A 271880-nucleotide genomic window follows, 5' to 3' on the forward strand; every position below is an offset into this window, starting at 1 on the left:
ATTCTAAGACCTCACTCAAAGTTCTTACTCAGTGAGCTCAGACTTTCATCTGATCGGTATATACACCTAATGTTCTTTCCCAAACTTCTTTTGACTCCTACAGAAGCAAAACTCCATATGCCTGACTTGTTGAAAAGACTCTCTTACTACCTACATAGAACTACCTTCACAGAATCAGACCCTTCCAAAAGTCACCTTGGACATATGTAGTGTTTAGGGACAGGTCTAGAGCAGTGGATCCCAAACTTGTTCCACTGCTGGTGCAGGGAAAGGCCTTGGCAGGCCAGGCCAGTTTGTTTACCTGCCGCATCCGCAGGGTCGGCCAATTGCGGCTCCCAGTGGCTGTGGTTCGCTGCTCCAGGCCAATGGGAGCTGCTGGAAGCGACGCAGGCTGAGGGACGTACTGGCCGCCGCTTCCAGCAGCTCCCATTGACCTGGAGCAGCGAACCACGGCCACTGGGAGCCGCAATCGGTCAACCCTGCGGACACGGCAGGTAAACAAACCGGTCTGGCCCACCAGGGGCTTTCCCTGCACAAGTGGCGAAACAAGTTTGGGAACCACTGGTCTAGAAGGCAAACTATTTTGACCCACAGACTCTAGAAATGCATATCAGATTGTATTAGATCTTCTGGAAACTAAATAAATTAGCTCCTTCTCAAATTAAAGCATACACAGCTAGGGCTTAGGTAACCTGTTTGATGAACATGCCTCTATCAGAAATTTGCAGGGCAGCCACTTGGAATTCAGTACATTTACTCAACATTACTCTCTAGTCACAGTTACTAGCCCTGATGCTCAATTTAGTAGTGCAGCCCTACAGTCTTACCATGGCACCCAACTTCTTAGCGAGACAGCTACTAGCCAATCATCTTCAGTGGGATTTAAGTGAGAAAAAATTAAAAGAAAAAATCATTAATTTGCCTTACAGTAACTTTAATTCTTCAAGGTGTTTTGTCCATATGAATCCCAGGACCCACCCTTCTTTGTTGCTACTGTGGAGTCCTTTAAACTTAGGATTCTATATTGGCAAAGGAACTAAGCGACAGTTGGACCCACTCATTTATATCTTCAGGAGAGGTGGGGGCTGGGTGGTGGTGCAGGACACATGCACGATACTGGTGGCCAAAAGACTGCTCTTACACATGACGTGTGTATACATCTATAGCAGGATCTAAGTGGACAAAACATCTCAAAGAATCAGAGTTACTGTAAGCAGCCATTTTTTAGCTTGAAATGAGCCTGGGAAAGTGAGCTGAATAAGGCTGGGAGCTCCTGGCTTCTTTTCTGGAGGCAAGAAAGGAAGGAGCACAGCAATTCCTAAGCTTCTAGTTCTTTGGGAGTGATGGGAGCAGATCAACTGGAGCCGGTACATTTTTTCACAGGAAGGGAAAATCAGATAGGGAACAGAGCAGCTCCTGAGCTGTTGCTAAATTCACAAGTGAGAAGAGAAAAGAAGCCTCTGATTTCCTACTTCTTTAAGGGTTGGGGAACAGAAAGGAAAAGCAAAAGGCTCAATTGCTGGAGAAAGAGCTGGGAGCAGATGGGTCCAGCATACTGGTAGCAACGTTGCACTAACTGATTGGAAGCAGCCCCAGCATTACATGATTTACTGGAAGTAAGTTTAGGTTGCCTCAGCACTGAATGAGGAAAGGTTGAGAAGAGGTTAGACTGGGGTTAGCTAAAATGCATCCCCTAACCTCAACCTATTATCATTTTTCCTAGTCTAGACAAACTGTAAGACAGCCTGAGCCCCTGACAGTTTATAATTGAGATGGTTCTGCCTGTGCACTATTCACAATTTTTCACACATTAAAAACCCTAAAGTGAGCTGCAGCTCACGAAAGCTTATGCTCAAATAAACTGATTAGTCTCTAAGGTGCCACAAGTACTCCTTTTCTTTTTGCGAATACAGACTAACACAGCTGTTACTCTGAAATCTAAACAAAACAGCTTGGGTTGTAAATATTTAATCCTGTCATGAGTGCAGGGGACTAGACTAGATGACCTCTCGAGGTCCCTTCCAGTCCTGTGATTCTACCTTAAACTTCCGGCATTCACTCTAGTTTAACTCACCACTTTAAATGGAAGAAAGTATCATATCTTTGCTTCTGTGGCCTGGCCCTACCTCTTAACCTGAGAAACAGCACAGCCTTGGCTTCTTTAAACTAAACAGGAGCAAAATCTTGCTAGTTTTTCAAGTTCTTTGAGTGGGCTCTGAGTGACTTGTAGGGTGGCAGTTTTGTTTTTATTGGACAAGTTAAGTGTCACATTTCAGATCCAACTAGGGGAGCTGGAACAATATTTTACAGTGCAGGTGCTGAAAGCGAAAACCATGCATTTAGTTTTTATTACTACTTCAAGCCAAGGGATGCAGCACTCCCAGTTCCAGCACTCCTGGATCGAAGCAGAAGAAAAGTGCAGTTCTTCTAAGGTCAAAACCACAGCACTCCAAGCATGCAAGGCTGTCTCAATCTGAACGTACCGACTGTCACACTGAAAGATACAGTAGAACTGCCCCAGCTTATTCCTCCAGAGACTGTAATACTGAGTCCCGCCGCCCTCAGAAAAGGCATCTACCCCCACTCCCCCCTCCCCAAGACATGGTTGCTACACCCCACGCCTGGCAATTGCCTCCCCCAGAAGGACTCGCCCCGCAAAGCCTCCGCCCTTGACCCTCCCACGAGGCAGTGTCCTCCGCACGCAGAATGCAAGACACACCCCGCCTCCAGTCCCTGCAGCCCCTGGAACGGATGCGGGCGGACGGGCGCTCCCAGCCCCCGCTCTAGCTCAGGCCTAGCCGGAGCTTCCCCCGTGAACACGCCTCCCGCCCGCTCCCTGTTCCGGGTGCCCCTTGGGCCCGCCCCTGCCGGGGACTGCGTCGCCGTCAGGAAGGATCCCAGCGAGGGCTTCCCGCAGCCCGAGGGAGACTCTCTGGGCGCCTGCGTTACGGGAGCCGGAGCGGCGCGCGGACAGCAGCAAGCGCCGCCCCGTGACTCACGCGGGAGCCGCGGGTGGACCGGACCGAGCGGGCTGCTCGGCCAGCGCGCAGAGGACAGTCACCGCCCCGGCCGCCGGTGGGCGAGCGGCTCCCCGCGCCAGGCCCTGCCGCCTCCCGGGCCTCCAGCGCCTGCTCGCCCCGCAGAAAAGCGGCTCCCACTGTCCTCGCGCTTGAGCCCCGTCCCCGCACGTTACTCCCGAGCCGACCCCCGGGTCCTCAGCTCCCCGCAGCCGGGCATCCTGCTCCGTCCCGGCCGCGGTACCGGCCTCCTTGGCGGCCGAGACCGGCCTACGCACCCGCGGGCCCCACCCCCTTCTCGCGGCCCGCCCTGCCGGCTCCCTCTTCCCCCCACCCCCTCCGTGCCCCATCCAGCCCCACTGAGCATGTTCCTGGGGGTTGCTTCCTTCCCTGTACAAGGCAGCCGGGGCACCTATGTCATTGCTACTCCCCCTCGCTGAGGCTGCAATGCGCACGCGCACCCCTAGAACGCGTGCTCATCAACTGCCTTTCCCTTAACGGCTGGAGCCGCCTCGTTTCTCTTTCCCCACGATTTAAATATGCTAATGAAGGGTCGTCGGGAGTCCTATGGCGGAGCAGGAAGGCGGTCACGTGGCTTGGGGACGTGCCTGTAGGGGGCGGCTCCCGACCTGCCCAGGCTGCCTTAAAAGCGGGCTGCGAGCGAGGAAGCGCCTCAGTTAGAGAGCGAAAGTGCCGGGGTGGGTGGGTTGTGGCTGCTCTGCCTGAAACTTCTGAGTAACATCAACAGGGGGGCCAGCAGCGGCAGCAGCCGTGCAGCCCTGTCCGCCTTCTCCTCATAAACCAGCCCGTGCAGGGCTCGAGCGGGCCCCTCACACAAAGGCGAGCAGGGCAGCTCCCTGGAGGGGAGGGCGGGGGGGGGGTGGCGGAGAGGCGCTCCTCCCTGTGCAGAGCACTCACAGCTCCTACTGCCCGCCCGTCCCCCGTCCCTGCCCCCCGCCCCCTGTCCATGTAGCCGCCGGCCCCGCTGCTGCTCCGCACTATGCCCATCTTACTCTTCCTGATAGACACGTCCGCCTCCATGAACCAGCGCACCCATCTGGGCACCACCTATCTGGACATAGCCAAAGGCGCTGTAGAGACTTTCATGAAGGTACCGGCTCTGCCTGCGACAGGCGGCGAGGGGGGGGGGGCGCCGTGCCGGCGCGGGGCTGGGGAGGGCCGGGCGGGGGCTCGCATGTGGGGCGCTGCTGCTGGCTCCCTCGGGTAACCCTGCGCTTTGTGCCCGCAGCTCCGCGCCCGGGACCCCGCCAGCAGAGGAGACAGGTACATGCTGGTCACTTTCGAGGAGCCTCCCCACGCGATCAAGGTAACCCCCGTGAATCGCCCTCCTCCCCCCGGGCCGGGCTGCCCGCCCCTCCCCCGCGCTCCCGGCGGCGCAGCGCAGCTCGCCCCGCACAGGCACACACAGGCTCTGGCAGCGGCGGCGGCGCTGACATCAACATGGCCGACATTTTTCCTGTGCGGTGTGTGAGCAGCAATGGACTGTGGGGGATATTGATTCAAGTTAGGAAAAGTGACAGCAACTCCGAGGCGAGTTCGGCTGCAAGGGGCGGCGAGGAGCGGTACCTGCTTCGCGCCGGGCAGCCTTGGCTGGGCGCTTCCCCCTCGTCGTGCGTGGGGACCCGGAGCCTCCACATGACACATCAGAAGGGAGCCTGCTGTAGGTCATTGACCGGCCCCGTCCGCTGCCGGGGACCAGGCTCTGGTTATTCCAATGACCCGCAGTAAGTTGTAGGCTCACTCTTTGGACCGTGAAACCAAACGCTGATATTCTGCTGGGTGCGGGACAAGGGGGCGTGAAGGCTTGGGGGAGGGGTGGGGGGAGCTTTGAAGCCTTTAGAACAGAAGAGGTTCTTAGTTACTTGTAAGATGAGTTAGTAGTTTGGGGGTTATTTTTTAACCACATGCATGCAAGAGAGGAAGACACCATTTTTGTAATCTGTAACAGAAAAGGCTCTCCTTGTGCATAGCTAACATCTGAAGGATAAGCATTCTTGCCTTTCTCTTTGCAGGCTGGCTGGAAAGAAAACCATGCAACCTTTATGAATGAATTGAAAAACCTTCAAGCTGAAGGACTTACGACTCTTGGCCAGTCTCTAAGGACAGCTTTTGATTTATTAAACTTAAATAGATTAGTAACTGGCATAGACAACTATGGGCAGGTAGGTTGAATATAAACAGGGGGAAAACCTTTTAAAAAAAAAACAGACAAACCCTTTCAGAGACCACAAATGATTAGTTGAGCAAAATAACCTCTATTCATGAAATATGAAGTATAAAACATAACAGGAGGGCTACTGTACAAATAAACAGTGCTTAGACAATTGAGAAACCCATTACTACGATGTTGTTTTGTACCCAGCTTTAGTTCAGTTTTTATTTTATATCAGGCTGAAACTTCAAGTTTTTTAAACACAAATGTAGGCATTGATTTTTTTTTTTCCAGTTCACACATGTCAACTTTTGGTATATTTATTATGATCGAGATAATGAAACCTTATATTTCAGCACATTAGCCAATTGCATGCAGAAGTCATGAAGATTTTTTTCTCTTCCATGTACAGTGGTGCACAATCAGTTGAGTGCACTTTGAGGCTTTAGCTTTCCTCTGAAGTACACTTGTTATTAGCCACTGTGGGGACCAAACTATTGGGCTAAATGGAGCAGAGGTTTAATCTTACATGTCAAATCTTCTTTTACTCATTAATTAGACCACTGCTTTTGGTCTTTGCATACCCCCATATCATTCAATCTGTTTCCCTCATATTAAAGCCCTGAAAAGCTCTGGCTTCATTGACAGCCTGTACTGGAGCTGCCATCCTTCTGGCTCAGAAGGATTTGAACAGGACTTCTTTTGGAGTGTGTCAACATTACCTTTTAATCAATAGTATGGGTCACTGTAGAACAAAGAGGCACTTCTTTACCATTCTCCCTCAGGTTGAGTGTATGCCCTAGAAACACTCTCAGTTGCTCTTGGCCTGACGAGTAAGAGACTGGGACTATGAATCCAGCCCTAGTTTTGTTTTGCATAGTAGTGGAGAGCATTACCAGAGGGTACACATATTAAATGTATATTGTGCACTTTTTAGCCTCACATTTCCCCTTTTTATTTTCTCCTGTGACATAACGCCCTCTGAGAGGAAGAAAGGCTGTTGCTGCTTGTTTCACTAGAGAATGAAATAAGTTGCTTCAGCCAAACGCTCTGAGGCTGAGCATATTGTCTCTGCGTTACCATGTTCTGCTTGTGTAGGAGGAAAAAAAAAGTGTTGCACTGCCACTAAACTACCAAGTCACCCTAAACGTGTTTTTGAATGCAATCCTAGTAATGAAACTTTGAAATGTACCAATTCCACACACACAGCTAATCTCTTTAGTCTGTTTCCATGCGTTGCCCTCTTATAGGCCTATGTGCATTCACCTGTTTTTCTGCTTTCCTTCATTCCAGTTTGTTAGGTCAGCCTTACGAAGTTTTCATGAAAACTTACCCTCCCAGGTGCAAACCCCCCCTGCCATATCCACCCTTTGCCCTGGTTATTGATAATTAATACAGCAGTGATATTCATCCATAAAACATTACATGCCCTGGGTGAGTCAGCTATGCTCACTTAGTCTTTTTTAACAAGTGGGCAACTGAGTTTATGCCATGGCTCTCATTGGCTGGTTATACGTTGAAGAACGAGTGCTTTTTGTTGTCTTTTGAGCATCTGCATTGTTTTCATTTGCGCCTGGTCTGTCTTGTCCTTAGATCTTTGATTCCAGGTCTCTTTCTGACCTCAGAAACACCCTTACTCTTCTAGATATTATAAGTTGATAACTTCTAAACAAAGTTTATCAGATACTTCACACTGTTCCATGTGTGGTGGACTTAGCAGAAGAGAATGGTTTCTGGTACATGCAAATATTCACTCACATGATTAAACAATCTTTTCTGAACTTTTCGGTGTCCTTTACAAAAATAGATGTCTATGTGTTAAATAGATTTGTTCTGCTAGATCCTGTGCTGCTGAAGTCCCTAGTTCTCATTGTAGCACCACTATCAGACTAGAACTTTTTCATAAATTAGACTAAAATTTCAGCAAAAACAACGAGGAGTCCTTGTGGCACCTTAGAGACTAACAAATGTATTTGGGCATAAGCTTTCGTGGGCTCACTGGAATTCACTTCTGGGACTGAACTGGTCCTTGAAGTTCACATTGGCCTATAAGCAATACATATTGCCGTCCTGTCAACTGACATCAGCAATGGGAAGATCCACCGTTAAACTACTGTTCTGAAAATAAACATATTAAAATTTACATGTTGCAAAGGACATGGGAATAATTCAGAAAGACAAAGGTGGTAAGAATACTCAATTGTTGAAATATTGGAGACAGTAGCTTACTCCTACTCATCTAATTTTTTTAATGAAACACTTAGAAAAAAATTTTTACACTGAGACTGCTTGAATAGCTCAACCAGTCTACTTTAGCTGTAGCTAAAGCTACTCTTTCTTGGGTTCAGAAGACAGGATGATTTACAAATAAACAAGATCTAATAGGTATTCGAGAAGCTACTACCTGAACCATACAAACATTTTTTAATGAAGCATTTGGGAAATTATATCAGGCTCTCTCTTCCACTAAATTATTTATCTGCCCCTCCCCCCCATTGGATTGGCAAGATTCTAAAATATTTGTTCAGATTCCTTTTGTTTCTAGTACTTGAGTTGTAGAACAAATGTGCTCCTCTTTTCAATACTAATGACAAGACGTGTCAAACTTACTGAGATTCAGTCTGGTTAAACCATCCAACTTCTGAAATGTTTATCTAAATTGCTAGGACACTTGTTATATCTGACATCTTTTGAAGTTGGCCAGAGTTCACCATCAGCAGACTTCCTGGATCGGACTGATGGCTGAATGTTTGTTCTGAAATTAAACTTGAGGAAAACTCCTGCTGCATATTTTATTGTATCACCTCTGTTTGGACCTTAATACAAATATCTCAATTCACTATATGTATTTTGCATTGGTACCGACTCATGAACAGATAATGACAGTGTTTGAGTTACCACTTGCACAGATGTATTCGATCACATAATTTCACATTTGGATCTTTAAGGGACACAACCTAATTTATTTTTAAAAGTTCTAGTTTCTAACAGAGGAGCTTTTAAACATATCCTGAATTTATAAACCCCTGTTAGTGTTTTTACAAGGATTTTCATGCTCCCTCATTTTTTAAGGATCTTGTTAACAAAGGAGAAACTCTCTTACTATATAGGAGAACAGTTGGCCTGACTAGAGGAAAAATATTTTTCCTAATGTAAGTTATAATCTAAGGGTTAACTTGCATCTACTGCAGTTAAGTTTTCAGACAGAAATGTGATTTTTTTTTTTAAACGTTGGCTGTGTCCCTTTAATTTGTGTAACACTTTCCATTTGATGTTAAGCCATATCTTATCCTTGCTTGGCTCTAACAGCATTCGCAAAGTGGAGTAGTTTCGTTCATGTATTTCACTGTCTGAGACTGGTTTTGATACATGAATTTACGAGGTTTTTAAAGAAAGTGTTAGCCTTTAATATTACCAGTAAAAGGTACTGGTCCTCTGCACCTTACTGTGGATCTTTATTAGGTAAGCTTCAGTAACAAAAACAGCTTAAATGTGAATGTGTATAGTAGAGACACCATTTAAATACATTGACTTTATACATCTGCTGCCTATCACATCACCTTGTAACTTTGCTAGCCTAGCTTGCACTTACCTAACTGACCTGTTTTATAACATTTTTTCTCTGATTAGCTTCTCTATCCATTGTCTTACACTAGCCTGAATTGTTAGACCTCTTATTAGCAGATTTTCCTCAATCACCTCCTGCAATACAGTGATGCATCTTGTCACTATGGTTTTTCGTGATTGCTAGATAAATTGTGGCTACCTAACTTAATGGATAAAGTTAAATATCACTAATATTAAATGCAGTTTGCTGTAACTGGTTATAGGTTAATACTACTAGTGTTTGAAGTTGTGGTTAATTCTGAAATGGAAAACAGAAGTATGTAACTTCCTAAATAATGCAGCAGAAACGTAGTGGACCATCTAAATACCTATCTTGACAAACTGCAAACTGTTGAATTTGGTAGTGAAACCATAAACTATTGAAGCTGTAAAGTATGTAACACCAAAATAGTAAAAATTAATGCATATAAATGAAAAGTACAATAGTGCTGCAAGATTTAATCTGATGGATCTGTTTTAAGTCACTAAAACTCTGATTCTGTGCAGCCTAGCGCACTTTGTCTTGCAAACAGTTATTTCTGTGGTGAGTGGGTCATTACCATGCTCTCTTACTGCAGGACCAGTACAGTATGAGGTGCATGCTAAGAGAAAATGTGCTTGTTTAAACAAATGTTTTCACAAAGTACTAAGGCAAGAGTGTTTCAAGCTAACAACATTTTTTGTATGATGTCCTTTTCAAATTTTCACCAGCGTGAAATTTTCTCTCATGTTTTGGGTAGAAACTTCTGTTATCAGACACCAACACAGTATCTCTACAGATGTACCTTGCTTTTAATCAAACTTCTAAAGTATGCGGCTGATTCAGTGAAACTGACCCATGAGATGTGAACTGAATTTCAAGAGCAGACTTACTGTAACAAAAGACAGCCCAGATTACAAATTTCTGAAAGAATATTTTCCTATAATCAAAGTGGACTTTCTCTAAAGTAGAAACTTCTTCTTCTTCACACTAAATAACACATTACATGGAATAAAATATAAATTCCATGAAAAATTACTGTAATACCACACAACATCCTTGTTCTTGGCAAAGGTCTTCCTAATTTTGTTCAGTGCATTTCAGGTAGAGCTGGACAAATAGCCATTATTTATTAGTTTGCAATTTAAAAAGTCAAAAAAATTTTGAGTTGAACAAAATGTTTTGTCAAAATTGAAACGTTTTATTTCATTTTTGACCATTTTTAAATACTTGATTTTTTTTAATTACATTGTTGAGAATTTTTAAATAGAAAGTGGTTTCAAACCAAAAAATCAAAATGTTGCATTCTGAAAATGTTGAAACAAAATGTTCTGAATCTTTTGGAAGTTTTTTTTTGTGTCCCCCCACCCCCCAACAATTTGGTGAAATCAAAACAAATTAGCAAAATTTTGGTGTCACTATATCCATTTTTTGCTGAAAAAAGTTTTGGCTGAAAAATTTTGGTGAGCTCTGATTTTGAGTATTTACAAATACGTGGGAAAGAAACCTTGAAGCAGAAAATAACCTAAAATCAGATTTGAATCTTAAATACATGAAGGCTATCTCAAGCCATTTTGGAATAAGCCAAAGGCTGTAAAGAGATTTATCATCCTGTACATTGAGAGGTTTTGTGCACATAATGGAATGTTTTTAAACAACCCAATTATCCAAATTTTATCCAATTTGCAAGCTTCTCTCAAGTAACCTCATTTTAGATTGATCGCTACTCGAGTATTTTTTACTTAATTTTTCATTAAAGCTATTTGTAGATGCAAGAGATTTTTATTTATTCTGATCATTGGAATGTTTACACAATAAAGCTTGCTTCACATTGGTCGGCAGAGGATCAGTATTTTTGGCTTAAATATGTGAACTTCTACTAATTTGTAGAACATTTAGATTGTGTAAGAGAGGCATCTTATTTATGCTTGTGGAAAGACTTCATTTTGTCCAAATTGTTGGAATTGTTTCCATCTGTGGCTCCTCACACCTGTGTCACTGAGTAACCTAAATTTAATATATTTGGTAATTGAGGTTCAAGTCACAAACTTGGTCACTTTGGTAAAAGGGGTTGTATATGTATATAATGCCACTTTATCTAAACATCTTTTGAGTGAGGTGTTGTAAATAATGCCTCACTATATCATGTCTTAATTTGCATGTTAGTCTCTAAGGTGCCACAAGTACTCCTTTTCATTTTTCGCTAGTTGTCATGCTGAGTTTGATTTGATTTCTTTGAATAGTCACTTAAATAGTAGTGTTTGACATTGCAGATTTGTAGTTACTGATTGTAGAGGTTTGTAGTGTGTTGTCACGGAGAGGTGGGTTCTGGCTAGATGTCCTTAAAGCTGCTGGGCTGTTCGAAGGTATGGCAAGTGTCTTTAATGGGCTTGTGGATCATGTGACCTGGAGCTCATGACTTTGGGTAGGGGTAGAGAATGTAGTTATCTTGTCTGCAATCCCTTGCTTACAAAAAATTAAAATCTTTCAAGTATAAATCTCTTGGCAGTCAAGGGTGAAAAGTATTGCAGTGGAATGACCTGTGCTTTGAGAGCACATCCAGATTTGCAACCCAAGTTTAGACGAACATTTCCTGCCTTGTCAGACTTGTCCTGCTGCAAAGGCAGTTTCTTTTTTTTCTCTTTGGTGGTGATAGAAGCTTGTACTGCTCTAGAGTAACTGCGTCTTCTTTTCTCTCCTCTCCCCCACCTCTTTAAAAAAAAAATTCTACTCAGAGCAACTCTGTAACCCAGTCTAGGGAGAACTTCATCCATTAGGAAGCAGGAGCACTACACTTTTAAGGCCTGACAGTTGCAAAAACAACAAGGAGGTTAATTGATAGCAGTAGGTACACAGAAGGATTCTCTGTCCTTCAAAATCTCGCTATTAAATGGAATTGGAACAGTCTACGAAGTAGTGTTCATGTAAACGCGTCCAAAGCCTTCAATCAGTAACTGACTCTAGGCTTCTGTTAAAGGCATGGATACAGAGTGCTTGGGTGAGCTGGAATCTTTGCCTTTTCATATTTCCATATTGGGTGGTATGCACTGAGCTTGAGTATTTTGCCTTCCAATTATGTATTTTTGGTATAAGGAGTTATTTTCTGATCTCTAGGCATGCCATCCCCTCCACTGCTTTCCTAGAGTAGTTTAAATTTCCAGATACCTCTTTTGTTCCACAGTATCAGTTAGCAGTAAACACCACTGGGGGACCATTGCAAGAAAGCATGCTTAGTTTTAGATCTCTACCCAAAGCTTGGGCCCAGCTAAGTGACCTGTTTTGCTCTGGAATAAATGAATGAATATCTAAAGTGGTGACTAGATTTTGAGCCACGTTCATGTATGCCATTTATCTAGCCTTAGGCTGCTTAATGTGTTTTTAAAGGAAGTTCTAAAAAGTAAGACTCATCCTGGTAAACAAGGTTGCATGAAGTCTACCTTATTTTCATTGATATAAAACATTCTTATCATCCTGTTCCATGAATGGAAAGGAGGTATCTTTTATTTGAGGTATTTCCTGATATTCATATATCAATGAGGCTTTGATCATGTTGAATCTTGAGGCACTTAAGTATGTACTTGTAATTAAAGGAAAAGTATACCTTGGGATGGACAACTGAATCCCCTGTTGTCTGTCTTTGTCTCTGCACCCTGTGTCTTGGATATATCAATACTAATAGTTTTGCCTTTCCACTAACCCATTTGCAAGTCATCAGAGCTAATTGCCCTCAGAAAGGCAGGAATATACTGTAGGGAAGGGGGTTGGAAGAAAAATAGGTTTTTGCTTAAGCCTTGACTGGTAAGGCTGCAATTCAGACCTTTCTTATACCCTGAGTTTAGTGAAATATTTTCTGAGCAAGTGTCAGGTAAGTAAAAGCAAGTTGAATAAAAGCAACAAGTATAATTAGGAAGACGCTGAAAAAATTCATATACCTCAAATAAGTGATCTGGATAAATCCTGCTCAGTATTGTGCTTTGTTTGTCCCTCTCCTTGGGGGCTACGGGGAGGTGCTACTATTACACACTTCAGAACTCTCCTGTCCACAGTTAAAACTATCACTGTTACCTCTTGTGAAACTTTGTGATTCCATCCCATCCCTCTTCTGTTAAAGATACATTACACAAAATTCTACTTGTTTGAATACTAGTAGGAAGAGAAATTGTACAATATGTCTCATTTCACACAGTATTCCCAGTTCTGTACAAATTTCCTTTATAAGAACATGTTTCCAATTCAAGCTGTTGCCTTTTGACCTTGTGTTATCTGGGCATGTTTTCAGTTGTTTTCAGCCATTGTTCTGTTATTTATTCAGCAGTCTGAGAACACATTTGGTATGCCTGGCTATTTTAATAACTGGGTGATCCAGGGCCATATCAAGCTGTACATTCTGTATGCAGTGACATGAGAATGGTGGAGTTAATTTTAGTTCTTTCCCTAAAGGGTAGGTCAGTCTTCCTCTCATTTTAAGTATCACAGTTTTTCTTGGGGTGGGTTGAACAGAAGGTGGCCTTTCTAAATGCAATTAGAGCAAATCTTTCCTATATCTCAACAGATTTCTTATTTTAAAGGTAACTTCACCAGTGACAGTTCCATTATTTTTGGTCACCATGTGTAATTTCTCTGTAGTATTTTCAAAGGATACATGCGTATCAGTAGTCTTAACTTCATACAATCTTACCATAGCTGTGTAAGTCATTTTCCTCTGCTATATCCCACCTTAGTTGAAAAGTGTGTAGACATGTAGATTCTTCACTGTTAAAACATTATATTCAAATTAAATTGGGAAATGTTTAATGAGTTTTGTACTCTGACCTTGGCTCCTGACTGTACTAGACCCTTAAAAAAATCTACTGTACAGCTATCTCTGTCTCTCTAGGTATGTATATATCCCCCATTACTGTTGTATCTGAGCACCTCACAATCTTTAATATATTTATCCTCTCAACACTGCTGTGGGATAGTTAATAGTATAATCCATATTTTATAGATGGGGAACTGAGGCATAGAGACGGTGACTTGCCCAAGATCACACAAGATGTCTGTGGTGGAGCAGGTCTCTCAACCCAGGTCTCTCAAGTTCTGGACTAGTGTCCTAAATTGAATTATTATTACAAATAAATGGAAAGTCACTAGTATTTAATAGCATGGATATTAATATCAACAAGAATAAATTGAGCCCTTGTGTTTGGGAGCAAGGCAGTAAGACTTTCCTGATTGCATTTTACCTTTCATAAAAGGAAAATATGTAGTGAGATTCTGGTCCTATCCAAGCTACAAGCCACGACTATTCTAGCTACAATGGTTGTTCTAAAATGGTTGTCAAGCATGGATTTGGCAGAGCTATGTCTGACAAACATCTTCTGAACATGGTGATAACTAGCACAGTTACATGGCTTTCAGAGGCTTTCTTAAACAGCTATGCTACTAGAAAGTGTGGTATAGACTCTGTCACACTTAGTACTATGGTTTCCAAATAAATATGTGTTCCAAACACATACTAGGCAGGTTGAAAATATGTTTAGCTGTAACTAACAGCTCAAATGTGCTTAAATGCCCTATTGTTGACAAGACCTCATGTTTTCACCTGAGTCATAAAACTGAATTTTCTGGGCATAAAATAATTGCCTTTACAAGTGTTAAGTTTTTTCCTGTATCCATCCCAGTCATCTTCAATTGACAGTATCTCACAATTGCCTTGATCTGTTAATGGGTTTTCCTTTCTTTGTGGTATGAGTTACTGGCTACTGCTAGAGGCAACATACTAATATCTATCTGGTGTGGTAACTCCTGTGGATGGGTCATCTTGAGTTTCCCATATATTATGTGAACAACCGTTCCTTGCAGTCAAAGAACTGTGTGGAACTCAGCCAGAACAGCAACAGTTGAGGTGAATCTAAGTGACTGACCTCTTTTTTTCATGTAAATCAAAATTTGCTGTCTAAATGAGCTAGAGTACTAAATATGAGCATCTTCCGAGTCTCTGCTCTTTAATACACTTGGAGTAGACCTAAAGCATTTGGGTAATGAGTATGTTATATGTAGCTCAGGTTCCAGAGGGAAGACCTGGAAGAAAGTTGCTCAAAATCAGCCTTACGGTGGATAACATCACCTCCTAAAAGGCTATGGCTGATATACATTAGTATACCTTGTTGTTTGTCTCCGGTGAATGATAGCATTATGTAACTATACTGTAATAGTACGTTAGTGGTACACAAGTGGAGTACACAATTACAAAAAATCAGACAAGATATAGCATGTACAGAATTATGACAGTAATGGGGGTGTTTTTTATATTCTTTTTAAAAATATACCTAAATATAAAGTAATCAAAATACAGTAACTTCCATCCATGCATCCTTTTTTCCTTTTCTAATCCAATTTCCTTTTCAAGTCCAGTGCCAAATTCTCTTTGGCACTGCTGCTGGAGTGCTTGCTTGTGGAATCTAGCAAGGACATGATGTTTTGGATCTTTCTTGCCCCTCCACTTAAGCATCTCAAACTGCCTTACAAACATTGACAAATTGAACTCTCAGTACTCTGGCTCGGGGTCACACAGGAGTCTTTGGTCTCATTGGGAATACAACCTGATCTCCTAACTCCCAGTCCCCTGCCTAACCACAAGAATATATCTTTTCTTGTAGAAGCTCAATTTTTTTTTCACTGATTTTAGTGATGATGTTGGCTCTGTCACACTGTATTTAGCTCCACACCTTGCTACCTCTTCTTCTTAATGGCATTCTTTAGCAATATATTTGTTGGTCTCATTTTTATTTATTCACTGTTGTATTAGTGACATTAGTCAACTCCTTTGCATGTCTTTAAAAAAACCAAAAAACCTTCAAATGGAATCTGTATGTTATGTTAACCTAGATGAAAGGAGAGTGATCCAATTTTTATTTTAATGCACAATTTAAGGAGAATTGTTAAGACCTGAATATGGATACCTCTTCTCACCCAATCCTTCTCCATTTCATAGGGTACATTTTAAAAAATAATCGTAAGTGTGGAAAGAATTATCAACCCAGTAAAACAAAAAGGATGCAATAATTAAGGATCTGATCTAAAGCCCAGTGAAGCCAATTGTTTTTGGATTTGCATCAAGCTCTTTACAGATGTCTTTAGAACACATGACTAAAACTAGCTTGGGAATCCAAATTCCTTGGGATAGATTTTAAAGGTAAAGCTGCTAATTTTGGAGGAGGGGTTTGGGGGTGGGGGGAAGGTAATAGATATTTTTACTTATACTCTTTATAAAAAGGGTATTATCTAGGCCCAAAATTTAAATCTGATGATTTTACTTTTTTTGTACAACAGTTGTAATCAAAACTATAACTAGACAGAAATATGACTAGATTCTAAATAACTTTAAGTACATTCACTAGGCCACTGAGAAGACCTGGGGGCAGGGAATCCCAGTTTCTAAGTGATTACACTAGCATATGTGTGTGGGCTTCTCTCTTAATCTGCAACTAGCTGTGCATACTTTTTTCTTTTGCATTTTAGTAAGCAGGAATCAGTACCATAGTTGGATGATGAGTTTTAAACTGAATACAAGAGTGCCATTTTTATAGTACATTCGCTCACAAATCGTTACTTCTGTATTTAAAAAAATTAAGCAAATTAGATGTACTGTCAGTAGCTGTCATTCTATAATATTTTCCGTTAAACTGACATTCTTGATTTTAGTTGCAAAACTTAATTTTTAATTTTCTGTAGTGCAACCCAATCTTAAACATCTTAGCAATAGTTTTGTTGAGAATTCTAGGTTTTAATCAAAAGTGATACTAAATGAATACAACAGAACTGCTCGATCGTTATTCTTATTTCCTGATCTTCACTAGGTGTACTTAGCTCAATGCTCTTGCCTTTACTTGATAGTGACCTGCAATATGATATTGGGAAGGATTTTTAAAGTAGTTAGGCATCATATGGGATTTTCAAAAGCATCTAGGTGCCTAATATCCATTGAAATTAATGAGTTTTAGGAACCTCTGTGTTTTTGAAAATCCCACCAGATACCTAAATACCTTTAAAAATTGGTCCGATTATCACAAATTGCTCAGGATTCAAGGATTTTATTATTTCTCTAAATTTATCAAGGAAGTAGTCTAACTTATAACACTTTAAAGTTTATTATCCAAAAAGTTAAAATCGTTTATATAATCCTTTAGCTACAATTCACTTAAATTAGCTCTTACTTAATTTCCCTCTCACTTATATCCCTGATCCATTTTGATTTTTTAGGTGGCAGGGGGATTTTTAAAAGGGTCTGTAGGACTTAGGAACGCAAGTCCCATTGGTTTTCAGTGAGATGTGTGCTTCCATTTTGATTCAGACTCCTCTTCCCCCATCTCTATACGTGCATATTAACATACACTGAAAAATGTTGTACCTTTTGTATTGAATCTTCTGTGCTTGGCCTTTTTGTGTTTGAGCAAAAGCTTATCAGGCTTTGTGGGGTTATTAGAGAATAAACATTTTTCTAGTTTGTGTAAAACAAAATGACCATCTTTTTAAACAGTTCTAAAGAGGCTGAAGTTTCACAATTAGTAGCTAAACAGTCTTAATAAGCAGCACTTTCTTAGCTAGACTTGTGAGCTCAGAAAAATTTTAAAGTTATGAACTTTTGATAATGTGGCACCAAGCACCCCCAGTAAAATGTTCCATTAAGCAGCCAGTTGCACAGTTCAAGATAGATCTGATGTGCTGGTAATTGTGTGTATTACTGTTTGGTTTCAGAAATTTACAAACTCAGGCAAAACTAGAAAAATGTTAGTTTAAAAATGAACTGCAGAGAGATTTTTGAAAACTCGCGTTGGGACCTTTTTGCTGCCTTATGGTATTTCAAGAATGTCTGAAACTTTTGGGTGTTTTAAAAATATAATTAGGAATGTCATGTTTGATCTTTCCTGTTTTTGCTGGAGGACTTCTTGGGGGGAAAAAGAGGGTCTCAGAAGATGTTTTTTGAGCTTTCACCGATTCATTGTAGAGGTTGTGCATATTGCTAAATTTTTAAGGTAGCTCCTCTCTTCTGACTGCTAGCCATTGGTGTTAAATTTTTGTTAAAAACAAAGTTTTGACTATTGAAAATACAAATTCCTTTCCCTCTGGTTCTCAGTTTTCAGTCTCATGACATTTGTCACAGCATGATTTCACTGGTTTTCTGGTAACCATAGACTAATCAGAAGGAAGAAGTCCTTTGTTTTGGGGTCTTACAAACCTTGATAGTGTCCCTCTAATTCTTATTTAGAATGGATTACTTGATTGCCTGTTCTCTTCATTCCCTCTGAAGCACCTGGCATTGGCCACTTTCAGAAGACAGGATACTGGGCTAGATGGACCTTTAGTCTGACCCAGTATGGCTGTTCTTATGTAATATGTTTATTGAATTTATTAATGTACTGTGTCAGAAGGATCAAAACATTCAGCTATAAAGTATCTTACAGTTGTGGGTTGCATTTTGTTGCTCTGTTATTTGCCAATTTTCCTCAGACCTGTCAGTGGGAGGAAGAAGGGGGCAAGAGCTGTTCCATTTTTTGACCATTTTAGAGTTTCTCTTTGAAAAGTTGTCAGATGTTTTATATAGTGAATATAGCAACCTTTTCATGAAGTTGTCTGTTTCTAAGCATAAAAACTAGGAGAACAAATGCTGTTACTCTAACTGAATGATATATTTCAGTTATGAGTCTGAGTTTGTTTTGATCGGAGATTATCAGAAGTCTCATATTGTACATATGCTCTGCTATGTAATACCACTTGGTGACTATTTCATGTTGTGTGTCACTTTTCACTTATATATTTAGCACCTTATTGTCCAAAGATTCTAAATTGCACTACAGAATGACTGACTGTACAAACTGCATATACACAGATCATTTAATCTAAACTGTACTGCAGCTACCTCTAAGGTACAAGATGGCAGCCATCTGAAGCACCCAGTAATTCTCTACCGAAGTAGGCAAAATTTACTGTATGCCATTGAGACAAGTGGGGAAAATTTTATGTAGGTAGAATGTGTAATTAGCCTAAAAAGAATTTTGTGAAGGTAGTAAGACTAATGCTCCTACAGTGTTTGTGAATGGCTGTCTTGTGATCTATTGGATTGAACAAGGGACTTAAAACTCAGACCACCAGCATTTTATGCCTGATCACTACTGCATCATTCTGACCTTGGAAAAGTCATTTAATCTTTTTACTTCTGTTAATGCATTGTTTAAACAATGCTTACCTATCTCATGGCACCTTAGAGACTAACCAATTTATTTGAGCATAAGCTTTCGTGAGCTACAGCTCACTTCATCGGATGCATACTGTGGAAAGTGTAGAAGATCTTTTTATACACACAAAGCATGAAAAAATACCTCCTCCCACCCCACTCTCCTGCTGGTAATAGCTTATCTAAAGTGACCACTCTCCTTACAATGTGTATGATGATCAAGTTGGGCCATTTCCAGCACAAATCCAGGTTTTCTCACTCCCCCCACCCCCCACAAGATCTCTATCAAGCATTCTTACAACTACAATACCCACCTGTGGAAGTGAAGAAACAGATTAATAGAGCCAGCAGAGTTCCCAGAAGTCACCTACTACAGGACAGGCCTAACAAAGAAAATAACAGAACACCACTAGTCGTCACCTTCAGCCCCCAACTAAAACCCCTCCAGCGCATTATTAAGGATCTACAACCTATCCTGAAGGATGACCCAACACTCTCACAAATCTTGGGAGACAGGCCAGTCCTTGCCTACAGACAGCCCCCCAACCTGAAGCAAATACTCACCAGCAACCACATACCACACAACAGAACCACTAACCCAGGAACCTATCCTTGCAACAAAGCCCGTTGCCAACTGTGCCCACATATCTATTCAGGGGACACCATCACAGGGCCTAATAACATCAGCCACACTATCAGAGGCTCGTCCACCTGCACATCCACCAATGTGGTATATGCCATCATGTGCCAGCAATGCCCCTCTGCCATGTACATTGGTCAAACTGGACAGTCTCTACATAAAAGAATAAATGGACACAAATCAGATGTTAAGAATTATAACATTCATAAACCAGTCGGAGAACACTTCAATCTCTCTGGTCACGCGATTACAGACATAAAAGTTGCTATATTACAACAAAAAAACTTCAAATCCAGACTCCAGTGAGAAACTGTTGAATTGGAATTCATTTGCAAATTGGATACAATTAACTTAGGCTTGAATAGAGACTGGGAGTGGCTAAGTCATTATGCAAGGTAACCTATTTCCCCTTGTTTTTTCCTACCCCCTCCCCCGACGTTCTTGTTAAACCCTGGATTTGTGCTGGAAATGGCCCACCTTGATTATCATACACATTGTAAGGAGAGTGGTCACTTTAGATAAGCTATTACCAGCAGGAGAGTGGGGTGGGAGGAGGTATTTTTTTCATGCTTTGTGTGTATAAAAAGATCTTCTACACTTTCCACAGTATGCATCCAATGAAGTGAGCTGTAGCTCACAAAAGCTTATGCTCAAATAAATTGGTTAGTCTCTAAGGTGCCATGAGATAGGTAAGCATTGTTTAAACAATGCATTAACAGAAGTAAAAAGATTAAATGACTTTTCCAAGGTCAGAATAAATTGGTTAGTCTCTAAGGTTCCACAAGTACTCCTTTTCTTTTTGCGAATACAGACTAATACGGCTGTTACTCTGAAACCTACCTATCTCATATGTGCTTTGAGATCCGTGGATGAAAAGTGCTATGTAAAATGTGCCCTTGATTAATTTAGGTCCTTGTTTAAGTATCTGGATGGTCATCACAGCTCTGGGGATATATTTATTAACTTGTTTCAGAGTAAGAGCCGTGTTAATCTGTATTCGCAAAAAGAAAAGGAGTACTTGTGGCACCTTAGAGACTAATGAATTTATTTGAGCATAAGCTTTCGTGAGCTACAGCTCACTTCATTGGATGCACCTAAGGTGCCACAAGTACTTCTTTTCTTTTTGTTTGTTAACTTGTGCTCCCTCTGCTGGCTAGCTATACAATTACAAAGCAAAATTATAGCATCATACATGGTCATCGTAGTGATATATTTTTAATTTGATTACAGAGGTTTTAAAGAGACATTGTCACCTGATTCACTACTTATACCTTCAAATTATAATTTGTGGTGTTAGGGGATCAATGCTATAATAGAAAGCTTGTCACCGTTAATTTACAATATTTACAGGAGTCACTGATTTTAATAAGACTACTGAAACTTGAGAGAAGTACAGAATATGAAAGTCATAAGGACTATCTTAACGTCTCTGGTTTTTTTGTTAAATTTCTCAGACTAGTGATGGTGACCCTGTGACATTGATCTGATCCAAGAAATGATAGATACACCAACAACTGTCTTACAAAATTTGTTTTTATTAGAATAACAGTCATTCATTGGCTCGCTGTACTATGTTGATCAGTGTTTGGAGGGCAGAAGTTTGTGGACTTTGTGGCTCTACTAAACAGTATGTAATTTGTTCTGAAAGTCACATGAGAGTATTAAATGTGTACCTTGTGCTCATACCTCACTTGAGTTGTTAAATGCAAAATTAGTTAATACAGTAAGGTTAGATAAAACAAAAAGGTTATTGGAGACAGTAGTTCACCCATATTATACATATAGTAGGTACAACAGCATTTAGCTTTGCATTCAGTAGCCTAGTTAGTAATCGCAATATTTGTAAATGTGGGAGGGTTAACGTTATAAAATCCTATGAGAACCTTAACTTTGCATTTTCATTTTCATTTGCATTTTATTTTTGCACTTAAATATGCATCCATTATGTCCTGCTAGTATAATTTTTCTGTCTTTATTTTAAATTTTCCTGAGATGACTTGTAGACAGAAGTAAAATTGAGTTTGTACTTCTTTTGCTTAATACAAAATGAAGGCCTGAACAAAAAGTAAATGTTGCTTTACATTAGATATTTGTCTGTCTACCCTTCTCTCCTGGTAAACTGTAGATTACTAAAGAACTAGTAGTCATATTACACATTACTGAGGAAGTGAAACATGATTATTAATTGACAGGATATTATTTTTATTTAGACTTTTTTCTTGTTGATGCCTATCTGACTCAAACAGCCTGCAAACAGTTGGAAGAAAAGATGTCTTAAATATTCAGCGTCTCTACCCCCTCAATAGTGAGCAGAGGGATTACATACCACATCCGTGAGTTTGACAGTTGAGATATGAAGCAAAAACAAGACAAGATTCCACATTGATGGTCACAATAAACCTAGTTAGATGGGGTAGCTGCCTAGACTCTTTGCCTCTTGATCCTTTAAATCTCTGAGGCTTTTCTATCCACTTCTGCCTCCAGCCCTTTTCAGTGTTACCTCTTGGAGGACTTTTCTAAAAAAAAATTCATTTTTTTTCATACTGAGATGATCAAGTCAGTTCCTTAAAGCCAAGAAGGTAGAGTATTTTATACCCAATATTTTTGTCATCTCCTACAAGACTAAGTTTTTGAGGCTTATTTTAGATCTGGGAAGTAAAGTAGTAATTCCCCAGTTTCCTCAATCAAATCTGCATGCTTTCAGTTGTAAAGTGTGCTTGCATTAATCTTACTGTGTTCTTGTTACTTTTATTTCACTGTTGAAGATTCTCCATATTATTGCAAAGTTCTGGACTTCGGCATTTCTACAGCTTTGTGTATGTTTCTTCCTTACCATGCTTCTTCCACCCCAGATACTTGGTGGAAGTTGTACAGCTGACTTGGATTTACAGATGATGATTATGATGTAAGATATCTATAGAGGGAGGGAGCTCTTTCTTCTCCTGCTAAATTAGGCATGGAGATCCAAAATCCATTATTTTACTACAGTATGTGGTAGTATCAGACCCTTGAACACATTTTATCCCTCACTAGAATGAGTTACTATCATACGAGGATGAATTTAAGTGTTTATTCAAAAGATATAAGACAGCAGTCTATATTCAGTGGAGTAAGAGGGAATCTGATTTTACCAGAGTACTCCTTTGCTTCTTTATTCCTTGTGTTGTCTGGTTTTCTCTGCTCTGAGTCCCTGACCCTCTTTCTTCAGCTTACTTTCACATATGTTCTTTTCACACATCCCGTTCACCCTTTCCTCACTGGTGCAAAGCCTGCTCTTTCTACTCAGTTTTGCTGTTCAAGTTACACTTTCTCATTCCCTAACTGCCCAAATCATACACAATTGTTACAGAACCTTCTGATTCCACCTTTCAGTCCCTCTTTTTGTCAGAGATATATACTAAAACATTTTGATTGCTGCATGAAAAACAGAGGACAATAACTCCTTGTTATACTGAAAATTATTACAACTTTGAACTTTCAGTTATTTCACACTCTGCTTTGCTTTATCAAATGTCATATGTTATGGTGCCAGTTTACAATCTTCAATCCTTTGTTTCTTACCTGGAACCTTGTAGATTATGCAAGTTGTTTGGAACAGCGGCTGTTCCCTTTGTTACTTGTCTGCATGGTGCCTAACACAGTGGGTTCCTGGCCCTTGATTGCATTCCTAGGTGGTACTGGGATATACATCATAAATATGTCTCTATGTTCTTGCTGGAAGGAAAATTCCAGACTAGTTGAGGAAACTAATGTTATTCCTTCAGCTACTGGCTGACAGCAGGCAGTGAGACAAAGGAAAGCAAATATAAACGAATGATTTCCCTATTATAGACCACAAATTTCAAGGCCAGTGGAAATGGTAGTCTGTAGACCTCCACTAATTTGAAGCTAATCTGGCCAGCTGGGAGGTATATTTTGTGAACCCTAGTTAGTTAGGGAAATTTGTCTGTGAGGGAATAGAGGAGGCTGAAAGTGATCTCCTAACAAAGTCAGGAACGTGGCACTAGCACCTTGATAGGGATCTACTTGGCCCTTTTTTATCAATGAATTATGACAGATGGAGCTGTTGTATGTGGAAATGGAGGCATCCAGAGCAATCAAGTTGTTCTCAGTACGACAAGATCTTTTTTGCACAGGCATTCTGATAAACTTCTCAGCTTGAAAAGCAGAAATCAGATTGGATCATTTTCTGATCTCGGAAGAATGGCCTTTCCATCCACAAGTCTTTTAGTTTACCTAAATAGACTAGTTTCCTTTCTGGTCTAATATCAGACTTCTCAGGTTAAAATCCAGGTCCTATGGCTTTAGGCTTCCTGCATATATACTTTTGACTTCCTGATGGATTTGGCAATGGAATTTAGGTACTTTGTCCTTTCATTCTTAAGAACTGAGAACCTAATAATCTTGTAAGGTGGAATATGCAAGGTTTCTTTTTCACTTCATGTGAGTCTTACCTTTCATTTGCTTTACCTATAATACACTTTTTGAACTCTCAGAATCTATGTAGGTACATCTGGGTCAGCTTTCATTGATCTCTAAACATATTTGCACATAATGGTGAAATGTTTTGTTACACTGTAAAATCATGACATTCTATCAGTAACTTTATTCCTATTGTAGTCTTTCAGAGGTGATCCAGGGTTCCTTTCAGAAGGTGTCATATTGACCAAAGTGTGCTAGATGTGGCTTGGGATAACTAGAGGGAATTACTTAAGAGCTCTGCAAAGAGTTCCCAGTCCCTGCTTGGTCAAGGAAGCTTGGGATCAGTGGGCTACATACCCCAGTTGGGGTAAGTGGTAACTAACATCATGATTTAATTGCCTCATGATGTGAGACAAAAAAAATGACATTTTAACTATTCAAAAATAATTTTGTGAGATGTATTGGGATACTATGTTAACAGTAATTAAGATACTAACTTGTTACTGGTTTACTGGGACTTTCATTCTAAGAGTTTGAGGCCCTCATTTCCCAGTATATTCTATATTAATCTAACAAATTTCAAGTTTTCCCTGTTATTTATGCCAACTTCAAATATAATTTTCTTTAAAACTTGCTATGCTGAGCTAATGGAGCAACTACCTTTTCTTTTCACTTCAGTACACATCTGCGCTTGATAGTGCAGGGTGTGAGTGAAGGGAACAAATTTAGACTTCTTCTACCACTTCCCAGATAATATCTGCTAAAGGAATAGAATGAGTCAGTCTGCCATCAGATGCTTCTTCCTCAGTTTTGGGTATTCTCCTCCCCCGCCCAGAAGGCTCTAGAGTGGGAAGAAAATTATTCCAAAGTTGTTGCAAGATAGTAACTCTAGTAGTTACTGAGTATTGGAAGCTATTGAAAAATGCCAGCTGAGCTAATTAGTTGTCTATTTGACACAATCAATTGAAGTCCCTACAGGAGCAAGTTGCCACTCTGAATTCATCAACTAGAATCATCAGTAATGCACCTTCTGTAAGGAACTTGTCTGTGAGCAAGCCTATTTAGATAACTAAGTAAATTTCTCAGTTTTCTGCAGGCTGAGTTGGAATTTGCTGTTCATGGCTTCTCGCCAGCCTTATGTACAGCATTAAATATAACAAATTAATGTTTAAAGCTCTAGAGATATGATATACATATTCACCTTCAGTGCTCATAAGTCTATCTTAATATCATCTTAAGTCTATTAAAGGATTTGGTATTTTGGGGATTAGTATATTTTTGTGTAGGACTTTAATACTCGGACAAAGGCCAGTGGCAAAATGGATTTGAATGATTGTTTTGAAATTGGAAACAAAGACTATTAGAAAAGTAAATAAAATTCTACCGAGACATCCATGGAATAAATAGTTTGGTATAGCTTTCCATTTACATGAAAAAACAACTTTTTAGTCTACTGCTAACTTCTGTGTATATATTTTTTCTACAGTACTTGATTTAAAGTTGCTTGTCCTGCATACCTTCTTACAGATGAATTGAAAAGTCATAGCTGGTAAATCAGGATTCCTCTGTTTCCTTCAAGAGTTGATGACCTCTATAATTGGTCAGAAAATTGAGAAATTTTAATAAAAAGATATTTTGAGCAGAAATCTTTTTCCAATATTTACCCATTGTAAATGATATCACCATTCCTTAAGACAGAGTGTTGTAGGTGTTTATGATATTAGAAACTGTTGCATGAGGTACGTGGGGTCTTGAACTCAGCTCATCTTTAGCCTTGTTCTGTGGTCTTCTAGACAACTGAAGTGCAGCTGTTGCATTAATCTATAGTCTTTGACTACCACGAAATATATCTAACGTCTAAATTATAGAGCATCAATGTAGACCAGTTCAATGTCATCAACCCTTGCAGGAGTGTGGCTGGGTGGACTAGGTCCGGAGGCCACCTGCTGCAGGCCTCATGGCCCTGCATCACCCTGCCCCAGAATAGAGCAGTGAAAAGTCCTCCAGGCAGCCTAGAGTGGCTGCAGAGGAGCAGCCAATCAGAGGAGCTGTTGGAGCAACCAATAAGGGGCCGGAAGGGTCAAGTAAAAGACAAGCAGCAGAGGAGAGCCATCAGTTGCTGTGTGGAGCTCAGTGAGGGAGGACTGGGTGCCTGGCTGGCTAGAAGAACAGCTGGACCGCGGACAGCTCACTGCACAGAGCTCACCAGACAAAATCGAGTCCAGGGAAGCCTGCGAAAGACCGGGTGACTGGCTGGATAGAAGAGCAGTGGGACCATCAAAAGGTCAGTGTGGGCAGACTGAGCACAGAACTTGGCCCTACCAGACGAGAATACCGAGATGGGCTCTGCTGGTCTAGTTGCAGAATGAGCCCAGGGAGGGCTGCTGAAAAGGATACTAGCTGAGGGTACTGAGATGGGCCCCAGCTGGGTGTCTGAAGAAGGCAGGACCTCTGGGAAGAAGCCTAAGAGCTATCGCCCCATACCAGGGCCATGATAAGAACTTGGGACTGTATACCTTGGAAGGGGGGACAGTGTATACGGCTCGGCCGGAGGGCTGAGTCGCTGAAGACCTGCTGAAAGAACCATTGGCCAGAGAAAGGGGGAGCTCTGAGAGGCAGAGTTTTTTTTATATACTGGTTATGGTGGGAAAGATTTATCAAAGAGGAGGGTCTTGCAGCATGCTCTGAATGGTCAGATTATGGAAATGTCTAATGTCTGGAATGTCTCTGCACAGCCAAATCCCTGGACTAAGAGTGCTTTCTCTCATGCTTTGACCTGAGTTTTGTAAACTATTTTGTCCAAAGGAGCACAACTGTTTTGGTGGATTATGGATGGAGAAGTAGTCACTGATATAGCTGAATTCTGACCCAGTTATGGTTTTTAAAGGTCAGATCTGCACTGAAAAGTTTGTTCAGCATAGCTATGTCTCTCTCAAGGGTGTGAAAAAAAATTCTTCTGGATTTTGTCAACCTAGCTTACGCCTCGCCGGGAGGTAAATTACTTATAGCTATCGGAGAACCTTTCCAGTTGCTGCAGTAAGTGTCTTCACTTAAAATGCTATATTTTAAGTGAAGACCTAGCCAAAGATTTCTCATACCTGTTAACAGAAGCAGACTGGAAACCATCAGACAGAAGAAAGAACAGAGATATGCTCCTGGAGCTCTGTCACAGGATTCCATCTTCAACCCCAGATATAGTGAATTATAGTAACCCACTCGGAATTGACGCATGCATGGATGGAACACTCTGGCTAGATACTTCTCTTGAAGGTTCCTGGCAGGTTCGTGGTGGAAATGGGAAGTGCCAATGGCAACGTAGGTCTGATTGTCAGGGCTTAATGATGAGTTGAACTGGACCCCAAGGCCTTCAAGCCATGTCTTCTGTAATTTTGGACACTGTATCTTAAATGGCGCTGATGTAGAAAGCTTGTCAATGTTTATGAAGACTTAAATAGTTAATGAAACAAGTGTGTTTGTGTGTATGCATGAGAGAAAATCACTCTGGTTGGAATGTGACCCAAATAACTGGGTACCACTCAGTTCTAAGTAACCCTGTTGTTTCTAGAATATTAAGTTATCAGCCTTTAGGTTGTGAAGATGTTTTCTTGAGATCCTATAGTATTCTGAAAATCTTAATTTTTGATCGGTAGTAGTGGAGGGAGTTGCAAGCTCTTCTGGTTATGAAGATAATGTTCCACTTGTGAACAGCTGCACCATTGGATTTACTGAACATTTAGTATTTGCATATGTGCAATTAATGAAATTCTCAAAAAGGCTAAAATTTTTTTGTTAATTTAACATATGACATTCTGAAATGCAGGGTGGATTTGATTTAAATCAAATTGATTTAAATCACTAGTCAGGAAGACTCGATTTAATCATGGATGTCTACATAAAAGTGCATTCTTGTTGGTTGTCATAACCTTAATACATATTCTTCACAACTCAGAGATGTTTCATTTTTAGAAGGTACACACTATATATTTTTAAACAGTAAGTTTATTTTGAAAATTTTTCACAATAGTTTTACTGCTATATCAGAAAATGAATGATTGGTTATTTCATTTACAAAAGGTAATTGAAGCAGATACTTATGAAGTCATTGGGAGGTGAACTATCTCCAATTCAACAGGTTAATCATTAATATTTGGAGGATTTTCTTGCCATGCTGTATTAGGAGGAGAACATCGCCAGATAGGTATTTAAGTGGTTTTATTTAACTAAAACAACAACGTTAAGTATTCTGGATTTTTTTCTTCAACAGCAAACTTAAAATATTTTAACAAAACAAGCATATGTCCGTCGCTTCTCACATTTATCTCCAGACTTCTCCTTGTCCAGATCTAGTCTGCCCCCAACAGTCTTCTATTCATTGAACTTTTTGAAACTTGGCACGTTTAGAGAGAGGTAAGGGATTGACTGTGTGTACACAAATCTGCAGAGGGACAGTAGAGTTGAGATCTGTTATTTCTCACCTCTATATATTTTATTTTAACACTTTTGCTGTTAACAAGCATGTTACCTCTGGAGACACACATCCACAGTTTGAAAACTGCAAAACTAAGCATCTCTGATGATATCTTCTAGACTGAGCACTGAGTCCCATTGGGTAGATAGAAAGATTAACCTAAATAATCTATACAGAAGCCTGTGGAACCCCATAAGATTGGGTCCCTAATCCATGAACTATTGGAACTCATTTACAAAACTTTTCTTAAACATTACTATGAGACAATATATTCATGTATAGAATTAGAATTTGTAATCCTTATTCCATGATGAGATATCTTTGAGCTATAATGTATCTTTATCTTTATATAGGTTTTTTCCTCAAAGCATTTTATAAAATAAATCTGATTAAAATTAAAACTGATTTTTGATTTTTTTTTAAATAATTGATTTTTATCCATCCTAATGAAATGTACAGTCAATAAACGTAAATGCCTGTTTTAGGTGTATGGTAGCATATGTATTGGCTCTAGGATTGCAGGTGTAAAAAGGTTGAGGAACCTATTCATAGCATAGAGTATTGCCATGGAACCAAACCATCTACCTACGACCCCAATCCATCACCTTCTGAAGTCAATGGGAATATTTCCTTGACTTCAGTGGGTGGTGTATTAGGCCCTTGGTGCATCACTGTGGGTTTAAGCAAGAACTTTTTAAATTTGAACGTAGCATTTCTAATGTAATTACACTTTCTTTTAGGGAAGAAACCCTTTTTTTCTGGAGCCAGCAATAATTATAACAGTTACTGATGGGAGTAAATTAACTACCACAAGTGGGATACAGGATGAGGTAAGGTCTGATCACTGTTTATCTACTGTACCAGACTTTCTGATAGAAGGCTGATATGTTAGGATTACCAGTTATTTAAACATGTTCAAATGTACATATAGGATAAACTTACTGTGTTTCCTTGAGTTTGAGACATTTTTATGTAATCATACTGTGCTAGAAATGGTTTGAAAGCCTTTTCAGCACTAAAAACTTGAGCATTTTTAAGGAATATGTTTTTAAACTGATTTGAAGAGTTTCTAAATACTCAGTTTGCCAGTTTCACAATCTGATTTAAAACACTGGCAGAGACATGGAACACCATTCTATTGAAGGTAATTGGGATATTCGACACACTTATCAAATGAGTATACATAGCTTTTTAAAGGACTTACCAGAATAAATGGATTGTACTGAAGCATATACATCTTGAAAAAGTGTAAATATACATAATTTGTATGGACCTGATTTAATGTAGTGATCTTCCAAGGATGGGAACCATGAACCAGAGAGCAGGTTGGGACACGTGAAGTGCAGAAGAAGAGATTACTTCTGGATTTTATAGCTGTCTGTTTAGCATTATTGTCTGAGCTCTGGAATGTCCCTTAACAATTTAAAACAAAAAGGTGGGCTAAAGAGGAGTTAATTTCAAATTAAATGCACACCTATACCTTAGAATATTTAAGATAAAAAATACTGGGTCCATGCTCACAATAAACTTTACAGGTCACCATAGCTAAAACTCTGAGGCAATAAATTGTTTTATCACCAGATGGCATGAGCCTCCCTGCTTGTGAAGTTACAACTATTCCTAACTGCTTTGATTGTCAGATCCTCTTTGTCAGATTGTCAGACATCTTAGGGTATGTCTACACTACCCGCAGGATCGGTGGGCAGCAATCAATCCAGCAGGGATCGATTTATCGTGTCTAGTCTAGACACGATAAATCGACCCCCGAGTGCTCTCCCGTCGACTCCCGTACTCCAGCTCGGCAAGAGACCCAGGCGGAGTCGACGGGGGAGCGGCAGCAGTCAACTCACTGCAGTGAAGACACTGCGGTGAGTCGATCTAAGTACATCTATTTCAGCTATGTTATTCACGTAGCTGAAGTTGCATAACTTAGATCAGTATTTCTCCCCCCCCCTCCCCTTAGTGTAGTCCAGGCCTCAGATGAATGGTGAGGGGTTCTTTACTGATACAATGGTTCTGGTCTGGTTTCTTCTTTGTACAGGCCTTGAAACAGAAAAACATTGCTACAGGCTGGTCCCTCTTTTCAAAAGCAAAAGCTAATATCTGAGCCCCTTTCAGTGCTGGTGGGTTTTCTTTTTTCTTGATTTTTTTTTCTTGGAACAGGTTCTCAAACATTTTTGTATGGTGCATCACATTTTAATATAGAGATTATCTTACAGACCACTTCCCTTCCAAACTGTAATTGTGCAGACTTTTTCTCCTGTTTTCCTTGTATTACATTCCTGTGGCAATTTAGAGAAAGAGCTTTCATGGAAAAGTGATATTAAGAAAGTGTGAAATATATTTTTAGCTTTCTTTTAATGTACTTAAGTTGATAAGGAGCAGGGTAGGAGAAAGGACATGGTTGCATAATGTGTGAAGCCAGCTGTCTGTGGACCACTAGCAAGTAGTCTGTAATTCAGTTTGATCATTTCTGCTTCAGCGTATTTGATGTTTTGGGTTTTCTTTTTTTATGTCTTTGCACTAGTCTGTCTCCTCCCCCCCCCTTTGAGTGATGAGTAATGAGGTACAGTAACTCCTCACTTAACGTCATCCCAGTTAACATTGTTTCGTTGTTACGTCACTGATCTATTAGAGAACATGCTCGTTTAAAAGTTGCGCAGTGCTCCCCTATAATGTTGTTTGACAGCCCCTGCTTTGTCAACTGCTTGCAGGAAGAGCAGCCATTGCAGCTGGTTGGGGCTTGGAACCAGCAGCCAGCAGCCCCGCTGTCAGCTCCCCTAAGTTCTCTGTGCCGCAGCCGCCTAGCAGACTATCAATTGCCGGGCAGTTCAGGTGTCCCTCCCCCCACTGCCTTGTGTCACACATACATGCAACCCCCGGGACTTTGGAACGAGTGGTGTGCTCCAATGGGATAATGTGGGTTTGCAGCCACTGCCTTGCATCTATTGTGTCTCCTCCCTCCATGCTGCCTTGTAGAGTGTGAGGCTACATTAACAACAATGTGTTAACCCTTGAGGGCTCAGCCAAGTGCTAGTTCATCATTTAGCAGCAAGGCATTCCCTGGGAAATATCCCACGCTCTTTCACCCTCTGACTCCACCACCTCAACCAAGCTTCACAGTCATCATTGCTGTGTACAGCATTAAATTGTTTGTTTAAAATTTATAATGTGTGTGTGTATATATATGTATAGTCTTGTGTGGCAAAAAAAAATTTCCCTGGAACCTAACCCCACCTATTTACATCAATTCTTATGGGGAAATTGGATTCGCTTAACATGGTTTCACTTAAAATAGCATTTTTCGGGTACATAACTACAATGTTAAGTGAGGAGTTACTGTTGTCTAGTACTGCTCCAAATGTGCTCACATAACTTTCCTCCCAGAGAAATACTGATATTTTTGATTCCTGCATTGGAGATCACCCTGATATATCTGATTGTGAAGTTTACTTCAGGGTCCTTGAGATTATTCTTGACTTCCCATAATTCTGTTAGTCCAGATGTTCTTAAAATTCTTCAAAGGCTACAGTGACACTATCCTGTAGGCAGTTCATTCTATAATTGAGCTGTCTATTTCAATGCAGATGTGATTAGTTTGTCTAAATATCACTACTAGGCTAACTTTAAGCAGTCTGCATATTTATGTTTTCCTACCGTCCTCTGAGTAAGGGCAGTACCCCAGCCTAGCTGCTGTTAAGGGGCCATGAGGTTTTAAGGCCTGACTCTGGACAGACAACCACAGCCAATAATCAGGAAAGCCACCTGTGTACCTTTTTGGATCTAGCAAATTACCACCTAGTATCCAATCTTTCTTTCCTGAGCAAACTAACCAAATAGTTCTTGAAAGTAGTTTTCAACTATTCCTGTACATTGCTGAGATCTTGGACCTTTCCAGTCAGCTTTCATGCTGGGATGTGGAACAGGAACTGCCCATGCAGATGGGCTACCACTTCTTGTCCATTGATGAAAGGAAGACATTTTCTCATGTTACCAGCTCCTTCTGCAACATTTGCTACTGATAGCATCAGAATACTATTGTTCTGCTTTGACATTTCAGGGGTTATTGGGAAAACGCTGAGCCGGATGAGGTCCTTCCCTTAGGATTGTACTCAGGGTGGTGATACAAGTAACTTCTTTTCTGTTACTAGACCACTCATTTGTGAAATCTCTCAGTGCATTCACTATAATTTTTCCCATCCTGTTCTTGGTCTAATAATGGAAGTCTCAAGGGATGGCACTGTAGTGCTGCTTATGTTTAAACAAATCGTCTGGCCATACCAATCCAGAAGATTCTGGATCATGCAGTGCAAATGTGGCTACTTTTTGTCCTACCTGCCTTTTTAATATGATTTGTCAATGAGCATTGGTGTCTGTTGTTCTCATTACAAGAATACAGTAGAGGATACCACATATAAAGGTGCAGTCCGTGGATGAGGACCTTCTGTTTTGAGGGCACGAAGCTCTTTGCTGAGAAGACTGCCACCTCCCTTTATATCCTGAAGGATTCCAGGGCTACCCTCCGGTCACTGGTATCTATACAGTGGGACAGAAGAGATGATTTAGTCCACAATCCCAGCATAGACCATGCATGTCTCAATACCAACCTCAGCTCCACTGTAAGATGCAAATAAAGAAAGGGAAATTTCCTAAACAGAAACCGTCTGGCCCACAATCTTCATCCCAGCCCAATACATCTAAACACCACTTTTGATGGGCAGGTCGAGGCACCGTTAGACTATTCCCCCCCCCCCAGCTGACACAGCCAACCATCGTTCCACACCCATATGGCCACTGATTGGCAGTGTTCTGCAGTGCCTGGAACTGCATAACATCAAACTGATGAGACTGTCTGAACTGGATACTCCAGCTTACCTCCGTACCTCCTTCCTTGTCCCTCTTCAGGGACTCCTCTCATGAGAGTTTACTATGATGCAAGATAGGTCACTTCCTCCAGCTAGGAGCCATAGAACCAGTACCTCAACATCTGTGAGGCATGGAGTTCTACTCTCGTTATTTCCTAATATCTAAAAGGAAGGGAGGTTGGAGACACGTACTAGACTTCAGAGCTCTCAACAAGTTTGTCAAGGCTCAAATTTCAAGATGGTCACCTTATTGACAATCATTCAGCATTGGAACAGGTAGACTGGTTTTTGGCCCTCAAACTCTAGGACATCTATTTTTGCATCTCAATCTACCAGCTCACAGACAATTTCTTAGATTCACTCTGGGACACGACCACTACCAAAACAGACTGCTTCCCTTTGGTCTATCATTAGCCCTGAGGGTATTTTCCAAGGTTCTCTCAGTGGTGGCCACTCATTTATGCTCTCAAGGGATAATGATTTATCCATACCTGGACGATTGTCTCCTCGGATCCGATCTCTCCGGGAAGCTCACCAAGTCACCGACACTACAATACATTTGTTTGTAGAGCTGGGTCTACAGAGCAGCACCCAAGATGTCAACCCTCACTCCAGTGCAATACCTGGAATTCATAGGGGCTGACCTCGACATGTTAGAGGCCAAAGCTGTCTTACTTCAGTACAGGTTCCTATCCTTAGTCTTACTCATAGACATCTTTCAGAGCAGCCCACAAATACTGGTCAGGCTTTGCCTCCAGTTCTTGGGACATATGGTAGGGGCACGGCGGTGATACCTCATGCCAGGCTTCCCATGCAATGCCTCCAAATATGGTTTGGTTTACAGAGTGAACAAGGACAGGTTGTCACTACCCACCAGGATCAAAAACTCCTTAAACTGGTGGAAGGACCCAGGCATTGTTTACAAAGGAATCCCCTTCTTGAAAACATCACAATCATTGCTCCTCGCCACTGACACGTCATTCATAGGTTGGGGCATGCACCTAAATGGTCGCCCACCAAGATATCCCTCCACATCAATCTCCTCAAGGTGAGAGTGGTTAGGAATGCCTCTACTCATTTCCTCCTACTGATCTCGCACGCACACACACACACACACACACACATATCCTGAGACAACGTTACCTGTATGTACTACATCAGTTGGCAAAGGGGAGCCAGATCACCTTTCTTTATGCAGAAGCAATGAGATTATAGAATTGGAAATCTCACACAACATTACACTGTCTGCAGTGTATCTCCAGGTACACAAAACTTGGTAGTGGACGGTATCAGTTGCAAATTCCCACACGAACATGAGTGGGAGATGCTTAGGTACTTCATGACCTATTCAGATGATGGGGGACACTGTCTACAGATTTGTTCGCCATTCAGCTGAACAAGAAGTGTCCATGCTACTGCTCCAGACCGGAGATGGGATAACATTCCTTAGTTGATGCTCTCTGTTAGAGAGCTTATTCCTTCACTCTCCCACTTCCCTGGTCCTTCTCACATGAACAGAGAGCATCAATACCGGAAGTCCGAAAGTGCAAACAATTCAATGTTTGTTGGGGTGAACTTTCAGCAAGCTTAAATCCAAGTTCCTTTTTCCTTATTTTCGAATCCCAACTTACTTCCTGTTTGCCCCTAATTTATATAGTAATATTCTTAGCTATACCTTAACCAATCATTCTACTGAAATTTAACTAACCAATCCTAACATATTGTAACATGATTAGCGAACCAATTATATCCCACCATCTTAATTGGTTTACACCCAGCAAAATTAATTATACAGCAGACAGAAACAATCACAGAACCAGACAGAGACCATGCCAATAAACAATAGCAAAGTGGGAACTATAATGACAAAACAATACAGAAGTGAGGACTTCACAATTACATCTATAAAGACATAAGGGTTTCCCAGCTGTGTCTATTGATAAGTGAGTTCTTACCAGACAGAAAACTATCAACCTAAATTTCCTTTTACATCTTCTAGGCTCTTCCCTTTCTCTGGAGGTGATAGATCGGATCACCTTCCTAACAGCCCCACATTGACTAGTTTGGAATGTGAGGATGTGACCGTACGCTTCCCAGCTTATGGCTGCCTCTGCTGCTTAGCCAAAGGCATTGGCCTAAGAACAGGGCCTCAGACTGTCACAGTGAGAGAAGGCCCTTACACAGATTCTTTCTTGTATACTGCTATTACTAGCTAAATGATAAACATATACCTACATTCTTAGAGTATAGGCCTTTACAGACAGGCCTGAATATCTATATCCTAACACTCTACCCCTTTTTTTTCTTTTGGGATCCTCCTGCCCAGGTATCCCTGGAAAAGCATAGGACATATGGCGACACACTTTCTGACAGGGCCAAGCATCAAGGTGGAAGGTGTTGATGTTCCATCTGTCCCACTGCCCCTTGTGTAGTACCATGCACTGCACCTTCTCTCGTACGGTCATACTACACCTATTCCAACTAGTGTTCCAGACTTTCCAGTATAGTGGGAGAAGGTTGGGTCCGGGTTGTCTAGTACACTACAGGGGCTTACTACATTACTTACAGGTTATAATTAGTGGCTGTTCTCTAGGGGGTTGTGCCCCCCTTGATTGTTTCCATATGCAATGTAACACACATATAGTTAACAATACACCAGCTGCTATGATAATCCACGGCAACACCAAGAGTCCTGACCACTGCAGTATGATCCAGCATCCTGGCCACCAGCAAAAATACTGCTTCTCCTCCTTTGATAAGGTTAAAATTTTGTCAGCACCATCCTGTAGTGTGTATTGTAAGTGTGGCCAACTGTTGGCGCTTGCAGCAAGTTGCTCTTGTAATTTTTGTGTACTTTTGTCCATTTTGTGTGTCCATTGAATATCCACAGTGAAATTTGGTATTGTCCAAACCAATTCAACTACCTGGTACAGTATGGGATAGTAGGTGCTAGTTCGATTGTTTACAACGATTAAGTCCACTGATCCATTGGTGCACCATAGTCCAGGTGGCAGTTTATAGAAGTTCATAATTTGGTCATACACTGAAAGGATTTTGCCTCCTAGTGTTATATTGGAAGATTGCATACATTCCCAACAGAATACACCGTACCCCATATACATTACCCCTAAATGCCCCCCCTTTGCAATGGGCCATTGATCCTGCTCTTCCATAGTCATAGGAGAGGGACACATCCATATTCCTCCTCTGGATATACAACTGCTTAGTGTGATGCAACTGCTCCAGACCGGAGATGGGATAACATTCCTTAGTTGATGCTCTCCTCCTCCCCTGGGACAGGGACCGTTTCTACATGTTCCCTCCATTTCCCCTACTGTCGAAGGTCCTGCTGAAAATAAAAAGGGATGGAGCTCGTGTCATTGCGTGTTTCTACTTGGCTGAGACAGATGTGGTACCCTTACCTCTCTCAGCTTGCAACATGTCTGCTGATCTCTCTCCTGGCCATTCCGCACCTCCTCTCACAGAGCAAAGGATGTACTCTACATTCCAAACTGGGAATTCTGTGCTTCAAAGCACGGCTCCTGTTTGGTTCCAACACCTAGAAAGCTTGTGTTCAAGAGACATGACGCACTTACCTGCAGAAATGGTCCAGGTTTCAGATTTGGTGCATGTCCCAACGAAGCTTCCCAGCATCTGCAGTTCTTTTACATATCCTAGACTATGCTTTAGTCCTAAAATGGTTCGGACTATCTCTAAGCTCTCTCAGCGTCCACCTAGTGGCTATTGCAGCCTTTCACCAACCTGTAGGGGAGTACTCTGAACTGTCACACCCAACTACAAAAAGGTTCCTCAGTGACATAGTAAACTTATTCCCTCAACTTCAGCTTCCTGTCACCACATGGGACCTGAACGTTGTACTGAAAGGACTGACTAGGCTCCCCTTTGAACCATGGACACCTGTTCACTAACATACCTATCCTGGTAGTAGCGTTCCTGGTAGTGATTTTCTTGACCAGGAGAATAGGAGAGATAGCAGCTCTGATGGCACATCCTCCCTACATGGTATTCTTCCGGATAAGGTTATGCTCAGACTGCATCCAAAATTCATCCCTAAGGTAACCTCCTACTTTCACATGAATCAGTTGATTCACCTTCCAATCTTCAACTCTAAGCCTCATCAAGACAACAGGGAGGCTATATTGTGTACCTGGATGTCAGGAGAGCCCTGGCCTTCTACCTGGACAAGACAAAGATCTTCAGGAACTCCCCTAGGCTTTTCCTCTGCACAATGGAAAGTTCCAAAGGCTCAGCCATATCAGCCCAAAGACTTTCCAAGTGGGTCTCGAACTGTATCAGACATTGTTACCCAAGTTCATCATATGACCCCTCCAGATGCCATTCATACACACTCAACAAGGTCAATCTCCTCATCCGTTGCCTCCTTCAAGGATGTCATTATCTTAGAGATCTGGAGAGCGACAACATGAGCATCAGTCCACACTTTTGCAGATCACTGTGCCATCGCTGGGGACTCTGCCTTTGATGCCATCTTCTGCTCCATGGTGCTGTCATCTGTAATAGACTCAACTCTGAAGTTCTGACCCTCCAGAAAGGATACTGCTTGGGAGTCACCTGCAGTGGAACACCCATAGGGACACTACTGGAAGAAGAAATTATTCACCTTGTCCAGTAATGATGGTTCTTTGAGACCAGTGTTTCTATGAGTGCTCCACAACCCATCCTCCTTCCCTCTAGTTCTTGTGTTCTGTGCAGTAGAGAAGGAAATGGGGAGGGTTAGCCTGCATGCGCTGGCTAGTCTCATGGCACAGCACGAGAAAAGACCACATGTGCGGGCTCAACGGACACTGCTACCAAAGTTCTCCCATCAGCAGCACAGGGACACAAGCATACCTAAAGTGGAGCACCCATAGGGGGGGCACATCTTGAAGAACCACTGTTACTGCATAAGGTGAGTAACTTCTTTGTCCTTTCTTCAGACAATGAAAATAAAATGGGGAAGACTCTGTATTCTTGGATGGCATTGTTAGCAGCTTAAAAGTTCTTCATAGTTCTCTTCAGATGTTGAGTCAACAGCATGCAGTAGGAAGGCATTTTTCCCTGTATGGATGCTTGTTAGACATTGTGATGTCCTTGGGTGAACATGAAATGGGTCATTTTACGTAAATATTAATTTAAATCTTTTTATTTTTCTCTTTCTGTACCATGTCATGGTGGACCTAAAAGTTTAAATCTGTCTGTAGTATATCCAAGGTGAAGTGCTTCAATCACTTCTTTAAATTGCTCATTGTGTGCGACATTAAAAGTGATATTGTCATAAAAATTGCAACTCTTATCAAGTTAAGTCTTTTGACTTTTAGTTCTGATGGTGTAATCACCAAATGAACCCCAGAAGTTGGCAAAGGATAAAGATGAGCAGGATCTACTCTTCAGTTAAGCTGCTGTGGAAGCTAGAAGGCCTGTAACAGAGACTTGATTTATCATTAGTGCTAGATTTTGATACCGATGGCACTGAAATTTTTCTTTTGCAGGATCATCATACCCACCAATACTCTGGTCTTCCACTTAGTTGATAATTTCATTCATTGGTGCATTTTATATTGAAGATGAATGCAAAGAAACAGACTTTCTGAAATGAGCCTGGATCCTTTCGGTACTTACCAAAAACAAACTTTAATTTAGTACACTTTAGGCAAATGAGATTTTAATATTGCTGTGGAAAGAACATTGCAGTAATGCAGTTCTGCTTGCAGGATTCTAAAATAAAACAAGTTTAAAGAACTTAAAAGTAAATGTACATCTTCAGAACTTCATATTGCTGTGAAATGAATTTATGTACAGTGTTGACTGAATTATGGATCTCTCATATTTATTAGACATAAAAAATCTACTATGTTTTATATTGTAAGCTTCTCTGGGTTACATATCCATGTGGTTGACTTGTACAATAAATTGCAGTCATGTAGCTACTAGAATTTTGAATTCACTGTTTTGTGAAGAAAAAGTTTAAATATTTTTCTTTTCAGCTCCATTTACCTCTCAATTCTCCTTTACCTGGAAGTGAATTGACTAAGGAACCTTTTCGTTGGGATCAGAGACTGTTTGCTTTAGTTCTGCGTTTGCCTGGCATCACAACTCCAGAATCAGAGCAGATAGCAGGTGTGCCTGTTGATGACTCAGCAATTACACCTATGTGTGAAGTCACAGGAGGTGAGTGCCTTAGCTTCACTTGACAAAGTAGATCTTTCAGAAAAGTGATCTAGCATATAGCTCAGTTGTATTAGATAGTGTTTGAAAATTTGACTCCTTTGTTTAATCTCTTTACAACCCTGGGCACAATGGGGCTACGTGTTACAGCTTTCTTAGGACACATAAGTAGTAACATTACAAATAAATTCATCTGCTAATAGTCTTGAAAGAAGGTGCATTTGCTTTCTTCAGCAATTTTGACTAGAAGGGGGAAAATATACTTTGTAGTTTAGACACTCAGCCAGAATTCTTAAGAATCATGAAATCTGTTGGGTAGTGAGATTGTGTTCAGTTTGCTGGCACTGGACATGCTAGTATTCGAAGGCCATGGGGTGTGTTTTCTTTTGAGAGCTTTTAAATATTTCTTAAATGAAGAACATCTTTGGACAAATGTCTGCACTTTCCCTTTTCCTCCACTGCTTCTCGTGTTCTTTTGTAATCTCTCATGGTTATCTCTCATTTAGATTGTAAACTTCTCTGATACAGTCTAGAAGTTAAGTCTTGTCTGTAGAGTACCATGAGCACACACCAAGTATTAAAAAAGAAAAAAGATCCTTTTGATAGTAATTGGGGTGGGAGAAGAGGGAGAAAAGGAAAGAATTTAAAGAAACTTCAAGTAAATGTGATCCCCACACTTCTCAGAATGTAAAGCAGATGCCTCAACCACTGGATTAAAAAGGCTTTTTGGGCCATTTAAAAGGTGTTGAAGTGTGCCACAAGGGGGAGCTCACATTCCAAGAGTTCAGTAGAGACCTTAAGTTAACAAGGAAAAAATCCTTAAAATGTAAAAGGCAATAAAGTTAAAATGAAGTATGTTTCTTAGTTGTTACCAAGATGCGTTCAGAACTTCATTAATGAAATCATTTAATAGACTCTCTTGCTGCTTCAACGAAGTAACATATGTTTTCTTTGTAACTTGTTTATATATTTCTCCATAACTAGATCAGCAAAGTTTCTTGTTCTTCCTTCTAGTTTCTTGATTAAGAATTAAAAGAGCTGAATGTCAGCAACTTGGCTAAGGGATGACTAAGAGGGGACATAAGTCTAAAAATACTTGATAGGCATAATCTCGAAAGTAGAAGAGACAATACATAGTGATACACGGAGGTATAACTAGGAGTAATAAGATGCAGTTATGGAAGGAAAAACATTTACAGATGTATTGGGCTGTGTAGTGTCTACCAAGGGAAGTTATGGATGCATCAGTGTTCCCTCTAATTTTTACATCCATGTGTGGAATTAATTTTATGTGCATCAATATGGAGGTGATGTGTGGTGGGGGTGGGGCTGAGGGGTTCGGAGTGTGGGAGGGGGCTCAGGGCTGGGGCAGAGGGGTGGGGTGCGGGTTCTGGGATAGGGCTGGGGATGAGAGGATTGGGGTATGGGAGGGGGCTCAGGGTTAGGTCAGAGGGTTGGGGAGTGGGGCGGTGTGGGCTCTGGGCTGGGGCAAGGGATCAGGGATGTGTGAGGGTGCTCAGGGCTGGGGCAGAGGGTTGGGTGCAGGGGGTGAGAGCTCCGGCTTGGGGTGAAGGCTCTGTGGTGGGGCCAGGGATGAGGGGTGGGGTGCAGGCTGCCCCAGGGCTGCGGTGGGGAGAGAGGACTCCCCCAGCCCTCTCTTGCCACAGCAGCTTGGGGCCAGGTGAGAGGGGCCTCTCCCTGGCTGTGGCAGTTCCAGCTTGGTTGGGCTGGGCCAGAGAGAGGGGCTCCTCTCCCTGGCAGCTCTGGCCGGGCTGGGCTGGGCCAGGCTGGAGAAGGAGCTCCTCTCTGTGGCGGGCTGGGGGAGGGGCACCTCTCCACACGTGCAGGACCCTTGATAGCCTGCTGCACGGCTGTACAGCTTACAGGGAACTTAGGACACCCCCTTGGGAAAACAGACTTAAAATATAGTGTAGGAGACAATCCTGCATTGATGTGGACTGCATGACTTTATAAGTCTCTTTCCATTGGTATCTTGTATGATTTTATGTTCTGTTAAAATGCTCTAGTTGCACTATACCTTTTTAAAGGATTCAGTGCAATACTTAACAGTATTAGGGCAATACCTCAGGTTCCCCATCAGGAAGTAATAGAAGTACTCTTTTTATAGCTTTGAGACATTGATACACAGAGCACAGCAGGGCATTATTTGTCATTTGGTCATTTTCTTACATTGACAACACAATCCTTACTTATATTGACAAACATAATCTATGAAGCAAAAAGAAAAGGAGGACTCGAGGCACCTTAGTGACTAACAAATAAATTTGTTAGTCACTAAGGTGCCACGAGTCCTCCTTTTCTTTTTGCGAATACAGACTAACACGGCTGCTACTCTGAAACCTATCATAATCTATGAAGACATCTTCTATTCTGTACACACAAAACTTGTTACTTTAAGTAATTGTATAGTTTGATACTTTTTTTATTTTTCTAATTACTATGTGGTTGGTTATACAGTAGTTACCAATAAGATATTTGCTAACAATAATCCACTAACATAGTATCTGAGGTACTACACTATTTCTTTATACAGGGTACTTCAGAATAGTATATAACTGGAGCTCCTCAAATATCATAACCTGGTAGATGTTGATATCTGGTGTTCTCTGAATGGCCACTGCTTTATAAACAAAAATACCTGCTTGCATGGGCAAAATAATTTTGAGAATGTAATAAACATGCAGCATACTGTCACTTTTAGAATACTTGTTACATTGGGAGAGGATGGTAAATGTCTTAAATTAAATGCATTATAGCTAGACTTCTATTAAATGGATTAGTCTGAAAAAATTTCAAAGGTGAAGGGAGAAATATAAAATAGTAGACTTGGTCTTGAGACTTTTTCTTTCATTCTAGGTCGCTCATATTGTGTGTGTTCTCCAAAAATGCTGAATCAGTGTCTTGAGTCATTGGTTCAAAAAGTGCAAAGTGGAGTAGTAATAAATTTTGAAAAATCTGGACCAGATCCTTCACCGATTGAAGGTATTTGAAAAATTCTACATACTTTTATAACCAATTGGATTTGCATTTGGTATTCAAATTTAACAATAGCCAGAAATGTACATAGTTTAATTTGAAAGAAGCACTACAGTGTTAGACACCATTGTTCCTTTCTAATGTAATAATATGACCACATTCTTGAGTGGTTTAAATTTCTGTAGCTTTACTCCTTTTTTGTTCTAAATATGAATAACTTGCCTACTTCTTCTAGAACAAGTTCATGGAAAATACTAGCTTTTTTCTAACTCTGAAATGTTGTATATTAAAAGTTCATTCATGTCATCTTCATGCACCAGGAAAATATTTGATTCGTCTAGTATTTGTGATAAGGAAAGGACACTTCAATTGAGTTCTGAAAGTACATCAGATAATAGAAGAACTGTTTTTTTTTTTCAGACTCCCATTCAGTAAGCATTCAACAGTGTTACTCAACTCTAAATTAGTTAGCATTCCTGCTGGAAATGCTAAAAATTACTTGGAAACTGGTATATACTATTGTTGTGGTTTCTAATATACTTTTAAGGATATCCCTCTTAAGGTGTATAAAAATCCTTGCACACTCCATTTAAAGTGTTTAAATAATTTGAAATACTATGTAATTAAATATAGAGTTATGGAGGTAATTTTTTTTTTATAGATGGACAGATGGATATAGCTAGGTCTTTTGGACCCCAACCTTGGCACAGCTGTCACAAACTTATCTATGTCAGACCAAACCCTAAAACTGGAGTTCCCATAGGCCATTGGCCTGTTCCAGAATCCTTTTGGCCAGATCAAAATTCTCCAACATTGGTAAGTCCTTGAAGTGAGGGAAAAATCATTTAACTGTTTCCTGTTCATGGTTTTAAATCCTGGGTTACCTGGTTCAAATATAAGCACTGTAAAGGAAATTCAGGCTAACGTCTGCTGCATTTCTTTTCAGAAACAGATGTTTCAACTGCTGTGAATAAGATACTGCGTGGCAATTAACATACTATGTTCATTGTGGAATAATTGCATAAGAGACATCTGCTTCTTTAAAAAACAAACTGCCTATAAGACTTTTATTGCTAACATCTGAGCACAATGCTGTGAACATTAAACATCTTACTTAAATGTATCTCTTTGGAGTTTGAACAGAGATCAAACTGAGAATTTTCCCTTAAGACACAATTTAGAATGCAAACAAAGATCCTAGAACTGATGCATGTTCGTCTCTTTATCATGTGAACTATCATATTTAACCATCCAAAAGACATACTATTGCTGGTTAGGGGCGGGGGGGGGGCACTTCTATGTAAATATCTCCTAAATTGGGAAAAGGTAAAAGCTAGTGGTGACAGTGTTCTTTCAATGCAGAAGTGGCAGAGTTGGCCCGTATCGCCTGTTGTTCAGTGTAGCAGTGCTTCTAATCTACCACAAATAGAAATTTTACCTCACATTGTAAAAAGTCTTCACTTGCAATACATTAGTTTTCTTTGTGCTCTATTTAATTACGAATAAAAGGATGTACCCATGCCAATTTGTATTAGTAATGTAGTATAATATAACAGTCAACACTGATTGAAAATATTAGTTGAACTGATGTAATTTTGGGCTATTTCCTGCTTTATAAGAGGATCTTCACTTTAGTCTTTGTGCCCTACCTCTGATTTATTAAAGTTTACAAACTTTAAGGTGTTCTGTGCATTTGGCTTGCAGAGAACATGAAATGCTTCAACTGAGTATAGAAAATGGAAGACTAGTGTGGTGTGTGGGAGTATTTTATTCTTAAATTTAGTTCTTATTTAGTTTGTGTATATTCATTGTCTCATTGTGCCCAGTCCAGTAAGACATACACAGCCTTCTGAGCTGTATGGCAGGCTAGCCTATTCTGAAGAAAAATTAAACTCCTGCAACTGTTTAAAAAACAAACACCTCCTCCCCCCAAAAAAACAAACAAACAAAAAAAAAACCAGCGTTGTGCACTTGGGTATTATGGAGCTGTTTTTTCATTCATCTGAGTCTGGACTTAACACAGTTTTATGAATTACTGCTCTAGGCCCGTGGTTCCCACACTTTCTAGTAGTGCGGCTCTTTTAAAGATATTTCAAAACTTGGTGTCTCCCCTCAACCAAGTACCCCCCTCCTTTTTTTAAATAACTTACTTGGGACAATAGAGTTCAGATGATTTTGAAACTTTATTAAACTACACACAGTTTAATTATATAATCTGATCTAATCTGGGTTTTTAAAACTAATTTGAAAATACGGATTGCTTGGCATGTTTGGACACAGACTAATATTTTAGTGACAAGGATGGGTCTGTTAAATAAAAGTTCAACTATTGTACCTGCTTTGACCAATCTCGCATAACTATGGCCTGCTATGTCTTAACTGACTGCCTATCCAGTTTTTTGCTGCCGCTGGTCAGAACCTCCAGGGCCTGGAACTTTCCTTTGATTCCTTCAATCTGTAATAAGTTAGCCATGGTGCCTTTTGTATATAGTTCCTGATAGTAAGTTTTAAATAGTTTTATAGTTTTTAGCAGTTTTGTAGTTAATTTCCCAACTTGGGGACCTTCTCTATCCCCATACCCCCTTGTGAGTACTGGGGAGAACTTGGGACTTCAAACTCTGTGTCCTGCCCACATTCGGTCTTCGTCAGCAACAATGACCAGCTCTATCTGTCGTGTCTCGGGAAGGCACACGTCGCAGCTAGGTGTATTATCTGCCGCTCTTTCCCTAGCCATAGGCATGACATGAGGGAATTCTGGCTTAGAAAAGACCTCATGCAGAAGGCCACAAAGCTAGCGTCGGACACAGGCTGAGGCAACCCCTGAACATCAACGTGAATTGACGCAGAGCACACTTCCTGCCAGAAGCTCTGACTGTTGCAGGGTGATCCATACCCACAGATTCCCCCCCTTCAGCATCTTGTCAGGAGACGGAACACTTGGATAAGCATAAGAGCACCCTCTAGTTCTGCTTCAAAGACGTCCAATACAACTTTGCCTAAATCGAGCAAATCTGCTTGTTCAAACCCTAAAGACGTTGGACATCCTGAGTCCCCGGGCCATGACTCTAAAGCTCATAAATACAGGGCTTTATCAGTATTAGACTCTGCCAATAACATCCACTCCAGTGGTACCATCCAAGGCAAAAAGATGATCCATTGATTCCAGCATAATCACAGCTTCTACCACTGAAGGTACCATCACTTTATCGCACACCGGCCACACGGAGCCTCCCTCCTCCAACCCTGACAGCACAAATGGATTGGACTCCTTGTACTCCAGAGAGATCAGACTTATACTACACTGGAGGATATCTTTGCTCTTTATGAGTCTCAGTTTTCCCCCATCATTTGGGACCTTCTCTCCTGACTCCACCAGGGGATGTACTTTTGATAGAAGCCTATCTCCTCTTCTATCTGCTAGCTGTGCTTTTCTTCCGCCAAAACTGTTGATTCCATTGTTGGATCCAGACCCTTTTTTCCCATTCCTCAGCAGAATTCGAACCTCTAGAAGAGCCGTCATCTCCTCCAAGAAACATTAGTCCAGATAGGAGACCGAGCCTTCTGATACCAACATCTGCCTCGACATTTGCCTCAGGACCATTGGTACCCCATGCCTTTGAGCCCCCCACAACTGCCTCCTGAACCAACAGGATAGCTATACTGGAGAACCTGGGACCTGTGTGTCAGATATAGAGAGCCCATGTATTCTGCAAGGGAATCATTTCACCATTCCCTTCTAAGGGAAGAGACAGAGACTCCTCCTGAGACCCCATAGAAGAGGAGGAATATGAAACAGTTCCATCTCTAACAACAAAATTACCGTCTTCATCGCCCAATGAAGCAGTCATCCTGGCATCTCTGTCCCCTCAGAACAATCATAAACAGATTCACAATTCATTGCAAAAGGTGGCCAGAACAACTCCAGATCTCCCTAGAGGAGGCCTAGGACCCTCAATACAAACTCCCGGATATCCTGCAAACCACCAGCTCCAGTTAATAAAGCTATTCTGGAACCTGCTAGAGCAGCGTGGCAGACATAACCACATACCCCACTACTCCCAAGAGGGCATAGAGATACTATTTTCTTCCAGCTAAGAGAGTGGAATTTCTTTTTACCCATGCTGCACCAAATGCTCTGGTCATCAGGGCTGCCAGGGAGGAATCTAGACAACAACATTTTAAACCCACTCCTCATAACAAGGTGGCTAAACATCTAGTCCTATAGGGAAGGAAGGTTTTCACATCTACTAGCCTTCAGTTTTGTAAAGTGAACCATCAAGTGCTGTTGGACAAGTATAGCTATCTCAAATGCACAGATTTTTTTTGGATAAACTACCACAGCAGGACAGCGCTCTCTTCCAGGAGGTCATAGAAGAGGTTAAGCTGGTGACCAGAACCACACTTCAGTCAGCGATTGATGCAGCGGACATGTCATCTACATTGATAATAATAGCTATTGTGATGCACTGAGAGTTATGGTTGCACACTTCAGGATTTCCCAGGAGGTCCAAATCACTGTGGAGGATTTTTACCCTCTGAGATCTATTTTTTCAATGAAAAGACAGATCAGTCCATACATGCTTTAAAGGACTCCGGGGCCACATGCTGCACCCTGGGAACATATACGCTTGCCCCAAAAAGGAAATATCACAGGCAGCCTTTCTAGACTGGCTCCTCCACAGTTGTATCATTAGTGATCTTATGACCTTCCTTTTAAGAGACACAAGGTACAGAACACTAGTTTCTCTGCACTTTGCATGTCTAAGGCATCATTTCAATTCAATCCCATCCTCCAATGAAAAGATATTTTTGACAGGAATTTGAGAGCTGCAAGCCATTTATGAGGCTGCCACTTCCCAACCGCCATATATTATTTGAGGGTTGTTTAGCACTCTGTTTCCATAACTGGAGTGCCATAACAGACAATTGAGTGTTAGATATTGTTACTATGCAGTCGGGTTTACTTATCTACCTCTTCCAAAACCCCCATTTTCAGTTAGGAGGTGGAATCCCTCCTCCAGTAAGGTGCAATAGAGCACTTAGAGATTTTTGCTCTACGTATTTCCAGGTTCCCAAAAAGAAGGTTGGAGACCTATTCTTTAACTTCACAATCTCAACAACGTTATTCACAAACCGATTTCACATATGAAAGACATTCTTTCACATGGCTGTTCACCCTGCCCATAATGGTGTTTTCTCAGATTCATGGTGGGTCCTGACCATTTTCCATACAGGGTGCTCTTATTTGGCCTCACCATTGCGCCCCCCCCTCCCAGGTTTTTACCAAGGTCTTTCTGGTAATAACAGCTCATTTCAGACAGAACAGTTTCACCATTTCCCCTTCTCTCAATGATCAGTTTCTCATTGCAAAGACATCTCAGGAAGCCCATAAGTCGACCACATCAATGCATTAACTACTTTCTTCCGACGGAATCGCTGTGAACTTTGAAAAGTCTCTCCTTACTCCAGTTCAGCCTGTAGACTTCACAAGGATCACCCTATATTCAGTTATGGCACGAACTTCCTTACCATGGGACAGGTTTTGAACTATGAGCGCCCTAGTAGGTCAGGCTATACTCAACTCTCAAGCTCCAGTTAGAACTTATCTTTCCCTTCTGAGGCATATGGCTTCATGTACTTATGCTACCCCATTCACCAGACTCCTCCTATGTTCCATTCAGGTCTGGCTCCAGACAGTACATTCATCAACCAAACACAGCATGAACACCATGGTAACAATTCCTTCAAGAGTAATGTCTTCCCTGATCTGGTGGAAGGATCCCTATCAGGTATGTGTGGATGCACCCTTCTTACCATCTTTGCCAGACGAGATAAGTGTTACAGACGCTTCTCTCTTAGGCTACAGAGTCCTCATGGACAACCCTATGGTGCAGGGCACTTGGATACCCTGAGAAACCAGGGTGCACATCAACTTTCTGGAACTCCAGGCAGTTTGAGAAACTTGAGAGGGTTTTCTACAGTTCATCTGGTCCCGCTATGTCCTCAATGTCCGATAACATGACAACTATATTTTCCTGTGTGTAGAAGCAGTCATCCTGTGGAAGTGGTGTATGAAGAATTGAATCACCATGTTGGCAGCTTATCTTCCATGAATTCAAAATGTTGGAAGACACCCTCAGCAGGCATTTTGCCATCGATCACAAGTGGGAATTGCATGATTCGTTGTTAAACATCATCTTTGCTCATTGAGGGACGTTTCCTTCTCAAACAAATGAGATGTAACACATACTGCTCCACAGGAGCTCTAGGGCTACACTCTCAGGGCAGTGCTTTCCTTCTTCCCTTATCAGACCATCTCAGCTATGCTTTTCCTCCCTAACCACTACTTCCTCGGGTCCTGCAGAATATTCTTCAGGACCTGGCAAGTGACGTCCTTATAGTCCCCGATCGGTCCAGACAGTTTTGGTTCCCAAATCTCCCACAACTGTCATCTGAGTCTCTGGTCACCATCCAATCCTTTCCTGATCTCTTGACACAGGAAAAGGGCAAGATCAAACATCCCAACTCCGAAGAGATTCCTCTAATCTCTTAGTTTTTGGATGGGAATTGACATTAGAACATTACTGCTCTCAAGCTGTATAAACAATCCTTAATAGCAGAAAGATTTCCACTAGTAAATGCTATTCAGCCAAGTGGAAACGTTTTTTCATCTGGGTACATCAAAACATTTATCTCCCGAGTCAAAACATTTATCTCCCGAGTCAGTGGATATACCCCTCATTTTGGACTAGCTTTTCTCTCTCAAAACAGCTGAGCTTTCCCACAGCTCTGTATAAGTTCATCTGGCAGCAATCAGTACGTGCCATCCACTATCAGATGGTTGTTCAGTTTTCACTCACCTGTTGACTACCACATTCTTAAAGAGACTTATCAGAACTTTTCTGCCAGTAAAGGGAACATGTTCCTCATTGGGACTTGCATCTTGTACTTTCGGCACTCCCAAAGCCTCCCTTTGAACCAGTATCTACATGTTTCATGGGTCACTTATTAATGAAAGTTGATTTCCTTATGGCCACCACCTCAGATGGAAGGGTGGTTGAGCTAGGATCCCTAATGGTGGGTCCACCATTTGCTATATTCCATAAAGACAAAGTCTCTTTAGGACTATGTCCGGTATTCACTTCCAGAGTAGTTTTGGAGTTTCACATGAACCAGTGAGTACTTTGTTTTTTCCAAAACCGCATGCATCTGAAAAAAGGAGACCTCACTCCCTTGATGTGTGTGACATATTCTCGCCTGCTACCTGAAAAGGACAAAACAAAGTAGAAAATCACCTAGATAGTTTCTCGCTATAGCAGAACGAGTCTGAGGTCAAGTTATATCGTCGCAGAGGATCTCGGGGTATATCCTGCTTTACCAGTAGTTGCATCTTCCTTCCCCTCACAGGGTGAGAGCTTGTTCTACAAGAGCATAAGCAACTTCAATGGTATTGCTTCAGGAAGTACCCTTATTTGTGGGGGAATTCTGCACCAAAAAAATAAAAATTATGCGCACGATATTTTAAAATTCTACATATTTTGTCAAAATAACAATATGATCATAAGAACATAGCTAAGGCTATGATTTGATCATGGAGGTCGTGGACCGCAGACCTCCATGATTTCAGCCCGCAGCAGCTGGGAGCTGCAGGGTACCCCCACCTCCTCTGGTGGCTGGGAGCTGCGGGGTATCCCTGCAGTTTGGAGTGAAAGGGGTCCCCTGCCAGCTCCCCAACTCCCGCAGGCAGTGGGGGATACCTGGCAGCTCCCCAGCAGGTGGGGGAGGGGTAAGCAGGGAGTAAGCAGGGTGGGCCCTTGGGGAAGGGGCGGGGTAGATTCTGGGTTGACCTTGAATTCAAAACATGATCTTGTGCGTAAAAAGGTTGGAGACCACTGCTGTAAAACATGTTTTCTAATCTTCTTGTCATTCTTGTGGCTATGCTCTGAACCTTCTCCAATTTATCAACATCCTTCTTGTATTGTGGGTACTGGAACTGGACATAGTATTCCAGCCGTGGTTGCACCAGTGCCAAATGACCTCTACTCCTATTCAAGATTCCCCCTGTTCATGCATCTCAGGATTTCATTAGCTCTTTTGGCCACTTCATCACACTGGGAGCTCATGTTCAGCTGGTTATCCCCCACGCTCCATCCCTGTCCCCAAATCTTTTTCATAGTCACTACTTCCCAGGATAGAGTTCCCCTATCCTGTAAGCATGGGCTACACTCTTTGTTCCCAAATGTCTACATTTACATTTAGTTGTATTAAAATTCATATTGTTCGCTTGTGCCCAGTTTACCAAGCGACCTAGATTGCTCTGAATCAGAGACCTGACTTCTTCATTGTTAACCACTCCCCCAATTTTTCTGTTATCTGTAAACTTTATCAATAGTGATTTCATTTTCTTCCCAGTCATAAATAAAGATGTTAAATAGAGTAGGATAATCTACTCCATTTGCAAATCATTGTCCTTGCCTGACCTGTTGACTTAGCAGTTAAAATACTTAGCTTTTACTTTCTAAATATACTTACTCTATATTAAGATAGTATTTACTACCTACCTAAACCCAACAGCTGTTCAAGGTTCAATAAGATGAAATATTAAGTTAGTGTTCATATTTCTTTATTTCAGAGACACATTAACAGATACTAAGGGACAATTTTCAAAAACACTTTTATATTGTTTCAGAGTAAGATTTAGTATGCATAGATCTTGTATTTGTTGGTGCAGACCCACACTTAACAGCTGAATGTTTCTGTTTAGCCACCTCGCACATCTCACCCTGTAGTGAAGTTCTCCTGCACTGACTGTGAACCAATGGTCATTGACAAACTGCCTTTTGATAAATATGAGTTAGAACCTTCACCGCTGACCCAGTTTATCCTGGAAAGGAAATCTCCTCAGACGTGTTGGCAGGCAAGTTGAATATGTACTAACTAAAGGACATTTAGCTGAGAAATAGTATTCTGTAAATAACTTGAAATTAAATTATAATTATGTGTTGATTTACTGTAAATTCACTGACATCAGACCTTTAACTTAGAACTCGCACTTAAAAAATATTTATGTACAACATGAATTACACGAACTCTTCTTATTGCAGGTGTATGTGAGCAATAGTGCAAAATATAGTGAACTTGGCCATCCTTTTGGTTACTTGAAAGCCAGTACAGCACTGAATTGTGTGAACCTGTTTGTGATGCCTTACAATTATCCAGTCCTCCTTCCCCTCTTAGGTAAATACAGCTTTCTCAAATCCTTCTGATGTGGTAGGCAGATGGAAAATTGCTTCAGCCTAGTTACATTTTTTGTGTTATTAATGCTACTGTTAATAATCATAAGCCTATATAAATCCAAAACATTAAGAACGTAATATTCCTACTGAAAAGAGAACTTCTAATTTTTCTGACACCTACTATATTCATGATTCACTTATCAAAAAATTGCTACCATTCCTGAATCTGAGTATAATCCTGTTGATTTCTAAAAATGAGTGTTTATTGTTCAGGTATCTTACTCCCTTTCTAATATGCTGTGACTGCCACTTCCCCCCCTGCTGCTACTGCAAAGGCACTCTTTTCCCACTCCCATGGATCTGATGAGTTAGATTTTATAAATATGTTACAAGATTCTGCCTTCCTTACAAATCTCATGGATTGCATCCAATAGTGATTAGCTCGGATTAAGCCTTAGTGTAGTAGGACGAACCTTTAGAAGAAATGTTCTTAGAAAATGTGTGGTGAGTGATGCCTTATATTAAGAAACGCACCTCTCATTTAACTTTATCTCTGTTTGTATAACTTCTTAGATGACTTATTCAAAGTACACAAAGCAAAGCCAACCTTAAAATGGCGGCAGTCATTTGAAAGCTATTTGAAGACAATGCCTCCTTACTATCTAGGGGTAAGATGATTTATTGTACGTGCTTTTTAAAATTGCTGCTGTATCCTATAATTTATGGTAAACTTGTATCTTCAGTTATTAGCTTGTTCTGTTAACTGCCTTCTTTTGGATTATATTTTATAAAGCAATTAGGATGTTCTGAACATAATAAAAGATTAATGTGTACAAATCTAGGATTTCACATTTATGGCGTCATGTATGCCCCTGGAAGAATAACTTTCCTAAAATTTACATTAATATCTTGACTTTTCCCTTTGACCATAATATTATAAAAACTTGGTCAGGTATAACTACTGCTTGAACTATACCTCCACGAACATTTAATAATTCCACATTAATGTTGCAATACTTAAAGGAAACGGATGTTATGATGTTGTCTTCAGGGGTTGCAAATTCACTTTGAAACGAATGCATTAAGCAATATTGTGCTTTTAATTCTTGCTACAAACTTAAGGGTACAAATGTACAAGGATATAAATATGTAAGTGTATATATTACTTGTTTCAGCCTTTGAAGAAAGCTGTGAGAATGATGGGAGCGCCTAACCTTATAGCAGACAGTGTGGAATATGGACTTAGTTACAGTGTCATTTCATACCTCAAAAAGTTGAGTCAACAGGTAATGTTGATGCAAAAGAGCAGTAAAAAATGAAAACTAAAATTAAAAAACACTGTTATACTAATATCAGACTAACCTGAAAATATCAGTAAACCATGTTGGTTCTCATAGTAAAGGGGCAAGAAACCTCAAGTTACCTGAATTCCTACATGTGATTTCTGTTGGTACATTTTCCATTCTCTGAATTAGTTGAAAACTTTGTTTATAGACTAAACTGTACATACATACTGAAATGTGGCTGATTGGATGACTCAAGGTATATAGTATACGAGCAGTATTTTCATATGTGCCAACTTGAATATATTTGTGATTAAAAAGGCGCAGTCCTTCCTGCTCTGTGCTAAAAATCACCTGGCATGAGATTAGGGATTTGTGCCTATATGTAATTGGGCCAAAATGTAGCCGCCTTTCCTATTTGGCCCATAGTTTTTGAAGTGCTTCAGGATCCATAAAAAATGAAAGGCATTAGCTAAATATAAAACATCAACAGTGCCTTTCATCCCTATTGAAGTGCTTGCTTACAAATGAAACAGGCACAGAATGGACAAGGTTACACCCCAAGCCACTGGCAGTGGTGGGGAATCGAATCGACATCTCCCGGCTAGTCTCCTGCTCTAGCAGCTAAAAACCATTGATTTCCCATTATCACTTATGTTTTGTGTTGTGTCAAACTTTTTTTTTGGATAATCACAAAATTGAGTAGCTTTGACACAAATGGATGTAGAGATGCAAGTATTAATGCCTTTGTATGTTAAAATTTCATAAAGTTTAAAAATCTTCAATATAAATATTATTTTTTAAACTCCTAGCTATAGCCTGTGGAAATCTGTGATGAATCTTACCAAATTGTGTGATCATTTTGCTCAAAAAATCTTGCATAATATATAAATCTGTATATTTATACATTTTTGGCTCAAAATACATAAAATACATTGTTCTACAGTATGTTTTAGCTACATTAGAGTAAACAGTGATCCTTCTTCAAATATTTGTTTCCTTTTGAAAAATTCTACTAGTTTAAGAGAGTTCTGTTCTTAAAATGGGAAATAACATTTGATCTTGCAGCATGGAAGGAACTTCTCAAGTGCAGCCTCTGAATAAACACTATATAGCAGTCAGAAGTTCTCAAATGATTTTTGGCTCATTGTTCAGCTGTATTCTGCCAAACTACTAGTGATACATTTTAGAGCATATTTATTTTGGGACATACTGGGCAGGTGAAAAATTATTGGCTGTGGTGGATTGTCTGCCAAATGGAGGAAGAATCAAAAGATTGCAGTGTGTTCCCTCATTTTGTTGGAGTTGAACTGCTTCTTCCTTGCTTTAATCTCTGGTTCTTTTCTTATCTTCTGTTGACCTTTTAAAAAAAGAAATTGACACAATCATATGAGTCCATAATAAATACAGTTAAATGAGATAAGTTACTTTGAGAATTCTAAGACTTCAGCTGTTTTCACAGGGAAAAGTGAAATCCATGAGCACATGCAGAAATTGTGGCACAGTTTTCCTATAATGGTAATCAAGGCATTTTTATGAAAATAAAAGCATTGCATGCATATTGGTGCGTAGATACTATGATAATGGGCACCCTAGAAATACCTAAAAGAGCTAGACACAAAAACTGTTTACCATATTCTAATGATTTAGAATTGTAATAGTACATTCAGCAAACCACCTTAAACACTCTTCCACATTATATTTTTTATAGTGTATTAGCACATTGCCGAATCTTCTAGGTGAGAATTAGGAATGAATTTAATATTCTGACTAATCATTTTAAGAGTATATTGTCAATTTTATTTATTTATTTATTTCAAATTAAGGCCAAAATAGAGTCCGATAGAGTCATTGGCTCTGTAGGCAAAAAGGTAGCGCAAGAGACTGGAATTAAGGTCAGAAGCAGATCACACAACCTGTCTATGGCACATAGGAACGATTTTCAACAACTGCTACAGGGGATTACTGGGGAAATTCCTCATAGACTTCTAGACCTCAATATGAAGGAGTATGCTGGGTTCCAAATAGCTTTGCTGAATAAGGTAAGCACCATTATGTGTAATGTTGTTATTTTCAATACACTTCCATTGAAGTATTAGATGTTGTTTCATATGTAGTATTAATCAAAGCTTTATTATATTGCTGCAACTGTAGGAATTGAAACCTCAGACATTTAGAAATGCTTATGATATACCCCGAAGGAATCTTTTGGATCACTTAACAAGAATGAGGTCTAATCTTATGAAGATAACTCGCAAGTTTCTCAAAGGACAAGATGAAGGTTAGATTTCTTGGTTTATTGTTTGCATATCTTAATATATGTAGTAGTTAGTACTATTAGCATAATTTTGTATAGTGTTCTGAATGGAGTTGAGCCTTCTTCAATAGATGCTTAGCTAGGAGCATCTTTCTGAAATGAGGTTTTCTTTCTGAAATGAACTTATTCTAAGATTGCAGCTGTTGCACATGAACCCCAGTGACTTTTCTTGGGCTTTTCCACCACACCTTTATTATAAGTTAGACATTTTCCAATGGCTCATAGAAGACAAATCTTGTCTTCTGTTTAATTTCTTTGACTGTCCTTGTCTTAAGAACAGTCTTGTTTTCATCAGCTTTTGATTCTTTTGTTTTTGTTTCACTTCTTTTTTCCAGCTTTCTGGGTATATCAAAGGACAAATATCTTCTAGACAGTCCTGGACACTGAAGTCCTCTGTCCATATAATAGGTACATAATAGGCACTGGCAGAACAAGCTTTCCCCCCGCATCCTGCCAACTTGCCTCTCCCTTGACCTGAAAGGAGAGTAGTTGTCTCCATGCTAATTCAGTTTTTTTCTCTCTCTGGTGACTTTCAGCAGGCAATACAATAACCTGTGCTAGCCATAAATGACAGTAGTAGTAGTAAAAAGAAAAGGAGTACTTGTGGCACCTTAAAAACTAACAAATTTATTTGAGCATAAGCTTTTGTGAGCTACAGCTCAGGAAAGCTTATGCTCAAATAAATTAGTCTCTAAGGTGCCACAAGTCCTCCTTTTCTTTTTACGAATACAGACTAACATGGCTGCTACTCTGAAAGTAGTAGTAGTAGAGCTCAAAAGTAGAAGTACTCTGCAGTTAAAGTGCTTCATTACACTGTGGCACCTGATGAGTAGAAGACAATAATGGAAAGAATGAAATAAGAATAGACAGAGAGAAAGGAAAAAGAACAAGAAAAAATAGGACTTCCAATAACATTTCTAGATTACGAATATTAGTCTGGTCTAAGTAGCGATAGAATGTCACTACCATTCAGTGTTTATTAAAAAAGTTGTGTCCAGTTCCTGGAGAGGTGTCCATATTACAACTGACATTAATTCTAGTGTAATCTGCTACCCAGCCTACCTCCTTGCTGAGCAAAGGATTGATGGGTGAATTTTGACATGTTGTGCGGTCAAGAAGACATTGAGGACCTGAATCACAAGGACCCTTAAGAAAATGCTGAATTTTGTTTTAAGTGTGTACAAGATTACAAGTATCTTGTACCTTGCTGACAATATTAGAAAGGACATTTCTCAAGTTGTTGGTGTTTTACTTCTAATTAATAAAATGTCTTCATGTTTTTGGCAGTTATGAAGGGGCTTTTGAGTAATCATAGTTCAGAGTAGCATGTAAAGTGGAATATTAGATAATAATTTCATACATCAGTGTAGTAGTAGCCTCAGTGCATTTTACAATTAATGTGTTCAGATTATCCTGATCAAAAAGATGGGATATGAAAATGTGGATGTGTGAAATACATCCAGAATTAAATTCTGACAAAACAGTGTCATACTGTTTCTATAGGCATAGTCTTTTGATAAAAAACTGTCTTCAATTCCAATAGATCAAGTTCACAGTGTACCAATAGCACAAATGGGAAATTATCAGGAGTACCTAAAGCAGATACCATCTCCTCTTCGAGAGCTTGACCCTGATCAACCCCGAAGGCTACATACATTTGGTAATCCATTTAAATTGGACAAGAAGGTAATTTCTCTGTAGTACTCTTTTTGTGTAAAACTAGTGCTGTGGAATTTGTATGTGTTGCTAACTAGAGGCCATCCAAGTGCATAGGAAAAGAAGGCCACTATATTTCTTAAGAAATTCCCTCAACCTTTTTCAGACCACTTGTTTTCTCATGGAGGGACAGGCTTGATTAGAAATCACTTATGAAAGCTCTGCATTTTTAGTATGAAATATTCATATGTTGTGAAATTTCCAACACCCTACCCTTTTTTCACTCCCCCACTCCTCCTTTTATTAAACCCCTTCCTTAGCAAAAGCTTGCATTAACTTGATGGCTTCTCTAGTTTTCCACTAGCCCAAGGACATGGATTCTCAATCCCTCACAAATCCAGGCCTTTGACTTGACTTCAGTGAATTCCCAAGATAGTTGAATATTTAACTGACTAAAAATTACCTTGCATTTGACTCCAGTTTAGAGGTCATGTTTTACAGACAAATTTTATAACCATAGTCAGCTTTCTTACTTGGCATATTGTTTATAGTGTGGTCTTCAATACATCATCCCTCTCAAAGTAAGTCATTTGCCCAGGTTTTTTTTAATTGGCATTTGAGAGAAGCCAAGACAAGGTGGTATATTTTCCTGATTGGATTGTCTTATATCTGGCAAAAGTCAGGAAATTGTTGGATATGTGATATATTTTTTGTTAAACTTGCTATGCAAGATAACACAAATTTGAGTTTTTTTTTAAAAAAAACAGATTTATTTGTTACAGGGAATGATGATAGATGAAGCAGATGAATTTGTATCAGGGCCTCAAAATAAGCACAAACGACCTGGAGAACCAAATATGCAAGGAATTCCTAAAAGACGTCGGTGTATGTCACCCCTTCTCAGAGGCCGGCCACAGACTCCTCCTGTCATGAACAATCATATTGGAGGAAAAGGACCACCTACACCTGTAATGCAAGCACAGCCAGATCTTGTTAAACCTATTCCTATTCTCAAAAGTAAGTGTAACTCTATTTCAGTTAATTTTTCCTGTTGCCTTCATTTGGTTCCTCTTCAGAAAATTCGCTTTACTGTTTATACAAAAAAAATTTTAGTTGGTCTACAACAAATACTCATCAAGAAAGTAAGCATGCTGTAGATTTCTCAAATGCGTGCATTTGAATATCCAGTTCCAAAATGTCAGTATGTAAATGTTCAGCCTTAATTATCCAATTACTTTGCTTATTTGGCACCTCATAGGTTTCAAACCTCTGCCATTCTTCTGTAATTTCAAAGCAATATAAAGGTTTCTGAAATTTGTTAACTATCTGCCATTGAAACACCACTTCCTAAAACTAAAACTACCTTGATGTGTACAAGGGAAAGTATTATACAATGTAGACAAAGGTACTTGTCCTATGCCTTTTAATTGTTTCACATACATACATTTTTAGGATTTAGTAATACATAAATTGATTGTGATTTTATAGTAAGTAAAATAAACGTCAGTGAAATTTATAGTAGTTACCCTCCCAGCAAATCTAAGAGGGGGAAGAATATGGGAGGGTTTCATATTTATAGACTTGCCATATTTGTTGATTGTTTACCTGCGCTCTTTATATTGAGGATTTATATTTTTCCTCCATAAATCACTCTTCTGAGCCCCTAATTATTTCTGTTGCTCTTTTCTTCCTCAGCATTTTTGTAATAAGAAAGTGGACGTATTAATTTAACATTTCAGGTTCATTTGCACCAGAGACAAGTAGAGGGGTCCTTACCTTCCTATTCTGTGATAGATGAAGAGTTTAAAAAAGGAATTTAATATTTCAGCCATTACATTTAACTCCTTTGTTACAAATAGGCCTACTTTTTTCTAGCACTCTTTTCTTAGCAATATTGAAAAGCTTTTTACTTTCCCCTTAGCTTTTTTAACTAACGTTTTAACTCATTTTCTTATATGCCCCATATTTTTTCATATATTACTAATTTAATATTGTAGTTCGGTTTCCTTCTGTCATTTGACTTCCTGTATTAAGCAGATCCTTGTGAAATCAGTTGGTTAATCCTTATATTCAATTTCAGAGGAATTGTAGCTTGTTTTAATTATGGTGTCTTTAAGATTCCCTAGCTGCCTTGCACCATGGTACATTTAAAACCTTCCATCTTGTGGTGTTCACTGACTTTTTTAATTCCAAATTTTTATTCAGGTGGTGGTTGCATTTTCTTATTTTTGGTTCATAATCTTTCCCCTTGTAACACAGGAATCTATTAATTAGATAAGACCACACTTAAAATTAGATACTGCTATAAGGCATTCAAGTAGACATGCAAGAGTAATAGCCAGCACCTGATTTTAGCTGAATTTCAGCCTGGCCTCACTTCTTGCAGGTGTAATTTTGTGCTTGCAACTAAATGTTTTATTAAATCTTACTATTCAGATGGCAAAATATATGACTGATTTGCAGATTCAAGTTAGGTATGCAGCGGATTAAGTAAGATTTCTTCCTATAAGTGTGGGCAGAAGAGTTCAGTTTTTGCAGGCACAAATTGTCCCTCTGAAAGAGAGGATGTCTGAAAAACTAGGGTCAGTCTTCTTTTGTGGTGTGACTTTTTTCCAGGAGGAAGTGTGTTGTACTTAACCTGGCCTGGAATAATTTTTGGACTTCTGGTAAAGGCATAAACAAATACATATTTTAAAGTTTTTCATATGGTAAAATACATTTTCAACCATTGTTGGTTGTTCGCTTTTCCACTTTGCTGATAAAATACAGAACATAGTGCATTTGAATTTGGCGGTTTGCAGTAATTTTCTCACTTCTCGGAGGTCGGACAATATTACAAATAAGCATGTAGTTCACAATCCTGTGGGAATTGACACCAGGGCAAATTACAATTGAATCACTGTATATAGTCAGAAGTACTGGGATATACCTTCTTATAACAAAATTTAGGAACCTTCTCAGTACAAAGAGTTTGTTTCCCCTCTTCTCTTTTAATACAGTGAATAAAGTAAAAGCAAGGCCAGTATATCCCTTTAAGTGGGTCTCACTGATATCTGATTACATTAGTGAGTACAATCTTTGATCTGACTCACTCCAAAATATTGCAACACACAAGCTTATCTGGTGAGCTTCGTTCCAGTGAAGAGTGAACTTTATTCCTTAATGTGGGCCTGTGTGTTGCACAGGGCCCTTGAGCCAGCCCTTCTGCACTGAGGTGAATTCTACCCATTAATCTTAATGGGACCAGGTAAGTAATTCCTCACAGAAACATCTTTTATCTTCTGTTCATTTGACTTCTTGCTTTGTTGCTAGTCTGTGTAACTCTTCCCGTTTCCTTATAAAGAATGCTTCCCTGTATTGCTAGACCACTACTCCTCAATGGACATTCCAGGGTGTTCTCTGCCACCAGCAACATCATCTTGGGACTCCCCTGGTGTTGCAGAAGTATCTCTTACCTTCCTCTAAACCTACCTGCTGCAACATGACTGCACAAGACTAGATTACCCCGATATCTATCAATACATGATTTTGATGTTTTTTAATGCATGAGTGCCAGCTTGTCCCTCTTCATAGTCTTTATTTTTCAGCTTCAGAAACCAATAACGAGATTGCAGCGGATGATGTGATTGAGAATCATGTTGCAGACCCACTTTCATCAGATGTTTTTCCAAATGCTATGGATTCTGAATTTTCAGTGTCCTCTTCTCCATTCAATTCATTGGACGGACCAACAACTCATTCAGAGCATTTAGGCCATGAACATTTAGGAACTAATAACCTTAGCATTGATGAATTTATGAAAAATCATGAAGAGTCAGGTGGTAAAGAGCGAAGTACTCAAGAAAACTTGCCAGCATCTTCGCCCAACAAAGGGAAAAAAGTGATACATTCCAGAAGTGCGAGAGAGGTTAATATAGAACTAAAAGCACAAATTATGAAGGAGATTAGAAAGCCAGGAAGAAGTAAGTATAAGAACCCCAAACCACTATCTTTGTGTCCAGATGATTGGAGAGACAACTAGACTCAGTTGAAATATTTAGACTAGAACATTGTATTTTGTAAGCTACTGAGTCATGCAAGAATTATAATAGAGAGAGATCTGTGATTACTAGCAGAAGTAAAAATAAGAGAAGAGAAACCTAATGTGTAGTAGAGAGGAAATCCTTTTAATTCAAAGTTTATAAGGCCTCTTTAGAAAGTTTGAAAATGTTTTCTTTCATACTTTCCTGAGTGGGTGGGTGGAATAGGACTAAATCCATCTGTGTTTATATTCAGATTTTGTACTTACCTACTTTGACAGTAGCCTAGATTTAGTACAATTGATGTTTACATTAAAGTTAACAACTTTTAATTTTTCTTTGAGTGATGGTCCCTATGTATATTCCACACGTGGGATAAGCATGTGCACCATGAGCTTGAGTCTGGAACATTTTTTTTTACAAGCAGTGTCCATTGGCCTGTACATGTGCCATAGCTCTCCTCGTGCACTGAAGCGAGGGCATAAAAGGTGGTGTGGGCTGACACCTTTCCAGTTCCTTCTTACTGTTTCAAGGTCTGAGTCAGAATCTTTGGTGTCCTCAGCTCCTTTTTTTTTTTTTTTTTTTTTTTTTACTGTGTCATTGCTGTAAGCTATTGTGTATAGTTAGTTTTAGTAGTCTACATAGTATAGTTAGTGTTTTTTTCCATTGTCTTCCCCCCCGGTAACTTTTTCCCCTTGAGAATGTCCAGGGTTCAAAAACTGTTTCCTGCCCTCATTCATTTTTGGTGAGCAACTAACAACAACGTTGCCTCTGCTGCCTGTGTGAGGCTCATATTTCTGCCAAGGAAGGGTATAAAGATATGGATCTGATGGTTCAAACATCAGGACTGATGGTGAAGGCTCGGGATGAACAGCCAGTTGATCCATCCTACTGTGAAGAGTGTGGGATCCCTACCCTAGACACCCAGGATTGGTGTAGGAGTCCTATTTTTCCATCACCTGGACACTCACAACTGGCCCTGTTGGAATATTTGGAAGGGGAGACTCAGGAAGATCATATGGTTCTGGGAGCAATCTTGTTGTCTTCACCAGATGAGGCGGTTACTCTATTATCTGTGTCTCTGCCAGATGACTTGAAATAATATGCCTAGGGTGGCTGCAGAGCTATAGATTCAGCTTGAGGAAGTCCTGGAACCGCAGCATATTTTTTTAAACATTCTGCAGCCTTCCTGTCCCAGTTGAGTGGCCCTCCTCATAAATGAGGCCATCATGGACACAGCACAGATAGTTGGCACACTCCTGCTTCTTGTGCTCCCACCTGTAACCGCTCTGAGAAGCACTACTTTGTTCCATCCATGGTGGGAGCTTTTGTTCTCTCACCCACTGCTAAACTCTTTTGTGGTTTAGGCAGCTACAAAGCAGCCCAAGCAACAGCACCCAAAGGCTACTCCCTCTGAAAAAGGACCCAGGTGACTCAGCCTTCTAGGGAGAAAGGTCTTCTCTTCCACCTCCCTCCAGTTCAGGATCTCAGGTGATCAGGCACGCTTGTCCAAATATGATTTTTACTAATTATAATTTTTTGGAATTTAAGGACAAGCTCCCTAAAGGGGGGCCTAATTCTAGGTCTTAGTGAATGGGGGCAGATTGGTGGCCAAAGCTTTCTTCCAAGCTGCGATTCCCTAGAGAGGTGAAGAGTACCATCGAAGATCTCCCCTTCAGTACTATCCACCTATTCCACAAGAGGGTAGATGAGTGTCTCCACTCCCTCAAAGACTCAAGGATAACGCTTCACTTGCTGAACATTTATGCTGCGGTCCCTAAGAGAAAACACTATAGACTTATGTATAGGGCAAGGCTGCCTCCTCAGCTGTTTTACCACCAACATCCACAGGAGCCACCACACAAGAGACTGAAAGTTTATATACCCAGGAGCCCAGCCTCTGCAGCATCCACCACCATGTTATGCTCTAATCCCCTAGTGAAGAGTTTCTTTTGACAGGACCCATGTGCCTTTATTGATGCTGCTTCACTCCCTTCCTCTGATATTCAAAGGCTGCCTTACCCAATTTGCCAAAAATCTGGAGGGCCCTGACTACAGACAGATGGGTGTTAGATTATTCAGGGTGGTTATCTGATTGAGCTGCTGTTACCTCCTACCCACAGACCGCCTTCCCAGGTCCGTTTTCAAGGACCACTCTCACAAGGAGATTCTGTGACAAGAGGTGAACTTCCTTGCCCTCAGGGGAGTAATAGATAGGGTTCCACCTCAACTTCAAAGGAAGGGATTCTAGTCCCCTTTCTACTTTATTCCCCAGCAAGGTTGGGGAATGGAGGTCAGTTCTAAATCTGAGACGGCTGAACAGGTTCATTCAAAAACTAAAATTCCACATGATATCCTTGGCATCAGTAATTCCCTTGTTAGAGGACACATGGTTCATGGCTTTCGACCTGAGACACATATTTGCACGTAGACATCCACCCGCTCACAGGAGATTCCTCTTTGGTCAAAAACATTACGAATTCAGAGTCTTCCCCTTTGGTCTAGCTGCAGCACCTAACATCTTTACAAATGTTTTTTTCAGAGTAGTAACGTGGATGAGACGAGAGAAATTTACAGTAATCCTTTATGTTGACAACTGACTTCTGACAGACAGTTCCTATGAGGAAGTCCAGTGGTTCTGTTCAGTCTACTTCCTTCCCTGGGTGTCTGCGTCAATCACAAAAAATCTGTTGATCCCCGCAAGGTTCATCAATTTTATAGTGGAGAGATTGGACTTGATCACAAGAAGAGCATATCTACCTCAAGAGGTTTCATGCCATGAGCACTTCCATATATAAGGTCAATCATAGGGCCACTGGACAGTTGAGGTGCTACAGGAGCACTGAAGGAAGACAAGACCATTGAAAAGAACCTAAATGAGTACTTTGTATTGGTTTTCACCGCAGAGACTGTGAGGGAAATGTCCACACCTGAGCCATTCTTTTTAGATGACAAATCTTAGGAAATGTCCCAGATTGAGGTGTCAATAGAGGTGGTTTTGGAACAAATTGATAAATTAAAAACAGTAATAAGTCACCAGGATCAGATGATATTCACCCAAGAGTTCTAATGGAACTCAAATATGAAATTTCAGACCTATTAACTGAGTATGTAACCTATCACTTAAATCAGCTTCTGTATCAAATGATTGGAGGCTAGCTAATATGATGCCAATTTTTAACACAGACTACAGAGGCATCCTGGCAATTACAGGCTGGTAAGCCTAACTTCCAGAACCAGGAAAATTGGTTGAAACTATAGTAAAGAACAGTATTATCAGACACATAGAAGAGCACCATTTGTTGGGGAAGCATCAACACAGATTCTGTAAAGGGAAATCATACCTCACCAATCTATTTGAATTCATCAACAAACGTGTGGACTAGTGTGATCCAGTGGATATAGTGTACTTGGGCTTTTAGAAAGCCTTTTAAAGGCTCTTAAACAAAGTTAGCAGTCCTAAGATGAGAGGGAAAGTCCTCTCATGGATCAATAATTAGTTCAAAGACAGGAAACAAAGCATAGGAATAAATGGTTAGTTTTCAAAATGGATAGTGGTGTAAATAGCGGTGTTGCCCAAGGATCTGTATTGGGACCAGTGCTGTTCAGCATATTCATAAATGATTTGGAAAAAGGGATAAACAATGAGGTAGCAAAATTTGCAAACAATACAAAATTACTCAAGATAGTTGAGTCCAAGGCAGACTGTGACAAGGGATGACTGGGTAATGCAAGTGACATTCAGTGTTGATAAATGCAAAGTAATGCACATTGGAAAACATAATTCCAACTATATATACAAAATGATGGGATCTAAATGGACTTTTATGACTCAAAAAAGAGATGTTGGAGTCATTGTGGATAGTTCTCTGAAAATATCTGCTTAATGTACAGCAGCAGTCAAAAAAGCTAACCATGTTAGAATTATTAGGAAAGGGATAGATAATAAGATAGTAAATAGCATACTACTACTATATAACTCCATGGTATGCCACACCTTGACTACTGTTGCCCCATCTCAGAAAAGATGTATTAGAAATTGAAAAGGTACAGAGAAGGGCAACAAAAATGATTAAGGGTATGGATCAGCTTCTGTATGAGCAGAGATTTAAAAGATTGGGACTATTCAGCTAGGAAAAGAGGATGTGGGGGGATATGAGGTCTTTTATAGAGGTCTATAAAATCATGAATTGTGTGGAGAAAGTGTTATTTATCCCTTCACATAACAAAAGAAATAAATGTCTCCCAATGAAATTAATAGGCAGCAGGAACAAAAGGAAGTACTTCTTCACACAGCACTCGGTCAACCTGTGAGACTTGTTGCCAGGGGATGTTGTGAGGGCTGTAACTATAACGGGGTTCAGAAAAGAATTAGATGAGTTCATGGAGGATAGGTTCATTAATGGCTATTAGCCAAGATAGGTAGAGATGCAATCCTATGTTCTGGGTATCCATAAGCTTCTTACTGTTAGGTGCTGGGACTGGACAATGGGATGGATCACTTGATAATTGCTCTGTTCTGTTCATTCCCTCTGAAGCATCTGGCATCGGCCACTGTCGAAAGACAGGATAGTGGGCTGAATGGACCATTGATCTGACTCAGTATGGCTGTTCTTAGGTTCCCTATCAGACCCAGGACATTCATCAGAACTTGCCTTTCCCCACTCTGCCACGTGGCCTCATGCGCACACTTGATGCTGTTCGCCAGGCTTCTGCTTCACTGCCTACAGGCCTGGCTTCTCTCTGTGTACTCAGCAGAGAAAGGCAACATAAATTGTAATGTGACAGTTTTGGCCAAAGTTTTAGACTCTCTCATCTGGTGAACAACACCAGAGAACATTCGTGTGGGGATTCCTTTCCTCAATCTGACTCCCAAGGCAACCATCATGTAGGAAGCTTCCCTCTTGAGTTGGGGTGCTCACATGGGCCATTATATGGCACAAGACACAGACCCTACAAAAGTCCAGAATGCATATAAATTTACTAGAACGCTAGGTGGTCCATCAAATCTGTGATGCCTTCCCCTCACTCATCCAATCCAGACGTGCAAACAATGTCGGACAACATGACAACAGTATTTTACATAAACAAGCAGGGAGAAAGTGAGATTTGTCTGTCTCTGTTCATAGAGAGGCAGTTGCCCTCTGTAACTGATGCATCGATCATAGCATAACCTTAGCAGCAGCATATATTTACCAGGCGTGCAAAACTCAATAACAGACTGCCTGAATAGACATTTTTCCACAAATCACAAATGAGAGATTCACAGCTTTGTTCTTGATGATAACTTTGCCCAGTGGGGAACACTGGCCTGGGATCTTTTTGCCTCATGGGAGAACAGGAAACTTCCTTGGTACTGCTCCAGACCAGCCCTGGGTAAAGGCTTAATGGGAGATGCCCTATTGGTGTCATGGAAGGGTCATTGGGTATACCTTCTGTCCCATCTCACTGATATCACAGGTTCTTTGGAAGAGTCACTTATCCTGTCACAGGAGATCCTGTCACAGGAGAATCTTCTAAAGGAGATTCTCGGATCCTTTCCACCATTGGTGAAGTTCATATCTTAATGGACTCAGTTTTGTTTTATCGTCACTCACTAACTTCTCTCCCCCCCCCCCCAAGCTTCTAGCCACATGTGCTGCGGCCCATCCGTCCATGAAGGTGGCCTTTCTATAGCCATAACGTCAGCCAGAAGAGTCTGTGAACTGGGAGCACTTGTGGCAGACCTACCACATACTTCCTTGTTTAAAGAAAAGGACTCATTACGACGCCACTCTAGATTTGTTCCTAAAGTAGTTTCCAAGTTTTACATGAGCCAGGAAATCCACTTACCAGTATTTTTTCCAAAATTGCATGCCTCAGATGAAGAGAGACAGCTGCATTCTCTAGATGTCTGAAGGGCTTTGGGCTTTTATCTTCAAAGAAAAAAGGATGTTGGAAAAACACACCTAAATTATTTGTTTCCATAGCAGAGCGATCAAGTGATCTAGCTATATTGGTGCAGAGACTTTCAAATTGGATCTTGGGTTGTTTGTATTACCCTTTGTTACCAACTAACTCATATGCCCCTTTGGAGGGGGTGTGAGTGCTCATTCTGCTAGCAGGGGTGCTGGAACAATTTGTATAGTGTGGGTACTGAGAGCCATTGAACCAAACTGTAAACCTGGTGTATGATGGAAACCACTTCAAGCTGGGGGTGCAGCAGCACCCCTAGTTCCAGCATCTGTGTCCACTAGAGGGCAAACTACTTCTGCTGCATCTCTGAGAGACATATCTCCCCTAGAGATATCTAGGGCAGCTACGTGGAGCTCTTTGCATACCTTAATGAGATATTATGTTCTGGTCAAGTTGTCAACTACAGTTACAGCTGTGAGGACAGTAGTACTACAGTCAGCTACCACTGTTGCATCCTCTCCCCAACCCCCATCTGACTACTGCTTGTTAATCACCCACGTGTGGAATACACATAGGGACTATCACTCAAAGAAGAAATAGAGGTTACTTACCTGTAACGGCAGTTCTTCAAGATGTGTGGTCCTGGTCTGTATTCACTACCCGTCCTCAGTCCCCTCTGCAGCGGATTGTTTGAACTGTGGTAAGAATGGGAAACTGGAGAGGTGTCTGCCTGCACCACTTTTTATGCTCTCTGTTCAGAGCAGGAGGAGAGCTATGGCACATGTGCAGGCCAATGGATGCTGCTCGCAAAAAAAATTCCGGACTCAGGCACATGTGTATCCTACATGTGGAATGCAGATAGGGACAACACATTTCGAAGAATCTTCAGTTACAGGTAGGTAACCTATATGTTTACTTGCCTACTTAATACAAATACAGTACCATTACTTAAGCTGTACAAAAGCTGAATGAAGCTTGCAATTATGCTCATAAAGCAGGGTGTTGCAACAGATATATCTGTGTAGGTTTCATCTAATGAACTTTTTTGCTTTATTTTTTAAGAATATGAAAGAATCTTCTTTTTACTGAAGCATGTTCAAGGCAGTTTACAAACACGACTAATATTTTTACAGAATGTTATTAAAGAAGCCTCAAGGTATGTAGCTAACTAAAAATCTTGTAAAATTATGCTAATGTACTGTTTGTAGTCAGAGGTATGTCCATAACTACTATATATGTCTGCTTGAGACCCACACATTTGTAACTATCATTCACATTTTGATTAACTTATCCTAGAAATTAACTACACAAATGCTTCAAATTACAGGCAAAGGCCCTGGGAGGAAATCTCTTCTGTTCTAGTTCATCATGATCTATGTAGTTCTTGCTCTTTTTTCCCCCAAGCCTGTATATTTGTACAAACTCAGCTCTTTGCTGCTGCTTTTCAATTTAATATCTTGGAAGTGATGACTAAAGGTGTTAAAAGCAGGAAATTGATAAATCCACATAAATCTAGCAAGCTGGGGTGTTAATGTCCAGTATACTAGCTTGCTGCATGCTAACTGGCCATGTGAACCCTGCTACTTGCACACTAAGACTTCTGTAGTGTGCTTTGACCTACTGCTGTTTGAAAAAGTTCCATAGTATACAGTATCCATGTCCACACAGCCAGTTACTGTGTGGCAACCTGGTGCATGGTAGATTTATACCCTAACTTGCTGAGCAGTAAGTCTCTGTAGATAAACCCTACATGGATAAGAATGGTGTAAAATGGGAGAGAATCAGTCCTATTCCACAATGTGGAGCAATGCACTGCTGAAGGACGAATTTGAGTGTGCTTCCCATTTCGAAGAGCTGTGTATTGTAACCAGAACCAGTGGTTCTCAACCAGAGGGGTACATCAGTTCATCTAGATATTTGCCTAGTTTTACAACAGGCTACATAAGAAGCACTAGCAAAGTCCATACAAACTAAAATGTCATACAGACAATGACTTCTTTACGCTGTTCTATATACTATACACTGAAAGGTAAGTAGAATATTTATATTCCAATTGATTTATTTTATAATTATATGGTAAAAGTGAGAAGCAGCAATTTTTCAATAACAGTGTGCTGCGACACTTTTGTATTTTTATGTCTGATTGTGTAAGCAAGTAGTTTTTAAGTAAGGTGTAACTTGGCGGTATTCAAGACAAAAATCAGACTCCTGAAAGGGACACAGTAGTCTGGAAAGGTTGAGAGAGACTGTATTATAAAGACTGTGGGCCAGAATGTCAATGACGTAACTCAACATAAACTCATTAACGACAGTGGAATTATATATAATGCTCAGGATCTGGCCTTATATACTTTAATATGGGAGCATCATTCATCTTGCTCCAGAAAGATGTCCTTCTACTCCTCATGTTGGCTTTCTCCAGAAGGAGCTAAATCCACACTTCCTTAGTCAGAGGTTAGATCGATGTAGTGGGTAGTGGGCAAAATCCTGGTCCTTGTGCTTGTTATAGATAGGATGTCCCTGTCTCTATAACCATGGGAACAGTTCATGGAGCACCTGCACAGCCCTTCTGGCCTCCATGCCTTGCTAAACCCTCTCATATGCTATGCCACCCATCCTCAAATTCCTCTTCAGAAGTGTGCTCTAGCTTGTAAGGTGTATGGAGGCCTATGCATAGTGTTTGCTTCCTTACTTTCCCAACACAGTGAAATTATGCCAATTCTGTTGGTGTTAGGATCTCTTGCAGCCCTTAGTTGGGCTTGATGAGTTGTCCATTCAGAATTAGTGTCTTCAGGATGCTGCATAGTTTCTTTCCTCATTCGTCGGTAATGCTCCCAGTCAACAGAATTCAGAGGCAGTGACCAGAGTTGCTGGAGCCTTCAGCAACAAGCCCTGCCCTTTAGCTCAGGACACCAGTTTTTCTGCCTTTGATGGTGGAACATATTGGCAGTTCAGCTTCTCTTGACTGTTTTATTCCGTCATTTTTGTGCAGTAATATCTATACTCGTTCTTTGTTCTCCTCCTCCCCTGGATCTGGTTTTTGGCAGCCTGGTAGTTTCAATCACCTGACTCTGCACTGCAGCATCTTCTCTCTGGGACTCCTCTTTCCATCTTGCACCCATCCTCCCCCTATGTATGGCAGAGCTATCCGGCCAGCACTGGGCTAAATCTAAGCAGTGCTCTCAATATGAGGCAGCATTTACAGGCTCTATAGAGGGTGAATTATGCGCTGCCTGTTCACAGCCATGTGACCCTTGCAGTGGTAGGGCACAGAGTTCAGAGTTGGACCAACATGTCTAGTCCTCTCGTCTGCCCTGAGGAGCCATGAATCCAGTGCAGAAAAGCCTGCTCAGGCACTCCTGAGCAGTTTTTGGAGAGAGTCTAAGGACATTCTTTGGCCCCCTGAAGGGGCAAATCCTGCAACAGTCCAAGGTCAATGGGTACAAACCCCTGAAAGGATCCAAAGTCCCCCCAGATACTGAAGTGGGTCCAGAGCTTCCTGACAAAAGAACTTCTGCACAGCTCCCCTTCCTCCCACTGTGAACTAAGGGATTTTTATGATGCTACGGAGTAAGTCTCACAAACCTTAGATCTCTGGGTCCCAAAAAGGCAAAAGCAGGTATTACCTTTGCAAGGTAGCAGTTAGTATTGAACAAGTGGGATGAAAATCAGGGTTAGACCCCTTCTCCTTTTCCTTTTTGCCCTGAAGGAGTGTTTTTGGGGGCTTTCCTCAAGAAGATTTCTCAGTGCTCATATTAAGCTCATAGCTCTTCCCCACCCAGAAGCATGCAGACAAGCCTGTTACTGCTGTGCCTGTGAAGCCCTCCCTCAAGCTGCAGTGTAATGGAAATTGTACCTGTTTGGCTTTCAGCCCAGGGCCCCTCGCTCTGCTAGGAAAAGGGGCTTGGATTTCAGGCATCAGCAGAATGGGAGTTGGGCCTTCTGTTCATCAGCCAGGAACAGGGGCTCAGAGTCTAAGAGGAAGGAATGGGTCTCTCTCTACCCCTCCCCTTTTTCACAGGCTGGCTCCACATTAAAGTGTAAGGGGCATTTCATGCTGACTGACCAGAGCAGAGGCATATGAGGATTCCACTCTCCATGAAGCTGTAAATAAGAAATCTCCTCCAGGGTTCAAAATAACTCCCAATTTACTGAACAAAGCGCCAAATTTTATTAGGTTGCCCCTTGGGTGCTAGCCAGAGTGGAGGAGCAAGCAGGCAACCTTTCAGGCTTCTAGGGACCTCTAACAAGTTACTTCCTCAATTAAATTAAGGTATTTGTACCAATACTCTTCCCTAAGTGGTCCTCAGGCCAGGATGACTATCATGCTACCTCCCTCTGTGAACAACATGAGCAAATACCACACATGCACCATCAAACACCACCCCCACCAAAAAAAACCAAAAAAGCCTGCAGGATTTTGTAGGACAGGATGCCAGTAACTCATTAATAAAATATATTCCATTTCAAGCATTATTAGATACACAGCTTCCCATAGAAGCCTCTTTTGGGACATCGTAAAATCTGAATGAGGACTTCTGATTAAATCCAAATGTTAAACTAAAATGTATAAAAACAAATTTCCAAAGTTCGGTGCAGAGGTAGCTCCACCAGTTAAAGACAGTCATGTCTTCAGAAGGGGATTTTCTTCCAAAAGACACTGAATAATAATTTCAAACCCTCAGCTATATCCATTCAGACCAAAAAATGTTCATATATTTTTGTAAGGAAAGCCTACTAGGTGGCATGCAAGTGCTACATCGTCTAGGGCTGGGGTGAGCAAACTTCTTGGCCTGAGGGCCGCATCGAGTTTCTGAAGTTGTATGGAGGGCCAGTTAGGGGAGGTTGTGCCTCCACAAACAGCCAGGCATGGCCCAGCCCCTGCCCCCTATCTGACCCCCCTGCTTCTCAGCCCCTGATGGCCTCCCTGGGACTTCTGCCCCATCCACCCCCCCACCCCCCTGCTCTTGGTCCCCTGATGGCCCCCACCGCCCCATCCAACCCCCCCCGACCCCTGCCCCATTCACTCCCACCCTCTGACCGCCCCGACCCCTGTCCACATCCCTAACCACCCCCCGAACTCCCCTGCCCTCTATCCAACCTGCCCCCGCACTGCGCTGCCTGGAGCACCGGTGGCTGGCAGCACGGCTGCACCAGGAGAGGCAGCCGCTCTGTGTAGCACAGAGCACCAGGTCAGGCCGGACTCTGCAGCCCTGCCACCCAGAGCATTGTGTCACATGGCGGCGTGGCTGCAGGGGAGGGGCCGGGGGACAGCCTCAGGGGCTGGCCAGGATGGTCCCATGGGCCGGATGTGGCCCATGGGCCGTAGTTTGCCCACCTCTGGTCTAGGGGTATGACTTTTTTTTGTCTGGAGTGAAACATCTCTGGTTTTTGACCTGATCAAGCCCTTGATGTGATTTTGTGAGAAGCGCACTGGCTTCTAATGTGGTAGCTACAAGGAAGCTGTGCACCTGTGAATACCAATCAGTCATCCTAAACACATACTTATAGGTGAGCAGCTGTTTGGAGAAACAGAGGAATTAGTTGCTGAGGATGCAGAGAAGCTTCAACCCTCACTTCAAAGCCAGCATAGCAATACGTTTTTTGCTATCAACATAAACACTGTCAAGGAAAGGACTATTTCCCCAGCAGAGCAAAAATTCTGAAGGAGAAGCTTCCAAGGATAGATTGATAGAATATCCTCCAAACTAACAAAATCCTCAGCATGAAAAAGAGCATTTGTGTATGAGAATTCACAATTCCTGTATAAGACTCTTCCTTCTGATCTACCCTCTGCATCCAGAGTCTTAAGAAATGACTGCTAGTAGTCACAGGAAGGCACAGGTCATAGGTTGTTATATCAGTCACTTCCTGGCAGTAGTCATCCGTAGCTAGTTATCTCCAAAGGCTGGGGTTTCTGGTGCTACACATTGGCTTCAGCCCCTTAATAGGTTAACCCAAATGTGCCTGCAGAATTTATTTTGTATAACAATTTTGCAGTGTATCATGTGTGCAGTTCCTTGCCCTCTAAAGGACAAGGAACTGCACACCTGATACAATGCAAAATTAGGTATCATTCTCCCATCACATCTGAATGTCCCTTTGCGGGCAAGTAAGTACAAACATGCTGAAAGCAAACCCAATTTTCACTCTAGACCCTTGTACACTCACTGTGGAAGCAAGCCTATCAAGTAGGGAGCATACTTGAAAGACACATTTTCCAAAATTTTAGAGTATGCATCCTTTTAACTCCCTTTTATAGTTCTGAGTGGTGTGTTTGAACCAACCCCTGCCCTAAATGTGACCATACAGGATTGGACCGGTGTCCTGTATGACCGTGGCCAGTGCCACTTCAGAAGAAAGTACAAGAAAACCATGTAGTAGGCAATTCATTGTGGTTACTGGAGAAGTTTGTTGCTTCCCATTGGAGGTTGGCTTATGATTGAGGTATGAATGTTTATATTGCTTCCAAAACTAGGAAGTAATCAAAGGACAAACATTTCCAGGCCAGTGGAAATAATGTCCTGGACGGAGAAGAATCTGTTACCTTTCAAGACAGTTAACATAAAGGCTACAGGAAAGGGGAGAATTGAATTCCTCTTCCAATGCTACCACAGAAGTCACTTATAGTAAGGACCAGACCTCCTCTTGAAGTATGGACTCCTTTGTCTGGACTAGGAACAGCTACAGTTAACTACCTGGCTACTGGAAGAGAAATGTAGTTTAGTATGGATTTTCCATTAGCTTCTTCATACATTTTGGTATCTAGACAGAACTCAATCAGGAAATTGCATTCATTGATCTGGTCAAACTTAGGTTTCTGGTGCAAGAGGAAACAAAGCTCTGGAGGCAGGGACTGCTTCTTTGTTTGCACAAGGCCCAGCACAGTGGGGCTCTGGCCTCTCCGCTATACAAGAACTCCATCATGGTTGACATGAGGAAAAGGTTATTCTTATAGCTCCAGACACCTTTGTTTAAGGGGAGTTCCTCTTTCCGCAGTTCCTGGGACATATTGCTTGTCGACCTAAGTTACACTACTCCAGCTACACTGTTCACGTAGCTGGAGTCAACGTAGCTTAGGTCGACTTACACCGGTGTCTCCACTGTGCTGGGTCGATGGGAGACTCTCTCCAGTGAACTTCCCTTTCTCTTCTCAGACAGCTGGAGTACTAGCAGTGGCGAGCCAGGTGGAGAAAACAGGGGGAGTGGAGATAAAAAAGGCACCACCCACTTGTACTCACCTGGCAGTGCTCTGGGTCTTCAGCGGCACTTCGGCGTCGGGTTCTTCACTCGCTCCGGTCTTCGGTGGCACTGAAGGATGCCCGCCACCGAAATGCCGCCGAAGACCGGAGCAAATGAAGACCTGGAGCGCTGCCTGACCCGCCGCCGAAGACCCAGAGCACTGCTGGGTGAGTAAAAATTCAAAAGGCGCAAAAATTTTTTAAAGGCGCAACTTGTGCTCTGTGGGGGAGTGGCCACTGCCCCGCTCCTCCCCAAGCTACGCTACTGAGTACTGGGGTCGACCGGACAGCACTCTGCCGTCAATTCAGCAGGTCTTCGTTAGACCTGCTAAATTGACCCCTGCTGCGGCAATTGCAGCAGTGTTGATTTCCCCATAGTGAAGACAAGCCCATAGTTCTCCCATTGTTTTGTTCTAACCCTTAGACCTCCTTTGGAAGGTTGTGGTATAAATGGGTATTCTGAGGGCTCTAAAGATGTGTCTCAAGAATACCAAGCTAGTAACAAAACAGCTTCTATAATGCCTTACTTGTTACCCAGAAGCCAATAACACAGTTCCCTTAAAGCAACCCAGCCTTGTTGCTTCCTCCCAGACAGCCAAGTCAAATATAATGAGGATTATTGAAAAACTTGTTCATCATATGAAAAAGTTCTATCCATGCCAGTTAATATTTCAGTTCTTGCCCAAATACATGCTTACAGTCAATTCTTATTAACTAAACTAAAATTTATTTAAAAAGAGAGCTGAGTACTGGTTAAAAGACATACATACAGATGTGAATATAGTTCTTAGATCAGTCTCTTAGTAGAGATGATGAGTTGTAGAGTTGCAAAGAGTTCTTTCAGAATTAGTCCCTAGGTTCACAAAAAGAAAAGGAGTACTTGTGGCACCTTAGAGACTAACCAATTTATTTGAGCATGAGCTTTCGTGAGCTACAGCTCACTGTATCAGATGAAGTGAGCTGTAGCTCACGAAAGCTTATGCTCAAATAAATTGGTTAGTCTCTAAGGTGCCACAAGTACTCCTTTTCTTTTTGCGAATACAGACTAACATGGCTGTTACTCTGAAACCATAAAATTAGTATTACCTCTCATTCTCTAATAATACACGTTTACATTTCAAAGTTCTAGTCTATCTAACATGGCTGTGTTAGCTATTTATAAGGAATAGCCCTAATTACCATTTATATACTTCTCTAATATGTCTTTAAAGGTTGAATTAGGGTCATTTAGCCTACAAGTTACTTAACCCTTTCTGGCCCTGTGTCACACCTGCCCATCCTAGCTAATAGCTGTTGATGGACCTGTCCTCCATGAACTTATCTAGTTCTTTTTTGAACCGTGATAGTCTTGGCCTTCACAACATCCTCTGGCAAAAAGTTTTATAGGTTGTGCATTTGTGTGAAGAAATACTTCCTTTTGTTTTAAACCTGCTGCCTATTAATTTCATGTGGTGACCCTTAGTTCTTGTATTAGAAGGAGTAAATAACACTTTCTTATTTACTTTCTCTACACCAGTTACGATTTTATAGACTTCTATCATCTCTCTCCCCCCACCCCGCTCCCACCCCTCCAGTTGTCTCTTTTTCCAAGCTGAAAAGTCACAGGTCAGGGCAACTACATCTGATTCCCATTAGTGGTTCAGCAAGAGCACCCATTCTCAGGCTTCTGGTTCTCTACCCATTGCCTTTCTTGTGTAGAAACATGTATCTCTCTCCTTTTTGACAGGTTGAACAGTTCCCTGCCTTCACTGTTATTCCCAGCAACATAGACTTTCTAAACAGACCTGCTTGCTTTCTCTTCAGAGACTAGTAGTGTAACTGTCCACAGTTAAGCTATCTCACGGTTCTTCTAAGCAAGCATATTTGATTAAAATAAAAGCACTACGGAGAAAACAATAAAATCTACAAGCATGCTAATAAACCTACCAGAAATCACCCACCCCAACATGGGTTCTGGTAGGAATTTCCTTTAAAGCCTCACCCAATGGTTTCCCTGTGGTTTCAGTTTCATCCAGAGAAGCTGTGTAGCAAAATAAGATTTCTTTCTGTTAGCAGCCTCTCTCCTCATTTAACTCACCCCAGTGGTCTGGAAAGTGACCAGAATACAAACTGAAAATTTTCTCTAAAGTGAGACTTAAACATATAATTTTTGCCTTAAATTGATTGTTATTAAGTTGTTGTCTTACTGCTAATAATTGGTTGTTGAAAAGTTTCAGCCATGTTGGAAGAACTCTGCTGAAGGGTCGGGCTGCCCCTCTGAGGGGATCTGAGCTCCTCTGCCTGCCCCTCATGTCAAACCCAGACACATGGGAGCCTTGACTCTCTGAGGGGTCCTAACTCCTTTCCCTGCCGTGTGTGCGCGTGCGCACGTGCTGGAATTGGCGGGTGGGTAGTGCATGGTGTGGCTGCCCCCCTGGATGGGAAGCTGAGAATAGGCATGCTTGGAACATGCACCAAGCACATAGTGCTGAGACCAAGGCCAGGAGTTGGGAATAGGCATGCTCGGTGCATATCACAGACTCATAGCACTGTCACTGAAAATTGGGGACGGAAATACCTATTGAGATAAATGGAACAGTTTACATGTCTCAGAGCTTTCTTCATGGAGTGTTCTCATTCAGCGCAGAACATCTCATTGAGATGAATGGGCCACTTCACACCTGTCTGAGCTTCCTGTGCTGCAGATGGATATGTAGAGCCCCTTCCCCACACACTAGGTCCAGATTCACAGGGATTTTTTCTTTCTACTCTCTTTTCCTGCTTACAGCTGATATGGGCACTTCTCAGACACACCACCTTCCCACCCCTACAAAGCCAGGGGTGTGGAGAAGGGTGAAGCTGCTCTGTGGGGGAGGAGGGGAAAGGGCAATAGGGGAATGGGTTTCAAATCAGTAGGATGTGAGGAGCTGAGGTCAGAACAATGGTATAATGGAGGGAATGCTGGAGCAGTGGTATGAAGTCTAAGCATTATCTCAGGAAAAAGAACAGGAGGACTTGTGGCACCTTAGAGACTAACAAATTTATTTGAGCATAAGCTTTTGTGAGCTACAGCTCACTTCATCGGATGCATTCAGTGGAAAATGCATCCGATGAAGTGAGCTGTAGCTCACGAAAGCTTATGCTCAAATAAATTTGTTAGTCTCTAAGGTGCCACAAGTACTGCTTTTCTTTTTGTGAATACAGACTAACACGGCTGCTACTCTGAAACCTGTCATTATCTCAGGAGTATCTTGTGCCCTTCTAGAAAACAGAGTTCAGCAAAACTCTAACTTCTGAAAACCAAGGAATATAGAATTAATGTGCATGCCAGCAAAACCTTAACTCTGCTGCCCTGGAGCTGGTAGTAGCCAATGGGAATTATCTACATGCACACCAGGTGTAGCTGTACTGAATGTTTAGAGGATTGGTTGGTGCAGTACGGCAGAGCTTGATTGTGATGTGAGATCTAGGGACTTCTGCACCCCTCTCTTTGTCCCCCTCTGTGTGTGAATAAAGGAAAGCGGTACATGTGTACCTATTGAGATCCAATATGCTCCTTTTAGCAATGAGTTTGGAAGGTTGTGTTAGTAGCTGTGCACTAGGGTCTTACTGCTATGGGGAATGTCCACAATGAGGCAGGATACGAGTGGTCTGTGGGTTTAATGGGGGGGGTGAGTGAAAGTGTGTTAAATAGCGTCTTGTGCATAAGGGTGAAAGTGTTCGTAAAAGGGACTGAAATTGTAAAATTCAGCAGCAGGGGTATTTCTATGGAGTGGGCTTAAATATAGGTATCTCCTGTTCAGTACAGTTGTGTCCTACATTGGTCATGTGCCTATACCCCGAGCATTCTACAGTGTCTGCAAAGGCACTGTGCAGATATGTGCATTATGGATGTATTTGGTCATTGCTCAGAGTGTAGAGTTAAGGTTGCATTGGCATATATGTTAATTTTGTATTTCCTGGTTTTTAGAGGTTTGAGTTTTGCTGACTTCAACGTTCTGGAAAGGCACATGGTATCACTGGATAATCTTGACTCTGTTAATTAAGTTTTTGTCAGTGAATACATACAGGAAAGAGGGTCAGAATAAATAATTGTGCTATGACAGTAGCTTGCCAGAACTTCTACAGACAAGAGTGCATATACAGTGAACCTCTGATGTATGTAGTGAAAAGTTTTCAGAGTTAAGGTCTAGTTTTGAAAATTCCATTTCTTTACACTGTCAGTTTAATATTAACAGCATTATTTTTATACTTCCTTTTCCGTTCAGGTTTAAAAAACGAATGCTGATAGAACAGCTTGAGGGTTTTCTGGAAGAAATCCATCGCAGATCCAACCAAGTTAACCATATCAACAGCAGCTAAGAGATGTTTTACACATCGAAAAGCCACAGTAGGGCACGGCTGTATTACCTGCATTCATTTTTGACATGCACTCTTGGCTCAAGTACCCTATCTGAAAGACTAAAAGCTGCCCTCTAGTATGATGGAAAAAGTATATGTAATCTTTTTCTTCATTTGTTATTTTTGTAATGTGAAAAATGTCACTAAAAGCATTTTTATTTAACAAACTAAGAACAGAGAATTTCTTGCTTGTCATTGACGTAAATGTCACTTTCCCTCAGGTTCTATTTTCTTAACCCAACCTTCAAAACTATCATCTCTGTTAAGGTTGAACTTTGCCAAAAAAAAAAAAAAAAAAAAGGTAAAAAAGTTGCTTTGTAATTTCAAGAAAAGCACATACATTAAACAAGGTAATGTTTTGTATATACAGTTATTTTGGATATATTATTGTAAGTTGTACAAATGTATTTTGAAAAATATTTAAAAAAAGCACTTTTGTTATTCCATCAATAAAAAGCCCTCTATTTTAATCTTTGGTGGTTAGGAATGAGTACAGTTTTCACTGAAGTGGCTCATTTCTCTCCTCCCCTTTTTAGATTTACAGTTTTATTGTCAGTTTTGAGGAACCAGCTACAATTTTAAGCCTCATTGGAAATGCTGACTACTTGGTTCTCAGAATAAGATATAAATTATGAAAAGAAACTAAGAAAGCTGCCATTTGGCCACATAGTTATGGTGATAAGTTGGCATAGCATCATGTATTCTAAGTCTTATTTTTACTGAACAGCGTCACAGATCTCATGTACTGTATTCACACCAGAGAAATGGCAAAATGTGGGATTATTTAATTTTTCTTTGAGATTTAACCATCCTTCCAGTTATGCCAACCTTATCCTTTGCTCCTTAACGAGGCTGCTTGTGTACCTAACCCTCTCTCCCTTCCCAGGCCCTGCACTGTAAAGTAAAAGAGAATTTTTTTGCTGTAAAGTCTGCATTGGAAGTAATGTATGTGGTGGTACTGATTCAGTTTAGGTGAGTAGAGACACTCAGGCTATGTCTACTACAAGTGAAGGTGTGAGTGTAGCACAGGTATGCTTACCTGTGCTGTTAGCTTTAATTTAGCTCAACCAGGTGACAACAGTAGCGTAGACGTGGTGGCTCAGATTAGCAACTCGGGTACATAGAGTCCCCAGTGGGCTTGTACTCTGGTGTCCTGGTGCCAATTCCTTAACAGCCTGTCTCTCAGCTGGATTATTTCTTGGATGCACTTCAGGCTGCTTGTTTACCTCAGCACTTCAGCTTGATAATGTAACTGATTCTGGAACCTAATTCAGTTTTTAATTTTTTGTTTAAAATTTTAATTTCAGGAGCAGAAAATAAACCACCACTTGAAAAATAGCAGATAATGTAAAGCTTTGTGGTGGGTTGGTATTGCCTCCTCTCAGCTGATTCAGTCTTGTGAGCAAAGAACACAAGTAACTAATGCATTCTGTTGGTTTTAGCTAGTCTCCTGTTACCTTGTGACTCCAACCATTTTTTAAAAAGAGTAAAAGATGCTTTTATACAGCAACAAAATAAAAGCACACTACACAAAATGCAAAAGTAACACATTTTTATTTATAAGATTATTTGGTTAAACATTTATCCGCTCTTGTGGATTTTTTGCAAAATACTTTTAAGTATCCAGTTTTTAATAAATATGCATAGTGTGCGTCAATCTCACTGAAGGAAAGATGGCTGCAGAAGGAATAAGGGGAGGGTGCATTGGACACACTTATTCTGAGGGATTTGTAACTCTTCCTATAAAGAGCACTGAACCTGTGAATTAAAATAAACACTTCATTAAAATTGCACACTCAAACACTCATGGCCTAACTTGCAAAAAGTGTATACATGTAATTGTGCACCTAATTTTTACATGCAACTTGTTGGTTAACTGTCAGATGGTCACATACATGCAAATATTGGTTTTGTGGGTCCAATTGCAGTAACTCTTGCTTTTTTAAAAGTTTGTGAAACCAGTTAAGGGCCAGATTAATTTGTTAATTTGCACATTAGATTCAGTTGCTTATTAAAGTGTTGGCAGCTGAACAAGAAGCTCCCTTATCTAGTATGATTAAATCTTGGCCAAAATGAAAATGGCTTTGAACTTGACCAAATAGTAATGGGTCAGATTCATTCCTATGTATATGTACTAGAGTTACAGCAGAGATGGATTTGGCCCATTGGGTTACTGCCTCATTAGATTCATAATTCATCTATGCTTTAAATCACTTAAGATATCATCGCATTTCAGTTTATCAGCTTGTCTTTTTTTCTCTAGACAGATCTGTTCTGAAGTTGAATTTCAGAGAAGACGGTGGTGCTCTTAACTGTACCATAATTGGGTCAAGGGCTATATTTTCCGAAGTCTTTGGAAAGTGCCTAGCACATTGCAGAATATAAATATGAGGGGAGAGTTTCTGGGCTTTTGTTCTGTAGTGAGACCTAACTTGCAGGTGGTAGGAGTTTGGAGCTTGCTGCCTCCCAAATGGATAATAAACCAAACATTAAACATCACTATTTTTAATAGTAGCTTTATTTACTCTTTTCCCCTCCCCAAAGACAGACTTCTACCAAAAACAAATGTACATTTTTACACTTTTTTATGATAAATAGAAGAAAAAAATGTGATTTGCAATACTATATGACTGTTTCTGGTGCTATTCTGATTAGAATGCTGTCTGTGGTTTCTTTCTTGCTCTACTTGATTTCTCTAAATTTGTATTTTACAGTCCAATTTTCATCCTATTAATGTTGAGTATAGTTGAGCATAGTTGAGTATAGTAAGTTTTATTTTTTTTTGTTCAATTTGCTCACTAAAGACACTTCTAATACTTACAAGTGGCAACTTTCTTGCTTGTCTCGGCAAGACACAAAGCAGTGGCAGGACAGATTAGGCCCCATGCCTCTCCAGATCAGGAGATGCTTAGATTTGAGTCATAGAGGCAGGACAGGGGAGGAGAAACTTGTACTGCCCCTGCATGTGCTTTACCTTTCCATTCTTTGGATAAATGGATGTTAGTCCCCAGGGCCATCAGAGTGCCTTTGGTTACTAAATTTATGCTGAAGAACAGTCTAACTGAATTCCCATGATTGTCAATTTTTCTGCTTCCACTGTTTATAGTTGAAAATTTATTCTACAGATTGTTTTTAAAGGAGTTTTATGGAAATTGAAGTCATTTTAGAGAATAGCTCCTTATTTATTTATGGGACACACTCATAAGATTTTTTTACTGTTAGGTGAGTGACTCCTATACTGAATAAATGAATTGTGTACCTGTATTGGCGTGCCTTAGGAAAAAGATGAAAGGTCTGTCTGCTTTGAAAATAGGAGTTCGAGATCTTTTTAGTAGCACCATAGCTGCCATGCAAGAGAGAGAACATTCACGTGTCAGTTTCAGTTTTGCCTTCTCTTCTATAGAGCACCCTCAAAAAACTCAGGTTTTTACTACCCTAACCATCAAATTATTCATCTGCCCTTACTGTGATAAAAATAAATGTAATGTTTAATTAACCAGCAGAAAAAAATCACCCCAGGTGAACAAGCAAGTAAAAGTTTGCAAGGATGAATTACACAGGTAATGTAGTGCTGTCTACTCACTGAGTAATTACTCCTGCTTGCCTTTGAGTTTTAAGACTCACCACTGATATTTTTTTGTTGCTAGTACTAACACCCGGTCAAGACACTACTGCACCACTTGCCCTGTTCATAACCATGTGTGCATAGAGATAGAGTTTACGGTAAGTTGACAAATGATGCAAATTCTCCCCTTTTTGCAGATGGAAAACACAGGCACACAGAGATGAAGTGATCTGCCCAAGATCACACTGGAAACTTATGGCAGACCCCTCTGAATTGAACCCTAGTATCCTGAATCCCAGTGCCGTCCCTGAACTATAAGACTGCTTCCACTCTGCAGTTATTTTGTTACTATCTATTTAACTTACATTTTTAAAGTTATAAAAACCCTGTTTAAATATAATTGATACGGCTGTCAATTAATCGCAGTTAACTCACACGATTAACGAAAAAATTAATCACGATTAATCGCACTGTTAATAGAATACCAACTGAAATTTATTAAATATTTTTGGATGTTTTTCTATATTTTCAAATATACAGTACTCACTTTATTTTTATTACAAATATATTCACTGTAAAAATTATAAAAGAAATAGTATTTTTCAATTCACCTCATACACGTAGTGCAATATCTTTATTGTGAAAGTGTAACTTACAAATGTAGATTTTTTTTGTTACATAACTGCACTCCAAAAAAAAAAAAAAAATTTAGAGCCTACAAGTCCACTCAGGTCCTACTTCTTATTCTGCCAATCACTAAAACAAACAAGTTTGTTTACATTTACGGGAGATACTGCTGCCTGCTTCTATTTACAATGTCACATGAAAGTGAGAACAGGTGTTCACATGGCACTTTTATAACTGACGTTGCAAGGTATTTACGTTCCAGATATTCTAAACATTTGTATGTCCCTTCATGCTTCAGCCACCATTCCAGAGGACATGCTTTCATTCTGATGATGCTTGTTAAAAAAATAATGCATTAATTAAATTTGTGACTGAACTCCTTGAGGGAGAATTGCATGTCTCCTGTTCTGTTTTACCCACTTTCGGCCATATATTTCATGTTATAGCAGTCTCGGATAATGACCCAGAACATGTTCGTTTTAATAACGCTGTCACTGCAGATTTGACAAAATGCAAAGAAGGTACTAATGTGAGATTTCTAAAAATAGCTACGGCACTTGACCCAAGGTTTAAGAATCTGAAGTGCCGTCCAAAATCTGAGAGGGATGAGGTGTGGAGCATGCTTTCAGAAGTCTTAAAAGAGCAACACTCAGATGGGGAAACTACAGAACCCAAAACACCAAAAAAGAAAACCTGCTTGTGGCATCTGACTGAGATGATGAAAATGAACATGCGTTGGTCCGCTCTGCTTTGGATTGTTGTTGAGCAGAACCCATCATCAGCATGGACACATGTCCTCTGGAATGGTGTTGAAGCATGAAGGGACATATGAATTTTTAGCACATCTGGCATGTAACTATCTTGCGTCACTGGCTACAACAGTGCCATGTGAAAGCCTGTTCTCACTTTCAGGTGACATTGCAAACAAGAAGCGGGCAGCATTATCTCCTGCAAATTGTAACCGAACTTGTTTGTTTGAGTGATTGGCTGAAGTAGGACTGAGTGGACTTGTAGGCTCTAAATTAGGGGTGGGCAAACTACAGCCCAGGGGCCGTATGCAGCCCTTCAGACATTTTAATCCGGCCCTTGAGCTCCTGCTGGCGAGCGGGGTTGGGGGCTTGCCCAGTCCACATGTGTCATGGCTCCGCGTAGCTCCCAGAAGCAGGGGCATGTCCCCGCTCTGGCTCCTATGCGTAGGGGGGGCAGCCAGGGGGCTCTGCATGCTGCCCCTGCCCCAGGCACCACCCCACAGCTCCCATTGGCTGGGAACTATGGCCAATGGGAGCTGCAGGGGTGGCGCCTGTAGACGGGGCAACATGCAGAGCTACATGGCTGTGCCTCTGCCTAGGAGCCAGAGTGGGGAAATGGCGCTGCTTCCAGGAGCTGCTTCAGGTAAGCGCCACCCGGAGCCTACACCCTTGATCCCCTTCTGTCCCCCAAGTCCCTGCTCCAGCCCTGATCCCCCTCCTGCCCTCCTAACCCCTTGGTCCCAGCTTGGAGCACTCTCCTGCACCCCCAACTCCTCAGCTACACCCCAGAGCCCACACCCCTCAGCCAGAGCCCACACTTCCCCCTCATACCCTAACCCCCTGTCCCACCCCAGAGTCCCCTCCTGCACCCTGAACTCCTCATTTCCGGCCCCACCCCAGAGCCTGCACCCCCAGCCGGAGTTCGGACCCCTAACCCCCAATTTTGTGAGCATTCATGGCTCACCATACAATTTCCATACCCAGATGTGGTTCTCTGGCTAAAAAGTTTGCCCACCCCTGCTCTAAAGTTTTACATTGTTTTATTTTTTGAATGGACCTATTTTTTTGTACATAATTCTACACTTCTTTCAACTTTCATGATAAAGAGATTGCACTACAGTACTGTACTTGAAATGGGGGAATTGAAAAATACTATTTCGGTTTTTTTACAGTGCAAATATTTGTAATAAAAATAAATATAAAGTGAGCACTGTGCACTTTGTTCTGTTTCTGTTGTAATTTAAATCAATATATTTGAAAATGTAGAAAACTCCCCAAAATATTTAAATAAATGGTATCCTATTATTAACAGCCTGATTAATTGTGATCAATTTTTTTAATCGCTTGAGAGCCCTAATAATTTCCCAAATACATTTCTAGGTAGCTACGTAGTGTAATTAATACACTGACCAAAAAAATTAACACATTTGTAGGCTTTTTAGGATAAAACCATTTGCCAAAAATAATTTTAATCCAAGATATATATTAAAAATATGTAACAAATCTAGTTTGATTAGAATGATTTCCTTCTGTCTCCCAATCTAATTATTTCCAAATTTTTCTTTTCAATAAAATGTATGACTAGATTTTCCAGATTTTTAAGTAACCAAATCTTGTACAATTGCATGTAGCTATAAACATGTTAAAACCAGCCGTGACTGCTCTAGCAGTGGAGTACAGGAGGAAGAGAAGAGAACACCTTGGTGGCTAAAGAGAAAGTTAACCAGGTAGAAGACAGAGTGATAGTGTTTTTGCCACTGTTCTTTTCTATCAAGCTGACCACATTTGGGATTGGAGAGAGAGTGTGTGTGTAGAGGAAAGCAGATGGCACTACCCTGAATATGTGCAGTGCTAAGCTGACAAATATTCTGGTCCTGGCCCTATTGCTCTCTTTGCAGCCTCCACATTTGAAAAATCAAATGCACAGCTACAACATGCGGAATAATTGGGTAGGTAATAGTATTGCTGAACAAGATCTGAGGGTTATAATTCATGACAAATTGGATGAGAGTCAGCAATGTTATGCAGCTGCAGAAAAGGCTAATATTCTGGTGTGTAGTAACTGGAATGTTGTATGTAAGATATAAGAAGTAATTGGCACTGGTGAGGCCTTAACTGGAGTACTGCATCCCATTCTAGGCACTGCACTTGAGGCTATATGGGGGCAAACGGCAGAGAGTCGAGGAGAGCAACAAAAATATTAAAAGATTTAGAAAATGTGACTTTTGAAGATAAGTTTAAAAAAGGGGGGGGCACATGTAGTCTTGAGAAAAGACTGAGGGGGACCTGATAAATCTTCAAGTATGTTAAGGGCTGTTATTAAGAGGACAATGATCAGTTGTTCTCCATGTTCACTGAATGTAGGATAAAAAGTAATGGACTTAATCTGCAGTAAAGGAGATTTAGGTTAGATATTAGGAAATACTTTCTAACTTTAAGGGTAGTTAAACCCTGGAATAAGCTTCCAAAGGAGGTTTTGGACTCGCCATCATTAGAGGTTTTAAAAATCCAGGCTGGCCAAGTTCCTGTCAAGGGATGGTGTAAGTATACCTGGTCGTGCCACAGTGCAGGGGGGTGAATTTGATGACTTCTTGAGGTCCCTCCAGCCCTACATTTCTAGGATTCTATGACAGATTACCTTCCTATTTTTCCAGCCTTTCCTGAACCCAATCTCTATTTCTGAAAAGCAGTTCTTTTCAGTGGGCTGCCTCCTGCTGAAATTAATGGGACTGCCGTCATTGACTTCAGTGGGACTAGGACTGGGTGCTATTTCTGCTGATTGCAGTTATACTTAGTCTTTGATATGTAAACATTATAAGTATAAGATGACTTGAATCTTCTATAGAGGATTTTATTGGAAACATTACAGGTGTGTTAGTTTACCAATAAGGATGAGAATTTAAGTCAAGGAACTCAAAATCTTTTTCTCCACAGCAAAGTTAATTATATAGTGTGCATACAGACACTAGCATCAAGGTAATCCTACTACAGACCTATTGAGCCAGATCCTTAAGCGTGGTTGAGCAATGCTTAGCACTAGACACAAGGGGCGTAGACTGGAAACACACGTCTTAAAGCAGCCTTTATGCTCCCCTCATTTCCATAGCAGCTGGGGACCAAATTAGTCCCTCCACAAGATGAAGCACCTTCAGAGTATTCTAGCCCAGGATTAAAAAGCTGCAGCATGTTCCAGGTATTCTACCAACACATCCCCTGAGTTGGGATAGACAGCAGCGAGTGGCATAGACATGAATGTGCCATCTCTATGCCACCTGGATATTCCCATATGCAAGGAGATGCCGTGGTAGGGCTTTTGTGGCAAAAAGAGAATGGAGCAGGAATTGAGGACAATTAACTTTTGAATCTCACTATTTTAAAATTTTCGACATTCAGATAATAATGTAAGGTTTTCTATTTACATGTCAATAGTTTTTCATATTTATGTCTTACCAAAAAAAAGCCATTAATTTAAACCACAATCTTTGCTGGAAGGTGGGATTTTGCATAGAAAACATTTTCCTTTTAATGTAAAATTCCATCTGCCCCCAGAAACTGTTGCACATGGGAAATGCGACTCCAAATCAAATGAGAAACTAAATCTGCAAAGCGTGCACAAAGATGAAACTTCAAATCCTTAACTTTAACATTATTGTTGTATTTTCCTCAAAACACTGGCTCTATAAGCCAAACGTGGAAGGTCAGTTGCCAAGGGCATCATCTCAGAAAAATTGGGAGAGAGTGACAATGTACCAGCACATGGAACAGTATACATGATTATATTACATCCTGCAAAGTTGCGGGGAGGGTGGGGAGTGGAAGGCCTAATGGAATCTATCCACCTATTAAAAATAGGGGTGGAGGAGGCACTAACGGTCCTCCTTGCCCCACAGCAAATGACACCTGTGTCAATTGTCTTTCAGTGCAGTTACTTGAGCATAATAGAAGGTTTGAATTAAAAAAAGATGTTTTTGGGTGCTGGTAGTTCTTCAACGCTTGCTAATCTGAAAAATAGATAGTTTGAGGAAAACCCAACCATCCCCTGTTGCCAGACTAAACTTGAAAAGGAAAATGTTTTAAAGTTCTGAGCAACTGAAAATAGGAGGTAGAATGGAAATGGTTTCTTAAATGTGGGCCTGATTCATCAAAGCACATAGGGGTATTTTTATCTTTGGAGTTAATGGGGCTTCAATAAAGCACATTCTTGTGTGCCTTGCTGAATAGGGATGGGTTTAAGCATGTGTAAATTCCTTGTTATAATTAAAGGCCCTGATTTAACATTTGTTACTGCTATGATATGGCTCAGATGCAGAATATTACTGAAGTTTGTATGTCTGATTTACCTGTAGCTCCTGATGCTTTCGCTCCTTCTTCTGTCACTTCAATCTTTGCTCTATGAATAGCTTCTGAAATGTAAAGCCCGCCTTGCTCTAACAAACCAACCAAAAGTAAGTATTAAGTTATTTGTTTCATTGTAAAATCAACACAACCCAGTTTAAAAAAAAATTGAGACACTTTTATCTTATACTGCTTCTCATTCCCATAGTATCTGAACTCCTAAAATCCTATAGATACCAGGTTAGGTAGGACAGTTTTTGTTTGAATTATTAAATTCAGAGATGAATTTAGACCAGTTAGTTAATTCCTCTTGCCTAGGTCTGATGGGATGTATTGGCTATTAAAGAGAGAACAGATAATGCATTTTATCTTAACCAAAAATGATGTCTGTAAATAGAATTTTCAAAGACAATTTCTGAATAACGATCAAAATAAACACCTCTCCATTCCTGTCAAAACCCTTTAACCTATGTAGTTCATTGGTGACTTCTTAGGGCATTCATAATTTACAGAATGACTGCAGTTACAATTTTTAATATGCTTTTACCAGCACTATGTTCACAGTGCGATCAGTTTGTGAAGTTACTAATTGCAGGTATTGTTTCTAACGCTGCTAGACAAACAGCAGCACACATCAGAATGTTTCCAACAAATGGCACTTATTTCTGCTGCTCTCTACCAAAAATGAATGCTGGTTGTAAACCACTGCAATCCCTCCTTTAATCTTTTCTCCAGTTTAATTTTAATTATTGTAAACTATATACAAAATGCCATTAACTAAAAAAAAGTTCAATTACTTTGTAAAATTAGCCCAATTTTTATGGAATGGTTAGTTTTCCAAGTATTTTACTGTAATAATGTAAAGTAATAACCTGCTGACTACAACCTACATAGTAGGTACAGCCTTTCCTTTTGTCACAGATGTCTTTCACCAAACTCTTCCCTCCATGATGTTAAAATACATTTTCTTAAAAAAGATGGTGGAGAAACTTTCACACATGGTGGGATTGGGTTTTACTCTGCTTGTCTGTTTACAGTGTAAATGTGTTGAAGGTAGGTGGTCTGGAGGAATGAGCATGGGCTTGGGCATTGGAAGAGTGTGACTTCTAATCCTGACTCTGTCACTGTGTAGCATTGGGCAAGTCATTTTGTGGGCCTGTGCCTCTGTCTCCCCATCTGCACAGTGGGGCTAGTATGACTTACCTTACAAAGGGGGTTTGGGGGTTAATCAGTTGTTAATATTTTGCTATATAAATACTAAGTAAAGCAATCACTTGTCATTTGGGAGGCAGTGGTATAGTGGTTAGCGAGAACAGGCCACAGAAGCATAACATCTGGGTTCTGTTCCCCTGCCTATCGCTGGCTTGCTGTGTGACCTTAGACAAGTCACTTGACTTTCCTCATGCCTCCATTTTCCCCCTATGTGAAACGGCAATAATAATGTTTTCCCAGCTTTTTGAGGCATGGTTTGAAGTTCTTCTATATAACACTACTACCAATATAAATGATCTACAGTAGAACCTCAGAGTTACAAACACCTCGGGAAAGGAGCTTGTTCATCACTCTGAAATGTTTCTAACTCTAAAGAAAACATTATTGTTCTTCCAGAAGTTTACAACTGAACATTGACTTAATACAGCTTTGAAATGTTACTGTGCAGAAGAAAAATGCTGCTTTCCCTTTTATTTTTTGAGTACTTTACATTTAACACAATACTGTACTGCACATGCTTTTTTTTTTTGGTCTCTGCTGCTGCCTGATTGCCTACTTCCAGTTCCAAATGAGGTGTGTGGTTGACTGCTCAGTTCGTAACTCTGGTGTTCAGAACCCTGAGGTTCTACTGTATTTATTACTGTTTGAAACACATTCTTCATACTCAAAGACAAGTTATTGGCTCAGTGCCAGAGTAATGAGGTGAATTTATATGGCCTGTGATACACAGAAGGTTAGACTAGATAATCTAATGGTCTCTCCTGGGTTTACAATCTGTGAACGTTATTAAAGGTGAATTGATCCATATAGTGTTTTTCAGCAGCCTCACCAGTATTACAAACGCGGAATAGCTGATAAAGCCTGTATCTCCACAGACAGCTCATTGATTGGACAGTTCTAAACGTTTGTGGTTGTCAAAACCTGAAAGTGCAATAGCTATAAAAAGATTATATCCTTATTTAACTTAAGTATAGGTCAAGTAACACATGACCATAGGGCAGAAGTTCCACATAAAACTCTAGGTCTGGTTAGGGCTGTGCTGCAATTCTGTTGCTGTATCATCTGCATCAAGCTATTTTACCATGTATAAATAAGCACATCAAAATTGATTTAAAACCAAATAGAACCAAAATATGTCTCTGTACAACAATTAAGAGAGAACATCTGCAGGAAAATTTCATTGTCATGATTGCTAAAGAATTTTTTTTCACTTTAGTAGCAACTACGGAGGAGAACCTAGTCTAAAAGTTATCTGCCTACCTTATAGAGAACTAACTGCTAGTACGAACATCAGAAAGCTAGTAAGCATAGAAGACTGATTTCTGTCCCCCTGTCTGCCAGTGGTATGCTGTGTGACCTTGAACAACTCACTTAACCTTTCTTGTATCATTCACACAGAGAACTTTTTGACATCTAGTATTAGCTGAAAGATGCAACCAACCTACTATTGTCTGGTCATCAATTTTAAGAATGTTTTTTTAAAGGTATTGGGCCAAATCCTGTCAGTGTGCAAATCTGGAGTAACTCCAGAGATGTGTAATGAATGGAGTTTCCACAAAGTTATACTGATATAACAGATCTGAATCTGGCCCCTATTCTCTGAATAATCATTTTGCGTACGTGCAAGGTAATGGGAATCAGGCCCACTGTCTTCCTAGAGAGGAACTGCACTGCAATGCATCTTAAAAGCATGGGATGAAGTTTAAGGAATAAGATAACATTCAGTCTGTTTGCTTCCTTCCTGTTCTTTCATCTTCATGTACCCACCATGTAGACAGCACCTGGTTAAAACTTCAGAGAGGAACCATCCAGAGACTCCAGCTGGCAGGAGCAGGAACAGCCACTGCAGGGACCTTCAGACATTCGCCATACTTTCTACAGGTTTGACTGGACTTTCTCTGCCCAGTGCTCAATGGCTGTTTGCTCTAATCCTCCTCCTACCCATCCCTCACTTCACGCCTGCCCCTCTTACTCCTTTCTCTCCTGCCCTATCCCCTTCATCTACCTTCCCTTCAAAGTACCCTTTCCCTTCACTTTTCTTTCCACTTAGCTTATCCCTTCCTAACTAACCCTCTTCTCCCTCCCCACCAAAAAACAGTGGAACTAAGTACTGTTTTTGACAATCACATTGTTCACTCTGCTTGTATATTCTACCCGCTCCCCCACCCTGTGTCTATCTTGTCCAGTTAGACTTTGTCTTCAGGGCATGGACACTGCTACTCAGTGTTTATACAGCATCTGGCACAATAGGCCCCATTCTTGGTCAGTCCTTAGGCAATACTGTAATAAACATGATTAATAACGCTGAATTAAATGCTGAGTTCTATTGGTAAGTGACCAACCAGTGGTTTGATTGTTCTTTCACTAATTCTAGTAATCAGTAAGATTTCTCGGTATGAATGGCAACTACCGAGTGTATTGGGAACAACGAACTAATGTTGGATCAACTAAGCGATCCAAAGAAACTCCCACAAAAACATGTTGAGCAGGAAGAATCACTGGTAAAACAAAATAGAACTCTGAGAAAAGTGACACTTTGTAAGATTGCTGAGGATAGTTCTATAAAACCCCAACAGTAGCTCCCCCATTCAATATTGATTATTATGGGTAATAGTCAGTTGCACTGCTTTTCTCCTTTGTGCCTGAGCCTGTGGGTCAACTCAGAATTATACCGGAGTGGGGGGAAGGGAAGGACAGGGAAAATAAAAGGAGTACTTGTGGCACCTTAGAGACTAACAAACTTATTTGAGCATAAGCTTTTGTGAGCTACAGCTCACTTCATCGGATGCGTTTGCATCCGATGAAGTGAGCTGTGGCTCATGAAAGCTTATGCTCAAATAAACTCTGTTAGTCTCTAAGGTGCCACAGGTACTCCTTTTCTTTTTGCGAATACAGATTAACACGGCTGCTACTCTGAAACCAGGGAAAATAGACACCCTTAAATAATAGGTAAAATTTGAGAAGAAGTGCCACTCAAATTTGTCTTAATCAAAAAGCACAATGGGAATAAGTCATAAACAGTATAGAAGAAGCTCCCCAGTATGCTTTGATCCATTGTATTTCATCCTCCTTAAGCACTCATCCTATCTAAATAGCTGTTGTACATATTTATAATGTGAACCATCAGTGAATTTTAGTCAGCATATTAACACCTCATTTCTAATTAACAAGGCATTCTGTGCAATTAGTGATCATATTATAATGAACACATACTCAAATTTAATAGGGGGTAGAAAACAAAATCTTTGCCCTGAGCTTTGTCCCATGGGAGAAGCAAACTTCCATCAGGAACATCCTCTAAAGCATTTTCCACTGTACCAGAAGATGTTCTTTTGGCTATGCCTCCATTTAATGACAATCACACACTGACGAGAATCATATTAGAAAGGCTGAGAGTCTCACCATAAAATCTCCATTTAAGAGTCTTTGAATGCAAGTGCCCAAATTGGAATTGTTTACCTTGCTGGAAGTGATATGTGTTAGTCAAAGTACATGGACAGTTACAGAGTCTTTTAATATTAAATCAGGATAAAACTTTCTAGTGAGTAGAATAACATCAGGTTTTTTGAGACATGGTAGTTAGTCAGTTTCTATCTTAACAACATGTGGTCATGGGATATTGTGGGCTGGGTATTATGATGTTGATTGTTGGCTTGCGGAACAGAAACAAAGGGAGATTACAGGCATGTGTAAAGGTTGTTTGCGTGACGTCGGGACTCAGAATAAAGAGGCCTGTGGTTGTTACACCAATGTCACTGACTATGGAATGGCTATTTAGAACCAGTAATAAATGCTTGATCTGCAGTGATCCTTGTAGACTTCAGCCGGCACCTAAGCAAACACATTCCAGCAGTGTTCTGTCTCACTGGCTTTAATCTCTAAAAATCTTTCCCCACCACCAAATTTTGCTTAACCTAAAATGCAGTAGTTTGAAAGAAATTTCAATTCTACAGTAGTTAAATAGAATCTGGATTGTGTTTTTAATTTTCTTGGAGCCAGAAGTAATTAATTAATTAATACAGAAGGATCGGCTCTCTAGAATCAGTCAAACAAATATCATGTAAACCTCTACAATACATCTATACACTGAGTGATCATTTCCTATATAGGGAATAATCTTACCTGAAATACCTTTAAAATCAGCCTCAGTTGGATCAAACATGTCTGTAATTCCCAAGGCAGGTAAAACCATTTTTAAGTCAAAGTGACTTTGAATTCTGAATCTAAAATGAACACAGTAGATTTCATTTAAATATATATGTGAATTTTGCATTTGCCCCCATTTGTGCTTTCTATTTTAAAAAATTGTCATAAATTTGGTTGTAGGTAGGAATGCATCTGCAAAACATCAGCTGGGAAAAAGAACATCAATGCACAAAACATTTTTCAGTGTTTCATTAGCATGGGGAATGTATTTCTGGAGGTATGTAATAAAGTTTTTCTGTGCTGATTGATGTGCTAAGTACATCCAGGAAACGCCCTCCCTCTTTTGCACCCAGGTGGTACATCCTATCATTCTATTTGTTTGAAAAATGCTGTGGGGTCATGTGCAAATTTTGGCAATAGTGAAGGGCTGGAGTGATGGAGAGTGTGCACTTGCCCTGTACACAGAAGAAATGCAGTGATTGGTGAGAGTTGCTGGAGCTCCATTTAATATCGCTAATATTAAAAATACATTGTAAAGTACGTTAAAATATTTAAACAACTCTTTTTAGAAGTTTTCTTTACGAAGCAAAAAAGCAAGAATGGGCACAAATAATTTTCTTCCCTTTGTACATTTTTAAAGCATTATTGTACCCCAAATAAACTTCTTACATATAAATAGGACTTGTAGAATCAAATTCAGGTTGTTTTTTAAATAATGGTTCAGTTATAGTACATAACAGCTGTTCTCAAACTACCCAAAGTGGTTTGCAAACCCTTTTTAATGAGGTCGGCTGGTGTTAGGCTTGCTGGGGCTTAGGGGCGAAGCCCAAAGGACTTCAGCCGTGGGTGGTGGGGCTCAGGTTAGAGGCATCCTGTCTGGGGCTGAAGCCCTGGGGCTTCGGCTTTGGTCTCCCCACCCAGGGCGGAGGGGCGCAGGCTTTGGCTTTGCCCCTCCTACTCCCACCCAGGGGAGCAGGCTCGGGCGGGCTCAGGCTTCAGTCCCCCCTCCTGGGGTTATGTAGTAATTTTTGTTGTCAGAAGGGGGTCGTGGAACAATGAAGTTTGAGAACCCCTGGTCTATAAGATATGTATAGTATTTGGCATTCCCGAGACCACCTCTCCTGGCTAAAGAAGGGAGAGAGGGTGCTTTGCTTTGCTGATCATGTGATCAGGAGACTAGAGTTGAAAGAGTCCTACTAAAAGGACAGGTGTCCTATATGTCATTGGTTATGCCAACAATGACGTACACAACACAACTCTGACAATAAAAGATATGTATGGTTAGAGGATGGCCAGGCCCTCGAGAAGGAGAGTGTCACTTACCTAGGTAGAAAAATATCCATCTTCATTCTCTTTAAGCTGTTGGCCCAAACAGTGATGATTTTAGCTGAGAGGTGTGACTCAATCTGGGACAGAGATGTCGTCCTGTCACTGGGAAGCACCACAAACATACTGACTCTCTCCCCCAGATAAGGCAACTCTGCTACACTGAAACGCTCCAGCGATGTGGTATGGAACTGACCTACAGGTTTGAAAACATAATCCTTGGCATCACTCAAGGGAAAAAGCAGTTCTGAGGAACTTTAGGTAGCTCAAGGCACTAGTACGAGGATACAGAGCCTTTCACCACTAAGTCACTGGCTTGAATGTGGACCAGGTAGTTAATAAATGAAGGTCACTGGCTCATGTGAACTGAGTTAATGGTCTTAATTCACTTCCGAGCAGACAAGTGTCCACATCACACATTTGCTAACACAAAGAGCGATAACTGACATCCTTTGTGGCTGTCTCAGTGGCCCAGCCCAGTGAAGCATGTGATTTAGCTGTCTGCTCATGGTACTCCCTTTGGGTCAGAGCTGAGGAACTTGGATGAGAATGGGTGAGTTTACAATGTGACTGGTCTTATGACAGCTCTTTCTGAATACATAGATGACTTCATTCTCCAGCTCTTTCAATGTAGCACTTTTCAGCAGAACTATACTTACTAGGAAAAAAGAAAAAGCAGTTCCTGTTTGACTCATTGAGAAGTACTTTGCCCAATACTCTCATCCATACACCCAAATCAATAGCACAGGTTAAGCTGCTTTCAAGAAGCGCACAGCTTTATTGAACTACAAAGCATTTAGAAGCTGTCAAATTCAGACAAAAATCTTTAAACCTATAACCTCAAAAGAGGATACAACTTAATGGACCTTCAAATGAATAATTGGTTAGGGAACAGGGTACAGCATCCATTAATTTAGGTGTCATTAATATTAACTAGTTGCTGGCTGCGTCACATAAATGCATATAAAACTTTTTGCAGTGTAACATCACAGCCCTGCTAAACTCCCTTTAAGGAGGCAGTGTTCCAATGGAATAATGGCATGTCCAAGAACAACTCCTGCAGTGCTGAACACAGAGAAGGAGTTAGATATAGCAGCTGATGCTTTAAGAGTAGAGGTGTTTGGGGTTTTTTGACTCAATGATCATCAGTTTTATTTGCAGTCTCACAAATACTGGTGTGAAACTATGTCTATATAAGTAATTGGCTGCATATCATTACAAAATGTCAGTAAGGTTTAGTTGGTAGTGCTCATTAGTTCTGAAAATCATGGGTTCTAGGACAGCAGTAGGATTTAGATTCTGACCCAGTGTAGCCTTGGCAATATGCACAAGAGAGGGTGCTGCACTGTTAATGACACTTTTCTATCCATGAGATGTTAAAATATCAACTCTCCTTTCTGTCGTCCTCAAACGACTCTCCAGGCGAAGAGATCCCACACTTTTCAGATTGAGCAGGGAAAAATCCCAGTGTTTTGCTCAACATTCTGTCTCTCAATGGGAGTCCAATCCTGCTCCCACTGAAGTCATCAGGAGTTTTGCCATTTACTTCAGCGAGGGCAGGTCTGAGATCTAAAACAAGATCTCATGTTCAAGCCTGTGCTACTGTAGGGCATTACTCGCTCCTGCTTTCACCTTCAATCATTGTTAAACTACAGTATCTACCTCAGGTGAAGTTTGGATAGAAGCATAACACACACAGGTTTTATAAGTCAGAGAAAAGGTCTATTTCTGAGCTATTATATTTTGGCGTTTTTCCAAAGCGCTCTCCTCCATGTTTGTGCAGTATCTAGCACATTGTAGGCAGTGCTGGAAGTAAATAAATTTAAAATGTATGTAGTTTACAATATTGTTTCATATGTCAGACATAGCATGAAAAGTAGTTACCATAATTGACCTCAGCCGTGTGGTACATTGTGGGCACTTTCAGGGTGATGCCCTCTGCAGTGGTAAAAGACAAGGACTGAGTATCTGTGAAAGAGAATTTCTTTTGCCACATGCTTTTGAAGTACATGGTGCTCACCACAGCCATCTGGGTAAGTGGTGAACCAGCTGTATCCAGATGTATGCAGTCTGCTTCTCCACCTGCATAAGAAAAGGAGAAGATGAATTATATTTTCTTTCTCTCTCTCTCTCTCTCTCTGTGTCTGTCTCACTCACACTCACACACACACACACACTGCAGAGGGAATCCTGCATATCTCTTTCTCTCTCTCATTTTTTAAGTGACATACATAGGGCCAAATTATCAGATTTCTTTTTAACTCTTCTGAACCCTTTTATCCTGATGTGCTACAAAAGTGGCCAAGTCACAGAGGTGAGCATTCTACCTCCAACAAATTGGGTCAGGATGACATCAGTTTCATACTTTTGTTCATATTTGAGCTCAGAAAATTAGTATATCCCTTACTTTTTCTTGGCATTCACTACATTCAACATTAGTTATACACATACATGTTTTTAAAGAGATGAAAGTATGTCAATCATTGGCTTACTCTGGTATGGCAAATGCTCTCTTACTCAACAAAGTTTCATCGTTAAAACACTGTTGCTATCTTTACTTTCTATGTTAGAAAGTATATTTAAAGTAAGTCTTCTGCTCTACTTAGAAGAAGATGAAATGATTGCCACATTTGGAGTCAGGAAGGAATTTTCTCCTGGGTCAGACTGGCAGAGACATAGGAGGTTTTTCACCTTCGTCTGCAGCTTGGGGCATGGGTCACTTGCTGGTTTGAACTAGAATAAATGTTGGAGTCTGTGTAACTTGAAATCTTTAAGTCAAGATTTGAGGACTTCAGTACCTCAGCCACAGGTTATAGGTCTATTACAGGGGTGGTAGGTGAGATTCTGTGTCCTGCAATGTGCAGGAGGTCAGACTAGATGGTCATGGTGGTCCCTTCTGACCTTAAAATCTCTAAGAAGGGTAAATGTTCAGAGTCTTAAATGACTGCATAACTGCTTCTAGCAGTAATGAAAAAAGTGTGACTAAATCTATGTGCAAGAAGTTGAACGTGAAATTATGCCCAGAGGGTCTGGTAGTGTCAATGATAGAAAACAGGCCTTGGGCAGGTTATGTCCCCTTTGCCATGAAATAAAGGCTCTAGTGTGAAGTTTTCTAACTGATCATGCCATTTTATTCACCTCCCTACCATGAAAGCCATTGGCAGTGTCAAAAAATATAGGAAAATTTTATCAAAGTGCGAGCTGACATTGTCAACGTTTCCTGGAGCAATCAATCTCTGTCATAAAGTCCAATTATAGTTCTGTTGAGGAAGATAGAGGAGACTTTTCAAGAGCAGCTAGTATCAATTTCAACATGCATGTTTAAAATCACATTAGTTACCTGCTAATCAAGTTGATGGCCAAATTCATCCCTAGTATAACTCATGCAAAATCAGTGGCATGAACCAGAGATTAATTTGGCCCAGTAATTCTAATGGCTTACAGTATATTTTTCATTAAGATTGCATTTAGTTTCATTAAACTTCCTGGTCATGTAAAGGAATAAAGTTCACTAATTTCATCTTCTGTTTTCACTGTACAAACGAATAGGTCAATACTGTAAACACCTACTACTGAGTTTACTGGAAGTATTCACTGTGGTGAATACTACACTCCATGATAGCTGGGAGAATTTGGTTCTAGCTAATTGTTCTTAGAACATCCCTGCTATGTCGATGATATTATTCCCATTTTACAAAGCAAGGGACTAAGGCAGACTGGTTAAGGGCTTGATCCTGTAATCCTTTATTTAGGTACCTAGAATTACTGCAGTCTTGCCCAAGGTTATGCTGTGAGGCAGTATTGGAGTTGTGATTAGAGCACAGGCGTTCCTGGTTCCCAGTCTTGTGTTCAAGACTGCTAAACTATGCCTTTCTGTATAGAGCATAGTACTAAACGTTATTACGTTTGGTTAAATGCTAGAGTGCTAACTGTTGGTATCTGTATAGTTTTTATTATTACAGCTGGGGCCTACATAATCATCTCTATTAGTTATTTTACCTTCAGTGTTACTGGTAACCCATTCATTTATCTGTGCAGCAGTGCTGTTAGGCTCACTGAAGTTGATTTTTTGGAGACTGCTGTTTGCCCAGAGTGCAGTATGCTCAATGAAGTCAGGAGACAGGTGAACTCCAGCTTGCACAAATAGGGCACATGCCAACTGAACCACAGGGCCTTGGCTAGAGTTGGTCACTTCTTCATATCCGGTATGCAAGAAGTCCTGCACTTTTGGTTCTGCCAGACAGGAGAAAAATCAATGCTGTAATTCTCATGTTGAACTTAACAATAGCAAAAATGAAGTGTTAATGATAATTCATTGCCAAGAAAATTGTCAGCACTTAACAAATAGCAACGGACCTATGTGATTGCAACAGCACTTAACATAAAGCTGATTGGGCCGTCCGGATGCTACAAGGACGTAAAATAATTCAAAATTCAAGTATGTGAAACTATTAGTGAGGCGGAGACTATTGCCTAGGGATAGCCTGCAATACGTTGTATATACCAAGAGCTTTTTGTAGCAAAAACACAGATGACATTAATAGAAAGAACAAAGGTCCACCAATGTTAGCTCCTCCCTTGCTGCAATCACAGGAAAATGACTGTTTGGACATGATCACTTAATTCTAATGGATGGACACTGCTCCAGAGGAAAGTGAAGAAAGCCTAAGAGGTACCTTCCAATATGCCCTGGTGGAAAAATTCCTTCCTAAGTTAAATTTGGCTATTTCCATTCTGTGCATGTGAGCAAGAATCACTGTAGCTACAGATCTAATCTCTGTATACCTGCAGGTGCCATGGCTGTTCAGGTAACTGCCCATCTTTTTCACTGGAAGTTGAAGAGCATTCAAAACACTGATTAAATTCAGAGAAAATAAGCCTCTCTGTGTATTTAACCCAAGCTCTGTAGCGTTACTACTTGCAGCTGTAGGATAGACAGTACCTTAGAAATTGCTATACTGTTGCTACACTAAGTAGTTGACCTTACATCACAGTCTGACTTTTCTATTTGCTCTTGTTTTAAAAAAAATACTCCTCTTCTTCGGGGGCCTCTGTGCATCCCCACTTATATCTTCTGCTGCTGCAAGAGTTGAGCTGCCGGACTGTATAACACAGCTGTAGCCGCTTGGGGGAGGAGAGGAGGGGAAATGCAGTAGTACTTGTGCTAGCATGACATCTTTGTCTCCATCTGTATAAGACCCTGCATCCCTTGTCCATCTCAGTTCCTTCTCTGCTGCCAGAGACCTAAACAGAACTCTCCCTTTTTATTGTTAGTTCTTCCGTCAGCCCTTTTGGCCACAGCTTTGCACTGGGAGCTCACGTTCAGTGGTTTATCCACCACAAGCCACAATTCTTTTTCAGAGCCTCATATACTGTAAGGCCAGAAGGGACCATGGTGATCCTCTAATCTGACTTCCTGCACATTGCAGGCCACAGAACCTCATCTACCCACTCCTGTGATACACCCCTAACCTGTGGCTGAGTTACTGAAGTCCTCAAATCATGATTTAAAGATTTCAAGTTACAGAGAATCCACCATTTACACTAGTTTAAACTTGCAAGTGACCTGTGCCCCATGCATCAGAGGAAGGCGAAAACTTCACTGGGTCTCTCCCGTTCTGACCTGGGGGAAAATTCTTTCCTGACCCCAAGTATGACTATCAGAGCCTGGGCATGTGGACAAGACCCACCAGCCAGACACCTGGGAAAGAATTCTTTGGAGTAGCTCAGAGCCCTCCTCATCTAGTGTCCCATCGCCAGCCATTGGAAATATTTGCCAATAGCAGTCACAGATTGGCTACATGCCATTGTAGGCAGTCTCATCATACCATTCCCTCCATAAACTTATCAAGCTCAGTCTTGAAGCCAGTTTGGTTTTTTGCCCCCACTGCTCCCCTTGGAAGGCTGTTGCAGAGCTTCATTCTTCCGGTATTTGGAAATCATTATCTAATTTCAAGCCTAAACTTGTTAGATCCATTTATTCTTGTGTCAACATTGGCGCTTAATTTAAATAACTCCTCTCTCCCCCCCTGGTATTTATTCCTCTGATGTATTTATAGAGTGTCACTGCTTTCAAGGATGGAGGCTCCCACCTTGTAAGCACAGCTGACAGTCTTTGCAGATATATGCATTTACATTTAGCTATATTAAAACTTACATTGCTTGCTTGTGCCCTTCTTACCAAGTAAGCCAGATTCCTCTGTATCGGTGTTCTGTCCTCCCCCAATTTTTGTGTAATTGCAAACTTTATCAACGCAAACTTTGTTTTCTTCCACATCATTGATAAAAATATCAAATAATGTAGGGCCAAGAATCAATCTCTGTGGGGCCCCCAATGGTAACACATCTGCTCAGTGATGATTCCCTGATTACATTTACATTTTGAGACCTAGCAGTTAGCCAGGTTTTAATCCATTTAATATGTGCCATGTTAATTTTATATTATTGTAGTCTTTTAATAAAAATGTCATGCAGTACCATGTCAAATGCCTTACTCTAAATATGTATCAGCCAAACTTACTGTCTCTTCAAAAATTATGTCATTAGTTTGACAAAATATATTTTCCATAAACCCATTCTGATTGGCATTAATTATATTACCCTCCTTTTGTTCTTTATTAATCAAGTCCCATAGCTGCTGCTCCATTATCTAGCCTGGGATGGATGTTCACAGCGAGTTCAAGCAGTACTGTTGTAGTCCAGAAAGAGCGCCACCTTGAAGTGTTAGTCTAACATGGACACAGTTTATGTGCTGAGCCAAAAGTAAAGGGTTAATCCCGTCCTGAGTGGGAGTCCCTGCAATTTTAGAGTTTCTCTTGCATTTATAATCACAAGGTGTAGCAGTAGCTTCCCTGAAGGATCATTTAGCAGTGATTTCTTCCTGTCATAATTTTGTTAGACACAAACCTTTATTCTCTCACTCCAGTCTCCATGATTTGTAAGGGAATGGCTAATGCCTTTCCTACTACTAGAGGGCCTTCCCAATCCTGGGATTTGAACTTAGTCTTAATGATATTGATGGGTCCACCCTAAAAGTCCCTGTCCCAAACCTCCTTAGAATACTTGTTTATCAAAATGGTATTTTTCAAAGCCATTACCTCTGCTAGGAGGGTTAGCAAGCCCAGTACCTTAATGGCCTCAACTCTACACAGTAGTACCCAAAGAAAAGGTCATTTTGAGACCTCGCCTCAGCTTTATGCCTGAGGTGTTCTCAGATTTTCACCTGTTGCAGTATGTTTCCCTCCTCCTTTTCTTCCCCAGACAAGTGGAAGAACCATGCTCACCCAGAGGAGTCTTAGATGCCAAAAGATATTTATACTTAACAGCACAGGTCTCTGTCTGCATCTATCTCTACTATTACCTGTGTGGGACTAAGCCCTCTGGAAGATCAGACAGATTATTTGTTGCCTATGGGGAGAGGTATAAGGAGGAGCCTATTAGTAACAAGCTCTTTCCCACTTGATTAAGAGATGTATTGAAGGTTGTTACTACTTCGCCAGAAAACCAGTATCTCTTGGCTTAAAGACACACTCTACTAGGGTCACAGTTGCTGCTGTAGCTTTTCTGAGCTAGGTTCCTATTGTAGAGATTTACAAAGCAGCTACATGTAATTCTGACACACTTTCACTAAGCACTATTTGTTGGACTTGGCATCCCGCAGCAATGCTTGTTTTAGTAAGGCAGTGCTGCAGTCTGCTTTTTCCTTGAACCCCTTGCCTGCTGTCCTCTGATGGTGGCACCACTTGCTAAACCCCCATTCATGGGAATTCAGAGGCTCTCAAAGAAGAAAGTTAGTAACTGCTGCTCTTTAAGAGTTGCCTCTGTGCAGTCATACTACCAACCCACCCTCCCCTTTGTCTCAGCGTTCTTTGTATTTCCGGACTCTGCAGGCTAGGGAGAAGAAACTCAGGCTGTCGCGGAGGTGCACTTCCTTTTATAGATGGAGCCGATGATGTCATCCTAATAGGAGCACGCTACTGCACCACCAGTGGACATGGCTTTATTGTACAGTTCTGGAGCTCGACTAGCGGCCCGAGAGACCATAAATGTGAAGGCATAGAGGCAACTCTTGAAGAACAACAGTTATCAATAAGTAACCCTTCTTTTATACATTCTTGGTTTTGGTTTGGTCATCATGAAGTTTTTGAAGTTTTAAAATCCAATAATGCTTTGCATCTAAATTAATCTAAAAGCACCATGTAAGAATTAGGGTGGTGTTAGTAGCATTAAAATACAATCCACTAAGATTCATTTGATCTGCAAGAGGAATGCTAGGGGAGGGAAAACTCTGGAGCTTCCCCTTCTGGAATTTTCTCTAAATCATTCTGTTGAGGGGACGCACACACATGCTTGATGCCCTTAAATCTCTGATTTTGGGACTGTGCTGGAAGCACAGCACTGGCATTAAAGAACCCCTTTGCCTCTACATTGGCTCTGGGGCTTCCTGCTCTCCCCTCAAATGGAGACCTGGTGCCAATGCTTCCTATGTCCGCAGCTGTTTCCAGAATCCCTTCTGAAAGGGGGAGGGTGTCCACTGCAACATGGAGCAGGCCTTGGGCTGCACTGATTTCTCCATGGAGTTAAGGGTGGATGATGTTGTTCCCAACCTTCCCCTGCCCCATACAACAGCCCAACACCCTGTGGAGTGTCCTCTGTGGAGTCGGGGTAGAGGAGAAGGATGCTGTGGAAGTGATGATACCCAGCCTACACCGTACAAAGAAAAAGAAGAGATCCTGGGAGACAAGCTTCCCCTTGGGCTGAACACAAAAAGTCAACTTGCATAAACCTAAAATACACTTAGCAGGACCCTGTGGCATCCAATTTGACTTTATACAGAGATTTTGCTTAAATTTATTTTTACAGAATCTAAAACCACTGGAAATGTGTCAATGAAATTCTCTGTTAACAAATTCTAATTGAAGCTGGTTTTTATTTTGTAAATGGATTAACATCCCCCTGAAGTGTTTGCAACTTAAACACAGCAGCACTTTGCTAGTGCAGGAGAACTGGGATAGTGATTGGCTTGAATTAACTACAAACAAAAATGAATATTACTAGCTTTTTTACCACTTTTCAAAGGGGGAGAAATCCAAACAGGAAATAAACAGCATAAATGGGGAAAAGCAAAGTAGATTTTTCAAAATATTCTTCTGGTTTTAATTATCAGAGGTGGTGTTTATTATTATTATTATTTCATTGTGTTATAGCAGTGCTAGAGACCCAATGGAAATAAGGGCCCCTTTGTGCTAGGTACTACTACAAACACATAATAAACAATCTCTGTCTCAAAGAGCTTCAATCTAATTGGACAAGACAAAGAGTGGGAGGGGAAACACAAGCATAGAGAGCTGAAGTGGCTTGCCACAGATCACACAGGAAGTTAGTAGCAGAATCAGGAATAGAACCTAATTCTCCTGATTGCCAAACCTATGTCCAGTGAACAGGAGCCTTCTTCATCTCAGTTAGGACATTTTAAGTATATGGGGCCAGATTCTCAGATTCCAAATTGGCCAGTTTACACCACCTGAGAATCCAATCCATGATTTTTAACCTAATGGTGTCCCTTTAATAACCTGCATGAAGACTAATACAGCTTAGTGTTAAAACTTAGCTCTGTTACTCTTTAAGGGAAAAATATTGAACTCCTTGAACAGATGTCAAGAAGATTCAGATTTTTTTAGGTGTAAAGTGCCTTTCTCATGTGTTTTGCATTAGTATGCTAGTGTTTGGCAAGCTCCTACGTGGATGTAAGAACTCAAAGATGGTAAAATAAGAAGCAGATGTTATATGAGATGCAGTATCCTCCGCTTGTAACCTTAGTAACACCAACAATCTTAGCGAACCAAAGTTCTGAATTTTTACTTGTAGGCTAGTTTAAAACTGCTTTCAAATATTTTATTTGATGTTTATTATTCAAACAGACATATCTTTAGACATTATTTTGCTCAGACAGCCCATGCTAGAGCAGATATTAGGAAAGCTGCAGAACATTAAAAGAGGTTATTAAAGCCAGGGAAAGTTGATTCTCTCTAAGGAATGATTGAACTTTCAATGGATACTGATGGCTATCAGTGTAGTTTTTGCCAGATTGGTGCATTTTTGTACCACATCACTCATTATAGTTAAAGGCAGAGCTACAAAAATGTTAGCCGCAAAGTATAATAGAGGAATGCAATTTTCTATCTGCTATGTATGTCAGTGAGTTGGTTTTACTCATCTCAAGGAAAACATTTATTTGATCTATTTCTGCTGGATTTAGCCAAACATGCCATTTGGGGAAAACGGTTTTCTTTCTTTCTGGAAGTTCATTGTTGTCGCAGATTGGTCATTGTTGCCATTCTGATTTATTTTCACATTAAACACAAGTAAGTTTACATGAAGTCAGAAACCTATGTGGTTTGTGATGTGTACAACTAAAACGGTGAAAAAATGCCAGCCTTTTCTCAGGGATATTCCGTTTTGTTAATATTATCCACAGCACGGAAGGAAGGAAGAAAAGCATTGAAACAAGTAATAGGTTTCACCAATAAGTGGAAAATCTCTTCAGTGCTGTTTGTCAATTTTTATATGGATGGGACTATTGCCTTAATTTCATTATCTAGTCCATTTTCTAAAGTTCTCTCAATAATTAAGTCCCTAAGAGGCAAGATGTATGGCAAAGAGCAAGGTATAATGCTTCCATAAATGAGAATTGGTTAAAAATTACTTTATTGAATTATAGCAAAATGGCATCATTGCAACTAATACCTTTGTTTGATAGGGTATTTGTGCTGTAGATAGTGTGTGTGACAACCAGAGAAAATATATAGTACATATAGGTTTTATCTGAATATAATAGCTGGGTTGAGCTGGAACGGTTACTTCTGAGTACCAGTGCTTCACAGAAAGGCAATAATAACTAAGTAAGGTTACAGAACACAACAGCAATCTCTATAAATTTTAACTTTTGCCTTCATTTGATGAAAATAAATGTCATGCTTAAGAATACTGATAGCTCTAAAGCTGGCCCAGTATGTATAAGCTACAAATTTTGAAGATGAGACATCTGTTTTCTATAACCAGTGCACAGATCATGAAAAATAGCTATGGATATATTGTGTCAGGTGGTAGGATTAATCTTTGGTTAAAATGGAAAGAAAATCCGGAGAATCCAACATTAGTTTAGCTGGAGTTACATGTTCCTTCCAGATCTTCATTTGTTTTGTTTTAAAGTGTAGTAGAAAGAGTGAGCACTGCTCAGAAAGAAGTAGGATGAATACATACATATCAGCTGGTTACACAGTTCCTACAGTTCAATCAAATATGGGAAAACAATGCAGTATGAGCTCTTACAGATCTTGTTAATTAGAAGTTTAGCTCCACTGTGCAGTTGCTTTCTCCATAGGGAAGCTGTAGTGTGAATTTATGATATAATGCAAAGCAGTTATTGCTAAAAAATAATTTGTCAAAGTGCACATTACCGTGGATGTTGTATCCAAGAGCATTTTCCAGCTGCATAAGGGTGTTTCCTTGAGCTCCAAACTGCAGTAGCCCCAAAGAAATGGACACACTTGCTGGTGCAACTATCAGGTTAGTTCTGTTCTCTGGTTCTGCTAATCGCTGGTAGAGATTGATGTCAAATTCAGTTTTCAACTCCTTTAGCTCATCATAGAGCTCACAGCTTCCATTGGTTAAGAAGCAAGAGTATAGAACAAGCACAGTGAAGACAACGGGCAACATGAAAGCGAACTATGGAATATCTCCCACAGATAATTACACCTGTAATTAACAATATGAACAGTCAGAAAATGATAGGGACGGATGACATGTGAACTATTGCTTTACATGCTCGTAAAGCTGAGACTTACCATGGAAATAAATACTGGTAACAAACCTACCAAGGTACAGTCCAATTGGTGTCATGCATAAGGACAATATCTTTGGATACTGATGTGCTTTCACCAGCTAACAATTTCCAGTCTTCCTCAAGACCACAGCCAGTATAGCAGCTCTCATTTGATGGTTGACCATTACAATACATGTGACCCAGATATGCACCCACAAAAAAATTATTCATGCTCCATAGTGTAAAAAGCAGCTGTCCAGCATATTAACTACCTGTTCAATTCTGATTTTGATTCCTTAATAAATATTAAGCTACAGTTTTGACCCTTGAGTGCTTACAGGCTCTGTATCCATCGGCTGCTACATCCATAGTTAGGTACCTAAATAAAAGTGATCGATTTTCAAAGGTGCTGGACATCCATAGCACTGGTTGACTTCCATTGGGAGCGGCGGTACTGAGCACCAGGCTTGAGAATTTTGGCCTTAGCGTGCAAAAATCTGCAGCCAAGGCATCCCTCCTAACTACCATCATAGAATACCTCCACTGCAAATGGGGTTGTATTTGCAAAAGAGTTCTGTGATTGCTGACAGAGTCACCGCTTTGGATTTTTATGTTGGGGGGAAATCATCTTTTTAATCAGGTCTGAGGTAGTACGAGATTAAAACTATTTAGAATGTTTCCTAAAAAAGCAATAAATAAAGCAACCCTCCAAATTGCTGAAATGAGACAGTAGTTTTCTACACACCATTTTAGATTCTGAATATTTTATATGAATGTGTATTTTTTAAAAAGTTACTCTTGCTTCAGTTTAAGATTTCACACAAATCTCCTTCTGTGCCCTTTGCTCTAGAGAGCACCTCCAACTCCTTATGTTTACTCACAGTTAGCTGTATTTAATTGCCTTGCCGTGTCCTGTGCCTCTGAGCTGGAGCTCTGTATGTACTTCTGTCCCCTTCTTTAATATGTGGTGGAGTAAGGTTTAAGTCATGGGACTGCATTTAAATGAATAGTCAGTGATCGCAGTCTCTCTCGGCGATGTCTGTACCACTCTGTCCAAATTCCTGTAGGCTACAGACTCTAGGTAGAGCCAGGCAAAGAGGCATGTCACTGATCAGCAAATCCAAGGCAAGGAACAAAAAGGTACAGGAAAAGCTTTATCTGGCATGTTGGGGGGGAATGGGGGGTGCCGGTTAGTCAAAAATTCCGATTAACTAAGAGTTATACTTACCAATGGAGGGAGGGAGTTTGAGTGTGGGAGGAGGCTCAGGCTGGGTGTTGGGGCGCAGGAGGGGATATGGGGTGCTGGATCCAGGCGGCACTCACCTCAGGCGGCTTACCGCAAGCGGCGATGTGTCCCTGTTGCTCCTAAGCAGAGATGCGGCCAGGCGGCTCTGCTTGCTGCCTCCGCCTGCAGGCACCACCTCTGCAACTCCTATTGTCTGTGGTTCCCAGCCAATGGGAGTTGCAGAGCCAGCGCTCGGGGCAGGGGCAGCGTACAGCACCCCCAGGGCTGTTCCTCCTCCTAGGAGCAGCAGGGACCTGTCCCTGCTTCTGGGGAGCCAGGTAGGGAGCCTGGCAACCCCACTGAAGATTTGGATTGGGAGATATCAGAAATGCTGGTTTCTAGAGCTTTCCAGTTGGTAAAGTGCCAGATAACACAGCTTTTACTGTACATATGGAGATACAGTCAGCAACTTCCTTTCAAGGGACTTGTGACCTGCTTGTGCTAAACAAGGCATCTCCTATCTCTCATCTTTCTCCCTCCCCTTTTTATGAATTCCATTGATTCCTCTGTCACAAAGGGAAGGAGACATAGTTCTTTGTGTACCAGGCACACAGTTTTTCATTTTGAAACGTTATTCAGAAATCCCATGCAATTAAAGGTCTGTTGTCCATGGTATTTTTTTAACATCATTCCAAACTTTTAAGGGTTTCATCTACTCTTTGTTGTTGTTCTTCCTGAGAAGAGATTAGAAGTGATGAAACTAGCTTTGAATTAACCAGAAGTACAATACTGACAATTACCCATTTTAAACACAATTTCAAGTTTTTACAGCTTTCCAGGTATGACAGGGCCAGACCCTAATCATATCATTCATGCATAGAAAGCAAAGAGATATCTTACCTAGGGCAAGCAGGATTTGGGTCTATAATTTGTAGGGAAAAAAAAGAAAAATTACTCGAGACAATAAATGAATTCTAAACTACATGTCTCTGTAACATAAAATTTCCTTATATTTATGACCAAATTTCCAGGAAAAACTGTGTAAAGATCAAACAGTACTGCACCACAGTATATTTAATGCAATAATTAGATGCATATTATTATATTCATCTGTAATTTTCTTCTTCTTATGAAGTAAGGACTGAAGGGTAAATTGAACTAGTGCCCAAAGTGGAAATCAGACTAAAGGCTAGTGTACACTGAAAAATTACTTTGGCATTGATACATTTCTCAGGAGTATAAAAAATCCACACCCCTAAGAGACATAGTTAAATCTACCTAAGCCCTGCTGTAGACAGCACTAGGTAGATGGAAGAATTCTTCTGTCTTTGTGGATTACCTACAGTGAAGGAGAACTGCGACTGTAGGATTTCAAGTGTAGACATAGCCTGCATCTCTCCTCATTGTGCTCATCTGTCATTATGCTACTCCACTCTTTTTGTTGTTTTTAAAATGAAGGTGAATTTAGTGCAAGGGGAAGGTGCTGGCTTGACAGTTTGAAGTTCTCAGTTTCAGGGTGGGACAGTAAAGAAGGGCAAAAGGATGAGTATTCATGGTCATTTAAGCTCCAGTTTTGCTAAGCATTTAAGAACAGGCCTAATTCTAAACATGAGTTGTCCTGTTGATTTCAATGATATTATTCCTATGCTTAAAGTTAAGCACCTGCTTAAATGCTTTGCTGAATGAGGGCCTTAATTCTTGGCCCTCTGACTACTGTACAGCTGGATTTGGATTGGTGACTGGGTGTATGTCTACATGGGAATAAAAAACCCGCAGCTGGCCCGGGTCAGCTGACTTGGACTCACATGGCTTCTGGGCTGAAAAATTGCTGTGTAGACATTTGGGCTCAGGCTGGAGCCCATGCTCTGGGACCTTGAGAGGGTGGAGGGCCCCAGAGCTCAGGCTCTGAGCCCAAGCCTCTACATGGTAATGTTTAGGCCCTCAGCCCAAGTCCTGTGAGCCTGAGTCAGCTGACCAGGGCCAGCAAGGGCTGTGCTGGGGGCCTTTATCCCCATGTAGATGTACCCTGTGAGGTTAAAGGCTCTACAGTGCATCCCAGTGCATCCATGCCCTGTCCTAGCAGACTCTTTGCACATTAAGGCTTAGGGAAAGGGGTAGGAAATGCTAAAGATATTTTATTTCACTTATAAAATATTAGCAACCTTTTTGTGCCCATTCCTTTCATAGCCAATCTATCACTAAGCACTGACAAGTACAATATAATATTTACCATCACCTGCTCTAGCAACATAAATTCCCACATTAAATATAATTCAGAATTGACTGACACAAACTGCCTATACACAGCAGATAAGTGAGAGACCACCAAATTCTGATGTAAACTTTATCCAGCCTGAACCCACCTAATACGTTGATGCTGCTATCATTAGAATACATACACTTAGATGGGAATCACAAGAAAATTTATCTGGCCCCACCTGGTGGGCTGTGGCTCTGCAGTACCATATTGTGGAGGGTCAATCTTAGGGTACGTCGACACAGCAGTTAAACACCCATGGCTGGCCTGAGCCCAAACAACTACACAGCAATTTTTAGCTCCGCAGCCTGAGCCCCATGAGCCTGAGTCAGCTGACCTTTATTCCACTTTCGGCGTACTCTGAAAGGCTGAAGCTCAGGACTGTACCTAAGGCTCAGCTTGGGCTGTGGGCATTGTGGAAGCAATGACTAAGGTGCAACCAAAGAAGGTATTAAAATCCACCAGTTGGGGAATGCTAAAAGACACTGGGCCTGCTTCTGGACGGCTTTGCACCTTGTATATTCATTTACACCTTTGCAAAATTGATGTCAAATGCTGTTATTCTGATTTGGTAGTGTTTTACACCCACGTTGCACAGGGCTAAATAGCTATGGAAGGTGTGTGGCACTGGAGAATCAGGCCTATTATAATTAAGGTACAACAGACTATAAGTTCTCTGGAAAAGAAGAATAGAAGAAAAAAATCATACTGGTTGATGTGGCATCACGTGGTGCTGAGACATAGATTCATAGATATTAAGGTCAGAGGGGACCATTATGATCATCTGAGATTTTCTAAAACCCTATATTAGTATTGAAAAAGCAGGGAAGCAACCACACTGGAGGACTCAGACTCGCGGGGAAAGATAGTGGCACCAAGAAAATGAAGCCAGTCACAGTAATAATGGGAAATAAGATGAGCATTTATAAATGTAATGGGGGTGGGGGGAGGAGAGTACGTTCATTAGTGATTGAGGAGAGGGATGAAATGAGGGACAACCCAAAAATACAGTAAAGATATTTAGACAATTAGAATGGAGCCTATAAATACCTATTGCTAAGGATCAGATAGGGAAATACTAGGGAAATAGGAACATATATACATCAGTTAATCTGGATGTGCATCCCAAGATATTATGGAAATTAGTTGGCAATTGTTATTGTTAAATTATGGAAAAGGTACCAAGGAGGGAGGAATTATTTAGTGTAGGACAGTGGGATACAAGGAAGGGGTAATGCACTGAACTGTAGAAAGGAAAAAAATAAGCGTGACTTTCAGGAAATACATCCTGATGCTGAGATACGTTAGACTGTGGAATAGTCTCCCAAGGAATGCCCCACCATTTGGAACTCTTAGGAGTAGCTTGGACAAAACATGGGAAGTAGGCTGGAACAATCCCGAATTGTCATGGGGCTGGACTGGATGATCTAATAGGGGCCATCTGTGTCTTATGTCTGTGGTTCTGTGCTGAGCCCCTGGAGACGAGAGCATGCCATGTGTTATAGCATTGTCCAAGGAACAAATCTGGCCACCTGTCGGAGCAGCACTGAAAGGCTTTGGAGGAAGCTAAGTCCATTTCTTTTCATTGAAGGGGTAAGATCACTGTGACACAGGGTGTGGGAAGGAGGGGGGAGGTAAAAGGCAGCACCGTGTGGCACCACTCTCCACCGTCACCACCTCTAGCCAGAGAAGAAATCTGGGGAATTTGTGAATAGGAAAATACCAGAGAAGACAAGACTGGGTATAGGGAAGAGTCAAACAAAAATTGCTCCTGGAAGGCTCAAGGGACTGGTAATAGACTGCAGAGTTTTTCACCATCAGGTGAAAGTTTTTCTCCTTTTTGTTACCAGCAGATGACAATTCAATGTCCTGTAAGGACACCATTGTGGACAGACACACACCACAAAACCTATCACAACTGGCATTAATTGGTACCCTTTCTGGTAATGTCACAAAGTCAGGGGGGAGAGTTGTCCAAGAGCAGAGAGAATACAGAGACTGAGTGGACTGGCAGCTGAGGTAAGCCTGGAGAGGCACGGAACAAGCTCAGAGGAGAAAGGCCTAATTCAGAGCTGTTGGTCTCAACATTTTCCTCTTCCATGCCTTCTCTGGGGCAGATTCTGTTCTCATTTATATCAGTGTAAATCCCAAGTACCGCCATTGACTTCAGATGGAGTTCAGAGTTAATACCTGATTTACATTAATGGAAGTGAGAGTAGAATTTGGCTCAGGGAAGGCTTGAGAGAGAAAAAGCTGAAACCAACAGCTCTCAATTATATTTTTCTCTTCAGAGCTTTCTATTGTTCCCTCTTCTTTATCAGAGCTTCTCTCCACTGTCATCTCCCTCTGTTCTAGGACGAGTCTGTAAACCGTGGAGTTACATCGTCACAACCAAGAACAGGTATTGGCCTTCTGTCTAGCTTGCGCTCTCTCTCTCTCTCTCGGAGTTAAACTAAGCCAAAGATAGCTTTCTTTCCCCCTTCCCCATGCAAATATCCCTTGTCTGCTGTATTCCAGGGAACATTCCTCAGGAAACACACCAACAATACATATGTTAAAATATCCTGTGAAACTTCTAAAGCAGCAAAGGAGATTATGGCACCAGAAAACAAAGGAACTGGGTGATTCCACGGTATTGGTGTGTGTATGGGAGTGTCTGCTAATATTTATGCTCACTTATGTCCAAAAAGTTTTTACTGCCATCTCTCCCTCTGTTGCCCACTTTTTGGGGAAGAATGTGAGAGCAAAATATGATTCTTCAAATGCTAAGTCTTATGGAAAAGTCCTATAAAATGTAATAGGCTTGTGTACAAACTACTGTAAAAAACAATCACACGTAATACAACATGAATAGCATCTATAGGGTTGTTTTTAACCAATCTACATAATTCTGTAACAGGGACACACTTCCCCATTACATTCTGTATTATGGTTTCAAACAAAAATAACTCAAACTCTGCAAAGTTGATCAATTATTAAATTCTGTAGAACTTTTCCATTCAGGGAGCTTAAGAAAGTGTTCCATGCCTAGAAAACTGAACTGCTGGCACACATGATCACATTACATCAGGGTTGTAGCACTTTGGGCCAGATTCTGCTTGGCCCTTCTATGGGTGTATAGATGGAGGGGCAGGGACTTCTGGTCTTTGCACAGCTAGGTAAGTACTATATTAAGTAGAACTGCAGTTCCTGCATTCAGGAAGCTCAGAAACTGCTCCATTCCTATTTCCCTGGGAGCATAGGGTGGAGGATGGCTGGGAATATGGGGGAGTCATGACCATAACCTACTGTTCACTTGTCTGGGAAGTGGGACTGGCTCACTCAAAGAAGTAGGTTGCACCACCTAAACAGACGTCATAGCGGGAGTACGTCCCCTGTGTGCCTAAGGCACTGCAGGAACATGCTACATCTGTGAGACAGAACACACCCTAGTGCCCCATCTTGGGCAGAGAAGGTTCGCACCGACCTCCAACTGGCACTGTTCCTTAAAGGCACAGTTAGCCCTTTACTGCTATTTTCATTTAAATGGATACATGTGGATCAATAATACTTCAATTAAAGAGATATAAATTTCAATAGCAATTTATTTTTTCAACACACACACCGGCGGATCTATCTTCCTATGCACACAATCCAGCCATAGGGCCAACTTCTGCTCTCCATCCAATCCGTGTAACACGAACCAAGTCAATGCACTGAAATCACTGGGATTACACAAGTATAGCCAAAATATGACTTATAATTTCCCAGGGTAGATGTGCTAATGCACAGATGTGATTACTTAGGCAGTGTACATAGTTAGGTATTCTTACTGCACTCTTCACTGTGGTGTCTGAGCACCTAACCAAAAATCACTCTGTCTATCCTTGGTTCTCTCTAGTTTTCTCTCCCTTCCCAACAGTGTATCTCAAAGCCAGGTTTTTTTTAATTTGGGGGAAAGCCCTGAGGCAATAATGGGTTTTACATATCATCCTGGATGTGTCAAGACTGAAGGTGGTTCTCAGCTCTCATGGAAGGGCTTTCCATACCCACAAGAACATTGTCTCCTATTGCAGGAGTTCTCAATCTTCTTCTTTCTGAGGCCCTCCCCCAACATGCTATAAAAACTCCACAGCCCACCTGTGTCACAAAAACTGGTTTTCTGTATATACAAGCCAGGGCTGGCATTAGGGGGAAGCAAGCAAGGCAATTGCCGGGGCCCCCCAGGAAGCTACATTGCTCAGGCTTTGGCTTCTGCCCCAGATGGTGGGGCCCTGGGCTTCAGCCCCATGCAATGGAGCTTTGGCCTTCTGCCCTGGGCCCCAGTGAGTCTATTGCTGGCCCTGCTTGGTGGACCCCCTGAAACCTGCTCATGGCCCCCCAGGGGGCCCCGGACCCCATGTTGAGAACCACTGCTCTACTGGTACTAGTTTTACTGTTGCTTGACCATTCGAGTACCACTGATGATTACTGCTGATGTGGTAAGGCCTGAACTTTGATCAAGAGCTGGTCCTTGAGATAGTCTGGACATGAATCATCAAAAAGAAGCCTTTGAAGTTGAGACAGTATTTGGTGGCGAGCCACTGAAGCATCCAGAGTCTCACCCTAATGTGTTTGCATCCGTGGGCTGCTGCACACTGAATAGGGTGACCAGATAGCAAGTGTGAAAAATCGGGACTCTTTTTTTCCGAGGGAGGAGGGTGGGTTGTGTATATACAACAAAGCCCCTAATATTGGGGAGGATCCGATAATAGTGGGCCATCTGGTCACTCTAATGCTGAACTAGCAAGAGCTTATCCAAACCCACTCATTTTATTGCAGACACACAGCTTTGCTGTTGTTGCAATGGAAGGTCACAAATGAGTAGTTCACCGTGGTGAGGACTGCTTCCATCAGGAGGAATCATAGCCTTGTGGTCAGCCATAGCTGGAAGGAGGGTTTATTAGCAACTGTAACTATTTGAGTTTTCAGTAGCAGCAAAGAAGACTCTTAGGCCAGAGTATCAGATTGATGATTGGAGAAGAGTCTCTTATGGTGTTATGGTGCTGGCTTTCATACTTCCTGATCTTCTTGTGCATTTGATCAACTTCTCTGGGTTACAGAACAGTGTCTTACTGATGATAAGTAAGATGGATAAATGCCTGGTTCATTTAAGTGAGACTAATCTCCCTACATTTTTCTGATTAAGTGATATAAAAATTGAGTTTCCGTGGGCAAAACTGTCCTCTAAATAGGACCCAGAAATTGGTCAAACCTTAAAATGAAGGAGAGTTTTCATACATTCTGTAATAGGCAGAATTCAAAAAAGAGGCGAGAAACTCCAGCATGGGGAGACATGTCTGAATTGGTCAAACTTATTTGAATTTAAAAACGTCTAGATCCAGGGAAGAGTGAAAGTTCAGTATGTCCTTATTTTAACTGAATTAGTTCTCCTATCCCTGCCTCGTAGGTGAATATGGCTTAGTGATCTCTGCTGGGAAGGTACAATAAGTGTGACTTATAGAAGGATCATCTTAGCTCTTCATTCTTCCTTGGTGTATAAATTGACCTTCATAGATGTGTAGATTGTAAGACCAGTGGTCCCCATTGTGATCATATAGTTTGACCTTTTGCATAGCACAGGCCACCGAACTTCCCCAAAATAATTCCTAGAACAGATCTTCTAGAAAAACATTCAATCTTGATTTAAAAATTGTCAGTGATGGAAAATCCACCACTACAGTCGGTAAATTGTTCCAATAGTTAATTACTCCCACCATAAAAGATTTACACTGTATTTCTAGGCTGAATTTTTCTAGCTTCAGCTTCCAGTCAGTGGGTTGTATTATAGCTTTTTCTGATAGATTAAACGGCCCATTATTAAATATTTGTTCCCCGTGTAGATACATATATACTGTAATGTAACCCTTAATCTTTTCTTTCTGAAGACGAATAGATTGAGCTCCTTGAATCAGTCACTATAAGTCACTGTTTTCTAATCCTTTAATCATTCTCGGGGCTCTTCTCTGAACCCTCTCCAAATTTATCAACATCCTTCTTGAATTGTGGGCACCAGAACTGGACATGCTATTCCAGCAGTTGTCACACCAGCGCCAAATACACATGTAAAATAACCTCTGTAATCCTCCTTGAGAATCCCCTGTTTATGCATTGCAGGATTGCATTAGCTCTTTTGGCCACAGCATCACACTGGATACTCACATGCAGCTGAGTATCCACACATTTGCCCAAATCTTTTTCAGAGTCACTGCTTTCCACAATAGAGTCCCCTATCCTGTCAGTATGGCCTACATTCTTTGTTTCCAAATGTATGCACTTACATTTAGCTGTATTAAAACGCATATTGTTTGCTTGCACTCTGTTTACCAAGCGATCTAGATCGCTCTGAATCAGTGACCTGTCCTCTTCGTTATTTACCATTCCCCACATTTTTGTGTCATCTGCAAACTTTGCCAGTAATAATTTTATGTTTTGTTTCAGATCATTGATAAAGATGTTAATAGCATAGAGCGAAGAACCAATCCCTGAGGGACCCCACTGGAAACAGACCCCCTTAATGACGATTTCCTGTTTACAGTCACATTTTGAGACCTATCAATTAAACTATTTTTAATCAAGTTGATGTGTGCCATGTTAATTTTATATCATTCTAGTTTTTTTAATCAAAACGTTGTGGAGTACCAAGTCATTCTCCTTATAGAAGTCTAAGTATATTACATCAGTGCTATTACCTTTATCAACCAAACTTACAACCTTATAAAAAAAATCAAGTTAGTTTAGCAAGATCTTTTTTCTATAAATTCATGTTGATTTGCATTAATTACATTACCCTCCTTTAGCTCTTAATTAATCGAGCCCTATATCAGCTGCTCCATTATCTTGCCCAGGATTGATCTCAGGCTGACACGTCTATAGTTATCTGGGTCATCCCATTTACCTTTTTAAAAATTAGCCCAACATTAGCTTTCTTCCAATCTTCTGGAACTTCCCCAGTGCTCCAAGACTCATTGAATCAACATTAACAGTATAGTTAGCTCCTCACCTAGCTCTTTTAAAACTCCTGGATGCAAGTTATCTGGACTTGTTGATTTAAAAATGTCTCACTTTAGTAGTTTCTGTGTAACATCCTCAGAGATAGAAGTGGAATAGAAACTGTTATCATCACCATATGATGAGACTACTGCATCTGTTGTCCCCCAGCCCCACAAAAAGAACAGAAATATTTATTGAATGCTTCTGCCTTTTCTGCATTATCATTGATAAGTCTACCATTTCCAACTAACAATGCACCAATACCTTGTCAGGATTCTTTTTGGTTCCTAATATATTTTAAAAAACTCCTTGTTATTGTCTTTATCTCTGCTGACCATAAAAGTCTTCTTGTGTACCTTGGCTTCTCTTATCAATTTTCTACAATTCCTAACTTCTCATTTACATTCATTACTATCAACTTCCCCTTTCTTCCATTTGTTATGTATTATTTTTTAATTTTTTACAGCTGCCTTCATGTCCCCTCTAAAGCATATTGGGTTTTTTTTTAACCAGCACAGCTTTCTTCCTCAGTTGTGGAATTGTTCTTTTTGGGCCTCTAGTAGGGTCTGCTTAAGTGATTCCCAATTATCATTCATATTTTGCTGAATAAATTCTTCCTCACAGCTGATTTGGTTCATAAATTGTTTTCAGTTTTGTGAAATTGACCCTATTAAAGCACCAACTATTTATATTACTAGTCTGACTTTGTTTTGCTTGTACATGATAAACGTGATCAAGTCTTGATCAGTTGTACCTAAGCTACCAGTAAAATTTAGATTTGAGATAAATTTCTCTTTATCTGTTAGGTCATATTGTCCCTCTTTTTACTCTCCCCTTTTGCTACTAGTTTAACCCCCTCCTGACTTCTCTAGCCAGCCTGTCCCCTTCTATTGATTTGGAGGCTATGCAGACTATACAGCCCCCTCTCCTCATAGAAGGTGGACCAAAGTCCCACAAAACCAAAGCCCTGCACCCTGCACCATTTACCTAGCCAGTGATTAATGTACAGAATCTTCTGACTCCTGTCTTCCTTTGCTCGTGGGACAGGAAGGGTCTCAGAGAAGACTGCTCGGATATTTTTCTGTTGCATGCAGTGTGTTATGGAGATCTTAAAAACTGAAGGCTTGTCTGGTCTCTGCGGACTCTGAAGATACCATGGGACCCTTTATCAGAGTAAAGTTTTGCCCATGACAAAAATCTCCCGTCTCATTACTGAAACATTCCAATTGTCTGCTCCAGTTCAGAGGTGGCTGCATCTCAGACGTAGTGTCAGCTGCTTAGTTTGTCAAGTGCCATTTCCCTCTTTGCAGATCCATCATTTTGGTGTTCGTTTGCACATGCGAAATACATCCATGGGAAGAGAGTCACTGTGATGTGCAATAGGTATGGAGGACAATAGTGTCTGAAACCAATCAACAGGAACCATAAAATTGGGGTCTATCCGTGGCAGCACATTGTTCTCCCAGAAGAATATATGGACCGAGCAGTTTAAATACTCTTTATTGGTGACAGGTGAATCTCAAAAACTTCAGACATCCATTTTAGCTCAGAGAATCCTTCTGAAGTCTGAGTGTTTAGCTAAATGACCATAGAAGCACTTCTTCAGTATACCACACTAAACTAGGGGTGGAATCTCACGTCAGCAGACTGCCCCATTTGATTAATGCATCTGATTAGCACTGGAATAGCCTTCCTAATTTTTTTGATGCTACTTCCAGTTCCTACTCAAACCAAGAACCACAGAGGTGCCCAAACCTTTTTTTAAAACTGTTTTAAAATATTTTTTTAATCTTAAAAAATGTTTGGGTTGTGTTCTGACAGAAGATCCGGGCCCATTCTTATTTTATCTGAACTGATATGCCCACCTCTAATATTTACTCCATATTTAATGTCACCTCTATGTCTCATTTCTAATCAAACGTATGGGTGGATGGATATTAATGTGTAGTTTGTTAATTTAAAGCAATACATACATAAAACTGTAATAGCACCAGGATTGTTTTTTGCTATGCTTGACCCCACTCTTTATGTACAGCCTTGTAGAAGGAGGATTTGGCTAAGAAGATGAGTGCCATATAGTAGAGGAAAAGGTGAGATATGAACAGGGCTGACTCTAGGTTTTTTGCCGCCCCAAGCTCCGAGAGCACAACTGTCCAAGGGAAAAACAGAAAAAAAAAGAAAAAGGGGTGGGGGTGGAACGCCGCCCCTGGAATTGTGCCCCCCTAAGCACGTGCTTGCTTTGCTGGTGCCTAGAGCTGGTCCTGGCTATGAACTTCCAGAGTGAATGAAGGGGGGGAATGCAATGGAAACAGCATCCATTGCTATACATTGATCCAGCCTAGAGGATAAAACAGAAAAGTGGTTGGCGCCAATCTTCTGACATGTTTGGAAGTAACACATTTATACAGGATGATTGATACTGGAAATGGCAGTTTCAGAAACTGTACAGGGGAATCAGAGTTGAACAGATGGGCAGCGTGGAGTGGGGTGTGTAGCAAGAATAGCAGGGTGAGCACTGCTGTCATTCTTCTGTATCCCCTTCAGTGTGGGCTGTAGTTTAAAAGCTACAATCTGGCCCCGAGGGCACTGTGCTGTACTATCGAATACTGTAGTATTGACCCATAAGCCTTGCTTGTAATATAAGACTGGGCTGGACAGAGATGAAAAATGAATATATGATGGTATGAGCAAACCTTTGCAGGAAAAAAAAATCTCTGCAAAAACTTAACAAAGTTGTATAATTGAATAGAAAGGGGCCCAAACATCCTTAAACTCCAGGACAATTCAGATCTGAGTCATAAAGTCACCAAATGGCAGCCATTTTCATGACTTTCTCATCTCTTCCCTATGCAGGGTCCTATACAGCACCCATCATCCTACAGCCCAAACCCTTGAGCCACACAGCCCTTGGGGACAAGTCTGGATCCAGATTCAAACTTTGCATCTCCACTCTTCATCACTGCTTATGATCCAGTCATGCTGCCAGTAAAGTCAATGGCAAAATGTTCATTGTTTTCAGTGGGAGCAGAAAAAGGGTCTTTAAGGATCAGCTTACACCTCATGGAAAAGCTTTGAATAATGGTCTATTTAACAACAATCCTGCTGGTGTCATATTTTGTGCAGTTTAGGGGAGAGGGTGGGCAAGGCTCTTCTTTCCTCTTTTATTACCAGGTCAGTTTACGTCAAAGCTGGGTCTTTATTCTTTAGGAGCTGATCTGTTCCTGCAGCTTAGACCCCACTTGAAGTCATAATCCTTTGTTGGTGACATCACAGTCATTGCCACAGTGACCAAAGTGATGTCACAAAAAGAAGATTACAACTTTAAATGCGGAATAAGCCTCAAGAGGAGACGAACTCCTAAGGAACTAATAGCCTGTTATTATATAAATGTCCCTAATAATTATATAATTGTATTAGGAATAAAAAAAGAAGAAAAGATGTACAATATAACGGTATTGGCAGAGATGTTTCTAAATGTTCAAAGTTTTCCATGAGAATCAGAGTTTTCTTATATCTAAAATTCTATATAGTTTTTCAAAGTTTTATATTACCATTTAGCTTGTTTAATCAATTGCAAAATCTCTTCAAATTTTAAAATGTTTATTACATTTTAAATCAAAAGGAAAACACAAGTTCTGTACAATCCTTAATTTGCTTTATCCACTAAAGAATTCCATATCAACACATAAGTAAAATATACCTTTTTTCATTAGGGGCTTGTTACAGAATTTGCACATATGTATGTATAAAACTATTCTCTAAAAGAATATATGCAAACAAAAAACAATCATTGCAGCTTTTTATGAGCTTGGTTATATATGACCTACATCTTAGTTTTTAAACAAAGGTGTATATATATATATAGAAATGACAATCCCATTCCACAGGCAGTACCAGAGACTGTTTATATATACTAAGCTATCTGATTATTACATTGTTTTATTTGTATGGTAAATAGGAACCATCATAATGGAAAATTAGGACAAGAATACCCTAGATGAAGCTTCTCAGTAAGGTATTCATTGCAAGAATAATTTAGACATTGAAATATAGTTTAACAAGCCCAGGGTAATTTCAGAATCTTTACTGAGAACATTCTTTGCAGATGTCCCCAATACACTGGGTGGTGTCAAAGCATGGTTTTCCATACTCAAATAATTATTAAAAGTTTCTACTTGGGAATTTTAAAGTTGATTTTCTTGCTTTGTAATGATAAGATTAACTTTAAAAAGATTTTACATCAACGCTTCTGACCACATATTTTGCATCTCCAATAGCTTTTTACATTATGCAAGTAGACATGTAAGGTACTTAATACTTTCTAACCTCTAGTGCCCTATTTACACAGAGACAGGCAGTCAGCATGGATTAATCTGATCCTAATTAACCTCAAACTCTTCTGATATTTGGTCATTGCACAGTAGCGGGCTGCCAGGTACGCAGAGGTAAACTGAGCTGGATTATCTGCCAGCGCATGTGCTTCATGGAGGGAGGTCTAACCCTTGGTATTTTGAATGAGTTATGTGCATAGATGGTTTTAAATCGAGAGCATGGAAATTGCTGTGCAAGGTTGGAGCCACAATGAAACTGGAAATGACTGCTTGTCCGGCTTCTGCCTAAAGTCCTTTTATCTATCTAGGTTAGATTTTTATGTGTGGCATCTATCACCGTGGCAACTAAACACAACACAAAATCAAGAGCACAAAAGCCTGGAGAAAAAGGCATTTTCTTTCCATTTCTCAAGGGGGAAAGGAATGTGATTTCGTATGGGAATAATTTTTCCTTCCTTTTTGCCTTCTTTCTTTAAGTGGACATGTGTGAGACATGCTTTGATCTGAACTCTGCCAGGCTTGGCTTTTGTCTGATCTCTTCTGGCAAGGAGTTCTACAGCCAGGGTCACAGGCAACATGAATAATATCTTTCATAAAAATGGAATATATCTCTGTATATTTTATGCTAACAGAATGACTCTCTCTCTCTCTCTCTCTCTGTGTGTATATATATATATATATATATACACACACAGAGTGTGTGTGTACACACAGTACCTAGATAATGGGTGCATTAAAGATCGCATATTAGATCTATGGCCAAGCAGCACTGCATGGCAATAGCAGGGATAGATCTCAGATCCTCCTGCTCCAAAGCACTTGAGCTAAAGGAGAATCTCTGCAAGATGAAACAATGTCAGGACTCTTTCAGTCTGTGATAAAGTCAAGTTCTAGCTACACTGCTGCTCAGCACAATCTTCAGTCTCAAATCACAGGTTTACAGGAGAATTTCCCCGACGTGTCAACAATATGAGATTTATGATCCACAGTTGAGCAGTTCTAACTCCAGCTAACTCCTAACGTAACAGAAGATTAGACTGAACTGTTTTTTGGTTTTTATTTTTCCCAGATATATAGAAGCATTTCAACCAAAAGAAAAAAAGGAAATGTATGAAAAGATACTGCACTAGAGAGAAAATGACAAGCTATAAAAATCATACAATGTTGAGATTTCTTAGGGTCTGTCTACACTTGGAGCTGGAGGTATAATTTCTGGCTCAAGGAGCCATACCTCAACTAGCTCTGATCGAGCTAACATGCTAAAAATAGAAGTGTATCCATGGCAGCACAAGCAGCGGAAGGGGCTAGTTGTCCCGAGTACATACCTCTGGTCTTGGATGGGTACGGACCCAGGGTGGCTGGACCCTCCTGCTGCTTGCACTGCTGTGGCCACACTGCTATGTTTGGTGGACTAGCTCTATCACAGCTGGTGAGGGTAAGTCCTCTAGAGCTGGAAATTGCACCTTCTAGCTCGAATGTAGACATAACTTTAGAGAGAAACAGTCCAAGCAAAGACATGAACATGCCTTCTGAGAGCAAATGAGAAGAAGTAGAGGAGAAAATATGAATGAAGTGCAAGATGGAGAAAAACATCCAGGTTACAAAGGTCTAGTGGTACAGACCAGAAAAGGTGGTGTACTCCAGGAAATCAAATTATTTGAAATCTCTCCTGAGACCACAAATCCTGATCCCCAAGCATGGTAGAGTCCACATGCTTCTCTCTCTTATCTGTGTCTATCCCACCTTAAGACCAGTGGCCATGGGTTTTCTGTGCTCCTTGGGCTGATGGCAGGTGTTAGTCCTTAGTTTGCTGATCACTGGCGCTAAAATGGACTCTCAGTGCATGGTGATTCCACCTAGTGGTTGGGTGAATATATTAATATACAACCCCCATGACCTCTAGGCCATAACAAATAGCAGCAACCAAGGACCAACCAACCTCTGTATTTGGCACTGGTATAACCACTACTGGAATACTATGTCCACAATTGGACAATTGTGGCGAACACAATTCAAGAAGGAGGTTGATAAATTGGAGAGGGTTCAGAGAAGAGCCATGAGAATTGTTAAAGGATTAGAAAACATGCCTTATTGTGAGGATTTAAGGAACTCAATCTGTTTAACTTTAAAAAGAGACCGTGAAGGTGTCACTTGATCACAGTCTATAAACACCTACATGGGAAAAATATTTGAAAACGGGCTCTTCAATCTAACAGACCAAATCAAATGGTTGGAAGTTGAAGCTAGACAAATTCAAACTGGAAATAATATGTAAATGTTTAGCAGTGAGGGTAATTAACCACTGGAACAATTTAGCATGGGTTGTGGTGAATTCTCCATCACTGGCAATTTCTAAACAAAGATTGGATGTTTTTCTAAAAGCTCTGCTCTAGTTCAAACAGGAATTATTTCAGGGAAGTTCTATGGCCTGTGTGATACAGGAGGTCAGACTCACAGTGCTCCTTCTGGCCTTGGAATCTCTAAATCTATAAAAATGAACAAACACTTTATTAGGGTAAAGGACGGGGAACCGAGGCATGAACAGGGTAAACTGCAGAGCAATAATCAAATAAAAATATCCCTCTGATATCTGAATACAGTCCAAGTTCTGCAAAGAGTATACAAGCAAATAGTTGAATCCTGAAGTGTGTTCACAGTTCCTAGATGGTCACGGTATCCAGTGTTCTCATGTCAAAGCTGTATAGGGCTGACTGAATACCAGTAGGACAACAATCAAAGGAACACTGCAGGCCTAACCATTTCTTGTCACACCCCTTCAAGTTCAGGTGAGTTTTCACCTGGCTGTGCACCATCATTCTCTTGCTAGCAGCTAACATCTAACAGAGATTTCCTTGCCCATGGACTTCCTATCTAGTTTGGTGAAGTATTCCCAGTACTCACTGCTAAAGCTACAAGACAGATCCCTATCTGAGTGGAGAAGGTCCTGGGTGGCTCAAACCTCGGCCTTTCCTTTGCTTCTGGAGGTGAGGCTAGCAGATGGTTCTCTCCCTCTGGCTATGGCATCTTGGGTCTCTGTTTCTTTCTCTGGGTCTGGCTTGTGACTGGTGACTGCTTGGGTGGAAGGCCTGGCTTCTCTTCCTGCCTGATGCTTTCAACAGCCAAACTGTTTCAGAGACAGCTAACTGTGGGGGGAACAGCCCTGAGAAGCTGGGGGCTTCTGGTTAGCTGGTCTCTTGGCTGAGAGGCAAAACTGGTTCTCTCCTCTCCTCTGCTGAGAGCAACTCCTGAGGTCTGTCTCATTCTACTTCTAGCAGTTGACACTCATCACCCAGCCTCCTTGCCCTAAGCCATGTGTGTCCATAAGCGGTACACATGTGCAAGCTGTTGGGGCCTGTAGTTGGTTGCACTGGCAAGTCAGTGAGGCTTGTTCTGGCCCAGAAATGCCTCCTCTGTCCCAAGCCCCACTGCTGTTTGGGGTCCCAAGCTCGGGCAGGCAGTTTCAGTTTTGGCAGCCCTGGTGCTGCTCTGTCTATGTGACGAGGGGTCTACATATATAAAACTATAATGGAGTTTTAGAATTGAAACTGAAGAATGCTATGCACCGTGGCTCTAAGAAGTCAGATTGCTCTGAGACCAGTCGCGATCCTGGAAGATGGTGAATGCTGTTACCTCCCATTGCTTGCTGGCAGGTGAGGGCACTCAGCTCCTTGCAGGATTTAGCCCAGAGTTGGGTAAAGGGGCAGAAATAAAATCAGTTACCTGGTGCGGCAGAAAGTGTTGATCTACAAAGCACATGGTGCTAAGTGGGAAAGCTGGCGTCTTTGACCACCTGAGCTATTATTTAAAACACATTTTCTGTCTCTCTTATTTGCATGCATTTGGGCTAAATTCCATATATGAAATTAGCCAGATAGGCACTCGAGCAGGAGCTCAAGAACTGAAAATAAAATTGATTGCTGCCTGACCAGGAGAATGGGTACTAAAAACGAAATGAAGGGGTTATGTTTTCCCCGGGAGAGGAGGTACTTCAAAGACTCTCTCAAATCCCTTTGCTCAGTGTTACCGAGACACCTTCTCACTCATTCTGCTTCCATTTTGAAGGGAAGATTGTGGTGATGTTGTTCAGTACCTCTGGCTATTGCTGAGTCATACTGGAACTGATCAGCCAGTTCTCCCACACTCTCCGTAGCCTGCTACTGAGGGTATTGGCCTGGGACATGGGAGAGTTTTTCATCTCAGTTCACTCTGATTTAAGCAGAATAAGGACTTGAAACTGGCTTTCTCACATCCCAGGCCAGTGCTTACCCACAGAGGCCTCTCTCTCCCCATTGGTCAGGCCTTTTGACACCTCTTCCCGAATGTAAAACCTCAGGTGTTCAATTCGAATATGGATATTTTGAGACCATTCTATTTTCATGAAAATGTTTAAAAGATTTTGTTTTCATTCCAGATCAAAAACAAATGTCAGAACCTTAGAAATCGCTGTGAAACAGAATTGTCCTCCTCCAGCCAACTCAAATCATAACAGCCTGAGGTGACCCATCCTGAGGGCTCAGACAAACAGTTCTGAAGAGGAAATTTCTGCTTATGTAATGGACCTGGCTTGCACCAATGGCAGGTATCTTCAAAACATTTCCTGTGGGGGAATGGGGGGGGTGGGAAGAGACTTCCCCGCAACCAGACCCTAAGTTTTAATTACGTATTTGGTAACCAGCTAGAACTTTCTGAGGAAAACACTACAGAGAGGCTAGATGCAGGCATCACTAAAAGAAGAGGAACAGGGCTCCTTTGCTGTTTGCCTAACTCTGATGTTAACATTGGGTCTGGCCTGGGGCAACTTAAAGACTGGAATGCATAACTATAGGCTATATAAATGATTATCCTTTAGAGAAGCAATAAATACAAAATATATGCAGTACTTAGAATGAAAACACATATAATATTTGCATTTGCACACAGCTTCCTTATGCCATATTCATACAAAAACTGATGTTGGTTGGAGCACAAGGCCAGGTCAGCACTTAAGTGGAAATGTGTATGCAAATGAGGAACTGGTGTGCAGTAGTCATCTGCAAATGTATGTATTAAATGTGCACATAACTTTGAAAAAGTGGCCCAGAGAACACAGAATATGTTAATATTAGGTAGTTACTTACAGGGAATAATTATAAGCAGGGGCAAAATACAAGCTACAATGCAAGCTAAGGCCCAATCCTGCAAAGACTTCCACACATGCTTAACTTTAGACACCATGAGCAGTCTCATTGACTGTTGACTTCATTGGGACTACTCACAATTAGGGTGACCATCTTTTCAAAAGGCAAAAGTGGGACACATGCAGGACATTCTATTACCTTGGCAAACAAGATTTTTCTTTCGTTTCAGTGTTTCAAGAAAGAAATAAACATTCTCCTTGGATTGTGCAAGAAAAAAATTTCAGTAACTGTCAGCATATTGTCAAAATCAATGATCCTGGATTGATCCATTCGCCTTAGATCTTTATGGGCATTCCAAATACTTTATCAATCATTCGTTTAAATTCCTTAGGTAAATCCAATACCTCATTACATAAAGAAACAAGGAAAGTCTTGATATCCTTTCCCTTAAGTCTGTCACTCAGGGCCCAAAAATACACAGATTACTGCTTCTTAGGCTATTCTCAAGCAGTTCAGTTTTAAATTGCAAAAGCGCTTTTATCCTCTCCTATAACACTAGCAGCATTCTCATCAGAGCTCACTTTCTTGCCAGTCCCATTATGATTATCTTCCACTACCACATTTAGTATCAGTGGCTACAATAGGGCAAAATAGGAGAGGAGCATTACAATTACTGGTGACTGTGTAAATGTCACATAGCAACAGGACACTACTTAGAATTGTAGTGATGGGACAATACAAGGAAGGGAAAGGAGAGGGGAAATTTATTTGGAAGGAGATGACGTACTAGAAGTTGTATATTTGGAAAGGCCTACAAAATTTATGAATATATTTATCACCTAAGGGTGAAGGCAGCTATTCAAGCTATCCAGATCTGGAAGAGAGGGACATAAAGACATGAAACTGTTAGGTTCCATGTTGCTCAGGTGGTCTGGGCACTTCTGGCACAAAATTTGAATGGATCATTGTAACTCCTGTTCTGCCAAGCCACAAAATGCATTGAATAAAAACAATGGAAGACATAGGGATAGGGAAGAAGGCAAAACAATCTTTGGAGGTTTTCACTAAATTCTGTCTCCTGTGGGTGCTATGTATCCTCTGCAGCTTCTTTTCTGAACTCTTTAGGCCTTTACACTGGGTTGAACTAGTCACATTTCTTTTTTATAACCGCCATTGATTCTGCAGTGTTCAGGCAGTTAATTTCCAGAAAGAACTAAATCTGCTCAGGAAAATTTCCATTTTTTTCCTTCCCTCCCTCCCTCCCTCAATTTCCTGCCCCTGCACCATTCCCTCTCTTTGTTAGTCTTGCCCTTCTCAGTTTTGTGGCACACCAAAAATCTACCCTCAACACTTTCAAAAATTCACATACCCTCCCCCCCGCCCAAGCCCTCTCCTGTTTGTGGATATTTGGGTTGAAGGAACATTTCCCAGTGCCTACATTCTGCTGGGCACGCCAAAGAATAGGAGCTTCCCCACTTCTCAGCATCTTCATTTCTCTCTCCAGAAAGGAGGTGGGGAGCTGCAGAGGAGTTTTGCATGGTTTGAGGTTTCAAAACTAAAGGTTCATGTGGCTCTAATATAATGTTGGAAGCACCAAAGGAAAACAACGTTGAGTTTGAAAACCCCAGATTATGTTTTATGATAATATGTAAATCTGCCTTTTTGCTTTCAAAGCGTTGCTTACCCTCTACTGAGGGCTCCATGTTGGTTAGCTTCTAAGGTCATGGACCCTCTCAAAAGCAGAGGTATTATTGGGATAGACACAAGTGACATTTCTCTATTTTTACAGTTCCTCTCCCTCATTTTAATTTTCATATCCTGTTTTCCCTCAGAGTATGGTTTTATGCCATCTCAAGGGGATGTTTAGAGGTATTTGTATATGTAGTTATTTTTGCTTTTTAACCACCATTTTAATTTTTCTATGTCTCTATGAGTTTGGTTTCCTAAGTATCCAAAATAATCCTTTTATGTTCCTCCCGGGGAAAATTTGTGCCACTGCGGTGCAGCAGAAAAATATCCCCACCCCCAGATTCCTTTTGCTTTCTTACAGAAAATGGTTTCTGTGGAGAAGCAAAGAGAAGCTGCAACGGTGCTCACTCACCCCTCCGGCAGCTCAGACGCTCTGTCCAGGCAGCTGGGGGAGAGGTAGATCACTTGAGGGAGAGGGGTCTGGTGATGCCCTGGGGCACCCAGGGACATTAGTCCCTCCCCTTCCCTGAACAGAGCAGCCAGGGCTGGGTCACATCAACCCCCAGAAACTTCCCTGGGCTGCAGGAAGCTCTACACCGTGAGGGGAGGGGGAGGACTTGGCAGGAGGGGGTCTGGGTGAAGGGTGGGGGTGGAGCTCAGCGGGGTGGGGGTTGGGTGCAGGGGGGTCTGGCTTGTGAGGACACGGGAAGCAGCTGCCCACACGTGACACCTCCTCCCACCCAGAACTCGCCCACCTAGCCCCCTTGTATCAGGAGCCCCCTGCACCCATAACCCCCGCAAACTCCCTCCCGCCAAGCCTCACCCCTGCATCAGGAGCCCCCCACCCCACTGAGCCCTAATCACCTTCACCTGGACTCCCCTGCAGAGTCCCATTCCCCCTGCACCCAGAACCCTGCACTGAGCACCTGTGCATCCAGATTTCCCCCCAGACCTCCCATGGAGCTGCCCTCAGCCAGATTACACCACATAGAAACCTGGTACTTTTGAGGGAATTCTTCGCCAAAAAATTAAAAATTTTAAAATTCTGCAAAGTTCTGCATATTTTATTTGTCAAAATAACACAGAAACACAATAACAATATAATCACACCATTTTAAATAATTGAAAATGGTAGGATTTTCAAATAAAATATGCAGAATTTTACAGAATTTTAAAATATTGTGCACAGAATTTTTAATTTTTTGGTGTGGAATTCCCTCAGGAGTAGTGTGTGTATGTTTTATTTTGTGTAGCCAGTATATTAAATCTTTAATCCTGTGCATCTCTCAACTCCTGGGAAATAAATTAAAAGATTGTGGTATTTCATAAGGTTGTGCAGGGTTAGGCAGCAGCCAGGTTGGAGTTTTGTGGATCACAGTGAAGCCTAAAAAGGGGCTTAAGGGGCCTAAGACGAAGGTCAATGGGGCTACTCATGTGCTGACTATGTGCATAAGTCTTCGCAGGATTGAAATTTAAGGCCTTGTGTACACTGCAGAGTTTTGTCGGAAAAAAGGCAGCTTTTGGCGGCAAAACAGTGGAGGTGTACACACTGCAATGCCACTTTTGGTGTCAAAACTCTTCAGTTTTGGTGACAAAATAAAACCATCTCAACGAGAGAGAAAGGGATTTTTGCGGAAAGGTTAAAATGACAAAGTGTCAGTGTAAATGCTGCCATTCATTATATCGCCAGAACTTACCTCCCCCGGTATCCCACAATACCTGTGACTGCTGGGCTCACTGTTTTCAACTGGGCTGCCCTGCAGGCATGTGTCCCTCCCCTTTCAAAGCTCCATGAAGTTCTGACAGTTCACTGTGCTGCTCTGCTCTGGGAGCAAAGAGCAAATCATTAATGTGGAATGCTGTTGTCTCCCGCACTACAAACGCAGAGGCAGGCAGGCAGGGGCGTGCATGCGTGTTTGTGTGTGTGAGAGAGTGAGAGAGAGACTGCTGTGCTATGCAGAGCCAGGGAGGGAGAGGGGGGCTGATGTTGGGGGTGTCCCCCTCCCCATGCCTCAGGACTGGTTACTCAGGCTGCTGTCTGAACTTAGAGACAGTATGCCAACACACTCACTCTCCCCCAATACTCACTCTGTCTCTCTCACATCCCCCCAGACTCTCTCACACACTCCCCAACACACACGCTGTCTCTCTTTCCCACTCCCTGTCACATGCTCTTGTCCCCTCTCCCCCACACACGCTTCAGTTGAAAATCTGGCAATCTAGTAGGATGCCTATGGAAGAATGGGATTCAGAAACCTGCATCATGTGATGCGGTGCCTGTCCCATGGGGCATTGCAAACCCTTCCCAAAGCACCCGCCGGCCAATTGCACAGTGGGATAGCTACCCACAGCGCACTGCTCTCTGTGTTGATGCAAGAGCTGCTAGTGTGGATGTGCTCTGCCAACACAAGGAGCATAGTGAGGCCACGCAACAACGCGTTAATTAAAGTGGCATAACTTTTGACAACAAAACTCTGCAGTGTAGACATAGCCTAACTAAAGAGAAGAAACACCAGCAATGTGTAACAAACAATAAGAAGCAAATGGAGAGGGAGGATGAGAGCCACAGTCATGATATTGTGCGAGTAGCATCATGGAGCTATTTAAGCTAACTGCACACAGCTTCCTGGGTCCGGACAATTCAGATGTTATTTTTAAATTATGATTTGAAAAATTCCCTATCAAACCATTGCTCCCTGAGCTCCCTTACCACTTGCCCATTTCTAGATAAAGTGATCCTGATCATGATGCCTTCTTTGATTCTTTTGTCTTTGATTCCCATCTGTCAGCTCAACAGCGACAATAGAACCAAATGAAGTTTTTCCACCTCTATCTTGCACTGGCTTTGTTCATCTTTAACGCTTTTTATTCTATGTCACTCTTCACTGCATCTATCCAACGCATCCTTGGTCTTCTTTTATTTCTAGTTTCTTGCACTCTCATATGTACTGCCATGTATGGTATCTGTAGGAGTGTGCGTGACCATCCCTCCCTGTCAGTCTCGGAGGGAGGCCATGCCTCCTCACTACTACACAGCTAGAACGGCCATCTGTAAAGGGGGGAAATTAGCAGTCTCTGGAGTTCAGGCCCTCAAGCAGGGTAGAGCAATAGAGAGTGTAGGGGCCCATGCCCTCAGGGAAGGCAGGGCACCAACCAGTCTAAGTGGGCTCTGGCCCTCAGGCAGGGCAAAGTAATAAATAGTCTAGAGTCTAATGTCCTAGCCCTGGCAGACAGTACACCAACACAGGCCTCCTGGTCTTAGGAGGGGAGGCTGCCACGCCCCCCCCCCACCCTCGAGGTGGGGTTGGCAGCAGGGGGGTAGGACGACCTGGACCTACCCTACTTTACTGGGTCCCAGTCCAGGGCCCTAACAGTGATGGAGTGTTCCACTACTGAGTCAGCAGGGATTTGGCTGCAACACGCTGACCTGGCTTCAGGCAGCAATGCAGCCAGACTACAGCGTTTGGGGTGTCTGGCAGCTCTGGAAGATCTGACGAGTCCTTGGGGCAGTGGAGGTCCTCTTCAACTTCCCGTTCCAGCAGCGGGTGGGAAGTGTCTGTCTCCCTCAGTGGCTACTGCCCAAGTGAGGTCAGGGCCCACCTTTTGTACTTCCTGTACTGCCCGTCTGCTGCCAGAGGAGCGGGTGTGGCCTCCCTGTCAATCTTGGAGGGAGGCCATGCCTGCTCACTACAGTATCTTTCTGGGTCCATTCCTGACATGTGTCCAAGCCATCACAATCATCTTTTATGAATCTTCCATAACAGCATTACTTTTTGCCTTAGCCGTATTTTTATTTTTTTTATTTTCTGCTTTCTTAACATCCTCAGCCAGTTTATTTCTGCAGTCAATAACTTATGTTCATCAGCTTTCCTCATCCTCCGACATTCCAACCCATACAGCAATATCAACACAATTGTCTCATATACGGTGATTTTCATTTTTGTCTAGCCTTCCAGATGTTGCAGAGCTTTCCAAATGCAGTAGCACCTTGTCTGAGTCTTCTCTTTTTATGTCATCCTCACAATTCCCATCCTCCACTGTACACGCATTTTCCTACTTATTCTAGTTCTTTGTCTCTGTTTTTGATCTTTACCTCTTCTTCTTGTCTTCCATTTGACATAGTTTTTGTCTTCCCCATACTGATCTTCAGTCCAAATTTTCTGCTTTCCTGGTCTACCTTGTCAGTTATTCTTTGTACGTCCTCCTTGGTCAATTCTAAGAGATCAATATTGTCTGCAAATCTAAACTTATTCACTGTCCTCCCACGTAACATGACTCCTCATTTCATCTCTCAGTGCTACAGCCGTCACTGCTTACAATGCCAAGTTAAACAAATCTGGCGATAGCATGCATCCTTGCCTCACGCCTGTGCTCATCCTGAACGTTCTGCCAGCTTCTTGTCTACTCTGACTGCACTCATCCATTGTGTGTGTTTATATGTTTTCTGTCAGCTTGATCATTTTGCCAGGGACGGCATACATTTGCAAGACTTGCCATAACCCTTTCTGCCAAATGCTATCAAAAGCCTGTTTGAAGACTATAAAGTTGTTGCAACAGGCTTGGGGGTGGTCTATGTATTTCTCTGATAGCTGATCTATTACACTTTGTCCTAGCCTAAATCCAGCCTGTTCTTCTGCAAGCGCCACTTCCATGTACCTCTTCATTCTCCTCTGCAATGTCTTGGTGAATGCTTTTTCCGGCACACTCAGTGGGCTGATTCCTCTATAGTTCTTACATTCACTTTTATCTCCTTTCTTATGAATTGGTACTATTATCATTTTACCCCATTCACTTAGCACTTGCTCTTGCTTGTAAATCTTGTTGAATAGCTTGTGCACTGCCTTTACTATGTGTTTCTCACTTGTTTGCAACAGCTCTGAGGTTTTGTTGTCACTTCCTGGTGCCTTTTCCTTTTCCAATTTTCTATTGAGATCTTTACTTCTTCTTCTAAAAATTCTAGCATCTGCTCTCCCTCATTTGTACTGGGAAGCATCTCTAGGACCATTTCATCTACTGTGTTCTGCATGTCATAAAGCTCTTCAAAATATTCTTTACATCATTTATTCTTTGCTTTTTCATCATCAGTTATTTGCCCATGCTTCTTTCACTGCCAATGTTTTCTACTTCTATGTCCCACTCAGTTCTCTAATCTTGCAATACAGTGTTGCATTTCTCTTTGCACAGTCTTCTGCTTATTTACATTTATCCAATTGTTATTCGCTCTCTTCGCTTTCTGTTTTATCTTTCTGGTCATAATGCTGTACTCCGTTCTTAGACTTGCATCTTCCTTTTTATTCTCCTTCCATTTCCTATTCTTGTCGCTCAACTGCAGCACTTCGTTCTTTGATTGCTTTGATTTGGACTCTAGCCCAACACTTGTTCAGCTGCTCTTGTAATCCAATATTTTACACTCACTATTCCATGTCTCTTCAGGGTTTGGTTCTTTTTTCACCCGAGATCTGATATTTTTCCATATGGCTTCCTTGTATTCTTTCCTGGTATCTGGCTCTTTCAATTTGTCCACATCATATATCTTGTTCTCAGTACTTTTTCAGTTGTTCTCAGCCTCAACCTCATTGATGACAACAGTAACTTATTATCTGATCTGTTATTGGTCTCAAATGATCTGCAGGACAATACACCTGATTTCCATCTGCAATTCACGAGTACAGAATCTATCATGATCTTCGTTTGCCCATCAGGTCAGTGGCGGATTACCGCGCGGATCCATAGGACACATGCCCAGGGGCCCCGGCCAATTTGGGGGCCCCTGCCAGAGTTTTGGACCTCTGGCACCACCCCCTGCTCCTCCTCTCCCCACCTGGAGCCCCGCCGCCCTATCAATACTTTCCCAAGTATTTCCTGCACCAGTCCCACGAGGAGCACGAGCATGCTGAAAAACTCATGAAGCTGCAGAACCAGAGGGGCGGTCGCATCTTTTTGCAGGACATCAAGAAACCAGATCGTGATGATTGGGAGAATGGGTTGACAGCAATGGAGTGTGCCTTGCACCTGGAAAAGAATGTGAACCAGTCACTCCTTGATCTGCACAAGCTGGCAACTGACAAGAATGACTCTCATTTGTGTGACTTCTTCCCCCTGAGGTCCTCTTCCCCCTGAGGTCCTGCCCCTTATCCAGCCGGAAGCTGGAGCCTGGCAGTAGTAGGGTGAGCATATTCCCCCTGCCCCCTCCCGTGCCAAGCTGGCCTGAGCTGCTCCCTGCCCCTTCGTGTGGAGCTGGCCCAAGCCTCTCTTCGCCCCACACGATGCAGAGCTGGCCTGAGCCCCTCCCTCCCTTGCCCCACCACTCACCCCTTCCCCCCTTAATCTGTTTTTAGCAAGACTGGGCATTTGTCCTGTTTGTTCTTGCCAACTAATGATCAGCAAATGGACAGGGGTACAGGGGCCCCGAGAGCAGCCACTTGGCCCATGTCCTGCCCCCAAGGGCAGCTGGAGCGTTCAGGGATCCCCCTAGCAGCCCGGGCTCCCTGGGCAGCTCTTACCACAGCCCTGGCTTCTGGCCAGGCCAAGAGGCGCAACCTTGGGGGGAAGGGGAGGAGCAGGGGATGTGGCCCCCAGGCTGGGATTGTGTGTGTGTTGGAGGGCCCAAATGTTCGTTTTGCCCAAGGCACCAATAAATCTTAATCTGCATCTGCATCAGGTAATACCCAAGTTCATTTCTTCTGCAGTTTTCTTTGTTGAAATAGCCTATTTGTTATCACCAGGTTGTTAGGCTACTAAATTTCTGCCTTTCTCTTCTTTCATTTTCTTCACCGAGCCCAAATCTGCCTATTGCTCCAGCCCAGGAATTCCTCATTGATCTTTTTTTTGTGTTAAAATCTCCTATTACCAATACCATGTTTTGTCTGGAAACTTCTTGTATTGTTTTCTGTAGATTGTTATAAAATTAACCAATTTCTTCCTTGTGCCCCATTGAGGTTGGTGCATTGTGGGTGCATTGGATTTGACTCTGAATCCTGCCTTCGGCATATCGGGTTAAATGCCGTAAGAGGCTAACTGGCCTTTGGCTTTAGCACCAAGGTGACTCAATCCTGGTGTCCATCATCTTTTCTTCCTGATGCACACACATGTACACGGCCAGTTCCAAATGGGATTTTACATGCCAGTCACACCAGAAAAGAAGAGATCTTCAGCATGATTTTGTTTCCCATTCAAGAAAAATGTTTATCTTGTTGCCTTATAGGATTCCCCCGGGATTGAGATACAATAGTCTGGTAATGTACTATATACAGTGTACAGGATACGATTCCCTCTGTTCTTTCCAAATTCCTCATTTTGTTCTCTAAAATGAACATTTCCTGCTCTTTGCGACACATCACAGTTCCTGTTGTGCATATGCTTATTTTTCCAGCTTACACAAATCTATTATTTGCTGCCCCGAGTGGTCTCAGTCTCTGAAGTCTCCTGTTTTCTTTCTTATTTACTTTGCCTCTTGTATGCCACACTTGAGGCCATAACACACTTCTGATATTTTAAAGTAGCATTCATCACTGATATTGCTGAGGTATCAGGTATCATGGTGATGGACAGAGCTGGGCATAAATACTTGATATATTACACAGCTTAAAAAACGATGGTTGCTCTGGCCCTCTGTGTTGTCTCCTGGTACAGTATTTCCTCTCATTCTGTTTTCAGAATGCTGTCTTTTGTACACATTTCTTTAGAACTTCAGCGTCAGTTTGATTTCCACTGTTAATACTTCATTTTTCGTCTGCAGTGAGTTCTGGAAACTAATGTTTATTTCTGGGTTGCTGCTGAAAGGGAATAGGACAGCCAGCCTACAATAAGCCATTTAAACATCAAAGTGTGTAGATTCTGATGCAATCTCCATCTGTCTGAATTGTGTGCTATGATAAATTGCAGGAACGAAACTCAATGGACAGTCCTATCTTTCAGTACCTCTTCTCATTTGTTAAAGACACTTATAATGCTAGTATTTAAAATTAAGGTCCCAGAGAGTCATACATGGATATAATAACTGAGTGAGCCATAAAAAATGTTTTATGCTCCAACTCCCTTCTGTCCCTTCCTTCATCTCCATCTCACTCCGCACTTTCCCTCTCACCGTCCTCTTTCTTCCTCTCCTGTTCTCGCCCCTTCTTCCTTTGTCTTCCTGGTTAGCTTATCCCCTCCTAACTAAATCAAAGCAAAAAAGAAGGTGGGACAAACATGCCATTTGCTGCCATTCGGTAGATCACTCTGCATGTATGTTATGCTCCTTTTCTCTATCTTGCTGCGATTGTCTTGTCTATTCAGAGTATAATCTCTCTGGGCTAGGGACTTTTTCACTGTTTGTTTGTTACAGTGCCTCACACAATGGGGCACAACATTGGTTGGTCCCTCAGTATTACTATAATACACACGGCAATAATAATAATGTTAAACTGTTACTGTTGTAGATTATAGTTATGTATCTTTCCATTTGTTGTATACCCAAGTTGGCCTTGCAAATCTTATCACTTGTCATTTAGTGTAGTGTAAAGACCAGACGGTAATCTGCTTTGGGATGTGAAGTATGTCCGTTGTGAAAACCATGGTTTAATGTCATCACAACTGCATCTCTGTAGAGGCCTGATCCAAACCCACCAGAATCAATGGAACGATTCCCATTAACTTCAACAGACTTTAGAGCAGACCTTTTCCTCCATATTTGTACAATTTTGTACTAATAGTTCTTACACCGCAAGGTCTCAGTTCTGCAAACGCTCGAATACAGTCTGTAATCAGACTACCTGTGAGAGTAAGGATTACTCGTGTGAGTAAAGCCATGCAGGATTAGATCCTGAAGCTGTAGTTCCATCCAGATGTTGTAGTACCATAACAAACAACAAGAAAGAGGGCTTCAATTGTTCGTGCTTATCACCAAAATTCCACGAAGGGTTACATTTAATGTATTCAGATGTGTTCAGATTTGTATTGATACATTAACACGTAACTCGGTGAAAAATCTTCACTCCTGCACCAGTTCTTGTGCTCCCCTTTACATCACCCCCTTAAGTATCTCAGAGCTTCCTTCTCTCATTCTCAACTTTAGCACATTCCATTGGATTTTTAAAATTATTTACACTTCCAAATGTAAGGGGACTATTGTTCCCTTACTAAAACTCAGTGGGCGTGTTTTGGTTGGCTAGCTCCCAGTACCAAAAGAAAGAGGAAGGGTCGATGGTAAATCAGGTCCCTGAGACAGACAGTCCCCAGGAACAATGGGGAGAGGCCAATGCTTCAGGTCAGCCTGAATGACAGGGCGGGCAGGCTAATCAGGGAGTCAGGAAGCCAGGGTGGGTCCCATCCTCCATGTGAGCTGGAATTGCCTGGGTCAGACAGAGTGGAGCCAAGCTAAGGAGAAAGCAGGGGCCCAAGCTGAGGTGGGGAGCAGAGCCGTGCCAGTTCCAGAGGGGCCAGAAAAACAGCCCGGGAAGCAGGTCAGTGCTGGGAGCAGAGTCACAGAAGCAGCCTGCAGAGCAGACCTGTCCTGGGAGCAGAGCTGTAGCAACCAGAGGCAGAGGGGCCAGGGAAGCAGCCCAGGGAGCTGGAGGCAGAGCAGCAGCAGCAGTGCTGAGGCAGACTGGAGCAGGAGCTGAGGCTGGAGCAGTCCAGAGCCGAGTGCGGTGAGCAGCTGAGGAGCGCGAGGGGGACCCTGGGCAGTGTGCCCAGCGCAGGGAGATGCCCCCAGCTGAGAGGCCCTGCAGGCCAGACTTGGAGGGGCATCGTAACCCTGACGGGGTGGTGGTGACGCTGGGAAGAAGGGTCCTGCCACCTAAAGCCTGAGAGCGTGTGGCCACCACTAGAGCGAGTGTCCGACCTGCAGCATCCCTGCAGCACCGCCCGGGCCTGAGAAGGGGCCTGGGACTTGTGAGGAACAGACTGAACTTCCCTTACATCCCATAGATCAGGGGTCGGCAACCTTTCAGAAGTGGTGTGCCAAGTCTTCATTTATTCACTCTAATTTAAGGTTTGGCGTGCCAGTAATACATGTTAACATTTTTAGAAGGTCTCTTTCTATAAGTCTATAAAATATGACTAAACTATTGTTGTATGTAAAGTAAATAAGGTTTTTAAAATGTTTAAGAAGCTTCATTTAAAATGAAATTAAAATGCGGATCTTATCAGTTTAGTGTGATCCTTGCCCTTGCTTTTCCTTGCTGAGTTTTCCAATGCTGGCACGTATTTAGATACTTTAAGCTGCACACAGGCTTCTGAGTGATCAGTTGTTAACCGGCTCCAAGAGAGGCAGAGGACAGCTTTCATGTGTGAAAATACCTGTTCACACAGGTATGTGGATCCAAATGCTGAAAGCATTGCAAACGCAATTTTCTTCAAACAGTTAAATTTCACTGGCAGGGACGTCCAGCAGGTCAGAACAGAGGTCCCATGATCTCTCTCGGTAGCTTCAGGTGCTCTCCGCAGATCTCCAAACTTTGATGCCCACAATTCTGAGCTTTTTAACTGAATGAGCTGCATTTCGAAATCTTCAACACCCATCCACTGAAAAACAGACAAATCCAAGTCGCTTTCGTTGAACTTTTCAGGTTTCATTAGAAAAGAAAGCATTGGGCCAAATTGCTGGAAATCTTGAAATCTGTCGGAAAACTCTGATTCCAGTTCTTGCACGTACATTCTAATCTCAACGTCAAACGCAGTGCGCTGTTCCATGTGGCATGATAGTGATGTAAGCAGCAAATCATGACTTAAAAATATCCCAGTACAGTGGCGCTGGGACAATTTTTAAGGTGGGGGTGCTGAGCTGTGCCCCCTCCTGCCCCGTCTGCACCCCTCACTGCCCCAGGCTGGGGCCAGTGGGCCACAGCTGGGGGTGGCTGCAGAGTCCCGGGCCAGTGGCCGGAACCCAGGCTGGCAGCAGAGCCCCCCAGACCGGTGCCTGGGACCCTGGGCTGGCAGCGGGGTGAGTGGGGCTGGCGGACAGAGCCCCAGCTGGCAGAGGGCTGGTGCCCGGTAGCTGAGGCCAGCAGTGGAGCCCCTGGGACCGGTAGCCAGGACCCAGGCAGTGTGAGTGCCACTGAAAATCAGCTCGTGTGCTGCCAGAGATGCTGGTTGTGATGTCCCCATGCCACAGAGCAGGGTTATGTGTTTTCCTTTAACCTTTCCCATTTTTCCTTATTTTTTTTAACTGATTGCTGTTTAATAAATTGTATTTGCTTTGAACTGTATATAATGATCAGTGGGTCAGGGAAGCAGCCAGTGCAGAGAGCACCCTGCAGTGGGGACACCCTAGCCCCTGCCCTAAGTGACCATGACAAGGTTGGGGGTCGAGCCCCCAAGGAATCCTGGGCCCAGCCTTGTTGGGGTTACGAGAACTCTCACACAGGAGAGTGGAAGGGGAACCCTTGAGGTCAGGCAGGCCTCTGAGTAAAGGAAGTGGAAGCAAGGACTCAGATCCTTTCGCTAGCCCACTTCACTGGAGTAGTATATAAGCCAGGAAAGTTCCCCACAAGAGCGGGACCATTCCCCCACTTACACAAAGGTACATCTGTTGGTTATTATGTCCATTTCTGATGCCATTTCCTTTTCATTTCAAATAATAAATATGGATTCACACACCCATTCCTGTGGGCCTCCTTATATAATAGGATCAATTCCGTTTTTTTCACCCAGCGATGCTGCTGGACTTCCTGATAAACATACCAGCGGAGATGGCCTTGGGCAACAATCTGTTGCAGTTCTGCCACACTATTCAGTTTTGTCAAGCTGAAGGCTAGCATGCGTTACAGAGTATATCTATGCTTCCTGTTTGCTATCCAGCAATGAGTTTGTAGTGTTCAGTCAGGCAGTTGTCCTAGAAATAACACAGGTGCACAGCAAAACAGAAGGTTTAAGTATCGTTTTCTATTTAACGGACAACAAACAGTCAAGAAAGTCAATAGAGTAGCACATGCAACGGGGAATTTTCAAACGTGATGAGCTAGGATGTCACTGCATGATGCTTATTGTTAAAATGCAAAGTCTTGTGTATTGCACAGGATGTTAGATCTAAGTTATGTGGCAAGCTCCTTCATGTTTATTTTAGTGGTGCTTAGAAACTAACCAAGGATGGGGCCTCATTGTGCTAGGTGCTCTACAAACACATAGTAAGAGACCGATCCTGCCCCCAAAGGCTTGCAATCTAAATAGACACCGGGCAGGAAAAGGGGCAGAACATGCAAATGGAGTGATCAGTGTGATGGTGGCAAATTGTATTTTTTTGTGGGGGGGCTAATTTTGGGGGGTTGGGTTTGTTGAAAGACGATCAGGTATCTGGGAAGACATGGGAAGGGAGATGGGACATTAAAGGAAGGAGTGCAGGGGGACAGGAAAGGGGAGAAGAGAGGAGGGGGGAAGGAAGAGGGTATGAAGGGCAGGTAGAGACTCTGAGGTGAAGAGACTCTGAGGGAGGAGGCGGAAGTAGCGAATGGCCAATCAGTACAGGCCAGAGAATGTCCAGTCAAAACTGCAGAAGATGCTTTATGGACATCATCCATGTCCAGCAACCCTTGTTACAAATCCAGCATAAGTTCCTGCTGACTTCAGTTTCTTTGCCCCCTGGGCTAGCTCCTCCTTGCTAATTTCTTCTTTCCCCGGCCCACATGGCTTGGGGGTAGAGGGCCCAGCCTGAGTCCTAGTGTGTCCGGAAGGGGAAGGAGGGGTTATCTCCCCTGCACAATTCTGGGTGCAGGAGTCTTGAGATTGAGGGGTGGGCCAGGCTGGACCCTGTCTCTGGACCCTGTGGTACAAAATCTGCCAAAGCTGCACTGAATTATGTGTCATTTGGGGAGAAGGGGAGAGTTTAGGAGGTAGCTCTTTCTGCAAGACTCCCCCATGCCCATAAGAGCTGGAGCACCTTCAGCTGTTGGCTACCCATTACAAAGCTGCAGGAGAAGAGTAGCTTGCTGCGTGCTTCACACCTTCCCTGGCCTAAGGGATGACAAACCCCACCCTGCCACCTACGTGCCATTGGAGAGAAAATCTGGCTAAGCTCCTGAGCATAACCTGTCCTTGTTGCTGCCTTTACTGTGGAAGGATCTTCCTCTTGTTGACTTCCATTTTATAAGTAGAGCAGCCTGGGAGCTAGCACATGCAATTCATCCTCATCCCTCTTGTGGAGAAGCCACAGAACAACAACAATAAAAAAATGGGAAAGAGGCAGAGAGGTAAAATGGCAGATAGAGAAGGATTTATGGGGCACCAGTAGGGAATTGTGGCAACTGGACAAAAACGTAACGTATGCAACCATTTGCTCAGCCACAAAATCATTAATTTAAGCTGGGTTTTGTCCTGTCTAAACAAAACAAAACCAGCCCTAGAAAAGTCACAATTATGTTATGGAGAACAATGGGGTGAGGGGGAAAACCCAGCAAACCCTCCCCCAGCATTTTAGCAGAAAACACGCCCAAGTCAGAGAGTCAGAGCAGATATTAGTTGCAAATATATTGTTTTATTTTTGAGATAAGTTGAAACCAAATGAAATTCATCCAATTCACCTGTAAGACACAAAATAACAAATAAGTTCTTTTAAAACGGGTACTAGAACTTGTTTTCTTTCCTAAATTACTTGTTTTTAGATTTCCTCTCATCTCAAAACACATCTTGATATAAAGCAAGGAACACCTTGTACAAGTATTGTTTGTTGGTAGGACATAGGAAGACAGCACTCCATCAGTTACACTTGGGTCACATTTGGGAGATTATCTTTGTACAAGGAGGGCTAAAATTTCCATTAAAAATGACAGTTAAAGGTGTTCAGCAGAGGGTTATTGAGCTGCCGGGACTTTTATTTTTTAATTGCAAAAATTGTGGAATTTGTGACAACCTGCCAGCCTTATGCATTATACGCAAGGCTCTGTTAATAGCAGATGTGCAGTTAAATCCCAAGGCATAGCTTTGAAAATTGACCTCACTTAACGTAATATTGTACACATAGTATCATAATATGGTACGTTAGCAAGATAAATCATGTTTCAAGTTCTGTTGTAAAAACTATGATGCAGACCAGTTTGGTTTGAAAACCAATCTGGTTGCCCTGTCAATGTTTTGGTAGTTAAAGGGTGATCAATAAAATGTAACGACAGCATGTGCGCTTGTCTCCAAATCTGCCAGCAAAGAATAATGAAAGGCAGAACTAATACAGCATCAGGGCAGACAGATCTGTTTTGTAAATCAGTGAAATGCTATCCATTGCTCTTTTGAGAGAATATCACCTCACAGCACTTATTTTGAATAGGTCAGCAATTTTTTGTGACAATAGGGAGCGTGCTGGGCTTTCAAAGGAGAAAACGATGATCATCAAATGAAGCTACTAAGGAAAGGTAGGACCTTGTCTTCATTCCGGAGCAGGTAAATCAAAAAACCTACTAGTGGATATTTTGGAGGGAGGTCACTATTTTTTTTTCTATTACAGCTTCACATTGTAGTGCCACTTGTTATATTCTTTAAAACCACCACGAGATGGCACTAGCAGCTTTCACAGACCATATTCAGTTGCTTCCTGCTCAAGTTTGGTAAGGCAGAGTAGCACAGTCTGCAGAAACCCTTATATCATCACAGAACAGTACTGAAACATTCTGCAGACTTTGAGATACCTGGACTCCCAGAGCTAGTTCCTAAGCTACAGTAAGACTGGGAATTTTCCTAGTTGTTACCACTGAGTGATCAGTCAGTTCTAATAGATTGTTTTGCTTTGGCAAACCTATTCCAATTCTAACTGCACTTAGTATTAATGGACAGTGATTTTCATTTATGACAACGACATTAGATTTTAAATGCCTCCACTGAGCAAGATATTTCGTATTTCATGCATTAGGAGAAATTTTATTTAAATGGACAATTAACTCTAATTTCAGTCATATATAATTCAAGAGACTCAAAAGAAGAGAAGGACGGAGCCAGTATAATTTTGGAACCGTCTAGGACTCCAGCTGTCCTCTCTGTGGCCTCATCTGCAAATGATAAGTGCATGGGCGGCACGTAATGGAGGTGAGGGGAGAGAGGGAAAAGGGGATTTGGGTCTCCCAGAAAAATCTCCCCCCGCCATGGCCCCGGGGCTGGAGGAGCTGTTGCTCCCTGCTGTGGCCTTGCTGGGGGAGGGGTAGGAGTGAGTGGGGGGCCAGGCCTCAGGGGAAGAGGCAGAGTTGGGGAGGAATGGGGGAAGGGAAGGAAAGGGGTAGGGCCACGGGCAGGGCTGTGGGTGGAAGGAGGTGGAATGGGGGGAGGAGCTCCAGCCAGGGCAGAGAGCTCTACTGCTGACCCTGCCCAGGGCGAGAGCTCAACCTCAGCTGAGGCCAAGCTCTCAACCTCCCCACCCCTCGTGCCCCAACTGAGCTCTCTGCTTTCCCCTCTGCCCCGGCTGGGGCCTTGGGGGTGGGGGGAAGGCTAAGTTCTCAGTCCCTGCTGCCTGGCACGGGGGGCGGCTGAGAGCAGCGAGCGGGGGCAGGGTCTCAGCCAGAAGAGGCCAGGCAGGGGGCTAGCCTCCCCAAGGGGAAGCTTTACCCGCTGCCCATGGACAAGTGCATATTTCAAATCATGAGGCTGACATTGTGTAAAAGCAGTCAAATACCTCACCATCCTGGGCACATGAAGGATGCTGCTTTCTAGGTGTCTCTTGAGCCATTCTTTCCTGACAGAATGACAGAAATTTTACAAGAGCCTGAGATAATGCACTACAGCATACTATATTCATTGCAGAGGCGAATATTCATCTAGTGTTTAATTTATTATAGTAATTTCTGTCTCCAGCACATCTTGTTTTATCACAGCAGACACGCCACAATGCAGCAATTCTAATTAGGGCTGTCAAGTGATTAAAAAAAGTAATAGTGATTAATCATGCTGTTAATAATAGAATACCATTTATGTAAATATTTTTGTATGTTTTCCACATTTTCAAATATATTGATTTCAATTAAAACACAAAATACAATGTGTACGGCGCTCACTTTATATTTATTTTTTATTATAAATATTTGTACTGTAAAAATAGTATTTTTCAATTCACTTAATACAAGTACTGCAGTGCCATCTCTTTATCATGAAAGTGAACTTGCAAATGTAGAATTATGTACAAAAAAACCTGCATTCAAAAATAAAACAGTGTAAAACTTTAGAGCCTACAAGTCCACTCAGTCCTACTTCTTGTTCAGCCAATCACTCCGACAAACAAGTTTGTTTACATTTAGGGGAGACAGTGCTGCCTGTTTATTATTTGTAATGCCACCTGAAAGTGAGAACAGGCATTCACATGGCACTGTTGTAGCCAGTGTTGCAAGATATTTACATGTCAGATGCGCTAAAGATTCATATGTCCCTTCATATTTCAACCACCATTCTAGAGGACATGTGTTCATGCTGATGACATGTTCTGCTCGATAACAATCCAAAGCAGTGCGGACTGACGCATGTTCATTTTCATTATCTGCGTTAGATGCCACCAGTAGAAAGTTGATTTTCTTTTTTGGTGGTTTGGGTTCTGTAGTTTCCGCATTGGAGTGTTGCTCTTTTAAGACTTCTGAAAGCATGCTCCACACCCCATCCTGATCAGATTTTGGAAGGCACTTCAGATTCTTAAACCTTGGGTCAAGTGCTGTAGCTATCTTTAGAACTCTCACATTGGTACCTTCTTTGCATTTTGTCAAATCTGTAGTGAAAGTGTTTTTAAAACGAAGAATATGCTGGGTTATCATACGAGACTACTGTAACATGAAATATATGGCAGAATGCAGGTAAAATAGAGCAGGAGACGTACAATTCTTCCCCAAGGAGTTCAGTCACAAATTTAATTAACACATTATTTTTTTAACAAGCATCATCAGCATGGAAGCATGTCCTCTGGAATGGTAGCCAAAGCATGAAGGGGCATACGAATGTTTAGCATATCTGCCATGTAAATACCTTGCCATGCTGGCTACAAACGTACCATCTGTTCTTTCAGATGACATTGTAAATAAGAAGCGGCCAGCATTATCTCCCATAAATGTAAACAAATTTGTTTCTCTTAGGGATTGGCTGAACAAGTAATAGGACTGAGTGGACTTGTAGGTGCTAAAGTTTTATACTGTTTTGTTTTTGAGTGCAGTTATGTAACCAAAAAAATCTACATTTTTAAGTTGCCCTTTTATGATAAAGAGATTGCACTACAGTACTTGTAAGAGGTGAATTGAAAAATACTATTTCTTTTGTTTATCATGTTTACAGTACAAGTACTTGTAATAAAAATAATATAAAGTGAATACTGTACACTTTGTATTCTGTGTTGTAATTGAAATCAATAAATGTAGAAAACATCCAAAATATTTAATAAATTTTATTGGTATTCTATTTAACAGTGCGATTAATCGCAATTAATTTTTTTAATTGTGATTAATTTTTTTTGAGTTAATCGCATGAGTTAACTGCAATTAATTCACAGCCCTAATGCTAATCTAACAAAGTTACTAACATAGTGTAAATAATATTGTAAAAAGTGATAGTAACATACAATATTATAAAAAGAAAAGGAGTACTTGTGGCACCTTAGAGACTAACCAATTTATTTGAGCATAAGCTTTCGTGAGCTACAGCTCACTTCATCGTATGCATACTGTGGAAAATACAGAAAAAAATTGGTTAGTCTCTAAGGTGCCACAAGTACTCCTTTTCTTTTTGCAAATACAGACTAACATGGCTGTTACTCTGAAACCATACAATATTATACATATCTACAATTGCAGGGAATGTTTTTATATCATTGTAAATCAGAGTGGCTAGTCCTATAGGAAAAGGGGAAGAGTCAATGGAGACTACACCAAATACGAGCCCCAAGAGGATACAGGATGGGTTGAAGAGGATGACAAGGGAGAGTAGGAATGGAAAGAACTTGCAGCCAGAGGGAACAGCCATTGACCGGAGAATCACACCGTCACCAGGAAAAGGCAGGTCTGTGTGATCGGGGACTCCTTACTGAGAAGAATGGACAGGCCTGTAACCAGAGCTGATCCAGAGAATAGAAGGGTGTGCTGTCTTCCAGGTGCTAAGATACAGGATGTGGACCTGAGGTTGAAGAGGATCCTAAAAGGAGCGGGAAAGAATCCACTGATCCTCCTTCATGTGGGAACAAATGATACCGGTAGATTCTCACTGGAACGTATCAAGGGAGACTATGCCAGGCTGGGGAAGACACTTAAGGAAATCGAGGCTCAGGTGATCTTCAGTGGGATTCTGCCTGTTCCTAGAGAAGGGCAAAAAAGCTGTGACAAGATTATGACTATCAACAGATGGTTCAGGCAGTGGTGCTATAAGGAGGGCTTTGGGATGTATGGCCCCTGGGAGGCATTCATGGACAGAGGACAGTTCTTTCAGGGTGGACTTCATCTGAGCAGGGAAGGATATAGACTTCTAGGATGGAGGCTGGCACAACTGATTAAGAGAGCTTTAAACTAGGAATTTGGGGAAGATGGTTCAGAGATGTCCAGGTAATCTCCAAAGCATTGAGAGGGAAGAAAACAAAGTAAGAAAGGATATAGCCGTGGGTAGGAGAATGGACATAAGGAGGAAGGGCAGTGTGGATACCAGTCTAATAGGTCATACTGGCTGTAGAATGTCCGTGCCTAATCGGGTATAGAATGTGAGTGAGGCCAAACAGCAAAAATTAAGATGTCTGTACACCAATGTGAGGAGCCTAGGTAACAAAATGGAGGAACTAGAGCTACTGGTGCAGGAAGTAAAACCAGATATTATAGGGATAACAGAAACATGGTGGAATAGTCGTCATGACTGGACTACAGGTATTGAAGGGTATGTGCTGTTTAGGAAAGACAGAAATAAAGGTAAAGGTGGTGAAATAGCATTGTATATCAATGATGAGGTAGAATGTAAAGAAATAAGAAGCGATGGAATGGATAAGACAGAGTCCGTCTGGGCAAAAATCACTACTAGAGCCTCCCCTGTGATAGTGCTTGGGGTGTGCTATAGACCGCCAGGATCTAATTTGGATATGGATAGAGCCCTCTTTAATGTTTTTAATGAGGTAATTACTAATGGAAACTGTGATCGTGGGAGACTTTAACTTCCCAGATATAGACAAGGAGGACAAGTGCTAGTAATAATAATAAGGCTCAGATTTTCCTAGATCTGATAGCTGATGGATTCCTTCATCAAGCAGTTGCTGAATCGACAAGAGGGGATGCCATTTTAGATTTGGTTTTGGTGAGTAGTGAGGACCTCATAGAAGAAATGGTTGTAGGGGACAACCTTGGTTCAAGTGATCATGAGATAATTCTATTCAAACTGAATGGAAGGATAAATACAAATAAATCTGCAACTAGGGTTTTTGATTTCAAAAGGGCTGACTTTCAAAACTTAAGGAAATTAGTTAAGGAAGTGAATTGGACTGAAGAATTTATGGATATAAAGGCAGAGGAGGCCTGGGATTACTTCAAGTCAAAGCTGCAGAAACTATCGGAAGCCTGCATCCCAAGAAAGGGGAAAAAAATTCATAGGCAGGAGTTGTAGACCAAGCTGGATGAGCAAGCATCTCAGAGAGGTGATTAAGAAAAAGCAGAAAGCATACAGAGAATGGAAGATGGGAGGGATCAGCAAGGAAAGCTACCTTATTGAGGTCAGAACATGTAGGGATAAAGCGGGACAGGCTAAAAGTCAAGTACAGTTGGACCTTGCAAAGGGAATTAAAACCAATAGTAAAAGGTTCTATAGCCATATAAATAAGAAGAAAACAAAGAAAGAAGAAGTGGGCCTGCTAAACACTGAGGATGGAGTGGAGGTTAAGGATAATCTAGGCATGGCCCAATATCTAAACAAATACTTTGCCTCAGTCCTTAATGAGGCTAATGAAGATCTTAGGGATAATGGTAGCATGACAAATGGGAATGAGGATATGGAGGTAGATATTACCATATCTGAGGTAGAAGCAAAACTCGAACAGCTTAATGGGACTAAATCGGGGGGCCCAGATAAACTTCATCCAAGAATATTAAAGGAATTGGCACATGAAATTGCAAGCCCATTAGCAAGAATTTTCAATGAATCTGTAAACTCAGGGGTTGTACCTTATGACTGGAGAATTGCTAACATAGTTCCTATTTTTAAGAAAGGAAAAAAAAGGTGATCCGGGAAACTACAGGCCTATTAGTTTGACATCTGTAGTACGCAAGGTCTTCGAAAAAATTTTGAAGGAGAAAGTAGTTAAGGACATTGAGGTCAATGGTAAATGGGACAAAATACAACATGGTTTTACAAAAGGTAGATTGTGCCAAACCAATCTGATCTCCTTCTTTGAGAAACTAACAGATTTTTTAGACAAAGGAAACGCAGTGGATCTAATTTACCTAGATTTCAGTAAGGCGTTTGATACGGTGCCACATGGGGAATTATTAGTTAAATTGGAAAAGATGGGGATCAATATGAAAATTGAAAGGAGGATAAAGAATTGGTTAAAGGGGAGACTACAGCGGGTCATATTGAAAGGTGAACTGTCAGGCTGGAGGGAGGTTACCAGTGGAGTTCCTCAGGGATCGGTTTTGGGACCAATCTTATTTAATCTTTTTATTACTGACCTCGGCACAAAAAGTGGGAGTGTGCTAATAAAGTTTGCGGATGATACAAAGCTGGGAGGTATTGCCAATTTAGAGAAGGACCGGGATATCATACAGGAGGATCTGGATGACCTTGTAAACTGGAGAAATAGTAATAGGATGAAATTTAATAGTGAGAAGTGTAAGGTTATGCATTTAGGGATTAATAACAAGAATTTTAGTTATAAGCTGGGGATGCATCAATTAGAAGTAACGGAAGAAGAGAAGAACCTTGGAGTATTGGTTGACCACAGGATGACTATGAGCCGCCAATGTGATATGGCCATGAAAAAAGCTAATGCGGTCTTGGGATGCATCAGGCGAGGTATTTCCAGTAGAGATAAGGAGGTGTTAGTACCGTTATACAAGGCACTGGTGAGACCTCATCTGGAATACTGTGTGCAGTTCTGGTCTCCCACATTTAAGAAGGATGAATTCATAGATTCATAGGTATTAAGGTCAGAAGGAACCATTATGATCATCTAGTCCGACCTCCTGCACAACGCAGGCCACAGAATCTCACCCACCCACTCCTGCGATAAACCTCTCACCTATGTCTGAGCTATTGAAGTCCTCAAATCGTGGTTTAAAGACTTGAAGGAGCAGAGAATCCTCCAGCAAGTGACCCGTGCCCCATGCTACAGAGGAAGGTGAAAAACCTCCAGGCCCTCTTCCAATCTGCCCTGGAGGAAAATTCCTTCCTGATCCCAAATATGGCGATCAGCTAAACCCTGAGCATATGGGCAAGATTCACCAGCCAGATACTACAGAAAATTCTTTCCTGGGTAACTCAGATCCCACCCCATCTAACATCCCATCACAGGCCATTAGGCCTATTTACCATGAATATTTAAAGATCAATTAATTACCAAAATCATGTTATCCCATCATACCATCTCCTCCATAAACTTATCGAGTTTAATCTTAAAGCCAGATAGATCTTTTGCCCCCACTGCTTCCCTTGGAAGGCTATTCCAAAACTTCACTCCTCTGATAGTTAGAAACCTTTGTCTAATTTCAAGTCTAACCTTCCCAATGGCCAGTTTATATCCATTTGTTCTTGTGTCCACATTGGTACTGAGCTTAAATAATTCCTCTCCCTCTCCTGTATTTATCCCTCTGATATATTTATAGAAAGCAATCATATCTCCCCTCAACCTTCTTTTGGTTAGGCTAAACAAGCCAAGCTCCTTGAGTCTCCTTTCATAAGACAAGTTTTCCATTCCTTGGATCATCCTAGTAGCCCTTCTCTGTACCTGTTCTAGTTTGAATTCATCCTTCTTAAACATGGGAACTCAAACTGGAACAGGTACAGAGAAGGGCTACTAGGATGTATCATCCGCAAACTTTATTAGCACACTCCCACTTTTTGTGCCGAGGTCAGTAATAAAAAGATTAAATAAGATTGGTCCCAAAACCAAAAGAAGGCTGAGGGGAGATATGATTGCTCTCTATAAATATATCAGAGGGATAAATATGGGAGAGGGAGAGGAATTATTTAAGCTCAGTACCAATGTGGACACAAGAACAAATGGATATAAACTGGCCATCGGGAAGTTTAGACTTGAAATTAGACGAAGGTTTCTAACCATCAGAGAGTGAAGTTCTGAAACATCCTTCCAAGGGAAGCAGTGGGGGCAAAAGACCTATCTGGCTTCAAGATTAAACTCGATAAGTTTATAGAGGAGATAGTATGATGGGATAACATGATTTTGGCAATTAATTGATCTTTAACTATTCATGGTAAATAGGCCCAATGGCCTGTGATGGGATGGGATCTGAGTTACTACAGAGAATTGTTTCCTGGGTATCTGGCTGGTGAATCATGCTCAGGGTTCAGCTGATCACCATATTTGGGATCGGGAAGGAATTTTCCTCCAGGGCAGATTGGAAGAGGCCCTGGGGGTTTTTCGCCTTCCTCTGTAGCATGGGGCATGGGTCACTTGCTGGAGGATTCTTTGCACCTTGAAGTCTTGAAACCATGATTTGAGGACTTCAATAGCTCAGACATAGGGGAGAGGTTTATCGCAGGAGTGGGTGGGTGAGATTCTGTGGCCTGCATTGTGCAGGAGGTCAGACGAGAAGGGACCAGTATGATCATCTATCTATGAGTCTATGAGCTATTGCAATTATTTACAGTGCTGCACACATCCTGTGAAACCCCCATAATTATGGCCCATCCCCAGAAACTCATGGACCTATTCAGATTACAAAATATTTGTGCAGGTAAATTTGCCCTACCAAAGGTCATGGAATAGAAAACCCAGTTAGAGTCTGATCCTGCTCCCATTGAGGTCAATGGCAAAACTCCCACTGGCTGCAATGGAGCTGGATGAAGCACTTATTCACCATATCCTCTCACTAACCACAGCCATCAGCACAGAAGCAAAGAAATCCTATCTTTTCTCCACCATAGCAGCAGCCACTAATTATACCCCAGTGAACTATTCAAAACCATGAGTGCAGGGGACTGGACTAGATGACCTCTCGAGCTTCCTTCCAGTCCTATGATTCTATGGCCACAACAGCTGCATTCCGCTGGACCAATGTCAGGTTCAAGAGCGCAGGACACTGGATCTGAAAATCACTCCCAAGAGATGACAATGAACCTCAAGGCACCTTCGAAGCAGAATGCAAAACGTACTTCTAAAGTGGCACAATGTTTATCTTTGTGTATACTGTGGAATTCTGGGATGCACTCAGATCCCGTGATGATGAGTGGCTATAGACAGATAGAAAGAGAATGTCATAGTGTAAATGTGGGACAAAGACCAAAAAATGAAGGCCATATAAAAGAAAGTGTTATCACTCTGACCACCAGGGAGGAATTGGTTGCGAATCTGAAGGTTGAAGTGAATTTAGGTGAAAGTGATCATGAAACGATAGATTTCATGATTCTAAGGAAAGGAAGGAGTGAGAGCAGCTGAATAAGAACCACGGACTTAAAAAAAGATTAGCTGAAATTACTGTAAAGTGGGTGCAAAACCAGCTGAAAGACTGTACTGAAAGAGTAGTTTTATGAATGGTTCATTGTCAAACTGGAGCTCACGAAAGCTCATGCTCAAATAAATTGGTTAGTCTCTAAGGTGCCACAAGTCCTCCTTTTCTTCTTGCGAATACAGACTAACACGGCTGTTACTCTGAAAACTGGAGGTATGCATCTAGTGTGGGGCCTGCAGGGCGTCTATTCTAGGGCCAGTTAAGGTGACCAGATGTCCCAATTTTATAGGGACAGTCCCGATTCTTGAGTCTTTTTCTTATATAGGCTCCTATTACCCCTCCACCCCCGTCCCGATTTTTCACATTTGCAGTCTGGTCACTCTAGGTCTAATGAAAATATTGAATAGTACTAATGAGCTAGACAATGGTGTAGAGATTATGCTTATAAAATCTGCAGATAACATCAAGCTCAGAGGAGCTACAAGCACTCTTGCAGACAGAGTTAGAATTTACAATGACTTTGCTAAATTTGAGAATTGGTCTGAAAACAATAAGATGAAATTCAATATAGACAAGTGCAAAGTACTACACTTAGGAAGGAAAAATCGAACACGTAGCTACAAAATGTGGAATAACTGCCTAGGTGGTAGTACTGCTGGAAAGGCTCAGGGAGTTATGGTGGCGCACAAACTGAATATGAGTGAACAATGTGATGCAGCTGCAAAAAAAAAGGCTAATATCACTCTGGTGTGCATTAACAGGAGTGTCATATGTAAGACATGGCAGGTAATTGTCCTGCCCTACTCAGCCATGGTTAGGCCTCAGCTAAGGTATTGTGTCCAGTTCTGGACACCACACTTTAGGACAAACTGGTGAGCATTCAGAAGAGAGCGACAAAAATGAAAAAAATATTTAGAAAACCTGACCTATGAGGAAAAGTTAAAAAAACCTTTGGGTTGGACTAGATGACCTCCTGAGGTCCCTTCCAACCCTGATATTCTGTGATTCATATTCTATGAACCTGGGCATGCTCAGTCTTGAGAAAAGAAACTGGGGGGGTGGGGGGGGAGAACCACTGTAGTCTGCAAATATGTTAATGGCTGTTATAAAGGGGACAGTGATCAATTATTCTCCAAATCCACTGAAAGCAGGACAAGAAATAATGGGGTTAATTTACAGAAAGTGCGATTTAGTTTAGATAGGAAAAAATTCTAACTGTAAGGATAGGTAAGCACTGGAATAGGCTTGTAAGGGAGTTTGTGGAATCCCCATCATTGGGGGTTTTTCAGAACAGGTTAGACAAACACCTGTCAGGGATGATCTAGGTTTACTTGGGCCTGTCTCAACATAGGGAGCTGGACTAGATGACCTCCCAAGGTCCCTTCCAGCGCTACATTTCTATGATTCTAATACAGGAGACAAACTGAAGCGGGATTCATATATGTAAAATTTTTCATAACCTGTGTTAGTCATTTAGCTTTACTGGGATAGATAATTTGCAATAAGAAAAGAGAAATAAGACCTGTTTGTAGAGGTAAATCTGAGTCTAAAATAAGAGACATCTCTTGTATTTAAGGCTGTGTTTATTTTATATTTGCTCTATTGATCAACATTGCCCAGAAGTGATGTGCTTATGTCTGATACAGTGATCTTTTGAAATCTGAGGCAGGCCTTGCTAAAGTGACCAATATGACTCCACTGTGTTTAATAAATGAACACACAGAAGTTTAAATACAATTAACTTTCTGACTATTTTATTTGATAAAAGCAACACATGCTGGCATGGGAGAAGAGAAGTAGTTAAGGGGAAATCTGCAATGTTCATAACATAACAACAGTGATATGATACATAAGCAAAATGCCATAGCACGAATCTTGTGCATCTCCAGTCATCTGGATAAGTTCAACTCCCTTTTAAATTATAGAAAAGGGAACTAATGACACTTATTTTAATTGAAACACTCTTCAAAAGCTGGCTTTTATTATTATAACATAAAAGGTTCCAGTACAATATTATTATTCCGTTTCCTCTCAGTGGAGCATTCTGTGATTCCAAAATTTTGTTACACACCCCATGAATTATTCATACAGAACTTAAAAAAAATAGAACATTATTTTCTAGTTAAATATCAGTAAACAGTGTAGAAGTACTTGGAAGAACAGAACCATCTGAGACAATATAAATTCTCTCTTCTGAGTCTGTTGAAATTTATTTGGCTTCCTTCCTATATTGGTTTACGTGATACAGTCTGGAGTTTAGATGTTCCCATTCCTGTATATTTACACCATATTAGTTGCTACTTGGTAATTTGCTATCTTGTGCTAATTTGCAGCCTTTCAACATCATCAGTATTTCTGATGAAGCCAGGCTATTGCTTTTAGCTACACTGAAGTCCAGTCATAAGGCACACAGTTGGTTGACAGATATTTCCAAGTCTTCTCTCCAGTAGCAGAACAAGCCAGCTTCCGTCAGGAGTCTGAATACTGACATGGTTCCAGGAACAAATAGACATGTCACCTGAAGTCAGTTCTCTGAAGATCTTTTGATTCCCTGTTCTTACGACTTTTTATAAGTATTATAAATATTGCGAATATGCTTTTTCCCCAACAATGAATGATAAAACACATTTTTTGACAAGGTTGAGCCAATTCTTTCCTGTTTATTGTCATATCTGAAAGTGGCTAATGTTGGTAAAATGGCTTCATAATGTTATTTCATCATTTATCTTTGTGCCACCACAAATTTTAGAGAAGAATATTGTGCCATTAGTCTAAACCAGGGGTGGGAAAACTTTTTGGCCTGAGGGCCACATTGGGGAATAGAAGTCGTATGGCGGCCCATGAATGCTCACAAAATTGGGGTTGGGGTGCGGGCTCTGGTTGGCGGTGCAGGCTCTGGGGTGGGGTTGTAGATGAGGAGTTTGGGGTGTAGGAGGGTGCTCTGGGCTGGGACTGAGGGATTTGGAGGGCAGGAGGGGCATCAGGGCTGGGGCATAGGGAGAAGCTCGGGGTGCAGGCTCTGAGTGGCCCTTCTCTGGCTCCAACAGGGAGGCGCGGCCAGGCGGCTCTGCATGCTGCCCCATCTGCAGGCACCACCCCTGCAGCTCCCATTGGAGCACTTAGGAGCTGGAGTGGGGCCATGCTGCAGCTTCCGGGAGCCGTGTGGAGCGGCCCCCAACCCAGCACCCCAGCTGGAGTGGGGTAAGTCCCAGTAGGAGCTCGCAGGCCAGCTTAAAATGGCTCGCGAGCCAGATCCGGACTGCGGGCCTTAGTTTGACCACCCCGGTCTAAACCTTTTGGGCCTGATTCTTCACTGCCTTGCACCTTGCATAGTCATTTGCCAAGTGAGTGCAAAATGCTACCATTCTGATCTGGTGGTGTTCTACACATATTTTGCCCAGCTGTAAATAATTACTTATAGCCCATGACAGTGGAGAATCAGGCCTACTGTGCTCTAAGAGTTCTCAGACCCTGCAAAGGAGAAAGGTCTCAGAACCTGGGCTCCAGCTGAAGTCTGAATGTTTACACTGCCATTTTTAGCTCCACAGCCCGAGCCCCACAAGCCCAAGTCAGCCGACCCAGCCTCAGACTTGCTGCTGCAGGTTTTTTAGACATACCCTAAAGTCTCACCTAAACCCCAAGACTCCCACTGACTTTGATGGACTTTGGAGCAGGCCAATAGTTGGTAAACATTCAAACACCATGTTAAATCCCTCATTCATGCTGTTTCTGCTTCCAAGCATCTCTAGACAGGATTGTTTATCAAAAGTTGGAGTGAACCCAAACAGCTCTGGGTGGTAGTGGTGGGGAAAGTGCTAATATTCAGCTGGGTGTCCAGATCTGAAATACAATCCAATTTTTATAGTTAATAAGGAAGACAAGGTTTCCACGCAGTTCATGTTGTCTCAGTAGCTGACAACAGGCAGGAAACTCATAGATGAAGCAGATGCACCATTCTCTATCACAGTGAGGAAAAAAAAAAGCAAAAAATTCTGAACAGCATACAGGAGGGCCAGTGAATTGACTGCCAATTCCTGCAAGCCTTTACTGTCAATTTCCTGCCTTTTGTGGATTTGGGTTACAACTTTAATGGTGTTTAAACAGAATGATTTTATATTTATTTCTTCCAGACTTCATGTTTTTTAAGGATGGTTTGTGAAATGGTATAAACTGTATATTTAGTTGGGGGTTAGAATGGAGGTTTTTGGAGCTGTTCCACTCTCTTATGTAACTATTTATTTAGGCTGTTTTAAAATGAATAGTATTGTTGTGAGTAAGGCTGTTGAGTAATACACACAAGATCATTTTTCCTCCCTTGGCTTATTACTGACTGATCAGAGTGGATCTTCCGCAACTGTACCTGTCTATTGATTAAATACAGATTTGTATACACTACTTTAAACCAGGTAATGTTCTTAGTGCCTAGACCAGAGCAGCAGTCAGCGTCAGTACTGTTTAACACAGAGATATATTGTCAGAACAGTTTGAAATAGATGGTAGAAATCCTCATAAAGGTACTTAGCCATTTCTCAGACTAATGGCTTCTCCATTTAAACATTTTTCCAAAATACCAAATACCAGGACAGCTTGCCACTGTAACAACTTGCCAAAAATGTAACTTGATAAAAGGTACAATTCTACATGTTTTTCCCTTCAGATAAATTAAAAATTCTGACGAAAGTTTGGCAAGAAATTTGTTTTACAAAGAAATTGGGCTGCGACCACCAATATTAAGTTTATGTACGAGGTGAATTTTTTACAACCAAAATAACAAACCCCTAAAAATAGGGAGCCTGCAGTGCATTTCTAACAGTGGGTCACCCTGCTCCCTTCCCGTATGAGGTGGGGAGAAAAGCTGGTCCCCTCATGGCATTTTCCCCAAACCAGTCCCGCAGATTGGGGATGTGGTGCGGGTTCCTTCTTCCACATGAAACAAACAAGACATTCTCTCCCCAAATCTGCAGATTCTCAAAGATCAGCTGGAGGCCTGTGCCTCTACACTGGTTCTGGGGCCCTCAGCCTCCTTGTCTGGCTCCACTGGAGCCATGCTACTAGGGTCTGCCCTTTTCATACCTGCTTCTGGAACCTCATAAAGGAGGTGGGGAAGGGTTTGCCAGCGTCGAGAGAGCTTCTCAGAAAAGTTAGTGCAGCTTGAGGTTGTATTTTCCTTTCAGTATCTTTACAGCTACTTGTCAGGGGAAGGTGGGTTACCATGTGCATCCCTAGGCACTTCCTGCTCTACATGCTAATGGTCAGTCTCCCAAACCCCTTTCGCCAGAGCTAAAGGACACGGAGCACAAACCCCCTATCCGCACAGCTATAGACAGATCTACACATCGAGGATCCTCTCCACATGAATCCAGTGGACACAATCTCACCTGATATTATAATAAACATTTATGAGGCACCCATTACAATGGTGTGGGGGAACCTTTTACAACATTTAGCACACAATGGTGTAACACCTTCCCCTCAAGAAGGAGCAAGGAACCTGCCAACCCAGATGGCTCAGATAGTGGAAATGCACTACTATAATTCACATATGTACAAATTTACATTAAAAGGTTCAGCATGGAGAAAGCTCAGATGTAGAATTCCTCCTCGTTGGTTGAAGAGCCTGGCTGAATGCTGCCAGGTGTCTTCCTAGCATTCAGAGAACAAGGGTTTGCTCTTGGTGACTGTCTGAGTTGGCAGTGAGATGCTAAGGGGGATGCTGAAGATGACAAGAAAGAACTGGAAGACCACTCCGAGAGAGACGGAAGTGAACTACTAGGGAGCTCAACAGTACTGCACATGGCTGACAATGGCCTTCTCCTGGAGTCAACCCGTTTAGATCTACTGACACTTTGCCTTTGTGAGGGAAGAGAAGCTTCCAAATCACTGCAAAATCCATTAAAGGTAGAGTAGGCTGAGACCACGGACAGATCTGAAAAGGACAGCTTCATCCCTGTGTCGACATCAGTCTCCTGTGAACCCTCCAAGTCCTCAATGTTAAGCTTGGGGCTGCATCTCCATGTTTTTAACCTGTTCACAGGTGACCCAGTATTTAAAATCTGAAATGGTTCACTAAAGTGAAAGGAGTCAGAGCCTGGGGAGGAGCTTGTTGTGGGCAAGCAGAACAGAGACTTGCTTCGCTGAAATGACCATGAAATGCTGGAGGCACTACTGGATCTTCGGGTGAAGTCTCCTCGGTCACCATTTCTCAAGTCCTGCTGGGAGACACCAAGGTACTGACCAAGGCCATTTGCCCGATGCAGCTTGATTTGACCAGCTGACTTCAGATGCTCACTAATTTGATCAGGGGCAGGTCTGTGACTGTGAGGAATGTAGCTTGGTGAAGACGTGAAACAGGAATCCCTTGAAGATGGGAAATGAAGCTTGTTCCGCTTAGCAGACTTCCTATACCAAATACGTGCCTGCTGCGGGGGGGGGGGGGGGGAAGGGGGAGGAGAGAAAAGAGGAAAGACCACATTAACACAGACTTGGCAATTTTACAACTGTAAGTCTTCATTGTTGAACTGTTACTGCATGTAACTATAAAGCAGACTGTCACTCAGTACACTCACAGTAAATATTTCACTTTAATAATAAAGAGAAAGCACTGTGCCAAAATCCAAATATTTATATAAGGGTCCTTGGAGGAAAACAAAAGTGAAGCCTGGAGCCTTAAAACTGTCCTGCCTCACAGGGTGAACTCCATGAAACAATAGTGAGATCCTGAGAAAGACACACATCTCCTGGAAGACAGGTGACATTTTAAGACTCTAGGACTGTAGCAAAATTTTCAGATGTGCTCTGAGAATTCTCTATGTAAGATTTTTAAGAACTATAGTATTCTATATGAGATTTCAAAACGCTGAGCTCAGAAAGACCCTTTTGAAAGGCATCTAATTTTATTCCAATTTAAAACAACCTGGCTCTTTACTTGTTTTTTATGTCTCATCTGACATTCAGTAAATCCTGCATTGATTGATTACACACTTAGATAGTATGTGAAAAAACAAAACTATAGGAAATTGACATAAAAAGTCTCTGGAGTTTGTGTGTTGAAGCTCAGGGCACAATTGAATGGGTGAGAAGAGCTAGTTAGTCCAGCTCACCAGGTTTTCCTTTTTAATCACAAAATCCCCAAGTTTTTCTCATTCTGAATTTTAATATATTGATTTATTTATTTAAGCTTTTATGTAAAACCCAAAGAGAAACTGTTTATTGGTATTCTACAAGTTTAACAAGCATGGACTTTTTAACTAATATAGATTATTATGCAACTTCATTCATACTCTACTTCCAGCATTTCTTCTTTTAGTAAAGGAAGTTGAAGATGAATAGTTCTTTCTCCATTCATTTCTTCACTAAGGATGGTGAGAAGTTTGCTACATTCTTCCTTTTGATTTTGACCGCTGCCATAAACCCAGAAATCTCATTCTCCCTCTTTTTCTCTGAAACTCACCACCCCTTCCACTTCTCGCTGATCCAACTCATCCCCTACCTTATATTTTGTAGGAATGAAAAGGGCAGGTTACTTAGCTGTAACTGGAGGTTCTTTGAGATGCGTGATCCCTATCTGTATTCCACTGAGGAGATTCAAAATCTGTGCTTCCTGCCTACTCTTGTGAGCCTTGGAACGACTCGTTCCTCCATGGCCGGAACTTGTTGACAGGGCAACATCCTTCTTGGACTTGGAAGAAGACTTTCGGCCATGTTTACGCGCATGCTTCCATGACTCATGGCTAGGTCCCTGCATTGGGTCTGTAGGACTGGTACTTGCAGAACCAGATGGAGGTTCCATGGTAGGGGGAGCGCTCTTAGGTTGCTCAGGCTGATGGACAGAGGGGATTCCCTGGCCAGGATCCAATTTTGGCCCCATTGCAGCCTCCATGAGGTGATTTTTGAGGCAAAGAGCTCAGCTTTCCCATGTATGGACAGGGAAGGAGAGGAAGATACTGCACCCAGACATGATGTGGGATTTCCCCAAACAGTACAAACAGCACTGGTGCTCATCACTGATGGAAAACAAGCGAGAGCAGAAAGCACAGATTTTGAATCCCCTCGGTGGAATACAATAGGGACCATCACTCGAAGAAGAACTTCAGGGCCATCAACAGCCCTTTCTCCCCAGCCTTCCAACCTCAATTCTTATGATAGAAGGGCACCAATGCCACCACTGTCACCTATAGCCTTGCCCTTATATCATTACCCTGAAACACTCCAATTCTTAGTGTCAGTCAAAACCCACTCTTTGAAAAACACTCACGTCACCCTTCTTCTCTTTTAACATTGCCCTATCTCCAAGATCTATTGTCTGAGCAAGGGACCCTTCCCCTCCCCCGCCCAACCCCCCTACTCCTAGCAAACCTTTTTTGAGTGGTTAATGACTTCCTGGATCCTTCTCCTCATATTAGTTATTTCAATGTGGCTTCAACAGTTTGTATTTAAATCACTCCTTTTGACAGTTTTACTGGAATTTCTCACATGATGCAAATACCAATTTTTGCCCCCAGATATGCTTTCATACAATTCCCACAGACTGCAGCAGGAGCTTCACACACATCCAAAGTTAGAATTAGGCCTAAATAAGCCAATACCTTATATTTTGTCCTCCACCTCATGACTTAACATGGCATGGTTCAAATACTGTACCACAGAGACAGTGTATCAGAACTGAGAAAGTATCTCACCTCTCAAGTTTCCACATCCATTACTTGACAGCTTGCTGACTTATTCAGCAAATGACTTCATTATTTATATTTTAAATGATGTTATTACTCGATAAATTTTAAGAATTTTAAGATGGTAACAACTGGAATTTAGTGCAGATAGCAACCTACTGTTACTTTAATGCCTAGACAACGTCCAAGCATTGTTGTTGCTCATTTCTCACTAGTGCACGCCCCCATGGTCTTAGTGGCAAAGATGTGCTATTGTGTTTAAATCTTTCATTATCCATTACATTGATTTTAGAGGGAACAAGGTACTTTCACATCTGCAAAAAACTGTTCGCTCATTTGTAACTGTCCATGCCAAGGGTACGGTATGGGACATAAACCCTGTTGAGTTCACTTATGTATTGTGGATGAATACACTAACACATGAAGCTATGGTAATTCATAATACATCTTTTCATAATGTAATAGGCTGTTCTTCTTAATGCCATATAGAACTAACTGAATCTTTGAATAAAATTAACTACAGTATTGTACCAGTTTAATTAATAGATAAGGGATCATGATTTCAAGAGAGTCAAACAGAATGGGTCAAACTGAATGGTAGTCAATGAAGTTTTACCAGAGATGAATTTGGAGCTATGTTTCCAAGCTATATTATTTTTACTTATGCAGAAGGCAAGATAAGTTATTTTAGAAATTTCTGCATCAATTTGTATTTGAAGAAATTTCTGGGTAGCCTACAGAATGCAGTATTTCATTTTCAAGGACACAAACAAATTATCCCATTACTTTGTGTGTTTGTGCAGGAAATTATTTTGTTATATTGTTGTCAAGTATATGAATACAGTTTACACTCACTAATGATTCAGATTTTTCTGCAGAATTGTTCTACTGTGAGATAATCCATCTGTTTGCCATACAGCTGAAGTAATTAAAAAATAAATAGTTGATAAATAATTAGACAAAATATGCACCAGTAAAAACTGAAGCTAGACTCAATGGGCTTCCCTGCAGGTGTTAAGAGTTCTTATTTGTGGATTCCTGGACTAGGGCCTTTGAAACATTAGATCACAAATACAGTTATCAAGTCAAATGACTTGTACTAGAAAATCTAAAAAATGCTTTGGGGGACAGATGTACCATTGACAAAGAGGCTGGTCTTATGGATAATGCAAAGGACTGGAAATCCAAAGGAGATATGGATTCTACTCTTGCACTGTCAAGTCTTTGGCAAGTTACCATATCCCTGCACCAGTTTCTTTGTGTTAAAATATTTGTAATGTAATGACCTATAGTTTATGGGTCACATTTTCAAATACCATCTTAAATTATATGGGCAAGTGCAATATTTTCTGGAACACTTTCAGAAGCCCTTTATCCCATATCATGGGAAACTATCCTAACAGTGAGATGTATTAGACTGTATAATAATCTCCCAAGTGAAGTAGTGGAAATTCCATCTCTTGGCACATTTTATACCAGACCAGAGAAAACTCTAGCAAATATAGATTAGTGCAGAGGTGGGCAAACTATGGCCCAGAGGTCACATCCAGCCCGCGGGACCGTCCTGCCCGGCCCCTGAGCTCCTGGCCCAGGAAGCTCGACCCCGGCCTCTCCCCTGCTGTGCCCCTCCCCCGCAGCCATGCCGCCACGCGGGCAGCACGGCTTGCACCCGGCTACCTCCCAGACTTTCCAGTAAGCCTGTCCTGCCGCTCTGAGTTGCATGGTAAAAAGGGGCTGGGGCTGTGTAGATAAGGGGCAGGAGGTCCTGGGGGGCAGTCAGGGGACAGAGGGCAGTTGGATGGGGCAGAGGTTCGGAGGGGACGGTCAGGAAACAGGGAGCAGGGAGGTTGGATTGGGGGTGGGGGGTCAGGGAGCAGGGGGGGTTGGGATGGGGGGGCAGTTAGGAATGGGGGTCCCAGGAGGGGGCAGTCAGGGCACAAGGAGTGGGGGGGGGTTGGATGGGTCGGGGGTCCCAGGGGGCCTGTTAGGGGGCAGAGGTGTGGATGGGGTCAGGGCAGTCAGGGGGCAGGAGGGTTGGATAGGAAGTGGGGTCCCAGGGGGGCAGTTAGGGACGGGGGTCCCGGGAGGAGGTGGTCAGGGGATGGGAAGTGGGAAGGACCAGACAGAGGGTGGGGACCAGGCTGTTTGCGGAGGCACAGCCTTCCCTACCCAGACCTCCATACTGTTTTGCAACCCCGATGTGGGCCTTGGGCCAAAAAGTTTGCCCACCCCTGAATTAGTGGATACTCCTCTATTGGTAGAGAGCTGGAGTGGATAAAATGAATAGGACTTTTCCCTCTCTAAATTCTCTGATTTGCTGGATATCACAGAGGGAAAACCATATTTTAGCCTGGATTAAAACTCAGGGGAAATTGGCTCCCAGTCCTGTGTTGAGGCCACTATGCCATGCTTTTACTTACTAGCCAACTACTGTATACAGAGAGCTAGGCAGTCTGCTGTTCCTCTTTGCCTTTACCAATTAAATGTATATAACATTTAAAAAAAAATAAAAGAATTGGAACCCATTTTCAAAATGTGATGGACCATAATGAGCCATGAAACATGAGCGAGAGAGACTGATCTTCCTCTGCTACTCTGACCTTGGAGAGATGAAAAGAGAAAAACAAGTGTTTTTCTCTTTTCAAGTAAATGACATGGACATCTCAGATGTTCTTTTTAGCATAATGCCTTTATATTCCCCATGTGGGGCAAATCTTTTGTCTGACTTCAGAAGCAAAATCTCATCAACTAACTCTTTTTTTTCCCCTTCAGCCTCCTTACAGTTTGCTTTTTGCAATGCCCATTACCTCACTGCAGACTGACAAAGCACTGTCTGGTATATCTGTGCTGCTTGTGCTAGAAACAAAAGCTCCAGCTACACTGGAAAAGGATCAGCCATCTGACAGAACAGAAATGCTGTGTACAAACTGACATGCCACTTGCACAGCCTCTAGAACACCAAAAAGGTTGATTTTGATTGAAATTCCAAATAGAGAGGACGATATATCTGTCCACACCATCTAAGCCTTTGCATGAATACCCATCAGAAAACAACTGTTGATTGAACAGATTAGCTCTATAATAAAAAAAAAATATTTTTAAAACCTAATGCTTGGTCTGTTACCCATGCTCACTGTAGTCTTCACAAATCTTCATAAAGTCTATGGGAAATTACAATCTCTCCACATTTCAACAGAATTTTTGGAGGATAACCAGTCAAACATTCAGAAATGAAGGAAACAACTTTTGGTGAAAGCTACAGAGATCTACAAAGGCTATATTATTAGGGCCTCATACATCTGATGAGAAGAATCCAGGACTGCTAGTTAACGTTTTGCATGTTGACAGAAGAAAGGAAATTTCTACCTTAAAAAAAAAAAATTTCTCTTATTAGTCATTATTTTTATTTCAGTAGTTCCTAGAGGCCTCAACTGAGACCAGGGCCCTGTATAAACACAGAGTAAGGGACAATCCCGACTACAAAGATTTAAGGGTCAGATTTTGACCCTTCCTTACACCAATTAGTATCTTATTCTGTTAGATGGGCTGTTGTATTAATTTCAATGGAATATATGGACCCAAAGAGTCAAACGTGTTAAAATGACCTTGTCAGAGATCTCCACCTGCTTAGTACCATGGTAAACACATTATTACAAATCTGTTAAATCCTTGATTAAAGATACAGAGAAGAAGGAAACAGTTCAGCATTTGACATGTAAAGTAAGTAAGGCTTTTATTTTGATAACATCCCTTGTTCTCTTTCCCTTTAGCTGGAGAGAGTCTTTAGAAGGAAACCCCCCCATTTGGCAGTTTCTTAGATGGCATTAAAGATAGTAATAACTGTCCTTTTTTGGGGGGAGGAGGGAGGGAAAGAAATGAGCTGAGATGAACTGGAGCTGTGATTACTATTGTTGTTGAAGTCTGATCCAGTTTCCCAGAAGACAAAACAAGACAAATACACACAAAAGAGGAGAGAAAAGAATAGCAAATATAGAAAATGCAGCTTCTGTCTCTGGTTGACTTTCACTTGCAACCTCACTGATGGCAAAACACAGGTATAGCACTTAGTCTTATTAGCTTCTCTGAGACCTGGCGAACTCGTACCAGCACCAAGCTACTTAGAACATTGCTTTTAGTTTCCTCTCTGGGCACAGTTTCATCAATGTTGCAAAATATCCAGTCTTGGCTGCCTAAGGCAGACTCTTATTAGACAAGAAGAAAACAAGAGAGGGATACGAAGGAGAACAAAGTGAAGGAAAAGGACACACACACGGGGCAGGGATGACAAAATCTCACATCCCAGTTGATGGTTGGGATTTAGCCAGAGCCAGTGGAGGAGGTGACATCATCAGGATCCCTCTCTTTCTCTCTCTCTGACCCAGTCTGGTCAGGACATCTCTCAGGACCAGGGCAACTAAGACTGAACAGTGTCATCATAGATCCTGGGGTTCCAGGAGATGGCATGGGTGGCAGCCAGGATGTGAAGCTCACTCCTTCCTTGTCTTTCAGTCAGCCAACATCCACATCCGTCCGCAATCCCCCCTGCTCCCCGAAGTCTTTTCTTTTTAAGAACCCAAAAAGGAGTGTGGTGTGTGTGTGTGTGTGTGTGTGTGTGTGTGTGTGTGTGTGTGTGATGGAATAGCCCATCCCCTCATTATTTTGTTTACTAATTAGGCCTAATTCCCAACATACCAATATTGATCCACTGATTTTTGATCCTACACTTTTCTTGTTTGCCAGGCATGATCCTTGAGTTATACTAGTAGGCCTCTTTGTTTGGACTAATTCAATCTGTCTGTCTTCCTTTTGCACCTTTCCCTATCAACATTTGTTGTTATAGCTTATTGTGACATTTTATAAACTTTCACTCACTTTTTACAGCTGAGCTCACAATTACAGTAAATTTGTAGTCCCAGTCATCACAACAGGAATCTTGTAACATTATATATCTACACTGGCTTTTTCTGACTGTATGTTATGTTTAAAATGGCATTCAGTATATTGATATGCTATTAAAGGTAATTTTTTAAATAAAAAGATATAAAAGAGGTTGTCTCTCTCTCGCTCATGGTGAAGGACAGAATGGCTGAAAGATCACTTCCTGTTTTACTTAGCTTCCAAGACCTCAATTTAGGATTGTGTGTTTCTATTAAAACCATCACTGATACTAGAGAACCCACAAACATCTAAGGTAGAAAAGGCAGAGCACATCTTGAGGGAGAAACACCAAGTGGACAAGATTTTTAAAAATACGAAGCAAAAGTTAGGTTCTTATATCTGTAACTAGACACAGGTCTTATCAAGTCAACGGTCTGCCATTTTCAGCAACATGTCCAACACATGCCTATCAAAAGATGTGGTGTACCTCATCCAGTGCACTAAATTCCCCAATAAAAACTATGTGGGTGAAACCAGACAATCACTATGCTCTCAAATGAACCCACACAGAAAAACGATAAAAGATAAAAATACCACAGCACCCATGGGGGAACACTTTTCCCAAAACGATCACTCCATATATGACCTCTCAGTCCTTGTCCTCAAAGGAAACCTACACAAAAGATGAGGCTAGAAGCTTAAATTCATAACTTTACTAGATACTAAAAATCTAAAGACACTGGATTTATGGCTTAGTACAACAATCTATAAGCCACCAATCTCCCTTTTTGTCTTATAAGTGCTGGAGTGTTAACAGGACACTTCACCTTGAATGGTCGCTTGAAATATGTGTTAACTATTTATGCTAAACAATCTGTTCCACCTTGTACTTAGCTGTGATGCTCTGAGTACTTTCCCAGACCTCAAGAAGAGCCCCGCGTAGCTTGAAAGCTTGTCTTTTTTACCAGCAGAAGTTGGTCCAATAAAAGATATGACCTCACCCACCCTGTTTCTCTAATTTTCAGCACACTAAGAAATTAAAGGAAACCTTTGTAAAAGCTATTCTTTTTGTCCTTCCAGTCAGAATTCCTCCTTGCCTTCCTTTCCTTTTACTGTTCATCAAATTTGTTCTATCCACCTGCACCATTAATTTAAGATGTCTCATGCTTTTCTTTAAATCGCCATCCTTTCATTTTGTTCCGCAGAAGTCGCATTTCTCCGCCTTTTTGGGGGGCTGCCCTTGACTTTCTATTTCCTTTACACCTCCTTTGATTTCTAGTTAGTTTGTTCCCCTCTTTTCCCTTTTTATTTGTTCTTTTAATTGCAATTGCTCAGACTTTGGAAATGGAAATGCATACTGCTATTTGTCTCAAAAAGTGTTTGTAGCTATACCGGTTTTGAACACAGGCAAGATAGATAAAGGCAAACCTTTCACTGAATTAACAAATAAATAGTCATATACAAGCTTCTGATCCCTTTTTATATAGTACAACTTATTTGTTGATATTCATTTAGCTCAGTAACCTTAATTCTTTGTGTATTTAAATTTTCTGTACTGTACATATTTATCAGGATCACACAGAATGCCTTCATTTACATAGGTGGAATACCTCTGCACTCACAGATTTACTTCTGGGAGTTACACTGAAATGCTTGACAGTTATTTACTGAACTACTACATACACTGTAAAAATTCAACATATGAAAATAATGCCAGAACCAATACTGATCATAGACAATCTTGCTCACGCTAATTCAACAACATAGCTACCATTGACTTCAGCTGGAATAAGATCAGGCTGTCTGAGTTAATTTGAGGAAGCAGACAAAGCAAAGATGCCACAACAAAACATTTTTGCGGGGTTTTATGTTTGCAAACAAAGGATATCAAATGCCAGACTCATCCATTAATAGGTTTTTTTTCTTGCTCTTAATCTAAGGGCCCCGATAATTGCATATGCAGAACGGGTTAAGAGGATGGAGCAATCTTACTGGTTGGCAGGAGTCCCAACCCCTGTAAGCATGCCACAAGATACACACAGGTCACATTGCTGAGGTATATTAAAATCCCAGTCACATTAAGTACTTTCTTGTTACTCCGAAGTATAAATTTATTATTGGTGGGTATAAGTGATACTTTTGGCATGTGTAGATAATCTCAGTTTTTAGCAATCAAAATATTCTTGTTATTAATAACACAAACCTATATGCAAGTTGAAAAATGTTAAAATGTCATTTTGATGAGAGGTGAAAATTAATACGGCTACTGTGGCAATAGCCATGGAATGTTTAGACCCCTATACAGTACCCTACACACAGACATTACAATTTTTTTCATTCAGTGTCATTGTGCTGTAAATTATTGTAGTTGGAAGATTCACTATTAAAAACTGGAAATCAGAGAGAATTGCTGTAGCTCACGAAAGCTTATGCTCAAATAAATTGGTTAGCCTCTAAGGTGCCACTAGTACTCCTTTTCTTTTTGCGAATACAGACTAACACGGCTGCTACTCTGAAAAGAGATTACTAATAGGATATGGACCCTTTAATCTATAGAAGAAAAGCAATACGTGAAGGTGATCCCAAGTGGCTACCACATCAAGGTGGTTCGTGGCCATTTTGAAATAAACTGGTTATCCCAACCTAGTGCCTATCCAGTCCACGTCACAAAAACCAGTCCAACAACTAAAGAATTAGTGGCAGTCTCAGCAGAGAGGCCAAGGACTGGATGGTCAGGAAGCGTGAATTGCCTTCTCAGCTGCAGGCAGACTTGAGGCACCTATGTGGGGCAGTGCAGTTGCTGCCAGTGGGATAGAGCTTCTACATAGGTGGGATCTGCAAGATGGTCTGCGCACACCCAACTCTGCAGAAGCGTGCGGAGGACAGAAGGAGATATGGGTGCTCAGCAAGTTCAAGCAGAACCTCCCACAATTGTCAGCATCCTGAGCTCCACGAAGCAAAAGGATCAAACCTGGGGTGCCTGTTCTGTAGATAGAGGACTTCAGTAGCAAGGGCACCTTTCACAAAGAAAATTCACTGTAAACCTCCCCCCTTTAAAATCGGAATGATTACATTCTTCTAAATGTAAGGGTCTAACTTTCCTTGACACACATGCTTAGCCCTATTAGCATTAAGAGCATGTGTATTTCGGGGATGATCTGTCCTGTGGATTTTTAAAAATAAAGTGAGCATTAATAGTGGGAGTGGGCTATTTTTATTAAGCAGAAATATAAATCACAAAATATTTAAGAATAAAAGGTTAAGCAAGCCTCAGGAAACCTCTTTAGCGAAGCAGTGGCTTTGAGGCACATTGTTAAGCAAAAAGCCACAATGTGTAACTGTGAAGCAACATGCCTCTGTTCAAGCTGTTGTATGTATCTTGATGAAGAGTGCAGTTTTGGAAAGCTTGCTATTTGTTATTCTATTTAACTCACTTGCATATGTTGAAGTGACTCCGAGCAGCCTTAGATACAGTATGGGTACTGTGCCTTTCACAACCTTTCCCCTCCTATTGACCAAACTCTCCATAGAATCTGTCTATGAGTACATGCAGCTTGAGATAAGATTGAGAGGGCAGACTGCAGGGAGCATGTCTCCTAAACAGCTCAGGTTGCTTCTCTGCTTCTCTCTCCTTTTTTCTGGGTCTGATAGCTATTTTGCAGAACAAGAAGATTCTTGGGCCATCTATTGAGGTGCAGTTGGTCACGCAGTGTTTTAATACATATGTAAGAAAATAATTTGTACTATCAAAAATTCTGTTTACTGCTAATAAAAAGCTCGTAACTAATAGCTATTTTATAAACGTGTGTGACCTGGGTACTCATGTTTCTTATAAAAACTGCAAAAACATGCACCTTTAGCTATCAGTTCACAATCTTTCCCATTTCTACACTTGGCTCATCTCAGTCTCTTCTTTGCCGAACATGGGGCTAAGGGATATCTGAACATCATGGTATCACCTACAGCTGTATTGATTTTTATATTTTTCCACGCATACAGCATTTTATAAGCTCTCTTTTTAGCAGTATTTTCTTGGGTCTGCCTACCAGGATATTGTTATGGAAGCCCCACTCTTTATTTGCTGTTCTGGGACAAATTAGCATTCTTATACAAATTAACAAATAGATTTCTGTTTCATCACATAAAAAAATAGAGATGTTAGAGAATACCTGCAAAAGGATCTTATTCCCATCATGGTCTTCTGTTTGCCACCTGCCTTCACTGATTGGGCTACAAGGACTGGGCAAGAGAGGAACAAGCTGTCCAACATCTTCTACTCGGAATTCCAGCACCGCTGACTCTGTAGGGGTTGGAATCTGGCCCTTAGGGAGTCTTTTTAAAGAGAACTGAATGTCTATATCCATGTTAGAATAGACAGGAAAGACACAAAAATCTGCCTTTTTCTGACACACTGGTCTTTTCAGGATTAACTGGTACAGTTTCATAATGTCAACAAAGTTTTCATTCCTGCAGTATATGGCAAAGCGGATAATTTCTCTCCCATAATGCACTGGTCGGATGGCCCACAAAGGGGTCCCATGGGCCAAAGTGAAGAAGTCCTGACTACATGGCATGTAAGGGAGGAACTTGCCATGCACTCGTTCTGTATGGTGGTAATGCCAAGGTGGTCTCTGAAAGGTTTCATGGAGCTGTAAGATTGGTTCTTCTCCATATTCCTCTTGCAAAAACAGAATGACTGCTAGGGCAGGCTGAGAAACAGCAGCCTTACCAGACTTCCTGTGCTTCCTCGAGACCCGTCTTTCTGAGACCTGGAACAACTGGAGGTCTGGATGGATCCATGCTAACAGTTTATCAATGGCTTGCTGGAGAACTTTGGATTCACCAGGGTCTGTGATTATATGTATACTAACAAGGAAAGGGTCCTGATTGTCTTCCACAGAAAGTTCACCTGATAGTATAAAAAAAACAAAATCTGTATTAGGTTTTAAAAATTTATTAATTCCTCGTATTGTGACGTGATTTATGTAGGTTTTGAAGGAGAAATACATTATTCAGTCAGTTACGTGATTTTTCTATATCAAGCTTGCCTACAATAGTCAGTAATATCTAGAGGTAAATATAGCCATAAATAAAAGAACCTAACAGAAAACAAACTAGTATTTATCAAGACAATATACTGCAATAATTATTATTTATACTACTCAAAATGGGCTAGGCACTGTACATTCCTGTGTAGAAAGAGACAGTCGCCTGCCAAAGAGTTTACAGTCTGAAAGGCAAAAAAAACAAAGAACTGGGAGAAAGCAAAACAACAAACAAAATGGTCAGGATCAAAATGGGTATCTGGCTTGTTCATTCCATGTTTTCGTTTTAATTTGTGCCACCTGGCTGTGTGCATGAAATTTACACAATGGAATTCTATTCTATCACCTTGCCATTAGTATTTCCCACCAAGTTAGAGTATTCAAGGGGCCTGAAGGCAAGTATCAGAAGATTGTATATGCGTAGTGAAGATATCTGCTTAGTAATAGCAAGTAGCACAAACATCATGGTATTCAAAAGCTGAACATCATTCAGGCAAAAATTACTTGTTACCCCTCAAATGCATGAGGGAATCTCTATGATGTAGTCCCTGAAATCTCCATGACTACAAAGAAGTAGGTTTGGCTAATACCAAGTGACAGCTGATTGGAGGTCAGTGGAGACATTGCCAATTTCGCTCTGTTGAAGCTGTGTGTGAAGAGAGGTGTATGTAATCAGAGACCCCAGAGAGCTCAATAAATCACTTGGCTAATTTAGCTATTTAGTTGAACTTAGGGCTGTCAAGCAATTAAAAAAATTAATCACAATTAATCACATGATTAAAAAATTAAATGCGATTAATCGCTCTGTTAAACAATAGAATACCATCTATTTAAATTATTTTTGGATGTTTTCTACATTTTCAAATATATTTCAACTGCAACACAGAATACAAAGTGTATAGTGCTCACTTTATATTCATTTTTATATCAAATATTTGCAGTGTAGAAAACAAAAGAAATAGTATTTTTCAATTCACCTAATACAAGTACTGTAGTGCAATCTCTTTATCATGAAGGTCAAACTTACAAATGTAGAATTATGTACAAAAAAACTGCACTCAAAACCAAAACAATATAAAACTTTAGAGCCTACAAGTCCAATCAGTCTTACTTCTTGTTCAGCCAACTGCTCAGAAAACAAGTTTGTTTACATTTACAGGAGATAATGTTGCCCATTTCTTGTTTACAATGTCACCTGAAAGCGAGAACAGGTGTTCGCATGGCACTGTTGTAGCCGGCGTCACAAGATGTTTACGTGCCAGATGCACTAAAGATTCATATGTCCCGTCATGCTTCAACCACCCTTCCAGAGGACATGCCTCCATGCTGATGACGAGTTCTGCTCGATAACTATCTAAAGCAGTGCGGACTGAAGCATGTTTATTTTCATGATCTAAGTCAAATGCCAACAGCAGAAAGTGATCCGGGTTCTGTAGTTTCTGCATCAGAGTGTTGCTCCTTTAAGACTTCTGAAAGCATGCTCCACACCTCATCCCTTTCAGATTTTGGAAGGCGCTTCTTGGGTCGAGTGCGGTAGCTATCTTTAGAAATTTCACATTGGTACCTTCTTTGCATTTTGTCAAATTTGCAGTGAAAGTGTTCTTGAAAAAGAACATGTGCTGGGTCATCATCCTAGATTGGTATAAACACCAATCTTTGGATCCAGCCTGTGGGACTGCCCTCTGTGGTGCCGCAGGCCCCACGCCACTCTCAGAAGTGGCTGGCACCATGTCCCTGTCGTCCCTATGCGGTAGAGGGCTCCGTGCATTGCCCTTGCCTCCACGCACCGCCCCCCGCAGCTCCCATTGGCCAGGAATGGGGAGGTACCTGGAGGCGTGGCAAGGGCAGTGCATGGAGCCCTGTGCCCCCCTGCTCTCCCAGGGGCTGAGCAGGGCGGTGGCTCTGGCCACTTCCCACAGTGGCACAGCTGGGGCCAGGCCAGGCATGCAGGGAGACTGCCCAGGCTCCGGTGTGCGCTGCTGCCACCCCAGAGCCACTTTAGGTAAGCAGCGTCGGGCCGGAGCCCGCACCCCGAACCCCTCCTGCACCCCACCCCCCAACTCCCTGCCCTGAGCCCCGTTGCACCCCGCACCCCTCCTGCACCTCTGCCCTGAGCCCCCTGCACTCCCCACCCCTCCTGCACCCAACCCCCTTTCCTGAGCCCCCTCATACACCCTGCACCCCTCCTCTGCCCCAATCCCTTGCCCTGAGCCCATTCCTGCACACTGCACCCCCTCCCACACCCTGCACTCCCTTCCGCACACCAACCCCCTGCCCCAGCCCTGCATACAATTTCCCCACCCAGATGTAGCCCTCGGCCCAAAAAGTTTGCCCACCCCTGGTCTTAGCGATTGGCTGAACAAGAAGTAGGACTGAGTGGACTTGTAGGCTCTAAAGTTTTACATTGTTTTGTTTTTGAGTGCAGTTTTTTTGTACATAATTCTACATTTGTAAGTTTGACTTTCATGATAAAGAGATCTCACTACAGTACTTGTATGAGGTGAACTGAAAAACATGTTCTTTTGTTTATCATTTTTACAGTGCAAATATTTGTAATAAAAACTATATAAAGTGAGCACTGTCCACTTTGTATTCTGTGTTGTAATTGAAATTGATATATTAGAAAATATAGAAAAACATCCAAAAATATTTAATACATTTCAATTGGTATTCTATTGTTTAACAGTGCAATTAAAACTGTGATTAATAATGATTAATATTTTTAATTGCAATTAATTTTTTTGAGTTTATCATATGAGCTAACTGCAATTACTTGACAACCCTAGTTGAAATGGTTCTCTTTATTTAGTACTCTGATATTGCCTACATGCATGAGACTGAAGTGGAGACATAATGTCTAAATATGGTAGATTGACCAAGGGTTCCTAAGCTTTTAATTGTGTGGACCACATTTTAATAGCAAGATTATCTTATGGACTGTCTCCCCTTCTATTGGCAACTGTGTGAACGCCTTCTCGCCAGACTGGCAACTGGTATGTACAGCATATACCAAACATGCATTAACCTACAGGAGATTTGGGCAAATCAAACTGATTATGAGAAATATAGTGGCAGCAAAGTTCTCATGTCTCTGTCATGAAATGGGTGATGAGAAGTGACTGTGCCAAGTGGTTAATGGAAGAGAACAACAACCTGCAGCAAATCAATCACTGGTCATAATGATGTCGAAGGGCTCTCCTGCAGAGAATACTGCACGTGCTATTGCTCCAAGGCATCTATTGCTGATGTCCCTCTACAGGCTAGGAACAGTGGCTTTGAAACAAGAAATGGGAATGGGGACAGGGGGGAATCTAATAAAACCAAAAAGAAAACCATGTGGATTAGTTATACAATCACACTTTTTTTAAGAGCGGAATGCAAGATGTTCAAATCTGTTCTCCCTCCATTTCCTTTGATAGCATCTATGTAACAAAGACTGTAACAAGGGACAGGCCTGATATTTATGCAAATAGATGGCTACAGCTTTGTAAGAAGCCTGGGCAGAAGGATGTGAAGCAAAGAGCTGCCATTCCTGTGGGCTGCTTACTTTGCATTAAAAAAAAAAAATTCACTGAGCATGACCTTTCTGCCCTCTTGTCGCTCAGCATGGTAGAGGGGTGCTGAATGGTCTAAAGCATTTTTCAAAAGCCAGGCTTTGTGAGAACCAGCATTGGCATTAGTATTCCAGAGCTATCACCAGATGTACCCGTCAGCACAAGACGCTAAAACAAACAGCCTCAGAGGACCACCAGAGTACAGCAGAAAGCCATCATTAGGAGCTAAAGCTACGAATACACCAGAGAAAATCATCTTTTGTTGTACTAGAAGAAACCATGAACTAAGCCAAAGCGGGAATGAGTGTAACTAATAAAAGCTGAAAGAGCTTCCATATCAACTTTACATTAGCAGGAACACTTCTACTGCAGTACTGGTCCTACCTTTTTCCTGCAAAAGACAGCCTTTTCATTAAGGTGTGAAAAATGTAAACAGGAATATGAAGAGAGGAGTTTGATGAAAACGCTCCTAAGATGATTACATGGTGTGAACTGCTTCTGTGCTATTAGCAAGGCTTTCTACTTCAGCTTGCACTTATCAAGAAAGGGGCAGGGAAAGCGCCACTGCTTCTCAAGTTAGTGCAATTCAGTTTGCCCTCTGGCCAATTGTCATAGAAGCAAATTAAAGTCTCAAATAAATTTGTTAGTCTCTAAGGTGCCACAAGTACTCCTTTTCTTTTTGCAAATACAGACTAACACGGCTGCTACTCTGAAACCTGCATATCTATTAGGCTCTCTGTGCAACTGATTAAACCCACCACCACCAACATGCTGAAACATTTATTTGAACCTAAACCGTACAGTTCTCACAACTGTTCTATTTTTGCCCCAGCAGACGGGAATTGTTTCTTTTTAGGGTGGCAGAAACATTAAAATTGCTAAAAGGGAAATATCAAAAGTTAAATAATATTTATATATATTTTAACTTATCTGTTAACTTCTGTTACTACCATCAGCTGGAAGACTTAAAACTGAGATATATTAGCAAACTGAGAGCCTGATCCCACAAGGACTGAGTGCCCTCAATGCCCATTAGCTTCAACGGGAGTTCAGGGTGCTCAGCATATTGCAGAACTGGATCCGGAATTTTTCTTTATCCGCGTGTACAGCTTGATATTCTGTTGCTGTTTGCTTTGTTTAAACTACAGACGTACGTTTATTTCCTGGGCAGAGAAACTGGAGGTCTCATAATGGCAAGGCAGCAGTCCAATCTTCCCTATATTCTCTCATCAGATATTACAAGTATATCTGGTGAGGAATTTTCAACTGGAATCATTTTCTGACAGAAAATGCAGTTTCCACAAAAATCAAAACTTTCTATAGAAAATTCTTGATTTTTCCGAAAATTCTTGATTTTTTCATCAGGAAAATTGAAATGAAATATTTCATTTGGGGTCGGTTCAACATGAATACGAATATTGTGTTGTTTGAACTGTCCAGTTTTTTCATTGAGACACTGGTCAATAAATCACTAAATTGCATTTTCCGATTAGTTTAGTTCTGGGCCCCATTCTCTCCTATGGGCTGGGCTCCCCGGAGAAGTACGAGTCCCATAAGGTGAAGTGTTCACTTCACTCATGCGAGTCAGGTGATTCTGGGTGCATTATGGGAGATGCACACCAACCTGGGGAGCCTGGTATATAGCGGGGGAATGGGGGGGGGATCATACCCCTGAATTACAAATCCCATAAGGCAACGTGCCACCTTAAGGAAATGGAGTTTAATGTTGAAATTACTTGAAACTGCGTTTTGGGAATGTTGACATGTTTCACTTGGATCAAAAATATTTCCAACACAAAATATTTTGGAATTTCGCTCCACAGGAAATTTTGTCTTTTCATCCCATTTTGGGACACAAACAAATGCTGACATGTTGAAATTTCCCCTCAGATGAAAATTCCAAGTTTTGCTCAACTCTAATTACAATGTTGACACTTCATTGGAGTGTTTCTTGAAAGATGTACAGTGAGGCACAGGAAGAAAAGTTATTTTATCAACAAATTGCATCATGTCTTGGATCGCTGTGAGAGAAGTAGTTAATGGTCATCTCTGGCCATGGCACTACATTGTCCTTTGATAAATCAAACACTACTAATAAAACAAGCAAGAGGGGAATCACAGCAATAGATTCACCGGCTCCTCCTTCTCCAGGTTAGTGGCATCTACCAAATGAAGTGAGAGCAGTGAGCAGTAATCTATTCCTCAACATACCCTACTTTGCATACTGCCTCCGTTTATTCCAAAGGATGCTTGGGAGCAATGAGAAGTGCCGGGGAGGCTCACTACAGCCTGTATGACATGCAGTCTCTTCTGTCAGTCTTCCTCACCACATCTCTACTAGTAGCAGCAGGTGATGATGCCAAGGTGGAATTTCATCTGTATGTGGCTGTATAGGCAATTCATAGCAATACAAGAGTTTTACATGCAGTTCAGGATGGACAGTCCACATCTGCGGAGCCTCCTATGACAGAGAATTGGTGTGCCTTCCTGTGGTCATTTCAGGATAAAATAAGGATGGTGAGCCAAAATGACACGGATATCTAACAAATCATGCCGCTCATCTGCTGCTGGAGGTAAAAGATTTCTTCATGACCCATTAATGTGAGCTGGCAGATGACAGGCTGTGGTAGTCCTTGGTCCACAGGTTTCAGTTAACACAGCAAAGTCAGCATTGTTACAAATCACACCTAATACCCACCTACGTATTGCTGTGCACATGATTATCACTCAGGTAAAACATTCTCAACCCTGTTGTACTTCTGATGTTGGCAGGGGTGGAGTAATTGCAACTCCTGGGGTAAGCCACAACCTCAGATTCTGCTCACCAGGAGGTCCCTACTGCAGCCACATCTTCATGCTTCCAAGTTCTGGCCTTTTCCCTCAGTCTACACTGCTAAAGCTCTCAACTACTCTGTGACAAACCCTGCACTGTTACGGAAGGGGTTAAAAAGCTGCTCTGGGCCCTCATGGTCCCACCTCAATACATCTGCAAAGCATGCATGGCTTCGCTGAGGCGCTCAAAAGGAGAACAGACCAGCTCAGTGTGGCGGCAGAAGGGGAGCTAATTTAGGGCTTGTCTACACTGGCAAGTTTTGTCACCAAAAACTGGCTTTTGGTGACAAACCAGTGATAGCATACACACTGCAATGTGACTTTTCTCAACAACAACAACAAAAACCACCTAGTTTTGGCGACAAAAAACTTTCACCCCTGCGAGACACTTTTGTCTTTTCCCCTCCCTTTATTGTTGACAAACATGCAGTGTAGAGACCACAGGGTTTTTTTCCCTATTTTATTGGAGCTGAGGCAGGCGTACCATAGGGCGCGGGAGGCGAACCATCGCTCCAGTGCTGCAGCTAAGACCTATAAGGAGCTGAATGCTATCCTCGGTGGTGACTCCATCTCCATTGCCGATAGCCCCATGGATATTTCACAGGCAGGAGAAAGGGAGGGGGTAACCCAGAGGCTGAAGTTCTGGATGAAGAAATCGAGCTAGAAGAGGATGTGCTGCTCCCAGCAGGGTTGCCTGGTGGGGCAGGCAGCCAGGAACTTTTCTCCACTTCAGAAGTGCTCAGCGGGGAGCAGGAAGCAGATAAGATGCCGGGTAAGTTGCTGTGGCTTGTGTAGGGAATCAAAAAGTGGGAGGCAGGTAGTGTTTTCTGTGAGCTGGACATTGCCCTGTGTAGTTAATCTGCATGGCCAAGCAGGGTGTCGATGGACATTGAGACCTGCAAGGAATCCTCCAGAGAGAGGCTCTGGAAAGTTTCCAAGAGGTACTTGTTAATCTGCCACAGATTCCAAGAGATTGCAGCCTTGTTAGTTCCCCCATTGTAGGAAACTGTACCATGCCATTTAGCCATCACTGGAGCTGGGACCAAAGCGGCATATAGCTGAACTGCATATAGACCAGGGTGAAAGCCGCAAGCATTCAGCAGCTGTGCACTGGTTTCTCTGGTCACCCACAGCAGCGCGACGTCAGCCAGCAGGTTGACCGCCTGTGAAAAAGTGTGGGATAATTTTAGAATGAGTTCCCTGCAAAGCTGTCCTGCAAGCCGTGACCTTTTTGTCCATATGCACAACGGCCTTCCCCCCCACTCCCAAAACTCACCATGACTGGGGTGCTCGCAGAGCTGTGTGCCTGCCTAGAGTCTCAGAGAGAAAGTGATTTCTACTAGCAAAAGGCCATTTTTACTAAAATGTTTCAATCACTTGCTGGAACGTAACAATCCCTCTTCTGTTCAGCACAGACCTTGAGGAACACACCATGCACCCCTGAGGACTGGCTTCGGCAGATAAGAAAGAACCCGAGGCGCAGCAAAGAAGACGTGTTCCGGGAGGCGCTGCAGCGCGATGAGAGACAGACCAGGGCACGGAAAGAGTGCTGGAAAGCTGAAAGGCAGGTCAGAAAGGAGAGTGCTGCTTTTGCTAGGCAAGCGACAGAGCGGATGATAAAAGTGATGGAGGATCAGACGGAGATGCTCAAGTCTTTGATACAGCTGCAGACTGAGCAGATCTGTGATCAGTCTTCCACTGCAGCACGTGCAGATGCACAATTCTTTGACAACCCCACCCCACCCTCTATGCCCAGACCTTCCTTTTCACTTCACAGCCCTCCTGAGCCTCCCCATCACTCCACCCCCTCTCACAGCTTGCACAGTGATTGCTGGAGCTACACACACAGTTGTGAGGTTTTATCCTTTTTAACAATAAATGAAGGCTAAGGTATTTAACGGCACAGCGTTTTTATTCTGTGTTCTACAAAAGCGTATAGCAATCAATTCACTCTCGGGAACAGGCTTCTAAAGCATTGTGTTGCATGGATCTTGGGCCCCAAAACTGTACACAGATGCATCAGGAAAGCAACTCCATAGCACGTGTAACTGCCCCTCATTGTCAAAGTGGTTCCTCAAAGCCTTTCTGATGTTAATAGCAGCCCTCTGGGCTCCTCTGACAGCCCTAGCATCTGGCTGTTCAAATGTGCAGCCAAGCGCTCTGCCTCAGTGCTCCACACCTGAGCAAATATTTCACCCTTAGATTCACACAGATTATGCAAAGTGCAGCACGTGGCTATGACCACAGGAATATTATCCTTGGTAAGGTCTAGCCTGCCATTGAAACACCTCCAGTGAGGTTTCAAATGGCCAAAGGCACATTCGACTACCATGGGGTACCCGCTCAGCCTGTTGTTAAAACGCTCCTTGCTGCTGTCCAGATGACCTGTTTAAGGTTTCATGAGCCAGGGCTGTAAGGGGTAAGCTGGGTCTCCCAGGATTACTATGGGCATTTCCACATCCCCCACTGTGAACTTGTGGTCTGGAAAGAAAGTCCCTGCCTGCAGCTTTCTGTACAGGCCACTGTTCCTGAAGATGCGTGCATCATGCACCTTTCCAGACCAGCTTGCATTGATGTCCGTGAAACACCATCGGTGATCCATAAGCACCTGCAACACCATGGAGAGGTATCCCTTCCTATTGATGTATTCAGAGGCAAGGTGGTCTGGTGCTAAAATTGGAATGTGTGTGCCATTAATCGCCCCACCACAGTTAGAGAAACCTTATCTTTAAGGCCATTCACAACTGAACTCTTCCCTACAATTCCATTTTTGTATCGCATCTTGTCATGTTCTCTCCCTTCCTCTTCCGTTCTGCCAACAATGCCAGCCTTGACTGCCCAATCGATTGCTTCACCAGCTAACACCATCACACTTCCTTTCATGGCATGCATTCTGTGAGGAACACCATTCCAGAGCTAAGGGCTACCCCACCTTCGTTCAAATCCCTCCAGTTCCACTTCTCCTGTCATTCCTTTGATAAATTGCTCACAATTGCAAGCCAGGGAGCCAGTAGGGATTGTCCAGATCATTATATCTATTAAAAGAAAACAAAAACAAACCAACAACCCAAACTCAATCTTCAAATTGTGTGCATAGGTCTCCTATTATTATCCAGGGTTCAAAAAAGAACTAGATAAATTCATAGGAGGATAGGTCCAACAATAGCTATTAGCCAGGATGGTGTCCCTAGCCTCTGTTTGCCAGAAGCTGGGAATGGGCGACAGGGGATGGATCACTTGATGATTGCCTATTCTGTTCATTCCCACTGGGACACCTGGCATTGGCCACTGCTGGAAGACAGGATACTGGGCTAGATGAACCATTGGTCTGATCCAGTATGGCCATTCTTATGTTCTTATCCTCATCTTTTTTCCCCCACTCCCTGTTACACCCTCTTGTTGCATCTTTTCTTTACAATCTAAGTTAACTCCACAGGGCAAGAACTACATTTTATTTGGTGTCTGGATAGCACAATGAAGCTCTGACCCTCACTGAGGCCTCTGGGGCCTACTGTAGTAGGAATAAAAACTAATAATAAAAATAAGGATTGGGGGCTTGTGCTCTTGCACTGTGGCAGAAGGTGAGCAGTCAAAATATTTTGTAGCCCCCAGTACACACCTCCTTGCGAAGGTGCTTCCAGCTCCCTCTCCTCCTGATGCAGGGTCAAGGACTCTTTGTCTGCACTGTGACCTCCTCCTTCAGTTCTTACTCCTGAGACTATGAGCTCGCCCACTCCCCAGTGCCACAAATCACCATCCTCAAGCCTGCTGCTCTCCTGACACAGACAGCCACACCTCCTTGGTTATCCTCCACGACTATATGCTGCTGCTGCACTCTGTACTGCCAACCATGAGTGTTAGAAATAATAATGAGTCAAGTCCGCAAAATTATGAGATTGGCTTAAAATCATGAGATTAAAATAAATACATAAATATGGGTTATTTTTATTTGTCTCCTTGTTTTTGATCCTTTAGGGTGCAAAGGAGGTACAAGAATGAGGGCTAGAAATTTAATTAAAAAAAAAACAAACAAACCAGAGGATCCTCACAAGGCTCCAGCAGCTGGGGCTTTAAGAAAAATAACAATTATTTCAAAATTCACAGTAGCAACACTACCTCTGAGGTAACACTTTGCTTCCCCATGCACCATTATGCTTATGCTACCTATTGGCTTTGGGCTGAACTTCAGGGTAATGGTTCTCAAGGTGTTTTGATAAACTTATGGTACTCATCTTCTGCTCACCTCTTGCTCAGACTTGGAGGAGGCACAGCATGTTGCGCATGTGCATGCATACCCGTTTATTCTATATAACAAACCCAAATTTGGGACATGTTTCATTCTGACTGGTGACCCTAATTTTCCAACCTCCTATACATCCCCATCCCTCCCTCCACAGTTCATTTCTGTCTGTGCTGGACACACACCAACAGTGAACTGCAAAATTAAAGAACTCCCAGATAGTGTCTACAATTTCACAAAGAACCCCCATCAATGGGAGGTTGATGGGATTCTGAGTTTCTGCGGGCGTTACGTGTTTACAGTTCAAAGCTTGCAAATCAGTCTGGTGCAAAAATTAATGGAAAGCCATGTAAACTGGAATCATGACACTAAGCACAGGGGATTAGTAATGGGATTTAGAGCCTTTCACCCCTAGACTGCTGGTGTGAATCCCCCCAAAGTCAGTAATGACTGAAGTTTGTTAAAATGTGAGGATGGTTTAGGAGTCTCTGCCCAAATTCCCATTGCATAACTGCCCATTTCACAAAACTGAGAAATCAAAAAAACACAGAACCCCTCTCTCCTAACAGATGTCAGAGCTTCATGTCCAGGTTCCATAACCACAGGGTGGCCTCTACATCAAGACACGCTAGATATTTTAGATTGTCCTCCAGATGTTGGGTTGGATGCTCTTTCACCACATGATTTACTGTCTGCTATGCTTCTCCACAGTCACAGAATGGGGAGGAAACCAGACCTAGCTACTGCACGCTTGTGGTAACTCTGGTTCAGCCAGCAAGTAACCTACTGAGTCTAGTCCAGGATCTACAATCAAGTGGAGGCAGGTGCAGCAATGGACCCCTGAATTTACTTAGCGTGCTAGACTCTCTTTCCTACTGATGCTTCTAAGGGCGTAATTTTTGGCTACCTGGTGATACTGATCGTCCGTGCATGGTGAAGGATCAGCAGCTCTTTTGTCCAAGAGTGCATGAGCTGCCATAACAAAGGGGGCCCGAGAGCGTCATATCCCAGACCACAGGAATGAGATTCATCCTCTGAATATATCTGAGATTGGGGCACTAGTCAACTGGAGACGTAATAGGCTGTTTTCATCTGTCACAGCTCTCCAAGCAGACCGAACAGTAACAACATCTCACTGACAGTCTGGCAGAGCTCTATGTGCTAGCACATACAGACCGCAGGTTTGTGTGTAGTTTGAACAGCCACTAATGACATGAGTGGCCAAACTCAGCTCTGTGTCGATAAGCTGAATGTGGAGGCTGCAGCCCCAGACTGCAAAACACTATGCAGCTGGAGCAAACACCAGTGCCAATACAGAAGTATGAAAGACCACAGGGTCTGCTCCCCAGGAGGTTCCCAATAGTTTTCATATCAAGGTGGTATGAAAAGAGATCTTCATTTTCCGGTGTTCCAGGTGAGGCTGTTTGCCAGGCTATGGTGGAGTGACAACTGGATGGAATGGCAGTGGCCACCCTTGGATCAAGATGGGTTGACTGGCAAAATAACTGCTTAGAAGACAAGTAATTGCCACTATCACAACCTGCTCTAATTGGCAACTTTGTTAGCAGTCTTCCCATAAAAACCAAGAATTGACTCTCTCTCTTTCTCTCCATCTGGATACTCAAATGAACTCATTACCTGTGGGCAGTTCCCATGTGAGAGCTGAATGTGACAGCTGAGGTAAACTGGAGAAGCTTGGGAAACTTGCCCTGCCACCCCTCATACTATACCTGTTCTGTGGAGAAATAGGGGAGCTGTCAATTCAGCATCCTTCATAAGCACTGCAGTAACACAAATGAAAAGAGAGACGGAGTACTCAAACAGATCCTGTTTCTGCAACCTTTTTCACACTGGTGAACAGCGTGTTCAACGGGACTACTTGTATGAGTAATTCCACATCAACATGAGTAACAGTAGAACAATTAGGCCTTAAAATAGCAGCTTGTCTTGCTTCTGAAGTTAAAGGCTTAGCAAAAATGTAGAGAAGTCTTAATTAAGTAGTAATTTATAATTAGTATATTTGTTTTGATTATTAGGTAACATATTTAGTTTACAATTGACTAGGGTTGCATCATTTTTAGTGGGGAATAAAAAAAGCTGAAAGACAATGAAGTCTGGATTCTGACCAACTCCAGAATTCCACTTTAGAAGATTTAAGATTTGCAAAAATGTAAGTCCCTTCCAGTCATAAAATTTTTCAAAATAAAAATATGAATTGCTATACTTGGCAGAAACCCAGGTTACTGATCTTTGTTATATTTCAGTTCTCTATTCCAAGTTCGCAAGGTGTACCAATTCAGCAAAAAAATCCATTAATAATCTCTCAATAAATTCAAAACTGTACGATTTGTATGAGCTTTCAAAATGCATCCAAAGAGTTAATCAGTCTTTTCACTCTTTCCTTCAATGGTTTGATTTAATATATGTATGTACTTTACTAAAATCTGGTTCACAAGTGAAACAGAGTTTTTCAAAAGTATGATTAAAAAAAGGGTAGAAAGTACATTGCCTTTTAAAAAATAGTTTGGAGCTGTGCACACTTACACTATTGCTCAATTTGGCCCAAGAGCTAACTCTGTACACTACATAATATCATCTAATTGGCTAAGACATGGTCATATGCTATAAAATATGTTTGTGGTAATGCCTGCACAGGTAATCAATAGTTTGTGTACAAAAAACAACAAACTTATTACTATTTCTAAGAATGGAAAACTATTCTGGGGCTCATAAACCTTTCAGGTAATAGGACTGTGCCATGAAATAGACACATACACACCTTAGCTGATGGGAAAGGAAAGCAGTAAGAGAAAGCATGCTTTGTGACTGAAGGCCTAACTCTCAGCCCTCCAGCCGAGTCTCACACACAGTCTGTATGTGAAACAAATCAGACCCTTTCCAGGGTATACAGTTCAGCTGGACCTATCCCAGTACCCCGCCATTGGTTTCTCTGTAGCTCTCCCCAGGCTCAGTCTAAGCAATCCTGACCCTGGAATGGGGATGTACCCCCGGGGGCTTCCTCCCGGGAGACACACTCTTTACCTGCTCTGGGCCCACTAAACCATCCAATCCCCTTCCTGGGGTGTTTCACAGTTCAGTAAACTCCCTTCCTCAGGACTTAAGCCACTTTCCTAGTGGCTGGTATGGGGGGGGACCCAGAGCCACCCACTACTCCAGGCCGCAGCACAGGGACCTTATGAATGGCAGCTACGTGCTGCTGCATTCCCCGTAACTAGCCACCATGCTGCTACCATTGCCTGGGCCACTTCCCCGCGGCCCCAGCACCTTCACAAATGTTTTACCCTTACCATAGGACTGAAGTCTTTTACTCCGGCCCAACAGCCAGCCAGAAGCGCTCTCTTGCTCCCCCGGTCCCTGCCAGCAACTGATCTGTCCGTGGTCCTGCCAGTCCTTCCGCCAGCCAGGAAAACAATGGTCATTCCTCCAGCTCCAGTCACCAGCTGACTGACTCCTCTGGCCTTGCTGCGCCTTGTATGTGAGCCTGCTGGGCCCTGAATGGCTGCTCTCTGCAGCCTCTCTCATTGGTGCTTCCCCTGCAGCTAGTCTAAGCAGCCTGGAGAACTTCTCTACTGCTCCTTTCTGGGGCAGGGTGTGGTAGGATCCTGAGGCCTCCAGCCATGGGCCTAATACTCCCTCTCTTACAGGGGCAATCTAAAAAAATGTACATGTTTATCACGTACACTAATTCCATTTCAGCTAATGTCCCATGTGACAATTCAAAACAGAAAGGCTCTCCTGGTTTACAAAGTGAAGTTATTTTATGACTTAGTTCCTAAAAGACTCTAGTTGCTGTACTGGAAACAGTTGATGAATATAAATATACACTCTATGCAATTTGCAAGCATTATTCTTTAAAAGTTAGTAATACACTTTTTAAAAATGGATTACATTTCTAAAATAAGCATTAATTCAGCTATTAATTTAAATCTTTTTTCCTGTTCCCATTCAAGAATGGATAATTTATTTTAAAAATGTTTAAAATGCAAACTGGTTCTGAGACTCTAAAAAAAAGTCTTGCTCTCAGAAACAGAATGACAAAATGAGGGAAGCTGGCTAATACAGATTGAATACACAGAATATTTAAATAAAATGAAATCCCACATTGCTTAACATAAACTCTGTTTTTAATGGTGGTGGTGCTGAATACATTTACTTCATCATCTATTAGAATCAAGGCATTTTAAACCATTATTGCATTTTTTAAATTCATTTTTAAATCAATTAAGTTAGGCCAAATAACCCAGATACAACAAAGTGCAAGGAAAGAAATGGATAAGTTAGCAGCTAAAATTTGTTTATATCTCAATTATACACTATTACTTCACTGTGTTTCAGTTACCTCCTCCATAAAAAACCCAGAGGAACAAGGATACTTGCTATAAGGATTAGTCTTGGTTAAATTAGTTTGTAAAATGCTACATACATACCAATTATTTTTCCCAAACCCTAAAACTGTAAGTAAATTCTAGATGTCCTCAAAATGGTGTAACACAAGAGAAATCCTTAAAAGACAGTAAAAAAAAATCTCTTAATAGCAATAGCTATATTTGATAGCATGGAAAGTATTAAATTACAAGGCAGCCAAAGTTAGTTAAGAATTCTGTAAGGGTCTGAGAAATCTGATGAATATATAACCTGAAAGGGCAGAATGGCAAATAATTTACTTCAGAGATACATTTTTACATGCAGTTCAGGATGGACATTCTATATCTGCAGAGTGGCGCACGTGATAGAGAATCTGTGTGCCTTCCAATGGTCATTTCAGGATAAAATAAGTGTGGTAAATTGAAATGAGATTGATATGTAACAAATCATGCCACTTATTTGCCTGATGGAAATAAAAGATTTCTCCACGGTCCATTAATACAAGCAGGCAAATGACAAGGTGACATTGTCCTTGGTGCACAGCAATGTTAAAAATCTTATTGACCGCCCTTCTACAGGGAAAGAAGAATGCAAGTGGAAATAATAGAATTATTTATTTGTTATGGGACTAAGATTGAATTGATACATTGGTAGGTGACATAAGTGCTTTCTCTGACCTAATTAATTTATCCTTTTAAACAACAATAAAAAAATTGTACCGTCCCTTTAGAGACAAATCAAAGCTTCTACATACACCCGTCACCTGCAAAGAAGTGTATGGCCTGATTTCAGCAGTTCTGAACATTCAGAAATCCCACTGAAGTCAATTGATGCTGCAGAAGTTTAGCACCTTAAAAAAAATCACTCACGAAAGTCCAAAATCCTTGCCTTTAGCATGTTGGTAACCGGGCAAATATATTATAAAGCTCTTAGAAATTACACATGAAAAAAAGACTTATTCAAGTCCATTCACCTGCAAGGGCAAACTATGCTCCCAACAGAAAATGTATCAGGTATTAAACTACTACTGCTACTTGCGTATTCTAACTGTGTGTCATTTTATATAGCTTGTACATACCCACATGAAGACAATTTATTGGAGCAAACAGGATTTGACACACGCCTACCTAGTGCTCACTTGGAAAAAAAGGCGTATTCTTAACTCAAGTTAGAAAACTTGAGGTAAAATCCCAGTGATAACAAGGCAGTTTGTAGTTTTCACACATTAGCAGGCAGAATTAAATCCTAGGCTCCCAACAGCCTTTAACTAGATTTGCTAGTTCACATGGAAACTACAAGCTGCCTTGTCTTCACTAGGATTTTACCTTGAATTATTTAACTCAAGTTAAGAACATACTGTTTATTCCTGATGAACACACTACCATATAGGTCAATCCACAGAATACAGCAGGAGAGAGGAAGAATGGTACTACAGTGATGAGTGCAACAGAAAAGCTTGTAAGTAATGAGATCATCAGATTAGAGTAAGAATTTATACTACCTATGTAACTCAAGCCAGTCCTACACCCTTCATCCTCCTCAGCTCATATCTTCTTCTAAATAAGAAATTACTAAAGAGAAATTAATGTAAGACCTGCAGAATACTGATTTCTATTTGTGTATAGGTGCTCAGCTCAGTGGAATACTTCAGAAAATTTACTCCAATCAAGCACAGTGTAAAAAGTAATACTGATCTACTTGGAGAACATGCATTTACATGTGGGTTCTGCTCTCTTGATGCACGGAGTGTGATGCATGTACATCGCATACATATGAGAAAACTAAATATCTCTCTCTTTAAAGTAGACTTCAATACTACTTTGGGAAACTAACTTCAGAAATCTAGCATTTTCAAACACTGGACTAACTTAATGGAAACTGTCTTAAGAACCTCTATTTTCAGAGATCTTCTGTCATTGGCACAGAATAGCAAGCAGCTCTGCCCACTTTATTCTAAATAGTGCATGTGGGTCAGCAGTTAGCATGGGACCAGGTTACCCTTCCTTGCTTCATTCCTTGGCTTTAACCATTTTGACAGATGTCACAAGCTTTTAAAATAATTTTCAGCATCATTTCAGCTGAGCTTGGATTTTCAAGGAAGACCTTTTCTGTAACCCTTAATTCAATGACAAATCTTTCTACCTACTTACTTGCAGTATTTTGGAAGCTGCAGCAATGATACTGTCATATAAGAAAACATAAACCAGGAGACTTAAATATATAATTTTCTTCTGCAAGACATTTTTAGCATCTTTCTTGCTATAACATTAGAGTGCCATTTAGTACCTTTACTGTAGTTAGGGGTTTATTGAGGTTTCTTACAAGCCAAATTTTGATTGTTGGCAAGGAAGAGAAGCAATTTGCTTACTTGTTTTTGGATTTACAGCATGGGTCCTCAGTGCGGTCGCTGCAAAAAAAATACAGGGGGTGGGTCACAGTCAGCCTTCCATTCTTTATGGTTAGATGGGAGGGGAGCCTCACCAGCATTTTGTCTGTTGTAACATGACATTAGGGTATGGAAAACCCTCATTGAGGACCACTCATTTAGAGATCAGATATACAACTTGTTATGCTCTCTCTGGGTGCTCAGGGCTCATTACTCCCCTATCTCCAGTGAGAAGAACACTTGCTGATACTTACCTGGGTGTCAGCTCCCTGACACCACTAGTCTGTTAGCCATGCAAACAATCTCCTCCGGGCTCTGCCAACCTTTACGTTGCCCTGCAGGATAACAACAGGTGTGCCACAGCTCCCAATCCCCTCTGAAAGCATCCCCTACCATGTCCAGCCCTTACCCACTGGACAGTCACAGAAATTACAAGAGAAGCTGTCCCCACAGGAACAGTGCACACACCTTGTTTGATTCAATTGAGGCTCATCTCATATATAATATCACAGCACTAAGATACATTTATAGTGAAAACAATGATAAAAGTATTATCAAGAGCTAAGTCTTAAGAGACAGTGAATAAGGATAATGGAAACGGAAATGAAAACATATAGAACAAAATCATAAAACACAAAGCTGGGTCTACACTAATCAATGGTTACCTCTCCTATATAATAAAGGAGTTTTCCCCCAAGGATTCAGTCTTTTGCAGAGCTCGCTGGTTTTCTGGCAAACCAGGATCGAAGCATTCATGCAACACCCCTGCTGCTCAGGCCTCCTTGCATTCTACTTATATTCTTCAAAGTTCACACCTGCCCCACAACCAGGGTATAGTCTCCAGTGTTTTCGCATCCCCCTGTTTACTTTGTATGCAGATTTGGCTTCCATTGTGTTGGCTCAGAACTAGGGTTGTTGATTAATCATAATTAACTCATGAGATTAATTAAAAAAATAATCACGAGAAATCGCACTGTTAATAGAATACCAATTGACATTTATTAGATATTTTTGGATGTTTTTCTACATTTTCAAATATATTGATTTCTATTACAACACAATACAAAGTGTACAGTGCTCACTTTATATTATTTTTATTATAAATATTTGCACTATAAAAATGGCAAACAAATAGTATTTTTCAATGCACCTCGTACAAGCACTGTAGTGCAATCTCTTTATTGTGAAAGTGAAACATACAAATGTAGATTTTTTTTGTTACAGAACTGCACTCAAAAACAAAACAATGTAAAACTTTAGAACCTACAAGTCCACTCAGTCCTACTTCTTGTTCAGCCAATCGCTAAGACAAACAAGTTTGTTTTACATATACGGGAAATACTACTGCCTGCTTCTTTTTTACGTCACCTGAAAGTAAGAACAGGCATTTGCATGACACTTTTGTAGCCACATTGCAAGATATTTATGTGCCAGATATGCTAAAACATTCGTATGCCCCTTCATTCTTTGGCCACCATTCCAGAGGACATGCTTCCATGCTGATGATGCTCGTTAAAAAATAACACGTTAATTAAATTTGTTACTGAACTCCTTGGAGGAGAATTGTATATCTCTTGTTCTGTTTTATCTACATTCTGCCATATATCTCATGTTATAGCAGTCTTGGATGATGACCCAGCACATGTTCATTTTAAGAACACTTTCACAGCAAATTTGACAAAACACAAAGAAGGTACCAATGAGAGAGTTCTAAAGATAGCTACAGCACTCAACCCAAGGTTTAAGAATCTGAAGTGCCATCCAAAATCTGAGAGGGATGAGGAGTGGAGCATGATTTCAGAAGCCTTAAAAGAACAACACTCAGATGCGGAAACTACAGAACCCAAACCAGCAAAAAAGAAAATCAACCTTCTGCTGGTGGCATCTGACGCAGATGACGAAAATGAACATGTGTGGGTTCTCTCTGCTTTGGAGCGTTATCAAGCAGAATCCATCATCAGCATGGACACACCTCTGGAATAGTGGTTGAAGCATTAAGGGACACATGGATCTTTAGCACATCTGGCATGTAAATATCTTGCAACGCTGGCTACAACAGTGCCATGCAAACACCTGTTCTCACTTTCAGGTGAGATTGTAAACAAGAAGCGGGCTGTATTATCTCCTGAAAATTTTAACCAAACTTGTTTGTCTGAGCGATTGGTTGAAGGAGGACTGAGTGGACTTGTAGGCTCTAAAGTTTTACATTGTTTCATTTTTGAATGCAGGTTTTTTTGTACATAATTCTACATTTGTAAGTTCAACTGTCAAGATAAAGAGATTGCACTAAAGTACTTGTGAATTAAAAAATGCTATTTCTTTTTGTTTTTTACAGTGCAAATATTTGTAATCAAAATAAATATAAATATAAAATGAGCACTGTACACTTTGTATTCTGTGTTGTAATTTAAATCAATATATTTGAAAATGTAGAAAACATCCAAAAATATTTAAATAAATGGTATTCTATTATTGTTTAACAGTGTGATGAATTGCAATTAAATTTTTTTATTGTGCGATTAATCGCGATTAATTTTTTTAATCACTTGACAGCCCTACTCACTACGCTTAATTTACATAGCCAACAGCAGACAGGTGAATCAATTTTCTTTGTCTGGCAAAACCTGTTTGACAACCCTACCTGGGACACACTCTCTAAAACTTATTTTCAATACATACACACAACTCCTTAAATATCATTCAGACATACATCTCACAACAATTATGATCTTCAGCATGACATAAGCTTTTATTAGATACCTCACTTGACCCTCTCTGGATAAATTATTATGAAAGAAATGTATTCGGTGTAGTGAGTTTGTCATCACTGTCAAGAGTTACTGTTACAGAACAGCGATCCCTTTGCCTGTTGGCACTGAGGGGTTCTTACAGTCACACAATTATCAAGGTATGAGACATTTAAACAAAACATTGGTGTTTTTCATAGCCACATGTTTAACTTTAAGCAAGCGAATACAGCATGTACTTAAACTCTTTGCTCAAGCAGGGACTTTGTTCTTATCTTAGAAAGGTCAGAGATAGAGCTTTGAATTGAACCTAAACTGCCTACATCCCATGCTACAGCCTTAACTACAAAGCCATCATTCCTCTATGACCTGGGGCAGTCACTTCATGTGTCCATGACTCAATTCTTTCTTCTCACCCATTGTCTGTCTTGTCTAGTTAGATCATAAGTTTTTTGGGACGTGACTGTCTTTAATTGTTTCTGTACATGCAGATATTTCATCTCTAATTCCCAGGCGTCTATACTACCACACACAATGACATATCTCAGGGTCCCTAGCACAATGGCAACTCATTTTGGTTGGGGACTCTAGAGGTTTGTAATACAAATAATCAATACCACCACCACGATAGCTTAGGAGATGTTTCCAGGCATTCTATGCCCAGCAATGGTGACATATGCAGATTTCCATGCTGTATATGACAGACAGGGCTCCACTCACATCCTCTGATGATTGGGAAGGGTCAACAGGAAGGATGCCGGAGCCAGTGGGTGAGATCTGCTGCTGCTGCTGGGAGTAAAAGAGGTGGAGAGCTTGCAGACTGCGCATGGTCAGAAACCACAGTCAAACCTGGAGGAAGTTGGGATGGCAAATCAAGAGATGGCAGCTGGGAGGGCAAATCAAGGGCTGAGTTGAAACGAGTGACACTGACTTTGCTTGGGGCAGTGGAGCCAAAACTAGACACTTTCTTCCTGTATTCAACCATCAGTTCTTCCACTTCAAGCCTAGTGGAATCTGATGAGCAGAAACATGGTTTTAGCATAGCTGCATACTGCTAGTGGGTGAGAGCAATGACAATGCTGTTCGTCACACAGCCCGTGAGAGGTTACAGTGCCCTTTACCCCTAGCAGTATGTTACAGGCCACGATAGAGGTGAAGAAGATACCCTCCTCACATTTTCCACAGAGTTGAACCTTCACTCTCAGCCTTTTACTGCAACTTTTTAAACATATTGTCTGAGTTTTTAATGTTGACAGAGGCTGCAGACTGACTTCCAGATTACTTGGTTCCAATTTCCTGTCCCCACATCCTATTTAATTAGTCTTCTTTTTATAGTAACAACTTCCAGAAATGCATCATGCTAATATAAAGCCCACCATGAAATTATTTTTACAAGAGTATTTAGCAGAGCCTCTCACTAGCAATTCTGTGGATCTGTGGAAAAAAAAAAAAGATCTGTGGAAAAACGAAAAACAATATGGAAAGATTTCTGCTTATTGTAGAAAAAGGAGGGTGAAATCTGCAGAGATTTCTTCGTTTGCAGCAGGAAAAGAAATCCATAACAAAGCTATTCCTTTACATGTCTGCTGAGATATCAGAGGAAGGTAAATACATATGTAATACAGAATTTAATGCATTTAACTGAACTTGCAGTGGGCAGCTATCTTAGGAAGGTTATTTTTGTGACATGGGTCTTTAAAGGCTAAGTCAAAACCATGCCCCAGCTTGGTTTTCATTACTGTTAGCAGTTACGAAGCAGTTAGTGAAGGCAGTCAGGCTCTCTCTGTATGTTATCATTTCTGTTTGCCTATAAATACATGCACTACTGCAGCTCCTCGAGCCTGTCACTACACTGTAGGTTATCTCTGCAACCAGAAGGGCTAAAGCTTTGTCTTTTAGTGAAAAGATCTAATTCTGGAGAATACACAGAAATGTGCACAGATTTTGCTGTGCTGTATATTTATACGCTTTGCCTCAATGGAATGCAAACTCGAAGAAATTAGAGGTGAAAGAACTTGTGAGGACAGTGACTCCATCCTCCAATAAGTAAAGGGCATAGTTCTCAGACACTAAACTGATCCTACACTTTCCTTTCCAAAAGGCCTCCTTTTCTCTCCACTTTTTCTTTTGGCAATGGATGCAGAAAAGAATAGAATTTCTGTCAGCTGGCAATATAAAAACCATCTGGTCTCACCCATCAAAGTGAAGGGGAGAAAGGGCAGGCAGGGAAAGAGACAAAATTGGAGGGCAGAATAGAAAAACTGTGTTTGCATGTGAATCATTAAAAAAAAAAAAAAAACCTCTCTTTTCTAACTAGTGGTGTGGGCGTGTCCTACCTGGAAGATTGGAGCCACAAGGAGGCCTGGTCTACACTACAAACTTAGGTCAACATAAGCCATGTTAAGTTGATCTAATAATGTATGTGTCTACACTACCGAGTTCCTTCTGCTGACCTAAGTGGCCTGTAAAGTGGACTTCTGTACTCCACTTCTGTGCAAGGCATAGCGCTTGATTCAACATCCAGGGCTTGACATGGGGATAGTGTAGACACTGCATTGTGTAATTTGAATGAATTGGCCTCCAGGACGGGTCCCACAGTGCTGCGTAGTGACCGCGCTAGAGAGCGCTTTCAACTCCACTGCACGTCAGCCAGGTACACAGGAAACAGCTGCTCCCCTGTTAAAGCCCCAAGAACTTTTGAATTTTCATTTCCTGTTTGATCAGCATGGAGAGCTTGCCAGCACAGCTGATCATGGAGACTTAAGGCTGCACAAGCACTTCAGCATGGAGTACACAGGAGGTGGTGACTCTTATTGCTGGGTGGGGAGAAATGTGTCTGTGCAGGCAGAGCTCCGATCCAGCAGAAGAAACGCTGACATCTATGCCAAGATTGCACAGGGCATGGGGGGAAAAGGCTACACCAGGGACACACAGCAGTGCTGCATGAAAATAGAGGAGCTTCAGCAAGCGTATCAGAAGACAAGGGCGGCGAACTGTCCTTCTGGTTCTGCCCCCCAGACATGCCGTTTTTATGAGGAGCTGCATGGGATTCTTGGCAACGAGCCCACCACTGTCCCAAAACACTCCGTGGATACCTCCCAGCACCCCCGGACAACCTAGAGCAACGAAGAGAACGCTGTTGATGATGATGAGGAGAATGCGTGGCAGGCAAGTGGAGGATCCATTCTCCCTGACAGCCAAGAACGTGATGCCCGGGAAGGTACCTCTGGTGAGTACACATTTCCAATCAAACTGTAGCGGTTACATGCTATTATTTTTTATGTTTAATCTGAACAAAAAAGTAGGTGTAGTGGGTATCAGTGGCAGCTGCAGCTACACAGAGGGTGCGCTCCGAAAAAGACTGTTTATGTGCATGGCGATGGCCCATGAATCCTCCATGGAGATCTCTAGGAAGCTTTCATGGAAGTACTCTGCAATCCTTTGCAGATGGTTTCTGGAAAGGGCTGCAGTAGGACACTTTCCCACACTACTCCAGTATTAACTCTGCAGGCATCATTGCAGCACACAGCACTGCAGCATAAGACCAGGTCTGTTCCCAGATGCTTGCAGCATCTACTCCCTTGCCGCTTCTTTTACCCTCAAGAGAGTGATATTGCATAGGGTCACCTAGGGGAAATGGGGAAGTTTTCAATGCTAGCCCTTGAACCACAAATAATTCATCCTTTGGTGAAATCTGGGTCACACAACCACGCTTTCCCAAACATGCCATGGTTGTGATTGGAAGGGATCACCTTTTAATGCTGCTTGCAATACACAAGGGGGGGAGGGGTGTTGGTTGCCTGTTTGTCTCCCTTCCCACATAACCCAGTGCCACTTTTGTAAAAAACAAACTATCTGGGGGTCTTTACACTGGTGCCTATCCTCAAGCACCATCCAGGTTGCTAGGGGAAAAGGGGCTTTTCTCAAGTTCCAACCTGTGATCCCAAGGATGTCTTCACAAAAGCAGCAGCACAAGACTTCTTGACCATGCCTCGTGGCCTTACTCACCATAGCTGGAGCAGCAAATCATCTCTTGCAATAGCCAGCACTTGTGATTACATTGTGGCTTGCAGTGAACTGTATCGAGGGGTGTTTTTTTTATAAAAAACATTAACCTTGCACCAGAAACAATGTATGCATTGTCAGTGCTACCCTTTTGCTTTGCATTCCTTGCAGCTGAAACGTTGTCTGTAGGTGCATCCTCCAAACCGGGACAAAGATTTTCCCAGATTAGAAGGCAGAAAAAGAAGACTCGCAAGAACATGTTCAGTGAGTTAATGCACGCCTCTGACAGTGACAAGACAGAGCTCAAAGCATGGAGGATTACACTGTCCGAGAATCTGGACAGGGACAGGGAAGACAAGAGAGCATGCAGGGAACAAGAGCATGCCACGCAGGAAGAGATGCCGTGGATTATGAAGGGGCAATCAGACATGTTGAGGTGTCTGGTTGAGGTTCAAGAAAGGAAGCTGGATGATAGAGTCCCTTTGCAGAGAACCTACTGCCATCACCACCCAGTTCTACAGCCTTCTCCCACAAACATCCCATGGTGCGCAGGCAGGGGGGGAGGTCAGTATCCCTTGCAAACAACACCAGGGGAGGGTACAAGGACCAGAAGGTGCCCATTCCCACACCTTTGATTGTTATTGCAGTGCATCTGTAAGAAAGCTTTCCTAGTTTCTCCCTCCTCCCCAATGTTATCAGTCTTTTGCCCCAGGTTATCTTACTTTTCTTTGCTGTCTCTGTGTGTTTGTGTGCATAATAAAACTTTACGGATTGAGGAGAAAAGGCTCTGTCTTCACTCAACACATGGAGGTTGGTGGGGTTGGAGTTTACAGGGGATAAAATGCAATGGAGGGGACAGTTTGGTAAGGAACAACACAGATAAGTGTCACATTACTCTGGCTCATTGTCTCCCTGAGGTTTTGACAAACAATTTCAGCACAGAGCCCTTTGATGTGCTCTTCTTATTGCCCTGGTGTCTGCCTGACAGACAATTTTGAGCAGCCAATCTTCCTCAACAGCCCACCCTGGTGGAAACTTTTCTCCCTTTGTTTCACAGATATTATGGAGCACACAGCAGGCAGCAGTAACAATGGGGACATTACTAGGTTAGACCTCAGTGAAAGCAAACAAACGATGCCAGCAACCTTTTAAATGTCCAAAGAAACATTCCACCACCATTCTGCACTTGCTCAGTCTATGACCTGATCAGTCCTTACTGCTGTCCAGGCTGCCAGTATATGGCTTCATGAGCCATGGGAGCAAGGGATAGTCTGGGTCTCACAGGATCACGATTGGCATTTCAACATCACCAATGGTTATTTTGTAGTCTGGAAAGAAAGTCCCTGCTTACACCTTTCTGAACAGACATGTGTTCCAAAAGATGTGCACGTCATGCTCCTTTCCCAACCATCCCACGCTGATGTCGGTGAAATGGCCCCTGTGATCCACCAGCGCTTGCAACACTATTGAGAAGTACCCCTTTCGGTTTATGTGCTCTTTGGCAAGGTGGTCTGGTGCCAAGATCGGGATATGTGTTCCGTTGACTGCCCCACCACAGTTGGGGAACCCCATCATGGCAAAACCATCCACTATGTTCTGCACATTGCCCATAGTTACTACCCTTCTTAGCAGAAGTCTGTTAATGGCCCTGGAAACTTGGATCACAACAGATCCCACGGTAGATTTACCCACTCCAAATTGATGCCCCACTAACCGGTAGTAGTGTGGTGTTGCAAGCTTCCACAGAGCTATTGCCGCTCACTTCTCCACTGTCAGAGCAGCTCTCATTTTAGTATTGCTGCACTTCAGGACTGGGGAAAGCTCTTCACACAGTTCCTGGAAAGTGGCCTTACACATTCAAAAGTTCTGCAGCCACTGATTGTCATCCCATAGCTGCATAACGATGCAGACCCACCAGTCAGTGCTTGTTTCCTGGGCCCAGAAACGGCGCTTAACTGTGTCAAGTTGATGCATGACTGTTGCCAGCAACTACGAATTGCTCCGCTCTATGTCTTCCAGCAGGGCTGCTTGCATGACATCACATTGTTCCAAGTGGCGGCTCTTGTATCAGTTGTGTAAAAACTTCAGGATAAGGCGCAAGGTGTTTGTAATGCTCACAACAACAGTGTACAGCTGAGTGGGGTCCATGCTTATTGTGCTATGGCATCCGTGTAGGTAACCCAGGCTTACGAAAAAGGCTTGGTTTGTTTGCCATTGATTTCAGGGAGAGAGGGAGGGAGGTAAGTGTATCACGGGAGGCTAATGCCATATTCCCATAACCATATGGGATCAAAACATTGGCACAGAAGGCATTGCAAGTCCAACCCAAAATTCCACTTGTCTATGTGCACTGTGGGGTAAATACCCACATTGCAGAGCTCTGTGCATCGATGCAAGCCCTGCTAGTGAGGATGCACTCTGCTGACACAATGAGCGTAGTGTGGACACGCAAGATTGACTTGCTTAAATCAGAGGCTTGATGCCGACTTAACTTTGTTGTGTAAACATGGCCGAAGATACAAACACCACACGATTAAGTAATCTCAATGTATTGAGACTTTTACTGTTCCTTTGAGAATGGATGTTGTAAACTACTGCAATGAAGTGCTGAGATGGTGGTATCAACTATGACTAATGAGGAACCTTTAAACAAACACAAAAGGTCCCTCTACCACACATCGAGTAACCTAAAAACCATTTATTTTAATTAGTTAACTGACTGCAAGGATTTATGTGGCTTGAACTTTGGGCCACAGGTCGCACTTCCACGCTATTCCTGGACAGCCTCGGCAGAGCCACTATAAACACACCATAAGTCCCGGGAGACCAGTCACTGCAGGAAGTGCCACCCACAGTAGAGCTGATTGGAAGCTCCTCCAATGACCTCTGATTGGCCCAGGCCCGGTTCTGAGTCTCAGTTCGGATTCATGGCTCTGACTCTGGTTTGATCCTCGGCTCTGGCATCCAGCTTCTGGCTCTGGTTCTGACACTTGTTTCTGTTTCCCAATTCCTGACTCCCGCTCCAACCATAGGACCTGACTACCCTTACCCTGGTTCCTGACACCGACAATTTAGATCGTGTTTCATGGGTGTCAACTGTGATGCTGGCAAACTAGGTGCCAGCTCATGCCAAGGCCCTCATGTTTCAACTGCGCACTGACAAATATATAGATATTGTTAAAATAAGTTGAGTTATAAAAATGTGCTTAATGTTTAGACTTTATGAAATACTTGTAAGATGTTTTATGCATTAATCTCACTTATAATATCTGTATCCCATGTTATAAGGTAATATTTAAGTGTTTGCATTGTAATCCTCTGCAACTGTGTAAATCACCAGACAGGAGAGAGAGACATGAATTAGTGTGAAATGTTGGCTTCCAACAGAAGGTGTTTGGGCCTTTTATGTTGGGCAAGGCCCTCAACACCAGACGAACTAATGGGGAACATCACCTGACAAAAAAGACTTTCCTGATTGCTCCCGGCCCCCCAACTCCCCATGAAGAGGAGACATGCAAGTGAATTCCTTCCATCAGCTAAGATTGCAATTAGAAGCAGAAGGGACAAAGGAATAAAGTGTCCTAATGAGGAGGAACCGTATCTCTATGCTGCTTGGACTCGGGGAGGCAACGTTTTCTAAGCATAAGCAAGAGATCCCCAGTGTTTAGACTCAGTTAGCCATAAGGGACATAGAGAGCTTGCTTATTATTGAAGCTTCTAGTACCTTCTGAAACTTAAGAGTCTAACTCAATTGTGAATGTATGTTTACCTGCTTTAACCTTGTAAATAACTCATTTCCTTTTTCTAGTTAGTAAATCTTTAGATAGTTTATTACAGAATTGGCTATAAGTAAGGCTAAGATTTTGTCATGGTTATTTTTAGTAAAAGCCATGGACAGGTCACAGGCAATAAACAAAAATTAATGGAAGCTGTGACCTGTCTGTGATTGTTGCTGCTGAGACGCTATGTTTCCCGCCCTCCCCCTCTGGTGGCTAGGACAGGGAGCTGCAGGGTTCTCTCCCCCCCACTCCCCGCAAGGCTGTCCCCAGTTGCTGGAACACTAAGGAGGGCTCCCTGAGAAGGCTGTAGCCTTTCGCTGGAACCCTGCAGTGGGACCTTGAGGAGGCTGTGACCTGTTGCTGGAAACCTGTCGGGCCCTACTGGCTGCCAGCTCCAGTCCCGCAGACCCAGGGGCTGAAGCAGAAAATGTCATGGAAGTCTCTGGAAGTCCCGGCTTCAGTGACCTCCGTGACATAAATGTAGCCTTAGCTATAAACATTGTTTTGGTGTGAGATCTGAGGTGAAACTGACCTGGGGTCAGTGACTGGTCCTTTGGAACTGGAAGTAACCTGAATATTGTTGTGATTTTTTGTCTAAGAGACCATTTATCACAAAGGCAATCTTACCTTGCTCACAAGATAGATCAGTGTACCTAAGGGGACTGTCTGTGACTCCATGTTAAGGCTGCTATAGAGCCTGAGGAGTTTGCACTTGATATTTGGTTGGTGAAATCTAAGTAGAGAATTCACAACCAATTTGGGGTTTGTGCCCTGCTTCTTAAGAGTCTGCTCTGAGGTTGGTACTCATGTTCTTGAGCCACTGCCAGACAGCTTGACACTAGACAACTGGAGGTTTGGGGGGGTGGAAGCATGTCTTACCCCACTTTTCAAGGATCTGTCCCCATCAGAGCACTCTCTTTGGATGTTACTTGGAAAGTGCACTTGCACAATCCAGTCCGTTCAGCAGGAGCTCTGAACCCTCTGGCCAAGGCCTTCTGGTCCTCCTTTTTGACTCTCAGGTGAAACAAAAAAACAATCCAAAGTCAGCAAAAGAAGTTAAACAAAGGGGCAAAGAAAACCACTAGCTTCCTTCCTCAGAGTCCCCTGGGACTCCAGCACAAGCTACAGGATACAGTCTCTTCCCCCTCTTAGCAGAGATCATCTGTTTTCCTTTTTGAGAGGAAAGAGGTTCTGTTGGCTATCAGACCTCTTCTGGGGAGCTGAGAAACTTAACAACCAGCTCCCTTCCAGGGCTGCCCACTGATGAGTGGTGTTCCCTTCTTCTAAACTCCCTCTTTATGCCTGGCATGACTCGTAGGTGCAGCAGGGCATGGCTACTCAAGCCTACAGCAGCTCCTTACCCCCTTCCATGTTGGTGCAGGATTTATACAGACTGTTTTCCATCCCACTCTCCCCCCAAAAAATTAGTGATTGCATTAATAATGGAAACACTGAGTTTGGAACAGAAGCTAGTTTATCTCACTTGATTAAAAGTGGACAAATTTAGTCATGGTATAAAACCACTCATTAAAAAGAGATTCAACAGCTAGTATTTTTTCTCTCTATCACATGAATGCGTGCCCCCTCCCCATCCCAAAAGCATTGTCTATACCCTGGTGTTTTTATTTCCCCAAACCTTGACTCTAATTCCTGATTAAACGCAGGGTTTGGGGTCACCCTGCTGCTGCTATCTGGACCACAACACAGCAGGCTGCATGCAGGCAATATTCCAGCTCCAATGCTGTCACATTGCGTCAGGTAAGAGTAAATTCCACTCTGTCTTCTCTAGTACAGCTCCAGCTAAGAAGATATTGGGGATGAGTGGGCGGGTGGGGGAAAATCTCAGACTTACCAGTGAGATCTAGAGGCAGATTTTCAAAGGTATCTGGGCAACTAAATATGCTGTTAGGCACCTGGTAATATTTTCTGAACTGCCTAAGCAGGTTAGGCAACTAATTCCCATTGACTTCAATGGAAGTTAAGCAGGTTAGATACTTAACTCCCATTGAAGTCAATGGGAATTAGGTGCCTACCCTGCTTAGGCACTTTTATAAATCTTACTAGGCACCTATCCTCATCTTTAAGCACCTAAATACCTTTGTAAATCTGGCCCTTAGAGGACAGTGCACTCTATGTGATTTGGGATACTTGTTTTCTGTTCCTGACACACACCTACTGCATGACCTTGGGCAAAGCAGATCACTTATCTGTGCCTCTGTTCCCCCCCCACCCCGCCCCATTCGTTTTCTCAATTTAGATTGTAAGCTCTTTGAGTCAGGGGCTGTCCCTCACTATGTGTTTGTACAGCACCTAGCACAATAAGCACCTGATCTCTATTGAGTCCTCGAGGTGCTATTGTAATACAAAAAATAATAATTAAAACAACCCTGCTTACAGAAGGAGACAAGATTCTGCTTTCTGGTGGTGGAGAACACAAACAAGACTGAAAGAGGAAGGGAAAGGGTCACTGACAAGTAGGCAGGCAGGGGAGCCATTTGCCATGATGGAAAGATTTGAAAATTGGAGGATAATTGCACCACAAACAACTCTGTGCACAGATGAAACAGGTGGCCTTAAACTGACTCATCATAATCTATGTGACTGACTATCAACATCTAGCTTATGGCTATTCTTTAGAATGCAAGTATGCATGTAAAAATACTGAATTTCTGTTTCAAATTTTGAAACTGGAAGCCACAGAGCCTCAAACCAACAGCTGGGCTTGAAAGTGAAAACAGTGATTCAGTAGAAAAGCTAACCAGTTTAGGAACTAATCAGCAAAGAAATGCAACTCTGCTCCAAGAAACCACAAGCGTTTACCTCAAATTCAATCCATGCACATGTTCTGCAGTAGGATTAGAGGATATCATTACATTTTTGAAAGAATTATTTCCTATTTGAATAGTGTTACTTTGCATAAACACCATTAATTTATTCTGACTGCACTTAATGAGAACTGCCAGCTGTCAAAATAAGATTAGGCCTTAAAGATCTTAAAGAGAAAGAACACTGATTTACACACACAGAGACAGTATGTTCAAAACTTTTTTCTTTTATATACACCTGGTACTGTAGTGCTGGTTGTCATCTCTGGGCCATACTGTTCTTTGCAGTGGAGCAGGCCATGGAGAACTGAGCCAGCAGAGCGAAGCCATTAGAAGAGAAGGTAGCTGGAAGGAGGAATTGCAATGGGAATTTTGCTCAATCCTTGCACCCTTGTTTATCAGTGACATTTCAGACTGATTATATAAAATAATTAGAAAAAAATAAGTCTTGTGGACCCTCCCTGACAAAGAAATCACTGGAGAATTAAAATTCACCACCCATACTAACATTAAAATAGCAGAATTCAACCCATCTTACCAGGTGGCTCCAGCTTTAACAGCTCCATGATACTACCTGGAACCAAAAACCAATAAAACCTCTACACTTGCAGTTCTGAAAACAAATATTACACCTGCATAGACACAAGCCCAACAATGGCTGCAGAGCAGCATTGGGATGGTTCTCTCCAAATGAACATACAAAAATAGAACATTCCATTTCCGGTGGCATCCTGACCAAAGTAACACATACTCTTGCCTCTACAAAAGATCTATCCCCTGTTCTATGTATATATGTACAATGGCAGCTAGCTGTATATGAATGCAGCCACAGATCACTGCATTTGGATTGCCAACTCTCCCAAGATAAAAGGTAAAAAAGAAAGGTTTATGCTTTATAAAATACAAGTTTTAGAATATGACAAATTTTAAAATTTCCTCAACTGTAATTACACCTTAGGTGTTTCAAGTCAGATATAGAAAACATGAGATTTTTTGATGCACAAAGGAATTCTTGAATAGCCATTCTTTCACTAGGAATAAACACACAAAGTGCACCTTTCAATTTTATTGAGGCTAAAGTCATAATGACTTGAGTTTGGATCCTGTTCTTCCAATGAAGCTCATATAGAATGTCATTATTTTAGGGACTGTAAGACCAGAAGGGACCATTGTGATCATCTAGTCTGATCTCTTGTAGAACATCTAATCTTGATTTAAAAATTTCCAGAGAATAAAATATCCACCACAACCCTTGGTGATTTAATATATGTATCGATCTCAAACTACTTTGTTTTTTGAGCACCATTTTGGTTGTAAGACAGTACTGTCCCTTTCCCGTTGCCTTTTTACCTCCGTCTTGGACTGAAATTCCAAGAGAAGTTGCAAGGACTAACAATGCAAAGCAATCAAGGGTCATAAACCTAGAGGGTCTTATTCAAACACAAGCTCTCTTGAGCAGTGAGTCAGCTACCACTCAGAGAAACCCATCCTTCCATGTGAACCAGTAACCAAGCAACTGATCATCTAATGGTGACTCCAGTCACCTGAGGAAGGCATTGATGCTGATCAGGAGAGTAACCTTACAGAGGGGACTAAAAGTTTATAAAAGACAGACTCTCTCACCAGCCATTTGAGTGGGGGAGGGATCAGAAGCACGCTAGAAGGAGCAGGAGGGTCTTGGGACCCTGAAAGGGCACTGACCAAATCCCAAGGGGTTCTTGGAGTGGCGAGGACGCTGGAGGGAAGGCTGTGTGTGCAGGTTTTGTTCTTTCTGCATGGATCTGTAAGTCTCTATGCTTTGTCTAGGAATAAAGTGTATGGGAGTGTTTCCAAAGTTACTTTGCAAAGCTTCTGGGTTCCTTGCTGTAACTATTACATGTCCCTAATGGGTTAAACTGTAAACTGTAGTACCCACAAGGGCAGCGCTCTGGCAAAGGGTGTGCTTAAGTTACTGAAAAGACTTGGGGGGGGAGGGGTCAGCACTGCTCCATGGGGGGTCCAGGGCAGCTGGATTGTGGGGTCCGCACAGCTGAGGGGGGAGTATCAGATGGAATCTGCACCCAGGAGTGAGCCTGAGAGGCCAGAGTGGCCAGAGCCAGTACCTGGATACTGCTCAGTCTCAGTTGGTTTAGCATGCAAGATCGAGTGTTTGGGTCTAAACCTAGCAACCAGGTGATGCTCAGCAACCAGGTGACTTGGACAGTGAAGAACTTTCCAAGCAACATATGTGAATGATAATTTTTTTAAACAAAGAATAAAACAGTTTAATACATTCAATCAAAAACTTCAGTCCCTTCTTCCTTGACCCTCAATAGAAATAAGGCTTCCAGCGATGCCTTTCCTGATTTTTGTGCAACAATGCAATGACAAAATGGAAAATTGGATAAACTGAGCACTATGAAACTTTACTGTGGTCTTTGTAGGAGAACCTCACAAAACAAGGTTCTCCCATCTGCTCTGTGCAGACCTTAAAGTTTCCCATTACACTTTCCACAAGATTTGGTGTTTGCCTTGGTGTCATCACCAAAATATCCTCTTTCCTCTTGCTCACTGACATCTGCCAAGTTGTGAATTGGTTAACTGCCCCTCTCTATCCCAGATGTGGCTGTATTTCAATGGTGTTGTATGTACAATGTACATTATTTGTGAAGCTCACTTGGATTCTCCTAGATAAAAGGATCTATATATAAATGTAAAATTATTACTCCTACTACAGTAAATTTCTACAAAAAATTGCAGTGACTTGGCTTGAAATGGAACCATATCCTTTAAGAGATTTTAAAAGAAATATTCAGTTAATCAAAGACTACTGATGACTATGATGAGCATTGTAATACTAGTATTATTGTTTTTTTTTTAAATAAAAAGAACATTGAGGCATTATCTAATAAGTACCCCTGGAGAATTACTGGAACTTTGCAAATGAATATGAAAATAGAAGGTTGGTTTCTCAGCATACGATCTTGACAGTGGACATGTGTCCTTTTGTATCTTTTATTAGGCCTACATATTCTTAATAAAAATTATGCATGTTTTTCAAAGGGCGTTCTGAGAGTGAAAAATTAGCACCTCTGTACTAGATTCATGCCATTTGGGCACAGAGTAAGAAGCAGGCAGAACCACAGGAAGCTAGTTTATGTTACAGAGGCAGACGGCCTCCCTGAATTCTCTTATGCCCAGGGAAAGTACACTCACTGCTACATCCCTTATGAGGTGCAGACTATTCCACTCTGAGTGCCAGATTGGTGTAAGGAGGGGGAGGAACAGCCCAGCTTCCTCCCCATCCTCTTGTGGGGGAAATAGGGAGGGAGAAGTTTTTACATTCCCTGGAGCTCAGTGCATGTCAGCACAATTTACAGTAAGTGCCTAGGAAAAACAACTCAGTCAGTCTGCAATCTGACCAGTAGCACTGAATGTTAGCAGACTTGTTTATTTAGATAATCTTCTTCTGTGGGGCTCTGCAACTTCAGAGCACAGAGGAGTTGTGTGTATGTGTCTGGGAGAAGAGATCACGAGGGTATATATTTAGAGAGATTCTTCTAAAGCAACATTTTTACTGGTTAAAAGTAAAAGTTTTAAAAGTACCTAAGTCAATTGACTTTTAATGAGATGTTAGGTGCTTATGTCACTTGGGCAGTTTTGAAAATTCTACACCAAAATTATATGCATGTTTTAAAGCAAAGTGAAATAATTAACACTGAGCACTGATAACAGTGAACGCCAAGCTGGAGGCTAGAACACTCAACCCTTAGGCTCCTTGTCAATAATGACTCCAACAACTTTGGATCCGACCATAAGAGGTGGTGCTTTAAATAGATTTATATTCATGTCACAACCACTCCATTTTCTTATAACTTTTTCAGAGTGTAGTTCCCCAGACATTCCTTGTGTGCCTCTGTTTAAGAAGTAGTGTCTCTGAAAGGCAGCACTAAATATAGACTATTTATCGTCTTAATTTACAATCAATGTCAACTAGTTATCTAAACAAAATGAATGTATTTACACTAACAAAGGAACAGATTATAAACAGAAAGCAATATGTACACTTTACAATAATACTAGCTAGTTACAGAAGAAATATGGGACCAGATTCTGCTCTCAGCAACTTACACTAGTATAAATCTGCTTTGGAGAAATTACATTGCACTTAAAAAAAAAAAAAAAAAAGAGAGCATGGATGAAACTTCCAGGCTTCAATGACGTATACAACATGAGTATAATTCTTTCATCCTAACCATGAAGGTCACAGTAAAGGAATACATACAGCCTAAAAATACCCCAAAAGTATTAGTTCGTTTTCCAGTTACAGTAGGGTGACCAGACAGCAAGTGTGAAAAATCAGGACAGGAAGTGGCGGGTAGTAGGAGCCTATATAAGACAAAACCCCAAATATTGGGACTGTCCCTATGAAATCAGGACATCTGGGCCCCCTCAGTTAGAGTCAGTAAATGAAAGGTAGGTCAGTCATCAGCTATAAACTGCAAAGCAGGTGGGTGACATGCCTTTCACTTAATTGAGAACCACAGCACAAACCACAGTATGCTATTCCTCCTCTCACAGTCTTTATTTAAGCTATTTCTATCGAAGAATGACCTCTCACCCACTAAGTTTTAAACTGAAGAGTATTAGTGTTATATTGGTTTCTGGTTAAAACAGATTTTTGCTTTCTGTAGCTCAAGTTCCCTACACACTGTCACAAATACACATCCTATCCAATAGGGGTAGATATGCATTTTGCTCACTGATTTAGCTGAAAGTCGAGTAAATACATATATCCAGACAGTTCCTATTGGTTGCATACCTGAAAAATGCCAAGAGCAAAAGTTATTCCTTAAAAAGCCATTGGTAACTGGCTCCAGATCTAAGTACTATATATTTCAAATGCTACAAGGCAAATCAAGGCTTTGCTTAAAAATGCCCAGTTTTGGAGAAAGCCTTGGGAGAATGGATATCCAGAGCTATGAAAATGACCCATTTTTCAGTTTGCTGGCAATTCTGAAAAATTTAAAGAAAGTTCAGTTTAGGTCAAACCAAAACCAATTTTTTGGAGAATCAAAAAAAAAGTCAGAAAAATTTTCTTTCTGGTTGAATAAAACATTTTTTCTTTGGCATTTTTAACCTTTTAAATGAAAGCAAAGGAAATAAAGGACTACATTCACAAAATGATGGGAGTGTCCTCTCTTATGCCCAATCACCAGGGCACTCACCCAGGTTCAACTATCTGCTCCACAGCAGAGACTATGAATCCACAACTCCTCCACATCAAGATACATTTCTAATCACCAGGCTATAGAGTCAGGCTCATGCTCTCTTTGAGCCAATAACTGATCAAGTACTTTATACAAAGTGAAACAATTTCACGGGAGAGACTGAGAAAGGCCCACACCAGATTAGCCAATAGCCTGGTGATTAGGGCACTCCCCTGAGTGGGGAAAGACCTGGGTTCAAGTCCATATGCCTGAGGAAGATTCCAGCCTGGGTCTCCTGTAGCTCAGATGAGTGCCCTAACCACTAGGCTATTGGGCACCGGAGAAGCAGCATCTCTTCCTCAATGCTGTGCAGAAATCCCCTTGTGAATCAAGACTGAAAAATCAAAATGATCTGTTTTGACATTTCTGAAATTTTTTCTTTTTTTGTTTTGATCAACTTTTTACTTAAATGGACACAAATTCACAAAATGTTTTGGTTGACCCAAATCTACATTTTCTCAGAAAAAAAATGTTGAGGTGAAAAATGTCACCCAGCTCTGTTATCACAAATGTACATGCAGAACTGGAGATTTGGAGATCCTCCAAAACTCTACTGAATCAAAAGGTAGACAGAGAGGCTGCTGGCAGCCTCTCAAAATCATAACTTGACAAAAACTTCACAATGGCTAGTAGACTAAGACCACTGCCTACCATATTGACCAACATTGTCTCACTGTTTCCTAGTACTCCCCTGTCAGTGGCTATCTTTTGTCTCTGTGCGTTGTGTGAAAAAAACACTTCCTTTTGTTTTAAACCTCTTGCCCATTAATTTCATTTGGTAATCCCTAGTTCTTGTGTTATGAGAAGGAATAAACAACACTTCCTTATTTACTTTCTCTACACCAGTCATGATTTTATAGACCGCTATCCTTTCCGCCCTTAGTCATCTCTTTTCCAAGCTGAAAAGTCCCAGTCTTTTTAATCTGTCCTCATGTGGAAGCTGTTCCATACCCCTAATAATTTTTTTTGCCCTTTTCTGAACCTTTTCCAATTCCAATATATCTTTTTTGAGATGGGGCGGTCACATCTGCATGCAATATTCAAGAAGTGGGCATACCAGGGATTTATATAGAAGCAATATGATATTTTCTGTCTTATTATCTATCCCTTTCTGAATGATTCCCAACATTCTGTTCACCTTTTTGACCGCCGCTGTACACTGAGTGGATGTTTTTAGAGAACTATTCACAAAGATCTCTTTCTTGAATGGTAACAGCTAATTTAGACCCTATCATTTTATATGTATAGTTGGGATTATGTTTTCCAATGTGTATTAATTAAATTGAATGTCATCTGCCATTTTGTTGCCCAGTCACCTAGTTTTGTGAGATCCTTTTGTAGTTCTTTGCTCTCTGCATGGGACTTAACTATCTTGAGTAGTTTTGATTCATCTGCAAATTTTGCCACCTCACTGTTTGCCCCTTTTTCCAGATCATTTATGAATATGTTGAACAGGACTGATCCCCATACAGACCCCTGGGGACTCCACTGTCCATTTACCTCTGTCCATTCTGAAAACTGACCATTTATTCTTACCCTTTGTTTCCTATCTTTTAACCAGTTACCGATCCATGAGAGGACCTTCCCTCTTATCCCATGACAGCTTGCTCTCCTTAAGAGCTTTTGGTGAGGGACCTTGTCAAAGGCTTTCTGAAAATATAAGTAAACTATATCCACTGGATCCCCCTTATTCACATGCTTGTTGACCCCCTCAAAGAATTTGAATAGATTAGTGAAGCATCATTTCACAAAAAACATGTTGACTCTTCCCCATCAAATTATGTTAATCTACGTGTCTAGCAATTTTGTTCTTTACTATAGTTTCAACTAGTCTGCCCAGTACTGAAGTCAGGCTTACCAGTCTGTAATTCCGGGATCACCTCTGGAACCCGTTTTAAAAATTGGCATCACATTAGCTATCCTCCAGTCATTTGGTAAAGAAGCTGATTTAAAGGATAGCTTACAGACTAGGCATCTGATGAAATGAGCTGTAGCTCACGAAAGCTTATGCTCAAATAAATTTGTTAGTCTCTAAGGTGCCAAAAGTACTCCTTTTCTTTTTGCAGATACGGACTAACACGGCTGCTACTCTGAAACCAGACTAGAGTTAGTAGTTCTGCAATTTCACATTTGAGTTCCTTCAGAACTCTTCAGTGAATATCATCTAGTCCTGGTGACTTATTACTGTTTAGTTGATCAATTTGTTCCCTCCTCTAATGACACCTCATCTGGGACAGTTCCTCAGATTTGTCACCTAAAAAGAATGGCTCAGATTTGGGAATCTCCCTCCCACCCTCAGCCGTGAAGACCAATTAACAGAATTCATTCAGTTTCTCCACAATGGCCTTACTGTCCTTGAGTGCTCCTTTAGCATCTTGAACGTCCAGTGGCTCCACTGGTTGTTGAGCAGGCTTCCTGCTTCTGATGTTCTTAATTTTTTTGCTATTATTTTTTGAGTCTTTGGCTAGCTGTTCTTCAAATTATTTCTTGGCCTTCCTAATCATATTTACGTTTCCCCTCAGGTCTATGGCTTTCTCATGCTTTTGTATTGGCAGAGTAGCCTACAAAACTTTTGCAGTCTTCTCTGCAGCAGAGTTTAATAGTCTTCACAATGAGCCACTAAACTGAGTGCAATGAAGTCACCTGACAAGTCACCTTTCCTAGTTTCTTCTTTGGCATCTCTGTAGTAAACCTTTGCCCAGCTGACTTGATTCAGAAATCTGCCAGAAAGAATGGCTTACTAGTTTAAGATTCAAATTTGAAACCCAACACTCCACAGAACCAGAGATTACAATCCTGGCAGGACCAACAAAGCTCTTTAACTTTCTGGGTTAGAAAACTGCCATTCACCAGAAAGGGGTATTTAGACATTTGCAAATCAGACAAAAATGAAAACTGCCAGAGAATCTTTAGTAAGAGTAGGGGTTTGCCCTACTATCTCTGCCCCAAATTTCTTCTCCTCCCTTCTCCAAATTGTTTTGCAGTCTACTATGTGTTGGTTAGTTGCTATCTTCAATCTTGGCAGTTCATTTTAGTGGATCTCTATAGTGCGCACATAATTTGTGAAGTCCTTTGGGATGAAAGCAGCAATATAAAAGTAAACATTACTCCATTGTTTTTACTCTTTACTGGGGACATGGAAACCATTTCTGTCAAGTGATTTAATATTGGGATGTGGAGCAGTGAGTTTTCATGTGGACTTATAAAGCCAAGAGCTAACCTCTGCTCTTTTTTCTAAAGAGTTTTAGAAGAAGCTATCACAATTTATTATTTGCAAAAAGAACAGGAGTACTTGTGGCACCTCAGAGACTAACAAATTTATTTGAGCATAAGTTGTCATGGACTACAGCCTACTTCATCAGATGAATGCATGCATGCATCTGATGAAGTAGGCTGTAGCCCACGAAAACTTATGCTCAAATAAATTTGTTAGTCTCTGAGGTGCCACAAGTACTCCTGTTCTTTTTGCGGATACAGACTAACACAGCTGCTACTCTGAAATTTATTATTTGTAATTCAGTGGCAACTAGAGACCCGAATCAGATTTGGTGCGTGGTTATAGTAGGTGCTCTATAGAGAGTAGAAAGGTAGTCCCTGCCCTGAAGAGTTCACAGTCTGATCTACTCAAATATTACTATTCCTCTTGTGCTGTCTGAACAGACTGACTACACAATGTCTATGAAATAAAAAACTAAATCCCATAATTTGCGGTGCTACACCAGCTTCATTTGTCTTGGAAGCAGAAAAGAGACACATCACATTTTTAAGTTTGTATGTAAAAAGGCTGTCCTGTCTCCTGAACTTTTCTGTCTCTGCCAGAATGATAATACTTCCCAGTTCTGACAAAGGACTGGTGTTAAAATACTATTGTAATCCCCACCACATCCTGGACTGCCTTGGTCAGCACAACGTCTAGGTCACCACATTTAATGTGACAAACTGCAGCTGGCATGTAACTGAAATCACTTGTATGTACTAATCCATTACAAGTAAGAATTACCAAGATGAGTTTGCTCCTATTGTTTTCACTCAACACAGCAGTAATATAAATAAATAATTGATTACAAGTCAATGTCTAGACGAGAAATACTTTGCTTTAAGCCTCATCAGTGAGTTCATTTGTCAAATACTAATTATTACTAGGCCCATAATCTGCCAACCATATAGAGAATGATCCCTGCCAGTAGGAAATCAGGAATACATTCAAATAATAAGAACATTCTTAGGCTAAAGGCCTGAACTGCTCACTGGAGACATACATCCAGCAGACAGACAGCTAGCCCTTTGTCAGTCACATCAGCTCAGGATTCAGACATGTAGATAACTTTATTCTTTAAGGGCCTGATACAACTTTCAGTGAATTGGAATTCAACTGAAAGCAACTACAATATTCCCACTGAGTTCAATAAGAAATAGATAAAACCTCAAATTATTCCTTCTGGCTAGGTGATACCTTGGGGAATTAGTCTGAGAACTGGACACCTGTGTGGAACTGGCTAGAGAAACTCCATTTCACCCAGAATCATGTGGATGGAGGACATTTGACAGCTCTCTTCTGATTATAAGAGAATTAGGGCTGCAGGGTAGGAAAGTCATCTTTGTGAATTTCTGCAGTGTTCACTGTGAGTAACAGCTTGCACCTATGAGGAGAAATCAGGAGGGAATTAGGGGGAAGAGATGCCATCTTACATTGATAAGAGGGCTTTATTTGCAGTTTTACTTGAATAACCATTTCTGGGATTCAGAGAGTAATAGATACAGTTCTTCCAGTAAATGACAGACTATTTTTGGGAAGATAAAGTCATTATCGTAGAAGACGGAAAAGCACCATGTGAAATTCCTTTTGGTGAAAGCAGAAAAATTTGCCATATCACATCACTGGAAAAAAGAAACCAGATACTGTGTTTCATCTTTTATCACTTAGTTAACCTGAAATCTAATCTGGTCATAAGAAATATTTGGGAAGACTGGAAAACTTTCAGTTCACTTTCTCCCTTCTTTAAGCTCAAACAAAGAAATGTCTTACAGAATTCTCTCCCCTTATGTTTTCTTGGCATCAGTTTATAATAGGCACTCACTCATTTCTAATTCCTGTGGCCTTTGCTGAAACGACATTAATCATTACAAACTCTGAGACCCTATTCACATTGAGTAGCCAAACCATGTTTCAGAATTATGCTCTCACTCTACCCTAGGCACGGGCAAACTTTTTGGCCTGAGTGCCACACTGGGTTTTGGAAATTGTATGGCGGGCCGGTTAGGGAGGCTGTGCCCCCACCCCCATCCAACCCCCTTGCTTCTTGCCCCCGACAGTCCGCCCCGCCCCCCCCAGACTCCTGCCCCATCCAACCCCGCCTGTTCCCTGACAGCTCCCCCAGAACCTCTGCCCCATCCACCACCACCACTCCCGCTCCCTGTCCCCTGACCGCCCCCGGAACCCCTGCCCCTGACTACCCCCTACTGCCCCATCCAACCTGACTTCCCTCACGGGACCCCTGCCCCCATTCAACCCCCCTCCCCCCCCCATTCCCCACCCTGACCCCATCCACACCCAGGCCCCTTGATCACCACCCCAAACTCCCCTGCCCTCTATCCAACCCCCTCTGCTCCCTTACCGTGCAGCACAGAGCACCAGTGGCTGGCGGCGCTACAGACGCGCCACCCAGAGCGTTGCATCGGTGTAGTGTAGTAAATTGCTCTCCTCCGTAACTGCTACCAGTAGCACATTCTTATGCGGAGCAGTTTAATACACTACACCGGCAGCATGGCGCACTGAGGCTGCGGGGGAGGGGGAACAGCGGGAGGGGCTGGGGGCGAGCCTCCTGTGCCAGAAGCTCAGGGGCCGGGCAGGAGGGTCCCAGGGGCTGGATGTGGCCAGCGGGCCGTAGCTTGCCCACCTCTGCTCTACCCTATCTTCTTATGATTTTAATGTTTATATCTTTGAGCATGGTTGTAACTCAGTTTGGCCCTATCCACACTGGCCAACCAATCCATCCACTGAACCACTGTTTCCAAACGGAGTTCCAAGCAGAGCATGGATGGGGTCCTTACTATGTAAGTGGCACATGTAATTCCCTGGGAACTCGGCTATCTCCCTAATAACAGCTTTGAAACAGAGCTGTCACTTGGCAGTGGAATACAGGACCAATCTAGGACACCACCCACATAGTGATCAGGGCCACTCCCCTCCTGTGATCTTTGATGACTACTTTTTCCTCTTCTGACTGTATTTTGGGGACTCATCTCAGTCCCCCTTTTTCACTTGCAACAGCTCTGCATGGGTTACTGAAGCCCCAGAGCCTACTGCAGTGAACTTCATAGGCCCGTGAGAGGCTAGGGATGAAGATCTGCTTCGTGGTGGAAAGAGATAGTGAGAGGAAATATTTAAATGATCATTTGCATGAGCCTTCTCTACACCCGGCTGGGTCACACAAGGTCAGTGCAAACTGGGCATATGAGTGGTAAGTGTGTTCGGTGCTGCTGTGTAAAGCAGGACCAAGATTTAGGAAGTTTTACTACTGATCTTAATGGGAGCAGAGTTAATCTAGTGCCAAGTGTTTTTGCAAATCCTGCCCATACACTGAAGAACTGATTTCAGTAAACATAATAGCCAAGAGGCTTTTTAAATTGTATACAAGGTTTTTGTAAAAGGTCTGTCAATCAACACTTTTATTTGTCTTTTTATTTCTCCTTTTATTATTATTACTTTGATCTTTAAACACATTTCTGCTAGTGATGGAGAAGAGTTTAGATAGATCCAAAACATATCACTGTAATATAATTTGAAAACCTGGAGACTTCTTTATTGCATTAAGCAGACATTAGCAGACAGCAAATGAAAAAGAAAAGGGTGAGATTTTATTTTTAAAAGGTCTTAAAATTATACTTACTGCTTGTAGAGGACATGCGGCTGTACTCAGATCTGCAAGACAAAAATCTTAGTTCAGCAAGGCTGTACTATATTTAAATCTTTAAAAGATCATATACAAATTTGGCAAAGGAAACTATTGACTTTATTTAATTTGTTTTAAACTGTCAAATTGCTTAAAACCTACATACAGTTATTTTTATAGTAAAATAACTCACTATGGAAAATATTTTGAATGTGCCCTCAAGATAGCGGACATTCTGCAGGAATGTTAAAAATATCTACAGAGACTACACAACTAGAGAAGAAACTCTTTGAGGCTGTAACTAGTTTTCCAATACTGCTGGATTTTGACCCTCCTCCCCTTCCAAATATCTCCAAAAATGCTTTGCACCTGAAATTTCTAATGTGCATTCTGTAGACAGAAGAGAAATTGAGTTGTCCTTTGCACAACATTTGAAGGAAACCATAAAATTGGTCTTAGAGATATGATTAATTGAAGAACAAGGTTTTTACCCTTTGGAGAAGTCTTTTCTGTCTCTTTTTTTCTTCTTTATAATGTCATATCTCAACAGAGCCCCAGTCTAGAAGTTCCACATTAGTTTTATTCAATTTATTGTCCACAACAAGAACTAGTGCTGTTCAGTATTTTGAAGGAGGCTAGGTAGTTAATTTTGCAGCTGTTCACTATATAACTCTGAATCTTTGAAATTTTTATTCATTCCTGAAGGAGCTAATAAACTTTTATGGTCACCAATTAATCTGTGATTTCATTTTACAAATCAAAATATAAGCCCTTTTTATTGTGAGCTGGGGCTGAAAGTTTGTCAAAGATTTTTAATAGAAATCACAGGTTATTCACAATGTGTTGACAACTCTAAATGTTGTGATATTTTATGCTTTTCTTAAAGCTCCAGATCTTGGAAGCAAGTCTGAGACTCTCAGCTTTTTATTTTTCAAAAAAAGTAAATTCCTAGCCCTCATGTTTGCACAGAAAAACTGAAAAAGTTACTCAAAAGACTCAGAAATGAGAAAACATCTGATAATTTGCTCACAGAACAAACAAACAAAACCCAAAACAGTATGTTGCTCTCTTTTTCTAATAAAGATAGCTAGCTGGAATACTTGAGCTCTGGAGCTCTTGCAAATATTTTAAGCATTCTAGGTACTATACAAAATGAACAATCACTTTGACAGGTCATAAATTTAAACAAGTTAAATATAGAAGTAAAAATCTCCTAAATCATTTAGCCCCAGCTTCCTTGAATGTCGTTTTGTTCCTGCTAGTTCATGTACTGATGTTGTTCTCATCCCCATTTTAAATGTTCCAAGTGACGGGGCTTCTACCAATTCCCTCGGGAAAGCGTTCTGTGGTCTGTGTTCTGAACATAGACTGGGGAAGGGATGCAAGAAGCGACTAGTGGAGCAGTAGCAGCTGTTACAGGGCTTGATCCTATGTTCACTGAAGTCAATGGCAAAGCTATCATTGACCTTAATGGTGAAGTATCGGGGCCACAGTCTTGGGCAGTACTGGGGACAGAGGCTGGGCTTTGTAGCAGCCATTAGTTCTGCATGTTTTAAATGAAGGATGTTACCCTTTAAAGGCGAAATGGAAGGTGAAATTCAGGCAAGAATGGGTAAGGAGGATGCATCTCCTATACAGGATCATTTTCAGACCTTCCAGGTATCTTAGGGGGAGGTAGTGGAGTAACAAAGGCTCTGAAGCAAGGGGGTGTGCGTATTATATATATATATATATATATATATATATATATATATATATATATATATATATATATATATAGGGAGTGTGTGTGAAGGGTTGTTTTACTCACTGTCCAGTCATTGTTTCTATTTCTAGGTTTAACAGCCTCTCCTCTCTCCCATGTCTAAAAGTCTCCTTCTCCAGGCCTTCTTTATACCAGGAAAAATAAATTATGTAAGAGCCGACAGCCCTCCTGCTGCCTGCTCCCTTTGCTTGCCCAGCACTGGCATGATGACACCTATTGTACTGAGATTTTTCCCTAGCACCTTTTACCTAGGAAGTATTCTTTCACACCACCGTTATGCCTAAGAGGCTTCTTTTCATCCTTAAATAAACTATTATTAAATAGGCACATGGGGAAGAGCATGGTATAGTGAATTAACTACAGGCTTATGAGTCAGGAGAACTAGATTCTATTGCTGACTCTGACACCAGCTTGCTGTGTGACCTTGAGCAAGTCACTCAGTTCCTATGGATCAGATTATGATTTCACTTATATTGGTATAAATCCAAAGCAACTCTACTAACTTCATTGGATTTCCACCAGAGTAACCGAGATCACTGCATTAGTGTAAGTGATAACAGTGTATTTTAATGGAGTTGCTTTGGATTTCTACCAGACAGAGAAAGTTCAGAATATGACCATCTGTGTCTCAATTTAACTACTACAAAGGGATGTTTACTAACATTTTAATGGTTTTGGAGAGCCTCCGGTAGCAGTATTCTTCCTGTGCTTTAAACTGCCATTTATAATATTTTAAATACAGTGGACTAGAAATAACCACACCAGTATGTGGCACGCAGCTTCTGGTGTATTTCTCAGGTGGCGGAAAGCATGATGCTTACCTGCCTAGGATTTTGTACCTTGTTCTTTAAATAGTAGTACACAGTACACCAAAGGAATGAACCACTAACCAATAATGCATACACTGTTCTGGCTCAATTATAGTAGATGTCAGTACAGATCTCCCTGCTAGAAAAATTCAGTTATTAAAGTCTACGTAAAAGTTGCTTTCAAGGACCATATCTATAATAATATATTAGCAGGTTTCTCTACTGAGATATGAAAAAGCACACTGGAACTTTTGCATTACATTGGTGATGTCTGGTGGTAAAAATCATTTCAATACCAATCTGTGACAAAAGCTCCATTTAACATATTTGAATACTCAAATCACAGGTGAATTCTGTACAGTGCCATGACAAGAGTGATATATAGAAATATAGATATTATGTGAAAGTTACAAAAAAAACCCAAAGGTAAAAACAGTCCTTAAAAATAGGTTACAGCAGCAACGGTTTCTTCTCCTGAGAGGTTTCAGAGTAGCAGCTGTGTTAGTCTGTATCCGCAAAAAGAAAAGGAGGACTTGTGGCACCTTAGAGACTAACAAATTTATTTGAGCATAAGCTTTCGTGAGCTACAGCTCACTTCAATGGATGCAGCATCCGATAAAGTGAGCTGTAGCTCACGAAAGCTTATGCTCAAATAAATTTGTTAGACTCTAAGGTGCCACAAGTCCTCCTTTTCTTCTCCTGAGAGTTACACATAAATGGACGTAATATATGATGTGAGACTGACATCTGAGGGATGAACCAAATCAGCTAGAAGGAAGGATTTAATCAGAAAAATGTGAATGATAATTGGGAATCGTTTATGAACACCATACAGATGCCAAAAATACCACAATCAAGAAAGAAGGCCATACTGGTTTAAAAAATGACCTGGTTAAGAGGGGAGGGGAAGGCAGCTATAAATATATAACAAATGGAAGAAGGCAGAAGTTGATAATAATGAATATAAATCAAGTAGGAATTGTAGAAAATTGATAAATGAAGCAAAGGGACACAAGGAGAAATCTATGGCAGCACAGTTAAGGACAATAAGAAAGAGTTTTTAAAATATATTAGGAACAAAAAGAATCCTGACAATGGTATTGGTCCATGATTAGATGAAAAGGTAGACTAAATAATAATGCAGAAAAGGAAGACATGTGCAGTGAATATTTCTGTTCTGTATTTGGGGAAAAACAGATGATATACTCTCATCATATGGTGAAAAGAATACTCTTTCCATTCCACTAGTATTTATGGAGGATGTTAAATAGGAGCTACTAAAGTTAGACATTTTTAAATCAGCAACTCCAGAACACTTGCATTCAAGAGTTTTAAAAGAGCTGCTGAGGAGCTCGCTGGACCATTAATGTTGATATACTATACTTAGATTCCTGTAACGTGTTTAACATAGTATCACATAACATTGTGATTAAAAAACTAGAACAATATACAATTAACATGGCACTCATTAAATGGATTAAAAACTGGCTAACTGGTAGGTCTCAAAATGTAATTGTAAACGGGGAACCATCATTGAACGGGCGAGCTGGGTTTCAGAGCCTGGGCTCCAGCCCAAATGTTTACAATGCTATTTTTAGCTCTGTAACACGAACTTAGCGAGCTTAACTCAGTTGACCCAGGCTCTGACTCTCTTTGCTGTGGGTTTTATTTTCACCCCTGTGTAGATGTATCTTAACACACAAATGTACAAATTCATAGGAGAGTGTCTATAAGCTGAGCTGTGTGGCACCAAAAAATAAATAAAATCAACTCATGAAACTATTTATTTTATTTTAAGCATCATGGCCTCTTTGTTTGAAGATGAACATTAAATAGATTATTTTAATTCTGTTTCGACATGTAAGTATTTTACACCCATTTTACAGCTAGGTAAACCAAGGTACAGAGGGATTAAATGACTTATCCACGGTTACGTAGTGAGCCAGTGACAGAGCCCCGAGTAGTACCACTACATAATGGTAGCATGGTCAAGAAGCTCACATATGCCATGTAGTGATCAACTGTGAGAACACAATGATGAAAAGGGATGTTTAAGGAAACATTTAATGCACAAAAAACTAATAAGTAACAATGTAGCCAGGTCCCAAATGTGTTCATAATTTGTCAAATATACTTTTAAAAATATCTGATATATGATGCATGTTCATATAAGATAAAAAAAGACACCAGCTTGGGTTTCTCCATGTTGACACAAGCATTGCACAAACACCACTGTTTTCCTGCCTCCCAAAATTAGGCAAGAGCTTTACAATTTAATAAGCAGTGGATTCAATTTGAAATGTAACCATGAAGACATATATAAGTGGAACATTTATATTTTGTCCATACAGTAAGTTATAACTGCCTTTCTTCTTATGTTCTACATGGGTATTTTTTCCTGACTTTCACTAAAAGGATTAATTATTAATTATTTGAAATGTAAGTGGAAAAGATTCTTAAAGTCACAGTTTCAAATAACTTCTAATTAAAGAAGGGAAAAATTAGAGCTTTGAATATATTAGTAAATTAATATTGCAAGTTGTTAACTCTTTAAAGCTTTTCACATGCATTAAAAACCTTACTACAGACCTCAATCCTGCACTCACTGAATTCAATTGAAGTTTTATCATTGACTTCAAAAGACAGCAAGAATAGGTCCTGGGCATTAAAAAGTATATGCACAACAAATTCTAAAATTATTTTAAAAGATAACTTTGTTTTGGTATTTTTCATTAAAAATATAGCATTGCACAGAAAACTGTGCCTTATGGTTCATATAAAAGGTCATGAATCATAAAAGCCATATAGATTAATTTTAGTAAAACTAAGACAAAGAAAACATTATGGCAAGTCACTCTTTCAGACAGTTTAGTATTAATTTTTCATTTGCATACATATATGTCACCATCCTCCTTATTTGTTGCTTCCCCCACCCTTCCTTCCAATTAAAGGAGAGGCTATATATAAGAAAAAAATAAGGCCATGTATATTTCTCTCTCTCTAAACATGCAGCTTTCCTCAATATCAATGGGTGTTCTGCCACAGATTGCAGCTGTGTATGGTGGCATATATGTTCTATTCTCCTTATTTAAGTACTTGGCAACTCAGCCCAATCCAGTCTTATTGGATTCAGTAACTTAAAATATACTGGTTTTGATCTGCTTTCCAACTTGATCAACTGAAGAACATACAATAGCACAAAGATACATTCAAGTGGATTTGTAAAACGATGGTTTAAAACTGGAATCAAACTCTGCTGTAGAATAGGGGTTTGCCTACTATTGTGGCTAACAGCAGCATCAGCTCAGGAAGAAAAATACATTTTATGGAACTATTTCATGAATTATAGTGTTAGTTGTTGCTATATAACAGTTTTAGCAATACATATATATAAAGCTCATGCTTGAATAGAGATGAAAATGGTTCACAAAGCTTGGATTTGCTAGAGTGTCAACACTATTATTCACTAAATGACAGAAAGAGACCACTTGATGTATAATAATAAAACTGCTACTGAATGATTTTGACAGTTGTTCTAAGAATACTTTCATAGTATGATTGTTGAACTTAAAAATAGGTGTCAATTGATTCTTTTTCAACACCGAAATAGCTACATAACAAGGAAACCAGCTGAGTTTTTGCAATACTATTATGAAGATACAGAAAACCCTATTTCTGCTTTAAGAGTAATAAGCAAACAATATGAGTAGCCTTGATAGAATTCAATTTTTATATAATTTTGACACATAATATTGATATTATTTTTAAACATTTTTTATCCATTTAAATTTTCACAGTTGAGGGAAATCACGGGTGAGTCAGCCAAAATTATTTAATGACAGCCGTTGTGATTAAAAAAGTTAAACTTTATAACCATTAAAACACAAATTGTCAACAACATGTCAAAATATACAAAGTAAATAGCCTTCCATCAAACTCTAATTGGCTAAGTAGGAACTGCTTGAGAACTTATCTGTAAATTTCTATTATTGATGGAAATATTTTTTCATCCGTTTGTGTATGTACGGTGAAATCAACGTTTACCAACATTTACCAAAAAAAAAATCTCATCCTTCCAACCCTAAATATGAGCAGCTGATTTGGTGAGTAAACAAAAATAAAAATATAGTTGCATGTACCTCTTTCACATGTTTATCACAGACTAACATCTGCTAAACATAGTAAAATAATGAAAATACAATGACCTATTTCTTTTGAAGACATATTTCAGTGTAAAGCATTCTAGTTGATAATTACCATATGTCATGGTTAAAATTCCACAAAACAGTGCGTTCTTCTAAAGCTACATGTTCCAGTGTCAAAAGTGTGACAGGGATGAGACACAAAATCATCCATATTAACAGCTCATCAACACCAGACATAAGCAGCTGCCACGCTGATCACTAAGGTCTAAAGGCTAATGTCACCATCTGGGGCAAATCCTTTCAAGTGCCCCTTCCAACAAAAGACAGGTTTTTCTATTTTGGAAGAGCATGGTAAATTAAAAGTGACTTGACATGTCAAGGATTTTCTGAACTTTGACCCAGCTATGAATTAGCTGATTATGTTGTTTTCCCTTTATTCGCATTCCAGATTCCCAGAGGGTAAAATGAAAAGCCTGTTGCCCAACAAATAGAAAAAAAAGTGTGGATTTTTTCCTTTATGCTGAAGCCAGATAAAAAACATTAACCTGCAGGGACTAGTCATGTCCACAATATTGTAGCTATTTAAGGTGAAAGGAAAAATAGCCCACAATCTCTCAATCTCAGAAATGTGCAGAAAAATGTGTAATTTATAACGAAGGTATTTAAATTTTGCTCATTTGATTACGATGAATATAAAAGGAAATCATAAACCTAATCCCATATGCAGCTGAATCCCTTTTTTTTTTTTAAACCAGTAATAATATTATTTTGAAATTGTATACCCAGCATCTGACAGCAGGTGGCAGAATCCGTTTCACTGTTTTGTCACACTTCTGGTCTTGTACACTAGCATAGTGACATGGATCTCATACATTGCAAAGGGTATAATCCACCAGCACAAGTTGAGCTCAAGGTGCCTCCTCTTTTCCTGAATCTCACTATGGGACTCAGAAGCAATTTGAACCCATGACTGGTGTGAGAGAGGGAAAGAGAGAAAGCCCCCTTCTTTACTCCCCAGACTCCTGTATGCGGCCAGGGACCAAGGTGAGAAACAGGAATGCTCTTGACTCCTCTGACTCCTTCACAGCTGGAAAGGAAGCATCTGTTGTACACATGCACAACCGTATGCCTCTAGCTTGGGTCACGCAGAGAAGAAAAAGTCCTGGCAAGAATTGAGGAGGTACTGACCTGGGAGGGAAGGATGGCAGGAGAAGACTTTCAAGCCCCTTTGTAGGACCCAGAAAAGATCTAGAGCACCTGGGACAAGATGGAGAGGTGGCAGCCTCCTCTAAGCAGAGCCAAGAGGCAGCCAAGGGCTAAAGGCACCCCTCCATGCTCTCCCTCCCTCCCCCTAAAGACAGGAGAAGGGAGGGAGATGAGACTAAGAGGTAAGGAGGGCTGCGAATCCCTTGTCCATGGCCCCCTCCACAGAAGTCCTACTTGAGGACTCAGCCTCTCTTCCCACAGGAAGCCAGGTGACAGGAGAAGGCAGCAGCATCTGAGATAGGGCTGCAGTGGAAATACCCTGTCTCTGCCATAGAGAGGGGCAGAAGGTTGCAACAACAGTAGATGGGAGTGAGAACAGAAGGGGATTTGGAAAAAAGTATTGTCTTGTGATCAAAACACTGGACTGATCCTCAGGAGATTTGGGTTCTGTTCCTGGATCTGCCATAGTCTTCGTGTGTGACCTTCACCAAGTCATTTACTATGCCTTGGTCCCCCATCTGTAAAATGAGGATGACGATAAAACTTTCCTGCCTCAGCTGGCTGTTGAGAGAGTCAATTCATTAAGATTGTGAGCTGCTCTGATACTATGAGATAGAATATTTCCTGCTTCCCCAGGGCACTAAACAGGAGGATCAACAGGTGGGAGCTGGCTAAGAGATACCCCCCACCCCAATCCTTTGTGGAGCTGGGCAGGAGAAGACAGGAGCTGGAAGGAGACAGCCTCTTGGCTGCAGCTGTCCCAGTCTTGTGCACAGCAGTACATTTCAGCTCCTGTGCATGTCCCCTGAGAGCCTCTGCTGTGGGCTTGCACACTCCCTTGTTTGTATGGGCCTTTCTGGAATACAGTATAACAAACAGCCAGGAAAACTGAGTCGAAATCAAAGGGGCACTCTGGGGCAGGCCAGCTGCACCAACATGTAATGATTATTTGTGACTGTCATTATAGATACATCTTTTGCGTGCCCTGACCTAAAGCCAAACCTAGGGAGCAACTACCCTGAGTATTTATGACCCAGCCCAGATTCAGCTCAGTGTTTGCCCAATCCGCAAGGTAACGCTGATAGTGCAAAGCTTGAACTTAACTCACCAGGCAAGACACAGAACAGGGGAGCGAGCTGCGGACCCGCTGCTGCCTCTCGGAGCAGGAGCAAAAGAAAAGAGGAAGCAGAGAAAAGCAACAAGTGCAGCAGCATCTCTCTCCGTCTCGCTGCGAGATCGGGGGGGAATCAAACCAGCAAGACGCAGGAGCTGAGCCAGCCAACCCCACCGCCCCCCCCACTGGCTCCCCAGGGATGGCGGGGGGGGGGGAAGTACCGCCCCGCCCCCCCCCCATGCGAGCCAAGCGGGCTCATTTCTGGGGACCGCCCCCGGCCAGGCTATCCGGGGCTCAGCAAGCCTGCCCCGCTCCCCTGGACCCCATGCCCTCGCTGCAGAGCCGGGGGCCCCTCCACCCGCATCCGGGCCCCAGCGCCCCCCTTTTGCCTCCTCTCCCGCCCCTGCGCTGCCTGCGCCCCTGCCCGGGACTCACCCTCCTGTCTCGGCTCCCGAGTCCACGCAGTCATCCTCGCCGCCCGGCTTCCTCTCCATGGCAGGCGTCAGGGCTCCATCTCCGCGGCCGCCGCCGCCTCCTCCCCTCCCCCGGCTGGCTGCGGCCGCCTCCCGCCAGCGCTGGGGGCGAGGAGCCCGCGCAGGCCGCCGGGCTCCCCTCTCCCTTGGCAGCGAGAGCGTGTGCGGGAGCCTCCCCGCCTGCAGCCGGCTCCGCCGCGCGGCTCCGGGTGTCAGCGCCGCTCCCCTGGCCCGGCCCCCTGCCCGCCTTCGCGCGCGCGGCTCCTGCGGCTCCCCCGCCCGCGCCGAGGCCGGCCCGCGCCACAGCAGCGACTCTCCCGCTGAGAAGGGGGCGCAGCCCTCCCCCCACGCTGCGGAAGGGGGTCTGTCCCACAGGTGACATCTTCGCTGAGAAGAGCTCCCCAGCCGGGCCCTATTAGTTATTACAAACACATCTGGGAGTCACACTCACACACACGTGCTTGGGAGCACATGACACAAACTCCAAGGAACCCACCCTGCTAGGCTCCAGTGGCTCTGGCTGAAGCCTGCCTTCTCCCCCCTCGCTTTGCTGGTTACAAGGGGCTACCTTTCAGGGGCCTGGGTCGTATATAGTCTGAGACGTACTTTGAGATCTGCTGGGATGAAGTGGGAAGGATTATTGCCTGGGCTTTTCAAAGGGACTTGTCGACACTAGGAAGTGTTGCCAGTTTAACCATACTTGTAGTTAAAGTGGTAACCCACTCCCCTGTTGTGGGCGCAGTAAGGTAGCTATAAAGGTGCTTTCTTTGACTGGTTGAGCTGATTCTGGTTCAGGAAATGAAATAAATTATGTGGGCATAAGGCCCTTCATGCCCCTTTATAACTGCATGCAGACTACAGTTTCAGGTGCATAGCAGTATCATGATTTTGGTTTTAAAAAAACCCAACCTTTAACCAACATATAACTTTTCTAGTAGACCAAGCTGAAGAGAGTTGCGTGCCCAATGCCCATTGAAAGTCACACTCTGATTTCCTTCCCCAGACCTGAAGAGATCTGTGTAGCTCAAAAACTTGAACCTTCTACCAACAGAAGTAGGTCTAATAAAAGATGTTACCTCACTCTCTCATTGAAGATATATGGAGCTTTCTCCCTTCTCACCTGGTTTCAACTTGTGCTTGATACTCCAACAAAGTTAAATACAATTACTTTTTAAATTATATCATCCCATTCTGCAGTCAATCAGCACACAATTCCTACTGACTCAAAAGAACCATACAAATAATTCTCATTTCCTACAATCTGTATTATTACTCACTATGACCAAAGAAAGTGGTGAAAGTCTCAGCATTTGTGACATTTAAAACTACATTGGACAACTCATTAAATAATATACTGTGGGAAACAAGCCTATATTGGCAAAAGGTGGACTAGATGCTTTAGTACTATATGTGTTTTCCATCTCTAATTTCCATAGCTCTGTCTACTTTGCCATAGATTTTGGGAAATTTCCCTTTATTGCACCATAACCAGTTCACTTTCATTGGTGGGAGCAGTGTTGACAACACTACCGTAGAGTAAGTACAGGCAAGGCATAGGTTAACGTCCTGTTGTCTAGACCTGTTCTAAGCAAGTCTGTTGTAGACATAGGTAGTTGGCACCATATTAAAAAATGCCTTGTGGTCTGTTTGTACCATCTCTGTTCCTGGAAGTGGAACTTGTTTAGAAGTAATGCAACAGTGGATGATTCCTAAAACACCCTAAAGACCCTAAACCAAAGGTCCCCAAACTCTGGGGCATTGTTTAAAAAATGCCCCAGAGAGTGTGCGGATAACAAGGGAGGCATGGAGGAATGTCTGTGGGGGCATGGCAGGGCCCAGGCCAGCCTCCACAAGGGGTGGGGAGGGAGTGCCACCCAGCCCCTCCACGTCCCCAGCTCTGCTCTGGTTCCGTCCCCAACCTTGGTGTGGCTCTGCTCCCGGCCCCAGACCCACCCCAACTGTGGTCCCAGCCTCGGCTCCCTTACCCCGTCTTTGTTCCCCCGTCCTGAGCCGCATCCCCACTCCCATCCCCAGTTCCAGGAGGACAGGGGGGCATTGACAAGGGTTAGGGGGATGCAACCCTCAAAAGTTTGGGGACCATTGCCCTAAAAACAATAAGACTATTTCAGTTTCACTGTATGAAGTACATCAGTGTGCAGAGGGGCCATGGGAGTGGCAGAGACTCCTCAGCCCCTGGGCACTATTCCCCTATGGTTCTGTATGGTACTGCAGAGATTGGTCTAGGCATGTGGCCAATGTGTCCATAAATCATACAGATCCATTATCCCCAAATACAATTGGTATATAAGGATTGTAGGCTGTAGCAGTTTTGAATATTTTAATGAATTTTAATATATGTTAACATTGGTTCAAAATAACCTTTCCCCCCCAGTATACAGGATCTCTCCTACTATTCAAATAAAAAAAGGCTTATATATTGTATAAACTCTGTTCAATGAAGTCCCATCTCCCCCACCCCCACTGAGTTCGTAAAAACTAGTTTGGATAAAATGCTAGAAAATGTCCTATAAGGAACAGTCCTGCACTTTCAGGGGGATGTCACATATATAGCCCTTTATACATTAAAATATTAAGGGACAGATTCTTCCCCACTCCCCCTGACTCCTGTAGAATAACACAATTGAAATCAATAGGGTTAGTTACATGTGCAAAATTACATCTGAAGGACTAGAGACAGAGTACTGTACTAGGCAGCATAAACAATGGTGGCAGAATCTGGTCCTAAACTAGTTAATCCTCAAAACACCCTGTGAGGTAAGAGGTATTTGTGACGTTTTGCCCTGGTGTTATCTGGACCTGTGATTTGCTAGGTCACTCCAATCCTTGACTCTGGGAGCCAGCCTTACCCTGCTCTGCTGTGAGAACCCCCACTCCTGGGCTGTTCACGCACAGCCTCTGGCATGTAAGCTGCTCCTTGGATTGTGCAACCAAATGACACTAGCCAATATCTCTGGTCCCAGACACAACCCTAGGAACCTCTGTCTTGCAGTGTCCAGTTATGGATGCTGCAAACTTATATGAGTTTGTCAATTTAACAAAGAAATTGATATGTACCAGGCTTTTTATCCCGAGGGGAGTCTCTGACACGCTTCAGACCAAATGCACTGCTTCAGGTAGAATAAACAAACAGATGTATTAACTATAAAGATAGATTTTAAGTGATTATAAGTCAAAGCATAACAAGTCAGATTTGGTCAAATGAAATAAAAGCAAAACGCATTCTAAGCGGATCTTAATACTTTCAGTGCCCTTACAAACTTGGATGCTTCTCACCACAAGCTGGCTGGTTGCTCTTCAGCCAGGCTCTCCCCTTTGATCAGCACTTCATTTGCTTGGTGTGGTGTCTGTAGATGTAGGTGGAAGAGAGAGGAAGAGCATGGCAAATGTCTCTCCCTTTTACCATGTCCTTTCTTCCCTCTTGGCTTTGCCCACCCCCTTCAGAGTCAGGTAAACATTACCTCATCACAGTCCCAAACTGACCAAAGGAAGGAGGTGACTCACTTGAGAGTCCAACAGATCCTTTGTAGTTGCCTAGGTCAGTGTCCTTTGTTCCTGTGAGGCTGGGCTAGGTTTGTCCCATACATGCCCTGATGAGATGTGAACTGCCCCTCTGCTTTTGGAGAGTTTTTGTCTGGGCTTGCTTTAAGCCATGAGGATACATTTTCAGCCTCATAACTATATACATGACATTATAACCTATAACATCACTATAACCACAATGCTCAGTGCATCATGAGCCTTCCAAAGACACCAGACATAACAAACTTTGCATTGGATACCACACAATCATTTTACAAGGATGAACATGGGGATGCTGGACGTTCCCCGAAGGGACAGGGGGTCACAGTATTATCCCGTTACAGTTGATGAGATTAAGTGATTTGCCCAAGGCTACAAAATGAGTTAGTGGCAAAATCAGGATTAGAATTCAGTTCTTGGCTCTTAACCTTGGCCCCAATACTGTGAGGCACTGAATGTATAACTCCCATTGATATCAGTTGAGGTCATTGAGCATCTCTCAATAAGTATTCAGCACTTTGTAGGACAAGGACTCTGGTGTTCAAGTCACTCGTCCTCACTGCCTCTCTTGGATCCAGTCTACACACAGAAATCATACCTAGTTAACTAAATCGATTTATAAATAAATTTAGTTACATCAGTGCAACTGCATTTACATCAGTTCACTTTAAATTGGTTATAAGTTTGATTTCAAACCAAATTGAACTAAATCAGTTTAAGAGTGGCTAAAACTCATTTAAGAGTGTCTGCACAAAGGAGTTTGTACTGCTTTTACTAAACCAATTTAAAAACAGATGTAGTTAAATTGGTGCAATTTCTTTAAGTAGACTTTTAGATAAGCAACTAATAGATCATTTGCATCTCTGACTTTTACTATTCTAATTAGTAATGTATATGCATTGGCATTTGAGAGGATCTGGAATAGATTTTATGCCGCATTTAAGATTAGTTTGCTCCATCTATCCCAGGGGAAAACCCCCACAAGCTTAAAGGACATATATAATTAAGGTAGTAAGTAAAGCTACCACAAACTAGAAGCTCTCTTTATTTATATATTTGCCTCATTTAACCGTGTTTAATTCTGGTCTTTCAGGTAATTAGGATGAAAAGAACTCTAATAAATTCCAAGCATGTCAGAGATTCTAGTGAATGAGGTGCTAAACCACCTCTTTCACTCAGCTGTTTCTTATTTACTAGTACCTCACATGAACTCTTTTGTGGTATGTTGAAAAGGAAAGTTAATATAAATTTATTTCCTATATTTGGAAGGTCATGTTGGTACTTATAAAGATTAGACTAATGCTAATGCAACTATTCCTGCGTAAGGGTACGTTTACAGTATGAAATTATTTCGAAAGTATTCTATTCAAATTTTCGGAAGCGATTTTATACCTTCGGTCTTGTGTGTCCCCACTAAAGCGTGTGCATTCGGCAGACGGTGCAGTATGGTGCACCGCTTCTCTCCTGGTACTATGAATCCACCTCGCATTTCCTCTCATCTTGCTATGTAATCTCTATAAGTATCTCCTCTTTCTCTTCCTCATCGACGGCTTCCGCTGACAACTCTGCTCAGCTATCGTGAACCAAGCAGCATAGCTTCCGTCGCCAGCTCTGCTCTCCCGCTCTTGCCGCGCTACCGAGCTTCTCCATGTTGTCTGTCCTGGGCTCCCGCTACCGTGAAAGCTACAGAAGACAACCATTTCCCACCTTTTTTTGGCTATCATGAACCAAACAGCACCTCTTCCGCTGCCACTCTGATCTCCTACATTTCGTGCCCTTTTTCCAGGATTACCCATGGAGGCGCCATAGCGCGGCAAGCATGGAGCCCGCTCAGATCTCCGCTGCAGTTTTGACCATTATAAATACCTCGTACATTATCCAGCAGCATGTGCAGTACCTGCAAAACCAGGTGAGGAAGCGATGACAGCACGATTACGATAGTGATGAGGACATGGACACAAACGTTCCTAGAAGCGCAGCATGTGGCGATTGGGAGATCATGGTGGCATTGGGCCAGGATCATGCCGTGGAATCCTGATTCAAGCACAGACTGGTGGGACCACATAGTGTTGCAGGTTTGGGATGATTTCCAGTGAGTGCAAAACTTTCATATGCGTAGGGCCTCTTTCATGGAACTTTGTGACTTGCTGTGCCCTGCCCTGAAGCGCAAAGACACCAAAATGAGAGCAGCCCTCACAGTTGAGAAGAGAGTGGCCATAGCCCTGTGGAAGCTTGCAATGCCCGACAGCTACCGGTCAGTCGGGAATCAGTTTGGAGTGGGCAAATCTACTGTGGGGGCTGCTGTGCTGCAAGTAGCCAATGCAATCATTGTCCAGCTGCTATCAAGGGTAGTGACTTTGGGAAATGTGCAGACCATTGTGGATGGCTTTAATGCACTGAAGTTCCCTAACTGCAGCGAGGTGATAGACGAAACACATATCCCTATCTTGGCCCCGGAAAACCGGGTGCGGCCAGTACATAAACCGCAAGGGGTACTTTTCCATGGTGCTCCAAGCACTAGTGGATTACAAGGGACGTTTCACCAACATCAGTGTGGGATGGCCGGGAAAGGTGCATGATGCTCACATCTTCAGGAACTCCGGTCTGTTTGAACAGCTGCAGGAAGGGACTTACTTCCCAGACCAGAAAATTACTGTTGGGGATGTTGAAATGCCTATAGTTATCCTTGGGGACCCAGCCTACCCCTTAATGCCATGGCTCATGAAGCCGTACACAGGCACACTGGACAGTAGTAAGGAGCAGTTCAACTATAGGCTGAGCAAGTGCAGAAAGGTGGTAGAATGTGCTTTTGGACATTTGAAAGCGCACTGGCGCAGTTTACTGACTCGGTTAGATCTCAGCACAAGCAATATTCCAATTGTAATTGCTGCTTGTTGTGTGCTCCACAACATCTGTGAGAGTAAGGGGGAGACGTTTATGGTGGGGTGGGAGGTTGAGGCAACTTGCCTGGTGGCCAATTTCACACAGCCAGACAACAGGGCGATTAGAAGAGCGCAGCAGGGCGTGCTGTGCATCAGAGAAGCTTTGAAAGCCAGTTTCATGACTGGCCAGGGTACGGTGTGACAGTTGTGTTTGTTTCTCTTGAAGTTACCCACCCCCTATATATATGAAAGGAAATAAAGTCACAATTGTTTAAAAAACGTTCTTTATTATTTGTTGCACAACACATTGAGAGAAATCAGAAGGTAGATCGGGGGGAGGAGGGGTACTGGGGGAGGGAGGTGGAGGAGGAGGGAAGGACAAGTCCAGAAACCAAATCAAAATTTCGGATATGCCAGCTTTCTGCTAGCTTGTGCAGTGCTCTGGGGTTGAGTGTGTGGGTCTCCGTAGCTTCCCCCTCTGTGTTCTTGCGTGTCTGGGTGAGGAGGCTATGGAACTTGGGGAGGAGGGAGGGCAGTTATACAGGGGCTGCACCAGCAGTCTGTGGTCTTGCTGCCTTTCCCGCATTAGATCCACTATACAGCGGAGCATGTCAGTTTGCTCCCCCATGAGCCTGACCATAGCATCCTGCCTGCTCTCATCACGTGGGTCCCTCCTCTCTTCGTGTTCATTTAGCATTTTATGGGACTCCGCAATTGTTTGCCTCCACGCATTCAGCTGGTCCCTAGCAGTGCGGGAGGACTGCATGAGCTCGGTGAATATGTCGTCCAGAGTTCGTTTTTTCCGTCTTCTAATCTGGACCAGCCTCTGGGGCAGAGTAGACAGGGGCCGCATTGAAACATTTGCACCTGCGGGAGGAGAAAAAGGGAGGGTAGTATTTTAAAAGATACATTTTAGAGAACAAAGGGGACACTTTCTCAGTGAAACAGGCAATTCATAACACACAGCACATGTTCTTTCTGTACAAGGTCGCATTTTGCCTCTTTTACTGAAGTGCCTGCCACTTTGGTGAGTAAGCCATCACACGCAGCCAGGCAACAGAATTCAGCTTGCAGGCAGCCATGGTAAGCCCTAGGGGCACGCGGGGTTCTGCTTCTTCCGCATTCATTTCAATGCTTTCAAACTGCCAGGCCCCCTTTCCCATAGCAAGCAATGCCTGGTGGGTTTGCTATATAAAAGGAGGACCTGCGGGCTCTCTGGGACGATTGCTTCACACAACACCCCCACAACACCCCGCACTCACCGTGTGGCTCTGATGAGGCTCTGAGCAGGGATGAGCCCTTTAAACTAAACGTGAACAGCCCAGCGCAGCTGGGTTTTCCTCCACCCCCCACCGCGTGGCTCCAATCAGGCTCTCACTCACCAGAAGTGTCTTCTCCAGGGTCATGGTCCGGGAGCCCACACTGGGAGTGGGGGGAGGCTATTGGGTCCAGCATTAAGAATAGTTCCTGGCTAGGGGGGGAAAATGGATTCCCCATTTGCCGCCTGTGCACTGTCCTCCTCTTCCTCGTCCTCCAATAACTCATCCTCCTCGCGCCGTGCAACTCCCCCCTTGCAGGTGTCCACGGACAGTGGTGGGGTAGTGGTGGTGTCACCCCCCATAATTGCATGCAGCTCACGGTAGAAGCAACATGTATGGGGCTGTGACCCAGAGCACCCGTTCGGCTCCCTGGCTTTTTGGTACATTTGCCTGAGCTCCTTGATTTTTATACGACACTGCTCTGTGTCCCTAGAGTAGCCTCTTTCCGTCATGGCCCTGGAGACTTTAGCGTACGTATTTGCGTTTCTTTTTTTGGAACGAAGTTCTGCCATAACAGATTCATCTCCCCAACATGCAATGAGATCCTGTACCTCCCATTCGGACCATGCTGGAGCTTGTCTGAGAATCCGGGACTGCGTGGTCTCTTGTGATGGTGGATTCTGCATGGTCACCTGTGATGGTGGGCTGTGCTGATGGTCGCCTGTGCTGATGGTGATCGCTCAAATAAATTGGTTAGTCTCTAAGGTGCCACAAGTCCTCCTTTTCTTTTTGCGAATACAGACTAACATGGCTGCTACTCTGAAACCAAACAGGAAATGAAATTCAAAAGTTCCCGGGGCTTTTACTGTCTACCTGGCTAGTGCATCGGAATTGAGAGTGTTGTCCAGAGCGGTCATAAGTGAGCATTTTGGGATAGCTCCCGGAGGCCAATAACGTTGAATTTCCTCCACAGTACCTGTAACCCGGAACTGCAATCTCGATTTTAGCGCTACTCCACTTGCCGAGGTGGAGTACAGAAATCGGATTAAAGAGCCCTTTAAATCGAAAAAAACGGTTTGGTCGTGTGGACAGAATCAGTTTTATTTCGAATTAACTCAGCTAATTCCGAAATAACCGTGTACTGTAGACCAGGCCTAAATTTCCCCATTTTCTAACCCTTCAGTTGTGTAACAACAATGCTTATAAAAATCATCAGAGACAAAGCACCAATATGAGAGGCAATCTTGCAAGAACCCTGAAAAATAAACTATTCTTATTGAGTGGTTTTTGTACAAAATAAGTCCAGCTAGCACTTAATAAAGGAAATTAACATCAGCTCTTCATGCAAATGTTTTGCTAGTTGCTTTGTTCTCAAGATGCTGGCTTTCTCAATGGGTGTTGATGAAGTCATCAGGATAAGCCCTGTTAAAGTGCAGTACCAAACTCAGGATATGCATGTTGGATTTTGGATACAAAATCCAGAACAGTTACATTTTTGGAAGGCAGAGGAGGATTACAGTTTGACATACCATTCAATCTTCATGCTAGATCAGCTCTAAAATGATGGCTTTTGTACAGGTGAATATTGTCAAAATAGTTGTGGTGGTTTCTCACAAAGAGTGGGCTTTTTTAAAGAATTAAGATGAGGTCACATTTCATTGGTGGTGAGTCTCAAGCCATGCACCCAACCTCCTATAATATTTGTTAACAAATATATATGCAATAAAAAGTTGTTCATTCAGAGTATTAAGGCCAGAATTTACTATGGAGTTCAAGGGAGTTTGGTTCCCAACTTCCATTGTCCTTAGGCTTCTTTGAAAATCCCAGCATACACACATCCACATACAGTGAATGGTGTACTGCATTAGATATATATCTTTATAAGCAAATGACTTGTAGTACTTAAATTATAGTATATTAATATGTTATTGAGAAAATCTAGTCGTCAATAACAGCTGTTATAAAATCTTGAGTATTTAGATTCTGATCGGTTTCAGAGTAACAGCCGTGTTAGTCTGTATTCGCAAAAAGAAAAGGAGTACTTGTGGCACCTTAGAGACTAACCAATTTATTTGAGCATAAGCTTTCATGAGCTATAGCTCACTTCATCGGATGCATACTGTGGAAAGTACAGCAGATCTTTTTATACACACAAACCATGAAAAAATGGGTGTTTTCTCTCCCCCCCACCCCACTCTCCTGCTGGTAATAGCTTATTTAAAGTGATCACCCTCCTTACAATGTGTATGATAATCAAGTTGGGCCATTTCCAGCACAAATCCAGGTTTTCTCCCCACCCCCGCTACAAACCCACTCTCCTGTTGGTAATAGCTTATCTAAAGTGATCACTCTCCTTACAATGTGTAGGATAATCAAGGTGGGCCATTTCCAGCACAAATCCAGGGTTTAACAAGAACGTGGGGGGGAGGGAGGGGGTAGGAAAAAACAAGGGGAAATAGGTTACCTTGCATAATGACTTAGCCACTCCCAGTCTCTATTCAAGCCTAAGTTAATTGTATCCAATTTGCAAATGAATTCCAATTCAGCAGTCTCTCACTGGAGTCTGGTTTTGAAGTTTTTCTGTTGTAATATCGCAACTTTCATGTCTGTAATCGCGTGACCAGAGAGATTGAAGTGTTCTCCGACTGGTTTATGAATGTCATAATTCTTGACATCTGATTTGTGTCCATTTATTCTTTTACGTAGAGACTGTTCAGTTTAATCAATGTACATGGCAGAGGGGCATTGCTGGCACATGATGGCATATATCACATTGGTGGATGTGCAGGTGAACGAGCCTCTGATAGTGTGGCTGATGTTATTCTGATCCTGTACCACTGAAGTCAATGGGAGTTTTGTCATTGATTTAAAGGGGAAGAGGATTGAACCCCTATCTTTCAATGTATAAAGTTAGAGTCTTACTAGGTTAGGCAATGAAATATGCTATTCATGGTTGGAAATCTGAGATAACTCAGCACTGTGTACTTTAAAAAAATCCAGTGTGCATTTAGGCCCCAATCCTGTAAAATGAGCCAGCTGGACAGGGCTTTACATCCACACAGAACCCTATGCAGGAGCAAGAATCCAGCTTGCAGGACTACAGCCTTTGTGTGAAATTCATACCAGTGAAGAGACTGTGCAAGGCCCTCTGCACCATTTAAGCAGTTAGGGCCAGATCCTCCGCTGGTGTAAACTGGGCAAACTCCATTTGACTTCAATAGAGCTAGGCTGATTTATACCAGATGAAGATCTGGCACTTAGGTCCAAATCCTGACTCAGTCTTAAGATAGAGTGAGGGCTGCACAAGGTCCTTACTCCCATGTAGAGAGCTCAGTACTGGCTTCAGAGACCCTGAAGATGGTCAGGCTGATGTAGAATGGCCAAGTCCGGCAAAAATTTGGAAGGGGGTCTGTAGATCATGCAAATGAGCTCCACACTTCATCTACCACTAGCTGCTGGGAGAGGGGTAAAGGAGGGGAACTGGAGCTAAGGCAACAAAGCATTCCACTGTATTTGTGTGGACTTGGGGCGTTGTCAGAAGGGTACGTACAATCAGACTGTCCTCTGATATACCTGAAGGAGAGAAGTCTTCTGCCCATCTGAAAGGGTCCATTTTGGAACTGTCAGCTTGAACTGTTTGGGCTATACTTCCCTTTTAGAGGCCTCCACATATGACAGGAGACCCCTAGAGACACAGGCCTACACTGAGTTAAGAATGCCTTGTGTATCAAGTCATATATTCTGCCCCTTGGGCAGAGGGTGGACTAAAGCTGCTGTAAAATCGCTATGTGCTGGCCCATAATGGGGGCATTGCTTCTCAGGAATCCAATTACATTCCATGGGCCTGCAGAGCTCAGTGAAGCAGGATTTGAACCACAACTGGGACCTTTAATGATGCACAGGGCCTTGTTGGTTCTCCTGTACTGGGGTGAATTTCACTCTTGCATATCAGGCTTCTGGGGAGCTCAGATGGCATGGAGAAATCTGCACTCCCCTCGACAGGCAGAAACAGTGTTCATATTATTTTATGGGGGGCGTCACCACATGCTTGGGAGCGTTAGAGGTTATTAATATGTATTGGGTGTCCACAAGAATTTAAGGAGAACTAGGGGGTTGTTAACAAGTATTATGGGGTTGTTTGCCCCACAAAGTGAGTTTGTGTGTGTGTGGGGGGGGGGGTGAGAAAACCTGGATTTGTGCTGGAAATGGCCCAAGTTGATTATCATACACATTGTGAGGAGAGTGATCACTTTAGATAAGCTATTACCAGCAGGAGAGTGGGGTGGGAGGAGGTATTTTTTCATGCTTTGTGTGTATATAATAAGATCTTCTAAACTTTCCACAGTATGCATCCGATGAAGTGAGCTGTAGCTCATGAAAGTTTATGCTCAAATAAATTGGTTAGTCTCTAAGATGCCACAAGTACTCCTTTTCCTTTTGCGAATACAGACTAACACGGCTGTTACTCTGAAACTCCTATTGGGAGGCTGTTCCAGATCCTCACCCCTCTGATGGTTAAAAACCTTCTTCTAATTGCCAGCCTGAAGCTGTTCATGGTCAGTTTATATCCATTTGTTCTTGTGCTGACACTGTCCTTTAAATTAAATAGTTCTTAACCCTTCCCCCCATGTATTTATAGAGAGCAATCTATCCCCCCTCAGACTTCTTTTTGCTAGACTAAACAAGAAACCTCCTCCCATTGCCTCTCCTGCTGCCCATTACTGTGGTATCTGAATGCATTCCATGGCAATAGTGAAGTCTCTAGAGGACTCCCTGGAATCTCTGGCTCTTCACTCTTTGGAGGTTATAACAGACTCTTCTGGGGTAGTTATTTTATGGGACAGTGGAGGCATGTTATAGAAGTGGTAGCTAATGTTACTGTGAATGCCATTTAGGTTATGGTAGGAAAAGTTTTATCAAAAAAGCAAGTTTTCCTGAAAGTGATCAGGCTGTGGATTGATCCCCTCTGGAAATTTATTCCACAGCCAGATCCCTTCAACTGAGAGTGCTTTGGGCTCAGCTGTCATGTATTTCATTCTGGACTTTACAATCTGTCTTAGGTCTTTCAGGGTATGACTACAAGCAATTAGACACCTGCGGCTGGCCCATGCCAGCTGACTCGGGCTTGTGGGGCTTAGGCTAAGAGGCTGTTTAATTGCGGTGTAGGCATTTGAGCCCGGGCTCTTGGACCCTGTGAAGTGGGAGGGTCCCATAACTCGGGCTGCAGCCAATGCCCAAATGTCTACACCACAACAGGTTTTTAATTGCAATGTAGACATACCCTCAGTAAGTCTGCATAGAGATCCATGCTAACAGCAGGCAAGGCTAGTGTGATTAAATTGTATCTTCTCTGTAATAATGTATGAATACTGGATGTTGACCTGGTTATTGGGATGTTTACTGTATGAATCTGTAAAAACAAGCAGGAAGGACACTGCAGCTCAAGATAAGATTTAAAGGGACTCTCTCTCAAGAGAGGAAGGAGTTCAGGGGAGTTCGGGGGAACCAGATTGAACTACAGTCACATGCTGGGGATGGTATGATTTAAGATAATATAGGCATGTGTGTAGACTGTTGTTTTAAAATCTTTTTCCTCTATATGCTTTGCTCCTACTGTTAAAGTGAACAATACTTTGGCCTAAGAAGGCTGTCTAATCACTTTTTTCACAATGGTCACTGACTCCCGGAGTCAAGAATCGCAGTTGCCTAACCCAGTTGGATCTGCTGGGTAAACACAGTTGATACACGAGTAACCCGAGGGCCAGTCTAAGGGTAGGAGAATTATGGAATTCCACCCCAGGAGAAGTAAAGGCCCAAGGCCTAACAACTGCGGGGATGCATTTGGAGATCAGGAAGGGGGCAGCAGTGCAGTTAGCCCTGTAACCGTGACAGCGACTATCACAGATCCACTGGGAGGATAGTCACTTCCACAAAATAATGGGTAAGGGATGTCTGCATGATGTTCTAGCAATTGCAATTCAAAAAAAAGCATTAATTCAAGTCTATTTTATCAGCCATTCACAATTTTCATGAGATAAATTGAAACAACAATGGAACTAATTTATGAAAAATCAACTGTCTGCACTTACTTTCTTTCTCTGTTGACTGTTGGATCTTTCCCCAGGCCTTGGCCCATCTAGCCCACAAGTAATATATCCCTGACAGACTTTCAAGAGCACAGAGACAGGCAGTGAAAGGATGTCTTGAGAAAAAGGATTGCAAAAGCTACACTCAAAGCATCTAATACGTAGCAGCTAAAAAAAAAGACAACAACGCGTACAGGATGCTCTTAATCCAAATCCCAGTAATTGAATTACATGATAGGCTACAGCTTCTTGTCTCTTAATTTATAAAGGGATCAAGCAGTATTAGAATAGGGCTGCTACACACCATGAAGTGCTCATCCTAGCATGACAGCACGTACAAAAACACCACATATCATGAAGGAGCAAGAGAAATGGATTCAGCAGCCATTCTGTAGCTAGAAATTCAAGAAATGGGATCTTCATGTCCTTGTTTTTCTCTTCAGTAACTGAAAGATGCTATTTGTGTTCAATGCAAGTGTATGACTTTCATGAAATGGGAGTTACACGCATGTATCCAGGGCAGAACAGAAATACAAGCACGCAAACAATTAAAAATAAGGCTCATTGACAATTTATGGCTAATCTGAAGATATAATATTTATTATTGTGTACCGAGGCTTTTAAAATGTACATTTTATTTCAGATGTATTTATTTATTGTAATGGAGGACCAGATCCTTAGTCAATTATGTGGTCCCATTGACATTACTGGGACTGCTTGCATTGGTATGTAAGGACTGCTCACACACATAAGGGTTTGGAGGACTGGCCAATAAGTTACATTTCAACTTTTTTTCCTGTTACTAGTACAGCTATAAAAGCTACACAGAAAGAAGAGCAAAACTGAAAAGAAAAACAAAATACAGACTGTGTAAAAGCTCGCCAAACTTATAACACAAAGTTACTAAAAGAAGATGCAAGTATTACCAGCCCTCAGGATGAAGTACTTAGTGTCAACTAAAGGGACTCGAACATAATCAGCATTTGGCCCGCATTCTGTTTCAGCTTGTTCTGTATATGAGGAGATTAGGTCAGATTCAAAGTTATTCAGCTAAGATTTATCAAATATACCTTGCTGTACGTTTAGACCAAAATTTTCAAAATTTAGACTCCCAAATAAAAGTGGCTTGATTTTCAGAGGTGCTGAGCACACACAAGTCCCACTGCCTGGAATGGGCATTGTCTTTTACTGCCTAACTATGACTTTAGAAGCGTAACTGTCAGCACCAGTTTTGAAAAATATTGTCTGTAAGAATAATAAAATCTTCAAAAATAAAACCAAGAAAGAGGTGGAGTGATTGATATATAGATATGTAGGATGCTCACTGCAATTTATCAGCTCCACAAACTAGTGTCAAATTGCATCTCTGGTTTCGGCATCTGTTTTGCTTTCATTTTCACAGTCAGTTTGCCTCTTCTTTCTCCCTCAACTCCCACGGATGACTTTTCAGAGCTAATGGTTTTAAGACTATCATGGTCTGACCTCCCTGAGCTCTTCTGCCAGACCCCCACCCTGTATACATTTATGTCGCACTCAGTGCTTAATTTGTAATGAAAGAGGTGCCAGGACTCAAGCAATTAGGTGCCGGGGCTCAAGCAATTTTTTTACATTCATAACTGATGCAGCAAGCCCTGAGATGCCGGGGCTATGAACTGCCAAGCCAAGAGGTGCCGGGGCTCAGCACTGGCAAGCCCTGGCACAAATTAAGCACGGGTTCCACTTAAAGACTCATTTCTGCCATGCTGCTCGCAGTGAATCAAAGCGACCTGTGCTTGTTGTTATTCTTTCTCCTTGACTTCTTTCTACCTCCCTGACATTCAGTTGTGAGCTAACATTTGGAGAGCACTCAGCACATCACGGGCACCGCAGCTTATAAATAAATAATATTAATAGTAATCTTCTACATGTAAAACAGGACTCTGTAATCTATTTATAACAGAACAGCTTCTATGTATTGTTTGAGTGACTGTGGTTGATGCTGAAAAACCACAGTTCCTGCCCCAGGGAGCTTACAGTTTAGATGTAGATACAGGCAGAACAATTCAGCCATGTCATATGCCAGGTTGCAATACAAGCCTGAGGTAGTGGAGAACTCTTGAAGTGCTCACTGAAAAGTTTCAAGGAAGAGAAGTGTTTTAAAGGGTAATTAGAAGGCTAAAAGGAAGATTGTTGAAGCATGAAAGTGGGGTGAGTTCAATGAAAAAAGGGGTGCACACAACTTTATTTTACACTCCAAAGGAGCTACAGCTACCCCAAACACATACAGCTCCTAAATTGAACTATTCTCCGCTCCAGGCAGGCTCCCTCCAATTCCTAGCCCTGGAAGACTCTTCTGAATACCTACTAACCTATTGTAGTTAATATGACTACTTTAACTTATCAATCCTAGATGAATATTTCTTGTGGGATAAAACATTTCTCCATGGTGAAATAGTTATTTTAAGTGACTATTTTAGTTACTGTGGTTGCTGTATTGTGAGATCACCCCCATGAAGACTGCTAAGAAATGTTTATTGTTGGAGTGATTGCTTCCACTCTTCCTTTTTGGCAAGATTTGGTCACTGAGAGAATTACATGGAACAAGGATCCCTCACTCACGTTCCCCACCCACAATGTATCTAAAAAAAAGTGCAGCCATAATATAACACCATATGTTTAAACATTTGCTATGTATACAAAAATGCTGAAGTGTGGTAATGTTGGAGGTTTACAGGATAGTTTTGCAACAGTAATAGCTGCAAGAAGAGTATTAGATGGCTCAGAGGACTGGAAAAGGGCTGGGGACCCTTTCACCTCTATGGGGCTGGTTCAATCCAGCCTCCAAAAGTCAGCTATGATTTAAAGTCCAGAATCTAGACAGTGGCTCGTAGGCAATGAATTGGAATTTTCATTGTGGTAAACAGATGATCATATCCCCAAAACACCACCACATTTAGTAGCCTGAATTGAGAGGCAAAGGTATGTAAAGTAACCTATGCTATCACCCCGAGAATCCGTCTCTTTAGGATAAGGAGGAGTCATACACAAAGAGCTTTGCTGTTCTGTACAGCAAGGACTCTGATATTAACTAACTAAAATTTACACAGTGCTTTGAAGATACCAAGTGCTGTTTAACTGCTAAGTTTATTATTACAGTTTTTATATAATATTATATATTATATATTCTTAGTACATTTGAAGAACTATTAATCCTGCTGTTAATCTGGTAAATAAAGAGATCAGGAATACTCTCTACTCTCAATTGTCAGTAACAGTGTATTTAATTAGTCAGAGATACTGATATTTAGCCTTTTCATTCTCACGCAATTCTGGCTTTATGATTTGCATTATTTCTGAGCTAATTTTTGGACAGAACAGTTTGGTAGTTTCTGTTTTGTTGCATCTGAGAAATTTACTAGGGGCCCCAATCCTCTCCTCTGCACAAAGTTCTGGTAAACAGACTTTGTGCAGGGGCTCCCATAGCAGGCATATGCCCTCCCCCTCTCTCAATCTGCCCCAAAGTACTTTTCTGTACGGCTGCAGATGGAGATCCTAGGGAGCAGAGCTCTGCAGTATCTACCCCTCTGCAAGGGCTATCTGAGGTCTCCTGTGTAACAGGAACACACTCACCTTACAGCCACTCATGTGTAGGGCATATGTGCTGCTTGCAGAGGATGAGGCAGGTTATGCCCCTTGTTTTCTCACAAGGATATATAAAATAATCAACAATGATGAGAGAAACAGGTGTCCACTGGAAAGCTGATGTTGGAAGGTCTGCAATATTACTGTGCATTATTCTACTGAGGTCATCAACCAGATCTGTCATCGTAGGTACAGGAGCCGCCGCAAGCTAAGGCAGAATTTGAGCTCACACTCACATATCTCTTATTTCACAGGCTTTGTACCACCTCCCACTTAGCCTCCTCGTAACATCTGTTTTTTCAATGATTATCAGTGGAAACAAATACTGTGTTGTCTGAGATGTGTGAAAAAGCAGATTGAGAGGTAAAGCTATAGGCAATCACCCACATGACGAGATGCCATTGCTGTTTATCTTTGTCTTATTGTCTGAACTCCCATTTAATAACAAAAACCATTCTAGGAGACGTGTACCTCAGAATTGCTAGGACTCAAGACGCAGTCCAGTCCCTGGTAGCTTGGATTAAAAATTACTGGTAATTTAAGATTTCTTTTGTGAGAAGGCATCTCCTCAAATGCTAAAAATTACAGTTCCAATTCTGCATGACTCTCAAGTTGCTCAGACATAGAGGAGGGAGGCGGCTGAATGAAGAGCAGGAGCAGGCCCACGCTAACTTCTGTCACTGATTTAAGTTCAGACTTTGTGCCAAATGAGGATCAGGAGCTCAGCTCCACTCCACCTCAGCCATGACCCTTTGTGCTGGGACTGGTGTAGGAGGTGACAAGTTTCCTATCAAAAGGCAAATTCTCCACCAGGATGTCTGGCTGTTTTAAGGCCACTTTGTGCTGCAGACATGTTAATGGGCTAATGTAGCACCATGCAGCTTTAGCTCACTGGAGAATTTAGCCCAAAATGGGAGGTAGGGAAAGAGCAGAATCTGCAACTTTCAGCACAGGGAAGAGCCAATTTATTAATTGGAGTGTCCTACCTTATCTATGCTGTGTCCAAGCCCTCCCAATCTCACACCTTTCCTTGTTAAGGAGGAACTAGGTCAGATCTGCAGGTTCTTTTGTGTGTGTGTGTGGAAAGAAAAAAAGCCAGGAACACTCTATCAGTAGCTTCAATTCAACTACCCAAATAAAATGAAACCTCTTGCTTCCTGATTAGCAGCACTCCCCAAATCCACAAGAAAACCCACCTCACACCTGGCACTCCTGGGAGTCCCACACGCCTCACCTCATAGATTGCCAAAAGAAGACATTTGTGGGAGTAGACAAATGGGGTGTCACAGCTGGTATCATTGGCAGAGTGGAGGTAATCAGTAGAGTCCTTCGTGGTGACATAATCTGTATCCACATCCGAGCCGCAAACATGGTCTGTGGATATCTGCAGATATAAAGCAGATATCTGCAGAATTGCAGGGCTCTAATAATGGGGAGCAGAGGGAGAGACAAGAACGGATAAGTAGAGAAGAGCAGAGTTATAAAGGACTCTAAAATTGAGAGCAAGAAACTCATTGAGTCAAAGAGGGAGGCTGTGATATGGCCATTGAGTCAAAGTGCCTTTCATTCCAAAGGATCCTAAAGCACAGTACAACTGAAATGCAGCCACCTCTGGGGTCAGAGGGTGGTAACCAGCCAGTGGATGATAATCTGCACAAAAGTGGAGGCAGGGGAAACTTTTGGCCAAGGACAGTGGAGAAAACGCCCACAATTAGGGAAGAGCCATGAGCTCTTTAACGTAGAAAGGACCTTTCCAAAGAAGTAAGGGCAATTTGAGCTATTGCAACCAACAGAAATGAGGTCTGATTCTGATCTCCCATATTTTCACATAACTCTGTTGACTTCTTTGAAATTCCTCCTGGTAAGTCACCAGCATGAGTGAGAAGAGCATCAGGCCTGTGGACCACAGCATTGCACCTTTTGCGTTAGGACTACTAGTTCCCTTGCTGTGAAAACTTCTCTGTCAGCACTCAGAAAAGTCCACAGAAACACTGAGAAACTAGGAGCAATTTGAAGGACAACTGCCCGAGGGCACGAGACTGCCATGAAAGACTGACAGTTTTTATTTCCGGAAAGACCCTTGTAGCCATTGTTGTCATTGGCAATTTTGTTCTCTTTGACAACAAGGGCGAACGTTATTACAGTTGTGACTCCTGGCGAAAGGAAGTCTGCCTGCCTCTGTATACCCCATTGGCTTCATTCTGTTAACCTAATTGTGTAGGACACTGTAACCAGTACAAAGCTATCAGACCCACCGTGAATAACACAGGCTGGTAAGACTATATTAAAAATGAGACTTGCATGTCTGCTGTAGAAACAAGATGAGTGACGTAATATCTTTTATTGGACCAATTTCTGTTGGTGAAAGAGACAAGTTTTCGAGATTATGCACTAACAGAAGTTGGCCAGTAAAAGATATTACCTCATCCACCTTGTATGGGTACAACACGGCATGTCTACTGTAGGCACTTTGTATCCATTTGTAATATCTGTTTGCAGGCAGATTGTGAATCTCTTACTCCCACATTGGTGAGCTGTTAGGGCTTCTGTTTCTCAAGATTTATTTTCATTTTGGGAGGTTATTTATAGCAATTTTTGAGGTTTATGTCCATGTCTTTCTCTCTGTATATACTATAATGAGTAATGTATGTTGTATAAATTACTCATTCCAGTAGTATTTACTCTAATGAGTAATCTCTTTGTAATGTTCCCTAGTGTGCTTTAACCTAGTACTTCCCCCTGCTGAATGACATAAAAAAAACCCACCTGAAACAAACAACCTAAACAAACAAAAGTAAAACAAAATTAATAATAAAATACCAATATAGAAATTAAAAAATGGAGTTTTTGTCCCAAAAAAGGGAGAAATGCCACAGACTTCATGATGTCCACAAAAAAACTTCATTATTGTTCTCAATTTTACATGCAAGGCACTCAGATACTACAGTGATGGGTGGCAGTATAAACCCCTAAGATAAAGATAAGGTAAGGTAAGAACAGATACATGGAACAAATTCTTCTTTTACTAACTTATATTGTTCTGTACTATATTGGACCAAATTCTCATCCTCAGTGTAAAATGGCAGAGATCCATTGATTTAATGGATTGACACCAGCTGAGGACCTGTCCTATTGTTCTGTACTTTGTGCACTCTGAGATTTTATCCTTTGTTTGGCACACACATTGTCTATTGTACAACACTGCAGATTAGTGGCACTACATAGATAATAGCTTTAGTGTTGGATGTGAGAAAAATAACAGGAATAAAGAGTGGGATTATATTAACTGAGTTTGTAATCCATATATTAGTGCTCAAACAGGCAACAAACATCCTCTTTCTTTTAGCCTTATATGTGAAAGGACTAGGGACAGATGAACATTGCAAAATATTTTCAGTGAATAGTTCTTTGAATTTTGAAAGTAATTTGTTTTGACTGTGTTCCCTGCAGTTCTGGGTTCACTTTTTGTGAAAATTCTAGCAAATGAATATACAGCTTGCCAAAACTATGAGATTTGAAGGGTCTGATCCATCACCCATGGAAAGACAAAGCTGCCACTGACTTGAATGGTACAGGATCCGAACCAAAGCTGATATTCACAGAAAGCAAATTCTGAGTTCATAATCACAAGTGTTCAGAGCAGAAACCCAAGTCTAAGAGTTACTCACCCAGTCAGGGGGTATACCCTATGTGACCCATGTTTTGAATCTAAACAGCTTGCATTTTGAATATTTAACACATGCAGTTAATTGCTCACAAACAAGCTATGGAAAATTATTGACAGGAAGTGATGAGTGAATAATTTCTAATAATGAATAAATATGAGAAAAACACTATCAGTTTGTGATCAGAAAAATGTTAGGAGATCCAGACAGCACAGCTATTGTGCCACATAGGATAGGTCATGGGGTGAGCTCCCCGCTGCCCCCTTTGGAGAGTCTAATGCTGCTGAGGGCAGCAGTCTGGCATAGTCTTTGTGATCCCTGAGTGTAAAGTATGATCACTAGTGCTTGACCCCTGTGCTGGGACACAGGGATGGGGACGTTCCTATTCCTTGCATCCTCTCCTCTCCATCTATGTAGGACCACACCCAGTCTAGCTCTATATTTATAGTAGGGCTGTAGATTAATCGCAGTTAACTCACACAATTAACTCAAAAAAATTGTGATTAAAAATATTAATCCCGATTAATAGCAGTTTCAATCACACTGATAAACAATAGAATACCAATTGAAATGTATTAAATATTTTGGATGTTTTTCTACATTTTCAAAAATATTGTATTCTGTGTTGTAATTGAAATCAAAGCATATATTATTTTGATTATGAATATTTGCACTGTAAAATGATAAAAGAAACAGTATTTTTTAATTCACCTCATACAAGTACTGTAGTGCAATCTCTTTGTCGTGAAAGTGCAACTTAAAAATGTAGATTTTTTTGGTCATATAACTGCACTCAAAAACAAAATAAAGTAAAACTTCAGAGCCTACAAGTCCACTCAGTCTTACTTCTTGTTCAGCCAATCGCTAAGACAAACAAGTTTATTTACATCTACAGGAGATAATGCGGCCCTCTTCTTATTTACAATGTCACCAGAAAATGAGAACAGGCATTTGCATTGCACTTTTGTAGCCAGCATTGCAAGGTATTATGTGCCAGATATGCTAAACATTCATATGCCCCTTCATGCTTCAGCCACCATTCCAGAGGACATGCTTCCATGCTGATGACGTTTGTTAAAAAAATAATGTGTTAATGAAATTTGTGACTGAAATACTTGGGGGAGAATTGTATGTTCCCTGCTCTTTTTTACCCGCATTCTGCCATATATTTTATGTTATAGCTGTCTTGGATGATGATCTAGCACATGTTGTTCATTTTAAGAACACTTTCACTGCAGATCTGACAAAATGCAAAGAAGGTACTAATGCGAGATTTCTAAAGATAGCTACAGCGCTCGACCCAAGGTTCAAGAATCTGAAGTGCCTTCCAAAATCTGAGAGGGTTGAGGTGTGGAGCATGCTTTCAAAAGTCTTAAAAGAGCAACACTCAGATGTGGAAACTATAGAACCCGAATCACCAAAAAAGAAAATCAACCTTCTGCTGGTGGTATCACACTCGGATAATGAAATTGAACGTGCATCGGTCCGCACTGCTTTGAATTGTTATCGAGCAGAACCCGTCATCAGCATGAACATTTGTCTTCTGGAATGGTGGTTGAAGCATGAAGGGACATAAGAATCTTTAATGCATCTGGCACGTAAATATCTCATGACACCAGCTACAACAGTGCCATGTGAACACCTGTTCTCACTTTCAGGTGACATTGTAAACAAGAAGTGGACAGCATTATCTCCTGCAAATGTAAATAAACTTGGTTGTCTGCGCAACTGGCTGAACAAGAAGTAGGACTGAGTGGACTTGCAGGCTCTAAAATTTTACATTGTTTTATTTTTGAGTGCAGTTATATAACAAAAAAATCTATATTTGTAAATTGCACTTTCATGACAAAGAGATTGCACTACAGTACTTGTATGAGGTGAACTGAAAAATACTATTTCTTTTATCATTTTTATAGTGCAAATATTCATAATAAAAATAATATATGCTTGAATTTCAATTACAACACAGAATACAATATATATGAAAATGTAGAAAAACATCCAAAATATTTAATAAATTTCAATTGGTATTCTATTGTTTAATAGTGTAATTGAAACTGCCATTAATTGGGATTAATTTTTTTATCATTTTTGAATGCAGGTTTTCTTTGTACATAATTTGTAATTTCAACTTTCACAATAAAGAGATTGCACTACAGTACTTGTGTTAGGTGAATTGAAAAATACTATTTCTTTTGTTTTTTTTCCAGTGCAAATACTTGTAATTAAACATAAATATAAAGTGAGCACTGTACACTTTGTATTCTGTGTTGTAATTGAAATCAATATATTTGAAAATGTAGAAAACATCCAAAATATTTAAATAAATGGTATCCTATTATTGTTTAACAGTGTGATTAATCACGATTAATTTTTTAATCACACGATTAATTGTGATTAATTTTTAATCGATTGACAGCCCTAATTTATATTACATATTTGTAACTTTACTATAATTAATTTGGGAATGTAAGTGTATCTTGGAGGTTGGAAAGTGCAATGCTTTGTAAGAATTGGTGGGCAACAATGAATGTCCTAGTACAGCCAATGTCTATATTAATGTCTGATTAGATACAGTCCACCCGTTCTCCAAGAAACATCTGTGTAATCTTAAATTATTAGAAGTCTCATGCAGTAACTCTGGAGGTCAAGGCTCCCATCTAGTGGTGAAATGTAAAGGTACAAAGGTAGCTACTAGCTGGAATTGGAATGGTTGAAACTTTTGTAAATAGTCACATATAGAGCATCATCTTCCAAGGGCAAGGAAGAGAGAGTCTTAGATGAGTATGTTCTCAGGACAGCTAACCCCTTGTGCTGCCACTGTAGCTACACTCTCTTTTTAGTGCACTTGTTTGATCAGAGCTAGCTGGGGTATGGCTCCCTGAGCTGGGAATTATACCCCAGCTCAATGTGTAGACATACGCTTTGAGCCCTTCAGGGCTGTGCTGTCTGTGCTGCTGCTGATAGGCACCCAATTCAGAAAGGACTTAAGTGTGGGTTAAGGTCAGTGGACCTTCACCGCATGCTTTCAAGTTAAACATATGCTTAAGGGCTATCCTGAATAGGGATGCTTTGCTTTTCTGAATCAGGATGCCAGTGAAGGTTTGGTGCAGAAGAAATAGAGTGACAGGTTTCTGTTACTAGCACAGATAGATATCTATCTCCCCCACTCCCCATAGTATCAGAGAGAGTGACTTGCTGACCTCAGAGAGTAGGGAAGGAGAGTGATCTGGAAGGCTTCCTACGAGTTAGGTTGCTGTTACATAATTCAGTGGGTTGGGGAGGAGAGAGGGAGAGTAGGAGGAGGAGAGACTACAAAAACTAACCAACCTAATAAGAATTCCAAGGTTGGGAAAAGGAAGGAGACGAGACCACAGAGGTCAAGGGAAAGGGGAACATTGTCTATGGCAGGGCATTATTTTTTCTATTTATTAAGATCAGGCATGAAACTTTAATCAGGTGGTGGTAATCAACTGTACTAAATAAGCTATAAAATGTGACACACCGTGTAAGACGTGGTTGGATATAAAAAAGAAAAGGATCTAAATGAATTGATCTATGTTTTTAAACTTAATCACTGAAAGCTGCCCACGTTACTGATGGTGATGAGTACAATGATTTTCCCCGTCAAGATCATTCTGTCAAAAGCCCTTGAGCATATCTTATCTCTCACGTGGTTTAGAAATGTAATCTGGTTAATCTCTTCTTGAAGGAAGTGCAGAAGTGATGCACCAAATGGAGACTTTCCTGGAAACAGTAATGTTTGTTACATGCTAATTATAGGCTGTGTTACATGCAGTGAACTCCATAAACAAAGAGGGTTTATTACCTTGCAGAAACAGTTTTTACTTCTTAGTATGAAAAAAGTACTTTAAGCACGTGGATTCAGAGCCAGGCAATTTCATGATCTTTATAGAAAAGAATGTTGTAAGGACACATTGTACTGGAAGTCTTATTATTTGCTTTACTGAAAGACCATGTTCACTATGCAAAAAAATGGAGAACAGCAATGCTTTCTTTAAATGAAAGACGCCAGAGCTGTCATGCAGAATATCAAAGTTAATAAAGTGGACTGAACTGGATTAAAGAGAAAGTCTAAAGTTAGTCAACACGTAATAAACCTGGTGCTTTCAGGTAATTGGAATTCTTTGTATAGAAGAAAGATTATGAATGACAGGCTATATTCAACTTTCAGGTACTGTGAGGCAGCTCCATTGGCTTACTAGAATAAATATTTGTGGACATTTTTGCAGTACCCTTAGCTACAGTGGGGTAAGTGGTAGAGGCTCCTTGATGTAGGCTTTGCCTACTCCATTTTGAATCAGATCTTTTGCGATCTTTATATGCTGCTGCTTTTGACCGTAATTTTGTCTGCCGCCTTTGCCTACCCACTTTCAGATATCATCATGCTATCCTGGAGATGGTTTTATTAGTAACGGTTCTAGAAAAGGTCACAAAGGGAGCACTGATTCCCTCAAGCGTTTCCATTTTTTCTGGGCTCTGTGGGTTTGTGCGGGTGCCCAGAGTATCAGTTCTGTGAGAGTCAGCTGTTTCGGTTCACTGGAGTCATGAAAACATTTGCTTCTGTTTCAGTTAAGCTAGTTTCACACTCCCTGTGTTTTGCTGAAAACTTTCAAAGCAAAACATATTTGAAACTCTGTTTCACGCAATTTTGAGTTGAAACGACAAGTTCAGTGTGGTTTTAATGTGAAAGTATAAAGCTTTGTGTGCCCTTAAACCCAACCCAGGTTCACTTGAAAGATTTGCAGATTTTAGTAACATGGTAACTAAACCAGGGAAGTATCACATGGCTTTGTGATTCATTGCAAACATTTTGCCCAGCCTGTCTGCTCACACCTATATCGGTTTCCTGCTTTTTCAGCTGCCCACAATCTCATCCATCTAACTCTGTGACTTATGTAGGTTCTTGACAATCAAAAAGGCTTGAATCTGGCTGACTTGAGGCTGTCTCTGAGAGGCGTAGCAGCTCGTGAAGGCTCAGCCACTCTAGAATTAAAATATATATATATAAAATAAATCCCATTCAGTGCTTCCCCTCCACCACCTCAGTAAGACCTGATTCTTGTCTTCAGATATGTAGATGCAGAATCTTGAACAGTTTCTTTGAGTCTAGATGCTCCCCCATTTCCTCTGGTAGGCTAGCACAGCCTAATCTTGTACCCATGAGGCTATTTGCTGGTCAGGAAAAAAAACTGACTGCAGTTCCATTTAGCTACTGCAGCAGACTTTAGAATGAAATATATTTTCCTGAAGTTGCTTGATAATGAGATCCTACATAGTGGGCCTCCTGGAAGCTGTCAACAGTTGTGTGAGATGTCACAGGAGGATGCTGGACATGTTGTAAGTGAAAAGTGCTCAGGCTTTGGTTGTAAAGAGTGCTGTTGCTGTAGAGTCACTCATAGAAGAGGAGAATTTTTCCAGTAACAGTGGTGTAGATTTTTTTTACCCCTTTCTGTCTTTCCTTGTCCTTTTTTAAAAAAAATGTAGGGGGATTTATTTTGCATCATTAGGACTGCAGCTGGGCAAACTTAAAAACTCCCAAATATTTTGGCTGACTGTGTTAAATAGTCGCTCTCTTTCCTCGTAGAAATGCTTTCCATGCAAACAACACACTGAGTGCTGGCAACATTCATTCAGTTAGGCACACTGAAGATTTTCACCATATTGATTCCTTTCAGTTGTGTGCACGCCAGTCAACAATGCTATTGCAAAACTCAATCCCAGTCAAGATTGTGAACCTGGGTTTGGAGTAGCTAAAGTTCTGTTATGGAGAAGGGCATGCAAAGGTGAATGGGAAGCACTGGGTAGCGCCTGGCACAATCAAGTTCTTACTTTGATACAGTAAATAGCCCCATCTGGTAACCACTTCTGTAGATTCTTAATGGGACACATTAGATGGTCTGCTCAAGGAATTTATATGAAGGAGAATTATTTTTATTTGTTATTTGTATCGTGGTAGCATCCACGTTCCCCAGTTAGGACCAAGACCCGTTGTGCTAGGCATTATATATACTCACAGGAAGATAGAGTCCCTTCCCCAAAGTTCTTACAATCTAAATAGATAAGATAAACAAACATTATCAAAGCGCTCAAGGCTAGGGTGACCATATTTCCCACAGGAAAACAGGACACAGCATGGGGCTGGCCTGAGCCCTGCCCCCGCTGCCCTCCTGTGCATGGGGCTGGCCCATTCTCTGCCCCTTCTTCCCTCCCCTCCCCTGCACATGGGGCTGGCCCATGCCCTGTCCCCCTCCTGCCCCTGCACAGAGCTGACCCAAGTCACTGGCCCAAGATCTGCCTCACTCACACGCAGGGCTCTCGTCCAAGCCCAGTCTGCTCCCTGCGTGGGGCTGGCATTGCGCCAAGCCCAAGCTCTGCTGCTCCTCTCCCCAAGTGAGACTGGCATTGCTGCTGGCCCAAACCCTGTTTGCCTCTGCAGGGCTGGCATCGCTGCTTGCCCTGCGCATATTCCTCTGCATCCTGCTAGGAGTGCGCACCCCACTTTTTTTTGCAAAAAAAGCATCAGTTGGCAAGAGCAAGTGGCACAAATGCCCACTTTTGCCAAAAAAAGTCAGGACGGCCGGGACAGGGCTCAAAAAAGGGACTCTCCTTAAATACTCTTAAATACTCTCCTTAAATATCCTATTTAAGGTATATGTTTGGTTTCTTTTTCCACCCAACCCTCCCCAGCATCCACAAAACATTTCAGTTCTGCTCAATCCCTATTGTTCACGTGCCTAAGCCAACCTGCTCCTCCTTTGCTTCCCAGTGTGCCCTGCTTCCTCCCTGACCATTTCACAACATAGATTTTTTGGCAGGAGAGAACAGGGGGAAAGCCAATCAGAGGGTACCTGTGTTAGTGAAACGTGTTTATGGAAGGGGACTGTTGTCCCCTTACTAACATTCAGTGGGGGTGTTTTAGTTGCTAGCTCCCAGTACTCAGAGGGGAAGGGTTGATGGGGAACCAGGACCCTGAGACTGACAGTCCCCAGGAACAATGGGGAGAGGCCAATGCTCCAGGTCAGCCTGAATGACGCTCAGGCTAATCAGGGCAGGCTAATCAGGGAGTCAGGAGGCCAGGGAGGTCCCGTCCTCCGTGTGAGCTGGAATGGCCTGGGTCGGGCAGAGTGGGGGCCGAGCTAAGGAGAAAACAGGGGCCCAAGCTGAGCTGGGGACCAGAACTGTGCCAGATTCAGAGGGACCGAAAAGCAGCCCAGAGAGAGCAGATCCTGTCCTGGGAGCAGAGCTGCAGCCCCAAAGCCAGAGGCACAGCCCAGAGAGACCAGACCCTGTCCCAGGAGCAGAGCTGCAGCAACCAGAGCCAGAGGGGCCAGAAAAGCAGCCCAAAAAGCATGTCAGTGCTGGGAGCAGAGTCACAGAAGCAGCCTGCAGAGCAGACCTGTCCTGAGAGCAGAGCTGCAGCAACCAGAGGCAGAGGGGCCAAAGAAGCAGCCCAGGGAGCTGGAGGCAGAGCAGCAGAGACAGAGTGGTGGGGCTGGGGCTGGAGCAGTCCGGAGCTGGGTGCGGTGAGCAGCTGGGGAGAACGAGGAGGACCCTGGGCAGCAGGCCCAGCAGAGGGAGACGCCTCAGCCAAGAGGCTCTGCAGGCCAGGCTTGGATCGTAACCCCGACAGGGCGGGGGCGATGCTGGGAAGAAGGGTCCTACCACTTAGAGCCTGAGAGCGTGTGGCCACCACCAGAGCAAGTGTCTAACCCACAGCATCCCTGCAGCAAAGCCAGGGCCTGAGAAGAAGGCCTGGGACTTACAAGGAACAGCCTGTGAACTGCTCTGACATTCCAGAGACACTGTTCGTGATGTTCCCTGCCACAGAGCGGGTTGATGTGTTTCCTTTAACCTTTCTCATTTTCCCTTATTCTTTTTAAAATTAATTGTTGATTAAATAACTTGCATTTGCTTTAAATTATATGTAATGGTCACTGGGTCAGAGAAGTGCCCAGTGCAGAGAGAGTACCCCGGAGTGGAGACACCCTAGTCCCTATCCTAGGTGACCGCAGCAGGGTTGGGGGTCGAGCCCCCCAGGAAGCCTGGGCCCAGCCTTGTTGGGGTTACGAGGACTCTGCCAGATAGGAGAGTGGAAGGGGAGTCCTCAAGGGCAGGGAGGCCACTGGGTAAAGGAAGTGGGAGCGAGGACTCAGCTCCTTTCGCTAGCCCACTTCACCGGGGTAGTGCAGAAGCCAGGAAAGTTCCCCACAATAATGGGACTATTCCCCCGCTTACATTTACACAGCTCATGTCTACAGGTCCCTGCTCAGAGTGGGTCCGGTACAGCGCCTGCTATTCTTCTCCTCTGTGGGGGTAGGAGAAGGCCAGTCTGGCCTAGGTTCCAAGAAGCCCTCATGGCTGATCCCTGCCCCAAGTGTTGATGTGGCTTCTGCCAAACTCTCTCTCCATGGAGGACAGGGGCTGCTCTGGCAGTTGCTACAGCAGGCATCCTTCGCAGGAGGAAAAAAATAGCATATCAGAGTTTAGTTGGAACTAGAAGTAGATCATCTGGGTAAAGATCAGGACAGATAGGTCAGTGACATATCTGCCTCTTATGCATTAATTTGAAGAACTGCTGCTAGCGAAATCCATTCTTTATTTAGTTATCACGAAGGAATCTCAAATATTTATTGCCTCTGCCACTGGAGACTTTATCAGTGGGTTGATGGATGAGGCAGGCTGCTAGCCAGACCTCACAGTAATTCCCCAGCCATCTCTGGAACAAAAGACCCAAGAGGCAAAAGAGTAATCCCAGAGAGACCAATAAAGCCTTAAAAGGTTTTAAGAATGTTTCTACCAAGAGGACACAAATTCCTTCAATGAAGAAAGTAAGGTTTGTCCCTTAACCCTTTGTGATTTACTGAGGGCAAGACAAAGTTTGCTTGTCAGACTTGTCACACAGATGGAGCTGACAAGGGCAGTGGAGTTATATTAGGAAACAATGGGGAGGAAAGGCGAGGTACTGCGTGGATAAATATGATAACCCTTCGCCCCCTGCTGCCCTCTGAGAAATGCTGCCAGCAATAGTCACAAAGACATTCGTAAAAGAGGGAAAGTTTTCTGAGGATCACTATAGCTGTTTCAGAGTAACAGCCGTGTTAGTCTGTCTTCGCAAAAAGAAAAGGAGTACTTGTGGCACCTTAGAGACTAACCAATTTATTTGAGCATGAGCTTTCGTGAGCTACAGCTCACTTCATCGGATGTTATTGATTCGTCGTGTAATGTCTGTTAAACCCAGAGACTAGGAGCATTTAACTAAATTATGTTGAATAATAACATTTATATAGCTCCTTCCAAAGCATTTTCCTGCAGATAAACTGTACATGGTTTGTATTTATCCCATCCTCCACTGAAATGAAATCATCTCTGAGATGGGACACAGCTGTCGTTTCACAATGAGCACCAACACTATATCACAAATAGAAATGAAAATGTCACCTCCAGTCAAACTGTAGGGAAAATGTCCAGGACGTAAGCCAAATGTATCTACTCCTATTGGAATTTGGCCACGACAGAAGGGCTAACACCCATTTTTATGAAAAGTTCTGTTGGCTCTTTAATGGGCAGAAGTGGTCAGGACCTCAATTTTAAGTCTGGCCTGGGCAGGAAGCCATCAGCTCTCAGGATACTTCGACTAGTACAGAATCCTGCAGTGCATCTCCTCTGCAACATGGACTAGTGCAAGCTCCTGACGCTGGCTTCCCATAAACTATTGAGCCAAGTTCACGGTCCCTGTCTTTATCTTCAAGGTGCTCAATGGACTTATCTAAGAAACTACCTAAAGCTCCAGAATGAAGACCATGGTTAACAATTCCTTTTTTCTGGCACAGTGGAACTTTCTACAATAAAGGTGAAGCTTGGCTGAGCAGCAGATGGAGTTTTCATAGAATCATAGAATCATAGAATATCAGGGTTGGAAGGGACCCCAGAAGGTCATCTAGTCCAACCCCCTGCTCAAAGCAGGACCAATTCCCAGTTAAATCATCCCAGCCAGGGCTTTGTCAAGCCTGACCTTAAAAACCTCTAAGGAAGGAGATTCTACCACCTCCCTAGGTAACGCATTCCAGTGTTTCACCATCCTCTTAGTGAAAAAGTTTTTCCTAATATCCAATCTAAACCTCCCCCACTGCAACTTGAGACCATTACTCCTCGTTCTGTCATCTGCTACCATTGAGAACAGTCTAGAGCCATCCTCTTTGGAACCCCCTTTCAGGTAGTTGAAAGCAGCTATCAAATCCCCCCTCATTCTTCTCTTCTGCAGGCTAAACAATCCCAGCTCCCTCAGCCTCTCCTCATAACTCATGTGTTCCAGTCCCCTAATCATTTTTGTTGCCCTTCGCTGGACTCTGTCCAATTTATCCACATCCTTCTTGAAGTGTGGGGCCCAAAACTGGACACAGTACTCCAGATGAGGCCTCACCAATGTCGAATAGAGGGGAACGATCACGTCCCTCGATCTGCTCGCTATGCCCCTACTTATACATCCCAAAATGCCATTGGCCTTCTTGGCAACAAGGGCACACTGCTGACTCATATCCAGCTTCTCGTCCACTGTCACCCCTAGGTCCTTTTCCGCAGAACTGCTGCCTAGCCATTCGGTCCCTAGTCTGTAGCTGTGCATTGGGTTCTTCCGTCCTAAGTGCAGGACCCTGCACTTATCCTTATTGAACCTCATCAGATTTCTTTTGGCCCAATCCTCCAATTTGTCTAGGTCTTTCTGTATCCTATCCCTCCTCTCCAGCGTATCTACCACTCCTCCCAGTTTAGTATCATCCGCAAATTTGCTGAGAGTGCAATCCACACCATCCTCCAGATCATTTATGAAGATATTGAACAAAACCGGCCCCAGGACCGACCCTTGGGGTACTCCACTTGATACCGGCTGCCAACTAGATATGGAGCCATTGATCACTACCCGTTGAGCCCGACAATCTAGCCAGCTTTCTACCCACCTTGTAGTGCATTCATCCAGCCCATACTTCCTTAACTTGCTGACAAGAATACTGTGGGAGACCGTGTCAAAAGCTTTGCTAAAGTCAAGAAACAATACATCCACTGCTTTCCCTTCATCCACAGAACCAGTAATCTCATCATAAAAGGCGATTAGATTAGTCAGGCATGACCTTCCCTTGGTGAATCCATGCTGGCTGTTCCTGATCACTTTCCTCTCATGCAAGTGCTTCAGGATTGATTCTTTGAGGACCTGCTCCATGATTCTTCCAGGGACTGAAGTGAGGCTGACTGGCCTGTAGTTCCCAGGATCCTCCTTCTTCCCTTTTTTAAAGATTGGCACTACATTAGCCTTTTTCCAGTCATCCGGGACTTCCCCGGTTCGCCACGAGTTTTCAAAGATAATGGCCAATGGCTCTGCAACCACAGCCGCCAATTCCTTCAGCACTCTCGGATGCAACTCGTCCGGCCCCATGGACTTGTGCACGTCCAGCTTTTCTAAATAGTCCCTAACCACCTCTATCTCCACAGAGGGCTGGCCATCTCTTCCCCATTTTGTGATGCCCAGCGCAGCAGTCTGGGAGCTGACCTTGTTAGTGAAAACAGAGGCAAAAAAAGCATTGAGTACATTAGCTTTTTCCACATCCTCTGTCACTAGGTTGCCTCCCTCATTCAGTAAGGGGCCCACACATTCCTTGGCTTTCTTCTTGTTGCCAACATACCTGAAGAAACCCTTCTTGTTACTCTTGACATCTCTGGCTAGCTGCAGCTCCAGGTGCGATTTGGCCCTCCTGATAACATTCCTACATGCCCGAGCAATATTTTTATACTCTTCCCTGGTCATATGTCCAACCTTCCACTTCTTGTAAGCTTCTTTTTTATGTTTAAGATCCGCTAGGATTTCACCATTAAGCCAAGCTGGTCGCCTGCCATATTTACTATTCTTTCGACTCATCGGGATGGTTTGTCCCTGTAACCTCAACAGGGATTCCTTGAAATACAGCCAGCTCTCCTGGATTCCTTTCCCCTTCAAGTTAGTCCCCCAGGGGATCCTGGCCATCCGTTCCCTGAGGGAGTCGAAGTCTGCTTTCCTGAAGTCCAGGGTCCGTATCCTGCTGCCTACCTTTCTTCCCTGTGTCAGGATCCTGAACTCAACCAACTCATGGTCACTGCCTCCCAGATTCCCATCCACTTTTGCTTCCCCCACTAATTCTACCCGGTTTGTGAGCAGCAGGTCAAGAAAAGCGCCCCCCCTAGTTGGCTCCTCTAGCACTTGCGCCAGGAAATTGTCCCCTACGCTTTCCAAAAACTTCCTGGATTGTCTATGCACCGCTGTATTGCTCTCCCAGCAGATATCAGGAAAATTAAAGTCACCCATGAGAATCAGGGCATGCGATCTAGTAGCTTCCGTGAGCTGCCGGAAGAAAGCCTCATCTACCTCATCCCCCTGGTCTGGCGGTCTATAGCAGACTCCCACCACTACATCACTCTTGTTGCACACACTTCTAAACTTAATCCAGAGACACTCAGGTTTTTCTGCAGTTTCGTACCGGAGCTCTGAGCAGTCATACTGCTCCCTTACATACAGTGCTACTCCCCCACCTTTTCTGCCCTGCCTGTCCTTCCTGAACAGTTTATAACCGTTTTCTTGGGGGCTGGTCCAAGACTATGGAACAAACTCCCCCAGGAACTAAGAACCATCACAAACCTCACCATCTTCCGGTCCAACTGCAAGGCACATTTCTTAGCCCTGCCTTCTCTAACACAAACACATAGTAGCATGTACATTAAAAAAAAAGAAAGCTGAAATAAATTCCTTTCAAAGCAAAGCACCCCGCCTCACAAACACAATTCTCCCCCGTGGGAGCGGCTGAGAGACAAAACTAATAACAAGGGACAGTTGTTAATCATGTCACGTAACGCGTGAACCTGAATGGAATAAAAAGTAGAAGGGCACTTCCAACAATCACAGTGCCCTATAGCAGCAGAACTATATGGTGTAGTGTATAGACTCAGATGGAAGAATTCAGACAGATCAGTACCATTCCCGGCAACACTGAGCTTTCATTACAAGTTTTCCATCCCAGACTAGACCAGTTCTGATCATATTTAGTTTGCAAGGTTTGACAAGACCACCACCAAAAGTGCAGGCAAGAGAATGGGCCTTATAGTTCAACAAGGCAGCTCTCCCAAAGTCTGCCACCTAGAGCCTGAGAGTGTGTGGCCATCACCAGAGCAAGTGTCCAACCCACAGCATCCCTACAGCACAGCCAGGGCCTGAGAAGGGACCTGGGACTTTTGAGGAACAGACTGAACTTCCCTTGCATCCCAGAGACACTGGTTGTAATGTCCCTATGCCACAGAGCGGGGTTTTATGTTTTCCTTTAACTTTTCCCATTTTTTTCCTTATTTTTTTTAATTGATTGCTGTTTAATAAATTGTATTTGTTTTGAACTGTATGTAATGATCAGTGGGTCAGGGAAGCATCCTGGAGTGGGGACACCCTAGCCTCTGCCCTAAGTGACCACAACAAGGTTGGGGGTTGAGCCCCGCCAGGAATCCTGGGCCCAGTGTTGTTGGGGTTATGAGGACTCTGCCACACAGGAGAGTGGAAGGGGAGCCCTTGAGGTCAGGCAGGCTTCTAGGTAAAGGAAGTGGGAACGAGGACTCAGATCCTTTCGCTAGCCCATTTTACCAGGGTCGTGTATAAGCCAGGAAAGTTCCCCACAATAGCGGGATCATGCCCCCGCTTACACTATGATCTCACTTCCAGGCTTGTACTAGCTTCTTATTTTTTGTTAATTATTTTTGGAATTTTTAAATTGTTTCCTGCAAGTTGGCAGACTTCAAGGCCAAGAGAAACTGATGGCAACTACTCACACCTTCTTGTCAACTGTTTGAAATGGGCCATCCTGATTATCACTACAAAAGTTTTTTTTCTCCTGCTGATAATAGCCCACCTTAATTGGTTAGTCTCGTTAGAGTTGGTATGGCAACGCCCGTTTTTTCATGTTTTCTGTATATATCATCTATATATATATCATAGAATATCAGGGTTGGAAGGGACCTCAGGAGGTCATCTGGTCCAACCCCCTGCTCAAAGCAGGACCAATATATATATTATATATATATCTATCTATCTTCCTATTGTGTTTTCCACTGCGTGCATCTGATGAAGTAGGTTTTACCCCACGAAAGCTTATGCCCAAATAAATTTGTTAGTCTCTAAGGTGCCACAAGTACTCCTCATTCTTTTTGCTGATACAGACTAACACAGCTACCACTTTGAAACTTATTCCAAATGTGTGGTCTCAGGATGACTGCATCTCAAACAACTTTGGGGGTTTTGCAGGCTGGAAAGGCAGGGATCTGTGCCTAAAACATTATCAAATGCACCTCTCTGACGCCAACAGGGAATGCCCCATTGTGACTCGCCAAGGAAATTAGTTAGGGAAGTGGATTGGACTGAAGAACTTATGGATCTAAAGGTAGAGGAGGCCTGGGACTATTTTAAATCAAAGATGCAGAAGCTATCAGAAGCCTGCATCCCAAGAAAAGGGAAAAAATTCATAGGCAGGAGTTGTAGACCAAGCTGGATGAGCAAGCATCTCAGAGAGGTGATTAAGAAAAAGCAGAAAGCATACAGAGAGTGGAAGATGGGAGGGATCAGCAAGGAAAGCTACCTTATTGAGGTCAGAACATGTAGGGATAAAGTGGGACAGGCTAAAAGTCAAGTAGAGTTGGACCTTGCAAAGGGAATTAAAACCAATAGTAAAAGGTTCTATAGCCATATATATAAGAACAAAACAAAGAAAGAAGAAGTGGGACTGCTAAACACTGAGGATGGAGTGGCGGTCAAGGATAATCTAGGCATGGCCCAATATCTAAACAAATACTTTGCCTCAGTCTTTAATAAGGCTAAAGAGGATCTTAGGGATAATGGTAGCATGACAAATGGGAATGAGGATATGGAGGTAGATATTACCATATCTGAGGTAGAAGCGAAACTCAAACAGCTTAATGGGACTAAATCGGGGGGCCCAGATAATCTTCATCCAAGAATATTAAAAGAATTGGCACAAGAAATTGCAAGTCCATTAGCAAGAATTTTCAATGAATCTGTAAACTCAGGGGTTGTACCTTATGACTGGAGAATTGGTAACATAGTTCCTATTTTTAAGAAAGGAAAAAAAGGTGATCGGGGTAACTATAGGCCTGTTAGTTTGACATCTGTAGTATGCAAAGTCTTGGAAAAAAATTTGAAGGAGAAGGTAGTTAAGGACATTGAAGTCAATGGTAAATGGGACAAAATACAATGTGGTTTTACAAAAGGTAGATCATGCCAAACCAACCTGATCTCCTTCTTTGAGAAAGTAACAGATTTTTTAGACAAAGAAAACGCAGTGGATCTAATTTACCTAGATTTCAGTCAGGCATTTGATACCGTGCCACACGGGGAATTATTAGTTAAATTGGAAAAGATGGGGATGAATATGAAAATTGAAAGGTGGATAAGGAATTGGTTAAAGGGGAGACTACAACGAGTCCTGCTGAAAGGTGAACTGTCAGGCTGGAGGGAGGTTACCAGTGGAGTTCCTCAAGGATTGGTTTTGGGACCAATCTTATTTAATCTTTTTATTACTGACCTAGGCACAAAAAGTGGGAGTGTGCTAATAAAGTTTGCGGATGATACAAAACTGGGAGGTATTGCCAATTTAGAGGGGGACTGGGATATCATACAGGAGGATCTGGATGACCTTGTAAACTGGAGTAATAGTAATAGGATGAAATTTAATAGTGAGAAGTGTAAGGTTATGCATTTAGGGATTAATAACAAGAATTTTAGTTATACGCTGGGAACGCATCAATTAGAAGTAACCAAGGAGGAGAAGGACCTTGGAGTATTGGTTGATCATAGGATGACTATGAGCCGCCAATGTGATATGGCCGTGAAAAAAGCTAATGTGGTCTTGGGATACATCAGGAGAGGTATTTCCAGTAGGGATAAGGAGGTTATACAAGGCAGTGGTGAGACCTCACCTGGAATACTGTGTGCAGTTCTGGTCTCCCATGTTTAAGAAGGATGAATTCAAACTGGAACAGGTACAGAGAAGGGCTACTAGGATGATCCAAGGAATGGAAAACTTGTCTTATGAAAGGAGACTCAAGGAGCTTGGCTTGTTTAGCCTAACCAAAAGAAGGTTGAGGGGAGATATGATTGCTCTCTATAAATATATCAGAGGATAAATACTGGAGAGGGAGAGGAATTATTTAAGCTCAGTACCAATGTGGACACAAGAACAAATGGATATAAACTGGCCACCAGGAAGTTTAGACTTGAAATTAGACGAAGGTTTCTAACCATCAGAGGAGTGAAGTTTTGGAATAGCCTTCCAAGGGAAGCAGTGGGGGCAAAAGAGCTATCTGGCTTTAAGATTAAACTCGATAAGTTTATGGAGGAGATAGTATGATGGGATAACATGGTTTTGGTAATTAAATATTCATGGTAAATAGGCCCAATGGCCTGTGATGGGATATTAGATGGGGTGGGATCTGAGTTACCCAGGAAAGAATTTTCTGTAGTATCTGGCTGGTGAATCTTGCCCATATGCTCAGGGTTTAGCTGATCGCCATATTTGGGGTCGGGAAGGAATTTTCCTCCAGGGCAGATTGGAAGAGGGCCTGGAGGTTTTTCACCTTCCTCTGTAGCATGGGGCACGGGTCACTTGCTGGAGGATTCTCTGCTCCTTGAAGTCTTTAAACCACAATTTGAGGACTTCAATAGCTCAGACATAGGTGAGAGGTTTTTTGCAGGAGTGGGTGGGTGAAATTCTGTGGCCTGTGTTGTGCAGGAGGTCAGACTAGATGATCATAATGGTCCCTTCTGACCTTGGTATCTATGAATCTATGAATCCTTCAAGCAGTTCTGAAGGGGAGGAACCAGCCAGGCTATCACCTTCATACCCTTAAAGGAAAGAAGAAACCTGATTGGTCTACCTTCTTTCCTCTGACCATGTGATGACACCATGTTTGACAAGAAGGCCTATGCTTCCTCCATGCTCCCAGCTGGTCACTGAAGGGTTGGAATCCAGAAAGACCCAACATCTAATATTTGACATCCATCGCTCGCATGCAAATCTGACACTGTTAAACAACTGAACTGAGAAAACCACTGGCTGATCTTTTCATCCACATACCTTCCTGAAACTGAATAAAGGGGAGACATTTCAGATTTCAATGGGGCAGGCAACTTTCATTGGGGGTGCAGGGGCAGCTCAGGCCCCTGGAAGCTCTTAGACTGATTTTTACATTTTATCCTTCAAAAAAATCCCCTTTGGGAGCATTTGTTTCGATTACTTCCTATATTTTGAACAATTTGTATTGGTTTACTACAACAAAATTACCAACACAAGACAGACTGGCAAGCACTCGACACCTGTGGCATGCAGACCCAGTACAAAATGAAACCTAAATTTTAGGGCTGTCAAGCGATTAAAAAATTAATCACGATTAATCACGTGATTAAAAAAATTAATCTCGATTACCATTTATTTAAATATTTTGGATGTTTTCTACATTTTCAAATATATTGATTTCAATTACAACACAGAATACTAAGTGTATAGTGCTCACTTCATATTTATTTTTGATTACAAATATTTGCACTGTAAAAAACAAAAGAAATAGTATTTTTCAATTCACCTCATACAAATACTGTAGTGCAATCTCTTTATCATGAAAGTTGAACATAAAAATGTAGAATTATGTACAAAAAATAATTGCACTGAAAAATAAAACAATGTAAAACTTTAGAGCCCACAAGTCCATGCAGTCCTACTTCAGCCAGTCGCTCAGACAAGCAAATTTGGTTACAATTTACAAGAGATAATGCTGCCCGCTTCTTGCTTCACCTGAAAGCATGGCACTGTTGTAGCCAGCATCGCAAGATATTTACATGCCAGATGCGCTAAAGATTCATATGTCCCTTCATGCTTCAACCACCATTCCATGGATCATGCGTCCATGCTGATGTTCTGCTCGATAATGGTTCTGCTCGATAATGATCCAAAGCAGAGCGGACTGATGCATGTTCATTTTCATCATCTGAGCCAGATGCTACCACCAGAAGGTTGATTTTCTTTTTGGTGGTTCGGGTTCCATAATTTCCGCATCTGAGTGTTGCTCTTTTAAGACTTCTGAAAGCATGCTCCACACCTCATCCCGCTCAGATTTTGGAAGGCACTCTGATTCTTAAACCTGGGGTTGAGTGCTGTAACTATTTTTAGAAATCTCTCATTGGTATCATCTTTGCGTTTTGTCATATCTGCTGTGAAAGTGTTCTTAAAACGAACGTGTGCTGGATCATCATCTGAGACTGCTATAAGATGAAATATATGGCAGAATGTGGGTAAAACAGAGCCGAAGACAAACAGTTCTCCCCCAAAGGAGTTCAGTCACAAATTTAATTAAAGTGTTATTTTTTAACGAGCATCATCACCATGGAAGTATGTCCTCTGGAATGGTGGCCAAAGCCTGAAGGGGAATACGAATGTTTAGCATATCTGGCATGTAAATAACTTGCAGCGCTGGCTACAAAAGTGCCATGAGAATGCCTGTTCTCACTTTCAGGTGAGCTTGTAAATAAGAAGCATGCATAAGCATCTCCTATAAATGTAAACAAACTTGTTTGTCTTAGCGATTGGCTGAAAAAGAAGTAGGACTGAGTGGACTTGTAGGCTCTAAAGTTTTACATTGTTTTGTTTTTGAGAAAAGTTAAGTAACAAAAAAAATCTGCATTTGTAAGTTACACTTTCAGGATAAAGAGATTGCACTACTGAACTTGTATGAGGTTAATTGAAAAATACTATTTCTTTTGTTTATCATTTTTACAGTGCAAATATTTGTAATAAAAATAATACAAAGTGAGCACCGTACACTTTGTATTCTGTGTTGTAATTGAAATCAATATATTTGAAAATGTGGAAAAACATCCAAAACTATTTAATAAATTTCAATTGGTATTCTATTGTTTAACAGTGCGATTAATCGCAATTAATATTTTTGAGTTAATCGCATGAGTTAACTGCGATTAGTTGACAGCCCTATTAAATTTTTAAGCTTATAAAAACAGAGTACAGAACACACAGGAGACAAATCCAATAAAATACTATTGACCCTAAAGCCCTGATGTATCAATTTTTTAGCCTTTACACAGGTAGCAGTGCTGTCACACCACATGATACATTGCTACTATTTTTTGTAGAGAGCAAAATCAAAGAATTTAATTTTACAAAATTTACCTCCCACCCTCTCCTGTGACACTCTGTACCTCAAAGTAGCACCCTGGAACCCCATATTCACCACTGTCATGTAAGTATGATATGTTTTGCACAAAGTATGCCTTGTGAGGTATCATTTTAAAAGTCTTGATCTGTTGAGCATTAATATTTGTTGGATTGTATGTGCTGTTATTATGTGTGCAGTTATGAAGAATTGCTGTTTGTGTTACTGAAATACGTTGTGAGACGCCCACAGCCAACCTTTCAATTGCAACGAAGGACCAGCCAGACATGTGCTGATGGTCCATTAAAGGCTATCCACTCTCCCCATGGCCACCCCAGAGACTTCTCAGAGACAGCACATATGCAATGGAGACTGCTTGACCAGTGGGGGCTGCCTGATCACCACATCACAGCAACGATCTTTCCAGCAAGCTGGAAGAAAATATAAAAGAGGGGAAGTGACATCATCACTTGGCCCCACTCTCTCCTCCCCCAACTCAACACCTGGAAGAATGTCTGGAGGACAAAGATTTTGAAGTGGGGAGGGTGGTCCCAGGTTGGAGGGCAGTCCCAGCCTGTGTTTTGAGCCTGCTTGTACCATCTGTCTGGGTGAGAAAAGCTGTTTGGTTCAACTCTTGCTTAGACTAAAAGTTTAGGATTTAGAAGGTATGTTTAGTTTTTATTTTCTTACGGTAACTATCTCTGACCTTTATGCCTACCACTTACAATCACTTAAAATCTATCTTTCTGTAGTTAATAAACTTGTTTGATATTTTACCTAAAACAGTGTGTTTTGGTTGAAGTGCTCAGGAGATCTCAGCTCAGTTTACAAGGCTAGCATGTGTCCATTCCACATTGGGGGAGTGGCAAACTACTTAATGAACTTGCACTGCCCAAGGGGAACTTGAGCAGTACAGTCCTGGGGTGCAAGTCTGGGGAGTTGGGTGGGAATTGGCTGGAGTCTCCCTATTGATGGTTCATGAGTGGCTCTGAGATCATTCAGGTAACACAGCTGTGGATGTCTGTGTAAGTGCAGTACTTGTTTGTAGCTTGACATCAGCACCACAGTGTGAGAGACAACCCGGGTTGGTGGAAGGGAGGGCTTAGTGGTCCCATAGTCCAGGTTGCACCTCGGGGACCCCATCTCACCCACTATACATAATCCCCCGTTATGAGGCATAAACAATCTTTACTGCAGGCTGCAGTGTGATCCCTGGTTGCTTCAAGTCCAAAAATAATACCAGGTGGTTTCGTGACTTTCCTCATTCTAATTTAAAATGTTAACTGTGTTGGAGCTGGAATAGTTTTCTATAGGAAACAACTACGTGTAGCGCTGCTTGAAGGGGAAAAATGTAAAAGTACATGGAAGCAAGAAACTTCTGATATCAGCTATAGTAGGGGATAACGTCTTGGCCAAGTAATCAATGGCCTTGTTGACATCCAGTTATGCAGCTTCATGCTCAGAGGCCAAGAGCACCAAATTGTTTAAGTGCCTCTCTGCCCTTGTGGATCTTAAGCAGTTTTTAACTCTCTGTAGCACAGAAAAGTACCTCTCATTTGACGCTGGAGTAACTGGGAGACTCAAGACAATGTCGACAATTGGCAACACAGACTGATAACCCCTTGGTAATTTGTTCCAGACAGTCTAGAATTTGATGTCATTTTTGTGGTGCAAAGTGCATTTTAGCAGCTTCAGTTTCTACATCAAGATTGTAAAACTGTGTGCCTGTTGATGCATAGTGATCTGCAATTATCTTTAATTTGTTATAATCAAGGAAACTGTCACTGTTTGGATTACAGGCATTTAGTGCAGAAAGCAAACTAGACTTGGAGGTGAATTGTCTGTCAAGCTCAGCAAGAATTCTATGCATCAAGGATAGTAAAAAATCAGTTTTGCGATTCTTGGCTGCTCTTGGGAACAGGATGTGCCTGTGACTGACTCAATGAGCCAGAAACAAAGAACTGTGCTAGCTTGGAGGATATTTTGTTTGTTCTTTGTGATCTCGCTGTGTTTGCATTGCTTAGGTCAACCTTTGCTTCTGCCTGACTGGGAATGGCAATTTCAAGTTCCTTGGTCATATTTTCAGCTTCATTTCATAGCTGCTTCCATCTTGGAGAGCAGCAATGTTGCTTGCTACTAGTTCTAGGGCACAAGATAAAGTTAGATTTTCATTTTTGCAGAACTTCTGAAGCACAATTCAAAATCTTGCATACTTTTCCAAAATAAAGAGCCTCAGCAAACAGGAACAGCTCTGCATTCTCCCCAAGAGGCCATTTCCAGGGCTAGCTGATGCTCTATCAGCTGTCTGAATTGAATTAGCTTCCAGTGTTTGCACTACAGTGCCATATCTTGCATGCAATTTTCCAAGGGAATCATACTGGCAAGACCAACGAGTTTCACATAACCCACCAAGCTCAAGTACCTTCTGGTCAAGCTCTTGCTAAGCTTTAACAGCTCATGGCACTTGTAACTACTTCTGAGGAAGATGTAGACCTCCTGAGCAAAGGTAAAGACTTCCTGACACTGGGTGGTGCTAGAACTTGGGTCTGCAGTAAAGGGATTAAGCCTGTAAGCATGATGTGCACATAAATGAAATGTGTAATTTTTCTCAAGTTTGATCTTGGACTCCTTGTAAATGCCCACTCAGCACAAAAGCTGCCTCATAGCACAGGGAAACCATGTAACTGATATCAAGCTTCAAACACTGTAGTTCTTGAATAATCAGGCTAGAAACAGATTCAGCAGTTAAATTTTTCATGTGGAAGCACCTGAGAGCTCTTTCCTAAATGATTCCTTTTCGATGGTAGCGCACTAGGGGATACAACTGTTCTTTTTTTTTTTTTTTAATGCATCTTTAGTTTAGTCAACAAGGACAGAAAAATACTTGGCTTGTTTGACCTCTTCAGCAATGCTTTACCTCAGGACTTCTGCAGTGGAATGTATTACCTCAATCTGGTACTCATGAGATGTATAATGTAAAGCTACTCACTTCTCAGTTGATTGAAAAGGCTGGCTTGAGTAGAAACAACCAGCTCCAGAATGTCAATGTTCCTGTAGTTACAACATTTAGTACTTGGGTCTTATTGAATTAGCTAAAGAGACTCTCTAACTGACAAGCTGTGCAGTAAGGGTGAGCTTTCAAAATGCTGTCTGGGATTTTACCTTGCAATTTTCACCATCTTTAACAGGAGCAACATGGCTAGACCAGTATGCACTTCTCTGAAAATGCCCCCATTAACTTATTAGGAACCTGATGCTAATGCTGGTAAACTTTGAGAACAGCTAAACAAATGCAGTTCCGAGACACTGGGTAAAACCTTTTCACTAATACAGCTCAAGAAAATATGAAAATTAAGCAGAGGTATGTTCATTTTCATGAGTAATTTCATAGAATCATTAAAATGCAGGGCTGGAGGTTCAGCAAATTATCAAGCCCAGCCCCCTGTGCTGAGGCAGAATCAAGTTAATCTAGACCATCTCTGACAGGTGTTTGTCCAACCTGTTCTTAAAAACCTCCAATGACAGGGATTTCACAATCTCTCTTGGAAATCGATTCCAGAGCTTTAACTACCCTTATAGTTAGAAGGTTTTTCCTAATATTTAATCTAAATCTCCTTTGCTGCAGATTAAGTCTATTGCTTCCTGTCCTACTCTCAGTGGACATGGAACCCCTCTGTAAAGACAGTCATCAGGAAGAGGTATCCAGATGTGAAAGGGCCTCATTCTGCAGGGTGCTGAGTACCTCCTTTGAGGTATTAACTGCCATCAAGTTGTTGTAGGAGCTAATAGGAGCTGAAGGCCCTCAGCACGTTTTGCCAGGTGCTGAGCAGTCCCTGGAATCAGGCCATAAAGGAGTGGAGTAATGGGATGTAAAGATGTAGACAGATACCAGTTTATTAATATAATTAAGTCTTTGCATGTGTGGTGTTGAAAACTAAATATTTTTAGACTGTTAAATACAATTGAACTGTTTTGCATGCATCCTCATCAGAAACTTAACTCTGCACTCTTGGGACAGTTGGTTAGCAAAGCTACAGATTAGCTTTGGCTATTCTAGAGGTGATAGAAGCAAGAGTGTCACCAAAGTCTCTTGGAAATGATGGCCCTGGAATACTGGCTGCTCGAGACATACGTGATGAACCCAAGCCAGGTCTCTGTGTTTAAAGCCTGCCTCATCCTGGGTATTGGAAAACAGTAGTTCAATTAAATGTTTCTGACAGGTGACTCCATCTGTTGATTCCTTGGGCTGGTGGTCTGTACTTCTAATTTTTTTTTTTAAAAAAAGTACAGTGATTTTTAGGATGACTGAGGCCTTGATACTGCTAACACCTGCAAACTGGTCAATGGAATTACACATACTTAAAATGTATGTATGAATGTTTGCAGGATCAGGGCCTCACTGGCCAAATCTCTGTCACTAAGACAGTAGATAATATGGGGAAGATGGAGTTTTTTAAGTTGCTGTTTAAAAAGACGATCAACTTAATTATTTCAGAAATTGAACAGGTCTTACAATTGGTGCATTCTTCTAGGAACTGTGGTCCTTATTTTTAAATCACTCCTTCCAGTGCTAAAATACTTAAAAAATATATATAAAGTAATGCTTACATCAAGTTTCCAGTGTAAAAAAAGCTACACACTCAACACTACAGTGCTGTGTCTTCTGTGCAGCACCTAGATAGATGGGTTTTATGGGCTCTTTAGGAAACACTGGATTTGCCATACTGGACTGTGGTCCATCTAGTACACTATCCTGTCTCTGACTAGGGTAGTACCAGATTTTTCAGAGTACCAGAAACGTCAGTCGACACATGTAGGATAATCTGCCCTCCACCTTAGGTCTCCCTCTAATCCCTAACAGAGTTTGGTTTAAACCCTGAAGATTTAATATCTCTTCCAAAAATGTATACCAGCATTAACTGTTATAATTGGAGGTTCTTACTATCCATATACACGTCCAATCCCTTTTTGAATCTTGCAAAGATTTTGTCCTTTTTAAATTTCAGTTCAGAGCAAAGTGCAGTTAATGCAACAAGCTCCTTCTCCCACTAATTTGGATCAAGGACCATGTTCCCTACAAGTATGTACAGGTTCAAAATTTGTTACGTTTCTGATCTAGATATCTCGACAGTACATTTCTTAAAATGTTAAAAAGCTGCATTTTTCTCCCCATATCAGTGGCCCAGAGCTGAATAAATATAAACTTTTTGAAGAACTGAAGCGGTACCAGTTACCTTCCTAATGAAGGGGTTTTTCTTTTTCTTTCTTTTGGCCTTGTTGCTTTGAGGATAAATCCAGGGTCCTGCAGCTTTCCCAGGACAGCTCCTCTCTCTGCCTTGCATCCTCCCACCTGGACTACTCTGCTGGCCCTGAAGGGAAGTTCTCCCAGTCCCCAGCGGAGAGACCCTGATTTAGCATGTGAGGGAAGACCCTTCATGATAGATCATTTTTGCACATTCTCAACCTCATAGAGGACTAGTGCTGTGCGCCCAGGTTTCTTGAGGAAAACACTGCCACCAACTCTCCTGACCTGGCTTAGGACAGCCATGTAAGGTGCCGCTACTGCTTCAGTTTATTGAAAGCCTAATCCAATACACATCGAAGACAATAGGAATTTTTCCATTGACTTCAGTGCTCATTGTATCAGACCCTAATCACACTGGCCCTTCATATCGGAATAGCCATTTTATTGAACAAGGTTGGTTGTTAGTTGATGTATTTGTGTATGTTTGGGGCACTCTTGAAATCTTATGCTGCGCAAATAGCGAAGATCTTTTTCAATAAAGAGAATAAAATACTGAATCAATTTTTTTTAAAGTTACCATCAAAAACATGACTATTTCTAATATGTTAACCTGCAACACTGAGGAAAAGAGATCGCTGCTGAAATATATATATCTAATATAGTCATCAACCTAAAAAAGTTCAGGGTTGGTAAGGGTACTTGGTTATTATCTAATCAAGTTAGAAGATACTTAATCTAAATATTTTCTTAAGTTTTTAACCACATTCAGTGTTCAGTGGGTCATGATGAGCCATGAATCTCTCTCCAATGGCTATAAAGCTGTTTATTTTTAGCAGTCAGTTTCTTGGAACCTTTTTGTTTAGAAATGAAGATTGTAAACAGGTTGATCCATATACTGTACTTGAAATGCTCATTGATTTGCTTAGTCACCCCACTACTGTTACAGAAATACTTTGCGGCTTTTGTTTAGGCTGAAGCTACAACAGAGGTGACACACAGCTATAGTGAAAGTGTAAGGGGGAAAATCATTGAGAAAAGTGAACATACTGTAATTTCCTTTATTGCTGGAGTTCTGTGTTTCATCATGCTCCCCAACAGCAATGTCTTGCACACAGTATGGATACCATTAAAAGTATTTCAACATGCTGTTGATTTTCACCCATGGCAGTACAATGACTGGAAATGAGCATGTGTACAACACATGCCAAACAATTGGTTTCAAGTTTTCTTGTACTCTTGCCATGCAAGGGATGCTGTTTTATGCCTGGAACTGAGTGTATGCTGTTTTAACAAACTTTGACAATCTTCCCATTTCTTAAAACCATGCTCAATGAATGTTCAGTTGCCAATCTGTTCCCTTGGTCTAACTTTGCTTTGAGTAGCAAAGTGACGACATGGAAAACAAACAAACAAAACCCCAACAGAGTCCATTATGGCTGAGTAGTCAATGAACGGGTACAATAAAAACCAACTCTAGCTGAAACATAGACCATTTGTAAGAGGACATAAATTCAATTTAGTCTGTATCGGTTGATCACCTTTTCACAATGAAATATCTATAGCTGCCAAGATGCTGTCATTATTCCCATCATGAGCAGGTAACAATCTGTGCCTAAACAACCTTCTGGTGATATCAAGGCACACAAGGGCTTCTTGAGGCATGCATGTGGTGGCTGTTGATGAGGTATTGCCACTAAGATCATCATCCACTATGTTTTCAGTGTTGATGGCAGGACACTGTTACTTGCAGAAGCTTTTCCACAATTCCTTTTCAAGGATGGCTCTTCAGCTTTCACAGTTTTCATTTGCAGGGGCCTTTTGTTTAAAAACCGATAAAATATTATTTTTCAATGGTGGTACAAGCTTCACTGTATGCTGCAAAGAATAAAATAAATATGAGCATAATATGTACCCCAAATCCTACAAATCATGCAATGTACGTTATTATTATAGAACATGTTTGTTGCCTGGTTTAAAAATTTCTCCTAAGACAGGACCTGATACAGTATTTATTTTTGTTTTTCATAGGATTGCAAATACCATTAAAATTAGATGTACAAAGAATTTTCTCAAGTGGAAGTTTTGCACCACTTATTTCTAAACCAAACAATATCACTCTCAATTGACCAATACCATTCTCCAACCAATGTCCCACTTTCAATCAGCGTCATGATCCACAAATCCTCATCACACCAGAGCTTGTAGGCAATCTGCAGCTTGCCTAAGCTTAAGCAAAAGGGGCACCTTTCAGATTTTGGTAGAGGGGGGCCAACTTTAACCATGATTCCAAGGGCTAATTAGGCACCTGAAAACCCTAGGGTTTTTTGCAGATAACTTAGAAATTAGCTGATAGGAGCACTCTGTCTAATTCCTATATAAAAAAAGAGGATTTAATAAATATTAGACCCACTCAGCTCTAATACTAACATATTCTCATGTCTTGTGTCAAGTCACTTAATTAACACTAGTTGCATTTTACTGTATATTCTTTGTTACTAACTCTTGAATACAACAATTGAAACAATTGTAGAAAAATCTAGATTGCTTTCTATCACTTTTTTGCAGTTCACTAAGCTTGGAATAGATCATTTAGCTTTGGAAACACACTATGAGGGAAAGGCCCTATGAATTTATACTGCACCTGCCTAGGGCTCTAGAGGTGTCACCTTACTACAAATAATAGACAAGAAACTAACCTTAAACAGGAGTGGAACTGACACTTTCAAGTCACTTTCACAGTATTGCCAATCCCAAATGTTCAAAAAACTTCAATCAGGCTCACCAAAAATCATGAGATTGGCTTTAATATCATGGGATTACGTAAAAACAACAGATTTGGAGTTCTTTTTATTTGCCTTCTGCTTTTTGAACCTTTAGGGTGCACTGGGGTCATATTTTGAAGCTTTCTCCACAGCCACAAGGACTAGAAACTCATTTTTCTTTAAGAATGAAGGCTAAAATCATCACATACCCACTTGACTCCAGGAGCGGGGGCTTTAAGGAAAACAATTATCTTGAGACTTATGACAAAATCATGGGAGTTGGCAACACTGCTTTTACTTCTGTTTAAAGGCTAGTTATTTTCCAGACGGCCCTTAAACACAACACTACAGCAACTGAGTTGCAGTTCTCACAGGATAATATTTAAAACCAAACACCAAGAAAATTCTATATTTTAAAATTGAGGAAAAAAAAGAGAGACTTCTGAGGTATATCAGGGCCACTGCAGGCAGGAAATGAAAGGAAAATGAACAGGCACAGAAGCTCTGGGCAGCTCTTCCTTTAGAAAGAAAGTTAGAGGGTCAAATCTTCAAGTCCTTCATCAACTAAACCGTCTATTGCGATCAGTGCCTCCACTCATAGACATAAACATCACAGTGAACATGTGATAACACATGTGGTCAATAACCGTACACTCCATACTTACATATCTGAGCCATCTTATCCAGAATTACATATTTTATATGCATTGGCTCAGGGACTGGATTTTCTGGCATATTTTGAACAGTGCTGAGCACACAGATGGTGCCCAGTGAATTATGCAAATCATGACAGTAATCACCAACTTTATGGACTCTGTGGATGCAGTTTCTGTTCTTTGTTCTGGAATTGGCTTGAATACAGTGGAAACCCTAAGACTTTGATGTATAATCACATCTGATACTTCAGTGACAGTTTCTCATTTCTTCCTTTTCTCAAACTCAGAACAAAAAATGACTGAACAAAATGGTTTTCAGTTAAAATTGCACAGCAGCCATTGCTGTACAACCCAGCATGGGGCAGAACCTGCTACCCCGT

The 271880-nt window shown here is 41.8% G+C and overlaps 3 protein-coding genes across 7 annotated transcripts; 1 reads left to right on the top strand and 2 right to left on the bottom strand.

Annotated features, from left to right (window-relative positions):
- Window positions 1-2887: 2887 nt before the first annotated feature.
- Window positions 2888-78935, top strand: INTS6 (integrator complex subunit 6). Of its 3 annotated transcripts, XM_084643131.1 has the most exons (19): window positions 2888-3075; window positions 4043-4128; window positions 4267-4344; window positions 5051-5200; window positions 29263-29352; window positions 39393-39576; window positions 42451-42576; window positions 43232-43386; window positions 51335-51487; window positions 51675-51807; window positions 52380-52474; window positions 52982-53092; window positions 54916-55131; window positions 55244-55370; window positions 56950-57092; window positions 57845-58079; window positions 60650-61024; window positions 68039-68132; window positions 78465-78935. In XM_084643131.1, exons 2-19 carry the CDS (start codon window positions 4057-4059, stop codon window positions 78556-78558), a joined length of 2631 nt encoding a protein of 876 aa, XP_084499257.1. In that variant the 5' UTR covers window positions 2888-3075; window positions 4043-4056; the 3' UTR covers window positions 78559-78935. The 3 variants fall into 3 exon arrangements, with proteins under 3 accessions (XP_084499257.1, XP_084499256.1, XP_084499258.1); XM_084643130.1 differs by lacking the exon at window positions 2888-3075 and having other exon boundaries at window positions 3964-4128; XM_084643132.1 differs by lacking the exons at window positions 2888-3075; window positions 4043-4128; window positions 4267-4344 and adding an exon at window positions 4402-4762 and having other exon boundaries at window positions 78465-78934.
- A 179-nt stretch (window positions 78936-79114) lies between these two features.
- On the bottom strand, window positions 79115-129827 carry SERPINE3 (serpin family E member 3). Its single transcript, XM_084609902.1, has 11 exons — window positions 129709-129827; window positions 108507-108528; window positions 107263-107458; window positions 106017-106314; window positions 98557-98790; window positions 96442-96639; window positions 94555-94753; window positions 93208-93308; window positions 87879-87965; window positions 81857-81940; window positions 79115-80355 (listed from the first exon to the last, which is right to left on the bottom strand). The coding sequence occupies exons 4-11, from the start codon at window positions 106273-106275 to the stop codon at window positions 80312-80314; spliced, it is 1206 nt and encodes a 401-aa protein (XP_084466028.1). The 5' UTR covers window positions 106276-106314; window positions 107263-107458; window positions 108507-108528; window positions 129709-129827; the 3' UTR covers window positions 79115-80311.
- Window positions 129828-153278: 23451 nt separating this feature from the next.
- FAM124A (family with sequence similarity 124 member A) lies at window positions 153279-222731 on the bottom strand. 3 transcript variants are annotated; one of them, XM_084609874.1, is made up of 5 exons: window positions 222490-222731; window positions 213013-213044; window positions 187500-187538; window positions 169244-169983; window positions 153279-157943 (listed from the first exon to the last, which is right to left on the bottom strand). In XM_084609874.1, the coding sequence occupies exons 1-5, from the start codon at window positions 222546-222548 to the stop codon at window positions 157110-157112; spliced, it is 1704 nt and encodes a 567-aa protein (XP_084466000.1). In that variant the 5' UTR covers window positions 222549-222731; the 3' UTR covers window positions 153279-157109. The 3 variants fall into 3 exon arrangements, with proteins under 3 accessions (XP_084466000.1, XP_084465999.1, XP_084466001.1); XM_084609873.1 differs by having other exon boundaries at window positions 153279-157946; XM_084609875.1 differs by lacking the exon at window positions 187500-187538 and having other exon boundaries at window positions 153279-157946.
- Between the last annotated feature and the right edge of the window lie 49149 nt (window positions 222732-271880).

This window comes from Lepidochelys olivacea (genome assembly GCF_965140295.1).
Source record: "Lepidochelys olivacea isolate rLepOli2 genome assembly, chromosome: 1".
In the NCBI taxonomy this organism is placed as follows: Eukaryota; Metazoa; Chordata; order Testudines; family Cheloniidae; genus Lepidochelys; species Lepidochelys olivacea.

What these genes read in the sequence shown, in the direction of transcription:
- INTS6 (XM_084643130.1), top strand. Translation starts at nt 4,018, where the DNA reads ATGCCCATCTTACTCTTCCTGATAGACACGTCCGCCTCCATGAACCAG. An exon ending in CTGTAGAGACTTTCATGAAG is followed by an intron (nt 4,129 to 4,266) that starts GTACCGGCTCTG and finishes TTGTGCCCGCAG; the next exon opens with CTCCGCGCCCGGGACCCCGC. An exon ending in AAATAGCTTTGCTGAATAAG is followed by an intron (nt 55,132 to 55,243) that starts GTAAGCACCATT and finishes CTGCAACTGTAG; the next exon opens with GAATTGAAACCTCAGACATT.
- SERPINE3 (XM_084609902.1), bottom strand. Translation starts at nt 106,275, where the DNA reads ATGTTGCCCGTTGTCTTCACTGTGCTTGTTCTATACTCTTGCTTCTTA. An exon ending in GGTTACCAGTAACACTGAAG is followed by an intron (nt 96,640 to 98,556) that starts GTAAAATAACTA and finishes TTTCTTATGCAG; the next exon opens with GTGGAGAAGCAGACTGCATA. An exon ending in TGATTTTAAAGGTATTTCAG is followed by an intron (nt 87,966 to 93,207) that starts GTAAGATTATTC and finishes TTGGTTTGTTAG; the next exon opens with AGCAAGGCGGGCTTTACATT.
- FAM124A (XM_084609873.1), bottom strand. Translation starts at nt 222,548, where the DNA reads ATGGAGAGGAAGCCGGGCGGCGAGGATGACTGCGTGGACTCGGGAGCC. An exon ending in TGCTGTAAATCCAAAAACAA is followed by an intron (nt 169,984 to 187,499) that starts GTAAGCAAATTG and finishes TTATACTATCAG; the next exon opens with GTGAACTTTCTGTGGAAGAC. An exon ending in GGAATAAGATCCTTTTGCAG is followed by an intron (nt 157,947 to 169,243) that starts GTATTCTCTAAC and finishes CCCCCCCCGCAG; the next exon opens with CAGGCACGTATTTGGTATAG.